The 288,358-nt window shown below is 36.4% G+C and overlaps 2 protein-coding genes, 1 long non-coding RNA gene and 1 pseudogene across 8 annotated transcripts; 3 read left to right on the forward strand and 1 right to left on the reverse strand.

The window, feature by feature from the left end:
- Positions 1–23,888: 23,888 nt before the first annotated feature.
- On the forward strand, positions 23,889–24,946 carry LOC149562977 (epoxide hydrolase 2-like; annotated as a pseudogene).
- Positions 24,947–26,300: 1,354 nt separating this feature from the next.
- Positions 26,301–200,522, forward strand: LOC149562978 (uncharacterized). 5 transcript variants are annotated; one of them, XM_089826415.1, is made up of 11 exons: positions 26,301–26,496; positions 59,520–59,614; positions 85,986–86,053; positions 86,598–86,641; positions 113,843–113,920; positions 136,670–136,823; positions 174,322–174,471; positions 174,842–174,952; positions 199,849–199,914; positions 200,020–200,169; positions 200,244–200,522. In XM_089826415.1, the coding sequence occupies exons 1-10, from the start codon at positions 26,339–26,341 to the stop codon at positions 200,128–200,130; spliced, it is 1,035 nt and encodes a 344-aa protein (XP_089682541.1). In that variant the 5' UTR covers positions 26,301–26,338; the 3' UTR covers positions 200,131–200,169; positions 200,244–200,522. The 5 variants fall into 5 exon arrangements, with proteins under 5 accessions (XP_089682541.1, XP_089682540.1, XP_089682543.1 ...); XM_089826414.1 differs by having other exon boundaries at positions 200,257–200,522; XM_089826417.1 differs by lacking the exon at positions 174,842–174,952.
- LOC149562979 (uncharacterized) lies at positions 154,479–156,067 on the reverse strand. 2 transcript variants are annotated; one of them, XM_089826411.1, is made up of 3 exons: positions 155,680–156,067; positions 154,842–155,487; positions 154,479–154,719 (listed from the first exon to the last, which is right to left on the reverse strand). In XM_089826411.1, the coding sequence occupies exons 2-3, from the start codon at positions 155,456–155,458 to the stop codon at positions 154,479–154,481; spliced, it is 858 nt and encodes a 285-aa protein (XP_089682537.1). In that variant the 5' UTR covers positions 155,459–155,487; positions 155,680–156,067. The 2 variants fall into 2 exon arrangements, with proteins under 2 accessions (XP_089682537.1, XP_089682538.1); XM_089826412.1 differs by having other exon boundaries at positions 154,842–155,490.
- Positions 200,523–205,371: 4,849 nt separating the features above from the next.
- Positions 205,372–207,751, forward strand: LOC149562980 (uncharacterized). Its single transcript, XR_016364010.1, has 2 exons — positions 205,372–207,250; positions 207,321–207,751. It is a non-coding gene; the product is annotated as an uncharacterized LOC149562980 (long non-coding RNA).
- The last annotated feature ends 80,607 nt before the right edge of the window (positions 207,752–288,358 follow it).

The following is a 288,358-nucleotide window of genomic DNA, read 5'->3' on the forward strand; positions in this document are numbered from 1 at the left end:
CCCCAAAATTGGCATACTAAACTAGTTTGGTGTATTGGTTTCAAAAAATCAATCTCTCAATCAACAAAGTATTATTTTGCTAGGCATTCCCTATCCTAATTGACTCTACTTGATCTAAGTATCAATTGCAAAAAAATCCTAAGCTACAATAATATCAACTTGACTTGGCTTATAAACCCCTCTAATCAAATTAATTTAATTAAAGATCCTAGTGCATTTAATTTAATTTAATCACCCCTTTTTAGCTAAGCACACATGAAAAAGGAATTAAATACATTTGATTTAATTAAATATCATCATTTCAATTGTTGATTTTAATTATTCAATTAATTGAAAATCATCAAATATGAGATCATATTTAATTAATAATTCAAATATCCTCTTAAAATATTCTCTTCATTTCACAAATGCAAACTTTGAGTTAAATTGAAAAGAAAAGGAAATAAATCGGTCAATTGACTCTCAACTGAATCTTGTTTCCTAGAAACTCTCAAAAGCTTCTCTCTTGAATAGAAACTTGCCATTTGAACTAGACTCTCATCCTACTATTCATCCAATTCAATTTCCACCATTGATCAATTATGGGATTCCATAAATTGGGAACTTTTGTCTCTCATTTAGAGGGGATGTAATTTGTGAGAAACTAAACTCTATCAGTTTGAGTACTCATTATCAGTGCATTGAAAGTGATTCCATTGCTAGTGCTTTCATAGTGTTATTCTATCATTCTTAGATTAAAATGCATACATCTTAGCATAGTCTGTTCTTACTTGTTCTTAGATTAACTTACACATTCATCTAGATTAACTTCATCTCTTTTGTATATTACACTACTAAAAAATAGAGTAGGTTTGCATATCATACTATTTAAATCCTTCGTTCTAGTTTGGTCTTCTAGTTATTAAACTCTCAATTTTGATAGCACAATTTCAAACCCCAAGTAGATAGATGACAACATGTTGGCATGAATGGGTTCTTCAAAATAAACAATATGATGTTAATTCTTAAATGAAACTCATCATAGAATGACTATGTTGAAGTGTGTTGCTGAGCACTGGGGCCACATTTAACACCCACAACTATTAGTATGTCAAAGAATCATGTAATACACAATATAATGAAGCATATTTACATGGGATACCACTTTATCAGAAAGAAGGTTGAAGAAGGAGAAGTCTGACTGGAGTATCTACCCATAAGGGAGTAGATAGCAAACATATTCATTAAAACTATATGTAAATATACTTTTGATTATCTTTAGGGGAAGTTGGGTGTTCTACCCTTTTTATGGTTCTCAGTGATGATCACCAATGGGTGCATTGATCTAGTATTTTTCACTTCACATTTTTGTTGATCAATACTAGGGAGCTTCCTCACAAGTGGGGTTGTGTGTAGTACCAAGGGGGAGAAATTTTTGTTCTTATTGTTCCTATCTATTTGTTATTATTATCAAAGGGGAAGATTTTTGGAGATTTATGGTGATGTAGAGTTTTTTGGTTCCAATAGATTGCTTTATTTTCTTTTCTATTAATGAATATTGCCATTAATAACAAAGGGGTATATTGTTGGAATGTGAGATTGATGGATATCATTTTGGTTGTTGTTTATGCCAACATGGTTATCATTGATGTCAGCATGGTTGTTATTAATGTCAACATCCTTATATTGACCTCTAGCATTTTGGTGGTGCATTACTTGCTGCAAACAAACTAGTTTCCAACAATTTTGGTGTATCAATTAGATATGCATTAATTATCTTTCTCACTAATAGCCTAGACTTCATATGTTGTTCATGACCATTGGATGAGAATTAATTGTAATCCTATTTTATCCCTTAGTGGTTGCATGGAGCTTATGTTTGGGTTAATCCTCTAGAAAATATATTGATGATTTGGGTCCCAATACTTTTTCCTAGCATGTTCAACATATTTGTTGGCTTTGAAGATCATGGAAGTGTGTTGGTATGTTTGAGAATCAATGTATTAATCAAGGTAGTTTGTCACATCTTTAATCTATTTTGGCCATCAAGTTTATGGTAGGAGTTTGGTGTGTGTGTGTGTGTGTGTGTGTGTGTGTGTGTAGATTAATTTCAAGCCAAGTGTATCGTGTGTGTATTCACGTGATCATATTAGTGATCTTCTCATGTAATAAAAGTGCAAACTACCCAAACAACTAATCAAGAAGGTGTAATTAATTCTTAACTAAAATTGCATAGGCCTAACATTATACTCTATTTTAGTTACACTTTTTATTTTATTGGTAGTGAGCTTTTTCATATTTAGGGAGTATCTACTTAGGCAATCAAGCTACTGACAATATCCCTCATTCAAGTAGTTAGCCTTGTTGTACTGAATAACCTAATTGGTTTTATCATCATATGAGAATGATCTTCTCCATGGTTTTTCCCAAGTTGGGGTGTCCATCTAAAATCTTCTGTTCATTACATTGGTCTACTTTTGCTTTAATGCTTATAATTTGATGTTGTATTATTATTCTTCAATTGAAAGATTGTAAGTAGAAGTGTATGTATGGTAAGTATTTACTAATAGTTTGAAATATTTTTATGAGTGTGGAATACCTGATTCATCCCTCTTGATGGCCTAATTTTTCACCCAGCCAAATTTTTTGTGGTATCTTGTGAAAATCAGGAAGAAATTGTGTTTAAGTTGCTTAGGGTTTCTTAGAATGTGTCACTCCTCATGAAAAAACCCTAGAAAATATTGATGCCTTATGTTTTAATGAGTCATTCATAAATTGACATGCATGTATAAAATAGGGATACATCAAAAACTTTGGTTATATGTTGATTTTTATCCATTTATCATTTTAATATATTATAATTCATGTCCCTAATCTCTTAAGTTGTGATGTTGCAAAATTGTCTTGATTGCTTCATCTCTCCATTATGATGTTTGACTATCTTCATACCCATGAAGTCACAAAGCAGTCATCAATACGATCATCACAATGTTGCAGGTGTTAATGCTAACCTTCAAGTTTGAGTCGTGAAGAGGAGATTAGTCAGAAATCACAAGGTCGCGACTTGTTTTGAGTTTAAGAGTTTTTAAGTTGCAATGATGTGAAGGGTAACTACAACAGTTAAAGTCTAAACTATTTCTTCATCGTAGACAGTTAAAGCTAACCTAAGGTTGTGGTAGAGAAGTGGAGATAGATTATATCGCATCTTCATAAGGTTGACAGGTGAGTTAAAAATTTAAGTTATGAAGCTATGAACAAGGTAGCAGTTAACTCTAAAGGGTTATCACAACATCGCAAGCAGTAAGATAGGCTCCAAATTTTAAGTTACAAAGTAGAGATAAGATCAAATTCACAATGTCGTGACGTGTATTCCACATAATGAAACTTAAGTTGCAATCAAGCGAAAGGTGATCTAGACAATTAATTTTAAGGCTATCACTTCATCGCATGTAGTTCAATTTGACATTAGGTTAAGGTAGAGAATTAACAAAAGCTCATCATCAAATCATTGTAGGGTTAAGCTATGAGTTAGAGTTTATATTTGCAAAGCCGTGAAGAGAATCTAACAATTAATGAAATAGTTATTGCACCATCACAAGGTTTGAGTTGTAGTTAAATTCTTCGGTCATGAAGCTGTGAAACAAAGTAGCTGCCAATCAGGATAGTCATCATAACATCACACAATTTAAAGGAGCTATATGTCTAGTAGTTGTGAAGAGGCAACAAGGTCAAAATTTGGGTCATTGTAGCATTGTAGGTGATAAAAGCATTAAACCATAAACCATGGAGAAGTTATGAAAGGGTCAATCTAAAGGACTCCACTAGTTAGCAAGGGTTAAGTCATAGGTTGGTTTTAGGACATCGATGTTGTGAAGAGATGTTAAGTAGTAGTTTCGCTTGATCACTGTAGTTAAACAAATAAAAAGGTAAAAGGTCACGAAGCTATGAGATGGTCAGTTTGATGGTTATCGCTACATCTCCACAATTAGTGAAATTAAATAATAAATAGTTGCGAGGTTGCGATAAAGGCTTGAATGAAGAGTTCATCGTTTCACAAGCCCACATGATGAATGAAAAAGTAAAGTTGCAAAGTGGAGATTGTCTTTTCATTGTAGCATTGCAACATTAACATAACAGGTAAAGATTCAAATTGAGAAGTTGTGAAATAGTTAAAGTAGTCATTTTCACAAGGTCACAACTAGAAATAAAGAAAAGTAAGAAACCATGGAGAAGTAGAGATAAAAGGATATCACTACTTCACAACCTTTAGTTTTAAAAGCATAAAACATAATTAAAATGACCATGTCTGAGCCAAAAAAATAAATGTGAGCTGGAAGTACGAAAATAAAAAAATGTGAAGAAATTGCTAGTTTTTCAAGGACTAAAAGGATTTTAAACATGCTAGCTTTAATGACATTAATGCCACACTCTCATTTATAGAAATAGATAAATTCTAAGAAGAATGAGGATTTTGATTACCAGTTGCATAGAGTTTGAAGTGTTAGAGTGAATGCAAAGTTGCAAAGTGAAATTTCAGCATACAACATTCAGAATTGTTGTGATACTTTGGAATCATACACAAAAGGAAGGAGAATTGATAGCACAGGCATAGATTGAAGAGTCTATGTCGAAAGAAAAAAGCCCTAGACCTTTCATAGATGAATGGTTATAGATTTTGTAAGGATCATCCAACCTCCAATCAGCTAATGATCATGCTTTCAGAGATCCCTACTATATTTTGCAGAGATGCTAGAGGTACCTAACAAAAATGGAAGTGAGCTTTTTTGGTACTTTACAAAAATAGAGTGGAAAAGGTTCCAATATGCAACTTGTGGACTATGAATTTGAGGAAATTAATGATGCCTGAAGTGTTTGTTGATGTAGACTTAGTGAAGGCATTGATAAAGTCATATAACCCTATCAACAAGTTATTTCACAGAAGGGATAAAAGTATACTTTGTGCATTGGACAAGGAAACATTCATAGAGGCTTTTGACTTGGGAGCACCTATGTCATTACTAATTGACATCAATAAATTCAATGAGAATTTTAGCAGTCATAAGATTTCTACATGGGTAGTGCTATGACCCAACACATCCCAATGTCGAAGAAGAAAAAAGGAGAGATACCAAAGAAGGAGGTAGGAGACTTTGCGCCTCTTGAATATTTTCAGAGGTATCTTCAGAACATGGTGTTTGGATTAAACAAATCCATAGGTTTAGATGGAACCATGAATGCTACTAGTGCACACTATGCACTACATCATGGAACTGAACATTCAAGACCCTTACACTAATGTAGGGTATGACTATGTTACATACATAGCTTAGCTAGCAGAATCCATGATGAGATCGTTGTAGCAAAATAAGGAAGAATTGAGAACTTAAAATTCCATCACTACTCACTACTCATGCACTTCATCATGTACAATAATGTACAATTCATCAAGCAAAGCTTCTTTGAGAGTATAAAGGAATGGGGAGAGAGGTTGCATGTGCAATAGTGGACAAGAGTATGGCAAAGATTCTACCCTTATTCTAACACTATCTCTTTCTACAATGATTTTGTATACCTTGTTATGAATGTGTTAGGGGCTATATTAGAAATGATGATGAGGGAAAGCAATTAGGGAATGATTGGGGAAGTGTATTTCTTTTTAAAGATTACATAATTAGTAGGGTTTATAGATGCCCTCAACCACCCCATCTACCAAAATATGTTCCTAAAAGATTAGGGATTGTGGAATTTTTCTAGAAGTTGATTTCTTTGAATAAAAAATATTTAGATTAGAATGTTAGGAAAGGGACATTTTTATGTAGATGCTCCAAGTTTGGAGATTTTAATATTGGCAAAAAGGCAATTGAGGAGACTGATGCCTTCTTAAGAGATTACAAATTGCCAACTACCCCTACCAGAATATATGACCCTTATGGTGTGGTCAAGACTGCATTAAAATAGATGAGGGGATACAATTTACCTCCAACCAAGGGTTTGTGGGAGGAGGATATGATTGTTGACTTTTTAGATGACAATATGTATAGAGAAATAATGATCAAATTCAGAGATGTAGTGAGTTTTGAGCAAGAGATGAAAAAGGTCAATCTATCCTTCATTGGACTCTATCATGAGGTGGATTATTGGTCCAAATTTAATAAATGTATAGAAAATTTTGATGATATCTAATCTCAAGTCCCTGAGGAAATTAGAAAGAGAATAGATCCAAAATTTGTTAAACAAGACATTATTGTTGAAGTCAATGATGATGAGGACTAATCAGAGAGCTCAAAGTGGGCTCATCAGAGGAGAAAGAAACAAAATATGGTGGAGATTCCACAAAAGCAAAAGGAAAAATCCTTATAGATTCTACCAAGGAGTAGTAAATACTTTGATAATGCAAGGAGAAGCTACTAGGTAGCTCAAGCAACTGAAAATGAACAAAGAGTTAAAATTTGGAGCTTTAGGCTCAAATGATTGATGATAGAATCATTGAGGCCAATGAATTTATGAATGGTGATAATTTCATTAAAGATCGAAGAATTTAATTTTTTTTGTTTAAATTGAAGTGGAATGAACTGTCACTACAGATGAAGCCAGGTGACTCTTATGAGGTAGTAGATGAGATGGTTTAGAAACTACAAGAGTATGATATAGAGGAGTGACATGATTGTCTTGTTGGAAATATAAGGTAGGAAATGTTACTAAGAGGGGAGGGGTGAATCGGGAACTAATAAAACTTTATCTTACTTCACCAATTAATCCTTCATATAATATTCTGATCTAATTGCATGCATGGAAGAATGAAAGCATTAAAACATTCATAACACTTTGACACAAGATATGGTGACCTAGAAACCTTCCAATTAGAAAGTAAAATCAAGGTGGGGATAATACCCACAAGCTTTAATACTGTAGTATAAAGTTAACTTGTTAAGGCTTACAATTGATCACTTATGGTGATCTACCCTATTAGGAGCAATAAGGACTGTGAGGTCCACCTTGTTAAAGGCTTTACAAACATACGATGAAGTATGCACTTGGTTAGGAGATTTAGCAAAGACTATTAAGTCTACCCTATTAAAGGATTTGACTAATGCACTTGTTAGGATGAACCAGTGGTTGATCTCTAATTTGCTAGTTGAGATTCCTCGTATTGCAATGATCACCTAACTATGATAGATAAATCTTTGTTGTCCTTATACTGCTTGTAGCCTTCTTTAATTCACACTCATGTACATCATAATCTTCTTCAATGATATGATTGGATATGATACAATGCATTACATATATACTAATCCAAACAACAACTTACTGGAGTCGGCTACAATACCAATTTCATCATAATTTAGAAAGTCAACCCAACTATTGTAACTCAGGTTCTAAAGACAAAATTAGTGATGTTCTAATACACAATAAACACTATCAATGCTTGGAAGATTTTCACACTCAGTTGAACTTGAAGCTTGGTCCATACTAATCACTTCCAAGCACCTCAAACTCGATCAACATTATGTGACTTAGTGAACACTAAGAAACTCGGTAGCTGCTAAATCACTCGGTTGACACTGCTGTTGAGATAATGGGTGTTGCACACATTGAATAATATTGTTATTTTATTATTTTATTTTATTATTTAATGTTGTGCCTAGATGGATGTGCAACATGTAAAGATTCCCATGGAATATTCTTGATGAGTTGTATTGTAACATTGTGAAAATATTTCATGTAATTATTTAATATTGGAGAAAAGAATTAAATGCCCAATATTAAATGTGGGGTCAGTGGGTTAGGTAGCACATGGTTTATGTAATACCACTTGGTGGTTTTGTGGGACTTGCTACTATATAAGTAGCCACAAGGGTAGTTGTTGTAGTGAGAGTGACAAGGAGAAGACAAAATGCAAGAGTCGAGTGGGACAAGGCTTGACAGGTTAGCCAAGGGAGCATTTGTGAAGGTTGAAAGCATGGCATGGGATGTGTGGATTCATGCTTGTTCACATAGTTTGCTCGGTTGTGGCTATGGCCATGAAGGCTTCCATGGTTGTTTGGCAATGGTATTTTTTGCTAAATAATACATGGTGATGGATGCTTTTGGAGGCTAGGTTTTTTCCCTCAATGAGGGTTTCCCAGGGTATATCTTGTGTCACAATTTTGTGGGTATGTTGTCTATTCTCTTGGATGTGGATTTTAATTCCGTGTTTATTTTCAGATCTATTATGGGTTATGTGGAAATAGTTATATTCTTTGTTGCCAAGTGGTATCAGAGCTATGGTTTTATTATTGTAACCCTAGATTGAATCCATGGGAATGCATGAGAGGATAAAAGGAAAGGGCAAGATATATGAATGATTTATTGCAGGTCTGAGGGTTTTGGGTTTGCTATTATGATGGGATGTTAAAAGATTTGGGCATGTGAAATTGTTGGAGAAAAGGATTTTTTCGGATGTTTCATTTAAATGAGGGTTTTGGGGGGTAGCATGACCTCCTGGGTAAAAATAGACCTCATCACTAGATCCGGGTCGACATTACCATAAAATTTGATATATAATATGCCCTAGTTTGGCCATGTTCAGAGGAAATGAAAGAGTTTTTTTTGGTTTCAGCCCATGATGGCCGTCAAATTTAATCCCGTCAGAATTTTTGTCACTGAAAATATTTAAAAATGAAAAATCGTACTGAAAATTGTAAAAATACTGTCTTAGTAAAATGGCCATAACTTTCTCTCAAAATATTGAATTTCAGAGTTCTTATAGGCGTTGGAAAGCTAATTCAGAGCACTACAAGATGGTGTAGGTTTGGTTCTATGATTTTGAAATTTTGTCAGGTTTTAAGAGCCATAAAGTCATATGTTATTTATTTTGAGCACGGATTAGGGCATAACTTGGGCATACGGAGTCAGATTTTAGACTTCGAAAACGGAAAGCTCTTGGAGAGCTCTACACATTGGTTCAAATTTGGTGTAGGTTTGGCATGATTTATTTGTTGATATATTGATCTGAACAGTTTATAGATATATTTTGACTATGGTAACATTGTGAGTTTATGGCATTGGAGATTTGAGATTTGATGTCATTGTATAATTAGTTCATATTGGTCTCATGATGATATTGTTATTAGTGTTTGGCTTGAATATGTATGATGACTTGTTGGATCTACAAGTTGTGCAGTGTTGTAAGCGGTCTATACTTACAGGTTGCATTTATAGCTTGGTTATGGGTTGTCTTTGCCCATTGATCTTTCATTATTGATGCATATTCAGATTGGTGGCTTGGATTTGGGTTGTCTATGCCCTGAGTCACATGATTTGCTGATTTTATTCTTCATGTAGAAGGGATGAGATGTTGTTACCAGGTACAGTCATGGTGGAGGATTTTGGTTGACTATTTTATGCTGACATGTTAGACATATTGAGAGACAGATGCTCGGTTCATGAATGTGATCATGGTGTCATGGATTTTGGCATGACATGATTGGTTATATAGGTACATCCTTGATGTTCATTAGCTTGGAATCTAATTTAGTTATGGTGGTATATCTTCTTGGTTGAGGATCATGGTTATTTGGTTTCTTTTGAGGAGCTCATGATGTGCACTTTGAGTTCTTTGATGGTTTGATGCCTTGGTTGATTCTCATGGTTAGAAGATGGGTTTTTCATCATTATGTCATGGATAGCTTGGATACACGGTTTAGTGGGAGCTTGTGACAGTGATGAGGTGATAGTGCAAGATTAGTTCCTGGTTTGGTTTATATCTTCTTGGTTTGGAGAGGATGAATTTTATGATGCCATAGGTGACTTGGTACCACGGTTGAGTGGAAGTTGTTGACATTGATATATCTATTGAGTGTTTGCAGATGTTGGAGGTTTGTCTTAGATCCTGTTGCTGCAAAAGTGTCTTTGACATTTGCATGGTGCACTTGTTATCTTCATGGTGTTTGAAGATGGTTAGATCTTGAGGACTCATGGAGTTCTTGGTTATCTTCATGGTGTGTGGAGATGGTTCTTCCTGGTATGTGGAGATGGTTTTATTCATGGTGTGTGGAGATGGTTGCATCTTGAGGACTCACAGGGTTCTTGGCAAAGGTGTGGTTTATGCTTTTATTTGGCATGTTATCATTATTATGTCATGGTATACTCTTGATACACATTTAGAGTTGTCACATGTTATAGTATGTTCATATGGAGCATGTTATCTCTTTGGTTGAGATGGTAAGATCATGTTGTCATGTTTATTTCCTGAGGCCATGGTTGGAACTTTGACATTGATCTTGGTTTAGTTTCTTGGTATTGAGTACACTGATCATAAGATGGATACTTCATGATATTGCTATGTTGCATTTGGAGTTGGCATGGATTGATTGGTTACAGGTGCTCATGGATACTTAGAGATGGTGGTGACACTGATTTCTCTTGGATTAGAGAAGTATTTGTTGGGACGGTTGATGGTTTCAACAGGAAGTCCGAGGGGCAGTCACCTGATATGGACTTGAGAAGAGATTTTTCTTCGATGAGTCTTGGTTGGAGACTTGGGTATCTTGATGAGCATTCTCATTCCCCACTCTTGGTCTACTCGGCGATTTGCTACTTGAGAGGTATAGCCCATTGTTTCTCTCAGTTGCATTATATTTATGTTTGTCTTTCATGGATATGGATCTTGAGCTATGGTACATGAGTTAGTTCTGGAGGGTTCATTTGAGAGATGGTTTTAGCATTGGTTATCTCCATGTGCATACGTTTTTATGCTGGTTTAGTTTGGGAGATGGTTTTATATTGGGCATATTCCTTGGATTAGGAATGGTTTTATGAGTTTGATCTTCTTGTGAGAGGCTTACACCCATGATTAGTTATATGGTATGGTTTGGGTGTTGTTGAGGCTTCTTGTTGGGGTTTTATGGAGGAGATCATACTTGCACAGTTTACATCTAGAGGTGTGTGTAGAAGGACATGATACAGGTTATGATTTGCATGGTTTCTCTAATCTTGGTTATCTTCCTAGATGTTCAGTTCTGCCTACATTGGATTTGAGATTGGTTAGAGATTGTGATCACTGGTTTGTGCTCATGTATGTCATGTGAGAGATGACATGGTTATTACTTTATCTCTTTCCTCTGTTGGTTGTGGAGAATTTGGGAGACTATTGGAGACTTGTTATGAGAGTTATTCTTGCAGGATATTAGTTTATGTATTGTGGATGTCCTTGATACTACATGGATTCACTTCTTTGAGATGTGTTGAGTGGATTGGTTATAGATTTGACATTATCTTTTGCAGTGGGAGCTTCTTGGTATATATGTGGCAGGTATTGCTCTTGAGGCTTGTGATTGTAGGTTATAGATTGGATATGTCGGTGATATAAGATTCACTTGTTATACTTTTGAGGTATGGATAGTTGGATGGTTTGGCACTTGCTGTGGGTGCTATTTCAGCTATGGATATTTTTTGACAACTACGGATACATGTGATTACCTTTGGATCAGGTTTTTTGTGCTTGGAATTTTAGTTGGTACATGATTTTATGATCTTCTAATGCGACAGGTTGGGTGGCTTTCTCTTTGGATGGCTTCTATGTATGTCCACTGGGAGTGGCATAATAGGAGGTGAGATCATTCATGTTTGAGATGCTGGATACTTTGATTTTGTTGCAGGTGCCAGGATGGAGCACTTGGTGTATTTTGATCCATGATGGTGGATGTGCTGGGAGGGATTGTTCCCTTGTTCATTTATGTGGCTATGGATTGACCCTATGCAATGTATATAACAAGTGGGAGATTGTTGAGATAATGGGTGTTGTACACATTGCATAATATTGTTATTTTATTATTTTATTTTATTATTTAATGTTGTGCCTAGATGGACATGCAACATGTAAAGATTCCCATGGAATATTCTTGATGAGTTGTATTGTAACATTGTGAAAATATTTCATGTAATTATTTAATATTGGGGAAAAGAATTAAATGCCCAATATTAAATGTGGGGTCAGTGGGTTAGGTAGCACATGGTTTATGTAATACCACTTGGTGGTTTTGTGGGACTTGTTACTATATAAGCAACCACAAGGGTAGTTGTTGTAGTGAGAGTGACAATGAGAAGACAAAAGGCAAGAGTCGAGTGGGACAAGGCTTGACAGGTTAGCCAAGGGAGCATTTGTGAAGGTTGAAAGCATGGCATGGGATGTGTGGATTCATGCTTGTTCACATAGTTTGCTCGGTTGTGGCTATGGCCATGAAGGCTTCCATGGTTGTTTGGCAATGGTATTTTTTGCTGAATAATACATGGTGATGGATGCTTTTGGAGGCTGGGTTTTTTCCCTCAATGAGGGTTTCCCAGGGTATATCTTGTGTCACAATTTTGTGGGTATGTTGTCTATTCTCTTGCATGTGGATTTTAATTCCGTGTTTATTTTCAGATCTATTATGAGTTATGTGGAAACGGTTATATTCTTTGTTGCCAAGTTTCCTTACAACTGCATGACTCAGTCAACACTATATTCATATTGTTAACCCTATGAACTTTGTACATATAGTAGAACTTGCTTAACATACCAAAGCTCAGCTAACACTACGATCTTCTTCACTTTTTTTGAATAGCTCAGTAGCATCTACTATGTTTGGTTTGCACTATGCATAGTCTTCAAAGCTCAGGAAACATTGCGAAGCTTGGAAAACATTATAAACTAACTCAAGTGCTTGGTAGACACTCCATTCTAGCTACTTGACTCAGGATCATCCAAAACACTTGGTTAACAATGTTGAGTGAATGATAAGCTCAGTAGCAATTGTAGAGCTCAGTAGGAATGTAACCATTTGACTAAGTGTTGGGTCACTAATATAAAAATTGACCTTGATTTCAACAATCTCCCCATTTGGCATTAGTGAAAATAACACTTATCAAACCAAAAATATGAACTTCAAAACTATAAGTCAAAAACTTCCTTTATCATCAATTTGAGTCTTCAACTCGGTTTTGACTTCTTATTGCTGTAGCTCGGTAGCATACTTTATTTTTCTAATTTTTCAAAATTACTTTTGTAAAGATATTTTCTGTGTATCTGTACATGTATCTACATAATATTATACTACTCCCCCATACATATATCTCTCCTATGTATATACATCCAGAGTATAGTATCCTCTTTATACAATATCTTATGTCTTCTCCCCCTTTTTGACATAAATGCCAAAGGTGTATACTATCTATATGTCAATACCAAAATGTGACAAGAAATCAGAATATACCTTCAAAATTAGTACCATTGTCTTGTCCCAATTCTCTTGTAATACCTTACTTGCATGTAAGACAATGTGAACTTTTTCTAATAATTCCATCATGTGATCAACTATGGAGAAGTTATTGTCATGGATGAGTGTCTTTGCACGTGAAATGTGTTTCTGCAATGCATCCATGTTTGGAAGAATCATGCCCTGAATTTCTACAATTGTGGCCTTGATTCTAGCTTCTTCCCTTAATAATTTTGTCTGCAGATTTGTCAGATATCTAATCTTTGTGAAGTGTATAGAACTATAACTTGGGTCAAGTGATAGGTGGTGTGCACTTGCCTTCATATCGTCATCTATCTTGGATAGTTTATCCTTGATCTCCTTTGTGAAGATAGATGTGTCACTCAATTTGACAAATAGTGAAATAACATTATTAACAAATGTTTCTAGTGAAATAAGAATAGTAGATAACTCTACTTGAACTATTTCAATTTTCTGTGCAACTTGTTCCAATACTTTGTTCTTGAATTTTCTTTTAAGTATTTGAGGTAATTTTTCCTATCCATTCTAATCTTTATTGAATTTGTGGACAATTCCAGTTAGCTGATCAAGAATAGGTTGTGTACTATCATCCTCCATACTTAGAGCATCAACAAATATGCTCTTTATATTCTCAAGGACTTGATTTTCCTTCTTGTTTTCTTCTCTAAGCTTCTATTTCTTAGCTCTCTTATTTAATATTTCTCCCAGGGTATCCATTTGATCAAGGGTAAGGGTGGAGATATACCAATTTGGAATAACTATATCCTCATCTAGATTAGTTTGTTCCTCTTCTTTACCCTTTTCTTTTTTAATGGTAGAAACAATTTCTTTACCCTTATTCAAAACTTCAGTGCTCAGTTGAGATTGATTCTCAACTATCATTACACTAGCTATGGATATACTTGGAATAGAAATAATTGTAGAAATTGATGGACTAGCAACAAATGTAAAAATTGCACTAACAACATGAATACCTTGTTGTTGATTGATCAAGCTTGATGATGGAGGAACATTTTGCTTGGCAGATGAAGTGTTGGGACCTTTAGTTAATGTAACACTTAGTTGAACAGATCCAAAGCTTGGTTGGGTGCTTGGTGTAGCTGTGGTATTCACAAACAACTCGGTAGAAGCTTTCTCTAAGCCAGATTGCACTAAGGTTGTGCTTGGAGAGTGAGGAAATGAAGCCATGACTACTACTGCAATTTTCTTTGCATATGTTTCATCAATGATTTGTATCTCTGGAAGGCTTTCTCTAGTAGCTTCCTATTCTTCCTCCTTATTATCAAGATTGACATCATCTACCTCATCATATTTTATTTCTACTTCTTCTCTCTCATCTTCATCATCCTTGTCATCAACATGCACAACAAAGTCACTAGGTTGATGCAACTGATAAATGTTTTTCCATGTAGTAGCTGCCTTCACCACATATTCAATATCCTTAAGCAATATCATACATGTCTTTAACTTGAGAGTGAACTTCTTCTCATTTTTCTTCAAGGATTCCTTCACTTCCTTCTCACTAAGACTCGACATAAGTTGCCTCAAATTCTCTTCAAAGATGTCCTTTGTAGTCTTCTTTACATTTTCCCATCTAGGTTTTACTTCCTTCATGAGTTCATTAGGAATTTGATGTTAAAGTTCATCTGGTGAGTACTTCCATTTTCCTAATTTAGTCACAAGAGTATCCTCAATATGCCTTTTGCCTTCTTCATTCCTTGTCTCATACTTGAGAAACTTAAAACATGCGATGCCAATTCCTTCTTCCATCTTTTTCAATCTTCCTTGGAGTGTAGGTGCATATATTTTGAAGATAATTTTTTTGGCTTCATCTTCACCTAACTTCAGCTTTTTCTTGGATTTGGTTTCCCTTCTTGTGAATACAACAAGGGAGGATTTGGCAGGATTCGTTATAATGACCTTCCCCTTCTTCTTGGGGGGTTCTTCCTTCTCAAATTTAGATTCCTCTACTTCATCCTCTTCATCATCATCTTCTACATCATCTCATTTACTTTTTGTTAGCATGAGAGTAGAACTTGCTTTCTTTGTGTTCTTCATTAACTTTTCTATCCTCTTCCTTCCTTTGTTCACTGCTTGAGGTAGCTTGATCTCAAACTCAATTCTTGTCTTTGCTTCATCATATGTTCCAAAATAGGTGGCTTTGGGATCCATAGGCTCATTCAATAGAGCTTCAATGATATCTTTTATGTCATCAATGTTAACCTCATACTCTAGAGGCTTAACGCATGCCACTCTAGGTCTGACTAGCTGAATGAATACTTTATCATAGTCAACCATGAAACAAATATCTTTCTCATAGTATTCCACAAGCTTCTTGGGTATCCTAAACCTATTTTGCATCTTTTCTTTGAATGTTTCAAAATAATTATCCATGATGCTATCAATATTCTCACCCATTTCTGCTATATATTCATTGATTTGATAAAAATTTGGAACATCCTTCCTCCATACTACTAAACATTTGGAAGGGAAAAACTTTTGAACAAAGAAGAATAGACATGTCAAAAGGGAACCAAACTTACATGGGTTGTTCTTTGACACTCTGATGCTCTCCATGTTCTTGTTGAATTGGTTCAACAACAACTTGGCAAGGTCAAAGGATAGATTATTCTTTAACACCTTGTATGCAAGATCAACAACTTCACATGACACACTATTTAACTAACTAGAGCTGTAATTTTTTGTGAGAAATAACATGTATGCCAAAATTTAGCTCCATATTTGTTACACAATTGCCTCTTCCATTCCACTTGGCAAGAGTTCTCTTAACCAATTTAACCTGACCTATGGTTTTGGTCATCTTTGCTTTGTTTAACATTGGCAGTCTAGTTATTTTGTGTATCATTTTCTTTGTAATCTGAATTGGTTGATCCAACCATAATTTACCATTATGAACACGACTTAGGATGAGTCTAATCCATTTGACTTGAAAATCTCTTGGCATATGTGAGATATGTGTTAAACCCTTGGTTTCCAAATGTTGATGTTCAAGCTTCAATACACCATCCACACATAATTCATTGAATACCTCATTCATCTCTAGGGTTCTGAGTTCTTGAATGGAACAATGTTAGAATGAATGGGTGTCATGTACAAGTAATACTTTGCACAAAATTTGAGACTGAGCACTAGCTGGGTCGAGTGCCTTTGCAATTATCAGACTCAATGTGAATGAAGGTGCCTGGTAGTCAACTCCTCAGACTAACATTTTAGAACCTTTCTTTGCTTTGTTGCTTAAAGATGCCATGCTCGGTAGGGTTTTTGAAAACTCAAGAATTCTTCAACAAAAAATACTCAAATTGCTCAAGGGCTTTGAATTCGCTCTTCACAAATAGCTCTAGAAATTTGTGGTGAAATAATACATTCAATTTCTTCCTTTTAATGAATTTTCTCTTTTCAATCACCATTAATGCTTTGTACGTATACTCACTCGGTGATACATTGTCCTCTACTTGGTTTGTCTTTTAATGCTCGAAAGACATTCACAGCTCGATAGAGTCATCAACAACTCAACATCTATATCCAATATTTTAGTGTATCCCAACCTTGCTCGATAAGGTCTTGCGACCCAACCTAGCTCGGTAAGGTCTTGAATTTCCACCGTCACTCAATGATCTTTGTGAATCTTGAATGATGATTGGATCATTCAGTTTTCCAATTGGAACTGATGTTAGATGACTTCTTCTGAATCATAGTTCCAGTAATCTCTATAGGGAACTAAGTTGAAATGATTGTGCCACCCAACTCATTGACTTGGGTGTCATTCACTTCATCATTTTGGTTTGCATTCTCTAGAGAATTTCGTACCCATTGCTGCCTCATTTGTTTTTTGATATTTTCAGTGTTGGCTTTCTTTTCATCTTTAATTCTTCCTGTGTTCATGTAGTTATTGGCAAGATTTTTGAGTTTTGTACAAATAAAACATCTCTTTGTAATATCTCTTTTACTCATATGATGTTTCACATAGTTTGCTCCAATGTGCCCAAACTCACCACAGTAGTGACATCTACACCATGTGTTGTAATCTCAACAAATTGTTGATTTCACAATTTGTTCTGTTGGGTTCCATTTCTTGGTTTTGCACTCTGAAGATTTATGTCCTTGTTTCTTGCAATTGTGACACTTTCCTTCAAACTTAGGTTTCTATATGCATTCACTTTCTCTATGACCATGCTTTTTGCAACTGTAGCACTTTCCATTGAATTTTTCATTACCATTGCTCCAAAATTTGTTTGATGTATGACCTATCTTACCACAATGATTGTAAGTAGGCCTTTTATTCTTTTGACCTCCTTGTTGAGATGATTCACCTTCTTCTGTATATCCTAATCCAACTTTGCCTTTGTGTCTATACTGACTTTTCTCATTCAATAGATTCATGCTTTTCTGAGATTTCATCATTCATTCATTGGTTTGCTTTTCAATGTTGAGATCATTCTGTAGTCTTTCATTCTCTAATCATACATTCATGAGTTCTTCATTTGCACCAGTGAGTTGATCAATAAAGTCTACTTGTTGAAGGGATAGTTGTTGAATTTCATTATCCTTTTCTTCTATCACTTCTTTGGCTCTATCTTTTTCTTCCATGACTTTATATAATTTGACTAATTGAATTTCTTGCTCTATTTTCAGCTTTCTGAATTCTTCTTGAAGATTGGAATTTTTCTCCAAAGATCTTTGATTGTTGCATTAGCTTCATCTAAATTTCTTTCTAGGTATAAGTCTTCAATTTTACTTTCACTGTAGAGACTGTCATCTATTTTTATTGCAAGATCTTTCCTTCTTTTTAATGATTGAGAGAGTTTCTCCTTTGCTTTCTTTACTTGTCCAATGACAAATTCCAAATCCAACTTTTCATTCTCAATAGCCTTATCTAGCCTATATACCTCCATTGCCTCTAATCTTATATGAAGCTATTAAACTTCTGAAGTGAGAACCAATAGCTCTGATACCAATTGTTTGAAATATAAGGTAGGTAAGGTTACTAAGAGGGGAGGGGTGAATCAGGAACCAATAAAACTTTATCTTACTTCACCAATTAATCCTTCATATAATATTATGATCTAATTACATGCATGAAAGAATGAAAGCATTAAAACATTCATAACACTTTGACACAAGATATGGCGACCTAGAAAACTTCCATTTAGAAATTAAAATTGAGGTGGGGATAATACCCACAAGCTTTAATACTGCAATATAATGTTAACCTGATTAGGCTTACAATTGACCACTTCTGGTGATCTGCCTTGTTAGCAGTAATAGGAACTATGACGTCCACCTTGTTAAAGGATTTACAAACATACAATAAAGTATGTACTCAATTAGGAGATTTAGCAAAGACTGTTAAGTCCACCTTGTTAAAGGATTTGACTGATGTACCTGTTAGGATGAACAAGTGGTTGATCTCTAATCTAAAACTTTGATTTGTTGGTTGATATTTCTTGTATTGCAATGATCACTTGACTGTGATAGATAAATCTTTGTTGTCCCTTATACTGCTTGTAGCCTTCTTTAATTCACACTCATGTACACCATAATCTTCTTCAATGATATGTTCAGATAGGATACAATGCATCACATATATACTAATCCAACCAACAACTTACTAGAATCTACTACAATACCAATTTCATCATAATTCACAAAGACGACCCAACTGTTGTAACTTGGGTTCTAAAGACAAACTTGGTGATGTTCTAATACATGACAAACATTATTAATGCTTGAGAAACTTTGGCACTTGGTTGAACTTGAAGCTCAGTTTGTACTAGTCACTTCCAAGTAGCTCAAACTCAATCAACATTGTGTGACTCAGTGAATACTTAGAAACTTAATAACTATTGAATCGTTCAGTTTACATTGCATGACTTAGTCAACACTAGATTCACATCATTAACCTTGTGAGCTTGGTAGATACAATAGAACTTGGTTAACATACCAGAGCTTGGTTAATACTATGATCTTCTTCACTTTTTTTGAATAGCTTGGTAGCTTATACTATGCTCAGTTTGCACTATACATAGTATTCAAAGCTTGGTAAACATTGTGAAGCTTGGCAAACATTGTAAATTGACTCAGGTGCTTAGTAGACATTGCATTCTGACTACTTGGCTTGGGAGCATCTAAAATTCTTGGTTAACACTGATGAGTGAATGATAAGCTTGGTAGAAACTATAGAGCTCGATAGCAATGTAACCATTTGACTAAGTGTTGAGTCACTGATAGACAAATTGACCTTAATGTCAACATGTCTTGCCAAGAAGGGATATAAGTTCTTCATTTTTGTTAGATCAAATGAGGAGGCAAGAAAGAACAATCTCATTTGAAGATGAGAACCAATAGGGGTAGCTGAGAGGGTCTGGATACAACATTGATGCCCAAACTATTGCAATATGAAGTCTAGCTCTAGAAAACCATAAGCCAACCCTCATGGAGATCAAGAACCCCCAAAGGAAATGTAATATTTTAGAATTTTCATTCCACATCAAGCAACCAAATATATGGGTTGATGACTTTAACATCACTATTGGGCAAGAATAGAATTGATGTCCTAGAAGAGTAGTTGGAAGGAACCTATGAGAGGTACATTAAAACCATGAAGCATTATGAGGAGGAGATGAAGAAAACTTATATTTTGGAATGGAAAAATCTCCAGCTGGAAAATGAGATAGTGGTGTTGAAAAATACTATCAAATCTACCACTGAGATTGAAGACAGGGGTGTAGAAACATAGGGTTATGCACCTGAAATAGAAGCTATGGATGTTGATGAAGAGGAATTGGAGTCCAACAAAGAGATAGAAATTAGAATTATCAAAAAAATTTTGATTCACAAGATAAGTTGGTTAAAACTTGTCTCACAAAAATGTGCATGGTAGGTATCTTGTTCTACAAGGGGTAGAGTATCAGTATTCTTAGGTAGTTGCCTTGTTATCTCCCTTATTCACCACATGGGGCCCTTACACCCAATTCTTTGAAATCCTTGTGCCCATGCTTATATAGAAGAAAGATCTACCAAGGGGTTAATCATTTCTATTAGGAAGTTAATTCATAGAGTGAAGGAATTAAATGGTTTCTTTATGGACAAAATACAATTAATACAAAATAAGATGAAGTTAATTGCCACAAGAACACCAAATTTTAGACCTAGCATATTGGATAGTGATGGAGGATTCAAGGAATGGCGAGAATGGTCATCCTCTTTTGATGACATATTGAATCACTCTAGGTTTATGACATATTGGAATGGTGAGGTGAATATTATAGTAGTGTATGATTTGATTGACATGCTATATAAACTAGAGTCAGAAATGGGTAAAATAACTGTAGAGGTCAAGGCTATAATAGATGCTAAATAGAGCAAGTACCTTGAAGAATTAAAAGGAATCAGAGATGCCACATGGCCAGATGTGGAAACTGATATAGCCATTTGGGAAGTTGTTGCAAGAATAAAGGCTTTACCATCAAGGGACACTGACTAAATAATTAAAGTCACAGTTAGAGGCAGAAGAGATAAAACAAAGATAAAGGGTAGTGAAAGTGACAGGTTGTTAAAGTACAAATAGATTCATGCTAGGGACACCTAAAGAAAGTGTCACCTACCAATTTTGCAACTGTTTCCCCAATTTTGTCCGGATACAAAAAATGTTTTGTAAAGTGACGTGTAAAAATATCTTTGTATTTTCTTTCAAATCAAATTCTGACATGTGTCCTCCCATCCAAATCTTGTTGCAATCCTTATCTATAAAAGGATTTCCAAGATGTGGAGTAAGGGTCCGAGTCCTGTACAATTTTGGTGTTATACTATTGTAGTCGGTCTAGTTTTGTGTCAATTGTATGTTGTTTCAAATTTCCACTCTTAGAAGATAATGAACATTGAATGAAATAATTTGTCATATTTTGAGTTATATTTTGAGTCTTATATCAGTAATGTATGGCTTTCAAGGAAAATTAATACAAAGAACCTGAATTTTTGAATATCCGTGTCACTAATTTTTGTCTCCATTTTCATGTGTCTATTACTTTGAGATTAGATGAGCAAAGTTCTTTCAATTTAATGTAGTTGGGATAAGTTGTATATCATTTCATTCTTTCTTTTAATTCAAGGAATTAAGTAAGTGCTTCTATGAATTGATAGGGTTTATAGGTATATGGGAGGGATATCATAAGAATGGAGTTTAGAGATAACAACTGATAAGTTTAATTGTAAGCCAATTAAATAGGTCAAGATTTTACTGGTATGACTCTATATGACAATGGATAAGGCACTAGTCATAAATTGTGATTGCAAATTGATATAGTCATTTGATTGCACAACACACATTTAAATCAAAATCAATTGTCTAATTTTCATAGTAAAGAACTATATTGTTGGCCATTCCCTTATTGTGACAACTTTCTTTGAATTTATAGCGAGTTGTTGTAAATCAACAAGTTGATTACATTTCAAGAAGATATCTAACCATTTTTTGCTATAAGGGATAAATTTGTGAAAGAATATCAGTGAGAAAGCCAATTAATCCCTAGGTGCACCCGCCTTGACCCTATAGAACCTAAAGTGTAGAGAGTCCTTGTGCTCTATCATGTTGGTCCAAATGAGATAAATGTTGTTGAATATGGTAACTAGCTAATCCTTAGGCATTTATTGATCTTCTGTATAATGGTATTGGTTGTTAGAACCTGTAGTTTTAAACACCAACACCTCCCCCCTTTTTTAGTTATTTGACACGTTCAACATTTCTTTTGACATCTCGAAGTAGAAGTTGATTTTTAAACAATCACATGTAATGAGGTTTCCTTATATTTAATAGGAAAAAATCCTTTCGATTATATTATACATTTTTTACTATTAAATCATTGTATTCCATGAATTTACTAATTATTATATCATATTATTCAACACTGTGTTTGATGTTTGCACATTTTGCATGCATGTCTATTGAAGATTTCATAGTTGCAAAATGTGCAACCTCTCAAACCTTCCGTCTTTTGACAAATGCTTATGCTTTGAGTCTTCTTGGTCAAGTATCTCATAATGGTTGAGGACATTTTATTTAATTTCATTTCATTAAAACACTTTTGTGTGTGCCCTCTAACCCCATGTCCCCACGTAGTTGCTTAATCTTGTTTTGTGCCTAAAAATAAGCATAAAAGTTGCATAAAGTGTCCCCATGCAATTGTTTATTTAGCACAAAAGGATAATTTGGAATCTCCTCCACTTCTCATGGTTCAACAACTGCTTAACTATTAAAAATAAGCTGTTGAAAAAAGGAGGGGCTAAAGTTAAGCATCAACTGCATAGTGAAAAAGGGTGAAGTGTCTCCACAAATTTTCTTCCCTCCATTTTATATTTCCCTCCAATCTTATCCCTCAAAAAACAAGTCATAAAATTATAAGTAGAAAAATAAGTAGCAAAATTAAGCATAATTAGTAATTTCACGGGAACACCTGGTCCATAAAATATTCCCTCAAATGTGGAGCAATGATTGCTAGTCAAATTAAGCTTAGTAGCCACATGGACTTAAGAATTTTTGTAAAATGATAAATACTAAGAAATGATAGAATTAACTTAATTATATTTTAAATATATTTTTTTACTTTTATTTTTCACATTTAAATTCTAACTATAGTTTTCTATTGACTTATCCCTTGAGTCTCTTTATACACAAGTACTACTTTTATAAAATACTTATACAATAATATATAATGATGTAAAAAAACAATTATTATTATTATAATCATGTACTATTTGTGAGCTTTGGTATAGATAATGTTTTTTAACTAGCCTAGAAAACTTACCATGCTTATAAAGAAATATCCCATCACAAAACTTTAGCATATAAGTGGCTTTTTAAATATTATATTAAAATCATAATATTATACTATATTAAATTTTAATATAAGATTTATTAAAATAGTCTTATTATATTTAATGTCTTATTTATGACTACTAGCATACATATATTAAATAATCTCTCAACTTATCTATCTATCTATCTATCTATCTATCTCTCTCTCTATATATATATAATATTATAAATTTTTGTCAGAGGTAGAATACTGTAGCATTCATTGAAATGTTATTTTTTAATTAAATTTTCCAATCACAACTCTTTATTTTTATCAACTTTTTATTCCATATAGCTCTTATATATATATATATATATATTATTAATTATACAAAAAATATTTATTCTTAATTTTATTGGCTACTAGCATAAGCGAGTTTTATCTTTTTTTTAGAGACATCAATATTTTATCCAAACTTTATATCTACCACTATATGATAAGATAAGTCATAAAATAAATAAATGTGATAACATATGTGACAAGATATAAGAATATCTTCTCACATTCTGACATATTTTGAGAAATAAAAATAAAAGTAAAAATATTATTTTCCATTTAACTCATATAGATTGTGGATTTAATGCATCCTGCCAATTGTACAATTGGTTACCAAAAAAATTTTATTTTAATTTAAATCAAAGCCCATTCTATTCTCATTGATGTTCGAGAACCTATTTTGCATTTTGCAGAGATCGTAACAAGTATATATTGCACTTCATTAAAGGTTTCTGAATGTCTTCTTAGCTTATTGTTTTTATAATGTATTCTTTGTTACAACATACTATTACTTCATAGATTTCTTAAAATTTTGTATCCATGGCATCATCAGATGTTTACCCTATTAGATCCAAAGTTTCATATAATTTCCCTTGATTTTAGAGGATATGGACTCTTTGATCATCCTTCCCAAATATACAAAGACAATTATGTAGATCTTGTGGAGGACATGTATGCCTTCTTAATTCATTTGGCATCAAGAAAGCTAGTACTCAAAAACTATATAATTAATTTATAGGCATTTGGTATTTTAAATTCCCCAAATCAAATTTAAAATGCCTAGATATATAAGTATTTGTTGTGACCAAGGATTTTGGGACAAACAATGCATATTATCTATGTCTCCTACACCCTGAGAGTGTGAGAGGCATAGTGGTGTTGGGATTCCCTTATATGAGATCAACCCAAGAATCTGTTAAGTTAAATTTACTACCACAATGATTTTGTATAAGGCATTGAAAACCCTCTTTCTCTTTCCCCCTTTCTGTAACTTAATTTCAGCCTAGTTATTTAGTAATTATTTATCTTTTTAAATTTCTCTATATTGGATTCTAATAGGAGCCTAAAAGAGCCTTGGGAGATTTGGGACATTCTTATACATAAATAGTGATAAGGACCATATATACCCTTTTCTCTGGAAGTAAAGTGCCAATAACAAAAGAGGACAAAGAGATAATGGAAATCTTTGATGCTGTAACTCCACAACCATTCCAATTTATCAAGAATGATTTTAAAATATACTTATAGGGATCTTATCTCTCCTACAATTTCATCTTTGAAGTCGAGTACCCATAATAAATAATTTTAATTAATTACTTGATTTCTAGGTGATGGAGAGGGATTCAATCAATTTGTATAATTTTTATCTAAAAAGGATCAAGAGAAAAGCACTTCACTTTGAATATGATGAGATAGCTCTACGAGTTAGAGGGTCAGGATCTCTTGATGATTGCCAGTGGGTGTGCTTAATCCAATATTGCTTGGTCAAATTGCTTGACCACTCAGATGTATGAGAAATCAGGTTTCGCTTTCCTAGTGCAAGTTCTTCATATTACATGGTAAATTTAGAAACCAATTATTTGTTTTATTTTATTTTATCTAAAATGTTCATGAATGATGTTTTGTAATACAACCCACATGGTCTAAATTATTGGATGTCAATTCACAACAATTGTAGAAAAATGACTGAATTAACATATTTTACTAGGACAGTTCTAGCTTTTGATAACAGGTACCAAAAAAAAAAGTACTACAAGCTTCAAGAATGGAGTATTATATTAACAATGATGTTAATATAGTTCATATTTGATGTATTCATTTGGATTTATTCTAAATGTATTTTGTGTCTTTCTAACTTTTTTCCCATATAGTAGTTGCTGACGCTTGTTTTAACAACTAAGATTCCTCAACACTCAATGAAGTTGTTTCTATTTTATTATGTGATGTTAATTTTCTTTACGCTATAAATTAGTTAAAAAGGGATAGAGAAATAGTTTTCCTTTAAAAATAATATAGTTAAATGAACAAAATAATAAAGATTTACATTCAATTTTTTATATTTTCATATTCTTTGATTACCCAACAAAAAAGGGAAGATTTTTATTTTATTTAAATAGTTATAAAATGACAATAAAGTCATTTTAATTTACAGTGTAATTTTCTTTTATAAAATATAAAATAGAACTTTATGAAATATAATTTAATTTTGCTTTATAAAAACAAATGAGAAGATCTAAATACATCTTGATTCATGTAGGTCTTAACACAAATGAAAAAATGAATCATTTCACAATCTACTATCTCTTATATTTTCCATGCAATAATATTCTCTAAGCAAAGTTTCATTTTTATCATTTTTAAATAACTTGCATATTTTTTAGGATGGGATCAATTGAAACATAATGCCATTTTCTCTCAAAATGCACCATATACGTCAAACTTATTATGATGTCATCCTAAAGACAGACAATTTGCGTAACTTATTTGAAGTTTACAAGATCAAACAAACTACTAAATTTTAAACGAAGATCCATATAGAAGATTGAAAATGGAAAGGAGTATAGAAATCCCTAATGTTAAGATCCTTTGATCCCTTCAACTAATTTGATCTCGTAAACATCATTAGAATCATTCATACTTAAAATTCCCTTCCATACAAATATAAAAAACAAATTTAAATATCATTTTATCAAAAATAAACAATCAAATACCACATAAATATATTCATATCATTAAATTAAAATGTGATAAAAGCTATCGAGCATTTTGCAATTCTATCGTCCTTTTTTGTCGCACTTGCGATGAGGCGAGAAGGCAAATCGACCGAACATTTCCAGGAATGTGAAAAAGGACCTTTCCGAAAGATAAGTGGGCCATCAACAGAGTTATAGACACACAAATTCGAACGCAAGCAAATATTGCAGGTCATAATTATCACATTACATCGAGTCAACAATGGATTCAGCTGCACCGGCAACACCCGTTCAACAGGAAAACCTTCCCATTTTATTGATTACAAATGATGATGGAATTTATGCTCCCGGTTTAAGAGCTCTCGTCGCCCTCTTGGTTGAGACAGGTCGCTTTAATGTCTGTGTTTGCGCCCCCGATTCGTATGTATTATTTTTCCAATGCATTCTGCATGTACCTAATTTTAAATTAAGATAACTCTTATTTCTCCTTGGTTTTTCTGTGTTGGAGTTTGAATGTCTTCTTGAATTTGCCTTTTTGCTTTTAAATTTTATGGGTTAAGACATAACCCCATCTTTGCACGATTTCATTATCATTGTTCCGATTCTACATTTAACGAGAAACTGTTTTTCTTGTTTCGGCATGTTGAGACATCCTTTTACTTGTATTTGTTTTCGTTTTTCGCGAGGACCAGAAAGGCGATGTAAAATCTCGTCACTTAGTTCATTTGTTTGATTCACTAAGCCTGACCAATTATTATAATAGAATAAATATATGCATATTCCGAAGTTTGAACAATTCAAATATCCAGTATGTAATATTTTATTGATTTAAAAAAAACAAAAGTTTAGTACAATAAGAACGAGAGAGAAGAGTTTGTATCTGTGGCATGTCAGTTGAAGTAGAGTTAGAGAACACTTTATTCTGGAGCGTGAAGCTTATTATGACATTTCAAGACGATAAGGTTGAGAGAATTTGGAATCTCATCATCTAGCTTTTTAGCATCTACGGTGTAAGAGTAATTTTGCATGAGAAGAAAATTCTTGAAAAAGTAAGGGATCTGAAAAATAGGGGATCTTGAACAGAGAATTCTGAAAAAATTGAGAATATCAATAAAAGGTTTTTGTATATGGCTGTGTGGTAATTTTTGATCTAATATTCGAATCACAGTCTGTGATCCATTGTCACGATGAAAAGAGAAGAATAAAAAGTGAATACAAGAATTTTGATGATGAATCATAGAATACAATTAATGCTAAAAACTATTACACATCATATTTATAAATTGTTTATTGATGTTTCTAATAGATTGTAGAAATTTGATAACATTTAAAATAGGGAATCCTAAAAAGTTAGGGTAAAAAAGAAAAAAGAGTGATTTTTAAAATCAAAATCAAAATCATTCTAGGTGTCATTCAATATTCTGCATCTTGCATTTAATATTTGTAGCAGGGTAATTATTTCCACTCTCTCCAAACTTTATTTCACATTGATAGTGGTTGTAATTTTTTGTGTGGTAAGCACTTATACAAGTAAGGCACATGAGCATTGTAAAGGAGCTCTCTTCTTCAAGATGTTGTAATGATCTCATTTTGTAAGAGGTTGTAATGATCTATTTTTCAAGAAGTTGTAAGGATCTTGTCCTCAAGCATTTTTAAGCATTGTCATGAGTTTGTAAGGATCTCATCTTCAAGTATTATTAGTACATGCTTTGTGAAACATTTTTATTTTATCTGTCTCTATGTTGTTTTGCATTTAGTTATGAGTTTGAAGATTCATCAAGTGGTATTAGAGCATGCGTTGAATACCTGGGGAGAGTACTCTTCATCAATGATATTAAAACATGTGTCGAGCGTATATAAGGAGTACCCTTCATCAAGAATTGAGACTTTGCCTTATTTTATTATGCTGGATGAAAATTCCGTTGACACCCTGATGCATTAGAATCCTTTCAATTATTCCTTAAGGGTACAAAGGCCTTAGGACAGTCTACCAAAACCTTATCATTCTGTCGTCTTATCCTTGTTTCATCAGTCTTCTTAATCACTCTTGAATTTTTCATGGCAACATGTCCAAATTTTCTTGGAGAGCATGTCCAGGTGCCTTCTTTCTTCATCTAGGTTGTTGTCATCTGCAATCTTTAAAGTTCACGATGCTAATGTTCTAAACAAACCTTCTTTCTGTGATGGGGATGATGGGAATAGGCTTCTAAATATAGATCTGTGTAAATTCCTTTTATCTAGAACTTTTGAGCAAGAGAGCAGTCCATTTTCTTCATAACGAGGACATCCCGATCTAGTAGAGCACCTTTATTTGCCAACTTCTGTAGTACTCAAATTTATTATTTCTTTTAGCAAGTCCAAGTGGAAAGACATAAAACTATTGACATACCTTGGGGATGTTGTAAAGAAAGATGTGATAAAATGCATAACAAAGATAATAAATGCCAATTGAATAATGGTGAAAGAAACATTCTGGCTGGAAATTTTATGCCCTATCGACCCGATTACATAGTGGAAGCCTTCTTCAATTAACTGTTATACATCTAATAGAAACAACGAGGAAGGATGACCAAAGGCATATAATGGTGGATAATTTGTCTACTGTTGACTGTTGTACATAACATGTAATGCCATATATATTGCAAACATAGTGCCAATCACATAAGGAAAACTCAGTTAAACTCTAGAATTTATGTTGTAACAAGGATTATATTATCGTTTAAGTGCAACAAGTGCACTCGAGTTCTTGGCAGATATAATACGATATTGAGTCTACATGTGTAGAAGATACAATGTCATGCTCCTTGTTTGAACCCTACTGTGATATCCCCATTTTGTAGTCTCTAAGAGACAAAATTGCAAAAAGTGACAAGTTAAAGCTTCACTGCGATTTTTTTAACATAAATAATAATTACAATATAAAAATGTAAATAGATAAATAATAAATAAAAGTGGTATAAATCATATATAATATTAATTGATAATAATGTAATATACAATATACAGTATAAATAATATCATATATATATATATAAACTCGATTAGACCATTACAAATAACTCAGACATGTCATATTTGCATATCCAAATAAATGTCAGACTGACATAATCGTAATCATATGAGACAATTTGTAAATAGTTAAAATTATTGCGTCATTAATATCATATTCATAAGTGAATTCCATAGATTCATATATCAAATATTCTATATTTGATATATAATTATAAGATATTCTAATGTTATACATCTGAAATATATACTTATTAAATAGTAGTATAGTATAAAAAATATGTATTATATAATCTATATCTATATCAAACATTAAATATCCCTAATACTGAAATATCATAATAAAAAGAATATAGCATAATATATTAATAAAAGTATATGTCATAATATATATTAAACACTAAATATCATTAATACCAAAGAACATGAAAACACTAAAATCGCTGCTAAGTAAAATGTGATGTTTGACTCCAACAGTCTCAATCTTTAGAAAGGTTGCTTTCCCTTCCCCCCATGCGGGGCAAGTAAAATGACAAAGGGACATCATCGTCAGAGTCTCAGACCATTTATCATCAGACCATTCAGCAATGCAAGATACAGTTAGCACTTAATAATCCTAATCAGCAATTCGTATATCTACTCAGCTAGTGATAGTAATATAGACAGCAACAATATACAAACAAAAAGGGATTATAGCTGCAGTCCAAGGAACCAAATAATAAACAACAAGGAATTGCTAATTCTTCGTAACTTTTTAGATAGGAATTGGAGAGCAAAGTCCTTGAGAAATTTGTATTAGGACCTATTGCAGATAGAATCATATTGCTGAGATATATTAATTGCAGCTATCATTTCATCAGCAATCCCCTATTGCCTCAAATCAGAAAGAGAAGCCTTTTTTAGGAGTAATCTAAATTAATATTTCCTCCCATAAGATGATAGTCTCAAAGACAACAGAGATAGCAGATATCACTTAGTTGACAACTAAGTAAAGGTATTACTGATTGTATTTATATTTATTAATTATGAACATGATCCAAGCTCTACTTGGTAGAGGGCATCCTTAGTGAATGTCAAGAATGATCCAAGCTATGCTTGGTGGAGGGCATTTTTAGTATATTTCATGATTCCAAGTGGGAATCTAGAGAAATTTTTGGATAATCTCTTAGATACCATATATATTGGTAATGGAAAATATATATGCATATGTGATAGAGGGATATGCCTTGATGGGTATCCATGAGGCTTGGAAAGAGATGGAAACTCTTCCCAAGACTTATAACGATAGATAAATCAATGTGGGGTGTCTTGCAGGCCTTTGTGGAGATAAACCAAAATGAGGTTTTGACTACTAGTTTTGGTCATAAGGCAACTAGAGCTCCTTGAGGTCTTCACTAGAGAATGAGGAACCTAATTTTGAGCTCTCTCTAAGGATTAGGTGGGAACTAGTTTGGGATTCGGAATATGGTTTTCTTTCAATTGCATATCTATCTATCTTTAAATGAGATCTACTAACAAGTGTTGCAGGTTTACACTTCAAGGAATCAAGCTGTAACCAACCTAGGAGTTGGGGACATTATAGTGGTATCAAAGCATAATCCTGCTATCCTTTGAAAGATATTTCATGCAAACATATCAATGGAGGAAGGGTGCAATAGCTATGGCTGAGCACTTGGCCAATGAACTTAGAACCTTCATGGAGCAAATCAATGAAAGGTTTGAAAGAACTAATCAACTAATTTTCCAAGCTATTCAAAGCATGAACAATAGCAGTAATTAAAGACCAGTTACAAATTCAGGGAGGGACATTTATTCCAGCCATTCTGAAAATGAACATTCCACCCAAAGTTCCATCCTTAGGCAAAGAATTCCTCCATTTTTACCTAGAGAGGAGCCCATCATGGAAGAAGAAGAGCCCATTACAACACAATGTAGAGGAACATACTCAGATGCATGCTAAGCTAGACTGAGAAATTCAAAATTGAATAGCCTTTAAGGAGTATTATGAAGTCAAGGCTTAAGCCAATTCAATTAAGAGAAAGAACCATTCAGATAAAGACCTCAAATCAAAGATAAACAAGATGACTTTATTTTGATGGCTCCAGTAAAATTACTGCACGATCATGGGTCCAAAAACTTGATACCTATTTATCCCTCATACCTATGACAAAAGAAGATGCCATTAAACTTGCCATCTTGCACTTGTCTGGGATAGCCCATGCTTGGTGGCATCAAGGCATCATTGCTCAAGGTTACTGAAATATCACTACCTATAGTGAACTTACTCAAAAACTCTTTTGTAGATCTGACCAAAATTATCCTAAGTGGTACTTCAAAGAGCTAACATATCTTAAGCGCTCTGGAACCGTAGACAACTTTGCTAACGAATTCCAAAAGTTATTTGTCATGGTTCTTGATCTATCCCAATGAAGACTCACCTTTGTATTTAATGAAGGGCTTAAGGATTCCATAAATTTTTTAGTAAATCCCTCAGGCCCTTAAACATTAGTAGCAGCAATACAAAAAGCAATGAAGTTTGAGACCAATGCTTCAATAAAGAAACCCAAGTATCCTTCATGTAAATCCTCGACATATATGAAGGGCCAAGGAAGGACAACCAAGAAAGAAGATATGATCCATGTAAAGAGCAATGGAGTACAAGAGAAATGCCAAAGGAGGGAGGAACTATAGAAGAAAGTTTTATGTTTTAATTGTAAAGAATCTTGGGAATAGAATCATCAATGCAAGTGAGGACAAATACACCGAATAGAAGAAATTTCGGATAAGGAGACAAATAAGATTGCTAGCAAAAGAGCAAGACACATGAGAGCATAGATCTTGGACGATCAAGGGAATGTGAAAAATTTGTTTATGCATTAGAAGCTATTTATATTGAGAAATTTGGACAGGAGTTGTCATTGCTTGAGCTTAGCAATTCTTGGGAGGGTAGGATTGTCATGCACTTGGGAGTGGGGCCACAATTCCCCTACTATTCATTTGGCTGCAAAGGGGTGGGTATAACTTTGAAACCCTATTGTGATATCTCCATTTTGTGGAGTCTTTAGGAGACAAAATTGCAAAAGTGACAAGTTAAATCTTTACCATGAAAATATTTCATAAGAAATAATAATCAAAATATAAAAATGTAAATAGATAAATAATATAAATCAATATAATATATTAATTGTTAGTAATATAATATAATATGTATCAATATACAATATATATAAATATTATATTTTATAACAATATATATCAATATACAATATACTAATATAATATATATTATGATACATATATCAAATATAATATATTATATATATTTATGTGATGAATCTCAATTAGACTAAAATGTATCAACTTAGACATGTTTACTTACATATAAAAAATTAAAAATAAATGTCAAGCTGACATAACCATAATCATATGATACAATTTATAAATAAAAATTTATTAAAATGGTTACATCATTAACATCATATTCATATATGAATTCTTTAGATATTGATACTTGCAAGAAATGTCTGGAGCCGGAATTGGATACGTATGGAAGCATGGATACAGACGGAAGCCTTGTGGGTGCCACCCAAATGCCACTCACAGGCACTTGCATGTAGGCAGATGCTTGTTTCAGGTATCCAGACGCATCATGGTGCTTGTGAGTGGCATCTTGGTGGCACCCACAGGACACTCGGGAGCTTCCATCAGCATCCACACAAAAAAAGTCAACAAATTTGCAAATATAACTCAAAAACCATTTAAGATGTGTGCTTATTTGCACATTTTATTATATTTTTTGTGCCAAACCCTAAAACGACCCTAATAGAGGCCTTTCAACCATTCAATCTCCATTTTGTTTGCAGCTATGTTTACTGTTCTCATTTTGTTTGCATCTAGCACAAGTGGAACCTTTCTTGGTTCAAATGATATCAATCTTGCAATGGATGGAGATGAGAATCCAAATTTTTTTAAGAATCCTTGTGATTCTGATTAGTGAACAATGACATTGAATCGTGAACTTTATTTTTGATTTTGTAATTTGGACATGGAGTCTAGAACATGAATATTTGTGGCTATGAAGTTATAATTTGTTATTTGAACTATTTAATCGACATATGAAATATTTTGAATCTTGATCAATGCTGAAGCATCATATGTATTATGATACTATCAAATGATGTATGTTTGTATATTTCTAAGTTTCTAAAGTTCTTATATTTACTCTAATATCAAGAAACTTATAAATACAATAACTTAGAGTTAGAAACTTAGAAATATACAAACATACATCATTTGATAGTATCATAATACATATGATACTTCAGCATTGATCAAGATTCAAGATATTTCATATGTCAATTAAATATTTCAAATAACAAATTAAAACTTCATACATACATACATACATATATGTATGTATGTATGTATGTAGATATATACATACATATACATATATACACATATATGTATGTATGTATGTATGCATATCTATACATACATGTACATATATACACATATATGTATGTATGTATGTATGTATATATGTATCTATGTATGTATATATATAGATACGTATATATACATACATATACATATATACACATATATGTATGTATATATATAGATATGCATATGTATTGTATATATACATACATACATACATACATACATCTATGTGTATATATGTATATGTATGTATATATACATACATACATACATACATACATACATACATCTATGTGTATATATGTATATGTATGTATATATACATACATACATATGTGTATATATGTATATGTATGTATTTATATGTATGTATGTATGTATATATATATATATATATATATATATATATATATATATATATATATATATATATATATATATATATATATATATATATATATATATATATATGTATGTATGTATGTATGTATATACACGTTTCCAAACACATCTGTATCCAAAAATAAAATAAAAATTCCGTATACGCTTCCCACATCCGATTCCGATTCTGCATCCAAATTGGTAACTTAGATGAATTCTATAGATTCATACATTTTCATGATTAGATCTTATATATAAAATATTATATATGACATGCAATTATGAGATATATTATAAGAACCCCTTATGGTTCTACTATTTCAAACACCAAATTGCTTACTTTTCAGATGTTTGACATTTTGTCAAACACTTTGCATGCAAGCTCTATCTCGCTTTCGTTTATTTTCAGATTGTTTTTGCTTTCTTGAAATGTTTTTAAAATAATTAAATTTTAGCAAAGAGCTGAAATACAAAAGCAATCCTTTTTGACTATTTGAATGCATACATATGATCTCTACATGTAAAATGTACATCTACAACCATTATACATTTTTACAAACACTTAGCATGCATCCTTTCAATTCCCAAATGTAAATCACTTTATTCTTTCGGTACTGAAATATATACAAGGCAATATGATGCATGAGTAACTATTTGAAATAACTACATAATAAAGCTATGTATGCCGACATGCACACTTGATATCTCATAATGATGGAATTGCCTCTAGTGACTTTCTAAGATTAACACTGAGGTTCCAAATTGCTGGAAATTGGCACTCAAAGATAACACATACCTTGAAAAATTAAATTGCAGCCCCTGCAATTAACAATGGTTCTGCTAGGAAAACTTACCCAATGATTAACAACAGATTGTTGTGGGGCTCAATGCAGCCTATAGACAATGGCTGCAACCTGCTGGTACTAGGGCATCCAACCTTTGCAGGTTTGCAGAGATTTTTAATATAGACTTTTCTACACCAATATTCCAAATACTTCTTCAAATCACTGCATGCAACTCTTCCTCAAATTGATCACAACCGTAGCACAATTATGGTCCCTGAATAAGACCATCACAAACACAATTGACTGGTATCTTTCAACCAATTCAAAGTGCAACAATTTAGAAGAATTTCCAATTCTTCTAGCCTTCAAACGCTGAAACCCTTGGCTCCAAAATTCATCACAAATTCATAAAGCATAAATACAATAATGAAAAATAACTTGCGTGAGTCTTTTATAACTTCTGTGGGAGAACTTGCACACATTTCCAACCAATGTGGGATAAATATGTACACCTTTTCCCTTTAATAATTCATTTATTCCAATACTTTAATTAATACCTTGGCTTAAGCTTCCATGAATTAATTGAATAAATAGTGCCTTCCAATGATGATTCAACCCTCAAGTGAAATTTCAAAGTCCAATTATAAATTTATAATTAAGCCATTTAATGTTTTATTAATGATTTGGCCACTAAAATAACAATAACTCCCAAAATACTTATCCTTTAAATATGTCATCTGCAACAAAAGTCGCACCTTTTATTTTTCCATGTGACCAAATGCACTTTCCAAAACTAGAAAAGGTTCCTCTCAATCATCACTAGACTTACCATAAATACTAAGTATATGAAACTAAGCCCAAACAAAGTACAATCTGAGCTAAACAAAGACCAAATTGGAACATATTGAATTGTGGAGAAGATAAGACCCTCCCATAACCGAGCCTCAGCCTCAGAAGTCCCTCTATCCACAATAATTAGCCTATGAGGGTTACAAAAGTAGGCTAATCCCTCAAACTCTGATGCTCATGAAAATGGGAACATTACAAAATTTCATTTTATATTTTGGCTTGGAATAGCAGATTTTATTTGGTTTGGATGAATGTGATAACTGTTAAATATCAAGCATTCGCAAGTCTGAAAGTTAAAAATATATATTAATATTGGAGATGGGCCCGTATTAATCATTTGGCATTGATAATTTCTTGTAGCTTTGTTTGAAAAATAAGTACTTAGAGCGTCAATTCAATTAAATAGTGTGGCAATATTTTTTTCTATTAAGATAGTTTAACAGATCATATACATCAAAATCATTGTTCAGTCAAGGAAATTCACCACCAGTCAAGTAGTATTAAACTTAGATGTCTTAGGCTATGCAAATAGGTCCCCCAAATATATACAATTACAAAATGGGAGCCATGGCATGAGATTACTAGGTCCTTGTATATATCAATTATAATCCATCTTGTTATTCTATTTACATGCATAACTGTAATCAGTAGCTTGCCAAAAAGCCATAACTCCAACAATCATAAAATCAGCTGTCCCAGGGATTGGAATTAGTTTTCCAATTTTCATCTTGGCCACCATCATTAGCAAAAATAGCAGGTTCCCAACCCTTAGCAACAGGTTCCTTTGTGACAACAACACCATTAACACCCTACTCTTGTTCAATTTTGAAGTCCTCCATTAATTTGTTTGGCTTTCCAGTTCTATTAGGTTCAACATATTCCTATATGTGCTAAGTTACTGAGTGGATCTAATCTCATCCTTGCAAATCAACAGAGAGCCTTGCTTTTGGGAATTTCCAACACCAAAGAGACTTGTGACATGATAAGGAAATGTACGAGTTTAAGATTAGATTAAACTCAGTTGGCCATTTTACAAACCTCTCCATTTCTATCCTTATAGAGGAACCACAAAATTTCACAAGAAAGAACATACTAAAATCTATTAAGATCGAAGTCAAACAAATCTACATAACCAACAAGGATTTCACTCCAAGAGATACCCAGTCTACAATTCCAAACAAAGAGAGGACCAAAAAAGGTAGACCAAACCTTACGAGCATAAATACACTCCAAAGACAAATGCTCAAAACCTTCATTAACAGAGCAAAGACCACAAATGACAGGCTTCACATCCACAAAAGACAACATTGACCCCATAGCTAGCTTCCTGAGGAGCAACAACCATCTAAAGCACATTTATTTGGTTCAGTAGGAACATGGCAAAAATAATCAAAGAAAAAGTGCCAATTAGAGCAAGGACAATCAGAACCCCAATATTAAGACACTCTATGTGAAGATAGAAGAGTCATCTTTTAGTAACCTATAAATCTGCTTAATAGAGGTCTCCACGAGCAAAGAACCATCCACCCATTTTACCTAACTCAGAAAAGAATCAATGTCAATAATCTTACCCAGAGAAGATCCACCAATGGCCTTGACAATTATAATATAGATTTTCTTAAGAGAGAGGGGAGTCCTAAATTTGCTGCTAAGGTCCTCCTAAGACCCTAGCCGATCATCAATTAGAAGATCTCTAATTGTAGAAATGCCTTTACAATTCAATTTTTTTTGCAGAACAACTCCGAGTTAAAGCAATATGCTTCTCATCAAGATAAAAACCCCACTAGATTGATCTGTCAATCGTTGCATAAGGAGGGATGGCAATGACACCCCTATCTGGGAGAAGCCCCCCCACCTAAGACCATGCCTTATATAGAGATGCGATCATACTGGTACCAAATAGCTGCAAATTAAAATCACCCATAGTAATATCACAAAGAGGAATGTCCTTCCACTGTTTCCCCCTTTTTATAACAGATATTTCTAAATTGTTTCTAATAAGAACTTTCCATGCTTCATTGGCTTTTAGGGCTTTAAATATCCATTTTGAGGCCAAAGCAATTCCATGAGCCCTTATGTCCCTTATTCCCAAGCCTCCTAGCTTTTTAGGTTTGCAAAACCATTCCCAGTTAATGCAATGATGCTTCTTATTGTCAATACCATCAAACCATAGGAAGTCCTCATGATCTTATCAATCAAACTCATTTGACCTTTAGAAAACAACCAACCAGAGGAGAAACATATATGATGGTAGGATAAAATGTTTTGAACAACTTGAGCTCTTCTTGCCAATGACGGGAGATGGTTTTGCCACTTCAAATGTTTCTTTTCCTTTGTATCAAATATCCATGACCACATATCCTTAATAGAAGGCTCAACAAAAAAAGGAATACCTAGATATGTGATAATAGTATTAGGTCCAACCCACTGTCATCCACAAGAAGCCATCCAACTAGGGGCATCACTACTCCAACCTAAGACAGTAGATTTATGGGGTGCAACCTACACACTAGAAGGGTGGAGAAAGAATTGAAGTTTGTCCATAACATTGTTAAAATTATCCTATCTAAGTTCTAGAAACAAGACAATTTTATTTGCAACTTGGGCATTTGTTAAGTCCTCATTGTTAGGAAGGGTAATACCTTTCATTGGAGGGCCAAAATCCCTTGCTCTAAGAATGTAGAACAGGGCATCAACTATGATGTCCCCTTCCAATTGACAGCTCTCAGTAATTGAGATTAGCTTATCATGTGACCCTCGTAGGCTAATATGGTGGATAGAGGGTTTTTTTGGAAATTGACACTTTATGATGGGCCATAATTTCATATTATAATATTATAATAAAGTGCAAATATAAGAATATGTTTTATCCCACATTGGAGAGAAAAGTAAGTGATCTCGCACAAGGAAAGAATAAAGGGCATGAGAGGTTCTTTTCTTATCATCTGATTATTGTCATTTGCATTTGATGAGTTTTGTGGAGCCAAGGGTTTCAACATTTGCCACTAGAGAACAGAGTTCTTTTGTGTGCCTCCATTTGAGCTAGTGAAATACCTAGTGAATTTGGTATTGGGAGGACATCATACAGGTGTTCTATTCGAGCATATTGGTGAAAGATTCTCCAAGGGGTCACAGCTATTGGAGAAGACAAATTAGTCTTTTCATTGTGTCAAATTTGTGGCCTAGGGCCTGATTGTTGAGTACAATTGAAGGAATAAGTCGGATATGGCTACAGTAATTTGCTGCAGTGCCGCTGTTGCTATGATGACTCACTATAGTAAAATCCAGATTTCTTGAGCGATTTCCAGGTTCCTATCCTTTTACATTTTGCATTGCATTCAGGTTAGATCTGAATATCTTAGGGCATTTGTAGGGATTTAGAAATCAGTTGTGGAAGTTTTGTAATCTGATTTATATCAAAATCTTATATCAAAAAGTTGTCAGAAGGTATTAGATTATCATTGAACATCATAGAAAGCATTGCCCTAATGTCTTATTGTTACAGATGCATATTTTTCTCATTTGTAACCAGTGTTATATGTTTCATAAAAATACAAAAATATTTGCATCTACATTGTTAGATGTTTTGGAGTTCTTTGCAAGCTATTTATTAAAGTTTGGCATTTAGAAAACAATAAGCATATTTATTAAAGTTTGGCATTTAGAAAACAATCAGAATTTAGATTTGCAATATATCGCTTGTGTGCAAAGTGTTTGACGAAATTCTTAGGTTAAGAAATTAGAGAATTAAAATCAGAATTGCAAGGGATATTACATTGGTATCAGAGCTAAATTCTGCCATCTTGAGGGTTTAGCAATTGCATGTAGCCGTTTGAGGTTGGTTCACCATGGGTGACAGGCAAGAGGGTAGCCCACCAAGAGACAATAGGATTGAGGATGAGGAAATAAGAGAATTTTTCAAAGCAATGGTTACGTGACGGGAGCAAATGGCTCAGGTTTTACAGGCACTCACCACCATGGTTGAGCACATGAACCCACATAATAGACAAAATTGGGAGCAAGGGGATAACATGAGTGTAGTGGGGTCTCCTAGAGCTCATAGGATGCACTGCAGGACAACAGGCAAGCCTACTCATCTTACCTTAATGAGAAATGAGCCTGAGTTAGCACCTACAAAAGAAGCACGAGAGGAGACGTCCGTAGATATCCTCATGGATGCGACCAAGGAATGAGATTTATTAGCTTCACAGGTGCGAGGGAGGATGACATTTGAGCGGTTTGTTAACTTGAGGAGAGAGTATTACAAGGCAGCAAGACAAGATAGGAGACCTTGTGGTGAGGATAATGAATTAAAGCATGCTACAGGGAAGCTTTCCTTGACTACATTTGATGGTAGTAACATAATGACAATGCAAGCATGGATTCACAAGCTTGATACCTTCTTAGCACTGAGACCTATGACAGAAGTGGAGGCAATAAAATATGCCACACTAAATTTAGAGGGAGTTGCACATGATTGGTGGTACCATGGGATGGTTACCCTTTAACATAACTAGATGACTTCATATCAGGACTTTGTGGACATGTTGGTAGAGAGGTTTGATAAGAAGGATCCAAAAGTCTACTTTAGGGAGTTGGCACAGTTGAGATAGACATGCGAATTGGAGTATTTCATTAGTGACATTCAGAGGCTACCCGTTATGGTGCCAGATATCTCAAATAGGAAATTTGTTGTTTTGTTAATTGAAGGATTATCCAAACCACTAAAGGGTTGGGTAAAAAGCTTTTGATCCATTTAGTTTGCAAGAAGCAATTAAGCAGGCTAGAAGTATGCAACAAACAACCCCAGTAAATAATTTTCAGTCAAAGGGTGCATCATCTAGCAAAGACAACAAACCATTCTTCAAGAAACCTGAAAGGAATGAAACGAAGGCTGAAAATAAAGATAAATCATTTGCTCCCTTGGATAGAGAGACATTGAATGATTTAAGGAAGAAAAAACTCTCTTTTTATTGCAAAGAACGCTATGACATGAACCATGACTGCCCTTTGAGGCCAAAGGGGAAAACCAACAGGGTTATGTGGGCTTATTATGAGGATTCTGATTCTGAAAATTCGGACCAGCAATCTGAAATGAGGAATCAATTGAAGAAAAGGAAGGTAGAGATGATGAGAAGTTGAACAAAATTTCTATAGTTTATGAGAAGACTGAGGGTAGACTTAAGGAGGCCCGTCTCACAAGTGTACAACAAGAAGGACCATTCCAGATGAGAGGGGTATTGGCTAGTCAGCCAGTTATCACTTTGCTTGATACAGGTGGTACTCACAATTTTATTAATCCCAAGTTGATTAAAAGGTGTGGGATATAGACAAAGTAGTTTGAGGGCTTGAGAGTGAGGGTAGCTGATGGCTACATCCTCAAATGTGATAGGAAAATTATAGGTCTGCCCCTAAAAATCAACAACTTTGATTTCAAAGCAGATTTTTATGTTGTTAACATGGGTGATATAGATTTGGTTTTGGGTATGACTTGGTTACATGATATTGGGGAGTTCACTCTCAATTTGAGAGATATGGAGATGAAGTTTCAGTTATGGGAAGACCCATATACTTAAGGCCATTCGTGATAGTGGGTTTAGGATGATGTCTTGTAGATGCATGAAGAGCTGGTTGAGACATGACCAGGCTGAGTTGGCAGCCCGTTGCACTTTAACGCCATCACAGAGGCAACAAAAATCAGAATATCACCCAGACATACATGAACTAAGAATCAAGCACTACAAGGTTTTTAGTGACATACCACTAGGTAGATCTCCAAATAGAGGTATTGAGCACATTATTGAGTTAAAGGAGGGTGCTAAATCCATCATGATCACACCCTACAGGCATCCAAAGAGATTGAGGGATGAGATTGAGAAAACCATCAAGGAACTACTTGCTATGGGGCATATTAGACCAAGTAAGTCTCCTTTCGCTTCTTCTGTGGTTTGGTGAAGAAGGATGGTACTCTTAGGATGTGCATAGATTACAGGGTCCTGAACAAGAAGACTATAAAAACCCCATCCCACGGATTCATGAGTTATTAGATGAGCTACATGGAGCATGTTTCTTCTCCACAATTGATTTGAGATCAGACTATCATCAGATTCGAGTTAGAGAGCAGGATATAGAGAAGACGTCATTCAAGTGTCATCGTGGCCATTTTGATTTTGTTGTTATGCCGTTTGGGCTAACTATTGCTCCAGTTTCTTTTCAGTCCACAATGAATAGGATCTTTCAGCCTCAGTTGAGGAAATTCGTGTTAGTCTTCTTTGATGACATCCTGGTGTATAGTAGGACATGGGATGAGCATGTGCGACACTTAGACACTGTGTTGAGCATTTTGAGCAGGGAGTCCTTGTATGCAAAGGAGTCCAAATGTGATTTGAGATTATTAGAGTTATTATATCTGGGTCATATTATTAGTGCTTAGGGAGTACGCATGGATCTTGAAAAGATTCGTGCTATTATTGAGTGGCCTACTCCAGTGAACCTGACATAGTTGAGAGGATTTTTGGGGTTGTGTGGTTTCTACAGGAGGTTTGTTAGTGGATATTCTAGGCATGCAACACTTTTGACGGACTTGATGAGAAATGGGGCTTTCTTATGGACTCTTGAGGCACAGGAGTGTTTTGATAAATTCAAGGAGTTGATGACTTCTTGTCCAGTGCTAGCATTACTAGATTTTAGCAAACCTTTTGAGTTGCATTGTGATGCATCTGGTGAAGGTGTTGGAGTAGTGCTTATGTAGGACAAGCACCCAATTGCTTATGAGAGTAGGAAGCTCAAGGGGCCTGAGAAGAGCTTCAACATTTATGATAAGGAAATATTGGCCATAATGCATGCTTTGGCCAAATTCAGGTAGTATATAGTGAGTAACAAATTCAACATAAAAACCGACCATAATAGCCTGAAACATTTCCTGGGGTAGCAACATTTTAATGACAGGCAACAAAAATGGGTAAGTAAATTATAGGCATATGACTTTGATATTACCTATTTCAAAGGGACAGAATGTAGTAGCAAATGCCTTGTCACGAAGACCCCACTTGAGCTTGATGACAAATATTTTAGAGGATTGGAGACATTTGATCCTTGTAGAGTATGAAAAGGATACATGGGCATTAGGATTTATGGATGGATCGATCTTGAATAGTGATTTCACCCTTGTGAATGAGCTCATCATTTACAAAGGGCGCATTTATTTGGTGCCAGGGTTAGAGGTGAGGAGGATGGTGTTGAGAGTTCATCACGACTCACCTATGACGGGACATCCAAGTTTTTACAAAACCTATCGACAGATTCGTGAATGTTTTTCTTGGAAAGGGCTCAAAGATGTGGTGTTGCAGTATGTTAGAGAGTGCCCTACTTGCCAGCAAGATAAATAGGAGCACTCTTACCCAGTCGGTGTACTTAAGCCATTTCCGATTCCTGACAGGAAGTGGGAGGGTTTGTCCATGGGCTTTATTACAAGACTACCAAGAGCCTAGTACAGAGATTGTATATATGTTGTTGTTGATTGGCTTACAAAGTTTGCACTTCTTCTTGATTACTGCCACATACACTGCTACGTAGGTGGTAGATTTATTCTTCAAAGAGGTATTCAGGTTGCATGGCTTACCTTAGAGCATTGTCAGCGACAGGGACAACAGGTTTATGAGTCACTTCTAGTAGGAGTTGTTCAGATTGTGCAGGACAGAGCTCACTCCGAGTACTAGCTACCACCCCCAGACAAATGGTCAAACAGAGATAATGAACAAATGGGTGAAGGGATACCTTAGGAACTACATAGCAAGGCAACAAAAGGCTTGGGTTAAGTGGATATATTTATGTGAGTATTGTTATAATTCCACTTATCACATGTCTATCCAGATACCGCCATTCATGGCATCATATGGATATGAGGCACCCACTTTCATAGATTTGTTGTTATCAACTAGTAGAGTGCCCAGTGCTGGAGACTTATTACAGGAGAGCCAGGACATTGTAAAAGCTCTTAAGGAGAATATCACTAACGCACAGAATTAGTAGAAGCAGTATTCTGATTAGAAGAGGATTGAGCGAACTTTTGAGGTAGGTGATATGGTATATCTGATGCTGCAACCTTACCGCCAGTCCACTCTCAAAAAGAGTGGTGTCGAGAAACTTAAGCCACGTTATTATGGACCTTTAAGGTGATTAGGAGAGTTGGAGAGGTCGCTTACAAGTTGGATTTGCCGACAGAGAGTAGAGTCTGTAATGTTTTTCATGTGTCATGTCTCAAAAAGGTGTTAGGACATCATGTGATACCGTCAATAGTGTTGCCTGACTTAGATGATGAGGGAAAGTTGATTAAGTACCCGAGTCTATCTTGGAGTATAGAGAGAGAAAGCTTCGTAGGAGGACCATTAGGGAATATTTAGTGAAGTGGAGAGATTTTCTAGTGGAGGATGCCACTTTGGAGTGTGAGGAGATTTTGCAGTATCTAGAATTGAGATTGCTTGACGACAAGCAATTTCAGGAGGGGTAGACTGTGATATCCCTTTCCAGTTGACATCTTTGAGTAATTGAGATTAGCCTATTATGTGACCCTTGTAGGCTAAAATGGTGGTTAGATGTTTTTCTTGGGGATTAACACTTTATGATGGGGCATAATTTCATATTATAATATTATAATAAAGTGCAAATATAAGAATATGTTTTATCCCACATTGGGGAGAAAAGTAAGTGAGCTCCCACAAGGAAAGAATAAAGGGCATGAGAGGTTCTTTTCTTATCATCCGATTATTGTCATTTGCATTTGATGAGTTTTGTGGAGCCAAGGGTTTCAACATTTGCCACTGGAGAACGGAGTTATTTTGTGTGCCTCCATTTGAGCTGGTGAAATACCCAGTGAATTTGGTATTGGGAGGACATCATATAAGTGTTATATTCGAGCATATTGGTGAAAGATCCTTCAAGGGGTTGCAGCTATTGGAGAAGGCAAATCAGTCCACAATGTGGCCTAGGGCCTGATTGTGGAGTGCAATTGAAGGAATAAGTTAGATATGGCTACAGTGTTGCCGTTGCTACGGTGACTCGCTACATTAAAATCCATATTTCTTGATCGGTTTCTAGGTTCCTATTCGTTTACATTTTGCATTGCATTGAAGTTGGATCTGAATATCTTAGGGCATTTGTAGGGACTTAGAAATCAGTTGTGGAAGTTTTGTAATCTGATTCATATCAAAAAATTGTCAGAAGGGATTAGAATATCATTGAACATCATAGAAAGCATTGCCCTAATGTCTAATTGTTACAGATGCATATTTTTCTCATTTGTAACCAATGTTATATGTTTCATAAAAATACAAAAACATTTGCATATTCATTGTTAGATGTTTTGGAGTTCTTTGCAGGCATATTTATTAAAGTTTGGCATTTAGAAAACAATCAGAAATTAGATCTGCAATATATCCCTTGTGTTGAAAGTGTTTGACAAAATTCTCAGGTTAAGAAATCAGAAAATTAGAATCAGAATTGCAAGGGATATTACATCAACAATAATGACAAATAGTGCCGAAGCAATTAGACAACCCTGCTTGATAGACCTCTTAAGGGGAATAGGTTCAGAGAGTTCACCATTCACCTCAATCACAGTGGATGAGCTTTTAAAAAGAATTTTGATATATTTACTAATGTATGCAAGAGTACCAAATTCTTGTGACATGCCAAGGATGAATGGCCATTCAATCCTATCATAAGCCTTTTCAAAGTCCAACAATATTATGGCAACATTATGCCCATCAGCCCTAGCCCAATGCATAACCTTCCAACTGGTAATCAACTTTTCCAAGAATATCTACCTTGAATGAACCCTATTTGAGTAACAGGAAATTAAGTGATTCAACATATTTGCAATTCTCCTAGCCAAGACCTTTGGAATGATTGTATATTATCATTCAAGAGAGTAATGGGTCTCCAACTCTAATGGGTCTCCAACTCTTGACTAGAGTCTTGTTTCCACCTTTCAGCAGCAATTTACAGATCCCCCTATTGATGTTAGCACCCAAGGGGCGTTACTCAAACACATCTTTATAAAGAGATAATAGTTCAATACCAATCCAACCAAGATTTTGTTTGTAGACTTTGCTAGCTCAACTAGCGTAGAAACAAGTTACTTTTCATTCCATAGAAGGGAAATGTGGAGATACAAAAATATGTGGTACAGTGTCTACACTATTTTTACAAGACTACATTGTTTGTCGACAAATTCATTAACAATGCTACCTTGAAGGTTCTTAGAAGGGAGACAAGCTTCTGTTTGATTACTGCAAGCTCATGTGCATTTCCTCTGACTTCTTAGTTTGTGCAAATTACAACTCATTGCAGATACTCGGAGTATTATTGCTTAATTTGTGAAGTTGGCGTATTACCAGTGTTGCATTGTTCTTATGGCAACGTATATCATAGGAAGAGAACTAGAGGGTAACTTGCCTGTTGTCGACATCAAAGAGAGGACCTAATGGCCAACATTTCCTAAACACGATGGAAGGGAAGTGTCACTTTACTAAAAAACTATGGGTAGGTGGTTGCTAAGTTGTCGTGAGTGCTAGAGAAGTATAGTTAGGAGCTGATTTGATACAAAAGTTTCCGCATTGACCTTAGACAACATCCAAAAGACACATTGATTGGTTGGGCATTACACTAGCATGTGTAGCACCATGGTTCATTGACCAACACTCTGTGATGCCGAACTGGCTTCAATCAACAGTCTAAAATTTTGGCTTGCATTTGACAATTTGTGTCTTTCCATAGTGTTTGAATCTTCTAATTTAATTGTTATCTGAAGAAATATTTATATGCATTACATTGCAAAACTGAAACCAAATATTGAAAAAAAATCATCGCTGCAAACTAAAACATGAAATCTTAGTAAACTTCCTATAGGCAAACTTCTGTCAAGAAAATTCCTAATTGGACAAGAGTATCAAACAATTTTCTAGTTGTAAAGGGGTGGGTATTCAGAGTTCCCAAAGGAAAAAATTGGTCGCGGATGGTTCCGTATTTAAACTTCAAGACATCGAATATTGCATTGGAAAGGGTAGGAAACTTTGGATCAGAATTGAGTTTCATTGTTGTATTTGATATAGTGATAGTGCGGAATATTTTTTAGTGGAAACATGGAAAGTCTTCAATATATCAAATTTGTTGGTTACAAAACAAATTGAATACGATGGAAAACTGAACCACAAGGTATTCTCCAAAGAATTTAATGAGACTTTTAATGGAAAACGACTTAGGGACTTGCAAAAAGAAAAGGAAGTTGGAAATGAGCTCTATTTAATTGGATTGCAATTTGTTTCCTTGAAATCTTTGGACAATATACTTCCGAGTTGAAAGAGTTGGATACATATCTATCCAAAGTGGACCAAACCGATTGGAGGTTGTTGAATTGGGCTTTGCAACCTTTAATGGTTGCTGTAGTCCAACACAGATTAATAGGGCACCTGTGTGAAAATGTGAGGTTAATAGTTGCTTCTTGCCTTAGCTTAATTAGTCGAATAAAATCCCCAGGCTCCACAATTGATAGTGGATAGCTTATGTGGATTACAATATAACAAAAACTCTACCTTTGGTAAGAGGGCTAAGACATTGGAAATTATGGCAAAAGTGTGATTTTTCATTATCACGTTAGATCTTGGGTGTGAAAAGATGATGCCACTATTGTTTCAGTGTTTCTTAAGAGAATTCAGGAGACATCATCCAGACATTGTGTGAACTTGCATAAAAACAATCATGCCATTAATATTAGATGAGGATGATGACATATGCAAGCTACTACAATCAAATTTGCTAGCTATATGGAGAAGGGCTAACAAAATCTCACCCATGGCTTATGAGGTTGTGGAGGAATTGATTAACATAAGCTTGACAAGTTCAAGGGATTTATGATTGAGCATGAGTTAAGATCAGCAGGTGTTCGAGTTGCAGGATCTTTGAATTTGAGGAGGAATGAAATGAGGAAAGAACAACTTCATTTTAATTGCAAGTGTGCTTGGTCTGTTAGTCACTTTTGTGAGAATAGCAAGGAAGAAGAGTCATCTCAAGAAGTTTAGATCAACATTGAGGAGGTTGAGAACTCTATAGTCCAGGTGCAATACAATGAAACCCATGAGATTGGACTAGCTATGGATGATAGTAAGGATTATACTAGCATCTTATTTTCTGACTTGGAAGTGGTTATTGACAAGCCTTTTCATGAGAATTTCAATCTATAAGATATTTGTAAAGATGAAAATGAATCTTTTGATGAGCATGAAGTATTTGAAAACCATAATGTCAATTGATGAGACAATATATTTTGAGATGAAAAACAATTCTGAAAATGATGTAGTTGAAAGTGGAAATTCTTCCAACCTAGGGGATGGCCAATCTAGTATGTTAAAACTTAATATACTTAAGGTCCAAGATTATTGAGAAGGGGTGTGAATCAGTAATCTATCATATTCAAAACTTTCACCAACTTATCAAATAAACATCATTTAAAATTGATCTTAAAAATTAACCATTCATCACATGCAGGCGATGTAAACTTGTGTAGCCATCGATAAGATAGCTAATAAAACATCCACACAAGTAACACAAAGACATCTAGATTTTTTACGTGGAAATGCTTGATTAGAGGGAAAAGCCACAATGGGAATTAGTACCCACAAGTATTTTGCACTCTTCGAAAATTTGGCCGGTAAGAGCTTAGTTCTATTATGAGCTTACAATAATGCCTGGTAGGAGTCACCCGAATAACGGGTTTGCCTCTAGCCCTTTTAGGAGCTTTACCTCGTTAAGAGTGACCTTGTTGGAGGAATTCTAACTCAAGCTAATGAGCCACCGGCTTAAGGGAATCATACTTCAAACTTGTTAAGATCCTACTCACCCTAGTAAGAGTGACCTGGTTAAAGGATTTACACTTGAGAACCTATTAGGATTCAACAAAGTAAGTGATATGGGAAATCTACCGATTTGACTACAAACACCTTTCATGATCATCACACTTACAACTGCAACATTCTCTCGTATAAATACACATCTAAATCTCTAGGGCGACCACCGCCTTAACCAAAACATGTTACACTTGAATTTCACCTTAAGCCTACCAAAATGGCTTACTAAACCCTAATCTATCCTTTACTAGATCCACATGATCACCATTTGAACTGCACATCAATTCAACAAAGAACATTTAGCCTTATGTACTTTTTCCAATGAATATGCCTAACTTCGAGAAATTCGATCACAATGACTAATGTATGATCAATTCAACATAACCCAGTAGTGCCACATCATTGCCACATCATCATTTAACTTTACATCTCGAAAGATCCACTGGAGTCGGCTCAAATCTTACCAGTTGAGGATCAAATATAAACTGTTGCAAGTATTCTTGCATTTTCTCCTTAACATCCTTCAGCAGATCCAAAACATGTCTTCCTGTAAGCAAAATCATGCACAACTATAGCAGTGATCACATAACTGAGTATAGATCATAATCCTGAATTACAACATCTGGATCATTACAAATTTGATAAATCAATCAAATCATTCACTATCTGTCACAAATTGTTTAGATCGGTTGCTTTGTCACATTTCAATCAATCATAACTTTCTCCACACTTGTGTGTTGTACATGAAATTGCAAATATAACATCTAGAGACATCTTTGAATCTCCCATAACAATCACGCACTTTAACTCATCACACAAATCAGCTGCACACATGATTTCTACATAGTCTAGAATAATGCTCCCCAGTAAACAGTTAATAGACAACCTTCAAGTTGACATCAATGACAACACAATAACTGATCAATTGACCATCAAACATGTTCTATAGCATCTCTACAATACAATTTGCATCAGTTATGCCAACATGGTATTCAAGAACTTGAGCAAGATGAAGTTAATATAGAGTCTAATTTTAAGGGACAATCACAAATTCTTTGTTAGGATGAAGAATTTGGAGCGTATGATTTGGAGGACAAGCTGAAATTATGAGATGATATGGTCATTGCAGCCTTAGTGCATTTTGAAAACACCCATAAAAATATTGAAGAAACCTTTTGGGTAGTTCAAATTGAGGAAAAGAATAAAGGGATTGTGAGTGGAATCAATAGCACATACCTTCACACTATTGAAAAGGTGGTAGGAAGAATGAAATCAGATTACTTGAAGCTGTTCCAAGATAGCAATATGGCCATTAAACATGCAAAAGATAAAGAGGAGGCAAATGAGCTATGCATACAATTGAGTATGGCACATTATGTATTGTACGAGGCTGAAAATCAGATTCCTATGGAAGCCACTTACAAGGAAGATGATCTTGATTTAAAAACCTAGGAGGTTATACAAATGGTAGAGGGAATCAACACCATTGGTGAAGATGAAAGTTAGCAAACCATTCCCACCTCTCCCTATTCAAATGAGGCATATTATGCTAATAGCAAATAAAAGGACCAACAAGAAGTTAGATTCAAAAATTTTGATTTTTATAACAGCTATATGGCTTCACGTTATCATGAGGTACCGATGTCTCCGCATAAGGTTGAGGATGAATCAAGTGATACCAATTCTGAAATTTTATGTGGTGATGATCATTTCCCTGGTGAAGGTGATGATTTAGTTGATTACACTTGTGGTGAATCAGAATTTCAAGAGTTGTCCCCAATATGTAATGAAGGTTTCTATGTTTCCTCTTGAGACTTGTGACTAAGTTTCTATGATATGGCAGCTATTTATTTACTAGTTGGTGATTCTATCTTCATGCCTTCTCCGATTATCAGTGGCTGCTGTGCTTGGTTTACTGTTATATTTTCAAAATTTCCATGGTCTACAAGGAGTATTGAGTTGTATGTAGAGCTGCGGAGTCATCTTAACTCAAGGGAAATCCCATATGAGATGTTTATCTTTCCAATTCAGTGATACAGTGATGACATTGTTGACATTCTTGTTGCTGATCTGGGTTATGGTAGCAACATTTGGAGATTTGAGGAGTTGTTTTTCATGCATATGGGGGGTGTGCTTGGCATCTACTTGTTCAGTTGGCTGATTCAGGAGGTTGGCAGATCATCAGCCATCTTTTACTACTCCTAAGATTGCGTCGACAGGCTGATTTAGGATCCACAAGTTGATAGGATGAGTGCCTTGCATTTTGTGGATAATGTTGGGTTACTTAACTGTTTGAGGCATGGAGCAGTTTGGTTTAGAGTTGTGCAGCAAACAAAAGCAATAATGTCTCCTAGGCTGATTTGGGATTGAGGGATCTTATTGATGGACGAGTTGCATTTGCACTTTTGGTTCCACAACATGATACGTACTGATTACATAGTTACCCGTATGAAGTATAGAGCGGCTTGCAGATGGATATGGGATCTTGGTATTGGTTCACAGATTCCTGATTGCTTGAGAGAAAGCAATATTAAGGAGGGAGGATTGTAACGTCCCTTTTTGGGACATTAATGAATTTAAGCCAATGCATAAAATATTTTTGAAGTGACTTAATTGGAGCTTAATGTAGATTATTTAAAGACATTTTAATATTAAAAGGAGATCAAAAGTTGACAAAAGAGAAAGAAGGCAAACAACAAAAGGGGGAATGCAAAGAGTCCTTAGGTCAATCTTAAAGAAGGGAGAGGAGCTCATTTGCAACTAGGCTTGGATATTGGGGTTGATTTCAGATTTCTCTTTGAGAAATGTGGAAGCTTGCAACTTTTAATTACAAAACGTAAGAATGGAACCCTTTAGGATTGTTGGGTGGATTGGACGCAAATTCAATTCATCTATGTGGTGAATTCACATCAGAGTTCACATCTATCAAAAGTGCATTTTATAGTTTCCTTCCAATCTAACTGTTAGCACTGTATTTTAAGATTGGTTTTAATCATGTAATTGTATTGCTGATTTTTTAACACAATAACAAAATCTGAGGATTTCATATGTGAGTATTTTCTGGATTTTATTGCATAAATTTTCTATTACATTTCTGAAAATTATCTGTGAAGAAATTGAGGAAAAATATTGAGTGGGATATTACAGCAAATATACTGCTCTCTTATGACCTTGGTGATTGAGTGAGGCAAGTGACACTGGGCAAAGTGATTAGCTGTAACTTGTGATGTGCATGAGATGTGGATGATCAAATGCATAATGTTACTAGGTGACAAAAGGTAGTCCTTGATTTGATCAAATGCTCGTTGGCATTTTTTACATAAAATCATAGCACCTAGTAGTTGGGCTTACACTTTTGAGTTGAGGTAAACATGTGACAAATTATTGAACAATTTAGGCCTTGAAGTCTCACTTCTAGATTGCTTAAGATTGGAAAGTTGATCAAGGGCTTTTCTTATGTGCAAGACATTTTTATAGTTTGAGGATGGGTGACAATAAACTTGATCGGGGATATCTTGTCTTGGACAATGTAGCCTAGGACCTTCCCTACCAAATATTCACTTTTTATGATTTAGATTGTCATGAAACGATCCTTTTTAGTATAGTGGTGATCTCCATGCTTTGACTTGACCGAGAGACAAGACTGTGAATATAGTCTTCTATTGCGCCTCAATGATGCTTGCTCCAAAATGAATGTCATAACAGGATAGTAAGATTTCACTAGAAATTATTTTCTATTATGGTTTCAAATTCGATACAAGTTGAAAAGCCAATTATCCATGAAAGACATGAACATATCTATATTGATGAACTCGAAGTTGTAAACTCTTGAAAGAGGAAAATATCTTGCTTTTCTTCTTTTGATTACTTAATGAAGGTACGGCTCTGATACCACTGACGAAGGTACGCTCTGATACCACTGACAAAGGGCCACACCACCCTTACCAACTCATGACAAAGAATGCAACAAGATCTCTCAAGATCCAATCCAAACCCAAGCTAGTCCAAATCCACACTCTGGTAGAAACCTCTGAGATCTCAACTTGTGCTCGCAAGCCACCAAACAACCTCCTTGTTTCTAAACCGCAGTCACTAGCTCTTCTCACAAACTTAATCCAAGATCCAAGTGTAAACTGCCTTACATTCGGCGCTCTGTCTACACTCACAACTCCACCATAATCTTGCTGTAAACTGCCTCACATTCGGCGCTCTGTCCACAGACTCAGGAAAACTCACTCTTCACTTTCTCTTCTCTTTGACACTTTGAAGCCTTCCAAGCTTTCCAAGATTCACCTTCCACAACTTTCACCTTTCCAAGCTTTCCTTCCAAAGCTTTCACATTTCCAAGTTTCTCCTTCTCAAGCTTCCACTTCTCAAGCTTCTCCTTGAGCTTCCACTTCTCAAGCTACTCCTTGAGCTTCTACTCCTCAAGCTTCTCCTTGAGCTTGATTTAGAAATGCTCATATGCCTTGCTTAAATAGGCACTTACCACCCCATGCATGACTTATCCACAACCTTCTAGAATTCCTCCACAACTTTCTACAATATTCATAACTTTCTAGAATTCTACCCACACACCTTGATAAATGAAATGACAACCATTTATTTTTTAATTTTTTCTATTATGCCACCTATGCACCTCGAAAATAGAAATCCCCTTTTCCTTTCTTTTCTCCTTTTTCCATTTATTTTATTTTTTATTATTTCTTCTCTAATTTTCGTCACTTTCTCTCTCCTCCAGTTTTTTTTTTTTTTTCCAATTTTTTTTTTTGCCAATAATTTTTCCATGCAAGATGCTCCTGCATCATTACTTTACTTGCAAACTCTTTGAACAATTCTTTAAATGGAGAATTTCAAATGAAGAAAAATGTTTACCCTCATGCGGTAATAGAGATTAATTGCATATAGGAAGTAAAGTATTTAATTTAGAATGTAAAGAGAACACAATAGTATTAATTCATTGATTGGTTACCATACACAAATGTATTCCGTACAACCATGTCTGATCAAAAGGAATAATGCATACATAGAGTGTTTGAGGCAATGTGAGGCGAACCGTCGCATTCGTGTAACTCCCTCGGGTAGACCAACTATTTAACTATCCATTTTCCCGACAACATCAAAAGAAAAAGTTGTCTCTTGATGGCTTACAAAATTGGAGACAACTACTAAGTACATCAAAAACATAAACTAAGAGGGAGGAGGGTGCGTCCTTGAAGTGTCTAGTATCCTCTACAGCTCATATACTTGGTCCATGTGAATGCATAAATCTCTTTGTGTCCTCGAATTGATGTCCACAACTTCCTTCAGCAAAAGTGTTGCCTCCATACCCTGTGTTTCCTTCTATGCATGGGCTGACCTACTTGCTGTCACTTCGGCTTTGGCCTCCTCTAACTCTTTTTCGACCCTTTCCTTATCTTGTAAGAGCTCTGCTCGCTTTGCTGCCCAATCCGTTTGCTGCGTAGCCAACTTATTGGCTAACTCCTCTTAAGACTTTGCCTCTACCTCTATAGACATCTTAGCCGCCACTCTATTGGCCTCTGTACGATGCTGAGCATAGTAGGCGCTTTTATATGCCGCTACTACCTTGTGGGCAAGCCTTTCCATAGTGTTGCTGCTCGGTCCCAACTCTGGTTTGGTGGCCCAATCTGTAATCATTTCGGGTGTCTCAATTGCTAGCCACTCTCTTGCCTCAAAGAAGGATCGAAAATGTTTAGGGCATCTCCTCTACATGTAGGCTAGAACTAGCTGTAATTCCTTCATTCTGGACATTGTGTTATGTCCAATTACCCGACCCATCTCCAAGATGCCCTCTAGAGTCTTAAGGTATGCCATTGTTCTCTCAGTATACGAACCATAGTCTATCTTGTCCTCTTTTGCTTGCTCAACCTCCATTCCTCCTGTTGTAGCTTTTTCCACCCCCGGTGCGACCTCATCACTTGGCGCATCCTCGGACTGTGGATCTTGTGGTGCTGCAATCACTGGTGTTCTAACCAAGACATCTTCCCTTCTTGGGGATTGAATGGAGGGCCCTACTTTTGCAGGGGTAATTCGGAACTGTTGCCGTAAAAACATGCTGGTGCAGTCCATCACCTAGACGTCCACTGCCTCTGGCAGTGCTATACGCATTGGTTCGGTCAATAAAGTGGAACCAATAGTTACCTCCAGCTTGACTTGGGGTTCCGATGATGTACTTCCTTCTATCTCTGGAATGTCAATAGTCTCACCCTCTGGATACATATCTGTTGCTCTTTTTGCTAGAACTATATCAACCACAACTGTGTCAGCTTGATCCTGAACAACTGGGGTTGTAGTACCTTCCTGAGGTACTAGTTGACTCTTCTTCTCAGGGACTTTCACCGAGGATGTTACTTCTATAATTTCCGTCCTCATCTCTATCTCCCCTATCTCTGTAGGAACTATTTGTGTCATCACCGGTGCTTCAGTCTAGGGAACTAAGGAAACCCTTGCAGTCGTCACTAATGGTGGTGTCATATCAATTGGTGCTCTCATATGGCGAAATGGTAAAATAGAAGGCATGGTAGTGGTAGGTACTAAGTGTACCAAAGCCTAGTAGCATAGAAGGTGTGAAAAATGGTCAAGGTGTCGACACTGCCTTCGTCTCATCGTCCTCATCATCCGTCGAAGTGCTATCCCCCTATGAAGCACTCTCACTACTCTTTGTGGTATCCTCCCTTCTGTTGTCCTTGTCGCCATGAGTGTCCGACTCTTGTTTCAACCTCTTCTACCCAACCGTTGTTCTGCCGATATCCAAATGTCGCTAGTAAAATATTAGAGGCTACCTTGGTGCCAACTTTGATGCAGAGGAAAAGGTGATGGACCTTTTACACAAGATAAGTTATACAAATATGGCTTACGAACCCACTACCACTCAAAGTGCTCAAATGGCTTTAATAGGCTTAACTCATCCAAGGTTACTAAAAGTGCAAACCCATGATAGATTTGATGTATTTGGGGTATATAAAGATGTATTAAAGTGGGTTCAAGGTTTCTTGACCTATCTCTTGCTCACAATGGCAAAAAGACTCCAAACTGGCCTAATGAGGCCTAGAAATCAACAATTAGCCTTTTTTGTCCTCAAACACAAAACTTTTCCAAAACACAAAAAGAACTAAGACCATATTCAAACACCCTTTTGGCCATTCTATAACATACCTTAAGCTCAGGTATTGGTCTTTTGGACAAAATAAGAGTATTCATCCTGTACCCCTGCAAATACACTCAAAAGTTGGTGATTTTACAAACCAACTACCATTTAGAAATATCCCAAAGGTCTCAACTCTTGGGCAGTATCAAGAAATGTTTCAAAACCTCTAAATCTAAGAGGAATTAGACCCAAACCACATAGAACACCAAAAACTCCAATTTGGTTGCTTCAAACCCTTGAATTGAGGGTTTCTCCAATCTCACCTTTCCAAACCTTTCCAAGATCAATTGGTGATTGATTCACCATTAAATCCACCATATAAATCTATTCCAATCATAAAAAGACCATGTTATTCAGTCCAAACTCCTGCTGCTACACTTCTGCCATCATTTTCAATGGGAAAATACCCTGCTACAGCCCTGTTATCACACTCTCAATCAATTTTCTGTAAGTACCAAGTTAGTTTCATATTATACAAGGTTAATCATCATCATTCCATGGATTCTAGGCCTTTGGGTCCATGGGATGGGTGTTAGTTACCAAACAGACTTCAAAACCAAGAACGAAACTTATAAAACTCAGTCTAATCTGCTGGAAGTAATAGTACAGTCATGTAAAATGACTCTCAAATCCTCTAAAACATATATCAATACTCTGAAATATCCCATTGAAACCTTCCACAACTATTCTATATCAGATCTCAAAGCCAAACAAGGAATATCAAAGCAAAACAATGAAAATGCTGATCCAAAACACGTGTTTCATTGATTCTTTGTGCTGTCCGTACACTCCAGGCTTCCTTGCTGTACAATGGAGTCTCAAAAACAAAAAAATGAGCAAAACTTAACTTCCCTAACCTCTTCCAACCGGTTTTAGAGAGTAATTAAGTGTTTAAACTACCAAAACTCCATTTCCCTCCTAAATGGCTACTAGCCATTATGTATTGAACATTTGAACTTTTAAACTATGAAAATGTACTAAAACTTATTACATTCAAACACTAAGATGTCTCCAACACTTAGAAGACCTATTTAAAACCTTACTAACCTCCTAGAACCTCCTAGACACATTGGGACACTAATGGTCCAAATTACATTCATTTAATCCTCTCAAGGATATTATTTCATTCAAAGCCATTTCATGGTATTTAAACCATTATAGGAGCCAATACATCATAGTAATATGATTTGCATCATTTTGGATCCCTTTGACCTCCTTAGACCTTTGATAGCCATTAGGTGTCTTCTATTTCTTCATAGTCTTCATTGTTTGCTTGTTGTTCCTATGTGCCCTTGCACCAAACTTGCGCTTTGGTGGTACCTCTAACATGTCGGCGGGAATTTGGTGGATTGTAGCTTCTAAGAACAACCCAATGGCATGGTGGGGCATATAGAAAGTATGATGCTGCAATGTCATGAACTCGTACATTCTATATGCCAACAGATTGATGCCCAATCATAAACCAATTTATTCAGGATACTATTCATAAAAAACTATTTGCGGCAAAGCAATGTCCAAGGCCCGACGTGCTCCAGTAAGTTGACTCTTCAGCACATCAAGGCTACAACATCATGACCCTTCTTTGATAAATTTGTGTCTCATTCCTCTGCTCCTTGTGCCCTTTACTATGGAGTCGAACTTGGTGGGGGTGAGTTCTTGAGCAACCATCTTGATCCAATGCTCTTTCCATTCCCGTGAGAGCTTGTGATTTTTTATTTCTACTTTGCATCCTCCTTGCCCTGGGATACCAAAAACCCTCGTGAAATTTATGGCTTTGAATCAAACGGTGATGGGATGCTTCCTATATTGAAATTAGTTTCTCTTGCTATGGTTGTCATATGCTTTAATCATCACTCGAAGGATATGCTCGAATAGATGAATAGAGAATACTGGCATCTGAATCGCCCAATGCACCTATGCACATTGCAATATCTGCTTTACCATGTCTGTGTCAGGTGTTTCTTGCCACCATTGTTGGCATTTGAACTTGTTAAGTCCCTCAATCTGAATTGCGAGGTGTGTAATGTCTTCTTTTTGAGGGTTTTGTTGAATCTTGGGATGAACTTTCTTCTTCTTGCTGCTGGAGGTTCCCTCTTGTGTATGGCTTGCAATCCATACTCTAGAAGGGAGAGTTTTTGTCTTCTTCTCCATACTTGAATCTTTCGCTTCGAGTTGGGCCTTCCACTTTCTTTTGCTGTTGACTACATAATAACCATTTCTTGTTTTGTTTTATGTGACAATGGTTAGGGCTGCCTAGTTGCGCGGCTCACTCCTGTCGTAGGTGTCTTCATTTGGTAGGAACACTCGTGGATGCAATATGTTCTACAAACTTAGAGTCTTTATTTGCTTAATCCTCTTTTCCTTGCCCCGTTATTCTCGGACTGCTTGTGATTCCTTAGCATTCCACGCACTTCTTCAATGTCTGTAGCCTTCTTTAATCTCTTCTACGACACTCAATATTTGTTCGCGGCTAGGTGTTGTGTACGACTTGTCTGTAAATATGTATATCCCTTGTGCCTTTGCTCAAGTTTTGCGTGGAAATCTTCTTTTCTTGTTTCCTGCGGTAGCTATGCCTTTTTTGTGGTTTGTCTTATGTTCCCACATGTCTCTATGCTTCTTGTTCCGTGGAGCCTTTGCGTGTCCTCGAGCTTGAGTTTTCCACAGCGTGTTTGACTGCCCCTTGCGTTCCTCAACGCGTCATTATCTATGTTCTTTGCTAGTAAGTGAATGGTATCCTACAGAAAGGTATTGTCTTCGTGCGAGGAGTCAATGTATTTCTCTCGATGTTTCTCCTTCGTGGATCTTCATTCTTCTTTTGCGAGAGTTTTATTGATTATTGCAATCTTCTTGTTTCGGAATTAGTTCTTTCCACAACTTTTGTATCTTTTTTGCAGGATGGTGCTTATGTCTTCTGCAAGTGTACTTGGATTGCTACAGTTTGTTTGGGTTGTGTCCGCAGAAACTATCCTTCCCCTTCCGTTGTCGTGTGCTCCACAGTGCTCCAACCCTGCTTGCGGGGTTTTCTTTTGGTCCGCAGTGTTTTGATTTCTTTGAGGTTTAGTGGTCGTTGTAGTATAGTGGTGAGTATTCCTGCCTGTCACGTGGGTGATCCGGGTTCGATCCCTAGAAATGACACCAAATGTTTACCCTCGTGGGGTAATAGAGATTAACTGCATACAAGAAGTACAGTATTTAACGTAGAATGTAAAGAGAACTCAATAGTATTATATTCATTGATTGGTTACCATACACAAATGTATTCTGTACAACCATGTCCGATCAAAAGGAATAATGCATAGATATAGTGTCCGAGGCGAATTGTCACATCCCTGTAACTCCCTCAAGTAGAATAATTGTCTAACTACCCATTTTCCTGACAACAATTGTTATATTCATCATCATCTTTGATTTATTTGACTTATTTTTATTCACAACTTTCCTCAGATGTTTGTGGCCTCATCTTCTTTAAAGAATAGGTGGTATATTTGTCTAACATAAAGTTTCTCGACCATCAATATCCCTATTGTAGTCTCAAAGACCTTGAGCAAAGTTTTTTGCTTCTTGTTGATATTCTTGCTTTCTTTTGCATTTCCTGATTATATGAACAACTGCCATTTGATATATAATTATGAAGAGTATTCCTTGCTTGATTATAGCATTCAAAAGTCTGGATAGGAATTTTGTCTTTCACTTAGGAGAAAATGGGTAACAAATGCATCTAATAATGATGTCTCATGGCTGATTCGTGGGCTACCGAAAATTAAATTCCAACTTATAAATATCACATGCCTATTGCATGTCAAACTATTCAGTAGTTGTTTTTAATTGGCATTTATGTAATTTTTTTGCTTTTGTAGATAAAGGAGTTGCATTATGCCAGTTTTGATTTTACCATAATTTCAGGGAAAAGTCGGCTGTTGGGCATTCCATAACTGCATGGGGAAATATTGCTGTTCGTCAGGTCTTGATAAAAGGAGCAACAGCCTTTGAATTGTCTGGTTAGTTAACTTTAACATTGTTCAACTGATCATTCTAGGCTCTTAGTACAATCTACTTACATTGTAGAGATTCTATTCATCATGCTCTGTTTTTGTGTTGCCATAATGATTGATAAATTTTGTTAGTTCAAATTTAAGAGTAAAAAGTGGATACGAGCCAATTTTAATTTTTTTACACTAAACTAGATAAGTTTTCTAATGGTATGGAGAATCTTCTTTTCAAGCTTTTCTGTTTTGTTTTCTATACATGGCTGCCATTTTCTGTCTTGTTTTAGATAAGATAAAGTTTTAGAGTTTCATCTTAATGTTGAATTGCCAAGGCATGTCATTTGGCCAAGTTTTTGGTTCCCCCCATAATGAGTATAGCTAATTGCACTAATGTTGTTTATTATGCATTTAAAAGGTCAGATGCCAATTCAAAGCAGTATTGGGCTTGAAACACGGATTTTGTTTTTTAATCATGTGTAGCATGTACTTGTGAATCTATTTTCTTTCAGTTTATGTGTGTGTTGTGATTAACAGTATCTTTGACTCACAATCTTACACAAAATAGGGAAATGTCTGTCTTAAAGGAAGCTGGTAATATTCCGTTACTACAGCCTTTTGCGCTCATTATTTCTGTCAACAGGTTTGTTTATTCATAGCCGCTTCAACGTACTCTGGGAGTTGCGCATCAGAGTTATGCAGGATGTTATATGGCGTGGCACTGACAGAAAACTATGAGATAGTGATGAATTGGAGGATCATTTCCATGCAAAAAATGTTTTTCTAAACCATGGATCTGTTTTCTTTTAATTACGTAAGCAGATCTAAGTTGGGCCATAAACTGATGGTGTGTGCCACTATTCAACAGAGTGTAATAAGAATCTGATAAATTTGCTAAAGCATACAACTAAAGCATGCCTAAAAACAGACTGCAAAATACCATGTAGTGGAAGATTACAAAGCATCGTTTTTCAGAGAAAAATAATAGTGTTACACCGGCACGGGGGTGCGGCAGTGCAGGGGGACATTGAGACGAGTTTCGGGTGCAGGAATAAAAAGGGCCTCAATTTGGGGACGAAAAAGGTGCAGTGGCGGGGGTGCAAGGGGAAGGGGGGTGGGGAGGTTGCATAGTATACATATATGACTGAAAATGCTAATTATAAAATGATACCTAAATATAACATACCAAATATAGTTGAATATAGAAAATTGAAATGTGATTCACGAACTATAGGTTGAAACTTGAAATTTGAAATTTTATAACCATTACCAATGACCATTGAACTTAGTAACATACTCATAGTAAAACTTTTAAACATAATAATGGTAATGATAAATGAAAAATATAAACCATACATAGTACAATGTAAGGACACCATTGACTATCAAATTACAAAGATGAAAGATTCAAAATTCATTGTTCAAATATGATGTATCATACAGATGCTTATGATAACAATCAGCCGAGTAGCATGAAACAATGAAATGAAATAATGTATCATAGCCATATCAAAGTGAGAACAATCAACAAATGTCAATAATGAGAATATAAGGGTGGGAGTACTTTAATCATCCCCTATACCAAAGTCCTCATCACTAGAACTACTGGACTTCTCATGGGTAAGATCCTGATCCTCCAAAGAAACACCAACTAGTTGTACATCTGCTTCTGTTTCATTGTCATTCTCATCAATCTAAGCCGGATCCTCTAGTTCTACATCCCATCTTGCTGTCAGGATCTCCTTGTACTTCTCTGCTCGCTTAGAGGTAAGTTTGTCCCTTTCAATAGAGTGGATGAAGCTATAGGTGGACCAATTCCTCTCTACAGCTAAGGAGCTAGAAACCTGAGATAACAAAGTTCAAAGTTACAACTTACAAACAAACGGTCATACAATTTGTGACAAATGACAAATGATAAATCAGTAAAGTAAGACTCTTAAAGTTAAGATTATAAAAGGGTGGAACTACAAACCTGAGAAAGCAATCGAATGGCTTGTGGGGTGATCTTTGACTTTTGTGATCCATGACATTTCCACCACCAAATAGGGTTTTTTTTGTGCCATAGTCTTGAGATCCACTTTTGCAATATCCGAGTATCCTACAAGTTACAAGTTTACAACATAATATTAAAATAAGTTATAACTTATAGTTACTATGTCGGAGGCATTCCCCTATATGAGATTGAGAAGCTCATATAAATCATCAACGATCCATAGTCAGTGGGAGGGAGTAGACGACCATTGCACAATCTTCAGCCATTGATTTATTTTTATGCTGAATATGTTGATTGATGTTTTAATATAGGTGCCTTGGTTTCAACGACCCTCCTTTTTTGTGGTGCCATCCCATCATTGCTCTCGCTGTATTTCACTCAATATAGTCTGAAAACTTTACTTTCCCAACCATTGTTTTACACGCCAACTACAACTCACCGTACTTAGAAGCCACTTGTGTACACGACTGTCCAATTAAATTAATCATTGCATAAAAGACCTCTATGTATGCGCTCAGGTAACATTTGCAGCATAGTCTGAAAGGGCATGTTTACTTTACTGTTTGATTCTGAGATTTGATTCAATTCTGTAGGGATTGGGAGGGGGAATCTTAAATCTCTTGTTTTAATTGGAGCCTTTTGTCTTACTATGTTTAAATTTTTAAGAAAATGATTTGACACCGAGCAATACTCAAATCGAAGGAGATGTTTATTAAAATAGTCCATGATTAACTTTTTCCTTAAAATTAAGATTATAATGGCCACTGCCTCAGCTTGACGAGCTAGCACAAGCTTCTTAGGTGCGAATTTGCTTCCGTTTGTAAAACAAATGAATTGATTCTGCAATTTTTGTTTATTTTTGTATGTTTGCTTTTTCTTCACTTGAATGTTGTTATTTGAAGTGTTGCTTGAAGTTTTGATTTAAATGCTCTCTAAGAATCGCCTGTTTTTCAATTTATTAACCTGCTTGACGTGCTGTTTGCAAATTGGCATTCAAATGAAATCAAATGCTGTTTCAAAAGTGCCTGCTCTATTTTACCTTTTTCCTATGTATACAGTTTTGAAATCAAATTTGTGACAGTGAAGTTTCGTTCGAAGTTCTAGATTTTTAGGTTTTTTTTAGAAAAACATTTTAGTTAATGCATTGAATCAATTAACTAAATTTTGAAGGAAGTTTACAGGAAATCTATTGCAGTTTGAGTGATGGTGTAGTGAGAGTGAAGTGGAGTTAACAAATTGTGTAATGGTTGATGAATAGTCAATCATAGTAATGCTGTAACAATCACAATCAATATGATAGTAGTTGTTTTCAAACCGTAATGACTTCAGCCGATAGAAATTTTACACCAAAAATCTGAATCTAAAACTATGGAATATATAAATATTACTATATTTCAATATTTTATAATGGAATTATTCTAATATTATCAAATTAAATATATTATACTAAATAGAAATTTACATATTATTTAATTTGTAGTATATAGTATTATATTTATCCTATAAATTTATTGGTATTAATGTAATTATTAGTATATAAATAAAAATGATGCATTATTAATAATTATATTATAAATATATTATATAATACATTCATTTTAAGCAAATATGATATAGCAAAATTGAACTTTATATATGACATTTTCTTTAACAATTAAAATATTAAATTATTATATATATATATTCTTAATTCTTATAACATTACAAGATTATTTAACATATGTATTTAATATATATTTGAAGTAAAAAATTATATATATTAATATTAAATTATTATAAATATATTAGATAATATATTTATTATAATTAATTAGAATATAATAAGATTAAATAATCATATATGTCTAATTTTTTATTAATTAAATTATATACGTTAAAGTATAGTATAATGATATACATTATTAGTATAATGTAAAATAAGAATTAGTGATATATTGTTTAAATAATTACTAATAGCTATTAAAATATTACAATATGATTATATTTACATTATTTCTTATGTTTAAAAAAAAAAAAAAAAAAACTCTCAAATCAATTTTTGTCCAACTTCACTTTTCACTTAATTCTACTAAAAAAGAACATGAAAATTTTCAATTTAAGCATTATTATCTAAGTTAATGTAGTTCTTTCAATTAAATTGAATATCTTTATTATTTATGGGCGCAAACATTTTCTAATTTTTTTGTCATTTTTGTTTATTTAATTTTTCTTTTATTGTAAGGTCATGAGAAATGATTTTATTATATGCATGTTGATTTTTTTTATTTACAAAATAATTTATCTATGATAATAAAATTGAATTTTAATATTGTATGATAGAAAATCAGAGTTATTGTAGATTCATTTTAGAATGTCATTATCAACATATTATTAATGTAGTATCTTCATAGTCATAAAGTTATATTTGAAACTAAAGCAAGTACATATGTAACAGAAATAAAATGACATGTTATAATTTAATACTCCCATGGTGATAAACAAGTAAAAACAAAGTAAGTGGCGGAGAAAATACAATAGGTCAATTGCTATGAAGTCAAACCAATAATAATTTTGTACCAACAATATACATATGAGTTACAAATGAGAAGGTCGTCACATTTTATAGTTGTTCAGCTCCAATAAATTGCCAAGAATAACCCATTACAAATTCTAACTAGGATCGTCACAGTATCATCTAATTACATGACAACGTTAGCTTGTGAGCAAATAAGAAAATTGCAATGCTTTTGATAGCCAATGAGAAATATGTACACTTCGCATTATATGATTGAATGTTCTTGAACATGTGTAACTAGAGCTTTCTTATTCTTTTAAGGCAAGTGGGTGCCACCCCAACATCCTTATCTTGTAGACTCGATCAATGTCCTTTGACGATGATAAAATATCTCTTTATTCTTAACATTATAAAGCTTTCAATTGTGATGGCATATTCCCAAATTGCTTCTATCTTCTCAAATCCATCTTTCATTTGGAAATATTCTCATTGCACTTGTTGGTTTTGGAAATCTTGATTTTCTTGGCTATGATCTTTTCGAAGTGGTGAAATCTTCATGCACTTGGATATTTTCAAAGCGAACTTGGATGTTTGGAGGAAATTTAAGTTGATGATTTTTCTCACTTGTAGAATCATCCCTTTCCTTTCCTAACTTGTTCTTCAAATTCCACTTTGATATTGATGTTGGATTGGGATTCTTTCTTTTAGCTTTCATTCTAAATCTATCTTTTTTTATTTGAACTTGATCTTCTAGCATTCGTTTGTTGGTGTGATGATGGAGGTTTGCATACCATCCATGCATTAGACATATTGAGATGTTTTTGGCATTAGACTAAGAAAATTCAATACAAATCAAATCCAATATGGTAGAAATCTTGTCATTTAAGTTGTATTCTTTCAAAAATAATATGTAGATAATGCTCAAATACATATTTAATTTACAACTTGGTGCAATCAAGGTGACTTATGCAAAGCATTGATGAATGTGTAGTAATATGTTTCCAAATCAAAGAGCAATCATTGGGTCTAATCAATTGTCAAAATGAATTATGCCATTTTATCACATTTGGCGATGTCAATGCCCATGTTGGAGGATTGCACCTTGTGTTCCATAGTGGCCATAATCCCCAGTGTAACATCCTATTTTTCCTGGGTCTTAATTAACAATTAACAACTAACATATTCAAAGAAATACAGTTATAACTTCGTTTCATAGGAAGACAGTTATATCATTCATGTTCATGTGAATAAGATTTACTGTTAAAATCAGTTAGACAAAATTTCTTAACTAAGAACTTGAAACAACATCAAATGAAGTTACTACAGAAATTGAAATCCACATACCTTGAAAATTGAGATCGAAATTAAAACTAGGGATGCTTCTGCAACCATCCGAGTTAGTCCACAATGCCTCTATCCAATATTGATAAATCAAAATCAAATGACGATTATCATTAAATACCACTATATAAAATTAGGGCATCACTTACCATTGAAATCATTAGGGCATCGATTACCATTGGAATCTTTTAGGGCTTTTGATACTGTCGTATCACTTCGGGCTTCCAATACCACTAATTCAAATAGGGGCCTTCCGATACCATGAATTCAATTAGGGCTTTCGATACCATGGATTCAAATAGGGCTTTCGATATTGTTGGATTCAATTAGGGCTTCCGATACCGCTGTATCATTTAGGGTTCCAGCTATCACTCAATCAATTAGGCTTCAGATTCCTTTCCTTCCGATTACTTAACTGTGATAGTAACTCAAGATTAGAAATATAATTATATTCGATATTCATATAAATGAAAAGCAACCCATGAATCTATCTCTTGCATCTAGGTGTAAAATAACGGTAAAAATGAAATAACTCATTTTAATCTTACCTCCTCATAAACAAAAGTGATAATGCATGTTTCCGATAAACAATTGAATGCATAGCTTATCTCTGTCTAATGCACGTCTGACATATTGGGGAGAGGTGAAACATTGTTAGGGGGTCCACCCAACCTCAGACCAAATCTTATCCCCTCATGATCTCTAATGAGAAAGGCCCTCCCTACCTGGAATAGACAGGGGACATCTTGCCATTCTCTAGGCTTCCTGGTATTTTAACATGCAACTTGGCAACAAGAGATCACAATTTATGCATGAGTTATTAATTAATTCATATTAAAAATGTATCATAATTGGTACTGATTCATGTTATTCATGATTCCTTTCTCTCACCTCATCACCCATCTTCTTGGCTACACAGCCGGGTGAGTCCCAGGTATTCGGAATTCTCAGAGCAGACGACTCTATCAATTATTCAAGAAGATTACATACATCCATCATTTCACATTCTGTGATTACATAATGATGTTCTTTAAAGATTTCAAATTTGAATGTTTAATTAATTAAATTAATCATAATTGGTTCCTTTTCCTCGTTTTGATAGATTAACTTCACCTCTTCACCGTTTCATGGCTTTCTTGCCAGTGAATTCCTTGGTGTTACAATTATTTGAATTTGTTCGGAAAAAGTCTGATAACATGTGTATTGATGATGATTCATATAAAATTGCTACGACTACCATATGAATTTGAAATGATATTGCATTCCATAGAGATAATACTAAGAATATCCTGGTGACTCTATGGAAGTACAAGAGATTAACAGCAAAGTATTTGATTCCAAACAAAGTATAACCGGCTGTAAGAAAATTTATGACATACAAATGCATGTAATATCTTATTCACAGTCCTAGCAATGCATTTCTGGCTGCAATCGGACTTAACTTCAAAGAAGAAGGATTATGAAAACATTTAGTGTATCAATCAGAATCCTAGCATTGTGAAGTTTGCTGCAGTCGGTTTTAAACTCGGGTGAGAAAGAAATAAAGAAACACAAGAACATGACCTAAGAATGGCTTGAGGTTTGTTTGGCGCGGCTCCTCCTGTCCTCTACTAGAATTCTTGTTGGGTAGTTGTTTCATCTGCTAGCAAAGACTTGTATGCAGATTTCTTCACAGTAATCATGTGACCTGTATGCAAACTCGGATTCCTCTTTCCGCTGCCCGGTGTTCTTGACCTCTTGCTGTATATTGCTCTATTTGGAAATCCTAATGCTATTGGACTTAAGGGCCCGTTTGGCAAGTGGAATAGGAATACGTATTCTAGAATAGAAAATGGGGCTACGTATTCCTATTCTCCATTTGGTTCAGCCAATATTTGATGGGAATTCACGGACCCCAAAATTTATGTTTTCTAAAATAAAAAAAAGTGGAATAGGAATACGTATTCCAATAACACCTATTTGGGTGGAATTGCAAAACCCCATTTTTGGGCCAAAATTGGAATATGTATTCCTATTTTACTTCGTATTCTAATTCCGTTTTGGTGCATCCAAACAAGGAATTCAAAATTTTTGGAATACGTATTCTTGTTTCGCTCGCCAAACGGGCCCTAAAGGAAAACAAAATGAACCGGACTTTAGAGCAAGGAATGGTTAAATTCTCAGAACGATATTCACAGGGCTCAATATTAAAACGTAGCAGGTTGGGAGGAGAGTAAAGAAAATGCAGAGAGGAAGAAGAGTCCCCCCAAATCGATTCATGATATTCTTTATAATGGTTGGCCATGACTACTCGGCTACCATCGGTTATCAAGAAGACTCTTCGGATACATTATAAATTCGAATTGAAAAAGGAGAGAAATAAAGAGGGAAAAGAAAATAAAAAGTTTGGGAAGAGAAGTTGGAAAGATTATAAGACCAATTGAATTCCAAGAAGTCTATACGAATTCAAAAACATAAATTCGATTAAACATGCCGAGTGTTAATCGATTAAAAGCAAAAATATTAAAAAGAAAGGATAGAATTGGAAGATTATAATTGAAAATTATAATAATTCAAATATTATTATAATTTGAACATTATTATAATCTTATATTTATATTTACATGTTAACATCACTTTATTATTAAATTATAATGAAGCCAAATCATTTTTATATTATATGCATGTATATAGATTATTATTAAAATAATACGATGAAAGATAAATTAAAATCCTTTGAGATATGTTTTATATTTTAACTCAATTATTCTAATTAAATTAATTATTTAAATAACTCATGCGGTTCTCCAGATGTATCCTATTTCAAATCGCTAGGTCCTCTACTCGTCTGCCCAATGATGGTGATGCCCTGCCTAATTCTTTTCTGACAATGCTTCCACCCCTTCTGACGTGTTTCTTGGAAGGAATTTCTTCATAATTAAATTCATATTATCATAATAAATTATTTAATCATAAATAATCACAACGGTTAACCATCTTCTCAATTCTATGAATTCGTGATAAATGATCAACTAACTTGATATCTTCACTTGAAATTACAATGACTAACTATCTTACCATTTCACCAGATTATGACAAATTAAACTGCCAACTGACTTCATGAGAACCTAAATGGCTATATTTCAAGTTAGGTCAAAAATTGGGATGTAACACCCAACACCAACAACCTATTCATGATAGCTAGCAAGTTCATCGTATATTTCTTTCCATGTTGGGTACCATGTTTTTTAGGGATGTGCTTAGGGTTTTCAATTGAGATAATTTAATTTTGAAGATTCTAGCTCATAATCTTTTGGGGAAATCACCTTGTGAACATAGGCATTTTCCAATTTCTCTATGGTTTGGATTATGGCAAAGAGGTCTATGAAATTTTGATTTCTAATGCTTAGGTGGCTAGGCCCACTCAAAAGACATCTTGTTTATAGTGTCTTCATTCTCATTCCCACTATTTATTTATTATAGTGTTCATTCTCTTTATGTTGTCTTTTAAATAAGAATCACCAATGTCATTTTAATTCAAAAATTGATCTTGCACATAAATTTTTAAGGGTTTGATCGCATAAAACAAAGTGAGAATCCCATTACCCACAATGCTGTCCAGATATTCTTATTTGAGATGCAAATTTTTTTATCTCGTACAAATAGGTTTTGATGTATTTTCTTCCTTTATGTAAATATTTTGTTTAGAAAATAGAAGACATGGCCATCCTGTAATGCCACCCTAGTGACATGATTTGAGATCTATTTTGAGACACTAGATTAAGGTAGGAGGTTAGATGATACTCTACATGATGTATTTTGAGATACATTTCCTATGATACATTTCATATGCTGTCAAATTAGGATTATGAATTTTAGATTCTAATCTTACTAACCAATCTAACACCTATATTACTGTTGATATGATCACAATTTTATTTGTAGACATGCATGTTGGTTGGTTGGTGATGCAGGTGTGTGCAGGAATAGGTACTAATCCTATATACTATCTGTTGATATAGAGATGAAACCATGGTCCAAATAGGTACCTTGAACCTAGAAGTCTTGTTAGGGGAGTTAACTATCCAAATTGGGAACTTGGGGATTTTTATTCTTGTTTGGTTTAATGATATTTTAATTACGTCCTTATTGTGATTTTAGTTTTATGATTGGAAGTCTCAATATATGTTTATCCGAGTATATATGGGTGCACACATATATACCCAAATAAATATATGTGTGTATGTTAGTGGTTGGATGTAGTTTCTTGCATGATTATATTGCAATCTTTTATAACTAAACAATGAAAGAGGGAATAAATAAAATGATTAAGAAAAAGATTAAAATGTTTTAGAGATTAGAACCTAGAACCTTCCACCTTTTGATCTCTTCCTCAACCAACCCACCCATGTAGCTCTTCATTAAGCATATAATGGAAAGTGGATTTTAACGCATGTTTTTTTAAAACCATGATATAGTAAAACGTCTCTAGAATAGAACTCTTGACCTCTTGAGAAGGATCGTAGAAGACAATTATTTTGCATAAGAATCTTTTGAATAAGGATCTCTCTACAATCTAGATAACCCAGTAATGTTTAGGGATTTAAATTAAATAAAATCATTAATTAAAGGCTTGATTTATTTAATCATACCTTAGCAAGCCAACTGCAATAGACACAACCATCCATAAACTAAATTTGCTCCCTATAAATAAGGGGCTTTCTGACAAATGGAAACATAGAATTAGGAAGGCAAAAACTATAGTCAAATGTATATTTTTGAAGATCATTACTTGTACAAACTCAGAGGAAACCAAGACTAAGGCTGGGAAGGATATAAACACCATGTTAGAGGTTGGAAGCTTTCACCATTCTAGTGTTCATTCTCTCTACGCTGTCTTTTTAAATAAGAATCACCAATAACATTTAAATTCAAACATTGATCTTGAACACATAAATTTGAAAGGGTTTGAGCGCATAAAACAAAGTGAGAATCCCATAACTCACAATGTTGTCTTGATATTTTTATCCTAGATGCAAAGATTGTATCCTGTATAAATAGGTTCTGACGAATTTTCTTCCTTTATGTAAATGGTTTCTTTAGCAAATAGAAGACGTGGCCATCCTCACAATGTAGTTGATGTAAAACATATTTTTATCCCACCTAATTTAACTTTCTAGCTTACCCCAGTCTCTGCCAAAATGAAGGTTTTGGAATATACTAGTAAACAAGCATGTAAAATTTGTAAAACTACCTGCCACACGAGTTGTTTGGTGAAACACCTCAAATAAATGTGGTATCATAGAACCCTTTAATTACAAGTTACGCATAAAATGCATTTGTTGAGAAGCATTGAAAAAAATTCAACCAAATTTGATTGGTAGGTGGAAACCCTAATTCCACATCATTTGTCATTATCACCCCAACCCATGCAAAAATGAGAGCTATAGAACAGGGTGTAAGCATCCATCCTTACATAAATGATTAGGAGCTTCATCATATTTTGTAGTTGCATCTGCCTTGGTATATAAATGGAAAATATGTTAGCTCAATAGGAAATGTAAACTATTTGGCGTAATGGTTTGATGAATTATTTGACAGAACCTTTTTTGTTTGACAAAATTTCTCAAAGAAAATATTAATAGAATGGGTCAAGGATTTATTCCAAGGTTTATAGAGTGCTAAAACAGATCTAATAAATAAATTGCTATTGAAAATAGATCTTTGCCAAAATAATTTACTGGATTCATAATTAGTTATATTTTTTTAAATGTTAACCAAGAAGTCATGCAGACCAAATTGGATTTTATATTTTATTGTAGATCTAATTTAACTTGTAGATTTTTTTTTTCCTAAAATATCATTAAAATTTTATATTATATTTTATTGAACTCGCCCTTAATTACCTATTCAATTGTTAAGATTTGCATTTGAAATTAATTATTTTTAATTTTCAATATTGAAAATAGTTCACCCCTTGTCAATATTAAAAGTGAGGCATGTGTTCAAGAGAATTACTAATTAAAAAATTTTGTGTTATATTAATTTGGAGGTAGAAGGTTAATTAATTTTACCTTAAGGAGAATTTATTTAAGTATTTTTGGAGAGTTTGTTTAAGTTAAAGTGTGGATGGACATTATAGGTGCAGAGATTTAAGTTGGAAGTGTGTGATTAAATGAAAAAGAAAATGCAATAGATTATAGAGGGTTTAAAACATATTTTTAAAAATTAAAATTTCAATTTCTTTTTTTTTATTACTTTTTTTTGTACAATTTTTTTTTTGAGTTGTCTCATTATATTTTAGATGAAAATTTGTCTTTTGTATGAATATTGTGTGTGCGTGTGTGCGTACGCATGTGAATTACTTACATATATGTGCTAATTCGTCTCTCCCTCTCACTTTGTTAACCTACCCCCGTCTTCTCTCCCCCTCCCTTTATAGATACATACACATCTAAAGGAAGGGAGAGGGAGAGATAGAAGTAGAATCTGGAGAGGGAAGTAGAAATACAAAAAGTGAGAGTCGATAGGAAGAGATAGATAATTAGATAAGAGAGAGATATTTGACTTAGGGAAGATAAAGGAGGTGAGAGAGATGTAATGAGGGAGGAAGAGGTAGATATAAAATATAAACTTATTTCTAATGGAGTGAGGAGCCTAATTATCTCCTCTGTTTAGAAGTTTGGTTTAAGACATGTTTGGATCTTTTTGACTGGATGTATAATTGCTTTCAACCTATCACATACTACACAAAAGTATCCATATATAGATCAAATTGATTTTTAATTTGTCTTTAAAATATGTTTGGCATACCCATTGCACACCAAGGTGCGATAGCTAGTAAATAATAATTAAAAGAATTTAGAACATTGAATCAAGACTTAAAGATTACTTGTAAGGCTGGCAAATTTCGACCACTTGGTGCAAATCTCACTAGCAGTCTCAGTATCATACATCCTGGCAACGCACTGAAAGAACCCATTCTTCACCTCGTCATCTTGAAGTGGTGTGACTCTCTACGGCCTAGGCATGTGCCACTTCGGGTTCAATGCATAGGCAGCCATGTACAAAGGAGTGATCAGCTTCTCCCACTTACGGTGAATGATAGGCTGAATGTGCTTCGTATGGAATGCTAGAGTGAGGTCTATCTCACGCACAACAACCCTTATCTGCCCAATCATGGAATCAATGCACTCATAAACCTCTCCAAGGCTATGTGAATCTGCATTTCCATATCTAATCACTTGAAACACTGGAATTATGATAGAGTCTGTATTTTGCATCACGCCAAAATTGATTGCTCTTCACTGTCTCCTTCACACTCTTCCTTTGCTTTGTTCTAGACTCAGGCCATCAATTTCATTCTTGTGTCATAACCATGAATTCCAATGGCTCTTGCAACTTAATCATTCTCTCCAAGAGAATATAATATGAGGCATATCTGGTTTGAACTGGTTTCAGGAATTACTTCTTTGCAAAGCCCCTGAAAAGTGCATGTGATGTATGGTGATTGCAAATAAACATTTGCACCACTCTCCCATTATTAACCACTTGTCTAATCCAATCAATTTCCCCCATGTCTTTGAGTGTATTGTTCATGGCATGCACACAACATGGAGTCCACCAAATATGCCTATAGGCTGCCTCAACAAGCCTCCCTGCAACTTTGCACACATGTGTTGCATTTGTCACAACTTGGACCACATTTTGTGGTCCAACCTCCTCAATGGCATCCCTAGGCTAATGAATGGTGATGAGGTCACCTTCTAAGCATCTTACCTCATGGTTGTGACTAGGGAGTCTCCATGGGGCCAAAGGGGGACAAAGTGGACTGCCTTTGAGCTTAGAGACTTTTGGGCCACTCTGCTCCCAATGATCCTCATAGTCCTTACCATGGTAAATAGGTGTTCAATAATTTGAAGCCAAGCTAGGAGTGACAAGATGAAGAACAGTGATAGGACCTTACAATAGGCAGCCCACGTCATATGTATGGCATGGGCCATGTGAAGCCAAGGGGGATGGTATATCCACTTTGGGGCCTAGGGTAGGAGGTTTCCAGGGCACCTTATCAAATCGCCCTACCTTAACACTTCTATGTTTGGGTCACCTTAATGTTAATTTTAGCAAACTATTGATTTGATCTTAGTTATTTTTGAAAAATTCTAATCATGAATTTATGATTATAAATGAACACTAAGTGTGCTTCATGGCTTAAATCAAAGTGAAAGGCATTACTTAAATTTTACCAAGTTATTCATTTTGTGAAGTCTTTTGTTATTGATGTCTACATGATTAGTTTCATACATGTGGATTTATTGGGATTTGATTTTAGCCAGTAAGAAAATGTATGTTGTTGCTAGTTTAATTGTTTCATTAGTTTCAAGTATTCAAAAAAGAGTCACCTAGGTAATGAGATGAGAACCTTTTATATCTTGTTCTCAACTTTCGAGATCCAAAAAGATAGGCCACGTTTACTCTGAGTTATTACTTATTTGCTTAATGAAAAAAGAACCATTAATGATCTTGTTCATTGTGATTCTAAATATTGTTTAGAGTTGTAGGTTTATGATTGGGTAAGTTTTTAGGCTTTCCTTCGGGACATCTACATTGATGAGCTTGAGGCTTTCCTTTAGGACTTCTTGCTACTTGGTGACAATTGCTACTTACACTAGGTCTTTATCTCCAATTTTCTTTTTGTCAATGACATGGTTATCTTAGCCTCTACCCCGAAGGGGCTTCAATGGCTTCTAGATGGGTTGGCCTCCTTTTGCGTTTCGTGGGCATTATTTGTGAACCTGGGTAAGACTTGGGTGATGGTCTCCAACCAATGTTACCTAGGGAGGCGTCCTGAGTATATTTTCAGCTGTTCTCATCCCGGAAATTTCTCGAAGACTTGGGGACTCTTAGGGGACTTTGATTTTGACTTCTAGAACAAATTAGACTTTGAATCTCAAAATAACACAAAATTGGCATATGAATGCTGCTAATTCTTATATTTTAAGGTTCTAATATGTATAAGACTATGAGTGCATGCTTTATTTGTGTTTTCATATCAACATTTTAAATTTCGGTATATATTTTAATTTTCCCCATTGTTACATAGCTGTCCCTATTTGTCGTCCCCCCCTGTCCCCAAAATTGACAATTTTTTTTGTCGTCCCAAAAACCGGTCCCATTGTCCCCTGTCATCCCCATCTCAAGAACTCGAGGAAACAGAGTCTTCAATTGCTTGAAGACCTCACATCTCTAGTTTTAGTTTCAAGGCAAGGAGATTGAGATCACTTCCTCCTATACTTGGTGGTTAAGTTTTCTGGACCCCATTTCAGCCGGAGAGCTACCATGCAGCTCGGGGTTAATAAGGGCCTTGGTTACCTGGCTATGCTTGAGAGACAATGCTTCAAACATCACTTCTAGGATACCATGATCAAGATGTCCGTCTTGGACTCCTTGGTCTAACCGACTTACCTCTACGATTCTATTGTGTGGGGGCCCTCTCTCCTTGAGTTTGATTGGGCTTTGGTCAAGAGAGTACAAACTCTCTTCATTCAATGCATTATCAGATGTCATCAGTCCATTTTGTGCCATATCATGTTGGTCGAGTTTGGGGCTCATCCTTTTAGGCTTGGGGCCATCTTTGACTTGATCTCATTTCTCCATCAGCTTCGGAACTTCGCGGACACCCTTAAGGGTGGTCATAGATATTCTTACCTGGCCTATTGCTCCTCTAAGATGGTGGTGGTTTCCAATTCTGTTGGCAGATCTCGCTGCTAGTTCACCTAGGCCTTTTCTCTTGGTTCGGTTGGGATTGTGATGTGTTGCCTTCCTCCCTTCCAATTCTCTTTGGATGCCCTCGCTCACCTCCTTCTCTCTCAGCAGGAGTTGAATGAGCATGTGAGGACAAACATCTATAGACTGTACATTACTACGACATGGAGTAACCCCTTGGGGGGCTTCACTCAAGGATGGCTTTTTATGTTGACACTACATAGATATCTAGGTTGGGACTATTGTATGCCCTTGGTACCTCACCTGTCGTTGGACTCATGCCCTTTGCATCTCCTTGGGAACTTTTAGGGTGGGCTCCCATCGATTTCGTATATAGATCGATCACTAGATTGAAAGGGAGGACATGATTTGTCACCTTTGTACGCTTGGGGAGGTAGAGATGGAGGTTCACTTTGTTTTTTGTTGCCCACGTACTATGAGATCAAGGGGAGGTTCTATTGTTTGTTCAGGGAGCGTAGGTCACTATCTTCATTCTTCAGATACACTAATCAACAATGTCTTACCCTCTATCTCGAGGAGGCCACTTGACTTCGGGAACACACTCTCCAGCTTCAACTCTCACCGAGCTAGACCTTTGACCAGCTCATCACCTCCTTCTCTCTTGGGTCTCCAGCCTAGGGGACGAAGCGATCTCGCGGCCACTCTTTGAGTCACACGAAGTTTGAGTCCTTTTAGGGGTTACATTTGACCACATTATCCTATTTCTAGGGGTTTCTCAAGATGGTCTAGGGCTCCTATTCGCCCTAAACCTTATCCTTCGGTTTTCGACTACTTCTTGCCTGTGAGGAGTACTTACTCTTTTCCTACTTTTGTTTTGTTCTTTTATTCTCTTGCTTGTTCTTTCTATAGATAATGTTTGGTGCTCCCACTACTGGCAGTTGCCTTGTTGTACATTTCAGTCCCTTAGACTCTCACTCTTGTTGGACATTAATAAATTTATCTATCTTATCTTATCTGGGAGCTTCCCCCTCTATTTTGAAGAGAGGTTTACACTTGTATTAATTTTTTTCTTCTTTTCGCAAGAGACAAATAGCGTTAATTTATTATTATACATTTTATTTTGAGTATTAATTTTGTTGCTTCATTTTTTTATTCATAGCGATGTAAAAATTTACACAGTGTTGAGCAATTTCAAATATATTCTTTTATTTTTTCATAATCCTCAATTAGATATGGCACTATATGATGTGGCCTTGCATCCAGATATTGAATTTGACCGAGATAAGGGCTCACATTTGTTAATGTTGTAACTTCAGTTAGATTGAATTGATTTAGAGATAATCCTTCTATGGTTATTAGTTAAGCATTATTACAATTGGCTAATCATCAATTAGACAAACTCTCTCACACACACACACACACACACACACATATGTTAATTGTATATAGATATGGTTATATATTGTCTAATGGTGATTAATTTACTCTTTACCATAGAGACATGTCTCCTCTACTCATTTTTATATACATTCAAATCTGCACTTGGAACACAAATAATGGCAGTACTTTTACTTTTGCAGAGACCGATCTTTCCTAAACTATACCAATCTTTCCTTAACATGTTATTAGAGCAAGTTCAAATATGTGGGATTTGGCAACCTGTACTTTTTACAGATGTCATCAAAAGCTATGGAAGATTATAAATGGAGCAATGTTTTGCTCTTAAATGATGACATGTCTGCAAGGAAGTACTTAATGTCTCTCTATGATTGTTACGATTACCTTCACCATATCTATGACCGCAATTTCAAGTGGCTCAAAATGGGAGAGGAAATTTCACCACTGTCCAGAGTGTTGTGGATTCCATTTGTAATGTCCCCATTTTTTCCAGCATCAAAATTTAAGGGATTAGTCTATTATTGTGATCCTTGTAGGCTAATATGGTGGTTAGAGGATTTTATTGGGGATTGACATTTTATGATGGGGCATAATTTCATATTATAATATTATAATAAAGTGAAAATATTATAATTTCATATTATAATATTATGATAAAGTGAAAATATAAGATTATCTATTATCCCACATTGGGGAGAAAAGTAAGTGAGCTCCCACAAGGAAAGAATAAGGGGGCATGAGAGGCTCTTTTCTTATCATCCGATTATTGTCATTTACATTTGATGAGTTGTGTGGAACCAAGGGTTTCAACATTTGCCGCTAGAGAACGGAGTTATTTTATGTGCTTCCATTTGAGCTGGTGAAATACCCAGTGAATTTGGTATTGGGAGGACATCATACAGGTGTTCTATTTGAGCATATTGGTGAAAGATCCTTCAAGGGGCTGTAGTTGTTGGAGAAGACAAATCAGTCTGTTCATTGTGTCAAATTTGTGGCCTAGGGCCAGATTTGTGGAGTAAGATTGAAGGAATAAGTTGAAAGTTATTATAGTAACTTGCTATAATATTGCTGCTACAGTAACGCCGCTACAGTAATGCTGCTATAGTAACTTGCTACAATATCGCTGCTACAGTAATGCCGCTATAGTAACACTGCTATAGTAACTTGCTACAACATCACTGTTACAGTAATGCTACTACAGTAACTTGCTATAGTAACGCTGCTACAATATCGCTGCTACAGTGTTGTTGCTACAGTAATTTGCTACAGTGTCGTTGCTGCTACAGGAACTCACTACAGTTAAAATCCAGATTCGCTTGAGCAATTTCTAGGTTCCTATCCATTTCATTTTGCATTGCATGGAGGATAGATTTGAATATCTAATGGCATGTGTAACAATTTAGAAATAATTTGTAATCTGATTTATATCAGAGTTTTACATCAGAATTTGTTGCCCTAATGTCTTATTGATGTAGATGCATATTTTCTCATTTATTGTCAATGCTCAATGCTCTATGTTTCAAAAAAGATACAAAAGCATTTGTTGTTGGTTGTTTGAAATTTTGCAAGTGTGTCAATTAAAGTTTGGCAATTATATATATCCCTTGTGTGCAAAGTGTTTGATGAAATTCTCAAGTTAGTGATCAGGAAATAAAAATAAGAATTGCATGGGATATTACACCATTCCATCGGGGAACACCCAGCTGGTCAAGATTTTCATACCGGCATGAATAATATTATGAAAAACGGAAACAATGATTGAGGATTGGGAAAGAAAAGGTCCAACTGAACATTGTGAAATTAGACTCAGCACTTGATGTTTAAAGGAAAGAGATACCTAACTCGACATTTGACTCAGCAAAATCCTAGAGCGATGACCATTTCAACAACAGGGATTGCTAGGAGTTTAGAGGAATCATTTTGTTGCACTATAATGCATAACAAATAGATATTGCTTAAAGGACTAAAAAAAATGATTATAAGGAGATATATACTATGTCTAAAATACGTGACGCATCAACAAGTAGACTTTAAGGTATCCACGTCGAGCATGGGAGAACCCAAAACAATACAGGATGAGGAGTAATGTATAAATAGCAGTGTATGGGAATTTAAATGTTAGCAAATATAAGTAATATAACTTACCAGAATCAGACTTACATTACCTCAGAAAGGATTATATATTATAACTAGATAACATTAATAGGGTCGATCCTTATCTGAGTCAGTAGACAAGTTGTAATGGAGATACCCTTACATTGGCACTATGCAGTATGATTTTCAGCGATGCCGAAGTTAGAAAAGTGTCGTGTCTTATATCTTGCCTGATCACTGGAAACTTACAGGGTCAACAATAAATATCCATCCACTCTAGAGATAATCATCAATTAGCGTGGTTTCTCCATTTCTCATCCTTAGTCAAGTCGCTTTGTTCCAGATCTTGACATAACAGTGCGACTATATTAAGAACACAAATATACACACGTCTTCAAGTGTCCACTTGACTCCTGCAATACACACTCATTACAATATTAGGCTGCAATCAGACTCAGTATCAAACAATTATAATTATTGCGGTGTTATAATTTCTTATACATATTATCAGCAGGTCATAAAATAAATGAGAATTATACCATATAAATCTGATCATCAATTTATTAACATGGTATGATTAAACACTAAATGATAAGAATAATATGATTTACAAATCTGGATGAGATTCCAAAATTAATACACATCATTAGGAACATATCACATTACTGAAGCGATGTTTTATAAACCACAGATACATTGTAAGCACCGATTAAGAAAGATCGGGCATTATTGTTTTAAGTGTGGTGTTAGTTAAAGATAAGACATAACATATGTAGGGTCATGACCCTATGTGGCATAAGCCACGTAGAAGTCATGCCCTACGTGGGTTGTGTCTGTATTACACACTATATATAATCAGAGATATCATTGGCTGAAAGCATATACAACTATTAAACTGTTTTAATAATACAGTTACAGAACTTTATAAAAAGAAGAAGGGATCATATCAAGTTAGTTCAAGTTAAAATCTGTGAATCTATATTTAAATCATCATTGACCAAGTTGAGTTGGAAGTATAAAATAATAACCACCAATCAAGCTAATCAAGTAACAATAAGAGATTATCTTTATATTTGACTAGTGATATTCAAAGATTTTAATTTGGTGGTTATGGGTCAGAAGTTTCATATATGGTCATCATAGAATAAATTAGTACAATTGCATAGTTTACATACTACGTCATATTTTCTATTAAAGGGAAGAATGTGTACTATTGGCTAACAAATCTCAAACTGGGAAGGACACAACATTAATTTCAGTATGATATCAAAGATAAAGCTAAGTTACCAGTGCGCCTAGGAAATTACTGGATGCTGGTTCTGGTGCTTTTGGATGTGTGGATGCTGCACCGGTGCTCACTGGAAGCTTGTCCAACGCTTATTTGAGAGCATTCAGAGAGAATCCAAAGAGCATCTAGGTGAATTTGGAGAGTATCCGGACTTTTTCAACGCCCATTCACTTAAGTGACTTTAAAAAACACGTGTTTAATTGATTTTTTAAATTATATTTTTGCTCCTTTTTGCCCCAAAACCCTAAAATGGCCCTAAAAGAGGAATGGTTTATTTTTGTATATTTCTTTGCATACATAAATTATAGTATACACTATATACATACATATATATATATATATATATATATATATATATATATATATATTTATATATATTTATATTTGGACGCACCCAAACACATCCAAAATGCCCCCCCCCACCCCAAAAAATCGCGCATTCGCACATTAACACCCCTCACCCGTATCAGCATCAGAACCAGCATCGGTAACTTAGAGATAAAGTGGGTTGGATTAGATGAATCTTTATTGCACCTACCAAGAAACTAATACTGAGAAGTGCAAATCAGAGACTCTTTATAGTAGCACATCAAATATTGGGTCAGTGAAATCATATTTATGACATCTAATTGAGATTAACAATCAGGTAATATCATCATTCAATTGCAGACTTATACAGTAAATCTGAAATCACAATAACTTAGTTTCTGTGAACATTATTGAGAAGTCTTGCTCCATCTCTGTATTATGACAATCACAAATGACTCAAGGGATCTTACAACACTATAAAATTGGGGTGATGTCGTGTGTAAATCACAGTGTGTCTGTGGAAAGCAATGTTGCCCAGATCTATTGTAATATGCTTGCACCCATAGTTGGAGTGCCTGAACTGGTGGCGGAAAGATCTGATGGCACAAATAAAAGTCAGTCTCTACTTGCACAGGAAAAATAGGTTGGTGCTGACGGAAGTGAAAAGAGAATATGTGGGTTGGCTATGCATAAGTTTAATACAAAGATTCCACCACTGAAAATGCAGCTATGTTTCCTGTTTATGTGACCATGATTTGTGTGGGGCCCATAAATTCTTCTAGTTGGTATAAATTGTGAAGTTTGGATATGCTTCGAGAAGTAACCTTGTTGAGAAACTTGTGGGATATTGGTATTGAGCTATAGGATATGATTAGTCTGAGTAACATATTCATGGCAGAAGGGTCAAATTGTCATGGATAATTTATATTCAATATTGAATTATGTTCTTGTCTGGAAGAATAATGAAACTTATTGCTTACTGATTTTCATGTTCACCGTTTATAATACCTTCAAATGAGTCTAAAGCAGAAGGGTAGCTCTACAACCTGAATATGGGAGCAATCAAACTAGGCAATATACATACAGTCTGAAACCACTTAATAAATCTACACAAAAAAACAAAAAAACAAAAAAACTACAACATTATGGCCATCTCAGAAATATCTATGTGTGAATTTGATGCAAAGATCATTGTAAATGGATTAGAATAAGATGTTATAAGAAATGTGTTTGCCAAATACAATAAAATACTAGATATAGAGTGCGGCAAATTTGTGTAAAAGCTTGTGAGGATGCAATAGTTGGAAATGACTTTTATAATTTTATTATGATACTGATGTGTTTGTCAACCAGAGCTGAAAGCTCAGCCTGATCGCTTCTATTGCGTCCTCCCATAGTGCAAATAAACTAAGGTTATGAGATCTATTGAACATAAAGAATTTTTTCCATATTTGACGTGATGCAAAATTGTTCAACGATATAAGAGCAAGAAGATTACATTGTAGGGGGGAAATAATAACCAATGTTCCATTCCCATTGTTTGACAAATTCTTAAATGGAGGCATTTTCTGATTTGATGCATATGGACCTTCATTAAAGCAACTTGAATCAAGGATGCATAGACAAGTATTCATCAGCTTTGAGTATTACATTTACCTACTCGCTGTATTCTCTCTCTTAATTGTATTTCCATATGTACTATAAGAGTTATTTGCCTTGATCTTTTCCTTTATGTTTGGGGATGTTGCAGGAAAAGAAGGTTGGTACTTTATGCACTACCAAATATTGTGTAGACTTAATCTTATGACAGTAGCTTCAAAGAAGCCGTGATCTAGAATTCATTAATCATCTCATCATCAGGCTGGATAAAATGAGGCTCTTGAAGCGGATATCTTTGATGATTGAGTTTGAGTATCCTTTTATATAAAGAGGGAGTCTGACACTTCATCAGAGGCAACCTTGTACGAGGAGGTTAGAAGGTTGATATCAGATTTAGAGGGAGTTTGACATTCCATCAGAAGCAACCTTGGACGGAAAAGGTCGATAGATTGAGAGGGAGAAGTCCGAGGTGAAATTCCTTGTAACGCATTCTTCTCCACGAGAGAGAAGTTTGAGAAGTTTAAGGCGAAAGCCCTTGTTCCACCCTCTAGGAGCAGCTATGGTGGATGCATCCTCTGACATGGTTAATGTTGAATACTATGTGAGTTATTACATGATTATGTTGGAAAACATAATGAGAGGTGACGATTTTTCATTGATGTTTATTTATGGTTGCTAGTTTATGGTGATGATCTTAATAATGGCTTGACTTTGTTGTCATGATGGACTACATTAAGTTGCTCTCTTGATGATCATGATAGCTTACTTGTTAGTCTAATGCAAAGTAACAAGAATCGGAATCGGATCGGAATCGGCAAGGCCGAATCAAATCGTGAATCGGCCATGAATCGGAATCGAATCGGCCATGAATCGGAAAATTTAAAAAACCCTTGAAATTTAGTGAGTAACTTATTTCATAAACCCTTTATCACTGATTCGATTCACCGATTCACAAAAAATCGTTTGGCTTGAATCGAATCGCCGAATCGCGTGAATCGCATGAATCGCCGTGATTCTTGGAACTATGGTCTAATGGACTACATTCAGTTGTTGTTGAAGATCAGATAATGCATATTTCTTTGGGATATGACATCGTGTAATGTCCCCTTCTCCGTACTAGGCCTTACTGGTGCCTTGTTGGTCTATCTCCTCATTTGGATAGGTTAATGACATTGAAAGTGAGGATGCTAGCTAGTCACAAGAGTTTATTTGGTTTCGTTGGGGAAATATTTAAGTGAAGGAGGTTTTCTATAGTTAAGTCACTTTATTTTATAAAGTGGATTTACAAAGTTACTTTATAACAAAAGTAACTTAAGTGACTAGAAGACGAAAATGGCTTTTAGCCCACATTGCCTAGTTGTTTTACTTCCCCTCATATCGATGTTATAAAAGCAATGAGCTCCTTGGGATTTGGCACCATGAAGAATATGACATTGATCAAAATACAAACAGGTTGCTTAAATGTGACTATGCTTTCTTGAGGACAAAACTCCTTAAGATAGCAGAGGAGTTGGACGTAGCCCCAGTTGCTTTTTGGAGATTTCTTTCTTATAGAATTGTTTGGTGGTATATTGCTCGTACTAAGTCTGTATCAGGAGCACATTAGCTGAAGCAGGCATGCACATGGAGGAGTTTTGTTAGTATAGTAGAAGTCCGTTCAAATGGCAGAGATATTGGACGCAATAGTGCATACCGACAACATAGAAGTTAGTGGCATTGTGGACTGCAACTCTTCACCGCCGAGAGAGGATAAGGCAAGGCCGATAGTTATCACAAGGGGAGGAACTCAGACATGATACGGGGGTCACCCAGGGAGGTTGCGGGTGACATTTGCATTAGTTGTAGCAGGAAATAACATCAAAACCAGATGTAGAGGAGAGGCTATAGGAAATCGGGTAACCATAGTTTGGGATTAGCTGGACTGATCAAACAAAGTGAACCATGCGACATAGGGAGTCTAAACGTCAACAACTATGGGTATTGGGAGTTTAGGCGTCCATGGCTGTAGATATGTTGCCACGGGCTAGACAAATGAATGCTGAAGATGCTTGACGACTGTGAACAACAAGAAGCCCTCATTGGATGTAGTGTTCACACTAGACCAGGTCATGCAAAATTTCATCCTTCTCATGGAAAATGCCGGGTTCCATTCTGTTTTATTGCATGTTGCTTTGTGGAAACTTTGCTGATTTAGTTTATACATTTGACTGTGTTTGAAGTTGTACGAAGTTTCTTTGCAATCTTTCATGAATAATATCATTGGTACATGTTGCTTGCTATAATGTGGAAGAGATTAATGCTGAGTTATAACTGTTATTACCATTTCTATATATTATATGTATTGTTGAATTAGTGCATTGTGGTTCCTCTCGAGTTCGGATTCTTACACATGGTGTTTACACCATATGCAAATATTCTCTTGGTAGGTATCATGGACTTGATGCCAGTGTACATACCAAGAAAATATAATTATGATGAATATCATATGGTTGATATTCCTTGTTGAATCATACTTTTGATGATATCGAAAGATAATGTCTAATTTGATGGGTATGATTTGATATCCTTAAATATGCCATTTCCAAGAATATCATATTGAGATTATATTTCTCTATATGCTTGAAAGCATAATGTGTTCTGTAACAATCCTCCCTAGCTAAGAGAGAGTGTTAATGTTCTAGCTTCAATCGAATTGAATTGATCTAGAGATAATCCTTCTATGGTTATTGGTTAAACATTATTGCAATTGGTTAATCACCAATTAGACAACTCTCACACACACATATATATATTAGATATATTTGTTTATTATATTTATATTTATTATATAGATATAGTTATATATTGTTGTTAATATATTGTCTAATGGTCATTAACTTACAATTTTCCATAGAGACATGTCTCCTCTACTCTTATTTATATACATTCAAATCTGCACTTGGAACACACAGAAGTAATGACAGTGCTATTACACTTGCAGAGACCGATCTTTCCTTAACAATACCAATCTTTCCTTGACAATATCTGTTACATCCAATCATATCTGATGTTCAGCATCCAATCATATCTGATGTTCACTATGTGGATATGTATATTTGCGCAGGGGAGGAAATGTATTTGGCAACTTTGTAGTTGTAAAGTTTCTGCTAAATCCTTATCTCTTAATCAGACTTCTAATCCAGTCTTATATGCTGAGGATGATCTTCTAAGTAGTATGAATATTGATGAAATTAGTACCTATTATAATGCAGATACAATATTGAATATTTAACCTTTTATTGTGATAGAGAATCTCAGATATAAATTGCAGGATATAAAATGCTTATATGAGCAGACTTCTGTAACTGTGTGTCCTATAATCTGCATTTACAACCTACTTATATATCCTTTCTAAAGGGTATGTCCCTCAAGGGACATAACCCTTACTAACTTGGCACGTATAGGAGTGATATATATCATTAAATGCCAACATTAGAGATATATTACTATTAAGAGGAAGTACGGTCTGTACTGTCAGACCTGTAGGTTTATCTTGGCTAATATTCTTAACAGTAGTAGGGATGTGACGCTATATGAGAAGTGGTGTGATTAGGAAACATGCTATGGGATCAAGGCTTATTACTTGGTCTTTTCAGAAGTTGATTGTGTCATTCTCTTGACAAAGATATTGGGAGCCATTAACACAACACATGTCAGCATGCACGTAATTGATAAATTGGGTTGTACAAGCTTTTAATATTGTTCCATGCAGATGGCTAGGGTGTTATAGGATGAAGCACGTGTGACATAGCTTGGTATTCATGTAAGAAAGATCCTTTAAATTTCTAGGTTTTCCTTTTTTTGAATCATTGAATTTTGTGCTTAAGTCACAACTGTTTTCCAGCTTGATATTATAAGGAAAATAAATCTATAAATTTTCTGTATTTCAATAGGAAATCAATAATATTGTAATCCGATAAAAAGATTCCAGATTTCAAGTATCAAATTTTGACCATAAAAGATTGAAAGATATTTTGAAGTTACAGATCTTATCTCTTTACTATTTTATTGCAACTTCCCATGTTAAGGACAGATTTCTTTAACATCTTATCATTATGGAAGTTTTTGTTGTTCATTATTCTATTTGCCAACAGATTGACAAAGTCTCACCATATTTTTTGTTCAGGAACTCCAGCTGATTGTGTTTCTTTAGCTCTCTCTGGAGCACTATTTCCATGGTCAAAACCTACTTTGGTAGCTATTCCGGCCTTCCTAAGCTTCTATCCTGTTTACTATCATATGCACATTTTTCCCTTTACTTTGTTTTTCCATGTAAGATATTCTGTTTGAATATGGCAGTACTGTTCAATCTGCACAATATCTATGCCACTTGATTGAATAGTTCTAGATTGATTAAATGTAGTTTTATAACATGTTTTTCTATGTAAGATTCTCTGTTTGAATATGCTGTTAGTGTTCTATCTGCACAATATCTATGCCAATTGATTGCACAGTCCTAGATTGATTGAGTGTAGTTGTATAACAATTCTAAAGTGCATGTGTTCTCCATTTTTCAGGTTGTTGTGACAAGTTTACTTTGGTATTGCATCAACCTGATGCAATCTAATTCTGTTCAATAGTAGTCAATTTTTCTCAAAATGTTTGTCAACCTTAGACCTTTATAAGAATGCCTTATTATTGCTGATGAAGAAGATTTGAAGGGATGATGGATTTCATTTTAAATTCTCAGCTTATTTGCGTTTTAATAGCTGTCAATTCTAATCATATTGGATCACAGGTTCTCAGTGGAATAAACAAGGGCTCCAATTGTGGATATCATGTGTAAGTGCTTTAACCTTGTTGATTGGCAAGAATTATATCTATGACAAATGAATTTATGAGCACAATTTCAAAATACCTGTGCTGTTCTTAAAATAACTATCATAAACATGCATGCATGCAAATATACACATACAGAGATAGAAATTATAGAAAAGCAAAGCTTCTGTTCATATGAGCTGTAGCATTAACTTTGATGTCACGTGTGTTTATAATGGCGTGTATCCATCTGTAACAGCTAAACAGTATAAATACTGACCTGTATTCACCTTAACTAGAACACGATCACACAACAATTATGCTAACATCAATTTCATCTAAACCTAATATAGATCTTGTAACATTTACTCATTCGAGTCTAATTATATCTGTGATACTAATCAATTACTTGTTGTTCAAGAAACATATGTTACATTTTACTTTTGATATGAAGTACAACAAACATACGTAGTTAGGTCTTCGCCAAACAGGCACCTACAATCCATGAACAGTGTTGGTAATTCTAAATATGCAAAAGCTTATATGTTTATATTTGTGTATACATTTCATAGGCAAAAGGGCTTTCAAATGCATTTATATCAAGTGCCACAGATGTCCACGAGCGCATCTACAAATTTGCAGACGCGCACAATGGGTCTGAATACATGGATACTTAATGTTCATAAATGTGCAAATGGATTTTTCCATACATGTATTAACTATTATTATCTAAATGTGCAAATGGATTTTGCAACAAGGGTGTGGTGGAAACAGAGTGGCACTATCTAAAGGATTGTATAGCATATGAAGACATTTGCAGCCAACACAAAGAAATGTTAAAAGTGAACAACATAAAAGACCTTTTCGAAGGACCAAGACTCTTCAAGGTGGCCATTTTACTTATGCAGATTCACAACAAAAGAGACAGACTGGAGAAATCACATCAGAGTGACTAGGAGTTTTATGTGGGTCTCTTAGGCTTATGGCCTCGTGGACGTCATTAAAAATCTTTCATTCATTCCTACTAACTTTATATTAACTAGAAAGGACTCTTTCGTAGGACACAATTCTGAAGTAGAGTTACAATCTAGAGACTAACCATAATAAAAAATCCTTAGAGGATGAGAAAACGATTATAGATAAGATGATGTAATGTCCCCATTTTTAGCAGGTTCCTGCAATTGGCCAGGTTAGTTCACCCTCACAACCCTTGTGAGATGACAGTGGGATTTGACGGTCTCAGTTGTGTGGTTATAGGCTTTCCAGCAGCCTATGGTGTGTTTTGGCTCTATTTGAGGGAATTATTATTTATAGTAAGTCAATTTGTTGGTTCCGATGAGCTCAGTTGAGTTAGAGGAGTTGGGTGATGCTTTATTTCAGGCTTCCGGTTTGAGCTCCAAGAATCTTGGAGGGAGCGTATATTTATAGTAAGTCACCCCGTCAGGTTCATTTACCATCTTTCATCATCAGTGTCATTTGGTGTTGTTAGATTTCAATTTTGATGCTTCTTCAGCTGTTTTTGCAAGACGAGTGAATTATTATTATTCATCATCTAAATATGTTGAGGTTGCTATTTTTGTTGGTGTTGTTTGTGGGTCACCTCAGTATCATAGCTCGTTGGAATTGGGACAAAAAGTTTTAAATCATGGGAACAAGAAACAATGGCCTTACGTGTCAAAATTTTTAAGTTATGGTGGAAAAAGTCATTTCCGGAGCCAAAAGCAATTAATAAATTAGTTTATAATGACACTTTATTATATTTTAATATTGTGTGTGGGAAGCTTCTTAAGTGAAGTTCATTTGGGAAACTTTGTGCCATTTGGAGATTGTAAATATGAGCTCATTTAATGAGTAAAGCATCCAATTATTTGATAATCTTATTTCGCTTTGTCGTCTTTTTGACGTTTCTGAAGTTCTGATTTTTCTATGCCCTTGCTGAAGTATAAGGGTTTGGAATTTACAACTGAAGTATTGTAGATTCAGTTCTGAGATTGCTTGGCAAATTGTGCTAAGGTATACAATTTGTCATTTCTCCTACTGTATTAACTGTTGCTAAGGAGAAGTTTAATTTTTCTTGCTGCTGGAGGTTGTTCTGGAATTTGTGAAGGGATTCATTGGAATTGTTATATCAAGTTGTGTGTTGGTTAATTTGGAATTGATTAAGTGCGAATTTATATCTGTTGTTGGGTGTTATTTTCTATCTGTTCTTTGGGAGCAACATTTTCTAAATCTGTTGTTGCATTTGTTTGTTGGAGAATTATTTTGCTGCTGCTAGACTTCATTTCAAAGGGTTTCAAGGCATGTCTTACCTATAAGTTCATAGATTGTAACTTCTAATTTTTCTGGGTATTGTTGATTTAGATAATAGGGGATATTTTATCAATTGGGTTGTTGGTATTTTGTGAAAATAGTTAGTATCTAAGTTGATATTAAAATCTCAAATTTTTAGTTGTATATTCCCTATGTAATACCAAATACTTGAGCTGAAATAATTATTGTAATATCTTCTATTTTTCTGCTGTATTGCTGTATCATAAATTGCAAAACCTCAAAAAAAAAACAAAAAAAAAAACATCTTTTTAGCACAAATTGTTTGAGAGCCAACGGGGCTCATTATAGTGCTATCAAAGCTTGCTTGCAAAGTGTTTGATGAAATGTCAAACAACTAAATTATAAAAGAATTTGGTGTTTGTTGAAGTTATAATTGGTTGGGGTTATTACAGATTACTCACTGATTTTGCTTGACAATAACATGCATGCAAGGTTAGTGCATAAAGATTAGCAAAATATGAAAACAAAAGATTAACATACTAATCACAAAAGTTTGATGTAATGATCCAAGTTCCAGTCAATCTGTGCTTTCCTGCTACTTCAACAATCTTATGCTATTTTCTTCTTTTTATAAAGTTGTTTAGCTATCAAAACACTCTAGTACATTGATGTTCGACTTTGCAAAACTTGTATTTATTGGTTAATTGTGACTTTAATTTTCTCTATTGATGACTTTTTTGTCATGTTAACTTTTTAGAGCTTAAAGTCTAAACGAATTAATAATATCTCAAGTTGGGCTCAATCACTATAATGTCCCCATTTTCACGAGCATTAGAGTTTGAGGGATTAGCCTTAATTGTGATCCGCATAGGCTAATATCGTGGATAGAGGGTCTTCTGAGATAGAGGCTTTGTTAATGGAGGTTCTTGCCTTCTTTAGAATTCAGTATGTTCCAACTTCGTCTTCATTTATTTCAGATTGGACTTTGTTTGGGCTCTGTTTTCTATACTTTCTATTTCTAGTAAGTTTGAGGTTGAATGAGAAGGGCCCTATATATTTTTAGTAAGAGAGTCATATGGATTGAGGATGGAGTAGTTGACTCCCTGGTTCAGATGGTTTTTCAAGTTGAGTATTTAATGGGATATTAATATTTTAATGGCCTTTATTGACATTTAATTATTTGAGTTATATTATAAAGTTACAAACAAACTTTATAATAAAATGGAGTCCATATTGAGGATACTGAGTAATTAATACTCATTGATTAAAAGTGTTCATTATTAATTATATATTAAATTCAACTCATTATTATTAAAGATATCAAAATCATTTAAAGAACTTTGCTAATGAGATTCATGGAGAATTATTGTAAAAGAGCCTTGGAGATAAAACAAAAAGCATTCTATTGTGCATTTTCTTTATTGATACGGTGAAGACAAGAAACATGGGTTTGAAGAATTTCAATGTGGTGGAATTGCGAATTTTATATAGGCTTCAGCACTTTGAATTGGTGAAACATCCAATTGTGCAATCCAGCAATGGCTTCATACAAAAGCCATGGTTGAGATTAATGGTGGTGAATTTAAGGATTTTTACTCAGTTTGCATTCAAATTATTTCCAGAAAATTGGGAGACATAGGAATCATATCATAGACTCTAGACTAACATTTTGAAGTGAATTTTTGGCAATCACACTCTCTTTGTGAGTAGCGTGGGATTTAGGAAGGCAATGCCAATCTTCAGGTTTGCACACATGGGTTTTAAACAACAAACTCAGTCTCTAACTTAGCCGCCCAGTTGGATTGCTTTCATCATGGTTGCTGTAATGATCTTGCCAAAACTGATCAACAAAAACTAAAATCTAGATTTGTGAATTTTATCAAACAGTTGGTGTGCAGCTCGGATGTAAAATTGTGATCACTGAAAATGATAAAACTTTCCAGAATATTGTATTAAGTTTAGTTTTAATCCTTAACATACAATCCGGATTTTCATACTTTTCCCCTACTGTCCATTACAAATAACAATTTACTATTGAACCAAACAAAATGCATATATCGGTTTGGACAAAAATACAGTCTTTCACATTTAATAACAATCCATTAGTAATTCAGATCAAAAACCTGGTATGCCACCAGCAAGTTAGCGTTGTTGATATGTGGAAGAAGCCTGCTGTCATGCTCATGTCCACTGGATCTCCACGTACTGGTGATTATCCCGCACAGGACTGCTGTGTCTTACGTGGTAAGCCATCTATTATTGATGAGTATCTTCAAACACTGATGTTGAAGTCAATCCTTCCGCCTGCAACCTTCATACGTACTCCCAAATATCATAATGTATCACTTAACTGCTAGACTCTGTTCAAATCACATGCCGACTCATACTGGTCTGCAATCTGAATACAACTTCTTGCCGTCGATTGAATACTCTTTGGTGTATGTGGCCCGTGGAGTTTTTGTGCAGTAGCTCTGATGATCTCTGTAACACGGGATAGTCTAACTCCCACATCTTTACCTTAAACTTTCACCCAAGCACGTTTGATAATGGTGACAGACGTCTTTGCAATCTGGCAACTAAGATATGCCTATCCAACTTAACGAAATCTGCAGATTTATATGGCAGTATTGCACTGCAGAAGATTGTTGTTCTTACACCAACCAATTACTACTACAGAGTACTTATTCTCAAGGAACAATACTTACATTTAAAGAGGACTGTTCGGCTACCATTTGAATGTAACTTTTGTTTGCCATCCACTGATAACTCAATTGTATTCTGGGCGCTCAATCACCTTATACCTGTACACTGTCTTAAAACTCTCATATCAACCTTCTAGTCCCTTAGATCGCAATGTGAGCCACTAGGTTTTCGTCTAGTCTCACTACTTTCCTCAGGGGTCTCGTCCTTTGGAAAAATGTCCAATCACATTAAAGCAACTAGTTTAAAATTTGAATAGAAGCATACATTCGTTGTTTTAATCCCAATGTAGCTCCATGCTTATATAACCTCGATATGAGAGAAGACAAACAACTAGGCAATGTGAGATTAAAAGCCAATTTCTTCTTTTAGTCACTTAAGTGACTTTATAACTTTATAATATTAAAATATTTAAATAAATCACTTAAGTCACTCAGACTTTAATATTTCTTGAAATACTTGTCTGATTGCCATGCCATCTAGAATAGGAATCTCTCCTCATAATTCCCCATGTGACCAAATACACTTTCTAAAAATAGAAAGGGTCCTTCTCGATTACCCCTGATTTACTATAGATAGTAAGTATGGCAAATGGAGTCCAAATGACATCGAACAAAGGCCAAATCCATAAATCGCTGAATGTTGGAGATGAACCAATCCTCAAAAGACCCTCTAACCATCCTCATTAGCCTACTAGGATCCAATATTAGGCTAATCCCTGAAATACTGATGCTGGCAACCAATGGGGACAGTACATCATGGTTGCAATTTCAATTTGGATGTCAATTTGAATAAATTTTGCTGCTACAATTTTAAATAGTCATTTAATTTCTAAGTTCATGCATAACATTTAAGATTGTAGATGGTTTGAATTAAATTTGGAGGAATAAAAATGCACACCAAACGTTCAATGTAATGCCATATTTAAATAGCTCATAATCAGCATATTAATTGCTTGCCAAGTGTTTGTGAAAATGTCCATTAGCTGTAGGTGAAAATTTTGAATGTTGAAATCATAAGTATGCATTCAAAAGCACATAAAGGATTGCATTTGCAATTTAGTTTTTTGCTTAGATATCTTAGTAATCATTGGCAAGCATTTAAACTTTATTTGAAACCATTCCAACCAAACAAAAACAATCTAAAAATGAAAGACAAATAGATAGAGCTTGTATGCAAAGTACTAAATTTGAAAAGAAAAATAGATAAAATGTAATAAAAATGAAAGACAAATAGATAAAATGTCAAACATTTGAAAAGTAATTAAATTTGGTTTTCAGAACCAGCAAGGGTTCTTATAGTGGTATTGGAACGGTTTCCTGCCATCCAGTTGGGTGGGGGAATCACTGAGCTCACACATTTGATTTTTAGTTAGTAGTTGTTTCAAATTTCAATTATGGCAAAATACAGGAAATCAATTAGGTAGGGAAACCAATTGAATAACATGATTATATCCAGGAAACAATCAAATGGCATAGTGAAATTTTTGAAGAAGTTTACAAAAAATAAAAAAATGATGGATGAATTGCTTTTAAACCGAGAACCATAAACAATGAGGACTCTTGTTGCCTTGAGTCTGATCTTTCATATCAGACTTTAGGAACTGAATTAGAGAATTAATTTGTTGATGGATTGTCTTTGGATTGCAACTTGCAGGGGCTTATAGTTTCTTGGGAAGTGAGAGTGTACAAGGAGATTGTTGGAGCAACAGCTTCCACTTTCTCAGATGAGCTACTTGTTGAGGTGCTTAGTAGAAGTACCTCAGTTGTTGATGTGTGTGATTGATGTTAATTGTCATGAGGTGAGCAAAAAATTTCATATCACGGTGCAAACTGTGGTCAGAGAGCTTACATGGGTGTCAAGGTGTGTAGAGATATCATTTGATCGGGCAATTGAAGGTGAGTGATAGTCAAATTGCTACAACCATTGAGCACTATGATGCTGCCTATCAGATGTTAGCCATATGTAGTTGGGGCACTCTTATGCTGGATGAGCACAGTGATAGTGACCTTTCCCTTTTAGAGATCCATTCACTATGAGAAGTTGCCAGGATAATGAAGCATAATTACTTGCAATTATTAGTTGACACAAATTACCTTCTCGAGTGGGGTTGCAGTTGTTACAATGCTTTGATGGGAAAAGAGGAGGTAGTTGATCCCATGCATGAGCTTGAGGTGACTTCAGAGATATTTGAGTGCACCTAGTTGGCTCTTTAGGAGTCACAACTTCAACTGGATGAGGTTATTGTGGAGTTAAGCCGAGCATAGTCTTTACTAGCTATAGATTTAGTTCAACTTCCTATAATGCCAACTGGGATGAGTACTTTGATTGAGAGCCTCTTGTTGTATCAGGTTCTCAAGTAGCCAGCACATTGGTAGATTATTCAGGACAGGTTATTGAGAGTCCTTGTAAGGTAGAGGTGGATTCATCAATGTTTTGTGTGATAGTTCATGACACTACTCCATCTTCATCACAAAATATGTGTAGAGTACCATTAGGTTGGGAGGTTGATTCTCATGTTGGGTTGTTTCCCTCTAGAAACAATCATTTTATTTCATCCCATGCAATTGATTCTATTCAATAGTTTTTTGAGCCTCAGAGATGGATGGACTGGCTGAGGGTTTCAAGAGAGAAGTCTGATTCAACCTTGTCTTGTTTTGACTACACATAAATATGTTGAGTACCCACTTTGGAGAGCCGAATTTGAGGAGAGGCAGTATGGTGTTGGGGCTGGTACTCATATTCATGACTTGAGGTTCATCCAAAAGGCATTGGAGGCACTTTATCAGGTAGAGGTGGATTCATCATTGTGTTGTGTGACAGTTCATGACACTACTCCATCTTCATCACAAAATATGTGTAGAGTACCATTTGGTTGGGAGGTTGATTCTCATGTTGGTCTGTTTCCCTCTAGAAACAATCATTTTATTTCATCCCATGCAATTGATTCTATTCAACATTTTTTTGAGCCTCAGAGATGGAGGGACTAGTTGAGGGTTTCAAGAGAGAAGGCTCATTCAACCTTTTCTCATTTTGAGTACACACAAATATGTTGAGTACCCACTTTGGAGAGCCGAATTTGAGGAGAGGCAATATGGTGTTGAGGCTGGTACTCATATTTGTGACTTGAGGTTCATCCAAAAGGCGTTGGAGGCACTTTACTCAAAATATCTCCACTTTGTTTATGATAGTATTGTTACTCATTTTTGACCTATTGGCTCAAAACTGACAGATCCATATTTGCTAGACTGACTGCTAAATAAAATGCTAATGATCATGCATCTGGTTATATTAAGCACTTGTCATTTCATGCTTAAAGTTACATATTATGATGAAAAGTAAAAGGCATCACATAAGAGCAAATGTATGCTACAATCTTTCCTGAAAATGTAATTTCATTTATGAAGTGTTTATCAACGTTTCACATAGGCCATGAAACTAACCAATGAAAATAAATCAAAATCTGATCTATGCATGTAAATGTAAATGCTGAAAGTAAAGAACAAGAAAGTAAAATGGGTCATGGGTGCTAGCCATTGCCTTTAATGACTGGCCGTGTTGCTGGTTGTTGTTCGTGTGCTTGTTCTCATTGGCCCGCTTTCCATGCTTCCACTCCAAATCCTGCGAGTACCAAAAAAATGGATTAGATCTAGAAGATCTAAGCAATGACCGACAATCTCACCATCCTACCCCCGCTTATACATCTACATCCAAATTCCAATACCCTAATTTATTCTTTAACATGTTTGCTTCCTATGCGACATCCTATCCCTTATAGGTATGTGAATATAACCGTTGGCTCCAACAAGGGTTATTGAGCCCGGCATGTCTATAAGAGACAGGATCTTTGAAGCTGATCAGAAGTACAATTGGAGTATTAAAGGGATATACTCATATATGAAACCTTTTACTCTTACAACATAAAAAGCTACAACAAGTTTTATATCATTTGAAGGGAAAATGTAATATCAAAGGGACGGATCAATTTCTGATTTGAAACCTTTTATTATGTCAAATATGTAGTTCATAACTTCAAAGTAAGAAAATTGTTTAAGGGACGGTATTCAAATAGCTGAAACCTTACAGTTTGTGGCATTACACATTATGAACTATGGAAGGAAACATAATGACAATTGAATAAGCAGAAAGGGATAAGCAATCAACAGATTTTTAACAGCAATAGACAAGCAGTACAGATGGACTCAATCCTCTATGTTAAATGCAATCAAGGACACAATGTTTGCATATGATCTATACATGTAAATGTAAATGCTGGAGAAGGAAATAAAATAAGAAGTGACAAGACTGGAACATTTTCATGTAAGAGTGTGTCAATATATTCATGTAAGAAAGCTATGAGACAATATGAAAGCATACAGAAGATCATTCAACTGGAAATCATGTTTTACCTTCAAAATAGAGTGGGTTAACCAGCGAGCATATGGACAAAATATCTTCGATTGTATACAAAATAAATTCATGAATACCATGTTGGGAGTGCATGAACTTAAAATCATAGCATTTCTAAGAAAGAGGGAATCTAAGGGACGATATCAGCATGATATAAGTGAATCTCATATTCACCAGAAGCAACATTTAATGATATTGTATCTATATCAAGTACAATATGAGAAAAGAGGAAATGTCAACTTCCACAACATATCCCTGCACTATCAGCTTATAATGGTTTCTAACAATGAGGGAAAAATTGGGCCTTATACTTCATGGTATCCGTTCAGGAAATTCTGGGAAAGTTCATTCTCAAGCAGCAGGTAACATATCAGAAAGAGCAAAATGAGTTTTCAGTACATATTACTTTTGAATGAAAGTTACAGTGGAGCTTTTGTAACATGAAAATCACAGTTCAAATTTTCAATATACTTGCTATGGAAAGTCAGTACATTGTGTCAACAAGAACAAGGTGAAAGTATATAATTTGCTACAGTAGGAAGCAAATAAGCAACAAATAATAAAACGAAAGCATCATTTTCCACTCCACATGCAGTCTGTAACAAGTGTGCTGATCAATACAGATTGAGAAAAGGAAAGACAGTAAGAAAAGAGTATTCTCATTAAGGTATGAGTTTTCCATTGCATGGAATAAAAGCAAGCAGAGCTGAATATATTACAATGAATGAAAACAAATACAGACATGTAAATGCATATCAGCAAGAGAAAATAGTGCAATCCAATGGTGCTAATCAAAGGTGCATGATAGTTATCTATAACAAACAAGGCTCAAATATTGTTTCTTAATAAATGACATAATGAATGCAAATCAATTGGGTTTTTTGAGTCCACTAAGGTGAAATGATTAATGCTCAGAATCCTGCAAATTGAGAAGTTCAAACAAAAGGTGATAAGAGCTACAACAGTTTGCAATTTCTAGAAAGTTTTCATGCAAGAACAGGGAAAAAGGTGCTATAACCCTATGGAATTTATTTCTTATCGGTAAGTACCAAAGTCCATAATTTCTTCAGATAAAGCAAACTGAAAATAATGATGTAACAGTAACTTCACTATGTCTTTTATATCCAATTCAAGTATGGTTTCCAGAATGCCCTTTCGGCAAAACCCATGTGTAAGTTTCAGTAGAGAATCAACATGTTTCAAAATTGTAAAAAACCCTACAAGCAAAGACCACCAAACATGCGGGGAATTTAGCCAAATTCTGAGTCAGATTTTATCACGCTAAGCTCAAGGAGAGATTTTACAACCAGTAAAGATCACAATGTCACAACCAGACAAAGCGAAAAGTCCAATAAAATGTGAGTTCTGGCACATGAAAGCATCTATTCTCAACAACACCAAACAAAAGTCAAAGAAAACCCTGAAAGAGGAAAACACAGATCCTTAACCATATGAAGAAAAATAGAGAAGAATCACAACATTTTTTGTTTGCTAATGGAATGGATTCTATATAAAAGAACGCATAGCAGCCACCTGTTAATGTTAGAGCATGTGGTGAATGAAAAGGATAAGAGTTTGATATCTTACAGTACAGGCTCTAAAAACCTTTTATCTCTTTGTATAAATGGCAGTCTACCAGTTATTAAAGACTCAGGAAAAGAAAATTTTCTCAAGCCTTCTCTTGGCAGCAACAAACAAAAAGAAGTATATGTTAATATCTATCTCTTTTTTACAAGTATAATAACAAAATGCTAAGTGGATTAGCAGAGAAAGAGAAAATAAGTGTTTTTCCTGCTCACCCAATGCAAGCATCAGCAATGGCTACCTGAGTGCTATGAAAGATCCAGAAAAATGTGAAGAATGGCGGCTATCAACAGGTTTCCCAGTTATTTGCAAATGGCAGCCTTAAGATAAAAAACAGCTTCAAATTTCCTCAAAAATGCACAAGAAAGCCTCACAGCAACAGAGATGAGTAGTGGCAGCCAAAGAACCAGGATATTTTCGAAGAAACCCTCAGTGGCTCATCTTTTCTTCTTCCAGAAAAGTGCGAATAATAAAATGCAAAGAAGATGTTTTTGTATTAGGGTTATCACTCCAAATACTTGGAAGAGAGACTGCCACGTTGCTTTTCTTAAACATTTTGCCTTCTAATATTATCATAAATACATGCATGGAGGTAAAGGAAGGCCGGGGGTTATCCCATTAGAATAAAGTGAGGCATTTTTTCTTCATTGTAATTTAAATTGTTTAATAGATATTATGATGATGGAGTCCATGTTAAAGGTGGTGGATTTTTATCATCATCATGAGTTCTTGAGGTAACATAGACTTGAAGTCTAATTGGTGACAAAGTCATTTGAGGAGGGTATTTAGGAGATTTTTTTTTTCAAAACCCTCTGAAGCTTTCTTGGAGAGATAAGGGTGGATTTAAGGAGTTAGTTTTCTATTTGAAGACTAAGAGTGAATTTTGGGTTTAAGCAATATATCTAGGAGCCACTAAAGTCAATGTAGGACTTGTTGGTCGAATTCGACTTTGCCAATGCAGTTTGGGGGTCTTTATGGCCTGTTGGAGCACTTTATGGGCAGTTTGGCATGAACCATGGGGTTCTTAATGACTTAGTGAAGTTTATGAGGTAGTTAATCAGCATTTTTGGTGGTTTTGACTCCTATTTTGGAAACTTTTTTTCATGGATTCGACCCCAAGGTTGTTTGTACTTAGTCTTTTGGACTGATATTGGTTCTTCAGTTCTGATTATGCAGACGAAGAATTTTGTGACATTTTGTTGTGTCTTTGGTGTGTTTTTTTGTATTTTTTGTAACTCGGCTTTGGATACACAATATATGGACTGAATCATTTTGCAGCAGAATTTGGATTGACCTTCTTTCCTCTCTGCAGTTTTGTGTAAATGTGTGATAGATAAGAGCAACCACTGAGTTTTAGGATTCCTTTTGCCTTGTCTCAACTCTTATCGAATTGCAGATGTGTAAGTTTGTTTGCAGGTTGTAGTGTGTGTTGTTTACGCTTATTGGAATTGTTAAGTGTATAAGTATCTTTTCCTTAAACTTTTTTTCAAGACCTCACTGTGAAATATTTATGCAAGCCTTTATAGAACAAACTTGTTTAATTCATCAAAAGGGGTGTTACATAGTGAAGTCAGTTGTATGTTTTATGTCAATATCTTTGGTGAATCACCTATTAAGTTAGTTTTAAGGTTTCAAGCTTTTGTTGGTATTCTGCAACATCTTTTCCCTTTTTCCTATCAAGTCTTTAAAGTTTGTTTTGAAGAGCAGTAGGTGATATTTAACAGGAACCGACCTAGAAACCAGATGTCTCATTTTTAATATTGCATATCCCACATGCAGGATTTGAGTCCCATGTGATGCCAGATTACTGAAATTTAAGGTTGCACGACATCTACCCAATCAATTATTTGGGTTCAGAGGTTGGAGCCATCTTTTGATACTTGAGTTGTTAGTGATGTGCCATTGACAAAAATCATAGCCTTTTATCGTAACTCATAGTGAGGAGTGCACACCATTTCTCATTTGATCCATCGGTAGTGGACTTAGTTATGCATTGATCTTTTATGGGATGGATATATGCCATCATCAGTTGATAGGTCTGGTGACCAGAAGTTAGTGGAGAGTACTTGGAGAATCACTGTATCCATGCTAATTTATTGGGAGATGGATATTATGGTTGTGATACAGACACCCTTGGGAGTTATCATCTTCGTGTACAATTGGGTCTCATGCCTACAAGGGAGCGGTGAAATGTAGAGGGAGATTTGGTCTACCTGATGTGTCCATATATCCTTGCGTCCTCATGTTGGATGGATGTGAGTTTCGTTTACTTTGGGAACTAGGTGGCGAAAGGGTTAGGACTGTAGATTGGATGGGTACCATTGAGTTGCTACACATTTGCAACATGGTGGCATTGGGATCAGATTAGTGAGGCCAGAAATAGGGTTTGTTCTTTCCAAATGGCTTCAGTTTAGGATTTGGGATCTAGGCATATTTGCTTGGACACTCTTTAGTATGCTATGGGGGGTCCTCTGTGTGCGTTAGGATTCCAATTTGGGTTCATAGGGGAGTATTGCAGTGTGTATATGGTGTGGATTATTTGTAGTTTCATTTATGATTCTCATGTACATTAGTGGTTTAAGATGCACAGTTCCATGGTGTAGGAATGGGATAGTTGATTTGTTCAGTTTTGTGTAGATGTGCTTATGTTGATGCCTCAATAGTGCTATTGTTATGTGGGATGTTTCATAGTCTTCCTTTAAACTATCCATGCAATAGAATTTCTTTGAAGTTCTTAGGGAGAGCGGACGATAATGTCCCCATTTTCATGAGCAATAGAGTTTGAGGGATTAGCCTATTATTGAGATCCTCATATGCTAATAACTATGGATAAAGAGTCTTCTTAAACAAAGGCTTGGTTAATGGAGGTTCTTTCCTTCCCCAAAATTCGGTATGTTCCAACTTGGCTTTTGTTTGGCTCAAATTGGAATTTGTTTTGGCTCCATTTTCTATACTTACTATTTATAGTAAGTTTGTGGTTGATCGAGAAGGGCCCTTTGTATTTTAAATAAGACAATCATTTGGATAGAGGATGCAATGGTTGACTCCTTGGTTTAGAGGGTTTGTCAAGTTAATGAGGATTTTATGAGATATTAATAATTTAGTAGCCTTTATTGATAGTAAATTATTTGAGTTATATCATAAATCTATACAATAACTTTATAATAAATGGTGGCCATGTTGAGGATTGTAAGTAATTAATACTCATTGATTAAAAGTGTTCTTTATTAATTATATATTAAAGTCAACTCATTATTATAAAAGATATCAAAATGATTAAAGAGCCTTACTATGAGATTCATGGAGAACTGCTATAAAAGAGCCTTAGAGAGAAAACAAAAGGCATTCGGTTGTGCATTTTCTTTACTGATTTGGTGAAGAGAAGCAAAGGTTTGAAGAATTTCAGTGTGGTGGAATTGTGAATTTTTCTCAAGCTTCGACACTTTGAATTAGTGAAACATCCAAAGAATTGTGGAATCCAGCAATGACTTTATATAGAAGCTATGATTGAGATTAATGGTGATGAATTTAAGGTTTTTTTTTTATTAGTAATAGGTATTTGTATTAATTTAAATAAAAGCATTACATCAGTTTAAAGTCTAGTAAACATTTAACATACCCTTTTGCCTCCCTATCATGCTATAACTCCAAACAAGCTTAGAAACCCTTACAATCTTCACATCAAAGGAACTATCTTAAAAGCTTAAAAAACTCTATTCTAAATAGTGAAGCATTATCCACTATACCCAGGAGCTTTACTATGTTAACAAAACCAAGTTATGTTGAATTTCTACCCCTTGCTTCTACCTGTCCACGCCTTTTCGCTGTGTCAACAACCCAAAAAACCAAAAACCACCTAGTGCACAGCTCCACTAACTCGCGACCCCCAAAACTGTTCCTTCTACTTTCCCCTGACGGCCAATCTCATTCATCTCTCGAGCTAGACCAGGACCCAGCATTGCTCCTGCGGCGGTGAGGGACATCGCTCCAAGTCCCTAAGCCAGCTGCTCTCTCTGCTCGTTCCACTCATCCCAGCTCGCGCACAACCCTTGACCACGCCTCCTCACCTTTCTGTACATTAATGTTTTAGCAAACCTTACCTTCCACCTCAAGAAGGGCACATAGCCATAGCGGCGAGCTTCATCTTCATTAGCAAAACACTCATTGATGTCTTGCCCTATTCCAGGGATTGACCATTCCATTATTGACTCCATCCCATCTAATGTAATGTCCCCATCATAAAATAAATATATTTAATTAAACTTTGCTAATGGGCCGATTGATTTAATATATCTCGGAGTCAGCTATCTTTGCACACCCTCAAAAGATTTTCTCGACAGGTATTTAAGCACAACATGTAGGTACTTGTAGGTATGCGATTTGGATTATTTCTTATGTACTGCGAATTCCTGTTGGGATTCTCTGTTGTTCACCGTTTCGGAAGTGAAAGATCTTCCCTACTTGGCTTGTCCAGTTTCGGTGGGCTTCATTGCTCACCCTATTCCATCTGTGTTGTTGGCTTGGATCTGGCAAATCAGAGCATCTTTGTTATTTGTAACTATGATATCGACTTGGCAGTAAATTGGTTGTATGTGCTTATTCACTATTTGTGTGTATCTCTTCGGACTCTAGCTTCTACAAGTTGTTTGTGTTTAGTATATCGCATTTACATTTCTAACGACATCGAATTTCCTCAGCACTTCCCCTGGTCGTGTTTGCCTTAACCACTCTGCTCAGTCTCCTGCTGAATCATCGTACGACATCCAACATCCTCCATTGGTCCTACCGTACGACCTTCTTGGTCTTCATCGTACTTCCCTCCCCTTCACCCTTCAGACTCCCTCTGCATTGTACGGCTTGCTCTCCTTGCTCCTTGTACGACCAACTATCCACCGTACACCACCTCTTCACATCTCCCACCATATGACCCTGTTTGAATACCGTACAAATGCACTATCTTCTATCGTATGGCCCCTGTTCATCTTTTCCTGCTCCCAATACTAGCTCCTAGGCTCCATACAGACCAAACAATCCCTTTGTACAACCTTCCTGTAGCTCTTCATTGAGGACCCTCAATGTTTGTGATTGACCATTAGACCACCCTCCAAGAACGGTGTTTACCGTACGGGTAAAATAAATTAATGCATACAGACAATGGAAATACAAACAACAAACTCCTATTATTTGCATATGCCAGAATATTACATTATGCTTCATAAGATAAGATAAATCATCATTTACAATGATCCCAGACGGGATACCAATACTATCCGCTGAACCTTCTCGAAGGAGTCCGTCGGCCACAAACATTATGTTCGCTACAAACTATTTACCCGTCGGCTACAAAATCTTTACCAACGACGTCAGCTACAAAATACAAAAACACCAACGACAATCAAGTCGGCTGACACAGTTTCTACCGATGACATCATCCCCCCCAAAAGAAAAAGTCGTCTTCGGACGACAATTACAAAATATCTGAGACAAAATAGCCACTTGTGCTGCTTTCTCTGTTTTCAACTCCTCCATACCCTGAGCAAAGTGTCGCTGTACTGCCTCCAATTGGATGATCAGCTCCTCCTGAGCTCTCTACGCATCCACCAAGATAGCCTCCCAGCCAACACCTACTCCCAATACCTCTCGTACACAGATACTCCATGCCTGCAGCAGCTTCAAGTCTTCTCAACTGGTCACACTTCACACGACTGATATCCGCAACGACTGGGGGTCCAGTGGGCAACGCCCCTGGCGGGGTCGAGGGGCAGCGCCCCTGCAGGGTCTTGGGGCCGCGCCCCAGGTGCGCTCCCTGTCGCAATACAAGGCGGGGTCGAGGGGTAGTGCCCCTCGCCGCCAAGACCAAATTAGCACTCCGGAACCCACACAAAAATGCACAAAACACACTATTTCTGACATTTTCTGCCAATTTCACACTCTTTCTGGCAACCACTAATGTTCCCCCTTTCCACTGGCATCATCTAATACTCATTCTGAACTACTTCAATCTGTCGTCATTTTTTTAATTTAATTTAATTTAATTTTATAGCTCATTCCTCTGCTGAAGAAAGTTTATAAATCTTGGCCTCCACCCTGCTAGCATGCTCCTAGTTTGCCAACACGCCACAATTTCAACATCTCTGATCATCATGCAGCTGTGAAGAACGGAAGAAGAAACCATAAGATCCAAGCATGGCCGGTTCATATCCAGACAACTTCGACTCGTACTTTGATCTGAAGCAACCGCCGGTTTCGCTATTTCTACATGTTTTCCCTGAATCCCACGCAATGATCAAACCTCTTAACTACACAATCAAGATCTTGCCACAATGCTTCCAGGTATAAAAACCCGTGGGGCTGATCATGCCACAACATAGAGAACTGCTCTTGATGCAAACTGTGATACAAGGATGCTTCCCACGCAATGCAATGCTGTCTTCTGCAGAAGCAAAATCTAACTTTGAGAAGAAACACTCCGGTGGGAAAGAAAATTTTGCAGCTAACCCGCGAGGAAGACTCCGGGAGAAGGCCCGCGGGAAGAGAAAATGAAACAGTGCATCGCCCGTGGAAAGAGAAAACAAAATAATCTGTGAAAGAAGTTTCCATATAAAACTTTGCCGTCAATTAAAGGACTTCGTGGAAGACAAGTGAAAAAAGACCCTGCGGGAAGAAACAAAATACTCTGCGGGCGGAGACCTCCCGCAAACAGCCACCCGCGGATAAGAGCCCCCGCGGAAAGCCATCTGCCAATAGCTACCCGTGGACAAGTGCCCACGGAGTTTGTCCGCGGACAAATGCCTGCGGAGCAGCCTTCCACGGCCAGTTTGCCCGTAGACAGGTGCCCGCGGAGCAACCTTCCGCGGGGCACAAAATTATTTATTTATTTTAAAAATTTTTGAAATAAGATTTTTTTTTGAAATTAAATTTTTTTTTTTCAAAAAAAAAGAACAACATCTCAATTTTGCCTCCAGGCGTCGCCATTCTGCAACGACGACGACGAGGGAATCATTTGATCATTTTGCAATAGTGACGGCGACGACATCTTCTTGGCACGGTAGGATCCGTTGATTGCGTGAGGTACCTCTTGCCCGTCCAACGTCCCCGACTTTATCACTCCATTGTCGCCGACCTCCTGGATCTAATATGGTCCAACCCATCTGGCCTTAAACTTTTCACCTTTGATTTCATTCTGACCATTGTACTTGAGTACCAACTGCCCTAGCGGAAACCTGTTGAATTTGAGATGTTTGACATGCCACGCCTTACGTTTGTTCCGTGTCACCTCCGTCGCCCGCTGTGTCTACGATCGTCGTACATCTAGATTATTTCCTTGCTGTCGGTACCCTTCAACTAATTTTATGGTGCAATGCATTCTTTTCTTTCTGTACGGTCCGTTCACCGTGTACCGGACGGTGGGATCTTTCTTTTTTCTAGGTTTGGACTGTATGTTCTCAACTTCAGCCGCAACCTCCTTTCCTTCTTTCGCTTCTCTGTAGTCTTCCAGATATTCATTTTTCTTTGTTTTCTCACCTTCATCGACCCTTAACATATTACAACTCGAAAACAATTCATAGTCTTCTATCTGCCAGTGGTAAAGGCCATTCACTGAGTCTAGGTCGTCGTCATTCGATCCTCCTTTTAGTGTCAATACTCCTTAATCCAGTTCCATTCTCCTCTTTCCTTCGTTGTCACTTTCGCCTTCACCTTTTGAATCTGACGATGCTACCTCCTCACCTACCATTTGTGTGTGCAGGTCAATTATGAATCTTTTGCCTCCGTGCTCCATTGATAGGGTATTTCGTTTCCAATCATATTTTACTTGCTTGCACCAACCAAGTCCGTCCCAGAATAGCAGCATATCCTTTTCTTTTCAATGGAATGACCACGAAGTCCAATAAAAATGGCTATGTTCCAATAGTTACCGGTTGCGCCCTTAAGGTTCCCAACGGTTTGATCATGTGCTGGTTTGCCGTGAGCAACTGGAATGTAGGTGGCCATAACGTCGGTTTTCCCAACTTCTTCCAAGTATCCTCCAACAACACATTCACGCCGGACCCTCCGTCGACAATTGTGTCTGTCAAAACATTTCCCAAAATCCCCATCTCGAGACCATCAAATGCCTTCCCGTTGTGAGTGCCAGAAGCATTGGGTCTATTGCCATCACTTCACTACTATCCCTTCCTGTGTCCTTCGTTGCTTTCGAAAATGGTGTATGATTCAGAATGGTTGTCCGTAACTAGGGCATTGTGAGAAGGTCACTTATCTTGACCGGTACCTCCGTTTGTAAGATTTGTTGTACGATGTTTTGTTCCGCGTAGTTCCTTGCCAAGGTGTCGGTGATGTCTTTTAACTGAGATGTCTCTACGGACGACGCCTTCTCAATTTTCGCTCGTGCTTCCCCCAGTTTTCTTTTTTCTTTCGTCGAGTCTGGGTACACCTTCGCTTGCCTCTGTGTACTTGCCAAAACCTCCTCTTCATTCGTGCTGACAGTGATCAAATTTTCGTCTTGTGTTTCTTTCCTCAATTTCTTTTTTAGTCCTTCGTGAGTGGGCATTCTTTTCCTTACTCTTCCCTCTTTGTCCCTAACTTTCACCTCCGATGCGTATTTCCACATGCAGGTCCCTGGACATGTCTAAGCTGTATTTTTTTGCAATATGATTCGAGATATTCTAGGTTAAAAATTTTATCCACTAAGGGAGTAGGTCCCGCACTCTTATAGCTACTGTCTACATACCTTCCTTCGTATTTCTAGTACCATATTGCTTCTCCTTTTACAAATAGTGGTTTTGCCGAATAAGGAATTACCCTTCACAATATATTGGGTTTCTTTTAATATGGTGCTTCTCCTTTCTTATGGCACTTTTCAATCATTTTGTTCACTTAGTTGTCTCATTCACAGATGAATAGGTCATCTGCCTTTACTACTTCCTTGAGGGGCTGTCCGATTATTGCGCCATACTCCTTCAAGTCAATATCTTGCTCTGTGTCTTCCTGAGGTTCCTTCGTTTTTTGCAGTTGCTACTTCTTTTGTTCCTTTTCCAACCTCTTCATCAATGTCATATGCCACAAATCCTTCTCTTCTCCCCTCGTAGGGTGTTTTTGGTTTCCAATAGCCATTTATCCTCACCCAGAGTGCTGTAATGCCAAACAAGGCAGTTGTAAGATGTTTATGGATTCTTGAATTGCTATTCCTTCTACTCGTTTTCTAACAAGTCGTTATTCAGGGTCCATCATAGTTTTGTTCCAGTTAGTATCCAGTCTATACAGATTTTTGGTGATTATTGGGTCTTCCTCTAGTTCTCAAACATGGTTGGTGGTCAAATCGCCCTTAGTGGCACATCCCAATATGTTAACAGCTATTGTGTGAGATGTTCTTTCGTGGTAGGCCTTCAATTTAGATTGATTTATTGGTTCCTTGATGGGTCTATTATCAAGTGTTGTTAAGTTAGCTGCCCCATTACTTTCTATTTCTCTGATCATATAGGGCCCTAACCAATGATCTTTGAGCTTTTTGGGCTTGATTTCATTGCGATCGTTATATTTTAGATTTAACTGACCTGGTTGGAAGTTTGTTTTCCGAAGATCCTTATCATGTGCGAATTTTCTGTGGCCCTGTGCTATTTGAGGTATCCATTGGGTTGTCATTTGTTTTTATTTTAACTTTATTAGATGTTTAATTCATTCCTTGAGACTATGATCCCCCCCTCCCCCATCTATTCTCCATTGCCACTCTAAGGCGCAGTACTATGTCCCGTTGTTGCTTTGTACGTGGTTCTATATGCCCAAAGAGTTGTCGACAATGTTTCCTCCTAGTCACCTTCCTCCACACCACTTGTTTTATATAGTATTGACACAAGAACTTTATTGGTGGCTTCAACTTGACCATTAGCACGTGGGGAGTACAAATTGTGGAATATGCAAAATTCACTGGTCATCTCCCATACCACTTGATTCAAAAAATGTACGCCTTTATCACTAGTGAATGAAATTGGGATCCTAAATTTGGCAATTTGCTTGTACAACAATTGGGCAATACTTAGTGCAGTGTTATCTAGAAGTGTCCTAACCTTTGCCCATTTGGTCAGGTACTCTGTGGCTACTATAATGCACCTATAACGTTTGGTCATACTCATCCTTCGGGGGCCCACAAAATCTATTCCCCATCTCTCAAACAATTCCTAGGGTGTTGATGGGAATAAGGGCATAAAATCTCTTTTAAGATGTTTTCTTGGTCTTTGACATGTGTCACAACTCATTACCCATTCTTTTGCATCGATATGTAGTGTTGGCCACCACAATCCAACTACGAACACCTTTTGGGTTGTGGCATTAGGACCCATGTGTCCTCCTGCTAGGCCTTCGTGGGACTTAGTACGCTAGGGATCTCCTCCATCACGCACCTGCAGAGTACATGGCCCAACCCAATTTTGTAGAGTAGTCCTTAGATCAATTGAAATGTTTTTCTTTTTAAAGCTAGTTTCCTAGTTCAGTCTTTCTACCAGTTCCTCGAATTTTACTCTTGACAAATGGTCCGCCATAACATGGCTCTTGCTTGGACATACAATGATGTTAAATGTGGACTCCTCTAGTAGGAGGAGCCATCTACTAACCCCTCCTTGAATTATTTGTTTATTAACCAGGTACAATGCTTGGTGGTCCATACAAAAGGTCAAGGGTGTGGTGAGGAGATAATGTCGGAATCTCTGGATTGCGTATGCCATGCCTAGCACTTCTCTCTTAGTCATGTTGCAATTCCTTTCCACTTTTGACAGAACCCGACTAGTAAAGTATATTGGGTGGTCTAATCCTTCCATACCTGACTTAACTAGAGTGGCTTTGATGGCATAGTTGGACACATCTACATGCATGTGGAACTCCTTGCTCCAATTTGGGTAGACAAGGATTGGTGGTCCCACCAATCTTGCTTTTAACTCTTTGAGTGTAGTGGTTTGCTTTGTTCCCCATGTGAATGGTTCTTCCTTCCTCATGAGTTTTTCAATGGGCAAGGATATTTCTATAATTGCCCTAATTTTGTCTGGGCCAATCTTCAATCCTTCCTTGCACACAATATGTCCCACTAACTTCTCTTGAGGCACCATGAACCGGCATTTTTTTTGGTTTTAATGCTAGGTGTGCTCTTTGGCATCGCTCTATACACTCCCATAATGTTGAGAGGTGAGTTTCCTTCCCGTTGAATACTGATCGATCATCCAAGAATGCCTTGAAATTCTTTATTGCCACCCTGTTGAAGATGTGAAGGATGATCCTTTGGAATGTCATAGTGGCATTGCACAAGCCAAACAATATCTTATTGTACGTGTACACTCCATCTTCTACCACAAAAGTGGTTTTCAATTTATCTTCCTTTGTGACACTGATCTGATTATAATTGAAGGATCCATCCATGAATGAGCACATTTCATGCCCTACCACCTCCTCATGTATATTGTCAATGTCTGTGGAGGGAATTGGAAATGGATCTCTAATTGTCGCTGCATTTAGGCATTGGAATCTACATAGATTTTGATATGGTTTGCTTCCTTCTTTATTGAAATAACTATGGGCGACACCCACTATCTTGTTTGTACTTTAAAAATGAGTCTAGCCTCCATCATCTTCGTTATCTTCTGTACTTTTGCTGCATATTTCTTATTCATGTGGTACGACCTTTTTTGCATCGGTCTTGTCCCAAGTACTAAGGGTATCTTGTGTGCGCATAATTTTGGTAGCACTCCCTTTAGGTCCTTGTATGCCCCTGCAAATATGTCCTTGTATTGTGGGAATATTTTAAATGCAGCTCCTTTCAACACTAGGTCCCAATCATCTTTCACTAATATCACCTTGGGTTTCTCCTGGTCGCCCAAGTTTATTTCTGTTATATTCAGTTATTCGTACTTTATCTACTTGTCTTTCTCAAATTGGTGAGTAGATGTGTCATCTAGCCTAGCCATCCCCTCCTTGTATTCCTTATACTCAATTGGGTTTGTGTCCTAGTTATCTTCCATTTTTGTGACTTCAATTATGAGACAACTCAGTTGGAACATCTCATCCTCCTCCATTTGCGATTGGAAAAATCCTTTAAGAGAGGTAGTTTCATCTTTGGAACAATTTTGGAGCCTTAAGATCCCTTCCTCATCGTGCTCTATCTCTTCGTTTTTGTTGTTTTGCAGTCCTCTGGATTCAAAGTCAAATGCCAACTCCTGCTTCATTGTTTGGGTCCACAAATCGATTGTGTATCTCTTCCCCTTACTTTCAATGGATAGGTATTCTTTTTCTAGTTATGTTTGGCTTTTGCTGTCACCAACCATTCTTTGCCAAGTAGCGCATCTTACCCCTTCTCCAAGGTGATGACCATAAAGTCTAGGAAGAATTGTTGTATTCCCACCAGTTACTTTCTAGGCCATGAGCATGCCAAATGGTTTTATGCCAAGTTGGTCTGCCCCCACTAGATGGAAGGTAGGTGACCACAACATTAGTTTGTCGAGTGCTTTCCATGTCTCCTCAGGGGGTATATTGACTCTGAACCCTCCATCTATAATAGTATTGGTGAATTTATGGCCCATAATCTCCATTTATACTACGACAGGGGTCCTTCCTCTTCCTACCTTGAATGACATTGGATTTGGGGTTGGTAGTTCCTTTTGAGGAGTATATTTGTTCACATATTTTTCCATTGGCTTATCTTCTCCATGATTGGTATTGTTTTCTCCATGGCAAATATTATTTCCTTCTTTCTGAGAAATTGCTTCCCTTTGGGTAGTGTATCTAGTAAATCGACCAGCCTTACCGGTCCAATAACTTGCAACATTTGCTTTATTATATTGGCTTTTGATGCCGAGCGTACCGGGGTACTTTTTCTCTCCTAGTTGCATGTTTGTTCCTCTGCCAAGGCTATTTGTGCCTCTGTGAATCTTTTTTTTTTCAGTTCAGGAGTCCGAGTATGAAGCCTTATTTGCTTGCAGTCTGGTAACCAACATTATTTCTTCTTTGGATTTTGTCACTTCTAACATGTTCATTGCTTTCCCCTTGGGATAGTCAATATCTTCATGATTTCCTAGTCTGCACCATCGGCACAACATGTTTCTGCCATTTTGCTGGTTTTGGCAGTCATGCACAAAGTGTCTCCATTCATTGCACCTTCTACACTGTATCATTGGGTGGCCCTTCGTATCATACTGGATTCAGTTGTGTGGCGTACTGTTATTGCTGTTGTTGCTTCCACGTTAATAATTTTGAGAGCCTCTTGGGGAGGCATTAGAAATCGTGTCTCTTGGTGGTGTGGTGGGTGGGGTGGCCTATTCTGTTGTTAGAAGTACTTGCATAGTTCTTACTTTTAAGTTGTATGGGCACTCCTTGAGAGAGTGTCTTGCAACCTGACAGATGTCTCAAAATGTTTTTTTGGGACAATTAGTTCTCGTGTGCCCTTCGTTCATTCATTCCGTACACCGTAGTGCTTAAATTGTTCTTGATTCCCCTTCGCTTTCCTCATCGCTGTTGCCATCACTCATCTTCTTTTTGTTCCTTGATGTTTTCTTTTCACTCTCAATGTCCATTGCTCGATCGCATGCCTCCTTGTATGTGAATGGTGGTACCACCTTCATTTATCTATGGATGGAGGGAGTTAGCCCTTCTATGAACCACCTTTTTTATAATTCATATGCTGGTTTGTTTTCCAGCTTCCCTATTAGTTCCTTCAATCTCTGTTGGTAAACTCAAACACTTTCATTCTTCCCTTGATTTGTATTGTATATTTCTGTTACAACTTCATCATCTTTCCTTAATTTTCTGAATTCTATCTCAAAGGCCTTCCTCAGGTTGATCCATGTTGCCTTGTGTGTGACTGGAAGGTTGGCGTAGTAGTTGATTGCTATGCCTCATAGAGTAGCCAAGAAAGCTTTTAGTCAGTGGTCCTCATCTTCATATCTAGTGGCCTCCCGAATGGTTACACATGTTTTACAATGTTGTGTTGGGTCTTCCAACCCTTCCCTCATAAATTTTGGGAGTTTTTGTTTGTCTGGTGTATTTGAAATTTTTCTTCCCTGGCCTTGGGGGTTTTCTTCTTGTAAATTTCCTCCTCCTTGCCCTCCTAGTGCAGGTACTTCTCTTGTGTTGTTAGGCTGCAAGATCTCTCCTCCTCTACTTCATTTTGTTATACTTTTGTGGTACTGATATTCCCACCTTTTGGGGGTTTTCAGCTCTAGATACCCTATTTTCAATAAATCAGCTACCTCTCCCTCCAAACTTCTTTCTTCATCATTGCTTTTGGAATGTCAAGAGTGCTATGTTTCCCTTGACTCGCTTTCCCAGTTGTTGGTGCCTTCTCTGTTCCGTGTTGTGCTAATTATTGGTCCCTCCTCAATACCGCTCCCACATGGCGACCCTTCCCTTTGGTACTCACTATTGGTTATGTGGGTACTGTGATCTTGTTGGATTTGTTCAGTGAGGTTTTAGGATCTTTTCCGCCTTTCCACTTGTTGTGGCAGTAAGGGTCGTCTTACCTCCTCTTCAGTGTCCTCCAAGTTTTTTCCCATCTGATGTCTCCTATCTTTATTGGGAGGGAGGGGCATTAATTGTTACGTTTAGAGTTCGTTCGACGGTTACTTGTCTCCATAGGTTCCAACTCTCTATGGTTCCTTTTGTAAATTCATTGAATTACTTGGTGATTTCTTTGTTTCCTTTGGGTAGGCTCTCTTTGTTCCTTCACTTCTACTAGGCTTCGTGCCAATAACCTTGAAAAGCTCCCTGGGAGATCATGCATTGCTTCGTTCACTGTTAATTCGGCTCGTCCCGTGCCAGTAAGGAGAGCCATCTTCTTTGTCACCTACTGCACCTACTAGTCTACCGCTATGTCCCATGTCTGAACAAGGCCTTGTTTCAATTGATCCTCCTTGGTAACTTCCTTCTTCTCAATGTTGCTGTTTGCTATCACTATTTTCTGGTGAAAAGTTTGGCCCATTATGCTTCCATCTTTCCACCTCTTCGTTTAGATCTTAGGTTCGTACTAGGCAACAACACTAGAAATGTTATTTGCCAAATGTGGCAGAGTCTCGTGCCAAGTATGGAAGTAGTTATTTGCCATATGTGGAGAGGTTGTTATGCCAAGAATGGAAGCTATACACAGCAACTATATACCAATGCACTACTATACTAATAACTAGAACATACAAATTACACATAGATGGCAAAATATCATTTTATTAATTGTATGAAGGGACTATAGTAGCAATATTACCAGTGTCCCCAATACTACTATACATCCCAATTCCCTATAATCTGTACGTGCAAAGCTCTTGTTTGTTACAAAACCAACTGTTGCGAATCCTCAGAACATGCGGTATATCGTTTCTACTATCTACCTTAATTACTTTATTACTAGCCTACATCCACTCATCATCACTTGTATCTTCATCCTCAGTCTTGATCCCATCACCATCAACTTTATTATCTACATTACCCTCTACAACAACATTCTCCTCCTCACTTTCACCCTCAGATTTAGTTTCCATTTCATTTTTCACCACAACTTTTTGTTTCTTTGCAGAGGCAAATAATTCCTGACAATAAAGTAGAGGCAAAAATATCCAAGAACAATAATAATTCATAGCAACCCAAAATAGGTGGAAGTTTCACCTACTCGGCAAAAGCCAAATACATGGTTATGCCAACTTAGGTAAAGACAAAGAAATAGTTATGGGAGGTGGTAAATAAGCCCAAAAGAGGGTGAGACATTCAACTACACAAAGGTGTGTGTGAATGACACATGTAATTGTAGGATTATGTCATGTGTCCTCCTAACCACTCTAATATAGCCTAAGCAAGCTTAATAATGTGTAGGGCAAATAAATATTCCATACTAACAAAAGTAAAATAAAATCCTACATTAACATTGTCAACAATCTCCACCAAGTGCTAGTGTAATATTTTGCCTTCATTGACATCATGACAATTTGTCCATCAGTCTCCTTCGTTCAAAATGAAATCTTCTTGACATCAATAACAAACTTAACTACAATTAATTGAAATTCTCTATTGTGTTTTTGGATGCATTTAGAAGATTGATTTACATAGTTGAAGTCAATTAAGTAGTCTATGGCACATAGTATGATGTCGAATTTAGAACTACCTTTTTGTCTAATTAATATCACCATGTTAATGGAATGTGGTAAAATGTGGCATTTATTTCGATTTTTCCATGTACAAGTTATTGTAATTCAAATAAATTTGTTTTCCAATGACGTTTATTTTGTTTCTGTTATTCTTTGGCAGCATCTATTCCGGGACAGTTGCAGGAGCTAGGGAGGCATTCATTTGTGGTGTTCCTTCTATTGCCCTTTCATATAACTGGTATTATACCTGTACTCTTTAAGTAGTATTTTCTTGCAGCTCACTGTGCAATGTAATCCCTTATGTTCATCTTTTTGATGATAAATTTTTGGGATCTGTATGTCAAAGGTGATATTTCTTTAATTGATGAAGTGCAAGGTGTAGAACACAGTTCTACTACTAATAAGGGGTGGGAGGGGGGTGTAAATTAGTAGATATAAACTTTTGATCCTTAATCAAATTTAAACTTCTAATGATATCATCAAATTTCAATTTGAAAACTGAAAGGAAAGAGATGCAGCCACCCACTGAAAATAATACACAAGAGTTATGTGGAAACTTTGGATAGGAAAAACTATGGTGAGAAATGCTGCTACGATCTATTGCCCTTATCCAGCCTTGCAATTAGTAAGTTTACAATCTTTTAGATCACTATTCCCAAGGAATCACCAAATTCCTTATAAGAGCACCAGGTCTTTCAAAACCATAATTCAACTATCCAAGCACCAACACTGAAAATCTCACAGTTCTAAATTATCACTGATTTAAATATCAGAAAAGTCATACAACTTTAGAGACATACAAATCATTACACCTTGAATGTAGACAGTCTTGAGCGTTCTGTACTGTGTTCTACAAGCATACTCTGCGCTCTTAAAACTTTAATGAATTTGATTGTTCTTTTTGCAGATTAAATTTAAAACATGTAAGCACACTTTAGCAATTCTGCTTATATAAATTCTGAATTAAATAAAACAATGTGCAAGTTATACTTGATTACTGCAAAATTCTTCTTAATTCTCTTTAAATATTCCTCTACTTGTCTCATCGAAATTTCCTAATCAAAATGTGTATCAACAATCTGCATTTCTATGCTTAAAGCTCTTCCATCGAGCTTTGCCTAGGAAGATTTTTGCTTTCAGTAAATACTGATATCTAGCATATTCTTTTCAACAAAAGTGTTTCTCATTCATCGCATACACAGCGATTGCAATGTATAAATAGCATTCATCCTTTCTTTATCAGTAGGAACTTGTAACTGCCATTAGTTGGGAGGTTGTAACTGTCAATACAACTGACAAATCATCATCCAAGTGCCTGCCACTGTGGCTTCATACTAAACTGACAGCTTCTCTTTCAATGTTTTTGTATATATATATATATATATATATATATATATATATATATATATATATATATATATATATATATATATATATATATATAGTAAGTCACAGGATATGCTGAATTTCATCTATGAAGTTTGAATTTTAGCGAAATTTTACCCTTGAAGAACATCATCCGAATTTTATGATATTTAATAGAATATTGTTATTTATAATAATATTATTTGAACCTTGTGACTTAGGATATCTAAATATTGATATATACACACAATGGTAAGGAGAAGTTTACAAAATTGATAACATCAAATGATCTTTGATTCATGCTGACAGACCAGATTTCTATTGATTATAGACTGCAATACAAGTCAGGATTATTTAAGATAATGCAATCTGAGATTATGTCTCGAAATTCATTCTGCAAAAGGTTAATACTTCTGCATATCTACCACCCAAATTGAACATTTTTAACAGTATACTGGCATTACAAAGTTATTTCCATCATTTCTATGGCTCTCTCATAATGAGTACGGAGACATACTTATGTATTGAAGAGCAAATACATTATTGATTCATGTTTCTCCAATATTAGTTGCCGTTATTTGTTTGTTCTTCAACCTAATATCAGATACTTCAGAGTCAACAGAACCCAATATGCATTAAGGCAATTACAATAAAGAAACGACTCTAGCTCTCCAATAATTCCATCTTTGCTTCACTTTATTGACACTTGTTAATTGCCGTCTTTTTGATCGGCTTCTATGGTATTTTAGTTTCAAGTTGATCATTCTTTTCATCGCTATCTTCACACTATCATTTACAACATATCATCTACACAAGCGATGCTTTTATATGAATTACAGCTTTCTCTTAATGCTCTTAAGCTAACGCATGCATATTCTCCATCATTGAATCGAATTTGTGTTTTCTTTTGTATTACTCCAAGCGTATCATATAAAACCATCTGCTAATCAGGAGCAAAACACAACCCAAAGATCTGTCAACACCTGCTAAGAGCAAAACACAACCCATCGGTATTAGTCCGATTTTGAAGAACTGTCTGCACCTGCAAATTGCTCGTAGCACCATGGGAGGAGATCTGTACTGTTGTTTTTGAGGGCAATTGTTTGCTGCAATTGGGTGTTAGATGTCTGCAGGTATACATATTATCCTGGGCAGCCAAATTCCTATCAAGCACATGGTTTGTAAGTGCTGGACATTCCTGTATAGGGCAGCGTCTGCATTTATCTAAGGCTGCGGTCATAGTTTCTGACAATGGCGTTTCAGCATAAGCCATGTTGGGAGCTCATTTTTGCATCATATTTTGCAAGCTGAATGTAGTGTTTCATTCTTCCATCCATGCTAACAGTTAGCCCTAGGTTACATTGTTTTAAATTAAATATCTATTGATGCATTGTATTGTTCAATGTAAATGGTTGGAGTTGTAATAAGGAGTTACACCACAACTGTTCAATGAAATGGCAAGTTGTAGTTATGTGTTTTACTCATTAGTATGCATGCAAAGTGTTTGTAGAAAGGCCTAGTGGTTGTAGGTGCCAAGGGTTGGAAATAGCTAGTATATCATTTCTATAACAACCTTGCATTGTCAAAAGCATTCAATAGCTTATTTGCAACCTACAAACTTAAACACAATCTGAAAATAAAATACAATGAGATAAAACTTGCATGCAAAGTGTTTGAAAAAATGTCAAACATCTGAGGTGAAGCAACTTGATGATTGTTAAGAGTTCGAACAAGCTGGGTTCTTCAAAAATCCTTTACACAATCTCCACCGTATGTGTTTCTCTGCCATTTCCTATCCAAACTTTATTCATTCCAAGTGTAAATTGTTGTTCTTTATGTCCAAAGTTCCAATTTTCTCATCCTTGGCCATTTTATCATCATTTTTATTCAGTTCATGATTTAATTGAACAAAATCATTTTGTGATGTTGCTATCAGGATTTAACTTTGTAGCTTTTGAGTCAAACTCATTGGTCCATGTTTCATGAATAGTGGTTTACACAAACCCATTTCTAATGACAATGAGTAGAATATTTAGCACTCATTGGAATATAGGTGACGCTCACAGAGGTGAAGCATTGGGTTTTCATCACCAAGTATGCAAAGTTCATTCTATACTTGTTGCTTCATTGATTCCAAGGGCATCCTAATTGCTCTTTATCTTTATTATTCCATTCTTATCTCATCCTAAGAAGGTTCTGATGTTGCAAGTAGTCAGTTCTTTGCTATGCAAGGTATTTTCCAATTTTCCTTAGTGCAGAGATGGAATATGAAATTCCGAGAAATTACTCCAAACTTGGAATGGAAAACTCAATCTAAAGTAGGAACATGTCATGTCCCCTTTTGTTAAAAATTGGTTTTGGTCAATAGTAACACATTTTATTCTTCTATGGGTTAAGCATAAAAGATTAAGGGGGATAATTAATTTACTTTATATAAATGCCAAAATATTGTCAATATCAAAAGGACATTTAAATATTAAAATAATATTTGAAAACTCATAGGTGGGAGTTCAATTATGTCCCATAAGGGGAAATTTGAAATATATCTAATTACGACTTTCCTGCCAAGAGTAGAGTGGGAAATTGAAATATTTCTAACTTATGATTTCCCACCAACCATAAAATTGGAAAGCAAGAGTGGATTGGGAAATTAAAATACTTCTAATAATGATTTTCCCACCAAATGCAGATTTGTAAAGTTAAGTAATATTTCTAGTTAATGTTTTTCACACCAAATTTGTGAAGGACAAGATAAACATTGTTGTCCATAAAGTTGTATTATCTCTTGGTGATAGTAAAATATGTGTTAGGAAGTTGTTAGTTACCGAAGGGTGTTATGACGTGACGGTTGAGTCGCAACCCTTCATGTAGTTTATGTATGCTTCGTCATTCACGAGAAAGGCATATGATGTTATCTCATCTTGTCATTGTATTGTCATGTGATGTACTTGAGAGAAGAATTAATGGAATATATAGTCGTGGTTTCCTAAAACATTGCATTTGTATTTACTTCTATGTTATACCTATATTTCTGTTGCATGTATTAAAACCAGCTTACAGTAACTAGTAAACATTTCGCACCATTGTCTTTAAAAGATTTCGGGAAGTAACAGTGATTGAATGGCAAAGGGAATGTGATGGGGCAACCAGTAGATAACAACCATAACAGCGAGGAAGACGAGAACCCCAAGTTGTTTGAGGGTGAATGAGAGTTGGCAAGAGATTTCGTGTCACTACTTTAGGCATTCGTAGAAATACACGTGTGTAGAGAAGCTGCAGGAGAATGAATTCTTGAAGGTATTGTGTGGAGCGCATTCCAAGTTAGTCCTGCAATTGATTGTTTGATGAGTCGTCTCCCATGGTTATTTGCATAAACATTTCTAGTACTTCAGAACTAAAGGGAAGAAATTAAATGAGACAATTGATGTCAACAAATCCTCAAAAATTTCTACTGAGAGAGGGCCGAGCGTTGTCGTCATGAAGAGGAAAATGAAGCCCACCGCAGGGGAGACATGAAGTGAACCCGAAGGGGAAATGAATAAAGAGTACACAATGTCATGATTATGTCCTACAATGACATGAATCGTAGACAAAAATATCATATAAAAAGGTGTGCTTCAAATTTTTATCATGTGTTACTTTTTTGTGGATGAATAAAGTGAAACATTTATGTCAAACTAATTGAATAAGAATAGAAATACAAAAAAGAAATAGAAGAGTGGGAGGCCACTGGAAGGGTCGTACTACTGCAACAACAATTTGAGAGAAGACAAAAACTATAGAGGATTGTCAAAGGAGGATTGGAAGAGGGTGAAGGTGAGCTTGTAGGTAGTGGACACAGAGAGGTGTTTGGACACGTTAACGAATGGAATAGTGAGGATTTAATTGAAGAAACAAAGAGTTTTCTTGGAAATCTAACCTTAACTCCATGTACGAAGGCAAGGGAGGTCCAAAGGAGGGAGAGAGAAGAAGCTGAGGGTAGAGTCGCTGAGGATACTAGTGCTGCCACAAGTATCGAAGTGATTGAGAGGCATAGGGATCAAAGTAGTTTACCAAGTTTAGACACTCCTAGTGGTTTAGAGACATCAAGTGAAGGTGTACAAAACTCTACGAGTAATGAGACATCAGGTTCAAGGGTGCCAACACAACCTACGGTACTAACACAATCAACACAACCAACACAACCTACGGTACTGACACAACCAACTGTACCAACACAACGAGTACCTACGCTAGCCACTATTGTCAAGCAAAAGCAAAAATGTCTAAGTTCATCGGCAATAGGAAAGATGTCATGTGACACTGCAAAACGTGCGAGGCAATTTGGACAATCAATGGGTGACAAATCAGGATGACTGGGTAAACAATTCCCAACAATATTGATGGGAGTGGTCATTGAGTGGTTCTCAGATGTCGACACAAGAAAGGTGGCCACATGGGCAAACCTAAAGAAAGAATTTCAAATAGAATTCCGAATGCTAGGGGATGACAATGAAATTGTGGCGAAAATCTATAACACAAAACAAGCTAAAGATGAAACCGTTAGGCGGTACGGACAATGACTTGAAGAATTAGTGGGGAAGATAGCAAGTCTACTAGTTGATGAATTGAAGAAGCTTTGGTTTATTGAAGGGTTGAAGCTTGCTCTTCGGGAAAAAATGAAGATAGTGCCTTCGACATCGTACGAGGAGGCTTATAGTGGAGTAATGGATGTGGAGACTGAGAGCAAAATGACAAAGAAAAATGAGAGAAAATCATTAGATGACAATGAAGATGAATTTGAGCTCTTCAAAAAGATATGCTCGTATAATGAAAGAGTTCAAAAGCACGAAAAACAACATCCGAAGTGACGAAGGGGATGTATGGTGTATGTACTATGGACAAAAAGGAAGAAGATCACATGAAGGATTCCTGTCCAAAGAAATATTTTTTATGACATCTGACAAAATGTTGGACATTCCACTAAGGAATGCCCGTACAACATGACAACAAGAGAGCTTCAACAAATCTTAATGACACAGGAAGCATCTACTTTAGCAATGGGGGCGAGAAACACAAACACCAATTTTGCATCATCTGGCGGTTACAGATGTAACCGGTGGGAAGAGGTGGAAACAAACATAATAACAATAGTTGGGGCCATAGCTGTAATGTCCCCGTCATAAAATAAATGTATTTAATTAATCTCTGTAACGGGCTGATTGATTAAATTTAGTTCGGACCCATTTTATTTTGTCTTCATAGTTTGTGTCGCTGTCGGCTATCTTTGTACACCCTCAGAATGGTTTCCTAACAGGTATTTAAGCACGGTTGTAGGTAGTCTGTAGGTATGATTTAGATTATATTTCTTTGTACTACGAATTCCTGTTGGAGTTCTGGATTGTTCGTCATTTCGGAAGTGAAAGATCTTCCCTATTTGGCTCACATGGTTTTGGTGGGACTCAACCCTCACCCTACTCCTTCCTTGCATGTACTACTTGTTCGAATTTGGCAAATTGGAGTGCTCTTTTCTTGGCAAACATATTTGGAAGAATTTGTGTATTTGAATCTTTTGGTTCGGCGCCTACAATTTGTGTATATACACTCTGCATTTTCATGTGGTATCTGGTTGATGTGCTTGAGTGATTTTCCTATCCATAATTCTCCACATACGACATTATTGCTCCCTTCATTTGCATGTGTGGCCATTATTATACACTCTGTACATCCCTCACAGACCCACCGTATGGACCCCATTGCCGTACTTCCCTGCAGACTACCGTATTGCACATTCTCTGTCCCATACGACTCTGTTAATACTGTACACTCATTTGGCAACATATGGACTTCCTACTTCGTACCCCTTCCCTCCCACTCTGACCGTACGAACTTCTTAGCATCTCGTACGACCACTTGACCGTACGGATATATTCCCCCATTGTACGGCTTCTAAAGCAAATCACCGTACCTTGCTCTCACCGCTATCACCGTACAGTTACTCTTCCATTCTCGTACGGACGTGCTTCCCAATCATCATATAGTCATCCTCTGTTCTGTGCCTCCTATTGCATCCGTATGGACTCATATTGTGTATTCCCCTCTTCATCCTCCACAGCGCGGTACTCATAGACGTTAATCGCCTGGGCCATTACGGTATTAATCAATTTGGAACATTACAGTGGTATCAGAGCCTTTGATCTTCCCTGCCTGTGGAAGTGAATGCAAGTTTATACTCGGAGGAGAAGACGAAATAACCCTATTGATAGAATGTCAGATCATCAAGATCCTACAATAGAACTCATGGATCTTTTAAGAGAGCTGTATAGAAATCAAAGGCAAATCAACGAAACCCAAAGGCTTATGCAAGAAACTCTACAAAAATTGGCCGAGGGAAAGACAACAGGAGAACAAAATGGGCATAGTGGTGATTTTGTTTTGGGAAGGACAAACTTTCAACCCTCTCGCTCTCGACCCTCGATACCCATCTTCCTTCCAAGGATGGAGGCACCACACAAAGGAAGAGAGCCCACATTTGAGGAAATGCAAGAAAAACTTCGGGAAGATTGGCAGAACGATGGAAGGTAATATATCTTATAGAGACTATGTTGATTTAAGAATGAGATATTCTGGTGGAGGAAATCGCAGTTATTTTAATGATGATCTCAGGAGAAAGATCGAGAAGGTAAACTTATCGCCCTTTGATGGATTTGGAATCATTACCGCACAACCGTGGGTCCTAAAGGTAGATACCTATTTCCAACTCAATCCAATGCCCGAAGAGGAAGCAATCAAATTCGCAGCACTTCCTCTGGAAGGAGTGGCACACGAGTGGTGGCATCATGGATTGGTCACTCTTGGACACAACCAAGTGATCTCATATATCGAGTTCATTGAGAGACTCATTGATCGTTTTGACGAGAAGGATCCTGAGCTAAACTTTAAAGATCTAGCTTAGTTAAAGCAAATGGGCATGGTAGACAACTATGTCACGAAGTTCCAAAGGTTATCAGTATTAGTCACAGACACCTCTGAAAGACGTCGGATTGTGTTATTCATGGATGGGCTGAGAGAGCCTCTGAGAGGCTGGATCAAAGGGTTCAACTCGTGTACGCTCAACAAAGCTATTAAGAAGGTACACGACATGGCCGCATCTTCCTCCAAAACTCAAGCAGTTACACCAACACCATCTCAACCAGAAGACAAAGACAAGGAGCCAATTCAGAAAAAACCTCAGCTTGATGAAGATTCTTGGCAAGAGCTTAGGAGGAAAAAGCTCTGTTTCACATGCAAAGAACCATGGGGTCCTAGTCATTGCTACCTTGGGAAGGGAAAGATTCACTACATTGAGGTGATGCTGATGATGATGAAGAACAAACACTTGTAGCAATTGACGAAGAGATTACCTAGCAGGAGAGAATAAATACCTTGATACAAAAAGGAGGTTCCATTGCTACCCTGACTATGTCGACTGGAGGTGGTATCTTCAAAGTTCGTGGCACACTTTACGGAAAACGAGTCCCAATCATGATTGATAGTGGCACCACACTCAATTTCATCAATTCATCTTTGGTCACTAGTAAAGGCCTGTGCGCAGTTGAGCACGGAGGACTTGAGGTTAAGGTTGGAGGAGGAACCTTGTTACCTTGCACTCATGTGATCCCACGGCTACAGATTTCCATGGAAAACTATTCCCTTGTAGATGATTTCTTTGTCATCGATTTGGTTGATATTGACATCATTTTGGGCATCCAGTGGTTGGAAACTCTTGACCAGTACGCTCAGTTTCAAAAGGATGGACTTTTCATTCGAGACGGATGGCAAGAAGGTGTTGCTAAGAGGAGTGCCAAATAAAGGGTCGAGGGAAGTCACCATCAAGAAGATGGAGGCAATTTTTAAACAAGATTTGGCCCCAGACGCTGCAAGTAAAAATTAGATAGTCAACACCTCTCTGCATCCCGTGGATAATTGGCGGGCCCGTCTATTGACTAAGTATTCGAAGAACACTTTTGCATGTGAGTTGATGGATGGTTATGTACGTGATGAAAGATACAAAGTTATTGACGACATCATTTACTTCGATGGGAAGATCTACTTGGTACCTGACTCAGAACTGAAGGAGTTGATTATGGAAGGTTTAGAACCAGGTTTGCGTTTGCTTGAGGACAAGCAAACTTTGGGACGAGAGGACTGTAATGTCCCCGTCATAAAATAAATGTATTTAATTAATCTGTGTAACGGGCCGATTGATTTAATTTAGTTCGGACCCATTTTATTTTGTCTTCATAGTTTGTGTCATTGTCCGCTATCTTTGTACACCCTCGGAATGGTTTCTTGACGGGTATTTAAGCATGACTGTAGGTAGTCTGTAGCTATGATTTGGATTATATTTCTTTGTACTACGAATTCTTGTTGGAGTTCTGGATTGTTCACCATTTCGGAAGTGAAAGATCTTCCCTATTTGGCTCACACGGTTTCGATGGGACTCAACCCTCACCCTACTTCGTCCCTGCATGTACTACTTGTTCGAATCTGGCAAATTGGAGTGCTCTTTTCTTGGCAAACATATTCGGAAGAATTTGTGTATTTGAATCTTTTGGTTCGATGCCTACAATTTGTGTATATACACTCTGCATTTTCATGTGGTATCTGGTTGATGTGCTTGAGTGATTTTCCTATCCATAATTCTCCACGCATGGCATTACTGCTCCCTTCATCTGCATGTGCGGCCATTATTATACACTCCGTACATCCCTCACAGACCCATCGTATGGACCCCATTGCCGTACTTCCTTGCAGACCACCGTACTGCACATTCTCCATCCCGTACGGCTCTGTTAATACTGTACACTCATTTGGCAATGTACGGACTGCCTACTCTGTACCCCTTCCCTCCCACTCTGATCGTACAAACTTCTTCTTAGCATCCCGTACGGATACCATTTCCCCCATTGTACGACTTCTAAAGAAAATCACCGTACCTTGCTCTCACCCCTATCACCGTACAGTTACTCTTCCATTCCCGTACAGACGTGCTTCCCAATCACTGCACAGTCATCCTCCGTTCTGTGCCTCCTATTGCATCCGTACGGACTCATACTATGTAATCCCCTCATCAGCCTCCACTGCGCGGTACTCATAGACGTTAATCGCCCGGGCCATTACAGTATTAATTAGTTGGGAACATTTGGGAACATTACAAACATTATAATAGTTGTATCTAGTATGATGCAAGTAGATGCCCAATGGGATCGCCAATAGTTGCGCAGTGGCAACATTGCTAGCGCCCTACTATTCTCTAGACCCCTCAAATTATATGGGTATGGGGACCCCACATTATATAGGGAATCAAACCCTATAGAATGGCCCTACTATTCTATGGCGCCATAGAACCTAAAATTCTATAGGGGGGCTAGAGTAACCCTTTAAAATAGTAGGGCATTGGGTGGTGAAAACACTTTGCAAGAGATTGGACAAGGGCGAAAGTGTTGCAGTTTATGTGCAAATGGTGTGGTCTCAAAGACCATGACAACACGAAGTGCCCAAAACCTAGAGTAAATCTTTTGAACATTGAGGGGAGTAGAGAGGAGGTCCTTGCCATTACCCAAATGCAAGCAAAGAAGGTGACCTACTCAAACCCTGAAACTGAGAAAAGGAGAATGCGAGAAGCAAAGGTTGATATTGAAAAATAAATGATGGCAAAAAGAAGGGAGACAAATGACATTGTCAACACCTCGATAAGGGGTCAAGCTGAACAAAACATCATATGACAAGTGTTACAAACTGAAATCCCTCTCAAGTTTAAAGTCCTCATTGCTATGCTACAGTTGAGAACAATTCTGCGACACCATGCCCAAAGGCGTCAGTTAGCACGACATCAAACCCATCAGGACTTTAATGGCACAATGAGTCATGATTGGGATACAATTCTTCATCTTGGACTTCGTGGTAATACCACTGAAAAAGGGCTATGATGCTATCCTTGGCAGAGGTTGGTTAGTACAGATCAACGCAAACCACTCCTAGAAGACGAATACTCTCTCAATGGAGAGAGGTGGTGGAAAATATACAATTGATCTATACACACAAATGGTGAGTGAGGATGTGGCATCTTCATATGAATCAGAAGCAGAGGAAGAAATTGATGAAGGGAAGTGACGAATGGAACAAAACAAAGAGGGAGTTTGAGAAATAGAGGGATGTTTCGACAATGATTTGGACTTGCTAAATGGACTCTTCCATTGGCAAATGGATGATTATGAAATGTTCCACTGCAATATGTTGCAAGTGGATGTCTAATGTATACTTTGCTTGATTAAGTATGAGGCTGTAAGAATTCTGCCATACTTCCAGTCAAGTAATGAAGGAGTCTTAAATCTTTCATCTCAAATTCTTTGATTAGATCTTTCTTGCATTGATCTATAAGATGATCATCACTTGTTATTAGTAAATCATCAAAATATAGTATCAAAATTACCATATCATCTTTATCCCTTTTATAATATAGATTTGGATAAGTTTCATTCTTGGAGAATCCTAAGCTGGTGAGATACTTATCAATTCTTTCATACCATGCCCTTGAAGCCTATTTAAGCTCATAGAGAGATTTCTTGAGCCTGCAAACAAAAACTTTAGGGTTATGAGTTTCAAATCCTTCAAGTTGCTCCAAATATACCTCTTCTGTAATCTTTCCATTCAGAAATGTTGATTTTACATCCATTTAATGTACTCTCCATCCCTTTGATGCTACAATAGCTAGAACTGCTCTTATAGAGTTGTATTTGGCAACAAGAGCAAAGGTTTCTTCATAATCAGTTCCCTCTTTTGAGAGAATCCCCTGGCTACAAATCTGGTAATATATTTTTCGATGATATCGTCAGCAGCAAGCTTGATTTTAAATATCCACTTAGAAGAAATGACGGATTTTCCTTTAGGTCTTTGAATAATTTCCCAAGCATCATTCTTAATAATGGATTGGTATTCTTCTGTCCTTCCAAGCTGTGTGTTTAGTAGCATCTAAAACATTGGTTGGTTATGATTTAGATAAATCACTCATGTTTGCTGTATAACTAAAAAATCTTTTGGGTCTTTTGCTTTCTCTAAAGGTTCCAGATGGTGCAGTGAAGTCTTGTGCTTCCTCTACTGTCTTAATAGCCCAAAGTGGTCTTTTCTTTGGATTTTCAGTTTCCTCAAGATTAAGATTTTGAATTTCATCTTCAATTTCTTCAGTGTTCTCCCTCTGAAACTCAGATTCAATATTTTCTTCAGAACTAGGTAAGGAGAGGGTTCTTCAGAACCTAGGGCTCTTTTGAATGCTAAATCTTCTTCAAATATTACATGCCTAATGTTTTTTTGACCAGGTATGTAATGTTCCCAATTTTAAATTAATTTGGTGCCCAAGTTATTAATGTTTGTATTTAGGGGTTTCGATTGATTTAGTATATCTTGGACCCATTTTTTATTTTGTTGTTCCGAAGGGTATTTAAGCACGACATGTAGGTTGTAGTTAGGGAGCAATTTGGATTATTTTCTCTATATTGTGAATTCCGGTTGGAGTTCCCTGTTGTTCGCCATTTCAGAAGTGAAAGACCTTCCTTATTTGGCTTGTGCGGTTTCAATGGGATTCAATCCTCACCCTATTTCGTCTATGTACTTGGCTCGGATCTGGAAAATCAAAACATCTTTTGTATGTGGAATATTATTATTGTTTGGCACAAGTGTGTATCTGTTTGGTATCTGGTTTCCTGCAAGTTACTTGTGTTAAATATATTGCATTTGCATTACATATTGCGTCATCAAACTACTCTGCATTTTCCTTGCCGTACATTACCTTGTCACTCACCCACAACAAGTACGGCCTGCCTTACGGACTCATAGCTCCCACCATACATCCTCCTCACTTTCCCATTGTACTCCTACCACAGCCACTGTATGACATTCACAAGCCATCCGTACGGCTTGCACAAACCTGTTTGTACAACCTTTCTTTAGCCACTGTATGGTATATCTGCTTCCCTGCAATACATTGTACGGACTATCCTGTATGGTCCTCCAATTGCCCATACCGTACGCCAGCCCAATCTCCTTTCGTACCAGTACCACATCGCAGTACGAACTCCATCTAGACGCCAAAGTGATTGGAGAGCAATTTTCCTGATTCGTTTACGTGAATAGGTCACTACAGTGGTATCAGAGCTAATGATCTTGCCAGCCTATTGGGATGATTGAGAGATTTTGGGATTGGGATAGCGCTATGGCGCTAAGCAGTGACGAAGAGTGGTGGTTGAAGACACTACAAGGGATTGGCAAAGAGCTCAGCAAAGGTGTTGGTCTTCCATTAGATTTGTTGGAAGTATGTTTGTGTAAGGTTAACCAATTACCTTCAAGATTTATACTGAGAATCCTCTCACCGATTAAAGATGCCTTAAGTCAACCCAGCTTTTAAGACACCATGACAAGGGGAAAAGGTTGGCAGTTGTAGCATGTCTCAGTGAGATCTTGAGAATATCGGCTCCTAGAACACTATATGATGATAACACCATGATAGAGATCCTGCATTTGATTGTTGACAGCTTTCAGAGTCTAGATGACATTAGTTCTAGCCCTTTTTGTAGAAAATCTACAATCTTGGAGAATTGTGCAAATGTAAAAAATGGGTCCGAGATATACAAAATCAATCAAAACCCCTAAATACAAACATTAATAACTTGGGCCTCAAATTAATTAAAAATTGGGAACATTACAAGGTATGAAAATCCTATATGCTTTAGATGTTTCACTATACCTGACAAAAATACTTTTCCTCCTAGAGGGTTCTAACTTAGATCTCTTTTCTTTTGGAACATGTATACATATTGGGCACCCAAAATTCCTAAGATGACTTATATTAGGTTTAACCTTAGTAAAGACTTCTTCAGGAGTTTTATCTTTAAGTTAGGAGTGAGAACTCGTGTTTTGAATATAGACAATAGTACAAGAGGCTTTTGCCCAAAGATAATATTCTAAATTTTGATCAAACATCATAGCTCTTGCTAATTCTGTAATTGTTCTCTTCTTCCTTTCTGCTACCCCGTTTTGTTGTGGGTTATAAGGAACGATATACCCCCTCTTAATTTTTGTTTCTTTACAAAACTCTCTAAACAAATCTGAAGTATATTCCCCTCCATTGTTAGTTCTAAGAGTTTTAATTTCTTGTCCTGATAAGTTTTCAGTTAAGGTTTTGAATTCTTTAAATCTCTTAAGGATTTATTCGGATTCTTTACATTTTAAGAAGTAAATCCAAGTTTTCCTAGAGAAGTCATCTATAAAAAAGTATATAGTACTGGAATCCTCCAAGACAAGGAACAAACATAGGTCCACATAAATCTGAGTGGATTAATTCTAAAACATTGTTAGTTTTTCTAGTGCTATTATGAAATGGACTTTTGGTGTTCTTACTTAGAGCGTATCCTTTGCATATGCTTGAGTGATCTTTATTCAACTTAGATAAACAAGTTACCCTCTTCTCCATAGTTGATAAGGTTTTGAAATTTAGATGTCCTAACCTTTTGTGCCATATTTCGTTTATATCAGCAGCTTCATGAATTAAGGCTTGAATAGGTTGACAAGGTTCTGTATTTAATTCATACAAGTATCCCTTTCTTTGACAAATTAACTTTGATTTCTTAAATGAAGAGTTCTTAGACTAGGTCATTACTTTACTGTCCATGAATGCAACATTATGTCAATCGTCTTCAAGTGCTGTAGTGAAGATTAGATTCCTTTTTATTCCTGGTACACAGAGTACTCCTTTGGGATGTAGAGAACCACCCGACTTTAGTTTCATGATGCAATTCCCAATTCCTTTGACTAAATGAGTGAAATTATCACCGATGGTAACTTTGCCATCAACTTCTTCAGATATAGAGTCCATTGCTTCTTTGTATCCTGTAATGTGTCGAGATGATCTGTGATCAATTATCCATGCTTTGCTTGATACTTCATTTGATAGTGTAGAATACAATACATGATTCTCAGGATCATAGTTATCTTTTTTCCTAGTAACGTTTATACAGTTTACTTGCTGCGTTGTATTCTTAGGGTAATTAGATCTACAGTGTCCAAATTTTTCACATTTGAAGCATTTTAGTTTGGATAGCTCTTTCTTAGGTTTGTCATTTCTTTGATTACCCTTCTTCTTCTTGAAGTGTTTTTTCTTACCTTTATAGGAATTTGTATTAAGAACATGAAGTTCTTCATCTTCAATTTTCAATCTTCCTCCTTTTTAAAGTTTCCTAGATTCTTCTTGCAGGCAATCTCCTTTAATTCTATTAAAGTTTGGAAGATCGTCTTTAACACTTACTTGTTGTGAGGATGCTTCCCATGAATCTAATAACCCATATATAGCCATAAGTGTTAGTTCCTTGTCTTCAATTATGGTCCCTACACTTGCAAGTTCGTCTCTTAGACTAGCCACCCTTAGGAAGTAAGAGTTCATAGATTCTCCCTTCTCTATCTGTATGTGATTTAGTTGCCTTTTTAGTGTGAGGGTGCTAGTTGCATTGTTAACTTCATATGCATTTAATAATGCATTCATCATATGAAATGTTGTTTGATGTTTCTTTAGCATAGGTACTATTTCATTTTTCACTCCATCTAATATGATCTGCATAGCTTTCCTATTTACTTTACTCCAGATAGTTTTATTAGGTTCAACAGCAGGTTGCTTGGATGCTGAATCAACAAATTGTTTCACATCATTGTCTTCAAGAATCATCATAATTCTGAATTTCCAAACAACAAAATGTTCTTTCTCATCAAATCTGTCCTCGGGTCTGATTCTACTTGCCATTGAAGATAGAAGGATGTTGCTAGATATATAAAGTTTGATTGTTTAATTTGTAGAGCCAAGGTTCTACTACCAAAGCTCTGATACCATGTAAAGTTTCCGCAAATTCTTCTATAAAGCAGATTCTGAGATAATACCTTCTTTCTTGCTTGCTGAAGATGATCTTCTTTAGTTCAGACTTGAAGTGTTTATCAATAGTATAAATACTATTCTGGAAATGTTCTTACTCTGCAATAATTCGAATAAGGCAGTAATGTAGAGGAGCAAACTCTATTTTGTATTGTGTCCTCTCTATCCTCATACTTACCCTATATTTATATTGAACCCAAGAGGCATGTCCTTACAAAGGACATGACTCTTCTAGGTCGGCCCTTATAATTAATTATGCTCCAATATCGGCATCTATTAGAAGATCAAATTAGATAGCAAACAAAGTTTAACAACTATGCAAACTAAACATTATTTAATACTCCTAAATGAGACGCTGATAAGGTAATTCATAAAGGGTTATAAATAGGCAAATCCTACATGAGGATGTCCATGTTTTATCTGATCATGTATGATCTGCTGTTCAGATCAGTATGTTATCAAAGTTGCATAGAATTAGCATTTAGGGACACTCCGTCAACCCCCTTCATCTTAATCTTAGTTTTTCTTCTTGATGTGTATATAGTAAAAATTGTTGTCTCCATTTTGTTGTATGTCGTCAGGAGACGACTTTCTTTTTTGGGGAGGACGACGTTGTCTGTCAAGTTGTATTATCTCTTGTGACTGTTGAGTCACAACCCTTCAAGTAGTTTATGTATGCTTCATCATCTGATGTTATCTCATCTTGTCATTGTATTGTCACGTGATGTACTGGAGAGAAGAATTAATGTAATATACAATTATGGTTTTCTGAAACATTGCATTTGTATTTACTTATGTGTTATACCTATATTGTCGTAGCGTCTATTAAACCCAGTTTACTGTAACCAGTAAACAAACGCAAAGAATGTTTGGGAAAGTGGGGGATTATGCCATTTTTACTTCTCAATTTCTCTTTATAAGAACTTCATGTTCTACAAATTTCTTCAGTGGATGGAAACCCATTGGAGATTGAAGACTTGTGGACAGAAACCCATGAGTTTCAGTGAACAGTGGGTGAAAACCCATTCACATAGAGAGATGTCATTTGGAGGTTGCATTTGAGCTTCAAGTTTATAGCAGTGTCAACATTTTTCTATTGTGTGTTTAGGGCTTCATTAATTTAGTTGGAGTAATTCTAGATACATTTATAGGGGACTCTGAGTTGTTATTAATCTTCTAATGCATTGTAGTCTATGTATTTTCCATTTGGAAATCAAACAATATTAGTTTGTGGTATTATAGTGACATTGGTGGCATTTGGCTATAAAAGTTTTTGTCGATTTTTCTTATTAACTAGAGTTTGAATATGTTAATGTCTCTGCCGTAATAGTTCAGTTTCAGACCTGATTGTAGGATAATTTTATCAGAAATATCATGTTCAGTAATGTTTTATAAAGTTTTACTTTTTAGCCCTTTCTATGCAAGAGTGGCTAACTAGTTTGGGTATTTTTGGTGAGGTTTTGTATGATATTTTTGAATCTATTTTTCAGATCTGAGAGTAATTTTGGGTTGGGACCATTACAGGGCATAAAAGAGAGTTTGGGATCCCAGTCCATGACAGGATGTGTGTGCAAGGGATTACATGCCTCTCACTCAAAGAGGTTGGTATCTCTTGGTGTGTTGGTGCTTAGTGGAGGGGATTTATGTCTCCTATGGGTTGGTGCCTACAAAGTCTGTTTGAATATTCATGTATAAAGCAACATTTTGACATGGTTTTCTCCCACAAAGGTTTCTACATAAAACTGTGTATGAATCTTGTGTTTTTCATTGCCAGATCTTACTTGTTATTATTGCTCTGTGATATCTAAAGATTAATCAAGTGAAATTTGTCGTATACTGGTTCATCCCCACTGCCAGTATGTGTTTGTGTGTTCTTTATCATTGTAATCAGATCTTTATAGGTGCCAAATATTCTTCTATCTAATGCTACTCTTTTTCTACCAAAATTCTTCTACTTTTATACAACTTTGTGATCGGTTCTCTTCTGAAGGTTGCGACTCTGCAGAACATCTTTTCATTTTTTAATTTGTTAATGAGTTTTTATTTGTTAGTGAATGTAGCTCTCCTAATTTAACTCTAATCGTCTCTTCCTTTTCTATTTCTTCATTTCGTATTCTCTTACATTATATTGACGAATTCTTCCAAATACTTCTTTTGAAAAGATTAATTTTTTTTTGGAGTTTTCAAGAATTTGAGACAGCATCATCCAACTTTACGATAATGAAATAGGTTGCACAAGATGAATAATACAGTAATTGTGCTACAAATACTTGATAAAAGTATGCCACTTTGAGAGGGCAACCTCCTAATGTACTTCGAGGGAGATAACTTTAATAGTGTTTAATAAGAACTCAACAGTCAAGATGATGATAATAACTAGTCTATACTTCCTATATATACTTTATTATGCTTGGATACCAATTAGGCCAACTTAGATAGTTAAATACGACTCCTAGGATGACCTAAATAGTTATATACTATTATAATAATTATTATGTAACTAATTAAAGAGTTAAGGTTGCCACAAGCCAAATACTTATAAGACAACACATTATAGGGTTAATATCATAAGTTATATCATTGCCCCCTCTTTACAAAAGCATTGTCCTCAATGCCAACATTTTTCGCTTCTTCATCTCCTTTTCTTGCTTCTACTTGTTCTTCATTTTGTTTCTTGTTCTTGTTCTTCATTCTCTTATTCTTTTTCTTGCTCTTTCTCTTGCGCTTTCTTTTTTTCTTGCTTCTAATCTCGCTTTTTCTTCTATTCTTTCTCTTACTTTTTGTTCTTCTACTTCATTTCCTTTTTCTTTTTCTTGTACTTTTATTTTCTTTTTTGCTTCTTTTGCTACTTCTTGTTGTGAAAATACTCTAACTAAATAATATTGCAACAAGTCAATTATTGCACTCCAATTTTTCTAAAATTGGATTATAGACTCATCACTGTCCAATGACCTCCTAAAAAAACCTTAACAAATTAGGAAGAAATTCACTCATATGTGTGAGCTATATGCTTTACAAAACTCTAGGGCATAAATACACATTATAAAATAAAATGCACTAATTTCTATAAACAATATCTTGAAGGTTCTTAAATATGTTCTTCAAAAGCCCTATAAAAATTAAAAGAAAATTCTCTCAATATTGAAAGGTATGCGATTTCCAAAATTGATGAGAAAGCCTTGGCTTCATGGTGCGAAGATTGTCTTTGATGCCACTTGTTATGAAATAACTTGCAAAGTAGAAGATCTAATATAAAATATGCTGCATATTTGGTAAGATTATGCCACTTTAAGGGGACAATCTCCTAATCTGTTTTGAGGTGGATACCTCCAATAATCTTCAATAAGAATTCAATGCTCAATATGATGATAATAACTAACCTATACCTCCTATATGTACCATATTATGCTTGGATGCAATCTAACTAAATCGATTAATTGAATGGTCTTCAATTTGAATAATAACCTCTTTAATTATTTAATTAAATTATAAAACAAAAAGGGCCAAAATAATAAAATAATAAAGCAATGTTGGCCTAGCCTTTTGTATTGTTGTACACTCTTCTTGGAGGTCTTTATAAGGGGGTAGTTGGGCGTTGTATTGATTCTCAATTACTTATTTCACCTCTTTGTATTTGCAATTATAGTTGGAATCGGAAAGTGGATTTCTTGCCTGCAAAATTCAGAGGTGGAAGAACCTCCCTAGTCTGTAATCGTAGTTTTAGTGGTTAGCAGCTGGTTTAGTTTGCTCATTTACACAATTTTGTGAAGTCTCTGTTTGAGGCAAATTGCAATAGTATATTTGGAGATTGTAATGTTATCAATGTCTGTTGTTCCAAATCAATCTTTGCCTCGGCAATTAATTTCATCTAATTGTGATTGGTTATTGGCATAAAATCTCATGGTCAGTAATAATCTAAGGATTCTGCACCTTGGTTGATTTCTAATCAGAAGCCACTTTGTGTATGTTTGATCCAAATTATTGGTTCTACAATCACTCTTATATTGTTGACACTTAAGATAAATAGTATCACATACGGATAACATAGTCATCTGTATCCCATCAAGTATTCAATAATATCTAAGTGCAGAGTGCCAAGTGCCAAGTATGACTTGCTGTCGAGCGTTTCTGAGTGCCAAGAGTCAAGTGTTTAATGCCAAGTGGCGAAGGCCAACTGTGACTTGCTGAGTGTCCACTGCTGAGTGTTGTTGAGTTCTGAATGCCAAGTTTCGATAGTGTTGTTGAGTGCCAACTGTTGAGTGTTTCCGGATGGCAAGTTGTAATGTCCCCTTGTCTAACTCTTAAGATTTAGAGGACTATTTACTATAAGAAACTTCTTCCTTTAGAGTTCTAACATTAGTATTTTGATCATGTATATAGATACTCGATTATCTCTGAATCTCCTTTATTGATTTCCACAATGTATTCTAGCCAGGTGTTCCTTGTTGGTTCTCAATGTAAATAGAAAAAATGATATGTGGATTTACTTAAGCAATTTATGAATAAGTTGTTGTGTCTAATATAATAGCTTAGTGTCTACAACATTGAAGTTGCCTCTGATCTTTCTTTGTATTCATATGACTGGTTAATACCGGATTATAAATATTGCGCAACAGATCAATGGAGATATTAATAGAATAGATATGTTCTCTTCGTGTTCTATTGATGCCTCGATGAATGAGCCCCAGATTGGATTGATTTTCTCTCTCACACTTCTTTACAAATTCTGATTAAATATATATCAGATCTATAATATCTGAATATATATATTTTTATTTCTGGTCTTGTCTGATCCAAGCTGCTTCAGCTGCTCACTTCTCACACATATTTCATATTCCTTCCATATACTCCCTTCTTTGTTGCATGTCCCTTCCTTATTTTTTGTATACTTCATTCTTCTTATATATTCTAATATCGCATACAACGACACATCTTTATGGAGGCATCCTTTCATTTTAAATAATATTTGGTAATACTCGGTTCTCATTACTCGATTATTTGTATAAACCAAATATAGGATGACCACTATAAAATGCCACTTTTGTTATAATCGTTTTCTTTAATCAATGATTACTCTTCTTCATTAAGGTGACGTGGAAATATTCTTGCTGACCTGTCATGGTTTCTCTATCACTTCTTTACATATGGCTCTCTACTTGTCGCTCTTGAAGGATGTCATTTTCTTCATACTAACGCCATCTGTTATGTATATCTGAATATTAACTTTGTCTTTTAATATGCAGCGTGGTACCTATTTTTGTTGACCCGTCTCTGTGTGTTTCTTCAAACCCTTCATATAATTTTGTCCATTCCGTTTAGAGTTATATTGTCGCTGATAACTATGGCAACGTGAAATCGACTCTCGATGGTATGCCTTTCATAATTACTGTTTGATAATATTGATTCCACCAGTCTTTGATTTCGGTCCTTTAATAATTGCTGTTGATACTGATTAAGTTTGTCATGATGCTTAGTGTATACTCTTATGTGTTTCATCATTGACCTGGAAACTCATGCATAATTTCAATCACTTAGTGACTTCTAAACCTTGACGTCTGACTTCTTAATGACATGCATTATCTTCTCTTACATGTTCCAATATGAAGCTGCTGATTAAAACTTCAAACTCAATTTTAATATTTTGTTCATCCAATGCGCTGGTATATTCAACAATGACAGTTTCATTTTCCACAACCTTACTCTCATACATAGCAACATTAGTTATTGTATGTACTCTGTTAATTGTTGCTGCCTTCAATTCAATCCATGCTATTGTTAACTTCATAGGTGTTTAATCCTAACTTGTCAGAGATGTAGTCATATTCATATACATCTTAATGTATATAATAATGCCTTAGATTAATCACTTTATAATTATCTTCAACATGCAGGGTTCACCTATCTTTGACTTCAACTACTCATTCTTATTATACCTTTGAGATTTAGCAATTTTGATAGCACTCTTGATATCAATCATGATATAAGATAACTTAGTTTAATATTATGAATATTCTTATAAGATATTATTAGTATTTATCAATATAATTATTGTTTTAATTATAATTATAATTTATTTGTACTTTTATTTATTTCTTATGTTCACTCTATTATTAAAATTGATCTTGGAAATGGGGACATTACACAAGTGTGAGTGTTGTTGAGTGTCAAATGTTTGAGTGTTTCCAAATGGCAAGTGTGAGTGTTGTTGAGTGCCAAGTGTCGAGTATTTAGACCATTTCATCATTTACAGTTGTGTTGTATTTTTGAAGTAAAAACTTTTCATATTTATGTTTATAGTGCTGAGATATATTGCATTTTATTTAGGTCAACAAGGAGGCTGTCCAACGTGGCACCTACTTATGGGCTTAAGAGACATTCACTTTAGTAATTGAAAATTTAGTGCACTGCATTAACATAACCATGCCTGATTTTGGGATTCCACTAATGAAATTTTAGAAACCAAGAAAATAAGCTAGTTTAAGTGATCCCAAGAATCAACTTTGGACAAGAAAATTATGACGATCAATTATGATCAAATGTTACTTATGTAAACATGCTTTTAAATTTTCATTGGATTTATTTCCTTTGCTTCTCTATGTTCATTATCAGAAATTTGTGTTTTGCATCTACATAAGTTGTACTAGTTGAGGATTGTTGTTCTTTTCTTTTCATTGACAAACACAACATTAGGGTACGGGGTGAGAGCAATGCTGAGGATTTTGGACCAGCTGTTGAAGCTTGTCTGCCATTGATTGATGCTGTCGTGTCTCATATCGTCAAAGGAAGTTATCCTCAAGGATTCTTCCTTAACGTTGATGTGCCTCCCATATCAACCCAACACAAGGTAACCTTTGTAGTTGACTTGTCTTACAATTTTCAATGGGTACAGTAAATATGAAAGGTTTTTCCCTTTAAATTATATCATTTAATGTACAAATTTTTATTGAATATTAGTCAATGTGACACTTTTTTCTTTGTAATCTAGGAATACCTCACATTTTTCAACCATTTTTCTTTATATTTAGTTGAACATGTTTTATTTTACTTGAAAATGTACGAGGCACATGAAATAAAAATACAACTGTAGTATCCCTCTCTAGGATTGTTCCAAAAACGTAAAGCAAATACAAACTTCTTGCAACTGCAAGGATATTTTGACAAACACTTACCCTGTTATAATACTCTGAGATACAATTAAAGACGCATAGGAAATACTTAGAGACTTAACAAATTAGATCACACTTTCATCCAAAAGACTTCAGCTTTATGCAGAGGCATTGATGCAAACCCTTTGGCAGACATGTCATCTTGTAAATGTTCCAAACTTCATGAAGACATTTTGTCATACAGTTTGCAAGCAACTTTCAGACAGAAGAATGCTAGCTATTACAGAGCAAGAGAAAACATATGACCAAGCAAATACTTTTCGCACTAATTTGTTTGGCAATTCTATAGATGCCAAATTGGGTAGTATATCAACATACAGCTACAAGATGTGATATGTGGTTCCAAATGATTGATTAATTGCTCCCTAGTATTTCCATGTCCTTCCAGACCCTGTTTCCAATTCGCAGCTTGTCACCAAGTTATGTTTCCTCTAAACGTGGTTATGGAACCATATATTCAGCTGCCTCCATGCATGGTTTGTGTGCTCAGAAATCTGTCCACGTGCAGGAGTATAGTGCATTGCAATGCCCACTTAAAATCTGATGTTTTGCGCCAAAGCTCCCAGCGATTGGTACTTCTGTAGCTTTACATGTCCTGTCTAGATGGTCTCTAAATCTGGACAAAAATCTAAATGCGTAAATGCTTGGATGTAATGTCCCCTTTTTAGCAGGCATCAAAGGTGGAGATTTAGCCCATAATTGCAACCCTAATGAGCTGATGTGATGGTTTGGGGGTCTCTGGCTCAATTTGTTACTTCTTGGCAGTGGTGACATTACTCCTCTTCAGCATTATTAGGCATCAGGGCCCTCTCTCTGCATTCGTCTTATTTTGAGGACCTAGTATTTATAGTAAGTCAAGTTATGGTCAGTTACTATTTTTGGCACAACATTCAAGTTTTTGATCAGGCAGTGTGCATCTGGCTCTTGAATTGGTCACCTGGAATAAGTTGTAAGCTATTTATTAGTTTTTTGATTATTAATTTTCACTTAATAAATAATATTTTTGGAAGCTTAGTATATAATTGGACAGTTCATTGAAAATTTTATTTAATACATTTGTTGTGATGCCAAATATAGTAGAGAATTATAATTGAATTTTATAATAAATGATAAGTAGGAGATAATTTCCACAAATGTTCAAACTTTATAAGGCCAATGTGCTTTTAGGTCATACTAGGTGTGAGCTTGAAGCTTTAAGCTCAAAATGCATTTGTAAGAACCCCTGTGGTTAGAACTCCTGGAAACTCAATTTTGACATTTCATCAAACACTTTGCATACAAGTTCTGATTTTCTGAGTGTTTATGTGTTTGGTTTGAACTGTTTTGCAATTTAGAGTTGTTTACCAATGCATGAAATTTAAAAGTAATTGCAAATGAGACAATCGCATTCCAATTCATTGAACATCCCACATAGTAATAATATAAATATACTGCAAATTGAATAACCTGGGAATCAACGCAGGACACCAAATTTGTCAGCATTCCTTGAATGGCTGCCACAATTTGCATAGAAACCCTTTTAAATATTCATCGTTGGGTAAGATAGAACTCAAGGCTGGTTGGCAACTCTCTGGTGGTCAAACAGCTTCCTAACTGTCACGTGCTAAGGTACTAGAGGTGGCTACTGTAGATATGTCAAACGCAGACCTTAAAGGAGCTGCAATTTCACTCATTTCCTGTTTGCTGGATTCCCCACATTCAAGCAGCAGCGTCGTACACAATCACAACCTTCAATGAACATGCAATCTGCAATTATTAATAGGACTCCAACCTCTGCAATTTATACTTAAGACAAATCGCTGAATTCTTCCCACAAATTTGATCACCATTTAAGTGCAAAAATATCTCTGAATGAGATTATTGTTAGTACAATTCACCTGATGTTTAGCAAGCTCAAAGTGTTTTAAAATCTGGAAGAACATCCAATTCTTCAGATCAAACTTCTGAAACCCTTGGCTCTCAGCCTGAAGCAAATTGTTTTGGCTTAAAATTGAGTTTGTCAAAGCATTAAAGAACATACAATGTAGGAGCAAATAACTTCACTGCATTTAACTATAAGTGTTGGCTAAAATTTTTGTACATCATCAACTATGACTTACAGAATTGTGACTTTGGGGAAATTTCATGAGATTTCTCTCTCCTGTCAACAATAGGGGATGCTCCCTTCTTACCGTAGGTGGCTTCAATAGGAACTTGACCGAAATTACAAAAAGGATGGTCCTTTTGATCAATTCCTCTTTTTTCAAGACATCTTTTTCAGGAATAATTTGCATGCAACTACAATTTTGCAACTTAACAAAAAGTGCCTTATTGCTACGATAACACTGGTGACCCTGGAAGTGATGCAAGAACAACCCTAGGGGCAGCAGTTTACCTTTATATTTGTGAAACAAACACAAGAATCCAAAGTCTCTTGCATTTGTATCGAATGAAGACTCAAGCAAAATAACTAGTAAGGCACAAAGTCTCTTGCTGAATCCTCTCAAATTCGATAAAAACACTTACAATTGAAGCCCAAAGTCTTCAAATCTAAGCGATCACAACCACCACTATCTATTACAATTTGTCCTCCTACAACACAAAGTCTTCAAGAGTTCAAATTAGCTCTGAATGTAATAGGAAGCTTAAAGTCTGCATGATTAAATTCAAATCCCTCTTGATCAAAGCTCCAAAACTTACTATCAATATCTAGAAAATGTCGTCACATAACATCTTGAATCAACACAAAGTTTGAAAGCAAGTTGCCTCTTTTATTAAAAGCAATTTGATTTACATCCAAGCACAAAGTCTTAGAGTGCACAATACAAATTGACAAAACTTTCTTGCCTTGTCAAAAGATGATTATTTACAATGAGTTGTCTCCTTTATATAGGAAAATAGGAGAGAGAAAGGTGGAGGGAAAAGGGGAGATCCTCAACCACCTTGACTTATTCTTTAACAAAGTTCTAACTAACTAATTGAGTTATTCAAATTTGCATGCCTAATGCAGTTGCAACTTGACTACATGAGTTGATTTTACAGGGACACGTTACTTGTACTTACAACATAATTGCTCTTTAACATGTAATCCTTCTATTGCTATTCTACTTAAAGCATATGAAAATCTTATTTGAAGTATTCACATGGTATCAACCAACTCTCCAAACTTCTGCAGGGACTTGCGTACAACTACAACATCTAGTTCACTGGTGTGTTGCGAGATCATTGTAACCTTCTTGAGTATGCTTGTTGCTCTAGATATCTCTTTGTTACAAATCTCCATTTGATTCTTCAATAAATACTTCCAGCTTGCAAATGTATCCAACACACTGATGTTGAAGTCATCTAATTCAAGCTATAAGTGGATGGCCTCTGTGAACTATGTGAGAAGATGAGAACATCTTCTTGATTCTTGAGTTTGTTATCTTTACTGATAATTTCACATTATAGCCTTCTGAATGCCTCTCTGATCATGCTTTCTTGGCTAGTTATCCGAGCTACTGCTGCCTTTACATTTTTTACAAGTCCTTGTAGAACTTTCTCTTTGTTGGTCATCACATGTGCGTTATCATGATACATTTCAACAAACATGATGGCTTCGTAGTAGTACGTACTCACACAAGACGTCCAAATCAATCTCCATCATGTGATTCCAGGCACTAAGATTTCGTCTAGCAACTCAAGTTGATGATTGACTTGAGAATGTCATTCAATCCAACAATAGTCTCTTTCCCTTTAGCTGGTGTAACTTCTCTTGACATTGCCGAATGGTGTGCCTACGTAGCTATCACATGTGTCGTTGGTAGAAATTGTGTATCAGCCAACAGGATCCTTCGGAAAAGTTTTTGTATCGGCCGATAGGTACCTTCAGGAAAGTTCTTGTTATGTAGCCGAAGGAAAAATAGTTTGTAGCGGACATAATGTATCTGGCTGACGGATACCTTCGGGAAGGTTCTTCGGAAAGTATTTATAACCCCTTCGGGAAGCATTGTAATCATCATATCAGAACCTAATGTAATATCTTGGCATATGCGAATAATAATAAGAGTTCTGCTGTTTGTATTCGTGTCCATTATTTGTGTGCAATTCTTAATTAACCTATGCGGTAAACATTTGGTGTCGTTGCCCGATGGACCTGGTACACAGGTAGGCGGATATGAATTAAATGCCGAATCAGTTGAACAAAGATAAGAGTATGCTGAAGGAAAAAGATGACATACGTGTTGCACAGGAAAATTTAATTCTGGTTCAGCAGATAAAGCGCCGAAGGAGATTCCAGAAGATTGCCGACGGAAACAGGAGTGTGGAAGGATTGTTGAAGGAAACTCGACAACGGCTTGATTTGGTGGAAGAAGCGAGGGAGGAGTTTCTGAACCTACATACGCCACGGGAAAAGAATCTTGACGGAAGGAAATCGACTCGCACGGCTCGGAGTGCCGAGGGAGCACAAGCGTGGAGTGACCTCTTCGTCCGAGATATACTTCCAGAACGAACAACTTCGGTTGACGAACCCTCTTCTTCACCAAACAGCGCGGAAGTCGAAAACAACGCGGGTGTTGAAAACATCATGGGTGTTGCAAACAACGCGGCTGTTGAAAACAGCGCGGAAACCGAAAATAGCGCGGGTGTTGAAAACAGTACGGAAGCCGAAAACAGCACGGGTGTGCAGAACAGCGCGGGTGTTCAAAACAGCGCGGGAGCTCAGAACAACGCGGGTGCTCAAAACAACGCGGGAGTGCAAAACAGCGCAGGTACACAACAAAACCCCCAACATACAGTGATAATGGCTGGTCCGAAGGAAAAGTTGCCTAAATTTGATGGTGATGAAGCAGTTGATCCCATTCGACATTGTAAAACATGTGAAACCATTTGGAGGGCAAATGGCATAATAGATACAAATGAATGGATCCGACAATTTCCCGCTACCCTACGGGGTGTTGCGATTGATTGGTTTACTGATACTGATCCACAAAAGTTAAACAGTTGGGATAACATTAAGAAGGAGTTCATTGCAGAATTTCAACTTTTGCGCGATGATAATGAAATTGTAGCGGAGATATTCAATACCAAACAAAAGAAGAATGAAATAGTACGGGTCTTCGCCAGGAGGTTGAAGGACTTAATCAGTAAAATGGAGAATAAACCGGTAGATGGGCTCCAAAAAAGATGGTTCATTGAAGGCCTTCACCCAAAGTTGCGGAAAAAGATGAAGATCATGCCACCATCGACATACATTGAAGCGTACAATCAGGCAATGAACCTCGAAAGTGACCAGAAGACAAAGAAGAAGAAGAAGACCAGATCATCGGACTCAGATGACGATGAGCCTTTAGGAGAAGATAGCAGCGACGATGACGAGGGAAGCAACAAGAAGGTCCGTGCCCTCTAGAAGGACATGCTTTAGATGATGAAGGAGTTCAAAAACATGAGCAAGGAGACTAAGGGCAATGACCTATGGTGTACAGAATGCAAGAAAGAAGGCCATACGAAGGGATCATGCCCGAAAGATCAATTTTGTGAGATTTGCCAAATTATGGGATACTCGGTAAAGGAATGCCCTTTCAATTTGGAAACAAGAACACCGCAGCAAGTGTTCCTGACACAGGAGGCATCCCCGTCCGGAGGGAATGGGAACACCAGTACGGAAGGTGCCACATTGGGCGGATACAGAAACAACTGGCATGGTCAAAACAACAATAGCAGCAACAACAATACAGGCAAAAGGAGTCGAATTCAGTATGATGCAAATAGTCGGCCGATAGTTCAATGCCGTGCATGCAATCTGTGGGGTCACTTTGCCCGAGAGTGCACAACGGCGAACACACCGAAGTTGCTATGCCGATGGTGTGGACCTGGCGATCATGACGATGCTAAGTGCCCGATTTCTAGAGTAAATTTGATTACTGTTGGGACAGGCGAGGAAGAAGTTCTGGCAATCACTCGGAAGCAGGCGAAGCTATACCCTAATCCGACGGAGGAAAAGAAGAGACTGGAGGAAGCATGGGCAGAGATCCAGAGAGCAATGCAGATAGAAACGACACACCTGGAGGACATGCCGAGTACCTCCGTATGGAACTTCACAGAACATAACATTGTATAGCAAATATTGCAAGTTGAGATACTCGTTAGGATAAGTGATCTGTTGCTCACTATGCCTCAGCTCCGATCGACACTCACAAACATCGTTCCCGCTGCTCAACTACCAGGAGAACATGGAAGGAAGCAAGAAAGTGGAGCAAGTACAGTGGACAAAAAGGAGAAGGAAAGTGGTGCAAGTGCAGAAGATCCAATGCTGTTAGCTCTTTCATGCGGACGCTATCCGGCGGTTGTTGAAATGGGCATTCTCGGGACTGTGCTAATGGACACGATCGTGGACAGAGGGTCTGCTGTTAATGTGTTGCCAGAGGATACCTGGAAAAAGTTGGGACAGCCAACATTGTGGCCACCTACCTTCCAGTTGTTAACAGCCGATCAACATGGAATCAAGCCATTGGGAATACTCATAGCGCAACCAGTGACGATTGGAACACAACCGTTCCTGTTGGACTTTGTCGTGATCCCACTGAAGCGGAGAGGATATGATGCTATTCTGGGCCGGGGGTTGTTGATACAAGCCAAGGCAAAACACGATTGGAAGAAAAATACTTTATCACTTGAAAGCAAAGGGCGGAGGTACGTCATCAATCTACACACTCAAATGGTCGAGGAAGAAGCTCTATCATCAGATTTCGAAGAAGAAGAGGATGAAAGGAGGCAGAATATGGAACTAGATCAGGAGGGAGTCCTGAGGTTAGGAGGATTGATAGATGACGATCTGGATTCAGTGAACGGTCTTTACCACTGGCAGATAGAGGACTACGAGCTCTTTCCAAGTTGTAATATGCTAAGGATCGATGAAGGTAAGAAGGAAGAAGGAAATGAATGTCCGAAGGAACACAGAGAAGTTGAAGGAGGAAATGAATGTCCGAAGGAACACAGAGAAGCTGATGGAGGAAATGAATGTTTGAAGGAACATGGAGAAGCCAAAGGAAGAAATGAATTTTCGAAGCAACACAGAGAAGCCGAAGAAAACGCGGATATGACTGAAGCTAAAGGACAAAACATACAATACGAACCCAAAAGAAGGAAAGATTCTACTGTACGACTATGCAGGAAGAAAGTATTACGTCGAACCACAGATCTAGCAGAAAGGTACCGGCGGCAGGGAAGACACACGATACGGTCTGCACAAGCAATAAAGAGGAAGGGTTCAATAAAAGTTGTAGTAGTACAGAGTGAATGTGTTATTGACGGACAGAAGGGGCAGCTGACGGAGTCCATGGTAGCGAGCTTCGGGAACAAACTGGGCGATATGAAGATGACACAGAACAGGCGTAGCAGGCTTCAACTCAGACAGTGGGTGTTGAAGTACGACGACTGGAATGAGATCAAACCAGGCAAGTTCAAAGTTAAGTGGGTTGGGCCGTATCAGATCCGGGAAGTAGGGGACAATGGAGTAATAAAATTATGGACTTTGGATGGACAGGAAGTGCTTCAGGCGATGAATGGCTTGAAGCTGAAGGTATACCACGACTGGAAGACTTCTGCGTCAAGGAATGGCCTTCGAGCGACCCCTTCGTCATTGTAGACCGATGATGCTGACGGTCGAAGGGAAAACTGACTTTGCTATTGGAAAAAAAAAAATGAAAATGAAAAAAAAAGCACCGTACAGATTTTGTCTGCTCACCGTACGGTTTTCACTTGGTTTTTGAGTTGTATGGTTTTTAAGTTGGAAGCTACTGTACGGATTTTGAAAACAAAGCACCGTACGGATTCTTAACTGTTCACCGTACGGTTTTTTGGAGGAAGTGTACGGTTTTTGCATATTATAAAGTTTGAGAATGTACGGCTTTTCTTGTACGGATTCCGTGACAAGTGTACGGATTTTTATGCAGTACAGATTTCATCAGTTTGCATCTGTATGGTGTACGGATTTTGGAAGAAGCTGAAGTGAAGGCAATGTACAGATTTTTCTGGAGCTTGGAACAGTACGGATTTTAATATGTGATGTACGGATTTTATAACAATAATGTAGTGTACGGTTTCTCAAGAGGCTGCTGTACAAATTTTTGGAGGAAGATACTGTACAGATTGTTATAGGCTTGTGTTTCGTAAGGGTTTTCAAGCAAATATATTAAGGTAGCTAGCGTATGGGTTTCCATCAGATATAGTGTACGGATTTTAAAGTTTTTGAGTAGGTAATTTTGTACGGATTTTATAAGTAGAGGAAGGGTCAAGTTACCATAATAAACTCCGAAGGGCATTGTACGGTTTGTTAAAACATTCTCCATCATTCACAGCATACGGATTTTAGAGCCATTTTTCTGTACGGATTTTTTAAGGAAAGCAGCGTACGGAAATTACAATTTGGAATGCGAGGTAATTGTACGGACTTTTCAAGCATATCATTTGTACGGATTTGGATTGCAAGATTATAGATTCTGAAGAGTGGGGTTTTGGCGTGCGGCTTCTATTGCATTCAAACTTGGGAGGACGTTACAGGATATTGCATAAGGAAGGAGTCGATACAGTGGCAGGATGTATGGCGTTGCCCCCTGGACCCCCAGTCATTGCGGATATCAATCGTGGGAGTCTGATCAATTGAGAAGACTTAGAGCTGCTGCAAGCATGGAGTGTCTGTGTACCAGAGGCATTGAGAGTAGGTGTTGGCCGTGAGGTTGTCTTGGTGGATGCGTAGAGAGCTCGGGAGGAGCTCATCATCCAGTTGGAGGCAGTGAGCGACACTTGGTTCAGTGTACTCAGAATTGGAAGGCAGAAAGCGGCACAGGTGGCTATCAGGGTCAGATGTCAAATTGGCTAAGGTGATAGTGTTGAAGACCAGTTAGTCAGTCAATGTATTTTGGTTGTTGATTTGTCTTAGAGATTTTGTAATAGTCGTTAGGAGAAGACTTTTCCTTTTTGGGGGGGATGATGTCGTTGGTAGAAATTATGTATCAGCCGACAGGATCCTTCGGAAAAGTTTTTGTATCAGCCGACGGGTACCTTCGGGAAAGTTCTTGTTATGTAGCCGACGGGAAAATAGTTTGTAGCGGACATAATGTATCTGGCCGATGGATACCTTCGGGAAGGTTCCTCAGAAAGTATTTATAACCCCTTCGGGAAGCATTGTAATCATCATATCAGAACCTAATGTAATATCTTGGCATATGCGAATAATAATAAGAGTTCTGCTGTTCATATTCGTGTCCATTATCTGTGTGCAATTCTTAATTAAGCTATGCGGTAAACAACATGAAAGTTCCATAGTGTATGAACATCGCCATATGAATGGTCCATAGCAAATTTGGATGTGTAAAAAACACAAATTCGACCAAGGTATGTATAGGGAAAGTATATGGAGTGGTTAGATATAGCAAATGAGCAAATGGGTCAAGCTTGGAATGACTCAAAAATGACTAGAATAGCCAAATCCAGGTTTATTTGGAGTAGATTGCATATGCAGACAATGACCTTTAAAATGTGCAAATGAGGAGTAAAGTGTAATGAAGTGGAAACATAACATACTTTAATAGGTATAAGTCATGCTATGTATCCGACAAGCATATGGAAATTATTTTTCAACTCTAGGGCAGCCATATGGTGGTTCATGGAATGCATATTGGTGGGACTTACACTTGCATTCTTATGAGGGGAAAAGAGAGATTTCCTTCTATATTAGAATGAGATTTTATCCTCGACTGCATATGCAAGTAAATGGGACCTTGCATATGCAACTTGAAGAAGAAGACGGAAGAAAAAGAAGAAACAACATATATACAAAAGCATGCAAATTTGACGATGTAAATTGAAAGACTTGCAATTAGAAAAACAAGAAGACCAAAATGCCTTAAGGAAAAATAATAAGGAAGTATGCCCTTTCATCAAGAGGCAAGAGAAGAAGTCCTTTTAAACACTTTTGAAATGTCTGAATGCAATCAAAGAGATTTCTTGGATTTAGAAAGATCGTAAGATGAAGTGCTAAATAGACTTTGAATCTTGACTTGATTCTTGCAAGAGATGAGTCAAAATACGTAGCTTGCCAAGTGTAGGAAGTTAGAGCGAAAAATTGCGTCATTTTAGCAATTGTTTTGACCAAGCAATGTACAAAATGCAAAGAATTTGGAAAATGACGTCCAAAGAATATCAAGTGATTTAAGAGACTGGAATGCAAGCGAGAAAGGATAGGAAATGCTTTCAAATTTACCCTGATCCAAACACTTGCTGTTTTAATGGTGCAAATTGCTCAAAAATAGGGCATTTTTTAGCAGAAACATGCCCTAGATGGGTTGAGAGATAAAGAAAACACTCAACAAATGTAATGTCCTTGTAATAAAATAAATGTATTTAATTAAACCTTGTTGATGGGCCGATTGATTTAATATATCTCGGACCCATTTTTAATTTAATTGTTTCCATAGGTAGTTTGGCCGTCAGCTATCTTTGTACACCCTCAGAAGGTTTTTCTAGATGGGTATTTAAGCACGGCTTGTAGGTAGTAGTAAGGTATGCAATTTTGGATTATTTTCTCTGTACTGTGAATTCCTATTAGAGTTCTCTATTGTTCGCCATTTCAGAAGTGAAAGACCTTCCTTATTTGGCTTTCCGGTTTTGGTGGGCTTCAACTCTCACCCTATTTTGTTCTGCATTACTTGCTCAGATCTGGAAAATCTGTGCACCATCTTTGTTTTAGATTCATTTATATATATAGTTATATATCTTTGGGTTCCATTGCTCTAGCATTAATTGTTTGGCAAATACATGTTCTGGCATCTTGTCGTAACTCATACTACATTCACTATTTGGCTTCTGCATACCCCGTGGCATAACATAACATATCATACAACCTCCAGAAGCAAATGTATGACCTCCAAAAGAAACCGTACGACCTCCAAGTAGAAACTGTACGGCCTCTAGAAGCAACCATACGGCCTCCAAGTAGAAACTGTACGGTCTCTAGAATCAACAGTACAACCTCCAGAAGCAATTGTATGACCTCCAAATAGAAACCATACAGCCTCTAGAAGCAACAGTACGGCCTCCAAGAAGCAACCGTACAACCTCCAAGTAGAAATTGTACGGCCTCCAGAAGCAACTGTACAGCCTCCACGAAGCAACAGTACGACCTCCAAGTAGAAACTATACGGTCTCTAGAAGCAACCGTACGGCCTCCAAGTAGAAATTGTACGACCTCCAGAAGCAACCATATGGCCTCTAAGAAGCAACTGTACGACCTCCAAGTAGAAACTGTATGGCCTCCATAAGCAATCGTATGGCCTCCAAGAAGCAACTGTACGACCTCCAAGTAGAAATCGTACGACCTCCAGAAGCAACCGTACGACCTCCAAGAAGCAACTGTACGACCTCTAGAAAATTATTTTGGCGTACACTTGAAACGAAATATTACAATGGTATCGAGCTTTTGATTCTGCCAACCTGTGGAAGTGAATGGAAGTTTATACTTGAAGGAGAAGGCAAAATAACCTCATTGCTAGAATGGCAGATCATCAAGATCTTACGAGAAAACTCATGAATCTTTCAAAAGAGCTCAATAGAAACCAAATACAAATCAACGAAACCCAAAGGCTGATGTAGGAAACACTACAAAAATTATCCGAGGGAAAGACGACAGGAGAACAAAATGGGCATATCAATGGCTCGATTTTAGGAAGGGCAAACTTTCAACCCTCTTGCTCTCAACCCTCGATACTCATCTTCCTTCCAAGGACAAAAGCACCACGCAAAGAAAGAAAACCCACTTTTCAGGAAATGCAAGAAAAACTTCGTGAAGATTGGTAGAACACGAATATGTAAGGTGATATATCTTACAGAGACTATGTTGATCTAAGAATGAGATATTCTGGTAGGGGAAATCGTGGTTATTGTAATGATGATCTCAGGAGAAAGATCGGAAAGGTAAACTTGTCATCTTTTGATGGATTTGGAGCCATTATCGCATAGTCATGGGTTCTAAAGGTAGATACCTATTTCCAACTCAATCCGATGCTTGAAGAGGAAGCAATCAAGTTTGCAACACTTCATCTCGAAAGAGTGGCGCATGAGTGGTGGCATCATGGATTGGTCACTCTTGGTCACGACCAAGTAACCTTTTATGTCAAGTTCACTAAGAGGCTGATTGACCATTTTGATGCGAAGGATCCTGAGCTAAACTTTAAAGATCTAGCTTAGCTAAAGCAAACGGGCACGGTAGACAACTACATCACTGAATTCCAAAGGTTGTCAGTGTTAGTCACAAACATCTTTGAAAGACGTCGAATTGTGTCATTCATGGATGGGCTGAGAGAACCTTTGAGAGGCAGGATCAAAGGGTTCAACCCGTGTGCACTCAGCGAAGTTATTAAGAAGGTGTGTGACATGGCCACATCTTCCTTCAAAACTCACGTAGCTACACCGACACCAACTCCACAAGAAGACAAAGACAAGGAGCTAATTCAAAAAAAACTTCAATTTGATGAAGATTTGCGCCAAGAGCTCCGGGGGAAAAAGCTCTGTTTCATGTACAAAGAACCATGGGGACCTGGTCATCGCTGCCTTGGGAAGGGAAAGATTTATTACATTGAGGTGATGGCTGATGACGACGAAGGACAAATACTTGCAACGACTGATGAAGAAATTATCCAACAAGAGAGAATAAATGCCCTGATACAAAAATGGGGTTCCATTGCTACCCTCACTACAGGGACTTTAAGTGGTATCTTCAAGTTTCGTGACACACTTCACGGAAAATGAGTCCCAATCATGATTGATAGTGGTGCCACACTCAATTTCATCAATTCAACTTTGGTCACTATTAAAGGCCCGTGCGTAGTTAAGCATGGAGGATTTGAGGTTAAGGTTGCAAGAGGAACCTTGTTACCTTGCACTCATGTGATCCCATGGCTGCAAATTTCCATGGTAAACTATACCGTGACAGATGATTTCTTTGTCATAGATTTGGTTGATACTGATATCATATTGGGCATCTAGTGGTTGGAAACTCTTGACTAGTACCCCAAAGTTACAAAAGGATGGACTTTTCATTCAAGGCGGATGGCAAGAAGGTGCTGTTAAAAGGAATGTCAAATAAAGGATCGAGGGAAGTCACAACCAAGAAGATGGAGGCTATTTTTAAACATGATTTGATCCCAGACGTTGCAAGTAAAAACATGACAATCAACACGTTACCTCATTCCTTGGATAATTGGCGGGCTTGTCTATTGGTCGAGTACTCCAAGAACACTTTTGCATGTTAGTTGATGGATGGCTATGTACGTGATGAAAGATACAAAATTATTGATGACATTATTTACTTTGGCGGGAAGATCTACTTAGTACTTGACTCGGGATTGAAGAAGCTGATTACATAAGGTTTCCTACAAGCAGATTTGCATCTGCTTGAGGACAAGCAAATTTTGGGATGGGAGGACTGTAATGTCCCCATCATAAAATAAATGTATTTATTTAAACCTTGTTAATGGGCCAACTAATTTAATATATCTTAGACCCATTTTTAATTTAATTCCTTCCATAAGTAGTTTGGCCGTCAGCTATCTTTGTACACCCTTAGAAGATTTTTTTCGATGGGTATTTAGGCACGGCTTGTAGGTAGTAGTTAGGTATGCAATTTTGGATTATTTTCTTTGTATTACGAATTCCTGTTGGAGTTCTCTGTTATTCGCCATTTTGGAAGTGAAAGACCTTCCCTATTTGGCTTTTCGGTTTTGGTGGGCTTCAACCCTCATCCTATTCCGTTCTGTATTACTTGCTCGGATCTGGCAAATCCGTGCACCATCTTTGTTATAGATTCATTTATATATATATATATATATAGTTACATATCTTTGGGCTTCGTTGCTCTAGCATTAATTGTTTGGCAAATACATGTTCTAGCATCGTGTCGTAACTCATTCTGCATTCACTGTGTGGCTCCTGCATGCCTTGTGGCATAACAAAATTTACAGAACATACCGTACGGCCTCTAGAAGCAAACGTACAGCTTCCAAAAGCAACCGTACGACCTCAAAGTAGAAATCGTACGACCTCTAGAAGCAACTGTACAATGTCCAAGTAGAAACCGTATGGCCTCTAGAAGCAATTGTACAACCTCCAAGTAGAAACCGTACGACCTCCAAAAGCAACTGTATGACCTCCAAGAAGCTATCATATGGCCTCCAAAAAATTATTTTGGCGTACATCTGGAACAAAATATTACAACAAACTCCTTTGAGTAGCCTAATGTGTTCGTTGGGTGATTTTAGGCAAAAACCACTCATAGATCATTAAAAACAACCAAGAAGTGCTCAAGATATGAGCATTTGAAGGCTGGAAAACCTGCTTTTTGGAGAAAAATGCCCCAAAAAGTGAAGTTTTGAGAGCCAAATACACGTGTTTTTGGACTAAAAATTGCCACTTCGAGGTGTTTGATAAAAGAACCTCATATTATGAAGTAAAACACACTTTTTTATTGCATTTACATGTTTTGAAAACATATAGAATGGCTGAAAAAATCACCACCATGAGCTTTTGATTAATAACTTAGTGCCAAACACACTTTCAGGAGGCATTTACATGTTTTAAAATGCATGTAATTGGGCTATAAATCTCCACTTTTCCTTATTGGACTTTAAAGACACAAAAACATGTTCTAAATTGCATGTATTTGGGACAAAAATCGCCACCATGCTTTAGTGGAAATATAAGTCATTAAAAACAAATTTTTCATGGCCATTTACATTTATTTTAAAAATATGCAGTTGGGCTAAAAATCGTCATTTTAGCTTGGTGAGGTTTTTAAAACATGAAAACACATTTTAAAATGTATGTAGTTGGTGCTAAAAATTGCCACTTTGGCTTAGGCTAAGTGAAATGGGTTTTTAATTATTACATACCAAAGTAACAAGAATCGGAATCGGATCGGAATCGGCAAGGCCGAATCGAATCGTGAATCGGCAATGAATCGGCAAATTTGAAAAAGCCCTTTAAATTTAAAGATTTTAACAATTTAAAACTTATTTCATGCACCCTTTATTGAATATAACTTAAACACACTATAACATCATTAAATAGAAGTTAAAACTTAACATACATAAACATGGAACATAAAATCCATCACATATGTAACTATGTTATCTAAAATGTAAATTGTAGGCTAGCTGAAGTAAATAGAAATCAAATGATCACAATGATTTAAATCATAGAATGTATGTAAGATGATCCATAAGACATCAAATCATAAATGTATGTAAGAATCTAAGATGAAGATCCATGAAAGTTTGAAACATATGTCTATCAATGATTCAGTATCAATATCTGTAAACAAAATATAAAAACAAGGCTCCAGCTCAAGCCTCAGACTCATAGTCATCATCATCATCCTCAACATCATCCTGAAGCTCGGCTGCAGCCTCAGCCTCAGCCTCTGAGTATCCAGTCTGCCTAGTAGCAAGGCGTCTAATGTAGGTCCTAGAGGACTGCTGAGCCATATCTCCCGCATGTAAGATGGGCTCATGAACGTCGCTAGGGCCTGTGCCTGTGCGTGCACGTGTGCGTCTACCAATGCCTGAAGAACGTGCTCTAGCTGCCTCAGCCTCTGTATCCACCTGGTCAACCCACACACGGTCTTCCTCAGTGAAGACTGGATCCACAACCTCTGTGAGCCACTCTGATTCTGGATCAATCTCCTCCAGAATGATTGGAGAGGAGTCAGTGCCCAAAATCTGTCTGATCCTAAGACAGAGGTTGTAATGAACAAAGACAATATCATTCAACTTCTGCACTGTCAACCTGTTTCTCCTCTTCGAATGGATGTGCTCGAACATGGACCAACTGCGCTCACATCCAGAAGCGCTGCTTGGCTGACTCAGAATACGAATGACAATTTTTTGAAGTTTTGGGGTTGTGGCGCCAAACATTTGCCACCATCTATCTGCAATAAGGGAAAAATTGAAAATAGAAACAATTAGTCTCATTTACAAATTACAAGTTAACTCTAAAATTACATAATCAACTTTAAGATTAGAATCTAGATTCATGAACATTGAATATATTATTTAATTTTTACCTGGCTGTAGTGTTGTCTGAGCATTTATGGCCATCCTGCCAGAGAAAAGTGGCCCCTCTTTATTGTTGAATTGGTCTAGCTCAACAATCGCAGTAGCGCTATCTTCATCGCTACTCAACCTCTGAATCACTGTGTATAAGCCAGTGAGAACCTCTGCATCCACCTTGAACTCAGGACGGAAACGATATGCCGGATTCAGAAAGTAAGCTGCTGCATGGATGGGTCGATGGAGCTGATTCTGCCATCTCCTATCGATGATGTCCCAAATAGGGCCATACCTCTCCTGCACTCCTGCATATTGGGCTCTGATGGCCTCCTTGGCCCTATCCATGCCCTCATAAATGTAGCCCGTAGAGGGCTTCTCCCCATCAGTAGTTCGTAGCAAAGCTACAAGGGGCTCAGTGACCTACATATAAAGTAAAACAAAAAACTTGAGTCAAAACTTAAATATAAAATAATATAACTTAAAGTAAAAGTAAAATACTAAATGTTAAATTGCAATAAATTTACCTGCAGGATTTCTCTAGCGGGTTTCCAAAAACCATCCTCATCAAATATGCAATCCACCACATCTATCCCTACAGTGGTCGTAGCATAGGAAGAGGAAATCCACTCCCGCCCAACAAACATGCTCCTCAATTCATCCCTTGATGTCAACAAGGACTGCAAGGTGATGAAATTCGAGGCAAACCTCGTGATACCTGGGCGAGCTAACTCTTTGCCTTCTGTGCACTTCCTCATTGTGCTAAGGACAAATGAATGATTATAAATGAATTTGCATATGTTTTTTGCCCTTTCCACACATGACTTGACAAACTCAAGTTTGCCAATTTCCTCCAACATGAGGTCAATGCAATGTGCCGCACAAGGGGACCAAAATATGGTGGGGTGCCTCTCCATCAAAAGTTTACCTACAACAATTTTAAGTCAATTAGAAATTCAAATTTCAAAATTCAAATAAATTTATTTTCAAAACTTGAAAAGTTAAAAGTTTACCTGCAGCAACATAACTTGCTACATTATCCGTCACCACCTAGATCACATTTTGTTCTCCCACCTCTACTATGACTTCCTCAATAGCCTCACATAAGTATGTGCCATTTTTTACATGTGCGGAAGCATCAATGGATTTGATGAACATGGTATATCCTACAAGTAACAAAACAACGAATTAGAATATTAAAATTAAATGGATCATCAACAAATTAGCATTCAACAAATCAAAATTTACAATTATGTATGTAGGAAAGTAGAATGATCAATTACCTCCACAGGATACAAGAAAATTGAGGAGTGTTCTATTCCTCCTATCTCTCCAACCATTGGTCATGATGGTGCAACCCTTTGCAATCCACTCCTTTCGGTTCTCCTCGAGCTCAGCCCTCATGTCCTCTACCATCTCATCCAAGAGGTATCCGCTCAACTCAGCCTCAGTTGGGGCTTTAAACCCCGGACCACAAATAGCAACCGCGTCTATCATGTTCTGCCAATAAGGAGCCCTGTCACAAATAAAAATTTAGATGTCAAAGACTCAAATTATAAAACAAGTAAATATAATTAAAGTTTTACTTTTACTTTTAATTTTAACTTTAAAGAAAACAACGAAAAAATAATCAATTACCTGGCTGCAATAAATGGAATGTTGCAAAAGTACCAAAATTTGCATATCTCCTTTCTGGCAGCATCATGAATTTCCTTGTTCAAACCCATGCCCTCAAGCGTGGGTTGGGAACCAGGAGTAGTGCGGGGCACAAAGTAACTATCTATTCTGTTTTTCCGCACTGTAGGCTGCAATAGGTTGGTGTGGGACTTTGTCTTAGTATGTGACCGACTAGCACTAGCACGAGCAGAAGAACTAGGATAAAAAGGAGGCCTAGAAGAACCCTCTCCAACACAACCTATAGATGCAGAAGCTGATGCAGATGCAGATGTGGGTGCGGCTGCAGATGCGGATGTGGGAACATGGGAGCCAATACCCCTTAACCCTTCAAGTTGCATTTTCCTATTGGCTTTGTCTTTTTCAATTTTTTCTAATGCCATTAAGCAAGTGCGTTTTGCCTCAGGAGTTTGGTGAGTGCAAATTGTAACATCGTGTCCTGGTATAGCAGCAATGTGGTATTTCAATCTATAAATACCCCCAGAAGTTATTTTTTCTTTACAAAAAATACATTTTGTTTGATATTTGGTTCTTCCAGGAAACTCTTCGTTATATTTCCAACATTCATCTTTTCTACCCATTGCGAATTTGCAAAAAATGAAAGCAAAGGCTGCTGCAATAAAAATTTATATGTAAAATATCAAAGTTTGAAGGTAATAAAAGCTACAAAACAACAAACCCTAGTTTGCAACTTAGTAAAAATAAAAAACATTCAAAATCTAAACTAAAAATCTTGAAAACTATAAAAATTTAACAAAAAATGCATAATACACTAACATGCAAAGAAAAAAAGAGCACTTACCTCTTGCAAATGAGTTGAGGAGTGTTGAGATTGGCTCCCTAATGCTCCCAATGCAATTGATGGCCTCCCCAAATGGATTGCTGATCTCTTTTGTGCTCTTTCTTCTTGCCGGTTAGAAACCTATGGCTTTTCTTTTCTCTTCTTCTCTCTCACTTTTCCTCTCTTCTACTCATGTTAAACAAATAGAAGGCCCTTTAGGGTTATAACAAAGAGAATAGGTCAAAAACAAAGTTAAAAAAACAAGCAATTTTTTTAAATTTTACAACTCTATACTTTATTGGCCGCGGGCGATTCATGCCGATTTTTCCAGGCGATTCATGCGATTTTTTGGACGAATTGCCTGAATCGGCGATTTAGGCGATTCACCTGAAGAAATCGGCAATGGCGATTTCCGACTCCAAAAAAATCGCCATTGTTGAATCTAATCGCTGAATCGCCGATTCAGGTGATTTTATGGTGATTCTCGTTACTCTGTTACATACACAATTGGGTCCAAAATCACCACTCTTGTCGAAGTTAACTAAGAACTCACTTTAGACATGCATAGAACTCACTTTAGACATGCATTTAGATGTTATAAAAACATGCTATTTGAGTTTAAAAAATCCAATAACTGGTAATTTTAAAAGATATGCAATCGGTTAGAAAATCCCCATTTAAATGCATTAATATAATTAAAATAAACTTATACATGCAACAATATATCTAAATGGGTGAGATTTTCCCACTTACATTAATTAAATAAGTTTAAAATATGTAAATACATATTTAAAACCCACTTAACACATTAAAATGTGTTATTGCATATAAAACATCCATTTAATTTAATGCTGGGACTTATAATGTATTGGGAGTGGATTTTCATGAAGTATTTTGCATCTGGATGTATGCAATATGTAATAAAAATCCCACTTTTATGCACTTAAGTTCTCATGTATTTATAGTTAATATGCGAATAGTTTTTAATAAAGTAATAATGAAAAATAATCTTGAAATAGGCTATTTTCATAAAACATAAAAAACTATGGTCAAATCAATTGAGAATGAGTTTAAATTAAAAAATGGACCACAAAATCCACTTTACACGTTGAATATAATTTAGTATCGTGCAATTACCAATAAAAAACCCACTTTTATGAGGTTTTTAATAAAAATATGCAGTTGACTTGAAAAACCCCACTTTTTCCCTTAGAACTTGAACTAGAGAACTCCGATTTGAACCTAAGTTAGCTCGAATCGAGCGAAATTCCAAATGCTATTCACCTAAGGCAAAAACAAAAGCAAAAATTGTTTACAACATAGAGAAAAATAAAGAAAAGATGTGAAAGCTTACGAAAAATCAAGTGTTTGCAGTGCAAGAAGAAAAACTCTTACCGACAAACAATTGGGGAAAATCTTGACGAAAAATCTTCAAAAAAACACATAGACAAGACTACACAAAGAACAATTCAAAGATAATGAATTGTTTTCATGATGCCTCATCAATGCGTTAAAACAAAGAGGATGCGCCTACAAATCCATGAGAAAATTCCATAGGGTTGCCTCAATTTCATGATGTCAAAATTGAGGACAACAGTGAACACAAGTATAGAGATCTCATCTAATACAAATTTTAAGAAGCCTACTATAGTTTATTTACTGATGAACTAGAATTACAGCAGTAGTTTTAACTCAGATTTGACAACCATAGTAATACTTTTGAATAAATGCTGTGCTTATTTTCTTACAAACCAAAACAGTGAGTTGAGTTGCACACCAGAATGACTTCAAACTCTCTCCTTCGGCAAGTGTGAATCACCAAAATATAGCCGCAGACTTTCTAGGATTTGGCTTGATCTTAGCTTTACTCCTAGTCCTAGTACGATATGATCCTAGGGCACATGAAGAAGCATCTTAAATGATGCCGTAATAGATTAGGTATCAAATAAGCCCAATTGTAAGGCCATTGACTTGTATGATGAGATAAACCAACAAAGTCAAATCTGTTCAAAGGGTCCCTAGATGGTAGGAGAATGGTTAAATAAGGTGTTTTTCTAGTTTTGAGCCCAATATAGATCATTGGAATCAATTTGGACAAGAAAATGTCAAATATTTGCAAAGATATAAAAAATGCAAAAAGTTGCTCAACAACTTTTGCAGCAATTTGTCAAAGAATTGTCAAGTCTGGCAAATGGCTCCAAACTACCTTTCCAACGGTCACAACCTTTCAAATTTGGTTGCAATTGGTTGGAACATACAAGGAAAGATGAATCCATCGTTGGAGAGTGGGAGTTGATGTAACAAGTTTTTGGCTAGCAAAATACAAAGAAAGTTTAGAGTTTCTCATAAATTGACTATGATCAATGTATTCTTGTTTAATGGTGGATTGATCTTAATTGCTTGATAGTTTGAATTGACGCTAGAATGAATATAGGATCTCCTTGGCTGATTAGATTGCAATTTTGAAGAGTTTGGAGTGCATATAAATCAAATTTTCTTAGACTAGTTCCAAACCCTCACTTAGTCAAAGCTTTTGCAAAGATTGATTATTTTTTCCTGCAATTCCACCATGGGAATTTATGGCCACCTGGGGGATGCAAGAAGAAGACATGTACTTTATGATTCTAGAAAATAGGCCTGGGGAAGATGTGGCATGCGAAAGAACTTTCAACCCTAGCCGAGCATTTTGTATGTGACCGACCTTATTTTATTGAAATTGTTGAACTACCCAAAGAAACGAGTGGATCTGCCTTGAAGAATGGTTGGAATGTTGTAAATGAAGTCTCCTAAAGATGATTATGAAGTTAGATTGATGAGATCATGCTTGATAAGTGGAGTTCCTTTGTAGAAGCATTCAATTAGTCCTATTAGACCAATACACCTAGTGTAGAGTTGGGTAGTGATAAAGATGTAGAGACTAGGACTTCGAAATCTTATAGAGGAGGAAAAAGGGTATTCAAAAATATCTTTTGTTTTCCAAGTCATTTGGAAGTTTGTGGAGTTATCCCTCATTTTCTCAATTGGTAGAGCTAATAGGATAACTAGGCCTTATTATGAAAACTAGTCCAAAGTGATGACATAACCCTTAAGGGCGTTGAAAGGCTTTGAAACCTAGGAGATAGGTTAAGTAAAGACTCTTGGATAAACTCTTGATGCCAAAGAGTCATTCTGACCAAAGTTGAGGTATTGAACTTAAGAAGAGCAAATTCATGGAAAGAAGATCTAATGGTTCTTGTCACACAATTGTTGCCAAGTGTGAATTTTCTAAGTTAGGTAAGGTCTATAGTAGTGTAGGGTGATTGGTTAGCCTAGTGTAAACAAAACTAACCCACTTTGCATTAGATTTGGTATCAAACCAAAGGAGTACCCTTTGGGAAGAGGTATTGTTTAGGTCAAGTGAATGTAATATTCCTGTCATAAAATAGATTATTAATCAAACTATTGTTAATGGGCCAATTGATTTAATATATCTCGGACCCATTTTTGTTTTGTTTTCGTAGTTTGTGTTTCTGTTGGCTATCTTTGTCCACCTGTTGTCGATAAATTCTATAGTGTAGCCGACGGGTAGAATAGTATCGAAACGGACGTGTGACGCTTGAGTCGCCCCTTTGGGAAGGTATATGTACACCATCCAGAATGGAATTGTAATCATTGTTGTAATCATTGTATTCAGATTGTAAGCATTGAGTGCATATTGCATATATGAATAAAGTATCTGTTCTGTGTTATATCTTATTATACTACATGCGTTAAAGTATCTTTACCTTGTACGGTAAACAACACCCTCAGAAAGTTTTCCCTGATGGGTATTTAAGCACGACTTGTAGGTAGTCTTTATGTATGTAATTTGGATTATTTCTTTGTATTGCAAATTCTCGTTGGGATTCTCTGTTGTTTGCCATTTCGGAAGTGAAAGATCTTCCCTACTTAGCTATTTTTCGGTTTCAGTGGGATTCAACCCTCACCCTATTCCGTCACCTGTAATACTTTGCTTGGATTTGGCAAGTCAGAGCACCATCTTTTGACAAATCTAATTGAAGATTATTTGTCTTCTAATCTCCACTTTGTTTGATTCTATCTTATGAATTTGGCTCTCTGTGTTATTGCATGTCTAAGCACTTCCTCTCTACCAGAACACCATCCACTTCTCCCAACACATAGTTCATCGATCTATGTGGCTACATTGCCCTACTATACGGCCAACGTCCCAACTCCCTCATTCCATCACCGTAAGGCCATTGGGCCTTCACCTTTTTGCTACCGTATGACCAATATTGGTCATCACACCGTATTGCTACTTGACTCTACACTGTACGACCAGCAGTACGACTGCTTGTTGGACATCATACCTTGTACAACCCTTTCTAGCCTTCACACCGTACGACTCCTTGGTCACCGTACAACCAAAGGTATTCACCACACCTCACTCTCCCACCCTCACCGTACGACAAAACTGTAGCCTCACACTATACCACCCGACCTCTCATTTTGCCCATACTTTGGTCAAAACACCTAGCCGTACTACCCTTCAGAATACCATACTTGTTCCATCTAACTGACATTGTGCAGGAGAAAGGATTTTTTGAAAGTAGTTGTAGGAACAAAACATTTCAGTGAAGAAGTAGAAGAAGAGGCTGCAGAGATGCCTCCCAAGATGTTGCTTGAATTAAGAGAGGTGAAGAATGTGTCTTTGCATGAAATGGAGACAAGGAGGAAGAGCAAATCCATGAGCATGAGGAAGAAGAGGAAGAAACCCCTGTGGACTAGAGACATTTCCTCAAAATTTTGAAATCCATGGAGTAACCATGGATGGGAAACTTGATCTACCAACCTATGATGGGAAGTTTGATCTTGATGGAGCACTGGACTAGATAGAGTTCTTGAAGAGTTTCTTTGAATGCGAAGTTATACGTGACAATCAAAAAGTATAGATAGCATAATCAAAATTAAGGGGGTCTGCCCGCACATGGTGGAATTTCATCCAAGCAGAAAGGGTGAAAGAAGGAAGAAGAGAAATAAGCTCATGGAAGACAATGTCTGCAAAAATAAGAGAAATCTATGTCCTTGAAGATTATGAAGCTGAACTTGATAGAAGGCAAAACCTAAGGCAAAATGATATGGATGTGGGCACATACATAGAGGAGTTTCAAAAATTGAGTATGAAGTCTAAAGTAGTTGAGAGAGAAGATGTGAAGCTGGCCAAATATTTGAATGCCTAAAGATGAGCATTTAGGATTAGTTACATCTTTGGAATCTTGATTCCATTCACAAATGTTTTTAATTGGCATTGAAAGTGGAAGAGAAGTAGAAAAGAAGACATGAACAGAATGATAGGGGTAGAGGAGGTAGATATTTCAGAGAAAGAGGCAACTCTTATGGCAGAGGACAATCCCTAGACCACAAGGAGAAATAGATCAGAGTAATCCCTTTGGAGAAGGCCTCTAGAGGAGAACATAACAGATGTAGAAGATAGAATGAAAGAGGTAGATTTGGAGGAAGACATTCAAGGTGACCAAAATGTTTTAATTGTAATCAAGAGGGTGACATTGCACCTAGTTGTTGTGAGAGGACAAGGTTGAATTCCCATGCAGATAGAACTCATTTGGTCCAAGACACAAATGCTCAAAGTGTGAACTCTCCTGATGCCTATGGACTACCAGAGAAAGGAGACATGCTCATAATAAGGAGGGCACTATTGAAGATTCCCACATCAGTTGAACCACAACAAAGGAAGAGTATGTTTAGAAACAACTACAAATCAGGAGGTAAAGTATGTAGTTATTATTGACTTAGGTTCTACAGAAAATTTAGTATCTTTGGAAATGGTAGAGAAATTGAAACTAAAGAGGGTTCCTTATCCTTTCCCTTACACAGTTTCATGGTTGACAAAAGGGCAATATAGTGTTGTAGGAGAACAGTCTTGGGTTGAATTTCAGCTTGGGTCTTACAAAGATAAGATTTTGTGTGATGTTGTTGACATGGATGCTTGCCACCTTCCTGGAAGGCCTTGGCAATATGATAGGAAGTCTCATCATGATGGTGAGAAGAATACATATTCAATCAAGAAAGATGATCAGGTGATTGAGTTATTACCCCTAGAGGAGGATGGATTGCTAAAATCCTGGCCATGGAAGGAAAGGAGTTCCTTAAAATGATCCAAGAGGAGGAAAGACCTTGTTTTGCCATTGTTCCAATTCCTAGTCAGTGGGAAGAGCCTGCTGCAGTAAAGAAATCAGACAAAGCAAAGAGGGAAATGCCTAAGAAGGTGAAGGAGATCGTTGACAGATACAAGAATGTTATTGCACATGGGATGCCAAAGAGCCTACCCACAATCAGAGTTATGAGCCATTGCATTGACCATATATGGAAGCAACATTACCAAATAAGGCTGCTTACAAAATGACCCCACAACAGAATCAGGAAGTGGCTTGATGCAGGATTGGTAGGCAAAATTCTAAGCCCTTGTGCAGCTCCTGCTGTTTTGGCAGCAAAGAACGAGGATACATGGAGGCTATGCATTGATTCCAGGGCCATCAATAAGGTAACTATAAGGTACAAATTTCCAATGCCTATGATAGAAAACTTACTTGACTTACTTGATTGTCTAGGAGGTGCTAAATGTTTTTCAAAAACATATCTTAAAAGTGGATATCATCAAATAAGAACTAGGGAAGGTGACAAGTGGAAGAGACTGCCTTTAAAACCAATGAAGGCCTTTATGAGTAGAAGGTAATGCCATTTGGGCTATTAAATGCCCCTAGCACTTTCATGAGATTGATGAATGAAGTGCTTAAGGACTTCACAAGTAAGTTTGTAATAGTATATCTTGATGACATCCTGATCGGTAGTAAGACGAGAATAACACATAATGTATCTAGACATGGTTTTGAGGAGATTGAATGAAGAACACCTAATTATAAACATGGACAAGTGTGTGTTTATACAGGAAAAACTAACTTACCTTGGTTTATTGATTTCAAATGGCACCTTGAAGATGGATCCAAAAGAGGTGTCATCTTGTCATGGCCAAACCCTAGAAATATTGAAGACGTAAGAAGCTTTCATGGCTTGTCAACTTTTTACAGAAAATTTATAAAGAATCTTAGTCAAATCTGTGCTCCTATGTTGGAGACAATAAAAGGGGGTTAAAAATGTAATTTTTCATGGATTGATGCAGCAGATGAAGCTTTTAGAATACTAAAGTAAAAGGTAGCAAGCCAACCAGTTCTTTCTTTTCCTGATTTCAAAAAGTTTTTCAGGTTGAATGTGATGCCCATCATATGGCTATAGGTGAAATCTTAAGTCGGGAAGGAAAGCCAATCACTTTTTTTAGTGAAAAGCTTAATGAAGCTAAGAAGAAATATCCTTCTTATGATTTGGAAATGTATGCTCTTTTACAAGCTCCTAAAAAGTGGAGACATTACTTGCTCCCTAAAGAAATTGTGGTGTATACTGTATACAGATAACCATGCCCTAAGTTTTCTGAACCATCAAGACAAATTAAGCCATAGACATATGAAGTGGGTAGAAGCCCTACACGCCTATGTTGTCACTATAAAGCACAAGAAGGGAGTTGCCAACAAAGTGGCAGATGTTTAAGCAGAAGGGTCTTAACCATTTCAGAGGTTCAGTGAGAGAATGTGGGTATTGAATCCCTCCAAGACATGTATGCTGCAGGTGAAGACTTCAAATAAATTTACAAGGTATGCACTGAGTTTGGAGATGAGTACCATCTCTAGTATTCTCATTTTCTGATTCAGGAAGGACTTCTTTTCGAGGGAGGACAGTTGTGTGTTCCTAGATGCTTGATGTGAAGCAATATCATAAAGGAGAAACATAGTAGCTGCATGGGGGTCACTTTGGGCTGGATAAGACCGTTGAGTTGGTAAGAAGATGCTCGTTTTGGCTTAGGATGAAAGTAGATGTCAAAAAATTTGTTGATACTTGTGTGATTTGTCAAAAAACTAAAGGGAACACCACAGATGCAGGATTGTATCAACCACTCCCTATTCCATCAAGACCTTGGGAGATAAGATAATAATATTAATGTCCAACGAAAAACCATGAGGGTTTATGGGACTGAGCATACAAACAAAAGAGCCGGCCCAAGCAGCAACACCAAAATGGTGACGGAGAAAAAACAAACAAAACATTGGAGAGAAACAAGGTAAGGACTAAGGATCCTTCCTTACCACAAAGAAATCAGTAATAGAGAGACAAGGCTGCGAACGATCAAGAGCCTTAGAATGCCGCCGAGAACCACTGATTGAATGTCGCTACTTGAAAAGACTACTATACTGTCTGACCTATCTGGAATGAGGAGTATTGGATGGCCTTTTCAATCCCTGAGGAGGAGGCAAGGGAGAGAAAAAGGCGGTGATGCGTTGGTCAGAAATATGACCCTGAGGTATGAATGACTAGAGGGTATTCTCTCGAAGCAAGCTAGCCTCTTGAAGATAAAGTGCATGACACCGCTAGTCAGTATAGCTGAAGAAATCTAAAAGAGAAAAACAATATCTGAAAAGACAATAAAATCTCCCTTTAATCTCGTAGTAGATAGGGTATCGAAATAGAAAGTGGGTCTCAGTCTCAACTTTTGCCAAATTACACAGCCGACAAATCCGATCATCCCTATCCATATGGTGATCGGTCTGAACCCAAAGCTGATGAGAGCCAACTCTGAAGGAGCCCAAAGAAAACCATAGAACATGACTCCAGTGCCGATAAAGATAAGCAGGACGAACAACAAGACCATTCTGAACCTTGAGAAAATGCTTAGCATAAAAGGCCATTCTCAGACGCAACCCCCCTAGGGGATTACACCAAGGAGTAATAATCTACTGTCTATAGATAACCTGTTTGACAGACTCATTCAGCTCCTTACGTGAGGGGAGGAGATGAGCTGGAGCATCAAGCGAAAACTGGTATGGAGGAAGACGATCAATCTCAATCCCAATCAAACCCAACAGAGGTGGCCTGGGCGTACCAACAACGAGATCTAGTACAGGTGTTAGATCTCATAATCTCGAGAGAAGAACAATATGCCAGATAAGAGTATCTATGTTGCTCAGTCTCCAACTCCTCTGATGAAGGAACCAAATCAAGTAAAAAATGGCAGTGAGTTTGAAAGGATGAGCTCCAAACTCGGCCAAGATAATGCTATGGGGGGTGAGCTTGTGGCATCTAATGTACTTCTTAAAAGCAACATTTGAACACGTTCAATAGAGGCTCAATCTGAAGCAAGTAGAGAAGGTCTCCAAACAACCGAGCCATAGAGAACAGTCGGTTGAACCAAGGAGTCCAAGAGGGACAGCTTAGACGAAATATCCTGAAAATGATGTCTGAAGCACTGTCTCTCCAACAAGGCCAAGGAACCCATACCCTTACTGACTTTGGACTGAATAGCTGGTCTCAATCTGAAGTGGGGTCCCGAAAACTTCACACTGAGATAAATGTAGTATGAAGTCATCTCAATCTCTTGACCCTGAAAGAAGAAATGAAGATGAGAGGTCTTAAGACAGTTAAATACCATTACCCGAGTCTTAGATAGATTGAGGACGAGTTGTCGTTGGTCACAAAAAAAAGCCAGGCCATCAAGTAGTCTCTATAAATTGTCTGGAGAAGAGGCCAAGAGAACCACATCATCAACAAAAAGGAGAATGGAAATCAAAACCTAATGTAAATAGCACCCGTCACCTGGTTGCGAGGAGTTCAAAAGAAAATCCTCAAGCTCATTAATGTATAAATCAAATAGTGTAGGAGCCAGAGGGCAACCTTGCTTCACCCCAACGGTACTCTGAATCGAAACAAAAAAAACCCTCCGGAGTCCTGAGTCTACTAGTTACCTTCTCGTAAAGTCTCATAATGATAGTCTGCAACATGTCAGAGATCCGAATCTCATGAAGTCTTTGAAATGAGGTCATCCTGGGAACAGAATCTAAAGCCTTACAAAAATCCACAAAACAACAGTAAACCTTTTGAGAGCGATGCCTAGCCTCCTCAATAATAGCTTGTAGAGTAAAGATATGATCCATAGTCTGATAGTTTGCCCGAAAACCTACCTGTCCTTTGGCTCTACACCACCTCCTGTCAAGCTCACTAGATAACATGGTATTCAGAGCAGTGGCATAAAGTTTGGCAAACGTGTGCCCAATCATGATAGTCCTATAGTTGCCCGGGTCAGAAGCAGGCCCAAACTTATGAATAGGGTAAATCACATGGTGTGACCAAGACTCAGGAAATCCAGTACAAACCACTCTATTAAAGAGTGTAGGAAGGTAAGATCCAAGAACCAGAGCCCCAAGCTTGAAAAGTTTAGCCTGGAAACCATCTTCATCCACCGCTCTACTGCACCTCATAGATCTAATGGCCTCAATAATAATTTAGGTGAACAAATGACAGTGGGAAGGTGTAGTGGAATGAAGAGGTGGCTGCCTAGGAATATCATAAAGCAAAATGGTGTGGGAGGTCAAAGATGAAGGACGGGGGGAACACCGAGGGAAAAGGGTATGCCAGAAGATCTGGGGATTCTGAATAAGCATGTAGCAAAGGGATCTACACTGAGAAGAGGCAAAAGAAAATGGAGGTAAGAAAGGCGTAGGTGGGCGAAATCAGGAGAGTGAGTTTTGAAAGCAAAACAAATAGAGCGATGAAAAACTTTACAATCATCATCAAACCATTTATTCATAGGGCAAGTATTTCGATGTTTAGCACTGAACGAGGAAGGGGAACAGTGATGCAGGAGCATCTTGCAGGGGAAAATTATTATTAAAAAAAAAAAAAAAAAGTTGAAAAAAAAAAAATTGAAAAAAAAAAAAAAAAAAAAATTGTGGAGGAGAGAGAAAGTGACGAAAATTAGAGGAGAAATAATAAAAAAATAAAAAAAGGGAAAAAGGAGAAAAGAAAGGAAAAGGTGATTTCTATTTTCGAGGTGCATAGGTGGCATAAAATAGGAAAATAAGAAAAATAGTTGTCATTCCATTAATCGAGGTGTGTAGGTGGAAATTCTAGAAGGTTTTGGATAAATCATGTATTTAATATTTGTTGGGTGCTTAGTTGTATTTGGGTGAGAATTTAATATTTATTTAAAGATAGTTGTATTTACCTTTTATCCCACATTGGTTGTGTTTGTAATGTCTTGGGTTAGAAGTGCCTATTTAAGCAAGGCTTATTATCATTTGTAATCAAGCTCGAGAAGGAGGAGCTTGAGCAGTAGAAGCTCAAGGAGAAGCTTGAGGAGTAGAAGCTCGAGAAGAAGGTGAAAGCTCAAGGAGTAGCTTGAGAAGTGGAAGCTCAAGGAGTAGCTTGAGAAGGAAAAGCTTGAAGGTGTGGAGGCTTTAAGGTGTGAAAGAGAAGGAGAAAGTGAAGAGTGAGTTTTCCTGAGTCTGTGAACAGAGCGCCGAATGTGAGGCAGTTTACAGCAGGATTATGGTGGAGTTGTAAGTGTAGACAGAGCGCCGAATGAGGCAGTTTACACTTGGATCTTAGATTAGGTTTGTGAGAAGAGCTAGTGACTGCGGTTTAGAAACAAGGAGGTTGCTTGGTGGCTTACGAGCACAAGTTGAGATCTTAGAGGTTTCTACCAGAGTGTGGATCTGGGCTAGCTTGGGTTTGGATTGGATCTTGAGAGATCTTGTTGCATTCTTTGTCATGAGTTGGTAAGGGTGGTGTGGCCCTTTGTCAGTGGTATCGGAGCGTACCTTCGTCAGTGGTATCAGAGCAGGAGTTCCTGAGTGTACAAGCAGATCGTCGAAGAGTGAGGTAGTTTGTACCAGGACCTTGGTTGGGCAAAGTTTATCAGAGCTTGTGGATTGCAAATTCATTGTCCTAGACTTGTGATGTGGTTCCTAATTGTTCGTGCGAGGTGGCAGGTTGCGATCTGGCTTGCAAACAATTTGGTTGTCACAAGGAGCGTAGGAAGGATTTGTTGCAGAGGGTTTACGAAGATCTTGGAAGATGGCTCCAAGATGATTGGACCCTAAGATGATTGCGAAAATCCATGATATAGTGGAGAGGAATTTTTCTAAGATGTTTGCTCGGTTGGATGCTAAAGCTAAGAAGGTCAAGGTGGAAGAGGATGGTTTTGGCTGATCAGTTTGTGGAGCCTGATGCAGAACCTGCAGAGCAACTAGAGGTTGTTGCTGAAGATATTCCTAATGTTATTGATGTTGGGATCGAGGTTGGTTTTCATGATCAATTGGTTGAATCTGACATGGAGATTATGGAGCACTTGGAGGTGGATGATCCAGTTGTTGGAGGTGAGTTATGTATTGTAGAGCATCTTGTTGTGAGCAATGTGGTTGTTGGTATTGAGAGTTTGGCATGTATTGATGGAGATCTACATGTTGGTGCTGATATGGAGTTTGTTGTTGCTAATGCGGGGTTTGTTGCTGCTGGTGTGGATTCACTAGTTGTTGATGTGAATGGGAGTTTGCTAATGAAGCATTATGTTCAGTTTGTTCCTGGGAATGAGTATGTTGATTGGATGGTTGAGATTCTAGTGTTTGATAGAGTAATGCAGATGTGGAGGATTTGCATGGTGGTTTTGTTGTCCCTATTGAGGTGGAAGCCTTTGGTGAAGATGAAGATGGTGGTAGATATTTCTTTTGGCATCAAAGTGTGGGACACACTTTTCTATTTACCGGGAGAGTCTGATGCAGGAGCATCTTGCAGGGGAAAATTATTATTAAAAAAAAAAAAAAAAAAAGTTGAAAAAAAAAAATTGAAAAAAAAAAAAAAAAAATTGTGGAGGAGAGAGAAAGTGACGAAAATTAGAGGAGAAATAATAAAAAAATAAAAAAAGGGAAAAATGAGAAAAGAAAGGAAAAGGTGATTTCTATTTTCGAGGTGCATAGGTGGCATAAAATAGGAAAATAAGAAAAATAGTTGTCATTCCATTAATCGAGGTTTGTAGGTGGAAATTCTAGAAGGTTTTGGATAAATCATGTATTTAATATTTGTTGGGTGCTTAGTTGTATTTGGGTGGGAATTTAATATTTATTTAAAGATAGTTGTATTTACCTTTTATCCCACATTGGTTGTGTTTGTAATGTCTTGGGTTAGAAGTGCCTATTTAAGCAAGGCTTATTATCATTTGTAATCAAGCTCGAGAAGGAGGAGCTTGAGGAGTAGAAGCTCAAGGAGAAGCTTGAGGAGTAGAAGCTCGAGAAGAAGGTGAAAGCTCAAGGAGTAGCTTGAGAAGTGGAAGCTCAAGGAGTAGCTTGAGAAGGAAAAGCTTGAAGGTGTGGAGGCTTTAAGGTGTGAAAGAGAAGGAGAAAGTGAAGAGTGAGTTTTCCTGAGTCTGTGAACAGAGCGCCGAATGTGAGGCAGTTTACAGCAGGATTATGGTGGAGTTGTAAGTGTAGACAGAGCGCCGAATGAGGCAGTTTACACTTGGATCTTAGATTAGGTTTGTGAGAAGAGCTAGTGACTGCGGTTTAGAAACAAGGAGGTTGCTTGGTGGCTTGCGAGCACAAGTTGAGATCTTAGAGGTTTCTACCAGAGTGTGGATCTGGGCTAGCTTGGGTTTGGATTGGATCTTGAGAGATCTTGTTGCATTCTTTGTCATGAGTTGGTAAGGGTGGTGTGGCCCTTTGTCAGTGGTATCAGAGCATACCTTCATTAAACAGCGAGGGATAGAAAGAAGAGTAGACGTCCCCATATAGCAGAGGCAAGTAAATCAAACATATCAGAGGCCACATGCGATTGACTGAAACTAGCTGGTGTTAAATATCTCCTAAGATGGTAAGAAAAAAGCTCACCATCACCCTCAGGGTAGTGGAAACGAATAAGGGTATAGGTTGTGACAGTCGAAAAGTGGGAAGATAGGAGAGGAGGGGACGAGCGGGGTAAAGCGCAGGTATTAAAGTTAAAAAGAGCATGGTCAGCAAAGAGGAGACGAGAAATGGTGAAGTTGCGAATGGAGGGAATCAAGGAAGAAGAGGTGATCACATAGTCCACAACACTCGCACCCCCACAATGAGGCCAGCAGGTAAAGAGGTTGGAACCTAGGAAGAAGGATAAGCCATTTAGAATCAACAAACTAGAAGACACACAGAGTTGGAGGAGGTGGCGGCCATAATAGGAGAGTGGCCCAAGAACATCATCCGAAGTGCACTGAAGCCCCATACTAATTGGATCTATCTCAAAAGTGCAGATCAAATCAAAACCTCGATCATGTAGTCGAGTTTGAAGGTTCTTAGTTCGTGCATTGAAGTCTCCAAGAATAATGATATCACCCAAAGCAGCAAACTGTGAGATGGTCTCTTGAAAGTCACAAAAAGGGTTCCATCCTCAGCATCATGAATGGGATAAGGGGAAGAGGTCGGTGAAAAATAACAGACCGCAAGAAAGATGTCCCTCTGTCAGTGATTCCAGTGACCAATACAGACCCACAGGAATCTAGCCAAGTCATCAGAGTGTACAGCTGATGCGAACTTGAAATAATCATCTCTAATCAAGCAAGCAACACCCTCAGACCCACAGACCCCACTAGAAGTACGAACCTCATCTCTGCAAGCTGATACCCACTGGTAACCAAGATATCTTGGAAGGGGGCGTGTGGGACTCTCACGAGTCTCCATGACGACCATAATATTTGCGGACCCCACCGCATCATGAAAGAGACCAGGTAATGACCACAACTCTAAGATTCGTAATGATTGCCCATTTTCCAGCCCGTCTAGCATTTGTCACAATTCCCCTAGCATGTTTCAGCTCTGTAACCTATGCCTTCATCAAGATAAATTTTAGAGGGGAGAGAAAACAACTTTCTCTTTGCTCTAAGGGCACAAAGCCTATTTGAAAAAGAGAAGAATCTGATGAAAAGGGTGTCTCTTGTACCAAACCAACATCTATCCAAGGTAATATTGGAGATACCAAGTTGATCAGAGAGAAAGGAATGTCCAACAACAGCAGGGTCGGAAGTGGGTGTAAGACCACGAACACACAAGTTGAGCTCACATGCACGCCTCACCCACTCATCATCATTCTTACCTTGGACAATTTTATCTATACTTAGCTTAGGGGTAGCAATATTTGTATTAGTGCAAAGAGAAGCCCATGATTTCACCTTCTGTTCAGTTTCTGCAATCAGAGAAGATTGTATTGTTGCCATTTCGGTCTGTTGTACTTTGATTTTCTCTAGCCCATCCAGTTGTTCAATAACAACCTCTAAGTTGGATTTTAACCCTACTGTTTCAGAGATGAAAGTATTCGAAAAATGTTGGATATTCAAGGTGTTCGATTCTGTGGACTGTTTAAGTTTGCAATTTCTTTTGTCAATTCATCAACCCGTTCTCTCAACAAGGTGTTATCATTCTCCAACTTGAAAACATGGTCGCATAATCGTTGATATGTGAGGGTTTGATCTTGGGAAGAGTTATCTCCTATCGTCATTGTAACCACCAGTAAAAACCAAAGTTTGGAGTCGTAAAAACCCTGAGCTGGACAAAGAAACAGTCAGCAGATAAATCAGCAAAAATCCGAGCCAAGTATTGTATAAGATCAAACCACTGAACCCAAACAGTGAAGCAAATCCGATGTGAGGCAGTGGGGGACAAAAACATCCCAACGACGCCTAGAATGAATCAGAATGGGAGAGAGAAAACTTGCTGAGAAACACTAAAAGCACCCTGCAGTCCGAATACAGATGATAGGCACGCAACAGACTGGGTGGAAACAATGTCGAGCTCTTGGAAGAAATGTGTTTGAACATGAGAAAAGTCGGAGTCTGTAAAGAGGAAAAAATTGGGATGGAGTGCGAACATAATGAGGGCCAAAAGAAATACGTTGTAGAAAATGATGAGGCAGACGGAGGGCACACTGGATGACTGAACGCTTAGAGAGGGAGCCATGCGAAGAGCACACCACGAAAAGCAGATGCGTGGGAGTAGAATTGGTCACGACAATCGGAGCGATCGATGTGGGAGAGAGCTTGGGAGATCATAGTAGATGAATAAGAGGAAGATTCTAGAGAGAGAAGGTGTGGATTTTTGGGAGAGTGTTAGCATGGATTTTGTATTGGGTTTTTTCTAGGACTTAGAAGGGTTGATAGCATCTTCATTGTTGCGGACAAGTTCAGCAAGATGGCTCATCTCTGGCCATGCAAAACTGTTGAAGATGTAGGATCAGTCGGATATTATTCTGATTGACATAATCTCACATGCACACACACACACATATAATTACATCTGCTTAGTTATATATGATTATATTAGTTGCTCATCTTGTCTTGTTATCATAATCAAATCAGAATCGTTCAGAGCTTGCATTTGTATTGTTTTAATAATCACTGATTATTTCTGCATATAACTCAGTCCCCTTGTCTTATTATAACTCATGGGTTAGTCCTCCGTTGGGTCCCATCTCGTTCTTCCTCCTCCCAACGCTTGTTCCTACTCATTTTCCTCCCTTCGTCTCGTCTATTCGATAGATGCTTGCGCAAGCAAATGGGGAAGGTGATGCATCGGTCTATTTGCCATAGGGCTCATGTTTAAGGAGTCCCACATAGTGTCTTCAGCAACTTCTGTGCATTTGGCATCATTTCATACAAATGTTTCGATAGGTGCCTGAGATGAAATGTGAAAGTTCTCCATTAGAGCATGTTTGCCTTCAAAATGCTCTGTCACTCCTTGTTCATTGGTTGTGATATTTTCATGAACAGGTATTCCCATCTATCCATCGTATTCCATTCCCTTCATTGCTTCTGGATTCAATCAGCAACGGCTCCAAATGTCTACTGTGAACCAGTAAACTAGTTTAGTGCATACTAGGAAAGTAATGAAACATAACACAGAAATAACATAACACAATGTTTCCAGAAACCTTACTGCTCATTCATTAATATTCATTCCAGTACATCATATGACAATGCTCTCAAGAGTTTTGATGATATCTATTCCCATTTAGGAGAATGTACATATAGTATCTGAAGGGTCATGACTCAACCATTGCGTTCTAACTTCCTTCGGTAACAGACACTACTTAACACATAATCAATTATTAACTATTTCCAAGAGACTTTACAAATATTACCATCAACAGTCCACTTGTCCTTTGCATATATTGCAGAAATCGGCTATCATCTAATAGCACTGCCAAAGGACACAATTGAGGTGTCCTGGACAAGGCGTCAACAACAATGTTTTCTTCACTTGGCTAACATATATATATATGTATGTATGTGTGTGTGTGGTGTTCAGAAAGTTAAAATAATTGCCAAACTATTTCAAGACAATAATCAGGGGTATATATCACTGTGGCATCAGAGCACAGTTCCCACCAGCTTGTTGGGTTGAGTAATGCAACCACAATATACTGATCATTACAACTTTAGAAGAAACAAATCAAATCCTAACTTACCAATCCAACCAGCAGAAGCTACAGATCCATTCACATATAGTAAAAAATGCAAGGGTGACTGGGTGGCAGTAGTGGTAGTTCATTAGAAAAAACATCAAACTTGTCAGATTCATAGCAGAATGTGGTGGAAAGAAACAAAGGGATAGCTGGTTGACTAAGTACTATCTCAAGAGCTGAAAAAAGTTTGATGCAATGTTGGACATGATGTCCCAAATGCTAGCCAAATTCAACTAGAATATACCACAGATCATTCAAACTAATGTACACGGCAGTACCATGCATAGTGAGGAGACAAACTCTACAAATTAACAGTCTAACACTGAGAGACCCAGGCCCATACCACACAATTTTCCAAACAGAGATCAGGTGTAGGTTGTTCATGAGACTCAACTTCCATTGGTTGATAAGGTTAGACATGTCTATGCCGAGTATGATATTATCCACTCATGAATATTTGGACAAGAAGAAGGAAATGGGAGACAAACTCTACAAATTAACAGTCTAACACTGAGAGACCCAGGCCCATACCACACAATTTTCCAAACAGAGATCAGGTGTAGGTTGTTCATGAGACTCAACTTCCATTGGTTGATAAGGTTAGACATGTCTATGCCGAGTATGATATTATCCACTCATGAATATTTGGACAAGAAGAAGGAAATGGGAGAATGTAGAGTTGCAGAGAGATTACCAGCAGTGCAGAGGAATTTATAAAAGATGCTGAGAAAAGATAATTTATTTCACTTCATAGGTTCTTTAATTTGGGTCCTTTATCTTACTTATTTTGTTGTTTCTTTTAAAGTCATTAAATAATGTTTTTAAGTTACATCCGAAGGTTATGTTTTTTTAAATACATTTTGAATAAAATGTTAAAAACACTTATTTAAATACTGCATTGTCCTTATAATAGTATTGAAATTGTCCATTTGAAAATAAAGTGATTGAATTTAACTTAGAAAAATATATTGGTTCTTTTAGTTTTTAAGAGGGCACATGACAAACAAATTTTATTTTATAGTGCAGATGTCTTACTGCTTGTTATCTAGAAGATCATAGATTGAATTAGTGTAGATATTGTCTATTTACTGAATGCATTTGTACAGCCTCCAGAATATCATTCTTGTTCTTGAGCCGGGTATTTTACAGAATATTTGTATTTAAAGGAGCAAATCGCTATAAGCCAATACAGTTGGGTGTATTTTACTATTGCTTACATTTTGAATTGTCCTTTTCTGGCACAAATTAAGTTTTTGGTGATTTCAATCTATCCTCTTAATGTTTCTGGGAATTCATTTCCTTCAGGGCTATAAGGTGACTAAGCAGGGAACATCAATGATCAGAACCTCATGGAAGGCTGTGATACCAGAAAATCGTTTACCTCCCTATCTCTCTGACAATGATCAAGGACTAGGAATTCAAATTGCCCAACTTGGTTTGGAAGCTTCAGCTGCGGTATTTATTTTTCTTCACGAAAATAGCATATAATATAGATTTCAAGTTGTCACTATTGTACACATGTTATTTTTAGAAAAAATATGGCCAAGAATGTAGATGCGGGCATTGCCCAATTTTTATTGAAACCAAAATATTCAGATCATCCTGTATTCTGTTTGGGAATAAATACATGGTTACATTTCTTCTTGTTGAATTATGATGTGGCAATATTTGTGCAAAAATACTTATTCATTGCCAGGATTTGAAAATCCGTTCACTTTGATCTATCAATTGACAGTAACCAGTAAAAGACATTGTAGAGACCGATTATTCTAACATTTAGGGTGATTTTTAATTAGTATATTTGGTATGGCATCTTTGTTACTAGGGGGCTGCACGATGTGAAAATTCCACAGCAAGGAATGTAGAGATTGAATCAATTGCAGGGACCGAAAATAGCGCAGCTCAGGATCTACAACAACAATTTTTTAAAAGAGAGGTGCTCTTCCCTGATATACAAGTCTTTCTCTTGATTTGTTGTTTTGTTAGTAACGTTGCATTTTTGGTTCATCCACCTTGAAAACAATATACCTAATAACAATTGGACACAACGAACTATGTCCTATTTATCTACTTTGGATATATGCTATAATAGTGATTAGAGCTGCATACTTATGCTTTTTCACATTCACCCTATTATCAATATGTCTATCTTTTGAACTGCATTTGTGTCTCCAATGCCTCGCTTCAACACCATCTTGTCCTTGGAAAGATATGCATTATTTATGTTATATTCAAGAAATGTTGGTTATCATCTGAATTTTTATTAATGGATACAAGTGCAATATGGAATGATCCATACTAGCACAAGAAAGTTATAGAAATTCTCATCAACTCATTACAACTAAGATAAAATATATATATAGAATTTCACATGCAAACATAAAAAATTGGAAGATTTGTGATGTTCTGTTGGCCCCATGTGCCTGATGGCCAGCTACCCATTGGTCTCATGTGCCTAACATCCAGCTACCCGCTGGTCCTGTGTGCCTGACGACCAGTTACCCACTGGTCCTGTGTGCCTGATGACCAATTACCCATTGGTCTTGTGTGCCTGATGGGTAGGTACTGGTTGGTCCTGTGTGCCTGATAGCCAGTTACCCTTTGGTCCCGTGTGCCTGATGGTCAGTTACTTGTTGGTCGTACAGTATAGCTGAATGGAGTGAACAATGATGTATGGACTGTTTGGGGTGGGTCGTACAGTAGCTTGGAATGAGGTACAGACGATGGTGTTGATTGGCCGTACGGTCTGGTGATGTTGCAGTACGGACAGAGATGTCTGTATAGTATGGTAATGTTGTAGCACAGGCAGAGATGGCTGTACGAAATGAAGGATGTATGGTGGTGTTGGGACGTATGGTATGAAGGCCGTACGGTGGTGGTAAGGAAAGGCCGTGTGGTTAGGTGTATAAGCTGTATGGTTGTGCTGGGAGATGTACGGAGGGAGTCTATGCAGGGATGAGGTGGAGTACGGAAAGAGAGAGAGTCGTCGTCTATACAGTAGGAGGGAGGAAGCTGGCGGATGGTGGACGGATGGGAAATGCTCAATCATGTAACATAAACTTATAAATCCGAATTTATTAGATAACACCAAACAAGAATGGAGATTGAACACACATAGCCTTCAATTAATATTTGCCACAAGATAGTGCTCCAATTTGCTAGATCCGAGCGAAGTATTACATGCAACGGAATAGGGTGAGGGTTGAATCCCACCGAAACCGAACAAGCCAAGTAGGGAAGATCTTTCACTTCCGAAATGACAACTAACAGAGAATCCCAACGAGAATTTGCAGTACAAAAGAAATAATCCAAGTCGCATACCTACGACTACCTACAAGCCGTGCTTAAATACCCGTCAAAGAAAACCTTTCCGAGGGTGTACAAAGATAGCCAATGGCAACACTTAGCAACGGAAACTAAAATAAAAATAGGTCCGAGATATATTAAATCAATCGGAACCATAAATACAAATATTAACTTGGGCCCCATATTAATTAATTAAAGTAACTAATTAAACGTTTTTTTATTATATTATTTAAATTTTGGGATCAGTTAATTAATTAATTAAATTAAATTATTACATTAAAAATTGGAGACATTACAAGAGTTAATATCCAATGTGTCAATTTGAAAATTTTAAGAATATGAAATAGCTTTGGGAACTCCAAAAAAATTTTGCCTCATGAAAAAGCTAAAAGGCATCCAAATGTGAACTCATAGATGAGTGGCATGTGTGATGACAGACTCCTATTTTTTGGTTTTTTCAAATAAAAATGCTGATGGATAAAGGACCTTAGACCAAGGAAATATTGTTTGGAAGATGCCACCTTCAATATCCAATTTGAAAATTTGAAAATTTCAAGAATATGAAATAGCTTTGGGAACTCTACCAGACAAACTTTGCCTCATGAAGAAGTTAAAAGGCATCCAAATGTGAACTCATAGATGAGTGGCATGCGTGAAGACATACTTGTGTCTTGACTTTAAAAAAAAATATGCTAATGGATAAAGGAGCTTAGAACAGGGAAATATTGTTCGGAAGATGCCACTTGGTAGATGGTGTTGACTAAAACAAAGATGGACAATTAAAATGATATGAATTTCAAAAATAAAATTTAAGCATTTGTTGTTCCACCCATAGCACAACCTTCATTGTTCAAAGTATGTTTCCACAGTTTTGTTAACATTTTAATTTTTCTCTTTTCAAAATAACTCAAACAAAAGCAATATAAACAAATTATAAGGAAAATCTCTAGTAGATCTAAAGCTATCGTAGGCACTTAATCATAAACAAAATATATAGTTATAAATACCATACAACTAAGTCACAATGATCATCAAGTTTCATGAAAATTAAAATATAGAAAACTTCAAAAAATCTCATGAGCAGCCTAATATTCATTCGAGTAAGCACTTATGTTTTCTTCTTTTCCTTAATGTTTTTTGTGCACTTCAATTATTTTTTTGTTTGCACTAAATTTTTATAGTGTTTTTATAACACATTACCGCTGGTGCCTCTGTGCTTTCTCATCTCTAATCGAATGTTGAAAGTGAAATTGACTAAATTAGGGCTTAGGGTAAGGTCCCATGGGGACCATCGTGATAATTTTCCATTGGGACCATCGGGATCTATTTCCATGGAGTAGAAGGTTCTATAGAACAAAATAAATTATGCCACTAGATTATTTGGAATCTTTTCATGAAAAATTGTAACCTCTCCTAAAAGGACTGCATATTTCAGCAAGTGAAATTTGGGTAGGGCGAAAAATCATCCCATCAGCTTAAATTATTTTTCTACCACTTGTCAATTAGCTAATCTTTTAGATTCCCATGAAAATAAAATCGAAGGAAAATGATGTTCATTCATTAATTTTTGAATTTTTCCTCATTTCAAAACTTCATCCAAATTTTAGTAATGCCAAGCATGAACATGAACTCCAACCTTGTTATCACCTATACAATATTCTTGAGGTTGATAAGAGGATGGGGTTTGAATTATGTTTTAAGAGACATACTCTGCCCCTCCTGTTATTAAAGAATAAATTTAAAGGACTAATTTATTAAATGCTTTTTGCCTCGTTTTGGCATTTAATTAAACAATGTGCAACCCATGCAATGTCATCATGTCAAAAAATGGCCTCCATCTGTTGTGCCGAAACTTGCTTGGGTCCCTCATTGGCCATCCCACAGACAACCTTCTTCCCATCGACAACAAAAGTGAAGTCAATCCGTTTGAAACTCTATGTGTATTTATCAAGTGTCTCCATCCACTGTATGCCCAGAATAACCTCCATATCATCTAGGTCCACTATAAAGGAATCCTCCATCACAGTGTGGTTAACCATGCTGATACTTAGTTGGGGAACAAGGTGCGTATAGGGAAAAAGTGTTCCTCCGCCAACCTTGGGTTGGAATCTGCATGCATCTCAGTAGGTAGACCTCTTCTTTTCACCAAAGATGAGTTTATGAAGTTTAGAGTGGCTTTGCTATTGAGCATCACAATGACCCTCTGTCCTTGAAGCGTTCCCTGTACACGAAATACCGTACATATCAAGATCCAGGCTAACGCAATGGTTCCCCCACGCTGAACCAATGTGGCAATCCTCTCTGTATAGTTCAGATTAACCATTTTGGAGTCTTGGAGGTGACCGTCCTCTGTGGATAGATTCTCTTGTTCATCCTCATCATCAAACACGACTTCAGTGTAGCGTATTTTCCCTTTACCAAGACATCTATGCCTAGGTTCCCACGACTCCTTACAATTGAAACATAATTTCTTTGTCCCTTGAAAATACTGGCTATTTGGAGTGGGAGTAACCTTGAGAGGACGATGTTGATGATGGTGTCATGCTTCGCGTCTTTTTAATAGCCTCCGAAAGGGTGGTAGGACTGAAACCTTTTACGCAACCCCTCAGTGGCTCTGTCAGTTCGTCCATGAAGAGCACTATCCGTCTTCTTTCGAAAATGTCTGTAACCACAACAGAGTTTTTGAAATTTTGAAATATACTGGTCGATTGATCTAGTTTGCCTCAATTGTGCCAACTCTTTGAAATTAAGTTTCGGATCTTTACCATCAAATCGATCTACCAATCTTTTAGTGAATTCTGAATAAGTATTTTCTTGATCATGCCCCAACGTAATAGTGCCATGATGCCAGCATTCATGTGCCACTCCCTCCAAGTGGAGTGCTTTAATTGCTTCTTTTGGTATTGGATTAAGCTGGAAGTATCAACCTTCATTACCCATGCTTGGGAAAACATGGATCCGGATCTGTCAAATGCTGATAGATTTATTTAACTTTCTTTTGAGATCATCATTAAAATATCCTCGGTTTTTGCCTTCGGAATATCACATTCTCAATTTTGCGTAATCTTTGTAGGATATATCCTCTTTCCAAGTTTGCATTCTTCCAGTCTTCTTTCAACTGTTCTTGAACTTCCTCAAAGGTTGGCTGCTTTCCTTCACGTGGTACCTCCATCCGTGGAGGGACAGTCAACATGGAAGGTTGTGAGCGTGCTGAATGTGGGTTTGCATTACCTAACACCAAGTCCGCGTTGTGACCATTTTGTTCACCAAATATCTTATTATTTGTAAGTTTCCTAAGAATTTCTTCCATAAGTCACTAAGTCTCATTGATCTAAGCCCGATTCCTCGAAAGATCCGTTAGTAGCGCCATGAGTTCGGCATGAGTGGGTTCTTGATCTGCCATACTATCAACCGAATGAGATCTCCTTTTTTGGCTATAAACTTTCATTCACTGTCCACAGGCTGGCAAGATCTATGGCTCTAATACAGGGACACACTGTGTCCTAGCCAAGATCGTATCTTGGTTCCACTTCTCGGGTCTCGTGTTCAGATTGATTTGAGGTGTTAAATTCTAGGTCCGGTCAGCCTATGAGAGAAAGTTAATTACGACTCATTTACAAACCCATCTATTTGCTCCATTTTGTATCATGCATTCAAAATATCATATCGCACTCAAGCATCCAAGTTCTCAAGAACTCAAATTTTCAAGCATTAAAGCAATTCCTCCATTGAAAATCAAGCATTCAAGCATTCAAGCAATTGAAAGAATCTATCTAGCTTTCAAGATCTCCCTCAATACATCCAAGGTCCTTTGTTGCATCTTCTATATCTATTCATCCGCATTCATGTTAAGTCAATTCAATTGGTAAGGTGAGCTCATTGCATTCGATTTGAGAGATCCTACTATTGTAAGGTGAATTCGTGCATTTACTTTACATTTCATCATATCAATTATTTCAATTCAAGGTTAATTCCTAAAGTAGTGTTTTACCAAGGCAAAATCCCCATACGAAACAAAATCCCTTTATTTTGCAGGTTTCAAATCTCGGAAGGAAGAATAGGTTGCAGAGTGGGATACCCTTTTTGTCATTCTTTGGAGGTTTGGAAACTGTTTGACATTTGTAGACTATTGATCAAGGACACACTGCATCCCTAATGGCTAAAGTTGACTTTGCCAAACAATTGAATGATTTCTAGGCTTTGGAGATCTCACAGTTTCAGGTTTGGGGTTGGTTTATTCGTTGATTCAAGTTGCGCAAAAATCAGACAATCAGATTCTAAGTCCTTCATTCTTAAGGTGAGCCTTATAATTACTTTCTTTACTTCAGCAAATCTGCTTCCTACATTAGTGTTTTGATTTCATTTCATAGCTCTTGCTACAGTAGGCTTTTAGGGACTTTTGCGTCTTTTCTCTAATTCTATCACCACTAGATCTTGGCTTGCATTAGTGCTCCTTTATCGCTTGGTTAGCACTAGTTTTCCTAGATCTACTTACCTTAAAATTGGAATTGAAAGGATTAATTTCGTTGATTCCCCTTTAAGGTTTTAGGGTTATGTGATGAACTTGGTTTACTTTCCTTGATTCACATTTTTCCCTAAACAATGTGTGATCAAGGAGTATCTTGTGAAATGGAAGGACTTGTCCATCGAAGACACAACTTTGGAAAATGAACAAGTATTGGTACACTCAGAATTGGGATTGCTTGACAACAAGCACTTTGGGGGAGGGAGGACTATAGTGCCCCCTCCAGCTATTAAAGAATAATTTAAAGGACTAATTTATTAAATATGTGTTTCTTCTTTTTTGGCATTTAATAAATAAATAACATATAAATATATTTGCTTAAGTGTTGCATGTAAGGCATAATACAAATATGTTTATATATAAAAAAAAAAGAGAAGCAAAAAGCATAGTCGTTGAGTCTATACAAGACGTGATGATTAGAGGCTTAGTCATTACATTTTTGGGAGGAAGAACTGAGGCAGTATGGATGTATGGTATGTCTTGAATTTTGATACATATGATGTGAGCTTTGATGCTGAATAATCAGAGTAGAGAAAAAATGATGTTGGATGATTAAGTGGACTTCAAAGAAGTTTTTTGGCAAGTTGCAAAGCAGTCAATTCATGATTTTGGATATGCTATCCTAAAAGAATTATCTTTCACTTTTTTTGGAGCATTTAGACAGTGGGTCTACTTGTTCCGATAAGCCTTTCACAAGGTTAGAACCTTCTAACAAGGGTTCATGGTCTCCTAACATGGATCTGTTCTCTTAACAAGGATTGTTGTACTAAATGAACTGCATTTCTCCTAACAAGCTCATATCTTTTCACAAGGAACTTATATATTAGTACATTATCTTGTGGGTGCCATCCCCATCGGGTTTTCCCTCTGAACAAGGGTTCCCCTAGTCAACAAAATCATTGTGTTATGGTGTATGGCTTCTTACTATTGTGCATCATTATTCTAATTTTTGGTGACCAATTTATAAGTTTGGATTTAATTATATTTATTCACAACTGATTCACCCCACACCCCCTCTCAGTTGTGTGTGGTCTTTACTTCTTAACAAGATCTACACAACTAGACACGTTTGCTCTAATCTTCAACAATAAGACAAGATTTTCAGACTATTAAGCATCTACTGAGCCCATAAAACATGCAATTATGGTAAAAAGACTCAACTGAATTAATTCTCATAAATAAAATTCAAACTAACATGCACTAGACCATGCATCTGCACGTTGCAAATGGTACAAAATTGGAGACCCAACACCATCAAATCAAATAAGAAGGAATCATTCTAGTGAATAAGGAGGAATCTAGCAATGCATGTATTGTGCGTATAATTTGTGTCTCTATACATTCATGATTTTACTTTATATTTTCAAGTGTATGATTCATGTGTAGTTCTATTTTTAGTTGATCTAGAATGAGAATAACTAAAGTGAGCCCACAAGATATGAATTAATTGGCAATTGTTGGTCAATGCAAATCTGGGGTTAGTCAATTACAAAGATGACTGTGATCCTTATCTCAAGAAGATGAGGAAAAACTTGTCATAAGACTGTAAACCTTGCTAATTCTCAATGGATTGGTTAATATTAGAGTTGCGTAGAAAAAGCTACTCACATTCAAAGACTTGTATAAAAATTGGTATCACTTGAGAACAAAGCAATTTGGGGAAGGGTGGACTGTAATTATTAAAATAATATCTTTAATATCTTTATTAAGATATTATCTCCTTAGTTAAATACTTTCTGTAATGGTCAACTACTTGTTTGTAGTCCGTCTTTCAGTCTAGATAGGAATGTTTCCTATGTTGTCTCTTTTGTCTTCAGTCCAGATAGGAATGTTTCCTATCTTGTCTTAAGTTTTGTTTCTAATTTCGTCTTCAGTCTACATTGTTTCTTTTAGAAACAACGTCCTTGTAATTCTTTATAAGGAACACATTTGTTCCTCTGTTAATAAATCAATCATCCAGAAATCCGTTAATCTGCCAATTCTTGAATCTTGTAACAGTAATGTCTCCTATCTAAAATAGTATTTAATATTAAATAATAGTAATAATAAAATATAAATATAAATAAATATGCAATTTTAAAATATAATATAACATAATGACAAGTTAATTAAGTTAATCCCAGGTCAAGTGATACATAATGAAAAGTTGTGACTCCCTCAACATACAATATAAAAGGGAGGAGAGTTTATTTGGAAGGCAAAATGTAGGAAAGAAAAAAGAGGAGTATAGGAATTAAAGAAGAATTAATGGAAGAAAAATGGAATGTGAAGAAAATAAGAAGTGAACTGTGTAATGTTCCCGTCATAAAATAAGTATTCAATCAAACCTTTGTTAATGGGCCAATTGAGTATATCTTAGACCCATTTTTATTTAATTGTTTTTGTTGGTAGGTGTGGCCGTTGGCTATCTTTATAAACCCTTAGAAAGTTTCTCTGACGGGTATTTAAGTATGGCATGTAGGTAGTATTTGGTATGCAATTTGGATTATTTCTTTGTATCGCGAATTCCTATTGGAGTTTTGTAATGTCAGCCATTTCGGAAGTGAAAGATCTTCCTACTTAGCCATTCTAGTTTCGGTGGGAGTCAACCCTCACCCTATTCCATCTTTGTATCACTTGCTCGGATTTGGCAAATCCACACACCATCTTTGTTTGCAAATAAATATATCTGTATCTATCTTCGATTGGTTTTCAATACTTGTACTGACATGATTTGATGTTTGTAGCGAATTTAAGCAACTTGTACCAGTAGCTCATAGTACAACTCAATATGTGGTGAAGCAACCCGCAACATCCTCCCTCACCACGACGACACTCGCTTTCGTACCCATTCGTACCTCTCCAAATTCCATTGTGCAAAACACACACTCATACTATACGGTATCCACTTTGTTCGTCCAGTTCCCATTCATACCACACAGACACCTCCATCAGCTTAGATTATACGGTTAGACACATTCTGTACGACCATTTGAGCACCCTAGCTTACGACCTCCAAGTAGTCATAAGGTCATCTTCACTCCATACCGTACGACCTCCAACTGAGTTGTACGATCATCATTTCCTTCACTCTCAAGCCATACGACCAACTTGCCTACTTGTTCCAACCGTATGGTCCCTTGAATATCAACGTACGACCAGTTTGTGCCTTGAGTTTGGGCGTTTAGTAAGCAACGTCAACAACAGAACATTACACTAGTGTCTGAGCCAGTGATTTTGCTAGCTTGTGGAAGTGGATGCAAGTTTATATCCGAAGGAGAAGGCAAAATAACCTTGTTGGTAGAATGGCAGATCCTCAAGATCCTATGACAGAACTCATGAATCTTTTAAGAGAGCTGAGTAGAAACCAAATACAAATCAATGAAACGCAAAAGATTATGCAGGAAATGCTACAAGAATTGGCCGAGGGAAAGACAATAGGAGAACAAAATGAGTATAGCTACGACTCTGTTTCAGGAAGGACAAACTCTCAACCCTCGATACCCATTGGAGGAATGAGAATATGGAAGGTGATATATCTTACAGAGACTATATTGATCTAACAATGAGATATTCAGGTGGGGGAAATCGTAGTTATTTTAATGATGATCTCAGGAGAAAGATCGGAAAGTAAACTTATCACCATTTGATGCATTTGGAGCCATCACTGCACAGGCATGGGTTCTGAAGGTAGACACCTATTTCCAACTCAACGCGATGCCCGAAGAGAAAGCATTCAAGTTTGCAACACTCCATCTAGAAGGTGTCGCGCAAGAATGGTGACACCATGGATTGGTTACTCTTGGCCACGACCAAGTAACCTCTTATGTCGAGTTCACTGAGAGACTCATTGGCCATTTCAATAGGAAGGATCCAGAACTAAACTTCAAAGATCTATCTCAGCTAAAGCAAATAGGTATGGTAGACAATTACATCACTAAGTTCCAAAGGTTGTCAATATTAGTCATAGACATCTCTGAAAGATGTCGAATCGTGTTATTCATGGATGGGTTGAAAGAGCTTTTAAGAGGTTGGATGAAAGGGTTCAACCCCTGCGCACTCAACAAGGCTATTAAGAAGGTGGGTGGCATGGTCTCATCTTCCTCCAAAACTCACGTAGCTACGCCAACATCATCCCCACAAGAAGACAGACAAGGAGCCAATTCAAAAAAAACCTTCATTGGATGAAGACTCTTCATAAGAACTCCAAAGGAAAAAGCTTTGTTTCATGTGCAAGGAACCATGGGGACCAGGTCATCATTGCCTTGTGAAGGGAAAGATTCATTACATTGAGATGTTTCTTGATGATGATGAAGGACAAGTACCTATAGTGACTTGTGAAGAAAGTAACCAATATGAGAGAATAAATGCCCTAATAGAAAAGGGGGTTCCATTGCTACCCTCACTACAATGGCTGGAAGTAGTATCTTCAGGTTCCATGGCACACTTCACGGGAAACAAGTCACAGTCATGATTGATAGTGGCGCCACACTCAATTTCATCAATTCATCTTTGGTCACTAGTAAGGACTTGCATGTAGTAGAGCATGGAGGATTTTAGGTTAAGGTTGTTGGAGGAACCTTGTTACCTTGCACTCATGTGATCCCACGGCAAAAAATTATACCTTGATAGATGATTTCTTTTTCATAGATTTGGTTGATACAGATATCATATTGGGCATCCAGTGGATAGAGACCCTTGACCATTACACCCAAAGTTTCAAGACGATGGACTTTTCATTTGAGACGGATGGCAAGAAGGTACTGCTAAGAGGAATGCCAAATAAAGGATCAAGGGAAGTAACAATCAAGAAGATGGAGGCCATTTTTAAACATGACATGATCCCATACACTGCAAGTAAAAACATGATAGTCAACACTTTACCCCATTCCTTGGATAATTGGCAGGCCCATCTATTGGTCAAGTACTCCAAGAATACTTTTGCATGTTAGTTGATGGATGGCTATATACATGATGAATGATACCAAGTTATTGATGATATCATTTACTATGGCGATAAGATCTACTTGGTACTTGGCTCGAAATTGAAGAAGTTGATTACAGAAGGTTTCCAAGGATCGGATTTGCATTTGCTTGAGGACAAGCAAATTTTGGGACGAAGGGACTATAATGTTCCCGTCATTGTTAATGGGCCAATTGATTTAGTATATCTCGAACTCATTTTTATTTAATTGTTTCTGTTGGTAGGTGTGGCCATCGGCTATCTTTGTGAACCCTCGGAAAGTTTCTCCGACAGGTATTTAAGCACGGCATGTGGATATATCCTATTGACCACATTGAGAATTTGTCACGTATTACACCTTTAAAGACCACTCTCTCTCTCGAGCTTCCCTTTGCAAGTATTGGTTGACCAAAACTGCCCACACATATATCAGATCTTGCATCAATTGATTGTCCCTTGTTTCTTCTTCTTGTCGGTCATTGCCAATTATATGCACTTGTTTTTTGAATGGTTGACCCTTTAATCCTCCATCATGGCTATCGTTTATCTAATCTCTATGTTCAAACATGATTATTTGATTTCCTCAGAGATTTCACAAGAATATTCACACAATAGCATAAGAAAATAATAATTCAAAATAGAAACCACACGTGCATAATATTGGTAGATGATAAGCTTTATTCCATGTAATGTCATATTAATAGTAACCTATGCTTGGTGTTAAAATACATTGATTAAGTACATAACAATTGGTTGACCATGCAAAGTATCGGTTTCTACAACTACCTGAAACCAACTTTCGTTACATTGCCATCACTCTGACTAACTAAACGGTGGCTAACAGTGAGATTTATTTCAATGTGCTAAAAGGGATAGAAGAGGAGGTAAACAAACTTATTGATGAGCTTAAGGTTACCTAGGATTCTTTGAAGAGCACTTAAATGACCCTTCAAGAATCAAAGATTTACAATTGTGAGCTTTCTGAAGAATTGATCTTGGCTTAAGCATATCATCATCTACAACAAAAATCTAGTTTGTTGTGGCTGCCATAACACTCGAGGACGAGAGTTGGTACTCATTGTTTGAAGGGAGAAACCCTTATGATGATCGAGCATAAGGAGCTTTCATATCTACATGGGCTCGAGGATAGGCATGATTCTCAAATTACAGAGTATACACACATCTTACATCATGGGGATCACGAGGCACCTTTGAAGGAGAACCAATCGAGCACACACCTGGTGGATGTAGATACAAAAGAGATAGTTGAGATCATTGATGGTGCACCAACCACCACTATTAATCCTACACATATAGAGGGAGACATAAGTGATTCAATTTTGGTTGAGCCCTTGATCATTCTTGGAGAGTTTGAAGGGTTATTTCCTCTAGAGGGTCACATGTCAGAGCTTACATTTTTTCAAGCAGCCTAGATAACCTACCCCAATGCACTATTCAAAAGAAAATCTAAAAGAAGGATAAAACCAAATCCTCAAAAGCTTCTCATAACCTTTAACCGTGAAACTTGTCAAAGTACAACAATGGAGCATAAGAAAGAATATTCTTACAAGAATCATCTATCCATCCCAATATTTCTAAAGATCATCCATCCCATAATGGATATCTCGCAATCATAAGAACAAACCATGAAGTCTAATATCACAACCAATAATCAAGCATCGATGGCATTCATCTCCAACATAGAATAACATAGTCCATAAAGACAAACATCTAGAATATAGCACTAACATAGTAAAGAACATAAGGTGACCGAGTAAATCGGACTCAACTGAATTATGGTTGTCACCCCTTTTGTTCAAATGACATGATGACCGAAACAAGTGACAATACTCATACATAAACTCCAGAACCACACATGGACTAATCGAGACAGAAAAGTGGTTATATTATTTCATATAGAAATTAAAAATCCAAAGCCTCTATTTTTCATAATTTGTAAAAGCCAACAACCACCCCCCACCTCCCCGCAAAAAAATTGAAAAAAAAACATAACATCAATACATAAAACAATTAAGTATACAAAACATCTCAATCACATAATAATTATAACCACCAAGTATGAAGTATTGGTCTAAATCTTACTTCAACGAATTATACCCACCATCATTAATTATCTAAAATTCTACCCATATTATTAAATAATCATAACTAAATGATGATATAGTAAACTCCATTATAACTCATGTTAAAATATAACTAAATAATATCTAAATATTTATTAACTTATAATTACAGCTGCATTAATAAACATATAATAAAATTATGTGCAAGTAACAGTTAAACTAGACTTAATTCTATAAACATAAAACATAGTATTTATTTATCTAAATAATATTTATTTATTTATTTAGCTTTTTTTAATTTAGGAAATAATAAATAATATATTATTTTCTACAATTGATAAATAATTTTTCTTTTTTGTAACTTTGGAAATTAATATATATATTTTAAATAAAAATAAGCATGCATATATTGTTTTCACATGCTTATGTATATTTAAAAGATGCGGAAATAATATACTTATTTTCTAATATGCATAATTATGTATGTGTATATGTATTCTTTATATATTTAATTTTATCTATAAAATATACATATATATATTGACTTATAATTTTCACAATCATAATCTTTTTCCCCAAATATTGAATTAGTTCCTAATTTGCTTAATAACGTCCAATTGCTCTGTGCTTTTCTATTTCTTTAATGTTATAAATTATTTACAAAAGAATTTAAACAAACCCCAAATTGGATGAACATTTATAATTTATAACTGTTTTGCTTTTAAATTCTCTCAAAAAGAACCTAAGATTTCGACGGGTTTCATGTAACATAGTTTTCTATGATTTGAATACAAGGGTTTCTAGATTTAAGTTTTTATCAAAATTTTCCACACAAGAACACAATAAATTTTCTGTTTCTGATTTCTTAAAAACAATAAAAACTCCAAAACAATTCTTTTTCAAATTTACAAACAAAACGATTCACAATTTCCAACAGCCAACTCAAGTACGACCGAACAAACATGAAGAAGACAACCTTGTAAGAAGGAAAGATTTTCAAGGTTTTCAAAACCCTACCTCAAATTGACGAGCTTAAATCAAAGCCAACACAAGCCAAAACATGTGATCCGAAATACTCCTAAACTTCGGAAATACTCTTTAATTTTCAATGTCATATTGCCAAAAATTTGTAAAGTCTGATTCTAGAAGATGGCTCCCATAATTGTCTATAACTCCAAAAAGACTAGATCAACCCTAATAAAGAAAACCTAGCCCACTAGGGTTTTTAGCACACAAAACCTAAAAAGAACAACTTAATTTAAAATCAAATAATAATTATTTTAATTTATTATTTCTCTTCTCATGCATGCTAACTTCATTATATTAATTTATTTTCTACATTCACTTTATTGATTGCGTGCACAAGTAAACTCCATAATATTATTTTGATGACAAATTAATATTTATAGCGTATTATGAATATGCAAATTGACAAGTAATTATTATTATATTAATTATGCATTAAATTCCAATTTGACTTTATTTTTAATTAAAATCCCAAATTCTATCATTGTTTTTTTTTACTATCTTTTAATCAAATATTAAATATAAGTATTCAATTAATTTTTATTAATTAAATAACCTTATATTTAATATTTTCATTTTTAAGAAATATAATTAATTTACTATTTAATTAATCTTATTAAATCTCTTTAGCTATTTTAATACCACATCCCACAACAAATCACATGACATAGGAAAAGCAAGAAACTGACTAAATCCAAAAAATATATAAAACCATGCTCAAGGGAAGCCTTCATGAGTTCACATCCCCTTGATGAGTTTAAATGGGTAGTCAATCGAATAGTTGTGCACTATTTTAGGACAACAAAAGCTTAGGTTGGAATTTGGATCTGAACATTATCTTCCCCCCCCACCATTGAGATGTTGTGATAGGGCATAGTTATCTTGGCGTCAGGGAAGTCGATGTCTGGTACCTAGAAACCTGCATAAAGTACGAGCATGTACATGTGCATATATAATAAACAATGGCAGAGTGGTACATCATGTAGATTCCACGTGCAGGTGACTACGACTCCTTCAACCACATGAGACACGTCCAATAGAAATGTAAAAACACACAAGCTAACCATACACATGCAAGTATGGGGTAAGTACAACTCGTAAATCCATGAATATAAATAAAATCATATCCTATAGGTCATCATTAAGAGAATAACCATAATCATTAACAAAAATCACATAGTATATCATTGTCATAAGCAAGTAATCATTACTATCCAAACCATCACGGTATATCGAATAATCCATATAACAAAATACTGCATTGTCAAATATAACTGAGGAACCAAAATGCACATGAAAAGGCTCTGGTAAAGTTGACAACATAATCTACTCTAATAGCAAAAGGGTAGGGTATTACAAACTGGCAAAACAAAGAAGAGGTCAGCCTACAATAGAGACACCAAATAGTGCTCGAAGCAAATAAACAACTACAATTGAAAGAAAAAAATAACAAACCACAGGCTACCGCCTAGGGGTAGCCATGATGGACTCGAGAATCGAAGGGTAAGTCGGCGGACGAGAAGAAACCCCAAGCTGACCTTGAAGACCTTTTTAAGTAGAAGAGTAACGCTGCTGAAAAAACTAGTAGAATCTCCTTCTGGTCTCGTAGTAAATAGGACACCAAAAAGATGAAGTGAGTCTCAAACTCCACCTCCCCCAAAGTACATACCCTGTCCTCCCCAGCAAGCTGGTGGTTAGTCTGGATGCGTAGTTGGTGTGGACTGACCTTGAAGGACCTAAGGGAGATACGAGAGGATGTGACCAGCAACAAGAAATGTAAGGAGGCGAGACAATAAACCCATCCTCAATCTCCAAATAGTGCTCCGCATAAAAAGGCACCAAGGGGTGACTGCCCCCGCCCCCCCCCAAGGGGCTTGACCCAAGTAGTTAGGATATATTGTTTGTATGTAATGTCCCCATTTTAAGAAGGTTCTTGCAATTGGCTTGGTTAGTTCACCATCGTGACCCTCGTGAGTTGACAGTGGGATTTGAGAGTTGCAGTTGTGGGGTTATAGGCTTTCCAACAACATATGGTGTGTTTTGGTTTTGTTTGAGGGACTTACTATTTATAGTAAGTCAAATGTTGGTTCCAATGAGCTCAATTGGGTTAGAGGAGTTGAGTGATGCGCTCAATTTTTATTTTGGGCTTCTAATTTGGGCTCCAAGAATCTTGGAGGGAGCATTTAGTTACAGACACCCCCGTTAGGTTCATTTGTCATCTTTCTTTATCAGGATCACTCTTGTGTTTTTAGATTTTGATTCTGATGCTTCTCCAATTATTTTTGCAAGACGGGTGAATTATTATTATTCTTTTAAATATGTTGAAGATTCTATTTTTGTTAGTGTTGTATGGTGGTTACTTCAATATCATAGCTCGTTGGAACTGGGTCGAAAAGAGTTAAATCATGGACACAAGAAACAGTGAACTTGTGCGTGAGAATATTATGTTATGGTGGAAATGGTTATTTTTGGGAACCAAAAGCAATTAATAAATTATATTATGACACTTTATTATATTTTAATGTTGCGGAGTTTACTTGGCAAACTTGTGCCATATGGAGATTATAAGTATGAGCCCATTTGATGAGAAAAATATTTGATCATTTGATTATCGTATTTTGCTTTGTCATCTTTGTGACATTTTCTTGATGTTCTGATTTTCTAGTGCCTTTGCTGAAGTATAAGGGTTTGGGATCTAGAACTAAAGTAATGTAGATTCAATTATGAACATTATTCTGAGATTGCTTGGCAAATTGTGCTAAGGTATACAATTTGTCATTTCTCCTACTCTATTAATTGTTACTAAGGAGAAGTTTAATTTTTTCTTGCTGCTGGAGGTTGCTCTGGAATTTGTGAAGGGATTCACTTGAATTGTTATATCAATTGTGTGCTGGTTTATTTGGAGTTGGTGGAGTGCCCATTTATATTTGCTACTGGGTGTTATTTTCTATCTGCACTTTGGGGGCAGCATTCTCCATATCTGCAGCTGCATTTGTTTGTTGAAGAATTCTTTCGCTACTAATAGTCTTCACTTCAGAGTGTTTCAAGACATGTTTTACCTGTAAGTTCATGGATTGTAACTTTTAATTTTTTTTGGGCATTGTTGATATAGATAATAGGGGATATTTTATCAACTAGGTTGTTTGTATTTTGTGTAAATTCTCAGTATCAAAGTTGATTTTAAACTCTAGAATTTTCAGTTGTATATTCCCCATGTAATATCCAAAATTCCAAATATTTGAATTGAAATTATTATTGAAATATCTTCTATTTTGCTGCTATATTGTTGTTTCACAAATTGTAAAATCTCAGAAAACAAAAAAAGAAATCAATTCTTCAGCATAGATTGTTTGAGGGCCAACAGGGCTCATTACATTGTAAATGTTTTTCCTAACATACCTATTCAACTCTTGCCTAGGATGGAGATGAGGGGGGTATCCGAAGAATATGAGAAAGGAGGAAGATGACCAATCTCAATCCTTATTGAACGTCCCAGAAGAATTGAGGCATGAGCAAACCACCCACAAGCCCTTGTAGAAGAAAAAGAAGCCGCAATAGCTTGTTGAGTATTGGGGAGATTGCTGATTGTTGAGTTGGAATTTTTGTTGATGGTTGTTGACAAGCAAGTTTTTTCATTGATGTCAATGCATGTTCATAGGTTTCAAAGATGAGTTAGATAGACAATGATTTTGTGTGTTACAAGTAGTTGAGTAGGACAATACATACAATGAATGACATTCTTAACTATGCAAGCTTGGATTTTCGTTACAGAGTGACTATACATTATCTCTATGGTAGCATAGCTTTATATGTTGATATGAGAGAGTTACAATTGATTTCGTGAAGATTGGTTGTCGACTAGTAACAAGGAATCATGCCATAGAAGGTTTCAGTGTTTTGAGTATAAGTTGTTGGCTAGAATCATTGTATGCGAGCATAAGGCATGGTAGAAAACTCCTACTAGTGCATGCTTTAGAATTTTTGGTTCATATGGTCATTGTGTTGATTGCTTGCATGTAGCATTTGCATAATTGCATATGAGAGCTGATTGAATGGTGTAGCGTGTTGATTGGATTAACGCATGTCAATTGTTGATCTTGGTACATATTTTGAGATTTGTGATTGTAATATATGTATAGTAGGTACTTTGTGTTCCTTAGCAGTGGATGATGTAATTATTTGTGCATTGGAGAAATCCTAACAAGCTGACCTAATTGCTTGTTTGTAATTTGTATAAGGAAAGTAATTTCCTTGTAATGAATGATACATGGTATTGGAAAGTGATTATGTGTGTGAGCCTTGATCTTGGATATCAATAAAGATGAAGGTTGGTCAGATGCTTTGATAGAGTGAGTCCGATCAAAGGTGGCTTTAACCTTCACGCTTCGAGCAGTGTGCTCAAGCAATCAGCCTTTTGTTCTCTATCAACTCCTAATAGGGTTGTGAACCTTTTAACAATGGTTTTGTCCTTTAATAGGGAATGGTGTACTAAATGCTTTGTATCAACTCCTAACATGGTTAGGTCTCCTAACAGGAACATTGTTATATTAGTGCACAATCTTGTGGATATTGTCCCCACCAAGGTTTTCCTCTTAACAGGATTTTCCTCTAAAACAAAAATCTTGTGTCTTGTGGTGTTGGTTTATATCTTGTTCATGTGTTTTGTGTTCCTATATCTTTTCTTGGTGATTTAGTTGAAGAGTTTAAATTATATGAATATTGCACACAACTAGTTAACCCTCCCCCCTTCTCAGTTGTGATGTGAGGATTGTTATTCCTAACAATTGGTATCAAAGCCAAAGAAAACTTAACTGTTTGAGGAGATCCAGTATGGGGAGTTACGAAAAGGACAATCCTAAATTTGATGGTGTGAACTATTATAACTTGAAGACGAAGATGAGGAAACATTTGATCTGTTTAGGGATTAAATATTGGTTAATTACAAAGAACAAAGAAGACTCAAGACTGAAGATGAGTTGGGATCTAATACTAAGACAGATAAAATGAAATTTACTTGCTATATGGTTCCCTGAGAAGCCTTAATCGATGCTTTATCAGAGGCATAGTTTGTAGAGGTCAAGGAACTTGATTTTGCAAATGAGATCTAGCAGAAGCTAGAAGCTCTATATACAGATAAATATACTAAGCAAGCTAAGTTGCAAAGTAGGAAAGCGAAGCTAGAAAACATGAAGATGTAAGATGATGAGACGACTAGAACGTGTATCAAAGAATAACAGAGTTTGTTACTAGAATTGAGAATTCAGGAGTCATCACGGAAGATGAGATCAATGCAAAGCTCTTAAGTTCCCTAAAACTAGCCTATGAGAAGAAATTCTTGGCAATTGGAGAGATTCAACCTCACGTAGAATTTCACAAGAGAAAGTTTAATTGGTAAGTTATTGGCTTTTGAAACTTCTAGATAACAAGATGCTTTACCTAAAGTTGAATCTGCATTTATGTAATGTTCTAGTCATCAAATAAATCAATTATTAAAACCTTTGTTTATGGGCCGATTGATTTAGTATATCTCAAACCCATTTTTATTTAATTGTTTAGGTAGGTATTTGTCGTGCCTCGTGTCGGCACTTAGTTTTTCCTTCAACAAGGTATCTAGGTCTGTGAGAATGAGTTATTTAGGTATGCGATTTGGATTATCTCTGTATTACGAATTCTTGTTGGAGTTCTCTGTTGTTCCCCATTTTGGAAGTGAGACATCTTCCCTACTTGGCTAGTTCAATTTTGATGGGATTCAACCCTCACCCTATTACAAATCTCTATATTACTTTGCTTCAAACTTGGTACATCTAGAGTGCCATCTCTGTCTACTAATATATATAATCTATGTTTCGGTGACCATCTACATATATTCGTTTTCCTTGGTGAATCTCTCTGTGGGTGAATTCTTCTAAATCCGTTGGCATTAGTCGTTTGCAAATAATACTCAGTACCTGTATGAGATACTTGCTCCACGATACGACACACTTGCTTGCTCTATTGTACGACCCATCAATCTCCTCACTGTACGGCCCTCTTCTCCAAGATCTCCTTTGGATCGAGTTTCCCTTCGGATCAAGGTCCCCGTCAAACCGAGCTCCCCTTTGGATTGAGCTTCTCTTTAGATTGAGGTCCCCTTTAGAGTGAGTTCCCCTTCTGACCGACTTGCCCTTTGGACCGAGGTCCCCCTTCAGACTGAGGTCCCCTTTTGACTAAGGCCCCCCTATGGATAGAGTTTTGCCATTGGGTCAAAATTGCCTTTGGAACATTACAGTGGTATTAGAGCCAATGATCCTGCCAGCTTGTGGACAGTGAATGAAAGTTTATAGGCGGAAACAAAGGAGATCTCACTTAGTTGATAGAATGGAAAATTAAGAACCCACTCCTGCTAAAGTCATGGCATTACTGACAGGTCTTTTGCGGAATCAAGCACAAATTAATGACATTTAGCGACTTATGGAAGAAATTCTCCAAAAATTGGCAAATACTAAGATGTAGCAAACAAATTGGTCACAGTGAAGATTCAGTCTCGAGAAAGGCAAATCCTCATCCGACATGGTCTTGACCTTGCATGCCAACTTTCCCTCCATGGATGGAGGTACCGCACAAAGGAAGACGACCAACCTTTGAGGAAGTTCAAGTACAATTGAAAGAAAAGACCAGATGAATGCAAAAGTTGGAAGAGCATAAATCCTACGAAGATTACGCGGAATTGAGAATCTGATATTCTTGAGGCAAACATTGAGGATATTTTAGGGATGATCTCAGAAGGAAATTGAGTAAAGTGAAATTGTCGCCATTTGATGGATCCGGGTCCATATTCGCTTAGGCATGGGTAATGAAGGCTGACACCTACTTCTAGCTCAACCCGATACTGACACTTACATTTGCAACACTCCAGTTGAAGGGAGTGGTGCATTAATGGTGGCATCATGACACCATTATGCTAGGACATGACTAAGTGAATACTTATGCAAAATTCATTGAAAAAATGATAGATCGGTTTGATGGTAAAGATCTGAAACTTAATATTAAAGAACAGGCACAGTTAAGGCAAACGAGATCAGTCAACCAATACATCATGAAATTCCAAAAACTCTTTGTTTTGGTTACAGTCATTTCTAAAAGGAAGTAAATAATACTATTCATGGATAGATTGTTAGAACCATTGAGGGCTGGGTAAAGAGCTTCAATCCTACCACCCTCTCAAAGGCTATCAAAAAGGCTCAAAGTATGGCAACAACATCAACATCATCCTCTCGAGGTAACTCGCACTCCAAACCGCCATTGGTCCCAAGAGACAAAGATAACAAATCTCTACCGAGTAAGCCTTCGTTGGACGAAGCTTCTAGACAAGAACTATGAAGGAAGAAATAATGTTTCACTTGTAAGGAGTCATGGGAACCTTGGAACAAATGCTTCAAGAAAGGGAAAATACACCACATCGAAGTTGTATTTGATGATGAGGAAAATCTACCCCCAAAGGATGGTCACCCACAGGAGGACTCCAAGATGGTCATCCTGAACGGTATGAAAAAGATAGCTACATTGGTATGATGCGGAAGAACCATTTCCGTAGCCAAAAGCCCGAGATGTATGGTATTTCGGGTATAGGGAACCCTCCAAGAACATAGGGTCATTGTGATGCTTGATAGCAAAGATATGGTAAACTTCATAAACTCGTCTTAGGTGAAACGAAGAGGTCTACCTATAGAGGCACACGCAGGATTCGAAGTCAAGGTTGCCAGAGGAACACTCTTACCATCTATGCACCTTGTTCCACAATTGAGTATCACCATGGCTAATCACATAGTGACCGGGGATTTCTTTATAGTAGACCTAGATGATATGGAGACATTCTTGGTATACAGTGGATGAAGTCATTGGATGAATACCCACAAAGCTTCAAAAAGATGTACTTCACTTTTCTTGTCGATGGAAAGAATGTTGTTCTTAGGGGAATAACAATGAGGGACCAAAGGAAGTTTCCACTCAGCGAATGGAGGTCATTTTTTGACATGATGACATTGTGTGGGTTGCACATTGCTTTGTTTCGACAGAGCCAATAAAAGGGCAATGGGCATATTAGGATGATGAGCTACAAACCACCTTGAATACACATGATAGAGTTTTTGCAGACATTCCTTCTAGCATACCTCCCCATTGTGGTTTCAAGCACACCATCGAATTGGAAGCCGACGTCATACCTATTATCACTACACCGTATTGCCATCCTAAAAAATTTAAAGTGAAATTGGGAAGACAATTTCAAGAGCTTCTTGAGAAGGGATGGATTCATCCCAACTCTAACTCTTTTGCATCATCAGTGGTGTTGGTAAAAAAGGACGAAACGTTATGCATGTGTGTGGACTACCATGTGTTAAACAAGAAAACAATAAAAGATAGATACCCTATTCACAGGATCGATGAATTGCTGGATGAGTTGCATGGTGCAATTTATTTTTCTAAAATAGATCTCTGTTATGGATACCATCAAGTTTGCATGCGGGAAGATGTGGAAAAGACGGCTTTCTGTTGTCACTACAGACATTATGAGTTCCTGGTCATGCCATTCGGATTGATGAACGCACTAGTGACTTTTCAGTCCTGCATGAATTGCATCTTCAACAAACACTTGCTTAAGTAATTGCTGGTATTCTTCGATGATATCCTTATTTATAGTAAAACATGGGAAGAACACTTGAGGCATTTGGATGAAGTCCTTGGGATCATGGAAGCACAGTCCTTGTTAGCCAAACAATCCAAATATGAATTTGGAATGACAGAGATATTATACTCAGGACATGTTAGTAAGTTTGGAGTACAGGTTCACCAAGAGAAGATTCAGGCTATCCTTGATTGACCACTGCCAAAATCACTCTCCGAGTTGCGAGGTTTCTTTGGGTTATGCAGTTACTACCAAAACTTTGTAAAAAGATTCTCCCACGTCAGTGCTTCATCAACAAATCTAACTAAGATATTAGTCAATTACTTAATTAAAATGTTTATCATATACATATATGTTATAATTACTAAATAACCTTTTAGTGTTTAATCAATTATTTATAAATGTCTCTCCCTTATAACTTGTAATATATGATATATTCAGGAATGATCTAATATTAAATTTCATTATTAGAGGGGTATTACACAACAAAAATACCTTATAGCTTCAATAGTTTCAGGATTCCACTGAAACAAACAGATATTAAAATATGTCATAGACCCAAAGGCCTACCTAGAAAAAATAACTTTTCAAGATGAACTGGCTGGGTGCAGACTTGTGCAGCAGCCCAAGTAATGAATATTATTAACAATTGTCAATGGTGACCTCAAAACTGAGAATGATAGGCCTGGCGGAATGTATCACAACCTTCAAGCAATCATAGCCACAAAAGAATTTATATCAGGTTAAGGACTCACGCCCTACTTAGATACGGATGCAAGATGAAACCAAATTAATATTTATTATTCTTAAAAGAGTTCAGCAACCTATATTGCTGTAATCAATCCTTTCAGAAGATGTGTTTGGTAGGATAGTGCACAGCTAGTATCAGCACTTATATAAAAGTACGATCAAATATAATTTGGAACGAAAATCTATGCTCCATATAGACAATACCAAAACTAAAATTCTTCATACAAAACTGACATATATATTGAAATCGCACACAACAAATAGTTGGAATTAAGTTTGACTAATCTAACATTGATAATTCTTGCATAGAATTGTTCCAGTGAATTAAATGGTTTTTTCTTCCAATTCATTCTTTGTCAAAGAGTTTTACTTCTAGGATAGAACAGGAACAATGGGGAATATTTCCCAAAACAAATTTGATCAGATGAATTGATAACCCTCACCTGTTTTCAACTCCTTTTTATAGGCCTTCTTTTATTCCTTTTCCTCCAAACTTCAGCTTTTGAATTACATCACATTTGATTTTTTATTTTTATATAGAAAAATCTAAAACTGCCCTTAATGAGGGCTATAAAATGATGAGCGCCATAAAGTTGTGTGTGGTTTTGAAGGTCTTAATTTGGTCCCGGTGGCAGTGGCTCTGCCCTGCAACCTCAACCTATATCATGACAGGGACTGCGCCCTGGAGGCTCTACCCCTCAACCCCACTAGGGACCAGCCTCCAGAGCTAGCAAGGAGCACTCCCCCTTGACCCCATTGTGGCCATTGTCCTTATACCCCATTTGATTTTTGAAGTTCACTACAACCTTGAGTTTGCAGAGTATGTGCATTTGATGATGTTATTGTATCTTTGGCATTTGGCATCAATGCAAAATGATGAAATATCAAACTATCAAATGATTTAGTTTTATAAATCTGTATATTTCTTTAATGTTTTTGTGTATGTATATTGACATGACACACTTACCAAACTCAAAAATGATTTTCCACATGATTTCATACCTGTACCCATACCCGAACCAGCAACTTAGCGTTGTGTTATTTTTTCAACAACTTAAGTTATTTCCCTTGCACTACCCCATTAGTCTAATGGAAATAAATAATAACTAGGATATTCATTGAACTTATACTTGAGGAGAGAGAACAATGATGAGAGGCCCTCCCTAGCTTTTGTTTTCCCTAACTTTCAAAAGAGTTGGAAACTTGGAACTGATAAATGGTATCTCACGAACAATTCTCTAGGGTTCTAACCTCACTTATCTTAAGAAAGAAAGTAGACACGTTTATGTTCAATCTTAAGGCTTTTATGATTTGCACTCTCCTGGTAACTAGGTTTCTCTTTTTGGATTTGATGGTATGTTGCTTTTATCAAAACCATTCAAACATTAGAATCTGGAGAGTAATTTGAAGGATTTCATTAGCTCAAAATTTTGGTGAAAATGCAGAGCGTCTATAGCCTTAGATGATGGGGAAGAAACAATCTCTCTTTTTACTTAACAAGATTTCTTTTTAAGATTTCTTTTTCCATCTACTATAGATATCCGAGCAAGAATATGGCGTAGAGGGGGATGATCTTGACTTTGGAGCACTTGAAGCAGGATACGTAAGTAGTTAAAATCTACATTCAAATGACTTTCTTATGTAAAAGAGCACAGCATGTTGAGATCACTTCATAAGAACGAACTTTTTGACACTGTCTGCAATGCAGATAACGATCACTCCTTTAGGTCTCAAATCTCATGTGGATTCAAACATCCATACTTCATTTAAAAGCTGGGTCTCCGATGTGGCTGAGCTTGGGATAACGTCTTCTTTATGATTGGATGGGACGCTCTTCGATATCCGCTTGCATAAGCAGGTATTGTTTGCTTGAAATAATTTATCAAGAAGAGCTAAAAATGAATGGTTCTTCATAATAATGACAAGGAACAGATTAAAACTGCAGTGTTAAAAAGGCAAATGTCGAAACGTTCAGGCCACCGTTGATGATACGGGATGGAAGAAATTATTCATCAGCTGTTCTAATAAGCACGTGTTTAATTGTTCTGTTAACAATGAAGTTTTGTTGACATAATTCATATGATGGGTATTAAAGATTGCGCTGCGTTGCTTTCACCGGAGTCCTATAAAAAAAACTGAATAACTAGCTTCGGAGAGGGTAATATATTTTACCAAAATGATAAATGAATGTCTTTTAAACTATTTGCTTTATACTGTCTATGTTTTTGAATTTTAAACTTTGTTTACATGGAATGAAGCACTGTCAAAATCATTTTGGATCTGATAGAACCTAACTCAGCATCGACTCTGAAAATCAGTCGAGTCTTAACGGTAATTCTCCTTTTTTATCGTGTGGCCAGATGTTTGGAATGATTCGTTAAATTGAAACTGTTTGTTGAAAGAGTTTCAAATCAGTTTGTAATGCTGTGTTTTATGTGCTGCTATTTTAGTCTTTTGATTCTCTTCAAATATTTAGTTTTTCTAATGAACCTACTGGTTAATATCAAAATTGTGATCATATTAATTACACTTCAGTGCATGTAATGATAAGTCCATAGATGCTCAATAATAATTTTTTTAAAAAAATATAATCATAAATTAATAATAATTTTAAATTAAAACAATGTAAAATTTACTTAAATCTTTTAAATAGATTAATAAATATTATTTATTTAAATTTAATTTATCAAATATGAAAAAAATCAAATAGTATGAAAAAATAACATCTCTAACAAATAGAAACTAAAAAATAATATTTAAAGGAAATAAAACTAATATAAAAAATATTTATTTTTTATTTTTTAAAATTAAAGCCTAAATAAATTTTAAAAATAAAAAAGTTAAATAAATAGAGATCATAATTAATTATTTTAAAAATAAATAGAAAAAGAAAAATAAGAGTTAAAAGTGGAGATTTAAAATATAATATTATGTGAACAAATTAGATTATTAATAATTTTAATTTAAATAACATACTATTTACTAAAATCAACATAATATGAAAAATAGCAACGTCTCTAACAAATATTCTATTGACTAAATAAAATATAGAAACTAAAAAAAAAATAAAACTAACATAAAAAATAAATTAAAATAATTTAAAATTTAAAATCTAAAATCTAAATCAATTTTAAAAATTAAAAGTTAAATAAATGGAGATAACAACATTAGCTAATGTGGAGATCACAAATATTATTTTTTTAAATAAATATAAAAAGAAAAACAATAGAAATAAATTATAGAAATTAAAAAACAATATTTAAAGAAGAAAAATTAAACTAATATAAAAAATAAATAAAAATAATTTAAAAATTAAAACCTAAATCAAATTTTTTTTAAAAATTAAATAAATAAAGATGGCATCATGAGCTAATGTGGAGTTCACAAATAATTATTTTTTAAATAAATAGGAAAATAAAAACAATAGTTAAAATTGGAAATTTAAAATATAAAAAATTAGATTATTAATAATTTTTAATTTAAATAACATAATATTTACTAAAGTCTTTTAAATGTGAATTGGAAATTGAACAAAGGCGAATTTTCTGTGTGATTTTTCCTATGTTCTCCATTCTCTCGGTGATTACATGCCAAGGAGTTGATGCTAACTTGACCTTAACTCAGAGGTCACCTTTGATGGCATGGACCCCAAAGCATGCTGGTGAGGTGGCTCCAGACGACGTAAGGCTGGTGGGCGTCTCCAACATCAGCAATATTCCAAGTGATATATTCCATGACCTTGTTGTTTTTAGGCAAGTTTTGTTAATGGATGCTAATAATTTCTCTGAGCCCGTACCCCCCACTCCTCCTACCAGCCAAACTGAGCAAACTGGCATTAATGGCAACATTAGTCCAAACCCTAACCTCATTAGCAAGCCAAAATCCTTTCTCTAAGGCAATTTTGAAAGCTGCTATTGGAGTGGATGCAAATGTTAGATTCGTTATGGACCATGAAACCTCCATGCTTGGTAATAGCCCTATGGTGGCTTCGAGCCCTCTTTTCATCTCTCCTAACTTTGAGGTGTTGGCTGAGATTTACAAAGAGAAGAATAGGCTTAGAAATTATGCTAATTTCTTTTGGGTAGTTGAATTGGATAAATGCCCACCTAGGAAATTCATGGATGATTGGTTTCACAACTATTGGAATATTAAATTACGTTTTCATATTTCTTTCTGTCGCCAAATTCAAAAAAGGATTGTTTGTTATATTTTTTGCTAATGGCGAATCTCAAGTGCAAGTGTTGAAAAAGCAGTTTTGGACGGTTGGCTCCACCTCTTTTTGTGCTTTGGCATGGTCCCTTGAGGTTGTGCATGAAGAGGTTCTCGTCCTTGCTATGCCCAGGTGGATTCTGGTTAAGCAGGTTCCGCCATTCTTATGGAAATTTCTGTCTCAATTATTTGAGCCTATTGGCAAACTCATCCATATGGATGGAACGACCTATCTGGTTCCCTATATGGATGCTAGGGTTCTAATTTCTATTTGCCCAAACAAAGAATTTTCGTCTAATATTTCAATAGGTATTGCGGAAGAAACCTTAGTCTGCCCTGTTGAAATTCTTGGTGGTTTGAATGCTTGTTTCCTTTGTCGTAAAGAAGGTCTTCTTAGGAAAGATTGCCCTATTATCAGGAAAAATCCTAAGAATTCTATCCCTACCCCCTTGTTAACCCTATCAACCCCGATATTAACTCCTTAGCTAGTGGTCTCTCGCAATCTAGAACTCCTAAATCTACTCCCATTCCACGCTCCACCCCTTTTGCTTCTCAGCCCTTAGATTCCTCTTCAAGCATGCCCACTAATTCTTTGAACAACTGCGATGGTTTTCAAGTTGTCACTAAAAAGTGTAGGAGGAAAGCCCCTCCAAAAGTAACTCTACCCCAGAATGAGAGTCCTAATATCCCTTCTACCTCAGTCGTGCAATCTGCTTCATCTCTTCTTGATTTTAATTGTGACAAACTCCTTGAATCCCTTGGTCTTGAACCCCCCTCATCTAAAGCCTCTTATAAACTTGTGTCCCTTGGTCACCCCAAGTTTTCAAGGAAATAAGTGATGATTGCTACCTAGAAATTATTCCTGCAGCTAGCACGTCTCTTGGACCTTTCATTGCTCGCTTCCATGTCTCGCCATCCATGGAGGTGGATTCTGAATCGAATTATGATGAAGAATCCAACACTTTATCTAAGCGAAGAGGATGCCGCCTGGCTCCAAAAATAAACTCTCAGGTAAGAAAGTTGGGACAAGCTCCACTTGAGCGGCTCCCTCATCTAATGAAGTCCCTATGGCGTGCTCCTCTCTTGCACATGGTTCCCAATGAACTACTTTTCTTGGAATATTAGGGGTCTTGAATCTCTAGATAGAAAGTGTGTTATCAAAAGCTTCATTGATACCTATAAATATATAGATATTCTGATGCTTCAAGAAATTAAAGCTGTGGGTTTCATTCTTTAAATCAACCTTAACTTCATTTGGAATCATGCTCTAAGTTTCATGCTAAGCACCCTAGAGGTAGGGGGGATTGCTCTTCTTATTAATCCGAAATGGGGACCCTATATTATTGACAGTGGCACTTCTTGCTGCCAACGTGCTATTTGGTTGTTGCTCAATTATGACAACTCTATGTTTGGTATTTGTTCTATTTATGCTTCCAATTATCCTAAGGAACGTGCTAGTCTTTGGGACTAGCTCTCTGATCTCCCAGATATACGATGGCTTTTTTGTGGGGATTTTAATATGGTTGAATCCCAACAAGATAAAGTTGGTGGTATACCCTTCTCTTGGAAGGACTATGAAAAGCTCCATTGGAATCGGTTGACGGATGTTAAGCTCCTTTTTGACCCCTTAGCTAGTAACATAGATAACACTTCCAAGCTTTGGTATACCTGGCGTAATTTCCAACAAGGCCATTCCAAAATTTACTCTTGCCTTGACCAATTCTACCGCAACAAGAATTTTTTTTTTCCTTTCTCTCGAATTGCCATAATAATCCTGTTATTGTCTCTTCCACCACCTCTTTGACCATCATCCCATCTTTGCCCTTATTAGTCTTAAAAGTTACCCTGTGCATAACCAAACTCCCGAGTCCAAGTTTTTCCTCAATACTAGCTTTTTCAAGGATGCGATGTTCTTACTGCTATCCACCTTATTCGACATATTAACAAGTACAACCATCCCAATTGTTCTTACATTTCTAGATGGAATACAAACCTCCTCGCCTGACATTCCCTGCTCATGACGATCGACCAAAAGAAGGCCAAGGATTATAGATTCATCAAAAAGCAATTATCTTCCACCCTTCAGCAGGCGGAGGATAACATCCAAAGAGATCCTTCTAATAGTAATCTCATCCCTCAGGTGATGTTTGCTAAGGAAGCTTTAAGACAACACTTGCATATTAAAATTCAGGGAGCCAAAATTAGGGCTTGTGCCCACTGGGTCTAGGAAGGGGATCGTGGTACTAAAATCTTTTTTAATCTCCTTAAACAAAAGCATTCCAATGAGTCTATTGATAGACTTTTAATTAATAATCACGGCACCTCAGATCCTAAAATCATTAAAACTGCTTTTGTTGATTACTATTAACTTCTTTTCACCTCCAAAGATTCTCCCAAGGGCGCGTAACTGAGAAATAGGTGTAAACATCTCATCCCCAAAAAATTATCTAAGGATGACATTGCTCTTTTATCCAATGATATTTCCCTAGATGAAATTTTAAAAAGCTATTAATTCCTTAAGCAATGATAAGGCTCTCGACCTGGATGGTCTTCCTGTGGAGTTCTATAAAGCTAACATTGATCAGATCTTTAAGGACCTTCAAGATATTTACACTGAAGCTATCACTAATGGTTCCCTTGGTCCCTCTATCAATAGAGGTATCATCAAGCTTCTTCCTAAGGATGGGGATAAAGCCCTTATCAAAAACTAGAGACCTATTACGCTCCTTAATGTCTCTTACAAAATCCTGGCTAAAATCTTGGCCCTTAGACTTGTGGATATCTTAGCTAAGTTTATTTTTGCTACCCAGACTAGTTTGATCAAGGGTAGATATATCCTTGAGAACCTTACTACCAGTTAGGAGGCCATGGATTGGGCTAATTATTCTCACCAAGATTCTACTATGCTTCTCCTTGATTTTGAAAAAGCCTGCGATAGAGTGGAATGGAACTTTGTCCTTATGATGTTGGAGGCTTTTGGTTTTCCTAGCATCTTCTATAATGTTGTGTGAGTGCTGATGAGTGATGCCTTGGCCCAAGTTGAAGTTAATGGTTCTCTTTTGACATCCTTCCCCTTAGGGAGATCTATCAGGCAGGGTTGTCCTCTTGCCCTTGCCCTCTTTGTCATTTCTTTTGAAATCCTTTATTATATTCTACTGTCAAAGGTATATATCTCCCTAATGATGATGAGCTCATCAATTGCTAGTTTGCTAATGACACTTCTATCTTCTTTGAAGCCATTGTCATTAACTTCGAAGCTTTGCAATCTATAAGCTCAACATCTTCTGCACCATTTATGGGGCTCGTGTCTCCCAAACCAAGTCCATCTGCTTAGGATGGAAAGAGCAACCTATGGATTGGTTCCAACACTATCAATTTCTATGGGGTGGCCCTCACAAGATTGTCAAGTACCTAGGCATTCCCTTCTCTGTGGAACCTTCACTTAAAGACATGTGGTTTTGGATTAAAGAGAAAATTACTAAGAAACTTAACAAGTGGCATAACAGGTCCTTATCCTTAGCTGATAGAGTTCAAGTTTGCCAGAAACTCCTCTCTTATAACATTTACTACTCCTCTGCCTGGATGTTTACCAATTACCAAATTCTTGAAATTCATAAAACCATAAGGAATTTCATTTGGTCTGATGGTAAAGGTAATAAAAAGTTACATGTTAAATGGAATTAGTGTCATACCAAAAAAAGTTATGGGGGCTTAGGGCTTAAAGACCTCAAAACCCAAGGTATAGCTCTCTCCGCCAAGTGGATCTTTCACTCTATGGAGGGTAATGATCCTTGGAAGGTTCTTGTTAGGCACAATATTGAAAGGGGCATTCCAAAAAATGCCAAGAATTGGAAGAACCTTCCTTTTTATGATCTCATTATTGGCAACTTCCCAATTTGGTTCCAAGGTTCTTCTGTTTTTAAGTCTATTTGGAAGGCCTAGGATTATGTCTGAAAACATATCACCAACAAGGACTTCCATGATGGTTTCCATCTTTATGGTGAGAGGTCCATTTGGTGGAATCTCCAACATTTGGGTAAGCCCCTGGCCCCTCTCTCAAGGATGCTCTGCTAGATCCTGGTCTAGAAAGGACATTAATCAGTTTATGGATCTGTTTCAACATGAAAAACTTATTACCTGGGAGTAGCTTAGGTGCAAGTTTAATATCCCTGCCTCCTAAAAAAAGACTTATAATTTGATTGTTAAGGCGACCAAAGATTTGCCTTCTAGATGCAAGATTGACTCTCATAACTTCTTAAAACGTAAATGGCCTGATGGGGTCATCTTATCTAAACTCAAAGCTAAAAATATCTACTACATTATTGATCATAATGAGCATATTATTAGTCAATTCTCTTTGGTATACTTCTCTTGATATCAAGGATTGGAAGAAGTGCTTTGAAGTCCTTTGGCAGGGAACTATTGAGCCAAAAAACAAATGTTTCAAGTGGCTTGCTCTTCTGGACAGATTGCCTATTAGGAAAGATGCTGTCATGTTTGACTATTGTAGGTTTTGCAGGCTTCTTGAAACTGCTAGGCATATTCTTTTTTATTGTATCTTTACTAGAGAGATTTGGAGGATGCTTGGTATTGTTTACCCTACTATTGTTTATATTATTGAAATAATTACTGGTTCTATTGATGGGCTTAACAAAGATTCCAATATTTTTTCGTTTATTTTATCCTCTTAACATTCTTTGGCAGATCTAGAAGTGGAGGAACGAGAAAAGGTATCAAATCCATCCTAGGTCTCTTACTGAGTTTTTTTGAAAACTCATACATTATTTAAAAAAATTATAGGTCCAAACTACGATGCTGTTGGAAAAACAGAAACTGAGGAGGTTCCTTAAAGATGGGCATGCCACCTTCTTCATTTATGAGCTGAAGTACGGTCTCGAGTGGAGAAAGACATTTGATGACTTCTAGATGTTTGAAAGAGCCTGCAAGCACTTGAACCAAGAAATAAGGAAGAAGACCAAAACCAACATGGATGAGATTTTCATGTTGACTCAAATCCATAATAGAAAGATTATTGTTTGGATGGAAGGGCCTTTAGGCTGGACCACTTGGATACACACCTTCGAGGATATTCTTCACTAGCCTCTATTGCTTCCTTTTTTGTATATATGCTCTCTCCGATGTAACCTCTTTTGTATGTAATTTTTTGTTGAGGTTGGGCCTCCTTGGTACTCTCGATTGATACTGTAGTATCCTCCTTTAGTTGTTTTGAACTCTCTCTCTCTCTCTCTCTCTCTCTCTCTCTCTCTATATATATATATATATATATATATATATATATCTTTTAAATAGATTAATAAATATTATTAATTTAAATTCAATTTATTAAATATGAAAAAAAAATATTTAAAAATTCTATCAAAAATCTATTATGAAAAATTTGATAAGAGACATAAATAATAATAATATGAAAAATAATGTCTCTAACAAATATTATATTGACTAAATAAACTATAGAAACTAAAAAATAATATTTAAAGAAGAAAAACTAATATAAAAAATAATTTAAAAAACTGAAATTTAAATCAATTTTGAAAATCAAAAGTTATATATTGGAGATCACAAGTTTTTTTTTTTTTTTTTTTTTTTAATGGAAAAAAGAATCACAATAGAAATAAATTATAGAAACTAAAAAATATTTAAAGAAAAAAAACTAAACTAATAGAAAAAAATAATTTAAAAAATTTAAAAATTAAAACATAAATCAATTTTAAAAATCAAAAGTTAAATAAATAGAGATCACAACAAGATTTAAAATATAATCTTATGTGAACGAATTAGATTATTAATAATTTTCAATTTAAATAACATAATATACACTAAAATGTTTTAAATAGATTAATAAATATTATTTAATTTAATTTAATTTAATTTATCAAATATGAAAAAAATCTTTTACAAACATCTCATCAAAAAATCTATTATAAAAAATTAATAAGAGAAATACAAAACAATAATATGAAAAATTAGCAACGTGTTTAACAAATATTTTATTGACTAAATAAATTATATAAACTAAAAAATAATATTAAAAAATTTAAAAACTAATTTCTAAATCAATTTTAAAAATCAAAAGTTAAATAAATAGAGATTACAACATGAGCTAACGTGGAGATCGCAAGTAATTATTATTTTTAATAAATAGAGAAAAAAAAAATAGTTAAAAGTGGAGATAACAACTAATAAATATCAAAATAAGAGTTAAAAGTAGAGTGAGATAAAAACTAGCCGGTAAATAATTAATGAGAGGATTTACAATTTTTTGGCCAAATTGACAACTTTTCTGGCCAACTCTATCAAATACCCTTAAATTGAAAGGTACAACTCCCTTATGAGTGCAAGATATGCAATGAATTTGTCTTTCGAATTTTGGGGGTATGTTCTTAACCAGATAGCAGAAGAGGCAAAAACCAAGTTGCTTAACACTTGAAACAACCTAGGCAGATCAAGGGTGATTAACTAACAAAATGTAATCTATTCTGACCTATAATGCAATGAATGGAAACATGCATAATTAGCTACGATAGTAGGAAGAAAGAAAGAGATGGTGAAATAAGTGATTCCTAGATCACCGAGTTAGCTAAAGTTTTGACAATACCTAGATTGTCTATCCCTCATCTATCGCACACACTAGTTTTCGGCTTCCTTATGCAACTAACTACAAAACTTAAAATGAACTTAAATTCACACACAGTAGTCCCAACTATAGGGGTTTGCCCAAAGTAAATTTTGTCAATCTTATTGACTTCATAAAAGATTACATTCATATGCCTTCTCAAAATGGTTGGTTACATTGGATGATAGCTTCGCAGAGTATCTCTGAACAAAATAATCTAAAAATAGGACAAGCATGAATCATTGTCCATTATAGAGGCTGACAAAATGCCATGAATGACTACAAAAGAAAGAGAAGGGGAAGAATGACAAGTCTCTGATATAGCATCAAAACATCATGTCTTCTTAGAAGTAACTGATTTAGCTCTATAAGTTTTCCTGGCTTTGATTACTTTATGCAGCTCTTCAACATCTGGAATGATGATATTGTCATCTCGAACCATCCAGTAGTCATGCATTTCCCTCAGTTCATCAATTTTGGCCACCCTTGATTGGAATTTCTCCATTTTTCTCCTTATAATTGCAGCTGCTGCCGAGAGTTCTTGGATCTTGAACACTTGGAAGTTGAGTGGGTCAATGGCTTCATTAACAAATGCGAAGAACCTAGATTTCATTCTCTCAATGTCCACAAGCTTTCCATTCGTGGACATGAAGGACTGTGTGCAAGATCTTCAAATATTGAAACAACTTTTCAATGACCTTTTGTACCAAGTTGTACACATCCTTGAGCTCATTTGTAGATCTCATGGAGCTTTCTATGACAAACACCAAGGATTGCTTCCAATGAAATAGTGACTCCTTGCCAGTCTTCAGGATCTCATGAGTAATGGCCACATTGGTCTTCATGTCTATCACTTTCTATAGAAGGGCCAATTGCTCTATCAACTTGTATGTTGCCTTCTGTATGGTTATCTGATGGTTTGAAGCCACTTCCCATGTGAGCACCCAATACTAGGCTTCCCAAGTTTTCAACCAGTGGGGGACCTTGAGCCTTCATCTGATCTACCCATGCTCAACCTACCTGCTCAAATTGTGTTTCTTGTTGCAACTTTAGGAGTAAGTTCTTGTTCTCCTCTGCATTCAGGTCATATTGACTCGAAGAAGTGCTCTTGAGTGCAGACCTTATGTGTTTCACTAAATCTGTATTCGAGGCCTTCAATATCTCCTTCTCTGCTCTAAGCTCTTCCATCTTGTCCTCGATCTTCTCATTAGTTGACTTTCACATGTTCACCATGGAGTCGTGAACTGGGTTGTGAAGATCAACTGTCCTGATTTGGAAATCATCCTTTAAGAGCTCATGAAATCTGCCCTCTTTCTATGGCTCAGTAATCTCAACTAGCATGTGGTCAATTGTTGAATTCGTTGCCAGTGCAGTAATTGTCTTATGCTTCTTTGTCTTCTTGGATGGCTGAGAGGAGGTGACTTATGTGATCAAGTCCTTTAATGGGGTTGCATCCTCGTATCTCCTCTTCTTCCTATGAATGGTCTATTTGAGCCATGACTTTGTAGAGAGCACCTTGATAGCAAATTGCAATGCAGTGGGGTTAAACAACTTCCTCGAGATTAATGGAGTTGGCTTGCTCTGGCAAGCAATAGGGAAGGAAGCTACCTTAGTTATCGAAAGGGCTAAAGTATCCCCTTATTGAGATGCTTCATGTTCCTAGCCATCCATGGGGTTAGTATCGCCATCCAAATTGATGACTTGAACTGGGGAAGATGGTTTGGCCACTGATTTCTCTTGTTCCTTCCCCTTATCCTTGTCACCCTCCTTCTCCCCAACTTTTTTAGTGTTCAAAGGAGAGCCATCTCCGTAGGCAGGAGTAAGTGGTAGATTCTTTTTTGGAGGCTGGTCTCCACCTTGGCCAATTGACTGTGATGGCACTGTAGATGTTGATGATGTAGTTATTTTGGTTGTTGCTACGGTTGACTGGGCGGCTCTAGTTGATACTCCACTCGCAGAACCAATACTTCTAGTCCTCTTTTTCCTTGCTCAGGTCCACTCCACCCATTTGTCTATTCTCTTCTTATCCTCTACATGAGAACCTCCATTATGTCAATGATTGGATCTATAGGTGGGGTAGACAAAATTGGGGCGCCTTTGATCTTTTCATAAGATGTGGGGTGCATGTGCACTCCAAGGTCAGAAACATCAACAAAATCATTATATAATTTAATTTCATCAATTGTTAGCCATGACCAAAATCTCTCCCAAGTTTGGTACTCATTGGGACACCCAGACCAGAAGTCTTCAATATCTGGGACATGCTTGTAGGCATATCCAAACTTCAGATGATCCCTTACAAAGTTCGCTGGATCATATTAAGGCCTAAGCACGTCATAGTCTAACAACTTAATCTTTCTCTTAAAACTCTTTACCAAATTCTAAGCATCTGATCTGGAGGCACATGAATATGAGCCAACCACTATAGGAAAGGGAATTATGGCTATCTTCTTTACATTGGAGCACAAGGTATTCACTTCCAAGATTTGTCGACATAGTTTGATTATAACTACCTTGTCCTCCAGATATCTTAGCAGCCTCTTAGGAAATCTATTATAAGCTCCTATTCGCAAATAGGAGAAACTCAGAAACTGGATGAATGAGCATTTGAATTGGCTTATGGCCTAAATTGCCTCTGGTGAGAATCTCTTTTCAGGGCATCCTTGCAATTCTCGGCATAGCCTCTTTATGAAGGCATCATTGATAGCTGCATACTCCTCTTAGCTTCTTTGCCGCTGCAAATGTGGGTAGAATTCATAAACTTTGGTGTGCTCATCTTAATTTGGGATGCTATCGAGGTCGGGCCATAAGTGGTGAGTTTCCAAATCATAAATCAAATAAGATAAGATAAGATAAGATAAATTTATTAATGTCCAACAAAAGACCACACCATGGGTCTATGGGACTCGAAGCTTACAACAAGGAAAAAGCAAACAAACGGAGCACCAAATGGTGTCCAAAAAAGAACAAGCACAACAAAAGAAGAAGAAAGCAGGTAACATCATGGAAAAGATTAGGTATCTGTCTTCGCTGGAAAAAAGTCCAACAGTGACTGATCTGTGCAGCTACTAGAAGCCCTGTGATGAAGCTGAGTGCTACGAGAGGAGTGTCGCTGGCAAAAAGGTCCCCTGCAGTGTCTCACCGATTTGGAACGACCTATGTTAGGGAAACTATACGGTCGTTCACACCCTGAGCTGGAGTTAAGGGTGAGAAGAAGGTTGTAATAAGCTATGCCTGGGTCTGACTCCTGGGAAATGAAAGTTGTAAAGTATGGTCACAAAGCTGTAAGGACTCGCGGAGATAGAGTGCAATGCAATGTTGATCGGTGTACCTGAAAAAATTCAAGAGGGATCTGCAATCTCTAAACAGACAGTAAAATCTCCCTCTAATCTCGTAGTATATAGGGCATTTGAAAAGAAAGAGAATCTTAGATTCTGCCTCTGCCAAGGTACAAAGTGTACACACCCGATATTCTCTAGCAATATGGTGATCGACCTGAATTCGGAGTTTGTGTGAGCCCACCCTAAAGGAGCCAAGGGAGATACGTAGGGCGTGAGTCCAGTATCTATGTAAGTACTCAAGGTGCACAATAATCCCATCTCAGATAACTAAGAAGTGCTTAGCGTAGAAAGCCATCCTTGGACGTAGTCCCCCTGGAGGATCCACCTAGGTTTGTGTGATATACTTCCTATAAATGTCAAGTCTGACATGCCCATTCAACTCCTGTCGAGAAGGGAGTAGATGAGCAGGGGCATCCAATGAGAACTAGTAGGGAGGAAGATGATCAATGTCGATCCCCACGGAACTCAGTAGGATAGTAGCCTGAGCATACCAACCGCGAGCTCTAGTGGCAAGATCGAAGTCAGCAATAGCAACTAAAGAGCAGTAGGCTAAATGAGGGTATCTGTGTTGGCCTTCCTTCGAGTCAGCAAAGCCACGAAGACGATGGAGAAACCAGGTCAAGTCAAAAATGGCTGCAAGTCTGAATGGGTGAGCACCGAACTCGGCCAAAATAATACTGTGGGGGGTAGAACCATGACATTTGATAATCTGACGGAGGTGCATAATCTGGGTACTCTTGATCCTAGCCCAATCCGAGTCTAAAAGAGAAGGACCCCAAACCACCGAACCATAGAGCACTATGGGTCTTACTAAGGAATCCAGGAGGGATAGCTTAAACGATGTATCCTGAAAGTGGTGTCTGAAGCATTGTCTCTCGAGCATGGCAAGGGAACCCAACCCTTTACTGATCCGAGGTTGAATAGCTAATCTCAAGCTGAAACGAGATCCAGAAAACTTAACCCCAAGGTATGTGTAAGATGATGTAATCTCAACTTCCCGACCCTAGAAGTGAAAATGGAGATGTGAAGTCTTCAGACTATTGAAGACCATAACCCGAGTCTTCTCAAGGTTCACAACCAACTGTCTCATATCACAAAAAAATGAAAGTCTATCTAAAAGCCTCTGAAGACCCTCAGGAGAGGAAGCAAGAAGAACCACATCATCAGCAAAGAGAAGGATGGAGATCAATACCTGGTATAGATGACAACCATCACCTGGAAGCGAGGAGTCACTAAGAAAAGCCTCAAGTTCATCAATGTAGATCCTGAACAAGGTGGGCGAGAGAGGGTAGCCCTGCTTCACCCCAATGGTGCTCTGGATAGGATCAGAGAGGCCCTCTATGGTCCTGAGTCTACCAGTCACAGTTTCATATAACCTCATAATAGTCGTCAATAAGATCTCAAAAATACCAATATCTCTCAGTCTCTGAAAAAGGGCTGCTCTGGGGATGGAATCAAAAGCCTTACGAAAATCCACAAAACAACAATAGACTTTCTTCGAGTGATGTCGAGCCTCCTCGATAATAGCTCGTAGTGTAAAGATATGATCTATGGTCTGGTAGTCTGTCTTGAATCCTACTTGACCCTTAGCTCTACAATTCCTCCTATCAAGCTCACTGGATAAAATAGTATTCAAAGTTGTAGCATAAAGTTTAGCAAATGTATGCCCAATCATGATGGTCCTATAGTTTCCGGGATCAGAGGTCAGCCCAGACTTATGGATCGGGTGACATGTAGGATTGCTTGAAACCTCTCGCCGAATTCAACTAGGAGGCGAGCTCATTAGAGATTATCTATGGCTAGTGGATTTGCATGTCCTCAACACATATTGCTTGTACTAAGAAGAAATGGTGCTCGATGAACTCCAAAATCTCCTCTTTTCCTTTCAGTTTGAGGAGTGTGAGGATATCCACAATTTCTCGCTTTAGACTTGTGCCAAAAAGGGTTTCTATCATTTTACTCTTCTTTGAGCGAGTAGTCTGTAACCATGTCCTTTGCATGTCTTTTTGCCTGAGGGTCTTCTTGATGAACATGGATGCAGAAGATGTGATATTGACATCACAATATTGCTCCTTCACGGGGATGCGAAATGCGGACTACATCAATGTCTTGTTAATCGATATGAAAATGGACTGGCCAGGAAACAAAATTTGCTTTGTTTTTAGGTTGTATCTTTCTATGCATTCCTTCACTAGCTCAAGTGCATGAATTGCCATAGGAAAACTAGTTGCTTCAACTAGTTCGCTCTGTTTAAGATTCGTGATTGGGTGAATGGGTTGCGAATTAAAATCTTCTATGAAGATCACCCAAATTGTAGAATTTGAAGGATCTGTCGATAAGCTCTTTTAACTCATTCTCCAAGCCAATTAACTTATTGTAACCAACACCTCTGATTGTCATTCACAATGATTGCATAGGGTGTAGTTCTTGATAAATAGTCATTTAAATATAGTTGAAGAAACCAATTGCATGCAATTCCAATGAAATAGCTTTAGGAATTGGAGCATTGGCACCACATGAACAAAATTAAGTTCAGCTAATGATTATAACGGCAGGATTTGCATTTAATTCCATGAGTAACGGCTATTTAAACTTTTCGTTCATTTGAACATAAAATACCAAGTTCTCGAAAGCACTCTTACTTTACTTCAAAATCTGAAATACAAATATACTTAATAATATTAACACATGCAGGAGAGAGAGAGAGAGAGAGAGAGAGAGAGAGAGAGAGAGAGAGAGAGAGAGAGTTAGCTTTTCCATGAACCCATTTTCCTTTTATTTGGAATTGCAGCATGGGGAGTTACCCTCAAACGACTTGTGCACCTCGTTCTTTCACTTTCCACTTAAGGCTTTTAACATTGCATTTCCTTCATAATGGGTTCACATCTCCAACACTAACTTCTTCAGAAGTATCCTCTAAGTATCTTCGAAGGATATTCATATTTTAGGGTAGCTTGACTTTCTATTCTCAACGCCACTAGAGAAGTAGCTTTTTTCATTGCCTTGCAGCGGAAAGCTCCTTTCTCAGCAACATTTCCCAGACTGAAGCATAGCAAACAACACTTCATTCCTTCACCTTAATCTAATGGCCTCAAAGCCAGATCTCAAACATGCCTTATTGATTATAAGCCCAAAAATGGTTCATTCAACCTCATGCTCATACTATTTGATCATTGGGACTAAGATTTGGCTCTAGTTTATACAACATCAAAGGTAGAGAAAAATAGCTTCGCTTTCATGAATATGCAACACATACTCCATAGAATCGTGTTCACTTGATCTTACCTCCATGAAGTTGAATGAGATTCATCTTGGCTTCAATTCATAACTTCGTACGCCTTTGGTCATGAGATAATCATTTTCACAGCCTATTAATTACTATCATAGCTTGATCCCTTGAATTCACACTTGATGTAGTTCACTCAATGGGAAAATCAGCTCAAAAGCTCAAGATTTGAGGGACAAGGAGTGTTAGGGAAAGATAATAGACAATGAGGTGCAGAAAAACTTACTTCTCATCAAGAGGACGCCATAACACATCCCAACCATGCCTAGAACACCTAGACCCTAAGCGCACCAAAAAAATAGGAAACCCTCTGAAGTGATGGGTAAAGGTAATCCAAAGGGAAACCAAAAATCAAAGAAAGTAGAGTTCTTTAGGAAAGATGAGAAGTAAGTTACCTATGGACATGTAGACATCACTCTCTTGTGAACACTCTCGCCTCTACCAATGACTTCAAGCTTTGAAAAGGTAAAACTAAAACTTGGCAACAACTAGCTTTGACTGGGGACTTAGGCATTGCAAAATGTTTGAGAAGGGACCTAGAATCTCTAGTTTTGCATAGCCAGAATGACAAACTACCGTGGGCAACTAAACTAAGCACACAACAAAAGAGAAAACTAACCTAGGAAAGTAGGAAAAAAAAAAAGCAAGGAAAGACACGAAGCAAACTACCTAGACTAACACTAACTAAAAGGGTTACCTCCTTTCGATCATGAACTTGATACAACTTTAGATCCTAGCCATTGTAAGAAAATGACAGAATCTCTCCAGAAGGATACACTAGAACAAAAGAATTGTTCCGGTTTGCTTGCATAACCTTGAAAGGCCCCTTTCCACAGAGTCGAACTTGTAATGCATACCTTTGGACTCGTGCCTTCTATCCCACAATAGGACCAGGTTGCCTTCCATGAACTTCCTTGGTTTGGTCTTCTTATCGAAGAATGTCTTCATGCGCTTCTGATGTTTTGTAATATGATCAACCATCCTTTCGTGCTCTTCTTCCATCTTAGTTAGATACATAATGCACTTCTCCAATCCATCTTGGAATCATGGATCCTCGATCACTTGATGTAGTCTACAAATGGATAGGTCTAGTGGAAGTGGAAGACTAGCTTTAACTCCGTATACCTTCTCAAACAGGGAAATCTCAATTGCCTTTTTGGGTGTAACTCTGTCTACCCAAAGCGCATCATGCAATTTCTTGTGCCAATTCTTTTGTTTCTCAAAGACCAACTTCTACATGATTTTGATCAAGTTTTTATTGCTTGATTCTTCTTGACCATTTTCCCGAAGGAAGAAATCTGATGAATGACTTAGGTGTATATTGTTGTCGTAACATAATTTTGTAATTTCTACAGAAGAAAAATAAGAAGTGTTATGCACGACAAGCTTCGTTGGCACTCCAAACCTTATCAAGATGTTCTCTTTGATGAACTCACAAATGACCTTAGAAGTAGTCTTCTTAGTAGGCTTGGCTTCCACTCATTTAGTGAAGTAGTTCATAGCAGTGATGACATACAAATGACCAGCAAATGAGGGTGGATTGATTGGTCCAATAAAATCAATTCCCTATTGCTAAGAGGGGCCTTCAATAACAACTAGCTTTAGAGATAGAACAAATAATTGAGGCTTGTTGGAGAACATCCTACACTTGTTGCACTTTGCTACCCACTTATAAGCATCCTTGTACATGCTATACCAGTAATAGCATTGCATCAAAATCTTGTATGATGTAACTGTTGATGAAAAATGATCACCACAGGCCTCATTGTGGAAACTATGAAGACTGACCATTAGTGCCCTTGAAGATTCATCTTCTTGGCTCAAATCCTTATTTTTTGCAATCATCTTGCACAAACCATTCCCATGCACCAACTTTTTTGGCTTCAGGTTGATGTCATACTCTTGAACCTTTGTTATCCATGCACCTCTAGTGTTGCAACCTATCTCTTATTTGGTTAATATGCTTTTGACAGTCGAATTAGGTACAAACACAACAGAATGAGAGTGCAATACATAGAATCTAAGTTTTTTGAGTGCTCTTACCACTACATAGGCATTCTTTTCCATTTGAGAGTATCTCAATTCATGCTCCTTAAGGGGAGTGCTCATGAAAACAATTAGTGCTTGGACACCTTCCTTGTTCTCTTGCATGAGTATTGTAGATAGCATATGGGTTGAGGCATAGCAGTACAATATGAACTCCTTAGAGTAGTCTGGATGTACCAACACGGGTGCTTTGACTATGGCGTCTTTAATTTGATCAAAACCCATTCTTCCAGAGTCATTCCACTTGAAACTTTGACTTCCTTTCATCATATCAACAATGCACTTGGTGATTTTAGAAAAATCAGGGATGAAACATCTCAGAAAGCTCACTTGTCCAAAGAATGATTTAACTCCAGATTTGCTTCCTAGCAAATTCAGTTGTTGGATGACTCTAACACACTCTGGGTCGATCCTGATGCCTTCCTGGAAAACTATGTGACCCAAAAGTTTTCCTTTTGTAACATAGAAGACTAATATCTTGGCATTGAGTGAAATCCCATGGTCCTTGCATCTTTTCAACACTTTCTCCAAGTCCTTTAGATGATTTTCTCTTTTCTTGGAGAAGACTATCAAATCATCCAAGTAGATAACGATGATCTATCCTTCAAATCAGTGAAGGAAGAATTCATAGCCCTTTAAAAGGTGGCACCAACATTGATGAGCCCAAAGGGCATTCTATTATATGCAAAGGTTCCCTAAAGAGTGGTGAATGCAACCTTGAACTAATCTTCCGAGTTTACCTCAATTTGGTTAAAACCAAAAAATCCATCTAACATGGACATCATTCTAGAACCGACCATTGTTGCAGTAAATGATCCATGTTGGGCAAGGCGTAGTTGTCCTTTAGAGATGCCTGGTTCAAGTTCCTAAAATTCACACAAATTCTAATCTCCCACTCTTTTTTTAGACTGGGATGATGTTAGCTATCCATGTCGAATGGTGAATAGGGTAGATGATCCTTGCTTCTATCATATTGTGAACTTCCCTAAAGATGGCATCTGAGACCATAGGTTTGTAGTTCCATTGGTTTTGCCTAAAGGGAGCAGCCTCAGGCTTGAGGGGAATTTTGTGCTTGAATTCACCATTCCTAAAGGTCTTTAGGTCCTCGTATCCCCAAGAAAATACATCTTGGTATTCCTCCTTTCCTTCCTCTTTCCCTTCAAATAAATGCATCATGTCTTTCAAATAGTTTCTTAAGGGAAATAAGGTGTCAAGGGATCTTGTTACCTTTGAGTTGTTTGACTCCTAGCTCCAACTCTTTCTTGGTGTTAGGGGAGAAATAAATGCATTCATTTTCGCTCCCTTCAAAGTACTGGTCACGAAAAGGTTATGATCCTTCCAGGGAGGATTGGATTTTCTTATCATCATTAAACACTTGCTAGGTCTCAATTTTGTCATGAACGTTTGGCCTAAACAAGACTTTGACCTTGTAGTGGTTGTCTTTGAAATCTGGATGTGGGAGAAGCACTGAGGAGGATGTGGCTAACAAGTTCGCCCTTGCATTTTGTTCCCTTGGAACAACTTGAATTGAGAAGGCATCTAGGTGCTTAATCTCATCCCAGACCCTATTTCTATAATTACTAAGCCTTGCGTTCTTTACAGCGTATTGTCTCGAACTTGCTTGACTATAAGTTGTGTGTCTCCTTGAGCTCTTAGGATCTTGACTCCTCTCTGTTTTGCAATAGTGATACCCAACAAGAAGGCTTCATACTAGAATGTGTTGTTGGTGGTCTTGAATTGCAACTTGTATGCAAGTTGAGTTACATCTCCACTTGGGGATACAAGCACTACAGTAGCTCCGAACCCCATAGTAGCGCAACTGCCATCGAATTCCAGGGTCCAAACCCTCAGATTACTAGGAGGATTTGGTTGTTCTTATGAATAATCAGAGTCAGAGAACATAATGTAATTTCCAAACTCCATTTCTTGATATAGGATCTGTGCCTTAGGATCATCAGACTTTAAAACTGTGAATTTGGCCTTGTCCTCAAGTTCCAGTTTGATTTTATTATTTCCCATGGGAATAATGGCATGAGACCAATCCATCTTGATTTTGCCTCCCATGTCTCTAGAAAAGATTCTACTCAAAAGCATCTCGTAGTTGGCCAGAATATCTACTACTAGGATGGTTAGTTTCATTCTCTTTGGAGGGTGAGCAACCAATGCTACTTGTGCATCTTTCACTTGAGCTATTAGAGGGACTTGCTTTGCATCCATGGAATAGCAACGTCCAAAAGTTTTGGTAAGGATCAAGCCAAAGGCACGGAAACAAAAGAGGGTATAACGTTATCAGAGGCTCCATAATCAATAATGCAGTTACTAAGCTTATGGCCATTTATGTATAAGGACACATAGAATGGGTCTAGCTTCTGACTAGGGGAGGTAGCCAAAACTAACGCTTCTTCCTCTTTGAAGAGCATAGGCAAAACATGGTCTTCATTAGCTAGTGGGCCACTATCGAACTGAGGTTGGTCATTGCTAATGGTAGAGTTGACATTAGGCTGATTTCTGGCATTAGCACCACTTCTACAATAATCTACCAGCTTTTGTAATTCAGCACGATGATTTTTGAGATATTCAAGGGGAGACACTTGGTTACGAGCATCCTTACAATATTGTATAATATCAAATGAGGAATAAGGCTTACCACTTGGCTCGAACTTCGACTTCTCTTTGCTCTAAAATGAGGAAGTGGATGCTCCAGCTATCGGTGGTGAAGGATCAGTGGTTGCATTCTGGGAAGGAACATAATTCATCGAGTTCTTCTCTCTCTAACTTCTTGTATCCATGGTCATCTGAATTCCATCTAAGGTGGTGAAGCAGTCACCTCCAACCTCTGAATCTGATTCATACTCCAAAAAGAATCTTTGAGAGTCACCATGGGGAGCAAAATCGTCTTCACTTTCAGGGTACTCGGTGGTTAGCTCATTAGAAGTAGTGAGTTGCTTATATCTGTTCATTTTCGAGAAGGAATCACCATCATGATCCGCTCGTAGATGAAAAATACTCATATTTTTCTTCTTCGGAGTTGCCTCAATAGCAAACATTTGATGAGCAGATGACAATCACAACAATTAGCCTTCATGTTGCTTTCAAATAATATCTTGATATGGTTGCTAGAGCGAAGAGCCAGGTTTTCCTATTGGTCTCTTCATGGAAATCATTTCATTAGAGAGCTTTTGAAGCATTGCTTCACTATTGTTAGTTACACTAGGGGTAGAGCTAGTAGAAGCTCCACTCTAAATCTCTCTTTTCCATTTTTCGACCGCTATCAAATCATCCTCCAATTAGATTGCTAAGGTATGAGTAGCCAAAAAATTAGCCATATGCGCATGTCTGATTTGAAAACTTTTTTCAGGGGGCAAGGAGCTGATGAAGAACATCTTCTGGTTATCAACAGTAGGTCTTCTTGTAGCAGGGATCATGTTGACCAACTTATTAAATGTAGCAATGAAGTCTCTCATAGGAGCGTTGGGTTCCTTCTTTATCTGGGTAAGTTGTGTCAAGAGAGTATGCTCATCCTCTATATGCTTATAGTGCACTTCAAATTGGTTTCGCATGTCGTCCTAGGTTGTGATACATCCCATTGGAAGGTGCGAAATCTAGTCAACATCATTGTTAACCAAGGTTTCAACAAACATCCTCATTGCTACATCCTCATGTTGAGGACAAACGACACTACATGCAACAAAGAAAGTCATCATGTGCTCATCAACAAAGACCTTCCCATCACCATTGAATATTGGGAAATTCTTTCTAGAAGCTCTAGGGAGGTCATTGTTGGCAACAAGATGCAAAGGGCCAATAGCATTACCCTAGGGAACAACCATTGAGGCAAGGATGATTAATGTAGAGCTTGAAACATGACAAAAATAGGGGTAACTACTTCGTGAAGAGTGAGGGCATGATACAATGATGGGATTTGAGTGTGGAAAATAGGAGGCAAAGATGAATGGCTACGTATCTAGGCAATAGGGCAAGGAGGTGAAAAAAGAGCACCACGAATACATTCATATACTGAATCTCGAGAGTGTGTTCTCCCTCTTCCTATAGGATCTTCCAATAGAGGGAACTCAACTTTCTGCAATTCTTCAAACACAGGGTCAACTTTCCCTTTACCATGAGCGTTGTGGGTATATGTAGAATCCAGGGTGAACTGTCTTAGCTCACAATGGGCACGCTTCTCTTAATCTTCTTTCCTGTAATACTCCCTCCCAATATTCAACATTGGCTTCCTCTCTTTCGAGGGTGAAGCTTATTCTTCTATATTGGTCAAGGGACTTTCAAATTTTCTAGACGAGGGTATACAATTGATTTATTATGTCCTCTTGTTTGTTCTAGAAATTGAGGGGTTGCACTACTGGGATTTGTCCCTCATTAGGAAACACCATTTCTCCTAAAGAGTTGTTATACATGACTCAACTATTTGAGTGCCACAAAGATAATCTCTAAGTTTATTAGTAAAGCGACAAACAAACTAACTTAAGAGAACTTAGGACATATGAGTAAGTTCCTAGTTGACTTACCAAAAACTATTGATTAACAGTTTGTCTTCCTTGATATTTTTGTTTATACCTTGACTCTTAGACTGCCCAATGGCTTATGGAAAACAAAGAAGTAAAAAATAGAATGGGTCAATGTAGTAATCTATCAAAGACCCCTGAATTAAAAGGTACATCTCCCTTATGAGTGCAAGATATGCAATGAATTTATCTTTCAGGTTTTGGGGGTATGATCTTAACTAGAGAGAAAAAGAGGCAAAAACCAAGTTGCTTAACACTTTAAACAACCTAGGCAAATGAAGGAGGATTAACTCACAAAATGGAATCTATTCTAACCCATAATGCAATTAATCGAAACATGCATACTTAGCTATGACAACATGAAGAAAGAAAGAGATTGTGAAATAAGTGATTTCTGAATCACTCAGTTAGCTAAAGTTTTGACAATACTTAGATTGTCTATCCCTCATCTACCCGACACACTAGTTTTCGTCTTCCTTATGCAACTAACTACTCTAAACACATGAACTACAAAAAATAGTAGAGAGAACATAAGATATGCTTATGTTGAATAGAGTAAGACATACAATCTATTGAACAAAGGAAACAAAACCAAGTTCATTCACATTCATTCAACTTTCAACATTAACACATTCATTCCATATACTCAACTTTAAAGTAAATGAACAACAAAAGTTAAAATGAACTTAGAGTCACATAGTAGTCCTAGCTACAGGGGTTTGCCTAAAGTAAATTTTATCGATCTTATTGACTTCATAAAAGGTTACATTTATAGGCCTTCTCAAAATGGCTAGTTACATGGATGATTTCTTCACAGAGCATCCCTAAACAGAATAATCTAAAAATAGGACAAAGAAGGCAAAGGAGAGTGGGTTCATTGATCTTGCCCTTGAAGTTGTTTGGGCAGTGGGTCCAGTTGTCCAGCACAACTCCTAACAAGGTTGGCACAACTCCTAATAGGGTTGGAATCTATCCTCTAACAAGGAATATTTATATTAGTACATCTTGTGGGTACCATCCCCACCAAGGTTTTCCCTCTGATCAAGGGTTTCCCTAGTTAACATATCTGGTGTTATTGTGTATGAGTATCTTGTTGTGGTTCTAGTTTATATTACTCATATGGTTAAGATTATTTAAGGTTGATAATTGTGATATTAGTTGGATGACTGATTCACGCCCCTCCCTCCCCCTCCTCCCCTCTTAGTTATATCAATGGACTATATATTCTAACAATTGGTGTCAGAGCATCAGGTCCTTGAAGGATAAGCTTAACAGATTTGGGAGATTGATGATGAATCTTTTCAGAAAGGATAGTCCTAGATTTGATGGGGCCAACTATGACATTTGGAATGAGAAGACGAAGACACATATGTTGTGCATGGGTCCAGGATATTGGATCTTGATAAAGAGTCAAAAGATAATTGTTGAAGAAGAAAAGCTTGAAAGATGCAATGAAGAAGAGAGAGATCTATTCATGTGTAACATAAGAGAAAGAGAAGCTCTACTAATATCTCTTCCAGAGAATAAATACAATTAAGTAAAGTCACTTGTAACTTCTCATGAAATTTGGAAAGCTTTAGAATCTACTTTTGAAGGTGATGATCATGCAAAGAGAATGAGATTACAGAATTGGATATGTGCATTTCAAGATGCTAGAATGATGGAAAATGAATCTGTAAGAAGTTATATTGGCAAAATATTAGAAATGGTTGTAGAAATTTAGTCTCATGATGGAACCAAGGAAGATGATGAAGTCATATGGAAGATCTTGAAAAGTTTGACACCACCATTCAAGCCGATAGCTCAGATGATTCAGCTGGTAGTTCCTTGCACTAAGGATTTCACAAAGGAAACATTTATTGGAAAATTTGAATTAGTAGAAGAAGATTTGAGATAGTTTGGACAACTTGCAAGAGTCAAAATAGCTTTCAGTGCCCTTAACATTCGACCTAATTTGACAAGGAGTGCAGACACTCATGAAGATTTTGTTGGTAGTAGCACAGTTGATGAAGACAAGAAGATTGGGGAAAGAATAGCCCTTTTGGTGAGAACAGAAAAAGATGGTAAGAAAATCTTTAAATTTTGGACTTGTAATGAATCTAGTCATTATGCATCTAAATGTCCTAAAAGAGAGAAAAAGTATAAGGGAAAGTTTAACCCTTGAAGAGATAGAGATAAAAATTGTTTGTATACTAATGAAGATGAAGAATTTGATGAGAAAGGTCAAAGTGAAAGTGATGATGAATTAGGATTTGTGGCTATCAAGGAAGATGATCTTGATAGAGAAATTAGATAAGAAATATCTCAAGTTACCCAAGTGGAAAAGAAATTTGATTGGATAATTGACAGTGATTGTTCACATCACATGATTGGTGATATGAATAAGTTTGTTAAGTTCAAGAATCATGATGGAGGTATTGTTAGAGTTGGTAATAATGCAACCCGTCATATAATATGAATTGGATCCATTACTCTAGATGGTAAAACTAACACTAATAATATTTATTTTGTTGATAGATTGAACCATAACTTGTTGAGTGTTGGACAATTGGTGGACAAGTGTTATCTATTGTAGTTCATTGAGAAAACTTGCATTATCAAAGATAGAGATGATAAGAAGATTGGAATTGGCACTAGATACAGAGGTGATGTATTTTAGTTGAATCCTACTAAGATGACATATTTGGTAGCTAAAGTGGATAATAGTTGGTTGTGGCATAGAAGATTTTGTCACATAAACTTTGATAATATTGTGTAGGTTAGTAGCACTTTTGCAGTCAAAGACTTTCCTAAATTGTTAAGCCTACTAATGTTGTGTGTAAGGAATGTATATTGGGTAAGAAGAAGAAAGTATCATTCCCTAGCAAGAATTTCACTACCACAGAGAAGCTAGAGATCGTTCACATAGATCTGAGTGGTCCTTCTAGAACAAAAGGATTCTATGGTGAAAGGTATTTTATGATTTTTGTTGATGATTTCACTTGAATGATGTGGGTAGCATTTCTTAAAGAGAAATCTAAAGCTTTTGAGAAGTTTAAGATATTTTAGAATAGAGTTGAGAATGAATTTGGTGTTAAGATAAAGGGTTTAAGATCTGATAGAGGAGGAGAATTCACTTCTAGAGAATTTAACATATTTTGTGAAGAAAATAGAATCAAAAGACAACTATTTGCACCTAGAACACCTGAGCAAAATGGAATTTCTGAAAGAAGAAATAATTCTATAGCAGAAGCAACAAGAGTGATTTTGTTTGAGAATGATATTTCTAAGATATTCTGGAGAGAGGCAATTTATACAACAGTATATACTTTGAACAGAGTGCAAATTAGAAAAGGTATGGACAAGACACCTTATGAACTATGGTTTGGTTATTCACTATCAGTTAAGTATTTCAAAAAAATTGGGAGCAAATGTTACATTAAGAGAGATGATGACATTTGCAAGTTTGATCCAAGAAGCGATGAAGGTAAGTTTCTTGGCTATTCATTGAAAAGCAAGGCTTATAGATGTTTCAACTATAGAACTAAGACAATAGTTAAATGCACAAATGTAAGGATTGATCAAAAATTTTGAACTAAAGAAAGGATGGTAGATTATAATTCAAATGAAGAAGAGGATAACTCTGGAATTGTTAGACAGAATGTTGAATTTTTCTTTAAGACTAACAATGACTTGTAGAATGATGTGCTAACTTTTGAACATAAGAGAAATTAAAAATAATAATATGAAAAAATAATAGTTAAAGAAAAAACTAAACTAATATAAAAAATAATTTAAAATAATTTAAAAACTAAAACCTAAATCAATTTAAAAAATCAAAAGTCAAATAAATAGAGATGACAACATAAGTTAATGTGGAAATCACAAGTAATTATTTTTCAAATAAATAAGAAAAGAAAAACAATAGTTAAAAGTGAATATTTAAAATATAATCTTATGTGATCAAATTAGATTATTAATAATTTTTAATTTAAATAACATAATATTTACTAAAATCTTTTAAATAGATTAATAAATATTATTTATTTAAATTAAATTTATCAAATATGAAAAAAAATCATTTAAAAAACCCATCAAAAAATCTATTATGAAAAATTAATAAGAGATACAAAAAAAAATGTCTAACAAATATTCTATTAACTAAATTAATTATAGAAACTAAAAAGCAATATTTAAAGAAAAAATAAAACTAAACTAAAATAAATTAAATTGAAATAATATAAAAACTAAAATCTAAATCAATTTTAAAAATCAAAAGTTAAATGGATAGATCACATGAGCTAATGTAGAGATCATAACTAATAAATAGTAATAGAAAAAAAAAAGTTAAAAGTGGAGATAACAACTAATAAATATCAAAACAAGAGTTAAAAGTGGAGTGAGATAAAAACTGGCTAGTAAGAAGAATTTTCAATTTTCTTACCAAACTAACAACTTTCCCGACCAACTAAAAAAAAATTCATCAAAAATTTAATTTCTAAGAATAAAGTTCCCACAAATAGCCTATCGGCTAAAAAATAATTTAAAGTAATTTAAAAAGTAAAATTTAAATTAATTTAAAAAATCAAAAGTTTAATGGAGATCGCAAGTAATTATTTTTTAAATAATTAAGAAAAGAAAAACAATAGTTAAAAGCGGATATTTAAAATATAATCTTATGTGAACAAATTAGATTATTAATAATTTTTAATTTAAATAACATAATATTTTAAATAGATTAATAAATATTATTTATTTAAATTAAATTTATCAAATATGAAAAAAAAATCATTTAAAAAACCCATCAAAAAATTTATTATGAAAAATTAATAAGAGAAATAATAATAATAATATGTCTAGCAAATATTCTATTGACTAAATAAATTATAGAAACTAAAAAATAATATTTAAAGAAAAAATTAAACTAATATAAAAAATAAATTAAAATAATTTAAAAACTAAAATATAAATCAATTTTAAAAATCAAAAGTTAAATGATTAGATCATAACATGAGCTAATGTGGAGATCACAACTAATAAATAGGAAAAGAAAAACAATAGTTAAAAGTCGAGATAACAACTAATAAATATCAAAACAAAAGTTAAAAGTGGAGGGAGATAAAAATTGGTTAAATAATTAACGGGAAGGATTTTCAAATTTTTGACCAAACTGATAACTTTCTTGGTCAACTTGCAAATTTTCTGTCAAATATTTAATTTTGAGGAACAAAGTTTCCACAAATAGCCTATCGGCTAAATTATATCACATTAAAATATATACCTTTAAGTAATAATTATTAGGCATAAATATCTTATAGGTACCAAAACATTTAAAGACGAAATCAAGATAGACTATTATATTGGCAAAACTTCCCAACATAATCAAATTCCTCACATTAGAATCAAAATCTTATGCACACAAAATTTTTTGGTGTCCCATATGTTCAATGGGTATTACCGTTCATTGAAAAAAGAAAGAGCATTGCACATTCGCCAATAATATAATATTTATTCATCTATGCTTTCAAACAGAGTTGTCATTTATATGAAGGGATGAACACCATCATTGAACTAATTGGACGACATATTTTCTACTATGCCTTGAATAAAATGATAATATAAAAAAATTATATTTTTCATGTACTTTATTTATTTATTTACTCTTCATCTTTAGATATTTGATCTACCTTTTCAATTTAAATTTTACATTCTTGAAATTATCTTTTTAGATAAAAGAATAAGAACTTAATAATTATTTAGAAATTTTATTAATAGAGAAGGAACTATTGAATAAAAAAAAAGTGTTTCTTAAGTTTAAATTATTTGTCAATTTTATCAATTAGTATACTAGGTCATATCATATTTGTTCATGAGACCCAAATAAAAGTTTATTAATATATGTTAAGATTTCAAAATTTTCATAGAAAAAATTGGCACTAAATTATTAGAAATTTATTTGGTTCAGAAATTAAGGAAGGGGTCCCATGTCGTGTGGACTTTATGAGCAATTTTTTTATTTTCTAAATTGCTTTACTATAAAATAAGAGTATTAAGTTTTGTCTTTTGTTTTTAAATTGAATTGCATGACTAAGAAGTTATGTATGAAAATTATAGTTTTAAGTTTTTGAATAATAGTTTTAAATTTTAAGTTCATTATATTGAGAAGGAATGTTAAATTTTCCTTTATTTGAATGTTATATTATTTTATAATTATTATTTTTTTGATGAATAATCCCTTCTTTGTATTAAAATAAATACAATAAAGTTAGATATTCACAACAAAAAAAGGGGTCACGGGAAACAAGATCACCCCACGAGTTCATACGGCCCAAGGTCAGAGATCAACTATTCATCAAAAAACTCAGAAAACAAAAAGCCTCAGGTTGCTAGTGCAATGCCAGCCAAGGGAGGAGGATCCTTATCATCAGATCCCCACCCAGGGGTGGGGTGAGCAGAAGGCTCAAAGGGAGCCCATCCATCAGCAGCAACAATATCATCATCTTCTTTTTCTCCCTCAGGTCTGGAAGGAGAAATGGCTAAATTCAGCTGAGGGTGTTAGTTTTGTTAGCTTGGACAGCTATTTGTCCATATGCTATTATTTAGTATCTAATTTTTTTTGCTAACAAATTGGTTAGAGCAAGGACAATTATTTATTAAATAATTGACTTCTTTTAGAAGCAACTAGAAATCAATTTTGTTAGGGTTGGTAAGTTGTTTTATATCTCCACCATCGATTGTAAATCAGTCTCGGCCGTTGGTTTACCAATGAGAGTAGTATAAAAGGGGGTCTAGGGGGCGTTTGGAGAATAAGAAGTTTGGAGAAACGTTTGCAGTGTTAGCAAGGGAAATAGCAGTGGGGAATATCAACAGGATAAATTAGGAGGTTGTCGAAGTTCTGCTAGTAAGAGGCAAGGAATTTTGTATCTCTTGATTTGCTGAAGTTTAATATAATTTCTCATCTGTAGAACTAGTTTTCCCTTAAGGGTTTTTCCAGGGACAATTTGTCCAAAAATATTGTGTTCATTGTGTTGTTCATTTCTTTTCGTATTTTATAAGTGAGGTTGCAATTGAGTTATTTTTGATATTAGCTGGAAATTTATTTTCAGCAATTTAATAATTGTTTATGATAGGAGATTAATAATCAGTGACTGCAATAGTTAGATTTTTCACATGTTATCAGAGCATTGTTAAGGGTAGAAGAGTTTTTCCCTAGGAAAGAAATTTTCATCTCTTTAGATTTATTATTGCTTTAAACCCTTGAGATGGCTTCAGCTGGTTTGAGAGATCAGGATAGATTGGATGGTGCCTCAAATTTTGGTGTCTGGAAGGCCAGAATTTCTTTATTGTTGGAAGAGAATGGTATCAAGGATTATGCTACCAGTGTTGTACCTGTACCAATGGATGCAACACAGCTTGCAGCATATAGGAAGGACGATGCCAAAGCGAGGAGGATTATCCTTGATGGTGTCAAGGATCATATTGTTCCACATATTACAAAGCTAGATACGGCGAAGAAGATGTGGGATGCCATTCTAAATCTATACCAGAATGCTACCACCAATAGGAAGTTGATTCTCATAGAGAAGCTAAAGAATACCTAGATGAATCAGGGAGAAGACGTCACAAGTTACCTCACCAGGCTCAAACTTGTCAAGGATGAGTTAGCAGTTGTTGGAGATAGCCCTAGTGATGAAGAGCTAGTGAGAATAGCCCTAAATGGGTTTACTAAACAATGGAGTGTCTTTGTTCAAGTTGTCAGTGGACGAGATACTTTACCGAGTTGGGATCGACTATGGACTGATTTCACTCAGGAGGAGTTTAGACTAAGTCTTGTCAATGGGACCAACAAGAGTTAGAAAAATGAGGTGGAACAAGAGAACGTTGCCCTAGCAGGTAAAGGGAAAGCAAAGAAGGGATCTAGCAAAAGATCAAATTCACAAAGTGAAAAGAAGAAGAAGCACCTTTCTAAGGTCAAGTGCTTTGGATGTCATGAGTTTGGCCACTATGTCAATGATTGCCCAGAGAGGAAGAAGGGTAAGAAGCAGGTGGCAGCTTCAGCAAGTGCAGAAGAACTCTCCAATAGAATGGAAGATGAGTTTGCACTCATAGCTTGTATGGTTAGCTCAATCTCACAGTGTGTTTGGTATATAGATAGTGGGGCGTCATTTCATATGACAGGAGTTAGAGAGTACTTCTCTAGTTACAAGGAGGAGGACACCAACATCCAGATTTCTATGAAAAACTTGTCCAAACTCAACCCTTTTGGGAAAGGGACTGTTCAGTTTCAGAGGGAGAATGGAAAGATAATTCCACTTCATGATGTGTTATATGTGCCAAGCTTAGGTATGAATTTGATTTATGTATCTGTTCTTCAGGATAGGGGGTATAATGTACTCTTTAGAGGGACAAATGTGTTGATTAAGCACAAGGATTGGAAATCACCCATAGCTATTGGAGTTAGGAGTGGTCGCCTTTATAGATTGCAGTTTGATACTCCTAAGGCACTTATGAGAAATAGTAATCCTAGAGATCTTGGAGAGCTATGGCATAGGAGGATGGGCCATATTCATCATGGAGCACTTAGATTGCTTCGTGAGACGGTGATAGGTGTTCCAGAGGTGAGCACAGAGCATGACGATGTATGTAAGGGATGTGTGTTGGGGAAGTTTGCGAAAGCATCTTTTCCAAGGAGTGACACCAGATCTAAGGGTGTTCTTGATCTAGTACATTCAGATGTTTGTGGACCAATGTCGACGAAATCTCTCAGAGGATATGAGTACTATGTTACTTTTATTGATGATTTCTCTAGAAAGACTTGGATATACTTCTTGAAGACTAAGGATGAGGTTTTCAGTTGATTGCAAGAGTTCAAGGCTCTATTGGAGAATTTGACAAGAAAGAAGATAAAGGTTCTTCAGTTAGACAATGGAGGCGAGTACAAAGGAAATGTCTTCCAGGAGTTCTGCACCAAAGAAGGAATCAAGAGAGAATGGAATGTTCCTTACAATCCATAGAAGAATGGAGTTGTTGAGAGGAAGAACCATTCTATATCGGAGGTAGCAAGAGCTATGCTACATGACTAGGACATGCCCCGTTACTTATGGGCAGAGGCGTGTATTACAACAGTCTACATTCATAATAGAGTTCCACATAAGGTGCTAGGGAAGATGACACCAGAGGAGGCTTTCACAGTGAAGAAGCCAAATGTTAGTCACTTCAGGATATTCGAGAGTTTGGCATATTTCCATATTCCTGGAGATACACGTACAAAGTTAGATCAGACTGTAGAGAGGGGGTACTTTGTTGGGTACAGTGAGACCTCAAAGGCATACAGGATTTTCATTCCGGGGACTAAAAGAATTATTGTCAGACAGGATGTCAAGTTCATGGAGGACAGGGCATTCAAGAGATCCAGAGATTTGCCAGTAGATGACCAGAGTGAGCAGTTAACAGAAGCTCCAAGACCAAGTCAAGAGCAACAAAGCTCAAGTACAGTTACCAGTATGAGAGTAGACTCAGTTAGTGAAGATTCACATAGTATGGAGCAACAGGTGCAACAGGAAATGCATCTAGAAGACTTAGAGGTTGACATTTCATCCTCTATAGTTGGCAATGGGAACCATGTGGTTCCAGATACACAAAGGAATACTTAGGAGTTTGTGGGAGCTCCTAGGAAGAGTACTAGATAGCGAAGACAATCAACCAAGTTCAATGACTATGTGGCATTAGTTAGTCAGTTGGTAGGTAGTGAGCCTTCTTGCTATCAGGTATGGCGAGATGCTATGGTTGAGGAATATTCTTCAATAATGTAGAATGATGTGTGGGTGGTAGTACCTAGACAAATAGATAGGGCTGTAGTTGGATCACGTTGGATCTATAAGATAAAGCACGGTGCAGATGGTAGCATCAAAAAATACAAGGTGAGGTTCGTGAAAAAGGGGTTCTCTCAGAAGGAGGGAATAGACTATGAGGAGACATTTTCTCCAGTTGCCAGGTATACTTCTATACGAGCTGTAATCTCACTTGCAGCACTGATGGGATGGCAAGTCCATCAAATGGATGTCAAGAAAGCATTCCTTAATGGTGAGTTGAAGGAGGAGGTATACATAGAACAACCAGAAGGCTTTGTAGCACATAGCAAAGAGACCCACGTGTGCAAATTGAAGAAAGCATTGTACAGACTCAAGCAAGCTCCTAGAGCGTGGTATGAATGCATTGATACATACTTGCAGAAAATGGGCTTTGTGAAGAGTGAAGCAGATGCTAACCTCTACTACTTGGTGGTTGGGGGTGAGATTCTCATTCTTGTTCTTTATGTGGACGACCTATTTCTTACAGGTTCACTAGGGCTCATAGTGAATTGCAAGAGGAACCTTGCAAAAGAGTTTGAGATGAAGGATTTAGGACTTATGCACTACTTTCTAGGCATGGAAGTGTGGCAGACAGATGGGGAGATTTTCCTTGGTCAAGGGAAATATTGCATTGAAATCTTGAAGAAATTCGGGATGGAGGATTGCAAAGCCATGTCTACACCCATGATCACGAATTGGAGGAAGGTAGATACATCTAAGGAGAAGGATGTAGATCCCACTTTATATAGACAGTTGATTGGTTCGCTTATGTATTTGGTCAACACTAGACCAGATATAGCATTTGCAGTAAACTCTCTTAGTCAGTTCATGGTTGAACCAAAGAGAATGCATTGGATAGTGGCTAAGCATGTGCTACGTTACTTGCGTGGTACAGTCGAGTATGGGATCAGATATGTTCGAGGTGAAGGTATCAGGTTGATAGGCTATACTGATGCAGATTGGGCAGGAAGTACAATAGACAAAAGGAGCACTTCAGGCTGTTGTTTCAGCTTGGGATCAGGAGTTGTATCTTGGTTCAGCAGGAAGCAGAAGTTTGTGGCTCTAAGTTCAGCAGAAGTAGAATACATAGCAGCTAGCATGGCGACATGTGAAGCTATATGGCTTCGGAAGTTGTTAGTAGCCTTGTTTGGTCAGAAGGTGGAGACTACTGTGATACATTGTGACAATCAGAGTTGCATCAAGTTGTCTGAGAATCCAGTGTTTCATGATAGGTCTAAACATATAGATATCAGATATCACTTCATCAGAGATTGTGTACAAAGGGGAGTTGTTTAGCTACAATACATACCTACAGAGGAGCAGGTAGCAGACATTCTGACTAAGGCATTGGGGAAGGCAAAATTTATCTTCTTCAGAGATAAGTTAGGTGTCCTACATAATAGCTTCCTCGCTATGAGGGAGTGTTAGTTTTGTTAGCTTGGACAGTTGTTTGTCCATATGCTATTATTTAGTATCTAATTGTTTTTGCTAACAAATTGGTTAGAGCAAGGACAATTATTTATTAAATAATTGACTTCTTTTAGAAGCAACTAGAAACCAATTTTTTTAGGGTTGGTAAGTTGTTTTATATCTCCACCGTTGATTGTAAATCAATCTCGACCATTGATTTACCAACGAGAGTAGTATAAAAGGGGGTCTAGGGGGCATTTGGAGAATAAGAAGTTTGGAGAAACGTTTGCAGTGTTAGCAAATAGTCTTGCAGTGTTAGCAAGGGCACAATGTTAGTGTGGGAAATAGCAGTGGGGAATATCAACGGGATAAATTAGGAGGTTGTCGAAGTTCTGCCAGTAAGAGGCAAGGAATTTTGTATCTCTTGATTTGCTGAAGTTTAATATAATTTCTCATATGTAGAACTGGTTTTCCCTTAGGGGTTTTTCCAAGGACAATTTGTCCAAAAATATTGTGTTCATTCTGTTGTTCATTTCTTTTCGTATTTTATAAGTGAAGTTGCAGTTGAGTTATTTTTCGATATTAGCTAGAAATTTATTTTCAGCAGTTTAATAATCATTTATGATAGGAGATTAATAATCAGTGACTACAATAGTTAGATTTTTCATAGAGGGAACACCCACTTGGGGTCTGAATGAGAAGAGGGTCAACCGGTAGTAGGAGCCATTAGGGACCACCCCAAACCAGGCCTCCGCGGGGGCAAGGTGAAGCGATGCCGACCACCAAAGCCTCCAGGAGAGTGGCGCTGACCAGAGTAGATGAGTAGAGTTGCTATGTTCTCAACAGTGACCACGAGGAGGGGTATGGTCACCAGAGGCGAAATCTAGCAGAACACAAGCAATTGTACAGGGGGCATTTCCCTAATGTGCCAGAAGCTCCTACAAGTGAGCCACCTTATCTATTTGTACTTCAATCTACATCATGACATTGTTATAAATACATGCTTTAGCGTACATAACAGCACTAGTCACATTGTTAAATTGGCCCTGGCTTCTGGGATTGAGAACCTCTGGCTGGAGGGGGATTCTTTAAATATCATAAATTGTCTAAACAGCGAGTTTGGGCCTTCTTGGACCATTGCGAATGTGATTGAGGAGTTAAAATTTGACCTGGGCAAATTCAACAAGACCCATATCAGCCACATGTACAAGAGGGCCAATTCAGTTGTCGACTAGTTCGCCAATGAAACGGTCACCAAAAATTCAAAGATGACGTGTCATGTCGGCGACAACTTTTTGGCGGCAGTGAATGATTTAATTTTGCTAGACCGCATCTAGGGAAGTACTAAACCAATCCAAAATTATTTATGGGAAGATTTGCCAGATTGCACGTCAGACTAGGAGTTAATGAAAATCATGCAAAGCTCTTTCCAAACCATGATGAGGCTTTGTCGCAGGAAACCAATGATTAGATTATAAAAAAACTAAAATTGAATAGTCCCTTCTCTATTAATAAAAGGAAAGCAGATGAGGCTTTGTCCCAAGAAACCAATGACTAGATTCCTAAGACTCCACACCCTGGCCCCTCTATTTTTCCATCTGAGGAAAGAGAGTGGGGAAGTGATAATAAAAAATAGGAGGTCTTGGAGGAATTTCGATATGAATACTACAAAATTGGGGATAGTTAGGAAGCCGACAAGCCTCCGAGTGATGGAAGACAACGTTGGCAAAGCCCACTTTGATGAACTAATTGACCCTACACTGGTTATTACATCTAATAATGTGAGGGAAACTGGGCTTAATCTTTTGAACAATGCAAAGAACAACATGATAGATAATTTTTGGTCTATCAAATGGTTGTCCCATGAAATTGAAGACCTTAAGAGGAAAAGAAGCCAAGAAGGAAGCCAAAGTATCAGCAGCGACCAGGGGCACAATGAAGAGAAGAGAAGCTAGGATGGAAGCCAATGGCACTACAACATCCAAGGACACAATGCTGACTAGGAGGATAAAATCACCAAGGTTGAACAAAGAGTCCAAAGGATGGAGTTCTCTCATCAAAACCTAGCTAGTCAGGTGATTGCCACACTAAATGACCTGAATAAGAACATTAACAATCTGGGTGAATCACTGATGAGTGTTGGATTCGGCAGGGAAAAGATGGAGAAGGCCATCTTGGATATTAGGCAGGCTGAGGATGTTTTGGAAGAAACTAGGGATCCGACGGATTCTCAGAACCAGGATCAGGAGGACACGAACAACTGGAAGATCAATGAAGTTGTAGAGACCCTGTAGGTTCTAGATAGGGATAACTAATAGTTAGTGCTTCCTTTTTGTCTCATCTTTTACTAGTTTACTTGGTTTTTCTTTTTCTAGTGTAGCTAGTTTTTTGTATCTTGGTCACGGGCCTATTGTTTGGGTTTTTCTTTTGGTAAGCAGATGCATTGTAGCTAGACTTTTCTTTATATTTCTATTTCAGATATGTTGTAAAAACTTTTGGGTTTTAGGATCCCTATAAAACCTATTTTACTTAATCAAAAATATTAATGTCAAGAGTGTTATTAGCAAAGATAACAGCATTGTCATCTTTCCAAATGGTAAATAAGATCTCCAATCTGAAAGCATGCCAAATCTGAGAGTACTTGAAGGGAATCTGAATGTTGTCTCTCAAAACAACCATATGCCAAGAGAAACGTTCTAGATGGAAAGGGTGAAAGAGATCGTGGATCCATTGCTAGTAACACTGCACCTATCTATAGAACCAAAAAATGTGCAAAAAAGTCTCTGGTTGACCACAAAAAGGGCAATATGGGTCAGGAACTCCCAGGCGCCACAACTAGAGGCCCAAAGGCAAGCCCTAGAAAAGAATACACTAGGTAAAATGTGTAATTTTAGGCTTAGTAATGGTTTGCCACACAGTGGAAAACCTATGACTCCAAGTATAGTGAGAAGATTGCAAATGCCATCTTTGGTTGAGAACTTTGACCATGGGCAGGTGAGGAACTAACCACCCTTAGCCAAGCCTAGGCTTGTAGCTGGTTACTAGAGTGGCTGGATACCACTTCTACTCTTTCCACCAAGGGCAAGAAGACTGAATGCCAAGTTTATGCAACATATGGGAGGCACCGTAGAAACTAGAAGATCAAAAGTGTGGCAATCTAGATAGGTGAGCCGGAATTGTACTTTCATGCCCTCCCATGATCATAAGCTCATAGTAACTCTGGAAAAGATCTTTAGGGGTTCTTATGTGTCATTTGAAAAAATGCAAAGTAAAAGCCCCATGTACTTTGGCCAGGGGAACACCTTGGATAGTAAATAATGGTGACCACCAAAGATTATGTTGGTTCATGGAGAGCCCATCTCTGAACCCGTCACTAGCCCAACAAAGCCAGGGCTTAACAACTTCCCAGAATTTCCAAATGCTTTTGGCAAAAAAAGTGCCCTGAATCTGAACAGGTTTAGTGGTTACAAGAAGGGTCTGAAAACCAATCCCCTTCTAGGTTGTCTGGTGAACCAAAAAGCTTGAAGAGATGCAATGCCGCAACAAAATCTTCCAAGCTTCATTGCTAGTGAGAGCGCGGATAACCCTTTTGACACAGAGAGTAGTACCTTGCTTTTGGGTAGAGAGCAAGCCAAGGTTACTAGATTCTTTGGGAAGACAACAAAAATCCCAGGCAACTCTATGAAAGCCTTGGTGAGAAGCATATGAATCCCAGAGGAAGTTGTGTAGCAGACGCTCAAGTTTGAGATAACAGGCCTTTGAAGGAGCCCAATAGAAAGAATACTACACATGGGTGGCAGCCAACACCTTGGAAAAAATCTGGAATTTTCCCACAAGGAAGAGAGGCTTGGTGATCCAATACTCCAGCTTCTTCTCTATTCGCACAAGGACCGCATTCCAAAGCTTGAAAGGCAAAAGGGATGCCCAAAAAATGAAAAATTTCACCATGCTGGACCCATTTCCATTGATATTGCCCAAACCAAGCATGTTTGGGAAGGGAAGCCTACCTATAGCAGAGGGTTTTATTCTGTTGTATAGAAAACCCGAAGGCAAGACAAAAGGTGTCAAGACATTGCAAAGCAGAAGCATCATTATCCTCATCCTCAATGAGAGTGAGGAAGGAGTCATCCGAAAAATGGCCATTTGTAAGCTAATCAAGGGAGTTCGAAAGGGAAATACCACATACCCTACTTTGAGAAATGGCATTGGCAAGCAAGTACACAAAGCCTTCAACAACCAACACACATAGAGAGGACGCTAGAGGACAGCCTTGTCAAATTGAATGATAAAGCCCAAATGCTTGAGACTATCAACCATTGATAGAGATGGAAGTAGAGGCACCCCAAAAAACATCTGGACTGACTACAGAAAAGTAGGGCCAAATCCAAGCGCCTGAAGCATTGCAAGAATGAAGGGCCACTTTTTCCAGTCATAGGCTTTGGAAAAATCAATCTTAAGAAAGATACCCTATTGCTTGGAGTGTTGAGCCCATTCCATCCCTTCCCACACAGTGATTATGTTATCCATAATATACCAGGATTCGATAAAACCCGTTTGCACAGGGTGAATAATCTAAGGACGAAGATGACAGATTATAAGAGAGAGAGCCTTGGCAATGATCTTGTAAGAGACATTTAACAAGGTAATGGGCCTCCAATTACATATATCTTCAGGGTCACTTGCCTTAGGTATGAACTTGATATTTCCCTTATTAATAATATTGCCCCAAAGAGCAAGAATTGTAGGCTTCAAGGTAAACCTTATGCAAGTTCAGTCCAATCTCTTCCCAAAAGGCCTTATAAAATTCACAAGGGAGACCATCACAATTAGGGGCCTTATCATCCACCATGAAGAAAACAACCTCCTTGAGGTCTGCTAAAGTGAGCTTTTTCTCATAGAAAGCGTATTGTTCTAGAGCAAGCCTTTTAGGAGTGACATTTAAACAAGCCTGCAAGGCTTGATTTTGAGCTTTCAAAGGGCCCTATGCCATGAAAACATTTTCATAGTGGTGTATGAAAGCTTGGAGGATGTCAGGAAGCTCAGAGAAGGAGTGTTGACCCTCCCGAATGCATTTGATCCCAACCAAAAAATGGCGAAACCTCAATAAAAAATTCCTTGGAAGCTTGACCTCCAACCTCCAGCCAGTGTTAGGCAGGCTTTGAGTTGAGCTACATGGGCAGTATAGTTGTCTACAACCTACTTCTGGTGGAAAAGGTTGGCAAGCCAAACTTGGAGATCCATGTCAAACAAATTCATGGCAAGAACTTTAGTAGTCGTACAAAGATCTTTGGTAGTGGCCTCATACGATCTCTTGTGGTATGTGGCCAACTATCTCCCATAAATGTGAAGAAACCTCGCAATATGGGTGATGGCGTCATTCCACCACTGAATCCACCTAGAAGTGGATTGGGGCCTAGGTTCATGATTCCAATTTTGTAAAATAAGAAAGGCAGAGGGCAGATGTGACAGCAATGAGGTATTAAGATAGAATTGAGTTTTACAATTACAAGGAGGGGCAAAATGCCAACTAATGGAGAAATGAATGGGAAAATGGTCAGAAAGAGTCACATTAGAAAGAGGATTGACAGATAGCATACTTGTGTGAGAAAAAGAAGAAAATGAGTGAGCAGAAATAATAGCACGGTCCAGCCTTTTAAGAACCCTATCAAATCCCACTCAAAAGTTGGACCAAGTGTACTAGACGCCATCAAGCCACTAAGCTTCCCTCTCTCCCAGTGACTATCAAAAAGGCAAAAGGCCCACTTTATCAATAGCCAGCTCAACCATATTGAAATGTCTATAGAATATCCAAATGGTAGGTGGTAGATGACCAGCTAGCCACCTCCACAGGTGTGAATTCTCGATCGCATCATTAGGAGCATAAACATTGACAATGCCAAAAGAATGATTTCAAAAAGATAGAAAAATCCAAACAATTCTCTACATGGGATTAGAACCATGAGAAATAACAAAAGGAAGAAGTTGAGGGGAGTAAAAAGTGACTACACAACCTCGACCAACTTCATGCTAAGAGGCAAGAGTAACACCATCCAACCATATAACACAGTAGGCTGAGTTGAGAAGAAACCTAGAAACTTTGACTTCTTGTAGAAACAACACATCAATATTGCCAAGCCTATGCTTGGTATCACGAACAGAATATTTTCTAGGGAAGTCTGTTAGCCCCTGCACATTCCATGAGAGGAAATTCATTATAAACTAGCATGCATGTCATCCTCGTCCCCAAGAAAGGAGAAGTTGTTATGCAAGAAAGTAGAGGATTCAAACAAAGGGTCACCCAAAGAGATGACTCTTCATTTGTCCCCATTGATAGAGACAACATCCAGCCTTCAAGGCTATGAGAGCAATGGAGAGACTGAGAGGAAATCATAGAAGCTACTTGAGGTGCACAAACCCAAGCAGTTTGAACCTCTAGTTGTTATGTCCTCTGCAAAGCAGAGTTTGAAATAGGTGGCAACATGACCATGGGAACCTTGGGAGCCATAAGAGCAAGAGGAGCCACACTAGAATTAGGATGGCTAGGTTCTTGAGAAACAAGGACTGGCTTAGTAGCACCCTTGCCTTTCTTAATGATTGTCATCCATTCATCTTTTTTAGCAACCGAAGCTGGCTTGGTTTCCTAGACCGAAGAGCGATTGTACTCAAGTGGAGGATAATCCTTTATCTTATGGCTAGCAAATTGCTAGCAATAACGAGTATTTAGGAGGTTCAGGTAAAGCACCTTTTGGGTAAAGGTGGTAGCACCAATTTGAATTTCCATTGATTCTTTAAGGTCCCTAGATAGGTCGACCTCAACACAGATCCTCTGCCAAGGGTAGGCATTAAAAAATTTGTCCAGTTCCACGCAAGTCACTTTGCCCACAGTTTGGGCAATTTCTAGGAGGAAAGACCAGCAAGGGATGGGCAACCCATGGAACTCCACCCAAACTAGAACCCTAAGTTTGCGGTCATCTGAGACACAAAAGTCTCGAGACCATCTTTGAAAGACTAACAGAGATGAGCAAACTATCCATGGCCCATGGTTGAAAATTCCCTTGGCCTAAGAGGGGTTACCAAAATAAAATAGAAAAAATCCCTTAGTGAGGCTTTAAATCCCTTCAAGGTGAATCCCCTAGGGGGTCCAGGCCTTGGTAACCCATTCACGCAACGTGCTTTCAGATGGAGTGTGACCCACAAAATACCCAATAAGGGTTTGGGTCTCTAGCCAATGGCAAGTAGTTTCAAAAGTAGAGATATTCAAAACTAGGTTAGGAGAGGAATTACCTCGTGGAACAACTTGGGGGACAAACTTACATGGGTGTTTGTTCAGCAGGGCCATTCTCGTAGGCAACAACAACTCTAGCACCAACAACAACTGTTGGGCCAGAGAGGGTCGAGGCCATTATAACCTAAAAGGAGTTCCCACACTTAATGCAGAATGACAAGCGGCATGGTAGTAAGGGCTCAAACAAAAATTGTACAAACCCTAGCAGAGCACATTTCTTAGACTTCCTTGCTATTGCTATAACTATTATTATTTTTTATTATCAATAGATTTTATTAATATTTAAAATTGAGAAATTCATAGATCCTCTTAGTGAAAAAGTTTTTGATTTTTATCTCCATCTTGGAACTTTGATGATTTAAAATCTTTTTTGTCAAATATGACTAAGATTTTGTATTTAACAATTTCAATGAAAAATAGATAAATATTATGTATTTTCAATTAGAAAAGTTATTCTTATTTAAATTATTTAACATAGTACATAAATAAAATTAATAGAATTTTTAATAACTTATATTATTTTTTAAAGATAAACAAATATGATTTAAATGCATCACATATGTGTTGACATAAAAAGTAAGTCTGGTATTTGAATTTTTAGTAAATATTATCATAAATTAGTACCTCAAATATATTTAATTGCAAGATGAGATTATATAATATATTTTTATGTATTTAAATAAATTTCAAACCATTTTTATAACAATATAGTTTACAACAAATCATGATGGGGAAATTTCCATCTATTTCACAATTAACTTTTAAAAGAAATTATTCTAGTGTTAACTCAACAAATTATGTGTTTTTAGTAAGTGACATGAAATTTTTGTCTAAATGGCAGATTCAAGACATCATTTTGAGAAACCTTTTCTCTTGTATCATATCCATATTTGGATCTGCCCAATCAAGCATTTGGATTTGCCATCTGATAGTTGCATAGAATTGATAGTTAGCATTAGAGAGAGCACCAATGGTGTTGCAAGTATATATATCCATATCATAAACAAAAACTTGTCACTGTAAGCAATAGCCCCCTTTTAGTTGTGCATTGATATCGACATATCAAACACAAGCATATTCCAATTTCATAGTAATATCAACATACTAGCCACATTAGATAATGTTATAAGCAATAATTGGAAAGTGAGTACATGAGATAAAGGATCAATATTAGATATAGCACTCGATAAATCATTGCTATCATCAGAAGAAGGTTCAGTGCATAATTTACATTGATACATAAGGAAGAGAAGAGATTTCTATATATGTGCATATTGGTATATCTTAACTTCTCATAATTATTGAATTCATATTAGATACAATAATGATCAAGTATCCAATCCACATATTATTATATGCAGATTATACATTTTACCAAGATAGTATTGGCATTATACAAATATTGACCTAATCACCTTGCATATATCCAATTGTCAAATCAGTGATAGTAGTGATATTATCACATATATATTGCCAATGCATAATCCAAACACTTATAAGTGGTATCATAGACCATAATTCATGGTGTTAATTGAAACTTGGAGGAAACAAGTCTCTATCAATTTATTTTACATTTTAATCATTAGTTATCACAAAACAGGACATCACACTTTGTCAATTACACAATTAGAAATTTTTTTGAGGGAGAGTTTTATGAAAACCCATCAGAAAAAAATCTTCATGCAAAAAACTTGAGACTTTCGATGGTGAAACAATGTATGCAAATGTGAGGGAGAAGATTGACTTGAAGGTTGGAGAGGTGGAACCAGGTTAAGTGGATCTCCAAGCGTTCATTGATCCTTCTTTTGTCATTCTTAGTGACAACAAGGAGGAGGAGGATATGAACTTGTTGAACAATGCCAGGAATAGTCTTTTGGATAACTTCAGGTCCATTAAGTGGTTGTTTCATTATGTCATTGACCTGAAGGATAGGATGGGGATTGTGGAAGGGAGAATTGATGGTGACAAGATCCAAGATATTGCTGAGTGGGAGAAACCTGCTATGGGCTATCTAATTGACATGGATAGTTTCGATAGGCTGGAAGCCCAGGTGTTGGAGCTGGACAATCAAGTTTATAGTATTGAGAGCACCCTCAAGAATATAGCAAATCAAAGCTATAAAATCCTCAAAGTCTCCAATGAGCATGTCAAAATCCTTATTAGTAAATTGTAAGGTAATCTAGAGGAGAAAGCCATTATCAATGTTGTTGAAGATCAAAGTGTTGTTGTTGATAACAAGGAAGGGACCAGGAGGAAGACCAAGGCCAAAACTAGGAAAATGACTATTGGGGCCTCTTCAAATATTATTCAAATTAAAGAAGCTGCTAGAAAGATGAACCAGCTAGAGGAGTAGGCAAGTGAGATGATCAAGAAAATGGGTTAAGTCCCATTTATTGTCCTTCTTCCACTTCTTTTGTGTCTTTTTGGTTCTATCTTTTGTTATCTATGTTGTCCTTTTGTAGCCAACTTTGTTTGGGTGTTGGCTCTGTCTCCTTTTGATATGTTGTATCTCTGAAATTAATGTTATATCTCTAGTATATTTTGTATAGGGTTTTAGTGCCCCTTAAAAACATATTTTCCTAATAAAAAACAAACATGCAAGTGCATGCAAGTACATTAAACAAAAAAGCAAGTACATGCAACCCTAAAAAATGAGAAACTTTTGTTGCAACCAATAAATTGTGCAATGAAAACCCTCAACCAAACTTATGATTTTTAGAAAAAACTCTTTGTAGATGAACCACAAAATTTCATAAAATACCTCAAGCAATTTTTTGAAAAAATTATCAATCAAAAGAGGCTCAATTTAAAACTTAAAAAATTACCAAATTTTATGAAATTTGATTGACCTTCTCTAGCACCATGTTATGGTAAATTGATGTTGTTGTAGTTGTTTTAAACAAAGGAGATGAAAAGTCCTTATATAGATTGCAAAGACAATATTTCTAAAAGAAACAATCATGAACTAAAGACAAAAGTAGAAACTACTTAATAAACTAAAACCTAACTAAGATGAACTTTAAAAAATATTATCATATTCTAATAACAATGTTGTGTCCCTATTTGAAACCCTATTGTGATATCCCCATTTTGCAGAGTTTTTTTTAAAAAAAAATTGCCCAAAAATAATGATAAACAACAATAAAGAAGAACATACTAGAGCTACGCTAGACATTTATCACAGGAAAACCCTTCAATTTGGAGGGAAAAACCCAGTCACACCAAAAAAATATTTCTTTTATTGATATAAAAAGGTTCAAGTACAATGTTTTTCACTTGATGCAATGTGTGAACACACACACACACACACACACACACACACACACACACGCTTAGATATAGATGTGTGTGTGTGTGTGTGTGTGTGTGTGTGTGTGTGTGTGTGTTCTAAGACTCGCCACAAGTCAGGCAAGTTTCCCAAGTCAGAGAGTCAAATAGCCTCAAGTGGGTCAATTTGGTCTATGACCCTAACTTGATGGGTCATCTTGGGTGACTCACTTGACTCTCCCGACCTAGCCAACTCCCTGATTTTTAATTTTAGCTTTTAAAATTTTTTTAATACATCTAAAACTTACCTTTGTACTTATGTAATCAATGTATGTTTATGTATGTGATCAAATTACCTTCAATTTCATGATATTGTGTCTTTAAGATTTATTCAATAATAGGTGCATGGAATGTTCTTTAAATCCTAAAAAATCTCTAAATTTCAAGAGTTTTGTCACTTTGCTAAGTCACAGGTGAGTCAAGTTGGTACATGAGTTGAGTTGCCCTTTCTGAGTCAGGGATAGATCTAAGTCTCAGTTCTATGACTGTTTGTATCACAACAGAAGGGCTCTTCAAATTCCAAATACAAGTCTTTTAATGTGAATACACAAAAAAATCACACGTACATGCACGCACACATGCTCGCGCGCGCACACACACACATAGAATTGAGAGACCCTTTCTATCACAATCGAAGGGCTCTTCAAATTCCAAATACAATTCTCTTTATATTTCCAAATGCATGACTCTTCACATGGCACATGTCTCTTCATATAATATTATCTCAAATTTTATCTTAAATATCTACTCCAATAGTAAACCTAATATATAGGTGGTATCTCTATTTCAGTATATAGTAAAATTAGACATAGAGGTCTATATTGTAGCTACAATCTTCAACAACCCCTCTTAGAAAGAGAGAGATCTTTAGTACTAAAAGCACACAACTTTAAGCAAAAAATGTCAATGATAAATTCTCATCACATAGATTCTCATTAAAATATGAGTCTCAACATAGCACAATTAGTCATAGAATATAAAATTAAGTCAAAGAGTCACATACATGACTTCCACCATGCCTTCTCGCAAAGGGTGGAACTAGGGATTTCACCTTAGACTTTTTTCTAAGAAGAATGCATTTCCACTATGCCTTATCATAGAGGATGGAATAAGAGATTTCACTTTAAATTTCTCTTTAAAGAAGAATTCATTAACAAGGGATTTCACCTTGAACTTCTCTCATAGAGAATAACTCATTAAAAAAGAATTTCCCCTCAAACTTCTTTGCAGAGAACTCATTAACAATGGATTTCACTTTAAACTTCTCCTTTATAGAGAATAACTCATTAACATGTATAAGAATGAATAAGATTCTCTCTCAATAGACACTCTCTCTCTCTCTCTCTCTCTCTCTCTCTCTCTCTCTCTCTCTCTCTCTCTCAGCAAGGACAAATTTGGTCACCACAATAAAATAACTTATTTCAATTTAACATGATAAAGAGCCCTAGCATTTTTATTTCTATACAAGCTTTCTGATCCTTTGCACAAGGATTTGGCACTCTCCCTCTATCACACAAGCTCTCTCTAAATCTCATTTCTTCTTTTGAATGCAATACAACCTATGTATGTTCTTCCTCTAAATGAAGTTAATGAGCCACCAATTCAGTCCCATGATTGCAAACAACATTCCCATGACTTTGCATGTAATCTCTCACTATCCCACAATTTCTCAATTCATCTTCAAAGCATTTTAGAGAGATAAAAAATAGTTCATAAAATCAAATATTCACAAAAAGAAATATAAAGATCAATCTAAAAACATACACTATTCCTAGAGTTAACATAAATTAATATTAATCAACATTCAAGGATGTGAAAAACTTATATCTTTAGTTTTCTTTTAAGATGTTGATCTTCGTATATTTCCTTTCTAATAGCAACATAGTTTGTTTTGAGTGTTCTAGCAAGGGGTATCTTGCCAAAAGTATCCTAGAACAATTTAAAAACTCCAAGAAGTGGCCAATTGACCTAGCTATGCCACAATCATGTGTCACTAGGGTTTCCAAGAAACATTCTGACAAGGATTGAACAATTTTTGGAGTGTATTGCATTCTATGATCAATAAATTACTCTAGAGGGTTTCTAACACTGATCCTTCCAATAAAAGATATGTTCTTTGATTTTAAAAAGTTGAATAAAAAACTTGTGTGATGACTATGTAGGAAAAATATCTGATGCAACTAACAACAAAGATAATGGTATAAGATGGACATGATGCCAATGAAATAGAGATAAAGTCTCTAAATCACATGGATGTATATAAGGAAAAATGTTGCACAAGGAACAATAAGAGCTTAAGCGACTTGACAATTGTAATACAATAGTCTTGAATACAACTTCATTGTTGTTATCTAACTTGGCTCTAATACCATGTTAATGTTTTTCCCAAAAGTAATAATAAAGAACAATAAAGAAGAACATAATAGTTACAAAATACACAAGACATTTCTCTTGGGATAACCCTTCAATTTGAAGGGAAAAACCCAGCCACACCATAAAGATATTTCTTTTATTGATATAAAAATATTCAATTGCAATACTTTTCACTTGATGCAACATGTGAACACACAAAGCAATCACATACATACGTATTGTTGATCTCTATGCCTAGTTTCCTATTAGTCCCCAATACTTAGTCATTCTCTAGGAAGCGTTGGTCAGTCGTCGCTACAACCAAGCCATCTAGAGAAGGCCAAATTACAAAGGACTTGTTTATATTTCAGTACATGTCAAGCAAGTTAGAGGTTGTCGAGCACCCCAGTAGAGACTCAGCTAGTATACAAGAAAAGTAAAACAATGAAGACCGAGTGATGTAAAGTTTACTTATGTTGAGTGAGTTAATATATGTTGAGCCTATAGAATCCAAGTGCTAGCATGAATGTTAGTAATGGCCGAGTGTCAGAACATTCAATTGTTGAGTAAACCAGTTTCGGCATATATTTGTGTAATGGCACAAACACTTATGTAAATCATTTTGGTTGACTTCTATTTGACATTTAAAGATTGTAGAGATAGTTAAGGATAAAACTATGCATTTTTTTTAGAAGACATTGATGCCAAGAAAAGAAAATTAACCAATCAGAAAATTAGAAGGGTAAAACTAAAAAATGATGAAATATGGATCATTGATTATATTCTAGAACTTTCTATGATTATCTATTTAAGAAAGCATTTAACCCTAAATTATTATGGATTATGGAATAGATAATGGAAGTGAGCATAAAGGTATGAACAAGCTAAGGATAGAGAAAGGAAGGCTAAGTTTGGTAGAGAGATCAGATAGAGCAACCTAGTAGTGAAGAGAAAAATAGAGAAGATTACATAAGGAGATTAGTTTTGAACATTGAAGAGAGGATATCCATAAACAACTTTTTAAGAGAAAAATGAAGGATCGGGTACTAAGACATTCTAACAAATGAATCAGGGCAAATCTCTTAATAGGGTGGTTTTAATAGACCTTATTTAGATCTCCTAATAGAGTGCTTGAGTTTAAATCCTGTAATCAAGGTAGACCTAATAGTCTTGTAAAGCTCTTAATAGGGCAGACTCCTTAAAGGGTAGATCATCAGATGTGATCAAATTATAGCCCTAGCAGGCTAACTTTGTTGTTTTAGTAGTAAACAGTTGTAGGTTTCATTCCCACCCCAATTTTACCTTCACCTTGAAGAGTTTTTGGGTTACCAAAACATTTGTGTTATGTGTTTATATTTTCATGGATGTTATGCTTAGATAGATTTCATTTCAGCATTATAGTTTATGATTAAATGGTATGAAATCTAAGATATAAGATGGATTAGGAGTGAATGCACTTCATCTGTTATATTGTTTAAGTAGTGAAAATTTTTATAGATCTTGATTCACCCTCGCCCCCTCCTCTCGGTATCTTGTTTCCCAATAATACTTCCAACAATTGTTATCAAAGCTTTGTTCTCTTGAAAGAAGTCTAATAGCTTGAGAGATCAGATCTTGGAGATGGAGGCTTACAAAATGGGAAAGATCATTGAGAATCAAATGATTGAAATCCAGATCATACTACAACAACTTGAAGTAGCAAAAGAAGAGTTAAGGAAATCGTTAAAGAAAAGGAAAGATATGGCCATTCAGAAGAATGAAACACTATATAAGGAGGTTGATACCAAAGAATTTCTTAACAGTGGAAATTCTAGTGACAGTGATGTAGCAATAGAAGAGCTATTTGAAAATAAAAACATTATAAATGAAGAAGTCAGAGGACTGAAGAGAGAACGTAAAATTCAATCAGTAAGACTATGTGAAGTGACTAAACAAAAGAAGAAAGGTGAAGATGACAAAATCATGGCTGAAGAAGAAAAAAGAAAAATAGCTACCAAACTTGAAGAATGGTCATTTGATGTGTAGAAGCTTACAAATAATCAATTGGATATGATGAATCAGTTATTACTTGCAAATTAGGAGTTGAACAAAAAGGACATAGAGATCACAAATCTAAGATCACAGAGTGACCAACTAAGAAATGAGTTGAGATCTAAAAAATAACTTCTAGAAAGAATGAATAAACCAAATGAAGCTATAAGATACTTTGAAGACCTGATGAGATCACCAAGGTCATCCACTGATATGTCTAGTCTAGGACATATCAAGTACTCATCATCTACTAAAGAAGGAGAGTCATCAAAGAGTGGAGAAGAAAGAAATGCAAAACCTAAAGGAAAACATACTTGTCATTATTGTGGTAAACTTGGACATATAACAAACATTTGCAGAAGCAAGAGAGATATGCAAAATTCTAAACCTAAGTTTACTGGGAATTATTTTAGTTGCAAGAAATGGCGACACCAAGCACATGAATGTAGGTCAAAGGCAAGTGATGCACATACTGCACCTAGATTTGAAGGACATTGTTATATCCAACTAGACATTTAAAAGGCAAACACGTGCACCTAAGCAAGGTAACTCTTACAATTGGGATTACAACACATGGTATAATTGTCACTATTGCGGAGAGTATGGACACATCCCAAAGAATTGCATTAAGACACATTTTAGAGGAAATTACAAGAAGTGGTTGAATGGAAACTTGTTTATTTCAGTTGTCTCAAGGTTGCACATGTTAATAAGAACTATAGGACCCGAGCACTAGCACCAAATAATGAAAACAACAATGCAAAAGGAAAAGTTGAGATGAAATAATCATGGAAAAAGATAGTACAAGCTGGAGGTAATGGATCAAGCAAGGCTAAGATCACCCAATCCAATGGATCAGGTAATCACACCACATCCAACTAAAAAAAGAAGTTATATCAAGGATTGTATACTTAAATGATATATCATACACCAATTCCCAACAAGAAATGTGATTCTATATCACCATGAATAAAGATGCACTAGGACAAATCTGGGGGAAGAAGTAAATAATAGGATCAATCACACTATCAAGTGTTGAGCATTAGTAATATTATCTATATTGACTGAGTATTGCAATATAGACTAAGATCTTACATTGACCAAGCTGATGCATTGGCCAAACTAAATGGTATTGACTGAGCAAAGTGATAGTGAGCGAGCATTTGAATGGAAAGAAGCGCAAATACAACTGGTGTAGGTCAAGACAACTATTATATATGTACCATAGTACAATGCATTTATTGCAGACTAAATAAATAGATTGAAGGTATATATCAAATCTTCAAAGTTAATTTTCATTTATCAAGTGATTTCAGTGCATAGGTGATTAAGGCAATTTCAGTGATATAACAAGAAAATCACAACATGTCATCGGCAAGAATTCGGTAAGTAAAGTTTTTAAGTGTTGAGTGGATTTTGAAATTGTTGAAGTAAATTTTTTTAAACCCTAGTTTCGAAATGACATCCACTACATTTTTATCTAGGAAGGAAATGTTGAAGGAGAGTAATGCACAAATTGTGAGGAACGATCAATGTCCTCCACCTAAATTTATAGCATACCCTGATACTGCAATGACTAGTGATGAATCTAGTGCCTTGTCATCATTTCTACCAAAAGTGTTAATGATTCATGATGTGTGATTATGTTACATATGTAAGGTTGCAAAAATTAGAGACTATGAACTACATGCATCTTATGCTAAGTTGTGTGACAATAGAGTTTTGAGAGATGAAAACAAGACTATTGCCAAGGAAGGGCTTACCTGTGTCCTAACATTTCTAAAGGTATTCAAAAGTGAAGGCATCAAAACTATGTTAAGCTGAGTCCATGATATGAGAATTTGGTTAGAAGGTAGATGAGTAAAGATTAATAAGCCAATCATTCACCAAGTGCTTGGTTATCCTACATTGGATAGACCAAAGACAGTGAGGTGTGCAGTGAAAGATGTCATTGAACAATTGACAAAGGCTAAATGAAACGATCATGGAATGTCAATTGATGGGATTAAAGATCCCATTATTGCATTTTTAGTACATGTGATTACACATAATTCTATTAGTCAAGCCGACTAAACAATGTTCCTTGTGTGGCAGTTGACCTAGGATATACGATAGTAAAGAAAGATCACAACTACGAACTAGCTGAGCTACAATTGCAACAATTATTAGAAAATCTTGGATTGATAAGAAAAGTGAAGAATACTTCTTGTAAGTTAGGGTCTTTACTTGTCTGTATATTTTTCTATGTACATAATCCATTCCCTACTGTTGGCACAGTTGCATGGGATACGAGTAGACTAGCTATTAAGCAAATAAACGACCTTATCAAACAAATAGAAGAAAATTTTAAGGCCATTATGGATAATCATTTTTATGAATTCAAGAATAAGATGAAGAATAGGACAAAGATACCAAAATCAATGGTAGAACATTATTTTGATGATATATGCTTCATGTCAGACATTGATTTCACCTATGCCTAGGCAGTACTACCAAGGGTTGCATAGCTAATGCCAATGCAATACAAAGTCAATGTAGATGAAGTTACTGTAGAATTTATTGCATTGTTACCTAAGGAGATAGATAAGAATGATGATCCCTTTGAAAATTATCAAACAGCCATGTCAAAAATGCTATTGGAAATTGGTCAAAATGCCCAAGAGAGATAGAAAATGAAAGAAGATGATTGAATATCTTGATGACAAGCTTGGAAAAGGTCAAATTTAGATAGTAGAGGGAAAAGGAGAGGATGAAGAATCATATAAAGAAGTAGAAGATAAGAAATCAAAAGGTTAGGAGTTAGCTATTGTCGAGCCCAAGCCAACCAAGAAAAGAAAGGTAATCATTGTTGATCCTAAGGTAAAGGAGGATTTGAAGAAAGATCTGAAGAAAATAGTCACACCTCCAAAGCCTGAGCCAAAGAGGATAATGATTACAAGATCCAAGGCAGCCCAGTCCCTAGCTACCAAAATTAAGAGACACCCAACAAAGAGAAAATAGGCCAAAGAAACCAAGCAGAGCCTACCTAAGAGGCTGAGAAGAAAACTAGTCATTACACCTCATGAGGGAGGAGGAAGATGGTGAAGAAAATAAGTCTAATGATCTGAGAAAACTTCAAATTGTACCTAGACTACCTCCAATGACTATTGATTAGGTATGTAAGAAGATTAAAGAATCAGCCAGTATAGAAGCTTGTAAAAACATTAATTATGATTCTTTAAATAAAGATGAGCAAGAGAAGCTTGGAAAAGCTATGATGGATATGATGGTAAAATTTAGGTGTACACCTATATAATTAGGTGAAGGCATTCCTAAATATCTATACAATAAATTAGATACTAAATGGAAGTGGGCATTATCCACCAAAAGATAGATAAGAGAGACTACTTTAGCACAAACAATGTCTGACATTGGGAAGACACATATGTTTATAGCCCTAAAAGATTTTGTAAAGAAATTAATACCTAAAGAGAGGGAATACAAAAATTTGAAGATTAAAACTCATGAAGTTGAAAAAGAAATCATAATTATATGGAAGGAAGCATTTGGATTTCTTGTTCCATCGATTGAGACAGAGAAAGAAGAAAGAGATGTAGTAGAGTTAGAAGAGCAAGATAACGAAGAAGAGGTTGCAAAGGTAGAAGAAGAAATAAGGAATTTGGTAGGAGGGAGTGAACAATAGGATGTTGTCACCATTAAGGACACTCCTAATTCATCACCACTGAATCAGAATGTATTAACTAAGGAAGATTTGAAAAATTCTCAATCTAATGCCTCAGACACCTCTCTACCAAGAACCAATCCAATGTTACTACAAAGATAATACTATCCATGGATTGAAAGTCCACAAATTGATGATTTTCAAGTTACATCAATTATAGTAGTTCCTAACATGAGTGATGAGAAGCAAGCAAGGTAATTATTGTGTTTCCACAATTCACTCATGTCATAGATGGGAAAATAGATGAGCAAGAGACAAGAGAGCAGAAAGAACCTATAGAGCTAGAGAAACCAAAAGAACATGAGGCTATTCAATCTCTTACACAATTGATGAGTGCCATGCGAATAGATACATTAACTATTATACATGTACAATAGGTTATATCAACTCCATAGGAGTCGAGATAGACATCTGGACTAAGTGCAAAGGGAAAACAACTATAGATATCACTACCTGGTGATAGTACCACTTGGTCACAGATAGTGGCACATGAGATGGTGCACCAAAGGAAACAGTGAGTTTGGATGAGTTCCTCACATTGCCTACATATGACCTAAGTAATATGATGTAATAACCCCAATAGGTTATAACTTCTTCAAATGCAAAAAATCTTTATACTTCAGTTGTTTGACATTTCGTCAAACACTTTGCAAGCAAGCTCTGATACCACTGTAATAACCCTCCTCAAATTTTCCCTCAAAAATGTTGATGAAAGCTCAAGGAATTTCATCAAACAATTCACATGCAAGGGACTTATGACTGATATAGTATTTCAACTAGCTTCAAATGACTTTTTTTACAATTTGCATCAATGAAAATCTTGTGCTAGAAGACTACAATGGACTACACAATGACCTAACATGAGTGTGCTACTAATTTTGACAATATTCAGTGCATATATATGATCTAAGCGTGAGAAATGAACACCTACAGCCAATTGGCATTTTTGCAAACAGTTGGTATGCAAACTAACTAGCTGATAAATAATGATATTGAATTGCTTAAATGACACTAGCAACTATTATTTCTTAATTTTGCAATGAAATTTCTAATGCAATGCTCATGAAATATGGCCAAGACTTTTGGCATTTACATGGATTACAAAATGATAATGCTGGTATAATGCACACTTACAGCTAAAACTTATAATACCCTAAAAAAACAATACTAATAAAGGAACCTGGTTGTAGATGGCTGTAATAATTTTCTTCAATGCTACCCCTTCTTCTTTTCTTTTCCAATTTTCTTTTTCGAACTGCTTTTTCGAACTGCTTTTTCAGCCTGTTTTTTTCAGACTGCTTTTTCGGACTTCTTTTTCGGCCTACTTTTTCGGTTCTGCTTTTTTAGACTATTTTTTCCGTATCTTCTTTTTCAAACTACTACCCTGTTGAATCTCAAGACCATATCTTTCAATGGCGTCAAGATTTCCAGCTTGAAGGGATTTCGTCTTTCAAACTATTGAGACATAATCTCCAAAAAAATTTCCCAATTTCTTTGATATTTCCAAGCATACCTAAAAGAAGCTCTTCCATTTCTTTTATAGTGTTCTCACAAGGGCTCCATCCTTCGTTTTCTCAATGTGGGATAAAACATCACTCCCTTTTATGTAACTTATGTCTCCAATGTATTATAAAATAAAGAGGACTCTTTTAATTTAAATATTTCCCACAAACTATAGTCTATGCATTAATAAAGTTAAATATTTAAATTTAACTTTATAAAATAGCCTTATCAATGCATAACAAATCTTATCAATGGTAAACAAGTCTTCTTGTCAATTTTAAACAATTACCATCGACATATCATTGCCACTGGATGTCCGCCCATGCCCAAGATGACTTACTATAAATAGTAAGTATGCCCAAAGTTGCCTCAAAACCCCTCAAAAAAATTTGCAACTGAAACTATCTAGGCCAAATAGCCTCTAAGTCCCATTAATGTCTTGGTTAGTCTACGGGACCATGGGGAAATAGGCTAACAACAACATCATGCTATGAATGCTAAAAAAGGGACATTACAGTCCGCCCTTCCCAAAATTGCTTGTCCCCAAGCAATGGTCGAACAACAACCCAATCAATCCACCTGGATCCCAAATGTAGTTATGAACTATACTGCTGTTAGTCAACATAAGCTCGTGCAACAACCTCTGAAAATTAACCAAGAGGAATCCATAATCAAATTGGCGAATACAACTCACCCAAACTCCAAAGTCAGGAACCCATGAGAAGCAAGCTCTCAAAATATCAGAAGCCAAGTAGAGTAGATAACCCAAATTGCCAACATAGTAAATACCATCAACACATCCCACTAGCCTATGTGGAATGTACAATACAATTCTGCAACAACGATGAATACTCCCGCATGAAATTGTACCAAATACAGAGAATCCACATACTGCACACCTACTACAATTAACACAACTTTGCAGATCACCGGTCACTATCTCATAACCATAACACCCATGCATTGCTGATGGTGAATAGTCATTACACAATAGATAGCAAAAATGAGAGCCCAGACCAAACTTGTCTACCATCAACTCCTCAACACATGGATCAAAAGCAAACCGATGAACATATCCTACAGTGTAATGCCGGTAAAAAGAACCAATCCCAGTCAAAGACTCATCCTACAGACGTGATACAACCAACTCTGACTGATCATCAGCTAAGTCAGAGGATGATATAGCCAAGAGTGCAGAATCAACAACAACATCACTAGTCTCTGTGCCCTCCAAGTCAAACATATCACAATGCTCAGCTGCAACACCCAACTCAGTTGAACTTGCCTCTAGTGGAAACGGACCAAATATGCCAATACTAGTGTCATGGATAGATATATCCTCATCTCCACTACCTCTATCAACCTCAACCATGGACATCCTCAGATCACCAGACACCACGGTCGGTGACTGTACAGAATCTGGTAAAGACTGAAGTCGTTCCAACTCCACAGTCACCTCAGCTAAATGAAACTGTGACTCCTTGAAAGCCAATTGTGTACTCTCAAGAAACTCAGAAGTCACCTCAAGTTGTTGAGTAAGCTTACTCACCTCATCTTCCTTGACCAATAATGCATAATATGTTGTACTGCCCCACTTCATAAGATAATATCTATCGGCTACCAACTGCATATAATTCTGTCTCAAAATCCGGATAGCCTCCCATAAAGAGTGGATCTCTGTCAAGGAAAGATAACTACCTCCCTGCTCATCACTAGCAGGAGAACCCCATCCATAAACTGCTAACAGCTGACGAGCAGTATCGAAATGCTCACAAGCGATAGAAATGTCTCACTCGTAAACTCTCAACTGACTAGACACATGATTGTGCTGACTGGTCAAACTCCTATACTCTACCCCTAGTACACTATCCAAAGGAGTAACCTCAAAATGGATATCATCTGTAATACTGCCATCCAAATTTTGCAGTCCAACTGCTAAACTTGTATCATCAAACGGAGTGACTGAGGCATCAACATAAACCTCTGTATCAAAGGAAACTGTTGAGGAGACTAAGTCCTCAAAACTGTCCACAACATCCCCCTAAGTGTCATCTGTAATAATCAGATCTAGGGACTCTTCTATAAACTTTGTCATATCTAAGAGATCATCAACCCATTCCAACAAGAATGGTCGACTGGATACATGAACAGTGCCCAACAAAAGTGTGTAAAAACTAATTCCAGCATCAAACAAGCTGCTAGCATGGATGAGAACTACACCTGGCAAGCTACTAATCAAGTCCATGATGGTGCAACAGATACTACTACCAAAGAATGATAAATATCTCTGGTCAAAACGATCCCAAGTACTAAGATAAGGATCCCAACATCAAATCCATGAACGGAAACCAACTGGCAATTCAAGTAAACTTCTCACCTGAGTAATGTGAACAATACCAATTGACTTCACGCACCTGTCTACAGTCTCTAAATCTGGAGTGTGAATGCTAGACGTACTCATATCATCATCAATATGTGACCCGGCTGTAAAAGGAAACTGAGTCCCTGCTATATACGCTAACTCTCGAACTGAACTCACCTCAAGACAATGCTCGTCCACATGTCTCTCAGAATCCTGGAGAGCCAACTTCATTGCCTCCATGCCTTCCTTGATTTGTTGTAAGTCGTCACAAGAAGAACCTATTGTGACTCCTTTCTGTCTTTCTTGCAATTGAATCATCCAAATGTGATTCTCAATCAATCCATGTATCCTTTCATGATGAGATAAAGTTGTGATAATATTCTTGTCTCTTGTCTTCAGCTAGTGTGCCAAACCAAGTAAAGAGCTACTAGCCTCTATCTCATGTGAAGAAGCATCCAACTGTGCCTGATACTCACTTTCTACAAAGCCCTGAATGCTCACTTTCTGATCAACTGTACTATCCTCAAACATGACAGTATCCTCAAATGCTATAACTTCATCCAGCCCAACTGTACTGGAATCACTATCTGTGTCAATCGCACAATCAGGTGTGCCTATGATATCACCTTCTGGCTCAACTTGCACAACGTCTGTAACCCCTTCTACCTGTGAAGATGATGCAGATAAACCATTACCTGAAGATATGCTAATGTCTCCCTATATCGAATCAGCATGTCTGTTAGACTCCTCAGACAAGTTTCTGCTTATCATAGGGAAGGTACGATCCTTAGGCCTATCAAAATGTTCAATTACTCTCTCCTTAAATTCCACATATGAGGTAGTGTGTGCATGACCCATAGTGACCATACCATGATGCCACCACTCATGTGCTAACCCATCCAGGTGAATTGTTGCATACTTAATAGCTTCTTCCTTATGCATAGGGTTCATTTGAAAGTATGTGTCAAGCCTTTGAACCCAAGCTCTTATTGTAGACTTCCCCGATCCATCATAATATGGTAATTGAAGTTTCCCTACTTTCTTTCGTAGCTCATAGCTCTAGTTTTTGTCATGTCCACGAGGCATATGCTTCATCTGCACATCTATATACTCCCTAAAGGTAATTGCAACAGTAAAATTTGGACCTCTGACTTCCCAATCTCTCCTCAGCTGGTCCTGTATATCAGTGATCTGGGGCTCTGGTACGAGCTTCTTTGGAGCTCTACGAGGAAATGTGGGAATCATGGGCCTCGAACTCACTGTCCTAGCTTGCTGGGGTGCATGACCGAAATTATTTCCAACTTGTTCACCTCCATTATGTGTCCCATCCTGATTATTCCCATTCTGATTGTTACCATTCTGATTATTACCATTCTGATTATTTCCTCCACCCACATTAGCATTCAACCCCATTTGACAAGCCATCATCTACATCATAAGCTCAAATCTCTGACTCTGTTCCTGTGCTCTTTGCTCTGCTGATCACTGTCCCTGTGCTAAGGCGTCTAATAATTGTAAGAATCTTTCCTTTCCCTGATCTGGACCAGCATTCATTTTGTCAAACATTTTTCTCTCTATCTGGCTATTCCAAATTCCCTATAAGACCTCCACAGGATGGTAGGACTTATAGCTTTGATACCACTGTAATAACCCCAATAGGTTATAACTTCTTCAAATGCAAAAAATCTTTATACTTCAGTTGTTTGACATTTCGTCAAACACTTTGCAAGCAAGCTCTGATACCACTGTAATAACCCTCCTCAAATTTGCCCTCAAAAATGCTGATGAAAGCTCAAGGAATTTCATCAAATGATTCGCATGCAAGGGATGTATGACTGATATAGTATTTCAGCTAGCTTCAAATGACTTTTTTACAATTTGCATCAATGAAAATCTTGTGCTAGAAGACTACAATGGACTACACAATGACCTAACATGAGTGTGCTACTAATTTTGACAATATTCGGTGCATATATATGATCTAAGCATGAGAAATGAACACCTACAGCCAACTGGCATTTTTGCAAACAGTTGGTATGCAAACTAACTAGCTAATAAATAATGATATTGAATTGCTTAAATGACACTAGCAACTATTATTTCTTAATTTTGCAATGAAATTTCTAATACAATGCTCATGAAATATGGCCAAGACTTTTGGCATTTACATGGATTAAAAAATGATAATGTTGGTATAATGCACACTTACAGCTGAAACTTATAATACCCTAAAAAAACAATACTAATAAAGGAACCTGGTTGTAGATGACTGTAATAATTTTCTTCAATGCTGCCCTTTCTGCTTTGCTTTTCCGATTTGCTTTTTCGAACTGCTTTTTTGGACTGCTTTTTTGGCCTACTTTTTCGGTTCTACTTTTTCGGACTGCTTTTTCGTCCTGCTTTTTCGGTTCTACTTTTTCGGACTTTTTTTTCGTATCTGCTTTTTCAGACTACTACCCTATTGAATCTCAAGACCATATCTTTCAATGGCGTCAAGATTTTCAGCTTGAAGGGATTTTGTCCTTCAAACTATTGAGACATAATCTCCAAAAAATTTCCCAATTTCTTTGATATTTCCAAGCATACCTAAAAGAAGCTCTTCCATTTCTTTTATAGTGTTCTCACAAGGGCTCCATCCTTCATTTTCTCAATGTGGGATAAAACATCACTCCCTTTTATGTAACTTATGTCTCCAATATATTATAAAATAAAGAGGACTCTTTTAATTTAAATATTTCTCACAAACTATAGTCTATGCATTAATAAAGTTAAATATTTAAATTTAACTTTATAAAATAGCTTTATCAATGCATAACAAATCTTATCAGTGGTAAACAAGTCTTCTTGTCAATTTTAAACAATTACCATCGACATATCGTTGCCACCGGATGTCCACCCATGCTCGAGATGACTTACTATAAATAGTAAGTATGCCCAAAGTTGCCTCAAAACCCCTCAGAAAAATTTGCAACTGAAACTATCTAGGCCAAATGGCCTCTAAGTCCCATTAATTTCTTGTTAGTCTACGGGACCGTGGGGAAATAGGCTAATGACAACATCATGCTATGAATGATAAAAAAGGGACATTACATATGACTTTGGAACAAATGCAAGAATTGCAAACTTTTTTGAGATGTAAGACAAAGAAAGAACAATTGAGGAAAGAACTCAAACAAAAGAAGGTATTATATGATATATAGAACTTTTTTGTTCATGCTTTTGAGATTCATGATGTTAATGAGCAACATTAAATTTTGGATCAACTCATGTATATAGTTGATAATGTACAAATAGAGGATATATAGACTAGTGATAAAATGTTGAGATGGTCTGAGAAGATATTTGAGCATGAAGTTTTGGAGAAAGTCTCAACTAAACTTGTAATTAGCCAATTTAAGCTTTCTAACCTTACCACTAGTTTGGAAGGAATTTTGAAAGTAATTCATTCTTTGTATATGAAACGTTGTGATGTTGCTTTTTTTACATTGAAGAATCAACATTCTATTGATTTAATATAGGCAGACCTGAAGGCTTGTATTATTTCTTTGAGCAAGAGCACAAGTTCAAGCTCACCTTCATATAATAAATTGATATTTGATCAGGAGAGATTAGCTGAGCTGATGGCTAGAGAAAGTAGCATCAAAAACAAATTTATTTCTATTCAATTCATGCTACTTCTCATTTAGAGATAATTCAAAAGGAGTTATCTATGACTTAGAATTGAACAAAGAGAGGTCCACATCTTTCAACTACAAAGAGACTAATTGATCTAGCTACTTAGCTAGAAATTCACATTCAAGTCATGGAATCAGTAAGAGATAGATGGCATCAAGGATTTGAAGAGATTTTGGGAAGTCATAAAACATTTTTGGATAAATACCAATTGGCCCCTAAAAACCCCAAGCCACAAGTGTCAAAAACAAGGAGGATATATCTAATATACAACAAGGAGAAAAATGCACAAAAAGAAAACAAGGGAGAAATCAAATTAGAACATCATAAAGGGGGAAATCTACTCAGGCCTGAAACAATAAGGAAATGATGTCATGATAGAAATTATTCAAAAAGGGGGAAATTCTCATGTGGTCATTAAGAAAAAAGAAAATGTATAAGATCAGAATCAGAGGCAAAGTTATTAGATGAGTTAGCATTAGACATGTATATATTGTATAGTAGAGGTAAGTTTTTGAAGACCGAATCACAGTCTTAGAGGGAGTGTTATTTTGTAATTTTGTATGGATTTCTAAGTCATGACAAAGTGTTTTGACCACTAATGTCAAAGGGGGAGATTGTTGATTTCCTATTAGTTCCCAATACTTAGTCATTCTAGGCAGTGTTGGTTGGTCATCACTACGACTAAGCTATCCAAAGAAAGTCAAATTACAAAGGACTTGTTTATATTTTAGTACACGTCAAGCAAGTCAAATGTTGTTAAGAACCCCAGTAGAGACTAAGCTAGTATACAAGTCGAGTAAAACAATGAAGACCAAGCGATGTAAAGTTTACTTATGTTGAGTAAGCCAATATATGTTAAATGTATAGAAGTCGAGTGCTACCATGAATGTTAGTAAAATAACACTAACTAAATTCTAAAACTTTATTTAAAACTTAATAATCTAACCCCTTAACACTTACCCCTTTATGCCCTTACCTAAAACTAACTGCCCCACTAACTCCCTACATCCCTTAACACCTTCTTTCCACACCCCAAGACCCCCCATGTGGGCACTAATCTACCCTCCTCACCTCCCCCCCCATGTTGTCCAAGGTTGGAAAACTGCAGCCTAAAAATATCTTCCAAGAAAAGTACGACAGGCGAGGAAAAGGCAAGACAAATTAAGGAAAAGTGAGAAAAGATTGAATTTAAAAACCAAACATGCTCACCCTCAACTTGTCCCTTAATAACATAGGTCAGCACTTTTGTCATCTTAGTCATGGGGCACATAAAGTACTATAATGCAAATTTTATTTAAAATTTAGCTTGACTTGCTTCCTTTTTAAGTTGCGTATGTTCAAACATTTGAGAGGAGTTATGCTTAAAAGATAGTTAGGTGATGTCTTAGGATATTTGGGATAGATATTTAGAAATATCATTTTTTTTTTTTTTTGAGTTTATAAATAACATTTAAATGAAAAATAAAGTTATTAAAAGGAATCTAATGGATATATGCTCTGTTCCAAAAGGGGATTATTTATTTTTTCCCATACAAAATCCAGAGAGCATATTTTCTCTAGGGGGTAAATTTTTTTGCCAAGTTCAATTTTGTTCTAAGTGTAGATTTTTAAGACAAGGAAGCATTTTTTTTTTTAAGTTCCTTATTTTTTTCTTCTAAGTGTTAAATTTGAATGCAAATTATATTATCATGGCAAGGGAGCTATATATATATATATTTATTTTTTATTTTTTTTTTTTAAAGTCCTCTAACTTTTTCTAAGTATTCAATTATCTAATGTACTTAATTAGCCAAGGATGATATATTATTTTCTTCCTAACGTTGATTATAATCATTGAGTTCAATTTTTTTTTAAAAATAATAATGTAAGATTATTTTACTTCCTAATGATTAAGAAAATACAATGAAGTTCAAATCAAGCATTGAATTTTCTTTAACATACTTTGAACCTTAAATTGCATAGTTATATATCATCATTTTATCCACTTTCAAGTAAACATATGAAAATTTGAAATACAAAAATCTCATAAGAAAGAATACTACTCAATTTTTTATCAACATACGTGGTTCAGTCATTTCTCTTTTATTTTATTGAACCACCTGATTCAAAGGCTCTGCTAGGAGAGAACCAGGAAGAAAACTCGACATCATTGTCATTTCAACAATAAGTTTAAATATAACATTTTTACACAAGATTATTATCCCGAGGAGAAATCTCCCAACATAATTGAATTCTAATAATAGTTCTGAATTTTTTTCTTGGCTCCACAATAGGGAAACCATTACGAAGTCTACAACACATCAAGGTGATCATGGAGAGAATGAAGCTGACCGGGAGATTCTCAATTCAACATGAAGACAAAACATACATTTACTCCCGTCTAGGTTTGCACAATAGGGTTGTCATTGAACTAGATTAGGGAGAATGTGGATTTTTCCAATAGAAGACATCAGACACAACACCGTAACAGGTGCCCTTTCGAGGCTATAACTCAAGAACTTTTGTTCTTCCATTTCTTAAATTCTAAAACTCAAAACATGGTTTGTGTTGATGAGTAGGGACCCATAACACCCTATGCTCTCTCCCTCTCCTCGTCTTGAGAATAGACTCTACACTGTCAAAGTCCAACTAAACACCTCCTCCCATACATGGCCACTTCTTCCCTATCTAAGGGTGAGCAATGCCAATGCAATCCATACAATCCCTTCGAAAATCAAAGCAAAAATATTTTTAAAAAAACATTTAAGAAAAACCCATTTCAATCCCTTCCAAACATATTCAACAAACACACAAACATACATATGTAAACAAAATGACTTAAGCATGAAACATAGCATGAACTAAAAGAGCTTGAAGGGTTCCTACCTTCACAATAAGGTTATGGCAATTAAAAAATTTGAGATGAGATTCTCTTCCTTCTCCTTGTCCTTCAATCCTGAATTGCTCTCTAAAACTAGAGGTTGGGTGAACACTCATTCTCTCTCAAATTTGCCTCTAAATAAGATACTAACTCAACCAACTCTAAAATGTAATAACTCCCCCACTTGCCTAAATGTTCTAGAGTCTTCTAACTTAACTAGTCATAAGGCTAACCTCAAGGTGGAGTCAAACTTATCCAACTCATCGTGAAAACATTCAATTTTCACAATAAAACAAAAATGAGATTTTTGGGTGACCATAAAAGTCAACAAAAGGGTTTAGGGGGGTGGAAATGCCCCCAACCCATACCTATACCTCTTAGGTACTTATTTTACATGATTTTTGGCTCCTAGGACTAATAAGCGACCTAACAAAAAGCTTGGAAATTTTTAGACTTTCTAACAACTTTCAAAAATGCAGATTACTCACTAATCTTGATTAGAATAAATAATCTCAATTATTCACTAATTAGTAAAAAGGTCACTAATCTAATCCAACTTAGATCTTTAGGTTACTCGATTAATTCTAACTGTTATGTTGAAATGCATATACAATTCACATATGTCAAGCGACACTATAAAATTACTATTACAAAAAATAACACTTATTGATTATAGAATTATACATTCATTCAACTCACGATACAAATAAAATACGAACAACAAGGTTTGCTTCTTTTGTTAGACTCAACCTTGGTTTTCACAAACGATACATAGGATTCAATTTTGTTTCTCCGTTAGATTTTTTGGCTAAAATATGGTGGCTGGAGTCGTATCAACTCCCTGATATCATCTCCTACATGTCTAGGAGGTCTATCGAGTGGTGGTCCTCTCTGATGTATCGACTCACCCTCATGCTCGCCCTGTCCCTCTACCTGCCTTAGTGGGGGACTCCTATTCCTCTCTCTACCACTGGGCCCACCTCCTCCAAGTCCCTATGCTTCCTCTTCGAGAATCCATTGCCCTGGCTATACTACAAGTGGTAGCCTATGCTAAACTACTCCAATCAGTGTCTAAAGGGCATCCAAAATATCATCATTCGGGTTTGGTGGTGGTGCTTGTGGAGGTGGTGGTCCATCCTCATGTTCCACTCTACCACCTCTTGCCCTACAACCTCTGCCTCGTCGGTTGCTTCTTGTGATGGGAGGCATCATACACAATTTAAAGTTTAGGCTAAGTTTCAGAAACATAATGGTTTTAGGTTCCTAGTGTTGAACATGGGCTCTGATACCAAAATATCATGCCCAAAATACAAGGGCAAAAAACACATAAATTTATTTTTTTAAAGATTAATAACACCACTAAGTTTGATACGTTTGTTTTCATAAGTTAAAGCGTAGGTACATTGTACGAAAGAACAGATTCTCCTATCAATACCTTAAGACTACATCTCAATTTAAAAACATGTAAGAATAGATCGTTAAATTTAAACTTTCATTGTTAAATTGATTAATTAATTTAAACAATCCAAATTCAATTAATTAAAAGATCTAACACATTATTGATTTTAAATACTTTTAAAATATTAGAGTCACAAAATGATAGTATACCAGACCCAAACACATAATACTAAATAACTATTTAAACCAATTACATTATCTAACATCTATCATATTTTAACACAACATTGTCTATATTACACATACTAATTAAATCTAGTTATTTATTCGTACACCTAAAGTGTAATCTAATAATCTAATTATTTTAAAATTAAATAAATTAACTAACATAACTTAAACCTACACATTTAAAACAAGTCATAAATCTAACTTAACTCTATAACCTCTACTAATCTAAAAATATTTTAAAATAAAATAACACTAACTTACAAATTAAACACAATATAATCACTAACATTTAAATAAACTATTTAACTAATCTCTACTACTAACTTTAATTAATACTAATTTAGAATATTTAAAGTATAAAACAAAAATGTATTAAATACTTAAAATTTAAACTAACTAAAACATACTTAACTAAAATTAAATTATACTAATTAACTTTTAACTAGTACTAAAATAAAAATAATTATTAACATTACTAAATATAGTAATTAAAAAATATATATTTAAACTAAAACTAATACTATTTAATAATTTAAACTAACTTAATAAAGCAAACTAAAACTACTAACATTAAACTAACTAATATTTAAAAAACATAATAATTAAATTTCTTTAAAATAACACTAACTAAATTCTAAAACTTTATTTAAAACTTACTAATCCAACCCCTTATTTCCACACCCCAAGAACCCCCACGTGGGCACTAATCCCCCCCCACGCTATCCAAGGCTAGAAAATCGTAGCCCAAAAAATCTCCCAAGAAAAGTATGACGGGCCACGAAAAGGCAAGAAGAATTAAGGAAAAATGAGAAAATATCGAATTTAAAAACCAAACCTGCTCACCCTCAACTTGTCCCTTAATACCATAGGTCAGCACTTCTGTCATGTCAGTCATGGGGCACGTGAAATACTATAATGTAGATTTTATTTCAAATTTAGTTTGACTTGCTTCCTTTTTAAGTTGCCTGCGTCCAAACATTTGAGAGGAGTTATGTTTAAAAGATAGTTAGGTGATGTCTTAGGATATTTAGAAATATCATTTTTTTAATTTATTTTTTTTAATTTTTTTTGAGTTTATAAGTAACATCTAAATAAAAATAAAGTTATTAAAAGGAATCTAATGGATATATGCTCTGTTCCAAAAGGGGATTATTTATTGTTCCCCATACAAAATCCAGAGAGCATATTTTCTCTAGGGGGTAAATTTTTTTGCCAAGAATTTTTTTTTAAGTGTAGATTTTTAAGACAAGGAAGTACTTATATATATATATTTTTGGTTCCTGATTTTTTTCTTTCTTCTAAGTGTTAAATTTGAATGCAAATTATATTATCATGCCAAGGGAAAACTATATATATATATAGTCCTCTATTTTTTTCTAAGTATTGAATTATCTAATGTACTTAATTAGCCAAGGATGATATATTATTTTCTTTCTAACATTGATTATAATCATTGAGTTCAAATATTTTGTTTAAATAATAACGTAGGATTACTTTACTTCCTAATAATTAAGAAAATACAATGAAGTCCAAATCAAGCATCGAATTTTCTTTAACATACTTTGAACCTTAAATTGCATGATTATATATCATCATTTTATCCACTTTCAAGTAAACATATGCAAACTTGAAATATGAAAATCTCATAAGCAAGAATATTGTGTGGTTCAGTCATTTCTCATTTATTTTATTTAACCACCTGATTCAAAGGTTCTGTCGAGAAAGAATTAGGAAGAAAACCCGACATCCTTGCCATTCCAACAATAAGTTTAAATATAACATTTTTACACAAGATTATTATCCTGTGGAGAAATCTCCCAACATAATTGAAATTCAATAACAATTCTAAATTTCCTTCTTGGCTCCACAACAGGGAAACCATTATGAAGTCTGCAACACATCAAGGTGATCATGGAGAGAATGAAACTAACCAGGAGACAATCAATTCAACATGAAGACAAAACATACATTCACTCCCATCCAGGTTTGCACAATAGGTTCATCATTGAACTAGATTAGAGAGAAAATAGATTTTTTCAATAGGAGACGTCGGACACAACACCATAACAAGTGCTCTTTTGAGGCTATAACTCAAGAACTTCCATTCTTCCATTTTTTAAATTCTAAAACTCAAAACATAGTTTGTGCTAACGAGTAGGGGCCCATAACACCCTACTCTCTCTCCCTCTCCTCCTCTTGAGAAGATACTCTACACTGTCAAAGTCCAACTAAACACCTCCTCCCATACATGGCCACTTCTACCCTATCCAAAGGTGAGCAATGCCAATACAACCCATACAATCCCTTCAAAAATCAAAGCAAAAATACAAAGGAAAAACATTTAAGAAGAACCCATTTCAATCATTCTCAAACATATTCAACAAACACACGAACGTAAATATGTAAACAAAATGACTTAAGCATGAAACACAGTATGAATTAAAAGAGCTTGAAGGGTTCCTACCTTCACAATAAGGTTATGGCAATTGAAAAATTTGATATGAGCTTCCTTTCCTTCTCCTTCTCCTTCAATCTTGAATTGCTCTTTAAAACTAGAGGTTGGGTGAACATTCATTCTTTCTCAAACTTGCCTCTAAATAAGATACTAACTCAACCAACTCTAAAATGCAATAACTCCCCCACTTGCCTAAATGTTCTAGAGTCTTCTAACTCAGCTAGTCATAAGGCTAACCTCAAGGTGGAGTCAAACTTATCCAACTCATAGTGAAAACATTCAATTTTTGCAATAAAGAAAAAATGAGGTTTTTGAGTTATCATAAAAGTTAACAAAAGGAGCAGGGGGTGGAAAATGTCCCCAACCCATACCCATACCCCTTATATACTTAGTTTTCATAATTTTTGGCTCCTAGGACTAATAAGGGACCTAACAAAAAATTTGAAAAATTTTGAACTTTCTAACAACCTTCAAAAATGCAGATTACTCACTAATCCTGATTAGGGTAAATAATCTTGATTACTAACTGATTAGTAAAAAAGTCACTAATCTAATCCAATTTAGATCTTAAGGCTACTCAATTAATTATAACTGTCATGTTGAAATGCATATACAATTCATGAGTGTCAAGAGACACTATAAAATTATTGTTACAAAATATTAACACTTATTGATTATAGAACGATACATTCATTCAACTCACGATACAAATAAAATATAAACAATGGGGTTGGCATCTTTTTTTAGACTCAACCCTAGTTTCCACAAATGGTACATATGGTTTAGTTATGTTTCTTTGTTAGATTTTCTCGACTAAAATATCATACACACTCATTGCACATATCAGTAGCTCAAAAAAATCACATGCATATATATATGACTCATCAGGATAATCACATAGCTCAAAACATAAATCTTTTAACTAATTAGTTATTTATCTCATTTATATTCATATACATAACTACTAAAATTGCAAAATCAAAGTGTTAATCTTGCATTCACTTTCTACACTACTTCATCAGTATACATGTTCATAAAATATTAAATAACATAATTAGACATCTGAAAGTAAAATATCACACAACATAAGATAACATAATAATATTCAATGTATCTGATAGTGTCTCGACATATCGAGTCATGAGTATCAAAATAATAATGTATCAACTATGCTAAGATAGGTTGGGGCAAGGCCTCACATCCTCCCCCACTAGGCATGAACTTCCTCCTGGAGTTCATCAAAAAGATATGGGTACTAAGATTGACTCCATGCTATATCCTCCCATGAAGTCGTGACCTCATCATAATAATCCCATTAGACCCTAACCTAGTCCAGCTCTTGGCCTCGATGAGCTAAGGTCTATTAGAAAATAATACGAATACATTGTAGTGCTAACTTTCCATCTGACTCCACCTGCAAGGCATTTCAATCTATAATGTGAGACTCATCATAAATGTATCCTCTAAGTACTGAAATGTGAAACACATCGTGGATGCGTGAAAAGCTAGGTGGCAAAGCTAGATGGTATGTAACTAGTCCTATCCTCTCTAGGATCTTGAATGGTCCAACGAACTGAGGTGCCAACTTAGAGCCCTTTTTTGAATCAAATCAGACTCTTGTGTGGTTGCACCCTCAAGAAGACTCTATCTCCAACCTGATATTCTTGATCTATCCTCTTCTAATCAACATACTTCTTCTCCTTATCATGTGCCTCTCTCAGGCACTGTCTAATTAGGGTCACCTATCATTCCATCTCTTTGACTAAGGGCCAATAGAAACTCGATCCTCGATCATGTCCCAACTCAAGAGCATTCTGCAAGGTCTTCCATACAAGGCTTCATAAGGTGGCATAGCTATGGAGGAATGATGCCCATTGTTATAGAAAAACTCGACAAGGTGTAAGTATTCCTCCCATTTGACCTGATGATCCATCACATACATACGTAACATGTCCTCCAAAACCTGATTCACTTACTCGATCTGACCATCGGTCTGAGGATGGTATGTTGTATTGAAATTGAGCCTAATGCCCAATGTTGCCTGCAACTCTCTCCAAAAGGATGAAGTGAATAGTGAGTCTCTATCAGAGATGATCTTATGGGGAACACCATGAATTTTGACATTGCCTCGCAAAAACTCCTGAGTTGTGTCTCGTATTGCGTATGTAGTTTGCACGGGTGAGAAATGGGCAACCTTGGTCAATTTGTCAACTGTCACCAAAATAGCATCATGGCGGTCAGAAGACATGGGGAGACCAACAATAAAATCCATAGATATAACATCCCACTTCCACTCTAAAATCTCATGAGGCTAAAGAAGCCCATTGGGATGACGGTGCTCTACCTTCACCCTCTAACACTCAAGGAATCTTGCAACAATGGTAGCAATCTGCACTCTCATGCTTAGCTAGTGAAACAACTATCTCAAATTTACATGTAACTTCTTAACACCAAGGTGTGCTGCATAAGGTGTTATGTGAGCCTCAAGTACAATGAGATTGCACAAACCCCTAATGGAAGGTACATACATACATCCTCTATGACACAAAAGTCCATCGAACTCCAAAGAATACTCTAAATACTTTCCTTCCAAGGGTCTCTGAGAATGCACCATCTAACTAACTTCTGCATAAAGCTCATATGTTGGCAAGTATTGTAGGGTCCTCTCTCTCAAATCGGTGCAAGTAGTCACAAATGAAAACTCATGGTGCCTTCTACTTAAGACATCTGCAACCACATTCTCCTTTTCGTTGATGTAATGAACATCAAAATTGTACTCACAAAGGAACTTCATCCACCTTCTTTGCTTAGCATTAAGGTTCAGCTGAGTAAATATGTACTCCAAGCTCTAGTAGTTGGAATGAAGGTTGAATCTATGACATAGAAAGAAGTGTTGTCACCTTACCAAGGCATGAACAACTGCTACAAGCTCTAGGTCATGAGTAAGGTAATTGAGTTCATGAGTCTTTAACTTCCTATACTGAAAGGAAATAGGTCATCCATCCTACATAAGGACTGCCCCTATACCATCCAAAGATGTATCTATGCACACCACAAAATCCATAGAAGGATCTAGAACTGTTAGGATTGGTGCACTCATGAGGGCTCTCTTGAGCTCTTGAAAAGCTCTATCACACTTCTCTATCCACTCGTACTTCTTTCCTTTTTTTTGAAGAGATGTGATTGGGTGTGCCAATCTAGAGAATCCTGCAATAAAGCGTCGGTAATATCCTACTAGTCCCATAAAGCTCCTCACTTCAGTAACACTGGTGGGTGCTCACCAATCCATGATGTCCCTAATCTTTGATGGGCCTACCAAGACTCCATTGCCTGATATGACATGACCCAAATAATGTATCTCAAGTCTATAGAACACACACTTCAACAAGTTTTCATACAACTGATTCTCTCTCAACTTCTGTAATAACTATCTTAGGTGCTCTTCATGCTCTTTTTCATTATGAGAATAAATCAAGATGTCATCAAGGAATACAACCACAAACTTATCCAAAAAGGTATGGAATACTCCATTCATGAGACTCATGAATATAGCTGGAGCATTCATGAAGCCAAATGGTACCACAGTGAACTCGTAGTGACCATACCTCATACAGAATGCAATCTTGGAGATAACACCAGTATCCACAATCCTCAACTGATGATAACCCAAATTTAGATCAATCTTTGAAAATACTCAAGCACCTTTTAATTGGTCGAAGAGATCATCAATCCTAGGAAGCGGGTATCAATTCTTGATGGTTACTTTGTTCAACTGTCGATAATCAACACATAACCTTGGTGATCTGTCCTTCTTCTTTACGAAGATCACTGGTGCACCCCAAGATGACACACTAGGTCAAATATGCCCTTTCTCTAAGAGTTCCTTCAACTGAGTCTTTAGTTCACTGAGCTCATGAGTATGTTAGGATTAAACCATGGATAGAAATAACAATTACATGCAAATATATCCAATAATAAAAAATAATACATCACATAGAAAAAAAACATAGACACCAAGATTTAATGTGATTCACCCAATCCCTAGGCTACATCCACCAAACAAAAAGTCTGATATTATTATGATCCAGTGATTATAACCTAATTACAATCCATAATCCCTTACAGCTCAATACTGCCACAAGAACCAATTTTGCATCACAACTATTAAAAAATCCCCTAACCCTAAGCTCTTTTATACAAGTATTTTTACTACTTTAGGGTTATAATTAATAATTACATGTTGGCCCAAAATCTTGATAAAATAGGGCCCAAAAAAAAAATTTGGGGTGATGGCCCCAAAGAATTTATGAAGTATGTACAGTACTTTCCTAATCAGTCACCACAATCTAACAATCTCCCACTTGGGGACTGATCAGGCTCCACACTAAATAATAATCTCCCACTTAGAGACTAATCCTATAGCTATGTCGCTACTCCATGAGGCTCCCATTAGATCAAACCACCCTAGACTCTACTATTCTTTTATTCATGTTCAATCTAGAAGACCAACCAAAGTCGAAGAGGAGTTCAGCTTCTCCCTTGTTACTACCTTTGTCAACATATCTATTAGATTTTCATTTGTATGTATCTTCTCTAGCTTTAACTATCCATCCTCCAAAACTAACTGAATGAAATGGTACCGCAACTGTATGTGTTTGGTCTTTAAATGCAAAGCTGAATTCTTTGCAAGATAAATGGCACTCTGACTATCTATGAACAAATAATTATCCCTCTAAGGGTGTCCCAATTCTTCCAAGAAGAACTAAATCCATATCATCTTCTTGGCTATGTTTGTATCAGCTACATACTCTTCCTCTGTAGTGGATAAAGCATTAACCTTTTGTAACCTAGAAACCCAAATTACAGCTGCCCCACCAATAGTAAAAACATAACCTGTAGTACTCTACCTCAATATCTTCGGCCAAATCTAAGTCAACATAGCCCTATAAATCAGTAGTAAAGCCCCAAAAGTGTAAACACTTATTAGATGTTTCTCTCAAATATCAGAGAATCCATTTGACAGCATTCCAATGCTCAATTCCTGAATGACTCGTATACTTGCTAACGACTCCCACTGCATGTGCAATATCTAGCCTAGTACATACCATAGCATACATCAGGCTTCCTATAGATGAAGCATATGGTACCTTGGACATCTTATCCTCCTCTTACTGTGTCTTAGGACACATCTCCTTAGTCAACTTCAAATGATCAGGTAAAGGTGTGTTGATAGCTTTAGCATTCTCCATAGAGAAACGTTGCAACACCTTCTCCACATAATCAGCTTGAGATAGCATCAATGTTATGTTCTTTCTGTCTCTACAAATCTTCATACCAATGATTTGTTTTGCTGCCCCCAAATCTTTCATAGCAAATGCATGTGCTAATTGGCATTTCAGCCCCTTAATGTGATCCATGTTAGACCCAGCTACAAGCATATCATCAACATATAAACATAAAATAATGTAGCTATTATCATCCAACCTCTTAAAATAAATACAATGATCTAAATGACACCTATTGTATCTATGATCATGCATAAAACTATCAAATTTCAGATACCATTGTCGAGGTGCTTGTTTCAAGCCATATAAACTTTTCTTCAATTTGCACACTAAGTTCTCCTTACCTTTGACTACAAATCCCTGTGGCTAAGCCATATATATTTCTTCATCCCAATCACCATGAAGGAAGGTTTTTTTAACATTAAGCTACTCTAAATGCAAATCTTCAGTAGCCACAAGACTTAAAATAGTACAAATAGAAGTCATTTTAACAACAGGAGAAAATATCTCATCAAAGTCAATGCCCTTTTTCTGTGTAAATTCTTTTACAACTAACCTGGCTTTAAATCTTTTCTTACCTCTTTCCTCTTCTTTCAAATTGTAAATCCACTTATTCTATAAAGCTCTTTTTCCTATAGGCAACTTGCATAAATCTCATGTCTTATTCTTCAACAAAGAGTCCATCTTATCTTTCATTGCAGACTCCCACTGAATCTTAGTATCCACCTGCATAGCTTCATCATAACATTCAGGTTCACCAGCATCGGTGAGTAAAATTAAATACAAAGAGGGAGAGAATCTTTCTAGAGGTCTAATTTTCCTTTTTGACCATTTAACATTCATCGGTGTGTGTGATATTTGTTGTTGTAGTTGTTGCACATCATGAGGAATGGATGGAACATCAGCTTTTGGAGTATCATCCAACACTACATAATCATCTTCTTTCTTCTCATGTTGCTACAACAGATCTTTGTATAACACTTTCTCATTGAATATGACATCCCTACTTCTTAAAATTTTATGATTTTCAAAATTCCAAAGCCTATAACTAAATTCATTAATGCCATATCTAACAAATATACATTTCTTTGACTTAGCTTCCATCTTGGTTCTATTTTCAGAATCTATGAGCAAATGCTTCATAGCTGAAGGTTTTGAGAAAGAATAACTCACCTTCTTACCAATCCATGTTTCCTCTAGAATACCACAGCGAGTAGAAAGACCTCTATTAATCAAATATACAGTAGTATTGATAGTCTCCACCCACATGTGTAAGGGCAACCCAGCATGCAACCTCATGCTCCTTGCGTGCTCCATTATAGTCCTATTCATGCATTCAGCCACTCCATTTTCCCGTGGAGCCCTTGGAATAGTTTTTTGTCTATGAATACCATTAGTGGAGAAATAATCTTCAAATTCATGACTGCAATACTCACCACCAATATTAGATCTTAGACATTTTAATTTCTTACCAATCTCATTTTCAACCAAGCGTTTCCATTTCTTATAAGTTTGAAATGCATCAGATCTAAGAAAATAAACCCATACTTTTCTAGTTGCATCATCAATAAATGTAACATAATAATGAGAGCCACCAAGGGAATATACCTAAGCCAATCCCCATACATATGTATGCACAAGCTCTAATTTCTCCTTTTTGTTTTCATTCTCAGTCTTTACAAAACTCACTCTCTTTTGTTTTCCATACACAACTTTCACAGAAATCCATATTAACACATTTTAGACCTGGTAAAACTTTCTTTGAATGAAGTACTTTCATACCTTTCTCTCTCATGTGCCCAAGTCTGTTGTGCCATAGCATAGTATCAGAATCTACAACAGCTATTTGTTCTCCTTGCTCAACTATAGCAATTGTTCTTGAACATTCATTTTTCTCTAAAACAATTAAAGTAGAAGGAACAATATGACCTGTACAAAGATATAAGGTGCCTACTTTCACACCTTTTTCTACTACAAGGGAACCTTTTGAAACCTTCCAATGTTTATCATTAAAAGTAACTACACAACCTTCATCACCAAGTTGCCTTGTTGAAATTAAATTCCTACTCAGCCTTGGAACATGTCTTACGTCATGTAGTAGCCAATGATTCCCATTCTGCAACTTAATCTTAATTTTTCCCTTTCCAAAAATTTGACAGGGTTCATTATCCCCCAAATAAACAAGCCCAAAATCCCCTTGGATATAATCAATAAAATAACCTCTATGAGGTGTAGCAATGATGCGGAGCGCACAGTAGAAGGGTGAATAAGTATAAAATAAAATTAAAACATGATACCTTGATTGGAAAACACCATCTATTCCAAACACAAATAGTCCCAAAAATAAAACTCTTTTGAAACTAAATTATAAACAGAGAATCACAACTAAGAAATTACAGAACCAAAGTTCTTTAAAGAAAAATTCAATCTTTCTTTTCATTGTTCAATCTTCCAATACATTGCCTCATTATTCTTCATCGATTCTCCATACCATTCTCCTACTCTACCCCTCCTACTATCAGAGATTTTATTGCATTGTACATATAACTTTGTAAAAACTAAATAGACCCAATAACTTCTCATAACCAGCTCCTCAACTAACCTTAACTTCTAAATAGCTCATTATTGTATCAACGACACTAATGTTTGTCCCCCTGATTACATCATTAAAACAATCATTTTAAAACCAAGACATAACCCAACAATTAAAATAAATTATGCATATAGAATCTTGGATCATTGAATAATTGCTAATCTCATGATGCCCCTGCATCATACTTCTAGGGACAGAAAAATTCAAGTCCCCTTGAATTGTTGTGACCTTCTTCCAGATTTTCCAATTGTATGGTATCACAATGATGACTGAATTGATGCCACTTGCCATAACATTTTGGTTCCAATCTATAGGGTGAATGCCCTTCTTGGCATGTGTAATGATAACTTTCTAGAATTTTGGAACAAATATAGTAGTCAGAATCATTATATCATCTCTGTAAAAATACCAATCAACTTGATCCATAATCTAGTCCTCTTCATGTTTGTACATCTCTAGAGCATCACATTCATCAACAAATACTTCATCCCTGTCATCAATAGTTTTCTCTTCAACATCTTATCTTTGTGCTACATCTTTTCCTTTCTGATCATTTGTGTCAACATCTCCATCATCTGGGCAAATAATTTCTTCAACCATACCTATCACCAACTCTCCTTCATCTACAAGAACCTTTTCCTCACAAGGTTCAACAACAACCTCCTGTTGTTCACTCTCACTCTCACTCTCTACACCAGCATTCCTCTGTTGTTTGTGCCCTTTCAATGGAATGTGTACCACTTCTTGATCATTGTCTTCATCAACAATTTCATCTTCATCTACTGTTTGCTCCAAAAGCAATGCTATCCTCTCCCACTTTGCAATACTCTTATCTAACTCTTCTCTAAGATTCTTGTAACTTTTTTCTTCTTGTTCTTCCAAAACCCTTCTTAGGCTTCTCAACTCCTCTTGTCTCATCCATTCTATTTCTTTCTTTCTTGCTTCTTCCTTCTTCTTTCTTTCTCTTTCTTCTCTCTCCTTTTTATTACCATATAAGTACTCCTTCAATGTGTTAATTATTTCTCTTTCACTCCTTGTCAAAACCATCTTCTCAAACCAATCTAGGGTTTGTTAGATATCCAGCCACCACCTTGGAACACTCTTAGAGGATAGTTCAACTCCAAGCATCAACAAGGGACCTTCAACCTGTTAAATTGTAGATCTTCATCCCAGACCTTTTGTTGTGCTCTGATACCAATCTGATGCGGAGCACATAGCAAAAGGGTGAATAAGCACAAAATAAAATTAAAATATGATACCTTGATTGGAAAACACCATCTATTCCAAACACAAACAGTCCCAAAAATAAAACTCTTTTGAAACTAAATTATAAACAGAGAATCACAACTAAGAAATTATAGAACCAAAGTTCTTTAAAGAAAAATTCAATCTTTCTTTTCATTGTTTAATCTTCCAATACACTGCCTCATTATTCTTCATCAATTCTCCATACCATTCTCCTACTCTACCCCTCCTACTATCAGAGATTTTATTGCATTGTACATATAACTTTGTAAAAACTAAATAGACCCAATAACTTCCCATAACCGGCTCCTCAACTAACCCTAACTTCTAAACAACTCATTATTGTATCAACGACACTAATGTTTGTCCCCCTGATTACATCATTAAAACAATCATTTTAAAACCAAGACATAACCCAACAATTAAAATAAATTATGCATATAGAATCTTGCATCATTGAATAATTGCTAGTCTCATGATGTCCTTGCATCAAACAAGAAATGAAGCACCAAAATCTAGAACCCCTAAATAATCAACACTTTCTAAAGATAGAAGCAAAGAATCCTCTTCGAATGTGTTACTTACCACATTTGCCTCCTTGTCTCCATCTAGTTTATCTCCTTCATTTTTCTTTCAATTCCAGCAATCTTTCTTTTTATGCCCTGGTTTTCCACAGTACCAGAAATTATTTGGTCCTCTCCATTGAGACCTCCTCCCCTTTGACTTTCCTCTTGATTTCTCATGATTTCTAGAATTACTTCCTCTCAGTCGTTCTTCCCTTGCTTTGTGCATTCAAAGTACTTCCTAATGTAGATCCACCTAAAGATTTCCTATGAGTTTGCTCACTCAAAATAACACCAATCAAATCATCATATTTTAGGGTACTAGAGCCAGGAACAGAATTACTCACAGCCATTACCAAGCCATTCCAGCTTTCAGGCAAAGAACACAAAATTAAGAGAGCCCTAATTTCTTCTTCAAATTTGATACCCACAAAAGATAACTGACTAGGAATAGTATTAAACTCATTTAAATGATTTTCAATAGATCCAACTTCTACCATTTTCATATTAAATAAATGCTTCGTGAGAAATACCTTGTTTGAAGCAGAGGACTTTTCATATAGTGTCACTAGGTTTTTCATCAACTCTTATATTGTCTTTGCTTTTGTAATATTAAATGCCACTGATGGTGCCAAGCACAATTGAATGCTTCCAAGTGCCTTTTTGTCTAAAAGATCCCATTCATCATACGACATAGATCCCTAATTCTTGGCTTTGCCTTCCAACGGCTTCCATAAACCCTTTTGATAAAGATAGTCTTCAATTTGCATCTTCTATAACTAAAATTTTTTCTCATTAAACCTATCAACCCTCAGCTTACCCTTATTTTTCATCGCTCCCACTCAACCATGGGACTTTCCTGTGGAGGATAACTGAAAAACAACTAGGCTTTGATATCACTTTTTAGGATTAAACCACAGACAGAAATAACAATTACATGCAAATATATCCAATAACAGAAAATAATAGATCACACAGAAAAGAACACAAGACACCAAGATTTAATGTGGTTCACCCAATCCCTAGGCTACGTCCACCAAACAGAAAGTCCAATATTATTATGATCCAATGATTATAACCTGATTACAATCTATAATCCCTTACAGCTCAATACTGTTGTACGAACCAATTTTGCATCACAACTATTAAACAATCCCCTAACCCTAAGCTCTTTTATACAAGTATTTTTACCACTTTAGGGTTATAATTAATAATTACATGTTGACCCAAAATCTTGATAAAATAGGGCCTGAAAAAAAATTCTGAGCCCCAAAGAATTTATGAAGTATGTACAGTACTTTCCTGATTAGTCACCACAATCTAACAAAATAGTCATCCTATACGGTGCTCTCGATACTAGCTCAACTCTTGACACAAGATCTATGTGAAAGTCCACTACTCTAGGTGGAGGTATACTAGGGAGCTCTAAAGGAAACACATCTACAAACTCCTACAGGATTGTAAAATCATCGAGGGATGGCTCTCCCTCTGAGTCTTCCTCTCTGTCACTAATGGTGATAGCGAACAACTGACATCCCTTTCGCATGCACCATCTAAGTTGCATAGTGAAAATCATATGAAGGGATACTGGTCTCTTTACCCCAAAGATCACTCTAGAGATCCCAAACTCATCCACACATTCTACCCTCTTCTATCGACAATCCATCTTGGCACTGTGGGCATAAAGCCAATCCATGCCAAGGACAACATCATAAGAACCTAGAGAGGTAATGCATAGATTAGACATCATGGACATGTCCCCAATCTAAATTTATTAATTATGCACCATGGAACTAACAAACACTCTGGCTCCTGAGGCTAACTCTACTTCCCAACTGACATCCTATCTAACTGCCAATAGCCCACAGTGCTCCACTACATATGGAGATTTCAGTAGCTCTGGAATCAAATAAAATAGAAACCATATGACCATGTATTATACCTGTAGTCTTGATAACTTTGGCCTAATGCTCAGCCTGGTGGTTGTCGACTACTACAAAAACTCTTTGGGATCTACCCATATCACCAACTGTCAGCTCTGAAATAGCCCCTCTCTGACCACCGAATGATTATCCATGTGGACACTCTCTAGCTATATGACCCATGCCACCACAAGTGTAGCATGGTCCTTGGGTATAAGACCGTACACCCTATGATCCAAACTATTGTGAGCCTCCTGACCTACTAGATCCACTATATCCACCCCTGGAAGACTGTTGAGTCTTCACTGATTGTGACTGTGGAGCCTATACCTTCTTATCCTATTTGGGACCCTATGATTGCCACTACTTGGGCTTGGAGCCCTGATAGCCCTGTGAAGGTTTCTACTGCTATTGTTGTGGTTTCTATTGCTGAGACTATTGGCCCTTAGAGGACCCCATTGTATAGTTTTGATTCCCTTTCCAAGGGGGTTTCTCCTAGGTAGAGTTTCAGTTATGAGACCAATCCTGTGACTCCCGTCTACCCTAAGTATCCTCAGCAACTAGTGCTAACTAAACTACCTATTTGAAGATGGTAGGGAAGGCCAAATGGACTACACCCTAGAGTGAGAAATTTAGTCCCATGATGAAGTGATGTACTCGCAGTTTCTCATCATTTATGTATTCAACATATGGAAGGAGTTCGAGAAACTTACTCTCATACTAAGCTACTATGAGGCCCTCTGATGTAGAGAATGAAATTCCTCTATCTTCTTTTGTTTGAAGTGCTCGGATAGGTACCTCTCCCAAAATCTCTCTAAGAATGACTCCCATGTGAGGGTATCCATGCTCACTCCTCCTATAATCTCCTCCTGATGCCACCAATTGGAGGCATCTCCCCTCATCCAATGGACTACTAGACATGCCTTCAGATTACTCCTATAAGGACGTAATCCAAAGCACCATTGTAAACTTTGTAACCAGGCCTCTGCTACTGTTCCATCAATGGAATTGATATAGTATGGTGGCTAGAGTCGTATCAACTCCCTGATATCATCCCCTACATGTCTAGGAGGTCTATTGAGTGGTGGTCCTCTCTAATGTATTGACTCACCCTCATGCTTGCCCTGTCCCTCTAACTGCCTCAGTGGGGGACTCCCACTCCTCTCTTTGCCATAGGGCCCACCTCCTTCGGGTCCCTGTGCTTCCTTTTCGAGAATCTGTTGCCCTAGCTATACTACAGGTGGTAGCCTCTGCTAAACTACTCTAATTAGTTTCTGAAGGGCATCCAAAATATCATCATTCGGGTTTGGTGGTGGTAGTGGTGGAGGTGGTGGTGGAGGTGGTAGTCCATCCTACTATTCCACTCTACCACCTCTGCCTCGTCGGTTGCTTTGTGTGACGGGAGGCATCCTACACAATTTAAAGTTTAGGTTAAGTTTCAGAAGCATAATGGTTTTAGGTTCCTAGTGTTGAACATGGGCTCTGATACCAAAATATCATGCCCAAAATACAAGGGCAAAAACACACAATTTTTTTTTTTAAAGATTAATAACACCGCTAAGTTTGATAAGTTTTTTTTCATAAGTTAAAGCGTAGGTACATTGTATGATGGAACAGGTTCTCCTATCAATACCTTAAGACTACATCTCAATTTGAAAACAACATGTAGGAATAAATCGTTAATTTTAAACTTTCATTGTTAAATCGATTAATTAATTTAAACAATACAAATTCAATTAATTAAAAGATCTAACACATTATTAATTTTAAATACTTTTAAAATATTACACTCACAAAACAATAGTATACTAGACCCAAACACATAATACTAAATAACTATTTAAACCAATTACATTATCTAACATCTATCATATTTTAACACAACATTGTCTATATTAAACATACTAATTAAATCTAGTTATTTATTTGTACACTTAAAGTGTAATCTAATAGTCTAATTATTTTAAAATTAAATAAATTAACTAACATAACTTAAACCTACACATTTAAAACAAGTCAATCTAACTTAACTCTATAACCTCTACTAAACTAAAAATATTTTAAAATAAAATAACACTAACTTAAAAATTAAACACAATATAATCACTAACATTTAACTAAACTATTTAACTAATCTCTACTACTAACTTTAATTAATACTAATTTAAAATATTTAAAGTATAACTAAACAAAACAAAAATGTATTAAATACTTAAAATTTAAACTAACTAAAACATACTTCACTAAAACTAAATTATACTAATTAACTTTTAGCTAGTACAAAAATAAAAACAATTATTAACATTACTAAATATACTAATTTAAAAAAATACTTAAACTAAAACTAATACTATTTAATAATTTAAACTAACTTAATAAAACAAACTAAAAATACTAACATTAAACTAACTAATATTTAAAAAACATAATAATTAAAATTTCTTTAAAATAACACTAACTAAATTCTAAAACTTTATTTAAAACTTACTAATCTAAACCCTTAACACTTACCCTTTACCCCCTTACCTAAACCTAACCACCCCACTAACTCCCTGCATCCCTTAACCCCTTCTTTTCACACCCCAAGGCCCGCCACGTGGGCACTAGTTTGACCGCCCCACCCCCCCGCTATCCAAATTTGGAAAATTGTAGCCGAAACATATTTCCCAAGAAAAGTACACTAGGCTAGGAAAAGGGTAGAAGAATTAAGGAAAAGTGAGAAAAGATTAAATTTAAAAATCAAACCTGCTCACCCTCAACTTGTCCCTTAATACCATAGGTCAGCACTTCTATCATGTCATTCATGGGGCACGTGAAGTACTGTAATGCAGATTTTATTTAAAATTTAGTTTGACTTGCTTCCTTTTTAAGTTGTCTATGTCCAAACATTTGAGAGGAGTTATGTTTAAAAGATAGTTAGGTGATGTCTTCGGATATTTAGGATAGATATTTAGAAATATGATTTTTTTTTTAAATTTATTTTTTTTAATTTTTTGAGTTTATAAATAACATTTAAATTAAAAACAACAAAAAATTTAAGTTATTCAAACATAGCTTTGCTCTGCTCGATCATGAAAATTACAAACGTTCACAAACAAACTGCTAGGAAATATGGTCTGAAGGGCAGACAACAGATTAAAAAGAGGCATCCTAGGGACTCGCATGTATTAGAGATTGATAGGCGAGGATGCGATATAGCAGCACGCAACAATTTTCAAAAACAACCCTCGGATGCTAGATTTGTTGTGCCCATGGATAACAGATTTAGAGCATTGGAAGACTCGGTAGATGAATTCCGAAGCCAAAGTTGGGAGGAAGTGCAACAGATGCGCAATTTTGAATTTGATCGTTCAAAGGAAATTTCGGTAAATTTGCATAAATCTGTTGGAGTATATGATTTCAGCATCCATCCTCCATTTTTCACAATAGAAATGTTAGATAACCAAATCCACACTTTTAACCTAACTAAATATGCTTACCCCAAGACCTTTAAATTGACTCCCTTGCTGGTTAGCCCTCTGCATCCGATCCATCCTCCATTAGAAGAGCCTAATTTTTCCCCCCCTTCCTACATCCCTCCCCATCGTAGGCAAAACAAAAAATCCCTATCCATTCCTAAATCCCCAACAGTTTCGCCCTCATTGATTTCTCACAACAAACCCTTTAGGATTTCTAATGTATCTGCCAAAGAGTCCTGAAATGAATGTCGACAATAAGGAGTCTTTGTCATCTGGAATGGGCCTATTAACGAAATCCCTCTCTTAATTGATTGGCTTCAGGATCACTGCCAGGAGTAGGTAAGTATCTTCCATCATTCAAAAAACATATTGTTTTTAAAATGTGAGGAAGTAGAAGTTAAAAACAATTTCATTTCAGTTTCTAAATCTTACTTTAGTGGATATTGTATTAAATTTGTAGATTGGTTACATAATTTTCATATAGACAAGGTAAAATGTATGATTCCAACATAGTTTTCCATGGCGTCTCTCCCTCCGAAGTTGTGTGATGTAGACATTATTTACTCTATAGGCTCGGTAATCAGTGAAGTTATAGCATTAGATGCATCCTTCTTCTATTGTAATAGCATTAAACTCCTTATCAAAGTCAACATCAATCATCCATCTAAGTTCCAACAAAAGGTAGAAACCTGTTATGCAGCATATGACATTAACTTCCAAAGGTATAAAGGAAAAATCATTGATATTCTAAGATCTGACGAAACCCATAAAATTAGACCCTTGATTCTTCCTCTTACATCAGACCTAAGGACTAAATTCCCTTGGATGAAGGTGCTGAAGAATAGTAGTAGCCAAGAATTTGGTAAGAAGCGTGCTCAATCAGATAGATAGTGTGGGAAGGTTTCTCAGAATGGGCTAAGGGTTCCTAAAAATGTCCTTATCTCAGAGATGGAAGAGGTTCCTACTCATGTTCCAAAACAAGATGCTAATGTAACACCCAAAGGAAAGAGGGTAAATAACAATTTGCAAAATTCTAAAAAAGGCAAGGAAAACGAAGCTGATCATAGAAGTAAAGACACTCACAGTAGTGGTTATGATATTAATCAAAAGCAGCAACCCAATTACAAGGAAATTATTGTTGCTGAATCAGGAAAGCTCATCTTAGTACATAACAAAGAGACTATTAAGAATAATGAGCAAAGAGAATCAGCAGATATAGTCTTAACAGATTTGGAAAAGCAAGAAAATAATATCAATAAGGAAGAATTGGAGTGCCAAGGTCATATAAATCCAGAATCAGGTAATAGTGAGAATTAGACAAAGTAGGGACCACAAAAAGATCTGATAAGAGGTGCTAAGGAGGATTTAGCTACTCCCCTTTTAAAGCCAGGAATCACAGTAGGTAATGGCAACTTTAAAACTATATCTAACAAGAAAGGAGACTATATTAGAAATAAAGAGGTATCTCCTTTAAGATCAGATAGAGTTACCAACATAATTAAGGATATAGACATAATTGTAGCAAAAAATGCTCTTCTTTTTTCAGCATCTGAGATAGATAAGGAAAAATTTTCCTATTCAATAGGAAACTAGGTATAGGGGAAGTTACATCTAGAGAGAGTGATGGAAGAAGTTCTTTTAACCCCCTACACTAAAGGCTCCAAAGGACATTCAAAATTTTGGTAGACCCTCGTTGATTATGTTTCCTCTCCCTTCACCCTAGAGATGGATCAAGCAGGAATGAGAAAGAAAGACAGGAATATTGATGGCTCAATAGTCTCAATTGTTCAAAATTTCTTCAATCAAGATGAGGATTCTCCATTTGAGAAGGAATAATTAGGGGCAAATGAAGAGGAATTAGAACAACTCTTGAAGAAACTCATTAGAGTGTTTAACTATGAAGACATTGAGAACAATTCCAATTCACAGAAAGAAAAAGTGATACAATGTATCATCAAACTAGGAGGAAAAAATTATACAGAGCAGGATCTCAGAAGGGATATTATTAAAATAGAAGTAGAATATCAACCGAGGAGATGTTCCAAAGAATAGAAAAAGAGATTAGAAGAAGATCTAGAAAGGAATAACACAGACTTGGACCAGAATCTCTGCAGGAGTCAGCTGGAACGGACACAGGAAGAATTAGTGGACAAAATCTACAAGGAACTGGAAAAGGAAGAATTTATAGACATAGGAAATGATATTTCTTCCTTAGCACAGAATCTAATCACTTGGACTATAGATGAATCAAGAAGGATTAAACATACCAAGATATGGCAAAGTTAAAGGGGAAAGAGGAAGGAAATCTTTGAAAGAATTGAGAGAAGTCGAGGGCCTAAGCAAAGATCAAATAAACATTGATAACCTACTCATCATAGGGAAGGGGAAGAGCCTTCCTAGGGCACCATGAGGATCACCACTTGGAATTCTAGGAGTTTAAATGCCCCTAGCAAAAAAAGGCTAATAAAACAATACTTAAATAAATTTGAATCAGAGATAATCTTAATACAAGAAACTAAATTAAGTATGGATGAGGGTATAAAACTAGATAGGTCGTTAGGTATCTGGCAATCGATTTACCAAGCAGCAAATGGTTTAGCAAGAGGATTAGGTGTTATATGGAATCCTAAAAAAGTCAATATAGTTTGGTTAGAACGGGGATGAAATTGGATAAGTGCTAATGTGCAAAGCTTGAAATCAGATTTAAAATTGATTTTAGTAAATACCTATGGCCCAAATAATTTATCTGGGAAGAAGCGGGTCTGGGATGAATTGAGCTCCCTTTTCTTGAAATTTAAGGAGTTTCGGATTGTCATTGTTGGAGACTTTAACTCCATCATTAGTTTAGATGAGAAGAGAGGAGGAATACAACAACTCTCTCGGTCCTCTTTAGATTTTAAAGCCTGGATCGTTGATCAAGGTTTGATTGATATTCCTATTAAAAATAGAACCTTTACATGGACTAACAGAAGACAGAGTTCTGATTATTTCGCGAAAAAACTTGATAGGTTTTTTATTATAGGAAATAGTACAGTAGGAGATTTAAACTACCGATCCAATATTCTTCCATACGTAGGATCAAATCATTTCTTGATCTGCCTGGAGTTATCAGAACACTCAAAATCTGCCAAAAATCTATTTAAATGCGAAAAAATGTGGTTTCAGGACCCAAAATTTATTGAGAATATCAAGACCTGGTGGACCCAAGCTGACTTTGAAGGATCTAATATGTTTATATTTGTCTCCAAGTTAAAAAGCTTAAAATAAAATATGTTGAGATGGAATAGGCACCACTTGAATAATATTTTCAAAGAAAAGATAGAGATTGAAGAAAAATTGAAATTATTGAACCAGGACATTATAAGACAGGATATGAACTTCGAAAGTTATTCGTTACAAAAAGAACTTCTCGCGAAATAGGAAGATATCCATTCCAAAGAGGAATTTTTTTTGGAGATAGAAGTCCCGAGAAAAATGGTTGGATGAAGGGGATAGGAACACAAAATTATTTCATAAAACATCCATTTATAACAGATCACAGAACAAAATTATCAATATTACTAACCAATTAGGTGAATGCATGACTAACTCTTCAAACATAGCTGACACTTTAGTTACTCATTTCCAAATTTTATTAAATAATTACGAAGGGTCCAATAAGGAGGCTCAATTGAAGATGCTTAGATTTATCCCCAAGCTGGTTTCAGCAGAAGATAATAATTTTTTAAATAGACCTATCACTTTGGAGGAGGTTCGTATGGTTGTTTTTAGCATGAACCGCGACAAATCCCTGGGCCCTGACAGCTTCCAAGCCTTTTTCTTTCAAAAATGTTGGGATATTATAGGTGAAGATATATGGAAAGCAATAGAAGGTTCAAGGAAGGGAGGGGCCCTATTGGCTGAGATCAATTACTCTTTCTTGACTCTAATCCCTAAAAAGGACGGGCCAGAGCATCCAGGGGATTTTCAACCCATCACTTTATGTAATACTATATACAAAAAAAAAAAATCCAAAATCTTGGCAAACAGACTAAAGAACTTGCTTCCAAAATTGATCTCAGAAGAGCAGACAAGATTTGTCCTAGGAAGATCGATTATGGATGGCATTCTAACAATTCAAGAAAATATTCATTCAGCCTCCAAAAATAAAGAACCTTGTATGTTTATGAAATTAGATATTCAAAAGGCTTATGACATGGTAGATTGGTGATTCTTATGTAAGGTCCTTGAGGCTTTTGGTTTTTCCAAGAATGGATCAATCTTATCTTCAAATTTATTTCGATGCCCAAATTCTCTATCTTAGTAAATGGCACTCCTGAAGGCTTTTCTGGTACTTCAAGAGGCATTAGACAAGGAGATCCTTTATCGCCTTTCCTCTTTATCATAATGGTAGAAGCCTTTGGTAAAGCAATTTTCGATGCTCATCGAAACAAGGATATAGCAGGCATCACAGTTACTAGTAATATTCCTAACGTAACCCACCAACAATAAGCGGATGATATGATTTTATCGAGTAAGAGTTTGGTTCAAGAGGCTTGGGGTTTTAAAAGAATCATTCAATCCTACATGGATGCCTCTGGGCAAAAAGTGAACAAAGATAAGTCAGAGATTTTCTTTTTATTCACAAATCATGATCTAGAACATCAGATTTGCAGGATTATGGGGTATAAAAAGGCACAATTCTCGTGTAAATATTTGGGTATTTCTCTAGAAAAAGGATCAAAATAAAAAAAAATCTAGATAGATACAATGGGGAAGATGGATGGACGTATAGGAAAGTGGAAAGATAAGTGGTTATCAAAGGCCGGCAAGATCACCAAGATTAGATCGATCCTCTTCACAATACCAATTTTTCGAGTGGCTTGTCTCCCTCTTTCTAATTGGGTTTCCTCGAAACTCGAATCTAAACTTAGAAACTTCCTATGGAATGATAGGAATGATAAAAAGAAAGTAGCACTCATTAAATGGGATGAATTATGTAAACCTAAGGAGTTAGGAGGATTAGGAATTAAGAAACCTCAATGGCAGAATGAAGCCCTAGGGGCTAAACTTATTTGGCGGCTATATACAGAACATAGACATAAATGGGCCAAGATCTTCTATAATAAATATCTTGACCCTTCTAATCCTTTGTTTTTTTTTAGAATGTACAACCTTTTGAAAGGATCTGAAAGTTGGTCCTTCATGTCCAAATGCCGTATGTTGATCATGAAATACTTAACATGGGATGTAGGGTTGGGGGATAAAGCTTTGTTTTGGGAAGATTCCTGGGACGAGTTTCCCCCAATCCTAGCTACCCCTAACCATGAAAGACTCAAAAGGATCCTATCAGAAGTATGGGGTGATAAAGTCATAGATTACAAATTTAAGTGTGACTCAGATGGAAGCCAAATATGGAAATGTTGTCAAGTGGAAGGTTTAGGTTTAGACCTTGAGCTAGTTAACGCTTTCAAGAAGCTTATTTCAGAAAGAACTATTAAACAATTAGATAGACCAAATCAGTTGATTTGGGCTGGGTCTAAGGATGGTAAATATAGTGTGAAATAAGGATAAAATATGTTGGTTAACTCTCAATGTTGGAAGATAGTGGAGATACCGCTCAAATTATGTTGGGACTCTGCTTGTCTCCCAAAAGATGGATTTAGTTAATGGTTGTCCCTTCAAAATATAGTTTTGACACTAGATAGACTATCTAGACTTGGATTTATCAGACCCTCCTGGTGTGTTTTTTGTAAAAATAGCAATGAGACTGCAGATCATTTATTTTATAGATGCCCCTATGCACTTTCTTGTTGGGAGTGGCTTTGTTCCCATTTATCTTGGTTCTTCCCATTCTTTTCAAACTTTCATTCTATCCTGGCCCACCCATCTAGAGTATGGGATTTATTCTAAACTCTAGAATATTAGCCCCTCGATCATTGTGTGGCAATTGTGGAAAGAAAGAAATAGGAGGATTTTCCAAGACAAAGCCTTGTGCATAGAAAGATTCCTCTTAAAACTAGAAGTTGCAATTGTTGAGGTATTGAATGCCCACCTTTGAAAATCGATGATAGAAGAAGGATCTTTCTCTCAGTGGGATGGGTCAATGAAAAAGAATTGGCACAATCGTATTAATCCTCCCTGTGTTTATCGAAAAAATAATAAAGAAGTACATGCCAAGTGCAAGTGGGAACCTCCGCCACAAGGCTGGTTTAAATTAAACTTCGATGGGGCGGCAAGGGGTAACCCAGGAGTAGCCGGTATTGGGTGCATAGTAAATGATGAGAATGGGAAATGGATAGGTAAATTAGCATCGCCCCTCCCTCCCACTACTAATAATCTAGCCAAACTGGAAGCGGCATATAGAGGTTTACAACTCTGCATCACCCTAGGAGTTCCCCGAGTCATCATTGAAGGAGACTCTCAAGTTATTCTGAATGCTCTAAGGAAATGAGATACTCCGAATTGAAATCTGAATTCAAAGCTTAAAGAAGTCCTAATACGATTGGATAGTTTTGAAGAATAC

The sequence above is a fragment of the Cupressus sempervirens genome, chromosome 4 (genome assembly GCF_028749045.1).
Source record: "Cupressus sempervirens isolate cs-2001-9-10 chromosome 4, ASM2874904v1, whole genome shotgun sequence".
In the NCBI taxonomy this organism is placed as follows: domain Eukaryota; kingdom Viridiplantae; phylum Streptophyta; class Pinopsida; order Cupressales; family Cupressaceae; genus Cupressus; species Cupressus sempervirens.

Bases quoted from the DNA above. Each gene is read 5' to 3' on its own strand.
- LOC149562978 (XM_089826415.1), top strand. From the start codon at position 26,339: ATGGATTCAGCTGCACCGGCAACACCCGTTCAACAGGAAAACCTTCCC. The intron at 26,497-59,519 runs GTATGTATTATT...CCATAATTTCAG, and splicing joins TGTGTTTGCGCCCCCGATTC to GGAAAAGTCGGCTGTTGGGC. The intron at 86,642-113,842 runs GTAAGTGCTTTA...ATTCTTTGGCAG, and splicing joins TCCAATTGTGGATATCATGT to CATCTATTCCGGGACAGTTG.
- LOC149562979 (XM_089826411.1), bottom strand. From the start codon at position 155,458: ATGGGTAGAAAAGATGAATGTTGGAAATATAACGAAGAGTTTCCTGGA. The intron at 154,720-154,841 runs GTAATTGATTAT...TATTTGTGACAG, and splicing joins ATTCCATTTATTGCAGCCAG to GGCTCCTTATTGGCAGAACA.